The sequence below is a fragment of the Parambassis ranga genome, chromosome 20, assembly GCF_900634625.1.
Source record: "Parambassis ranga chromosome 20, fParRan2.1, whole genome shotgun sequence".
Classification (NCBI taxonomy): Eukaryota; Metazoa; Chordata; class Actinopteri; family Ambassidae; genus Parambassis; species Parambassis ranga.
Genome location: NC_041040.1, coordinates 10022110 through 10256623, shown reverse-complemented (window position 1 = coordinate 10256623; position 234514 = coordinate 10022110). Strand labels below are relative to the sequence as shown.

The window sequence follows — 234514 nt, the reverse complement described above, 5'->3', positions numbered from 1 at the left end:
ATAATTTCATATTTCCCTATATTTCATATTTTTCAAATATAAGGAAACATGAGTTGTTAACCCTAATAAAGCTGTAGCATCCCTCTGCTTTGTTAGCTCTTACTGCTGTTAAAAAACAACACTTCTGCTGATTACATATGCCCTGCAGCTGCCAGGTCAGATGTTTGCTGTTGTTAAGTGTGATTATGATTATGATGCAGATGAATACCAGCATGTGCTTTAACTGTGACTGATGCTTTGTGAATGTAATCACTTCAGTTTGTTTAGAGAGGCTGAGAATCTATAAAGGCACAGGTACGTACTATTAATGCACACAATGACAACACACAATGACAACACAAGTAAACATGCTTTTTATTATTTATTGCCTCCTTGTCCTTTCAGATGACAGCAGAGATCTGTGTCCATCTCATCACGTCTGCCTTTGATATAAAACAGCAAACAGCACTCTGTCATTACATTAAAGACCTCATGAAAAAAAGAATAATGATGCCAAGATATCTCAGCGGCAAGAGACATATATCCAGAGGATTTTAGGAGGATGAAAAAGACTCTTAACACTTAATAAGTGTGATGATATCTATGTCCATTTATTACCCATAATAATGCCTCTTAAGGTAGTTTAAACTTTTAAGCATTCAGATATAAACAAAAAATATCATCAGAATGAGAAGAAACTGGATCATGTGTTGGTAAATCTGTGTATTCTCTATGCAGCCTTGCTTGAGAGATAGAAATTAATTCCACTTTATTATAGATTAGTCACTGATATCTCAATCCAGTTTATCCCCTTTTATATGTCATGTAATTTTCACATGTACAGACTGTTCAGTGTGAGTCCTGGACTCTAATACCTCATTGCTATAATAAACACAGTATGCTCAACAGCCAATATAGAAGCAAACATTTTTTTCAGGTTTTTTTCTTACCATAAACAAAATGCTTTTCTTGTTACTAAACAACACCTCAAAGAAATCTGAACATAAGAATGGAGCTTTTCCACTTATCTCTTCCAGCCTTCAGCTTCGGTGGCATCTCAAATATTTTGGTTCTAATTTTTCACACTGCTGACTGCACACATTTCCATCCTTTCACTAAGCTCAAGCAATTTAATCTACATAAACATGAAAACTTCCTCTTGCAGTCTTTACATCTTATATAAAATTATATATCCACATTAAATATCCACTCTTGGACTTAAATCCTTCCTGACAGTCACACACTATGTTTTTCTGTTCATACTGACGCCAGCTTGAAGACTGTGCTCTGGATTATTGCAATGCCTGATCAGCTGATTAATTTACAGAAAGATTCTATTTCCTAGATGTGATGTCACCACTCACCACTCTTACTCTTACTCATAACATTTCCCCTGTCACGTAAGTGTCAGTTTGAACCTGTCTGTTTATACATCTGACAGCTTAATTTGCATTTTACAAGGATGCTTCGTCACTGAACTGTGACCTCCCCCCCTGTCTATCACATATATGACCAGTTATGGATGTTTGTATCACACATATTGTGGTGTTAGCTTCACCTTTAGCAACTCATTATTACACAGAACATTACATATTCAATATCTTATCTACAAATACAATTTATGTAGATATGTTTAATTCATCACTTTCACTCCTTGGAGTTTGTTTGTTTGTTGTTTGTTTGCTTTGCTGTTAGGGCAGAACTTCCCATCTTTGTACCTTTTGCAGTCCTTTCAGGTTTTATCAGTGTGTAATATTTCACTTGCAGTCCAGGTAAAATGCCAGACATTTTCAGTTTGTCCCTGAAACAGCAGTGCTAATGGCAGAGGAGAACCAACACGCTGTACCCAAACAGAAATGCTAAAAAAAGACAAGTATAATAATATTAAATAGTAAATAATATTCAGATTCAGTTTTAAATGAAAGTCTACTTCATTTAAAATTAAACTAATTGTTGTAAATTACAGATTGCACTGCCCTCTGGTGGACACAGCTTTATTATTCAGATTAAGTTAAGGGATCCAACCCTTCAACCTGCCCTTGGAATGAGCCAGTAAGAAAAGTGATGTATTGAATTTGACAGGTTAAAAGCAGCCACTTGTGATCAGGCACAGTGAAGGAGTCAGAGAACACCAGCTCCATCAGAACCTGTCGGAAACCTCCTGAACCTTTGAACCTCAAACATTATATGGTCATTCCATGTGAAATCGGATGACCGCCTCAGATATTTTTCAACAATATTCACTGATGTACATCTATGGATATTGTGGGGAAATCCAGAATTTTAGGTCTGTAAGTGTAACTATTTGCAAAATGCAGCCCTTTGAAATATTTCTTAGGTTTTGGTGGATTTGCTTTTGGCCAAGTTTAAGCTTTTACTGCGTGGCCTCTGTTGCAAGTAGGAATCTAGTGTTTGCTGCGCTAAATTTTCCCATAGAAACAGTATTTAAACTGTATTCAAATTTGTCCTATCTTGAAGTTTAGCATGATAAATGCTTACAAATGGCAGAAAACCAAGAAATGGAAATATTTGTCCATCTTTTATGCATCACAGGTCTGTAAATATGCAAGATGCAGAGTTGATATTTGGTGCCATTGTAGTTGTAATGTGTCTCTACCAGAAAATACCACCAGTATATTTATATCTTGCAAAGAAATGCAACAGGTAGCGTTTTCCTATGTCATCTTTTACAGTGTTACCAAATTGTGCTCTTTCAAAACCGTATTTGACCATGTTGACAGTAGTCCAGCTCCTTCATATTTATACCACGTGATCTCACATGTATCAGCATGATGTGGCATCAATATGGTTTTGGTGCTAAGCTTAGTTTGAATGTTGATGGGTCAGTAGATAGAGCTCATCATGGCAGCTGTGAATGCACACCAGTCCTCATACATCTGTAAGCTGTGACATTTTATCCTGTTAAAGCCACAATTAGTTAATATCAATTAGTAAATATCTGTGTCACAGAGGAGGAGGGAGCCTCAGAATATCTTATTTTATGTTTAATTATGAATACTATATATAGCAGCTATTACTGACACAAAGGGTTTGTGCTGAGCAGGATTCAACACCAAAGAGACTCACTGCCTCTCTGCCCTGATGCATGCAGGCAAATGCCACAATTACAGTAAACACTCACTAAATATGTGCGCTCATTATGAACACATGCGCACGCACACACACACACACACACACACACACACACACACACAGGTGTGATGAGGTTGCTGATAAACAGAATATGAATACCAGAATGATCATATTGCTCTTAATTCTCATTGAAAATCAATAAAATACAAATCAATAAGTTTAATGTTTGTGAAGAAAAAGTGTGTGTGTGTGTGGGGGGGGGGGGGATGTCGGTTAATTAAGGTCAGGTTTATTTTGTTGTTGTTAAACTTCCTGTCTGATAATGAACCCCTTATAGTCATTAATCAAGATGTAATTATTCAGGTGATTAACTCTGAGAGGTAATGACTGCACAGAGAAAAGAGCAGAGAGGCCCGCTTCTGTCTTTGGATGCATTATTTACAGAATCTGTAATGTGAGGCTGCTCATTCTAAATGTTAGTTAAGTGTTAATTTGCAATTAGGTAAGTCATGGTAAAGACAGCAATTTATACTGCAGCACTATGATGGTGCATGAAGAATCAGGTGTTTAATGCAGCCTGTGTTTCTGCTCCTTAAGCTCATTTGTCAACACTTTGCCAGTTGCTTTGTAAAGAGTTGTGTGTCAGAGAGCACTGCCGGATGTCCCTCCTCCTCCTTACACTCTGTTAATTGCAGAAGCTGGGCGAAGCATGCAGAGCAGGTACAGAGTTAAGATTAAACCCCAGCTGTTACGATCACTTCACTGAATCTCTCAGTTCAGGTTGAAGAGAAAATTAGTAGGTGCCGCACATCACCGCATATTGAGTAAGATTGTGGAAGCAGATTGGCTGCATTTAAAATGCGATGCAAATGGTTGTCGCTGTCAATATGTCCTAATTAACGGTGTGTCGAAAGGCAGCAGGATAGGGGGGAAAATGATTATGAAGATAAATAGTCAGAGACAGTGCTGTTCAAAAGTGTCTGAAACTTTTACGATTTGTAATATTCCTGCACAAATATGATACAAAACATCAGCTGATGATGAAGTCCTGAACCTGATCAATTAAATAAAACTAAAATATTTTACTGTGTCCATTATTTATTCAGGGAAATGACGCATATCCATGAGTGGCAAAATTATGTTGGATTAGCAGATTAACCTATCATAATCTAATCTTCATATTCATCACATATTTCTGAAAGTGTGTCATACGTTGAACAAAGGAGATTCTGCAAGACCTCTTAAACACAGTAGTTGCTGCTTATCTGGATAAAAAATTGTTACACAACCATCTCTAAAGAGTCGTGACTCCACAAATCCACAGCCAGACAGATTGTGTACAAATGGAGGAAATTCAAGTTCTTTGTTACCCTCATGCAAGAGTGGTCTATCAACAAAGATCACTCCAAAAACAAGTCATGTAACAGGCTGCAAGGACATACAGGAACCCTCAGTAACCTCTAAGCCATTGCATTGTTTTGATTGGGTTCTATTTGTATCTATTTGTTTCTGTGTGAAAATTGGCCGGTGTTTCATTTTTATATAAGACTTGACTGTGGTTTCTTTTTCATTCATTTTCACATTTCATTGATTGTTTCCCCTTTTTTCCTGCCAGTGTCTTTACTGGTTCCAGAACATCACATCAACAACAATCCTTTCATATAATGGATTTTATGACTCAGTTTTTACGCTGCAGGTCATCGCCGGTGTGTGAAGGTAACCTCCCACTCACCATCTCTCATAAGAAACATCAACAGAAGGTTTACAAATAGGAACAAGATTTAATCACATCTTTGTTTTAATGTGCAAGAGTGAAACAGATTAGTTTAGATCTTTGACAAATGGTTGCACACCAGCCCCCCTGCAGCATCTATGATGAATTTGTCTTGTTTCAGTCACTTATAGTGGAGCTCTGCTTTGACCTCACAAAGGTGAATTGAATCCCAAGAGTTGTTAAAAAGTCATAAGCTCCCATAGAAGAGGAAAGGAAGGAAATGCATGAATGGCCTCAAATTAAGGAGGTGAAAGGAGCTGTGGAAGAAAGAGTTTCTAAAAATATGCTGCATCGTTTTAGCATTTTAAACAAGTGTTAATCTAAGGGTGGCAATGTCACTTTGTTCAGCCACCCGCCTTTATATACACAAACATCATCTATTTGATATATCCAGCAGGAGACAATGTATTGTCCTTCCTCCACAAATTAAATAATTTCATGTTTATATTATGGCATGAATGGTAATACTATAATTTATGTACATCATTCCAGTATAAGAAAATCATATATCCATCCAGACTGGTGACCTGTCCAGGGTGTGCCCCGCCTCTCACCCATAGTTAGCTGGGATAGGCTCCACCCCCTCGTGACTCTGCACTGCAGGACGAAGCGGGTTAATGGATGATGGATGGATGGATGGATAGATAGATAGATAGACGGATGGATGTATCCATCCATCACTTCTGCAGGCCTGTTTGTCGCCCCTAGCTTGTTGTATGATTGTGGTTGTGAGTCACCATGACTGACCATGATTTTATTCTGTACCTTCCAACCACATTTTAACATTAAAGGTCAATTATCTGTTATCATCCTGACCACAAAATGCTTTCCACATCATGTATGCCTTTACATGATTACATAGAAGGACTCATATTAGCACTCGAGCCGCTCCATGCACACTGTCACTGCCAACAAAGGTCAACCCAGATGTGATTTCTGAGTTGTTCCTATGGCCCCCTGTTCTTTCATGGGACCATCAACCTTGCCTTTTCCCTCAAGGGTAATTTCATTTGAACCACACCAGCTCTTGTACTGGCTTGCCGCTTGTCTGTTTTAAGGACCCGTCATTATTGATTAATGTAAAATGAAATTACGCTTCACTGTAAAGTGAAGCAGAGCCCTGTTGGACACAGTTAATGATCCTCTCTTGTCATTTGTTCAATCCATCAGCTTATAATTAGTTAGGGTCCTTTATTAAATTAAATACAAGAAATAGTGATTTTAAAAATGCTTTTACACAGTAGAATACAAAATAAACACTTCTCTGTTGCTGAAGTATTCAGCACATATAAAGTCATATGCATTCTACACTAAGATGATTAAGACACTCTATATATGATACACAAAATGACATGTTGGTGTTACATAGCCATTGTTTGTTTGCTGTTTGTTTGCTGACACTACCCAAGATGTTGTTTATTGGTGAGCTTTGTTACCAAAAGTTATTTGACTACAAGGGACATGCAGCTGCAGTAAATAATAAAAACAAATGCAATTAAATTTCAAGATGACCAACATGTCTTTTCACTTTCCTTCTTCCTGTTATAGCATGACTTCATGTTCACCATATGAACGAAGCAACCTTATTGAGTAACAGCCATAAAAGGCATTTATTGCCCTTTACAACATGCCAACCTCTTATGAACACACACAGAGCCGTGATCTGGAGACCTCAGCTGGAATTCATTCTTATGTCCTGTGACGGCAAAATACTCAACTTGGATGGGAAAAGAATGTGATTTAGTTAAAGGACAAAGGACACCTGGCTGATGGCGTCACTGCTGGGCCCTGTGTGGCTCCTGTTGGCTTTCGCTGAGTTGTCTCTCGGTGCCTGTTCAACGCAGGAGTTCACCTGCGCTCGGGGGTTATTATGTGTGGCCAAAGACTGTGTGTGTGACTTTAATGATGACTGTGGAGATGGCAGCGATGAAAAAAACTGTGAGTAACTCTAATCTAAATCTATCTTGTTTCATAGTAATGAGGTCATTTAATTTTCATGTGCTGCTTTTAATACTGTATGTTTTGTTTTGATGTTGTAACAGTGCATTGATAAAAGCCAAAGGTCTGATTAACACAGTCTTTTCACATATATTATACATTATTAAACATTACTTGCTTTCATGCAAATACTCTAAATCAATTAAGTAATACAGCACAGCTCAGTTTAACAGTATGTGCTAAATAACTCTTTAATACTACAGATTGTATTATTAATTATACAGAAGTGTGTCGTATAATTAATTGTTTCATTTCCAATTGAGGCAATTTATTACTGTTATAGAGCTACTTGTTAGTAATTTTAGTAACTGCTGAGCATTATTTTAATTTAGTAACTTTGGTTCCTATTTATTGTTTTATGACGGACTTATTTCGATGACGGACACACCTGAAGTTTAGCGCGTAGGCCCTGCATTAGAACACAGCTAGCTAGCGAAGTTGTGGTTGGTGCCGTTAATTAAAAGTGGTTCCAAAGTCTTTGTGAGTTATTTCCTGTGCAGAGGGAAATGAATACATTTGTACAACACTCACTCTTCAAAGAAGTCAGACTAAGAGACGCTACCATTAATAAACAGCTCCATCTGTTAAGTAAGTGTTAACTGGTAGCTTGCTGCTGCAGTGTTAGCTAGCTAGCTATCTGTCAGTAACGTTAGCACATTTCACTGCTAGCAAGATTTAACAAGACATTGTCACTTCCATCCAGTAAAAAAAAAAAACTGTTACACTTACATATTTCTTTCTTTTTGTAATTTTACTAATAAAGTTGTATGGTGATTTTCATTGGAAAGCCAGGTTGAGTTTTATATGACACTGTCTTACATCTAGTAGAGTATTGGTAAAATATACAGGGTGAAATAAGAAAGAGCACAAAAGGAAGAAGCCATGATGTTTGAAGTTTTGCTGTTTTCTGGTGCAGGTTTAACATATAGGAGGTGCGACTTTGAGGAGGGTTTCTGTGACCTGACCCAAAGCTCTGAGACACTCTCTGAATGGACCAGAACAACTGAGGCTGCAGGAATCAAACATGACCACAGAAGCAACACCTCAGGTTGGAGCAGCTAACATTTCCAAATACAAACAACCTCTATTGCAAATGATATTTAAAATATTTGCCTCATCTGTCCCTTAGCACATTTTCTCTCCCTTACATCTGTTGGTGGAAAGAGAACCACAGCAGACCTGTACAGTCCTTTCTTTCAGCCCAGTCACACCTGCCAGGTAGAACAAAATGGCCTCTCCTCTAAGACTAAACCATTTGATACATGATGTCAACTGTAAGTTTTGTATTTTCATTCATCAGCTCAGTTTCTACCATTATGTTGGGGCAACACATGGAGGTCTTCGGGTCATGTTCCAGACTTATCCAGGCAGTCAGAGCACAGAAGTGTGGAAAGACTTCAGACCAGCACAGAAAGAAACATGGCTGCGGACAGTGATCCACTTGTCCAGCAATAACAGTTTTCAGGTCTGTAACAGAGATTTGCTTTAATAGAGTTTTATATTGCTGTTTTATACTTTAATAGTCTCAAAATCCTTAGATTTAGATCCTGATTAAACAGCTTTACCTAAGAATATGCACAATAAAAATCTCAAAGCCATGTCGTGACCTGGGGTAACTCCAACAGATGTTGAGCCAGAGACTTATTTATTAATGCAGGACTTGCCTTAGTTTATATTGTGGATGCAGTGAGATATATAGTATGAGTTCCATGAAACTAATAAAGTCATCACAGCAGAAATGAGTCTCACTACAGGAGCACTTTATGTGCTGTGTGGGGGTTCTGACCCAGCTGGACCCTTCAGAGGCCATCTGGACTCCTGTGAAGCCTGCTGTTTGTGTCTTTCCAGTATCCTGAGACAATGTCAGTGTGTCACCTTCTCCTCTTCTCAGTCTTTACCATCTGTCAACTACAGCCGGCTCCGTTCCATGACCTGGCTGCTTGGTGCCGGGGGTAAAGAGAAGTCATCTCTTTCCTCTCCATTAATCCACTTCCTGTTTCAAAGTTAGTTTAGTTAATTAGGTTTTTATTTACTTTATTTTTAAGTCACTCCTACTAACAAGCACTGACTGGATAAAATATCTTTTTTTCTGAACAGGAATAAACCGTGTATTGTCTGGGTCAGCTAAACATACTGGTTTGACTGTAGCTATAGATTCTGTCTGGTATATATGGTGTCTTATTATTGTACCAATGAACAATGTTTATTTGAGTGCATTTTCACATCATTCATGATGACACACTTGCAATAAAATACAGGCTGTAAAACTGCTGGTGTAGATAAAGCTGTTCTGTGGACTTTGATCATCTACATGACAGCACCCTGATGGAGGAAATGTGATGTTTTTTATATTGTTGCCCTGGAGATTGTAATGACTGATTCTTTCAGATTGACACACAGTGTTGTTTACTTTGAACTATCAAACACACATTACTTTTACATTCTCTACAAGATCATTTGTAATTTTTCCAGTCCCTGACTTAAAATCTCAGTTCTTCCTTTAATTACTAATGACATTCACATTACCGTATGTCCAAGCGGTTACATCGAGGCAACTGGAGTCATGGTTTTTTTTTTTTCTGAAGACGTTTTCCCACTCCTCCGAGTGGCTTCCCCAGTTCTGCTAAGGAAATCCGTTAAATCCATGAGTCCGCTTGCCTCGATTTAAAGTCTTGGACATAACATGACTTGGATGAATGAGAGCATCCACAGAGACATTCACATAGAAACACAGACACAGCTGTGTGTCTTTGTAACAACACCTTGTAGTAGTTATGTGGATAAGTCCCAACTGGGGAGGGTCCTCTCACACTGATAACTGAGAAAATGGCATGAAAAAGAAGTTTTGGTAGAAGCAGATGGTAAAAGTTTGCTTTGTAACATGTTTTCTATGGTGTGAAAGGCTACCCTTTCACCTAAGATTTTGTCTTGTGGCTGTCTTAGTTTCATTATTAGTCTTTCCCCACATCTCCACACAGTCAAAAGAAGCTGATTGCATACATTTTAAGCAGTGAATGACTGATCTGTGTGAATCTACCAGGTGGTGATTCGAGGGGAACTTGCAGCTGACAGCAGAGTCTCAGAGGTCCTGGCCATTGATGACGTATCCTTCAGCCCTGACTGCGTGACTGTGTCTGGTACTGCTACTATTAATACTATCTCACTACACAGGCGGGACAAGTTGAGACCTTGACATTTTGAAATATCGCCACACATAAACACACCACCACAAACATGTTTTGAATACTGATGAAAGGTGGAGGTGGGTAGTAAAACACTCAGGATTAGATTCACAACAGCATACCCCAATCGTTAAAATAGTGCTTACTGATCATAATCATGTGCAGCATATAGAGCAGTCTGTTCCAGTGTGTTTATGTTAGTGTGCACTGCAGCACAGTGATAGATTCAATACATCTTGGATGCGAGGGCTCGATAAAGCACCATCCTCTTGGTGTTTTGGACAGAATTTTAACATGTGGCTTTGGTGATGCGAAGTTTTATACAGCTGCAGGCACACAGTAATCTATAGCATATTCACAACTGTTATCATTTAACCAGTATGGAATGGGTTTCTGTTCACTGCTCATTAAATAAAAAGCAGTTGAACTGCTGTTTTTATTGATTATCTTGTTTAGAGTACAACCCTGGCCTTCACCTTTCTCAGGGCTGTGATGCTTTTATGTTATGGAGACAGGTTTTTCTAAAAACCTTGAAGGACTATTACACATACATTTTTAGTCAGTTGAAAGTGTGAAGGTGTGTTATTTATTACTTTAGGCCCTTTGTTTAATTTCCTTTTTAGCAAACCTTGAGACTAAAATGTGTAATTCTGAGTGAAATATCTCAACAACTATTTGATGGATTACTATGAGATTTAATTTCATCCACTTCAGGGTGACTGTAATGGCAGTGCCTAGTATTATGAACCACAAGGATTGTTCCGTACTGCAGAGGTTAACTTTTCTGGGGATAAATATGTCAATCAGAAGAGACAAAGACACTAGAAATAGATGTCAATATGTGTATTTGTGTACGGCTTAATGACTTGTTTTTGGAGTCACCCTCAAGTGGCCACTTTAGGAACTGCAGTTTTTGACAATTTAGCATTATTTTCATTTTTCAGCCCGAGGTTGCTTATTATCCCTTGACACTGGTTCTTATGAAGCTGAACTGGGCAGGACTACTAAACTGATGATGAATGATAGAATGACAAATTGAGATATAAGAGACAGAAGAGAGGAAGGACAGTGACATAAGATATTTCCCCTAATTGAAAATTAGTTTTAAGTTTAAGCTGGGTAAAGAGTGTTGAATGAACTGCAAAAGACACAGTGACCAGTGTCACCAGGCCTAGTTTAGCGTGTCTAAAAGGATGAGACACCTCAGTGTCACCTTGGCACATGGTCCCTTCACTTCCATCTGCCTCCTCCTCTCAACAATTACTTTGTTAAATGCTCCAGACCTAAAAATATAGTTTGGTATATCATGACCACTCATATATATTTAACATTACACCTGCAGAGATTGTGAAAGGTCCAGTGCTGCAGAAATAACTAATGGATCACACTTTATTATACCAATAACTCTTCTTCACACAGATAGCTTAATATGCATGGCACTTCAGTATAGCCTGACCTGCACATGTGACGGAGGACATTGTTGTGGTTCATATGTGGTTCACATTTACAGCTAACCACAGGCCATTCTTTATGTCTTTTTTTATTATCCTGTCTCACACTCAGCCAATACATTTGTTGCACTAAATTATGGGTTCATAGTGTCAGTGAATTTAGATAAGGCCCGCTGTCACAAATAATGGCAATATAAACATTAAATATGGGTTTTAATTAAATAGATGTGGGGGTAAAATGACACAAACATGTTGATGTGAAGCTAAGTTGGAAGCTTTTGCACCATGTTAACATCAATTCTTGATGGAGGTCCTTGTATGAGGACCTCCAAGGGTTTTTATGTGTCTGTACATGTTTTAGCAAACAGCTTGTAATAGAATTATGTTTCTCTGTTACTGATTTGTTTCCATAGTTATGTCCTCGTCACATTTGTTTGTTTTATGGATATACAGGCAGCATATTCAAGTTACTGAGGAGCTTTATTTTTGTCTTGTGCTGGAGTTACAACACATGGTATTGAGGTTTAGGTGACAAAAGCAATTTTTTTAGATACAGTTTGTCATTTTCTTTAAAAGAACATTGGGGTATTTGTGTCTATCATCACTTCGGCAGCGCTGCTGCATAAAAATCATCCAACAGCCACCCAGCATAATAATCTGAGAGATCAGCTAGGCAAACTCTGCTTGCTGTGGGCTCTTTTTTCAACTAACAGTCTGTCTATGTTAAAGGCTGAGATCTTCACCTTCACTTGTCAGACACCTAATTAACAATATTTAAGTAAGTAAGTTAACAAAATCGTCTGGGTGGCAGTTTTATGGCAGTGGCAGTTCTAGGGCAAAGAAGCACATGATGTCTTGTTCCAATTTAAGTTGTTGTAATCTAAATCCTTTTTTCTTTTTCTTTTCTTTTAATTCTCTAAAAGGCCCACTTTAAAGTTACCTACAACAGACATCTAGAAGTAATAAGCTTTTAAAGACTATATTTCCATATCCAGCCAAAAAGCCATTTACAATTGGGCAATTTTTCTAATGTGTTTCCAGTTCTTGTCTTCATAAGTGAAATGAGAGTGAGTTAATTTAAGAGATTGGATCTCAGACGTTCTATTGATCAAAACATCTGAATGTCCTTTATTAATTCACAGTTGAATCTAATCTCCTGTAACATTGCTAACGTACTTACTCCTCTCTGGAGCTCATCTTTATTATCTACCATCATCTCCCAAGACACTCTTTCTAATGATCGTCTGACAGAAGTCAGTGATAAAAACTGTTATGCTGGGTCTGCATCTGATTTCATAGAACCTGGTTAACAAAGTGCCTCTTGCAACTGAACACTGTGATTCTGTCACAAAATTTTGTTTACATCTTCTTTTTGATTGCTGTTGCAGAGAGCAGTAGAGCCTCCCCTCCTGCCTGCCCTCCCTCGTGGTTTGCTTGTGATAATGGAGAGTGTATCGAGGAGAGCAAAATGTGTGACTTTACCCAACACTGTCCCCACGGAGAGGACGAAGCCAGCTGCCGTAAGAACCTTACATACCTCATAAACTCCATATTCTGAAGAAGAGTGAGACCAAATCTCAGCTACTAGTACACCTTGAAGGTCGCACATGAACTTTGTGTCTCTTTACCCATTCAGCCTCTGAGTGTGACTTTGAGGGTGGTTCTTGTGGCTGGTACGAGCTCACCCTTGGCGATGGCTTTGACTGGGTCAGAGGCTCATCTGTGGAGGTACCTCCTGACTACTATGGTCACCCTCCACCACTGGACCATTCTACTAACAGCACTGAAGGTACAGGAAACAAATGTGCAGTAATACTAACACCATAAGACATCTGCAGTCTATAAAAGTAAAAATAGGAATGTGAGGAGCTGATCATGTAATTTCACTCCGGTCAGAAGTAAAAAGATTATTATTATCTACGGATTAAATCAAGGTTCTGTGGAAGTGTTTTTCAGAGATAAGCATTTCTTGGAGGAATGCTTTCTCAGCCATCTGAATAATGAAAAGGAAATCGACATGCTGTGTTCTTCTGCATATTAACATCATTCAATGAAATAAATGAGACACTCCTATAGGCTTATTTACCACAATGTGTTACTGTATAGTATGCCTCATTACATCTTTATTTTTCATTCCACTTCAATCCTCCATATCAGACTTAACTCTTCGTGGTGCAGATTTAACGGTCTTGTTGCAGGCTGCCTCCATGCAGGCACCATCTGTTGTTTTTGTTCTGTATGTTGTTTGAACATGCTGTGAGAAGATGCTCAGTTAGGTTTAGATTTGGAGCCTGTGTGTAGGCACTAAACTGAAGCTTTGTGAAATGACACGTATCCTGATGGGAGCATCTGTTTGAAAATGTTGAAAATATCACTGCGACCAAAGACTTATCTTGTTTAAAACAATGTGCAGGTATGTGGTGCTGCTTCACACTGTGCTTTTTGGCAGCAGGACACGTAATATCAGCCAAGAAAACAACTCCAATGGATGTTCATACTGTCATTATTCTTCCTTAAGCTTAAGCACCATGACAGTAGGTTTGTCTACACATACGCATTTGATTCAACTGTACTGTTCTTCGTATAGATATTATGAGTGCTAAGTATCTACATACTGAATAAAGACTTCATGTAGTTTGCAGACAGCACAATGTGAGGTTTTGTACAAATTTGTCATCTGGATGCATTCAAACGCTGTTGCTGTGGCAACTTAATTAGACAGGATATGTTTTATTTATCCCTTGCTTCCTATAGACAACACATCCCAGAGCTAATGTTATTTCTCAGTAAATCAAATTGGGAAAAACACCCAGCAACAATACACAGAGGTAATTAGTAAGCGTACCTTTTTCTGTGAAGGTGACCCTCTGAAATAAAGTAGATGCTGAATTATTTAAATATTAATTGCGTTCTCAATCACCACAGGTCATTTCATGTTTATAATGAAGAATAGCAGCAGTCTGTATCCCAGAGCTGTACTCAGAGGACCCTGGTTCCAGCAGGCATCCTCTGGCTGCACCATGACCTTCTGGTGAGACTCACACTGCAACCTGGCCTCCTCTATCAACCATAGATTCTAGCCTAACACAGATTCACAGATCATAACCAGAGTTATTCCATCTGTTACACCTTCAGTTGCTGGATCTAAAATCCAGTGTGTTTCTGGGCTTTTCATCATTTCACCTGTGAGCTCTGCTCTCTCAGCATCTCTCTTATTTCACAATCAGAAGGTATCTGAATCTGTCATTTGTGACACTTTTATGGTGGCTAACGGTTCATGTCAAATGACATATTTCTTTCTTTGGGTGTCTCCAGGCAGAAAAATGCAGTTTATAAATTTCATTATTTCTTCAGAGCAAAGCCCCTCATATAATATTTCCAGGACTGATATACACGGAGGAATCTGTGATTTACAGTATCTGGAGTGAGGGAATAGTTTTAGAAGTATAACAGAATACAGGTAAGGATAATCAAAGTATACGATACCCCACAAACTTTTTAAGGCTTCTGCTGTTTTAGTAAACAGGCTTTAGGTTTTATCCTGAGACCTTACCTATTCCTGGAATACATGGTTCTTCCACCCTACAGTCTCATCACATCCCTCTGTGAATCATTTACATTTAGTTTCTCCTCTGACTATAACACAGGATTTGCAGACTTGAGCGAACACAGTTTCCCAGCAGGCAACAATGAAACGCTAGTAAGGCAGAGTCTGTACTTAAGAGTATGCACCACAATGATCTATTTAATAGCTTCGTTGTTTGGCATCGATCTCTTAAGATGGATGTTCTGTTGTCATTACTCATGGGTTAGTATAACTTGACAGGCAGTTAAAGACTTTTCCTCCACAGTGGCATTAAAAACAGGAGCCCCGTGTGTCAAGTTAATTGACTGCAGAAAGGATAAAAGTGGGAAAAAAGAGGCTGATTAATTAAATTAGAAGTATAACAGAATACACTCATCGATATCTTGGGATGTTACTGTCAGTAAGATTTTATCGTCCATCTGTTGTCTTTTTCCCCTCAGGCATTATAACTCAGGCATATCTGTGGGAGCTGCTGACATGTACCTTCGTATTAATGGAGTTCACAACAACACTGTTATATGGAGAACATTGTACGACCAAGGAACCCGCTGGAACCAGGTCACCGTGCAACTAGGACGTATCACCCAGCCCTTCCAGATTGCTCTGGCAAAAATCAGCCTTGGTGTGTTTGATGGTGTCTCTGCTTTGGATGATGTCACCTTCAAGAATTGCTCAATGCCCCCGGCAGTGGCAGAGTGCCCCCTGCACACACATTTCCATTGCATGCACACCAAGGCATGTGTGGACCATCTGCAGCTCTGTGACCTTGTGGATGACTGTGGGGATGGATCAGATGAAGAGGGATGCTGTGAGTATCTTTGATATTCTGTGATGGAAGATGTAGCAACACAAATGCAGGAGTTTCCTGTAACATGTACTGAGAGGATCGAAAGTAGAGAAATACATAACAAGAAAACAGAAATACTCAGATGAGTATCTAGGTGTTTGTATTGTGAAGCATGTATTCCATTGTAACTCAATACAGTGTGTTTGTCAGTGTAGCTTTATGTTGTGTGTGTTTTGTCTCACAGCTCCAGAGCTGCAGTGTAACTTTGAACATGGGCTGTGCAGCTGGAAACAGGAAAAGAGTGGAGGAGATGTCTTTGACTGGACTCGCATCCAAGGTCCAACCCCGTCCTTCAACACAGGCCCCTGGAAGGACCACACACTGGGCACCAGCTACGGCCACTACCTCTACATCGAGTCCTCTGTCCCCCAGGAGTTCAAGGACACGGCTGTGTTGCTTAGCCGAGTTTTCCAACCCACTCACCAGCGTGGTAAGGACCCGTCATCCGGGTCTCGCCACCACTGTGTTTTCCGCTTTCATTACCACATGTTTGGGTCACATGTGTTCTGCCTGGCTGTGTACCTGAGGACCACAGCTACTGGCCGTGGTCATATGCTGTGGGTGCGATATGGAGACCAGGGAAACCTATGGCACAGAAAGACTCTTTACCTCAACAGCGCTCGTCCTTTTCAGGTATGGATAATACCCCACAAACTATTTAACGCTTCTGCTGTTTTAGTAAACAGGCTTTACGTTTTATCCTGAGGCCTTACCTTGTCCTGGAATACATAGTTCATGAATTTGTGAATCATTTACATTTAGTTTTTCCTCTGACTATAACACAGGTATGCAGACTTGAGCAAACACAGTTTCCCAGCAGGCAACAATGAAACACTAGTAAGGCAGAGTCTGTACTTAAGAGTATGTTCCACAATGATCTATTTAATAGCTTCGTTGTTTGGCATCGATCTCTTAAGATGGATGTTCTGTTGTCATTACTCATGAGTAAGTATAACTTGACAGGCAGTTAAAGACGTTTCCTTCACAGTGGCATTAAAAACAGGAGCCCGGTGTGTCAAGTTAATTGACTGCAGAAAGGGTAAAAGTGGGAAAAAAGAGGCTGATGAATTAAATTCAGAGTAAGAGTGATCCATTTACTTGCACTGCTGGAATATTGCCACTAAATCACAAAATCTAATGATTGTGCATCAAGATGGCCAATCGTACCGACACATCAGCAGTTCTTTTTGCTTACACCAACACTGTTTTCACTTAAACAGCAACAAAAAAACTTGGGCAACAATGGGCTCAGGTAAATAGCAAGAGTGCACTACATTTCATTCAGTTTCCTAAACAAGCTGTTTGTGAGGGTTTCATGTGGAAGAAGCCAATGCAAAGCACTGCAGCTTGAATCGTGATAATATGACATTTAAAACCTATATGCTCACATTGAACAAGCTTTCTTTTACCATTTAGATATGCCTTATTGTGCGCTGCACACGTGCAGTGGCCTGATTGCTTCAGTAACAACACTATCAGCAGGAAACACTCCTTTACTTTTGGGGATCAGGCTGTTGTGTGCTGAAACCTGATATGAGACTCTCAGTGTTTTCCAAAGTGTATTCCATTCAACAAGCCAGGTGACAAAATGTATCTAAAGCCTTAAGTATCTGTTAAGCTGTTGCATAGATAAGACTGTGCTTATAAGCAGAAATACTTTGGGAGAAAAGCAACAGGACTTGGAGGTACCTCAGAAATTGTGAACAAGGGTATGTCTCTAAACAGGTCTTATTTTCATTTATTTTAACTGGTACACTCATACACTGTATTTCATTTTCTCTTTTTATTGTAATATCAGGGTAATCACAACTTGTTATGCTAACCTGTTAGCAGTGACCTTGTTTGTCTCTCAGTGATTAATTGGCTACGATTTACATTAGGAGTTATAGTTTAGGTTGTGTGTTTTGCTCTGGCAATAATGGACTATGAGCAAGCTAACTGCTAGGAGCTAACTGGCAAAGAAGCAAAGAAAGATTAAGATTAAGAAAAAAATTAGATGTTAAAATTGCAAACAAGTCACAAGGTATAATATTGTAAATTTTCTTAATTTTACTTTTTAGTAAATATTTACTTATAATTTCACACACACAATTAGTAACAGTTTTTTTTCTTCAATTTTCACTTGCCTTTTTGCTAGATTTTAATTGAAGGTACTGTTGGAGATGATTTTAATGGAGACATTGCAATTGATGACCTTTCCTTTTTGGACTGTGAACCATATGAAGGTAAATTATTTTACATGTAAGAAGATCTGTTCTAATATGTTGTTTTTACTGTTAATTTGTTTTTGTACTGTCTCTTGCACTAGGAGAACTTCCCACAGTGAATAGCACAACCCCTGGAGTGACCACTACGGCCCCCACAATTCAGCCCCATATCTGCCCTGATGGAGAGTTTGTGTGTGGGGCATATGGGGAGTGTGTTCCCCTGAGCCAAGTGTGCAACTTTAGACATGATTGCTCTGATGGATCAGATGAAACAAACTGCGGTAAAACATTTCTAAGGTTATCAAAGTTTATCAGTAGGATTTTTTCCTAACTTTGCTCATCTTCCTGTGTTCTTTCTCCTTTGCTCAACCTCTCTACTTCTCCAGTGAAGGAGAGGTGTGATTTTGAAGGCGGTAAGACTTGTGGTTGGATGATTGTCAACCCCTCTGTAAATCCAGTCCACGCATTTCGCTGGTCACCTGACCAAGGGGAGAGCCTTCATAAGGGGGAGCAGTACCATCGTCCCATTAATGACCACACTCTGTAAGCACCAACAATTTCAAGTTACAGTAATAAAGATTTCTTAGTCATTTGTCAATAAATACTCTCTACTTAATATTACTAATATTATACTTAATATTTGCTCAAGACATTTTGACAGAATACTGCAGTCAGTGACCTGATTGTCCTTATCTACATTTCCCTGTGTGAATAGACAATTGCAGTGCACTTTGACCACTCTATTTTAGTCATTTGTTCTAGCAGCCAGCACTGCAAACACATTTATAACCTTTCTGTCCTATTGAAACTTTGCTCCCTCACTCTTAGCAGAGGCTTGACTGCCTCTCAATACAGAGGAACAGTGGAAAAGCTGTGTATTATTTAACCGGAGTGGAGCCACTCCTCTTATGGGAATTTAATAAAGTGAAGCAGTAAAGGATGGAGCTGATGATACAGTTGAGAGCAGTGAAGGCAATTACAGCTCTGTACAACTGGCTAGTGGATATGTTTGTGAGTGACAATTTTTAGCTTTCTGGTTCTCAGAGACCTGAAATGAACAAGTAGCAAAACTAGTTAATTAACAGTACCCATGTGTGAAAGATAGTCAAGCTCATGGCGAAATAAACTGCACTAACTGAGCTGATGTTTTTTCCTGACAGTGACAGCCCCGAGGGTTGGTATATGTGTTCAGACAGTTCGAATGGTGGCTACGGTCAGACCGCTGACCTCCAGACGCCTGTCATCTCCTCCACTGGACCTCAGTGCACCCTGATCTTCTGGTACCACATGAGTGGATTCACTGTGGGATCATTACAGGTTAGATAATAAGATGTTTTTGTGCACAGGGTCTCATCAAAATTGATTTACAGTATATTAATATGTGCTGTGATGACTGCAGGTGCTGCTGAAGCACAGAAACATTACTCACACGGTCTGGTCTCAGACTGGTAACCAGGGCAACAAGTGGAGACAGGGAGAAGTGTTTTTGGGGTTATCAAACAACTTCCAGGTTTGTACACAGTGTTTTTAAATGTGTTATATAACTAGATCAAATGCAGTAAGAGGCATATCATTTTTTTCTCTAATTAATTATAACGTTATTCAGTGTGTGTTGGGTTCTTACACAAAAGAAATATTTACTTTATTTGAAAGAATATTTAGTCCTTGTATTTGAGCCCCACTAACAAGATGTCTTCCTTTTATTCTGATATAGACGGTCATTGTTTTACCCATTGATTTTTTTTTTAAATCCAATTCAGTCTAATATTATCATAAAGGGATAACCCTTGAAATAGGTTTGTATAAGGTACTTCTCCACATTGTATTACCTTGAGGTAAGTAGATGGTGGTTAATATAAAAGCCAAACTAAGTGCCTACAGGATCTACATCTGTTTACGTGTATGCTGTTTTGATTATCACCACTTTTTTCTTTTTTTTCCACATGAAACTGCAGCCAGTATAAGGTTTTCTTCCAAGACACCAGACTCTATTGATCAAATCAATAATTTCAGTTCGCAAAAGACAGAGTTTCTGGTTTACCACTGCCTCAATTGGTTTGCTACACCTCCTTCATGTTGTGAGATCAAATGGATGTTTTTATCAATGAGGTCTGGTGGCTTTGGAGAGACTGATCAGAAGAGGCTGTTGGCTTACTAAGTTAAAGGGGTTATAAAATCCAAAATATTTCTGCTGTCTGACCACCATCTGCTGAAGGATATACACAGACCATGGATAAGTGCCTCATACAACCCCACTTCAAAGTTTGAACAATCCCTTTAAGCTGTAAGGGTGCTTACCATGGTGTCTGCCCGCTGAGGTTATATCAGTTCACTGTGTCCACACATATTCAGCTGCACACAGAAATCCTGTCAGGCCTGGTGGCTTGATTGCACAGGCGAAGTCATCCTGTTGACCAAATACCATGGCCTTTGCACATTTTCACTAATGTATATTAACCTTTGTCAGTACAGACATACAATCAGCAGCCGAAGACCTTTTTAAGACTATAAGTGCCCTTTTCCTCATCTTTCTGAGCTCCTCATCGACTAACTGCCCCAAGATGCAGACTCACCTGACTCATTAGAACAGCAGCTCTTTTTTCACTGGCTTGTCTGATAAGAATTAACTCTGATGTGTTAAAATGGGATTATGTTTTAATGAGATTCAGGACAGAGAGATTATCACAGGTTTGTTTCCTTTCTCAGGTGATATTCAGAGCAAAGCGAGGCATCAGCTACATGGGTGATGTGGTGATAGATGATGTCACCTTCCAGAATTGCTCCTCTCCTCTTCCTTCAAGCCACTTGTGTACCTCTGAGCAGTACACCTGCTCAAACGGCTACTGCATTCCTCAGGACAACCTCTGTGACTTCATTAACCACTGCGGGGACAACTCAGACGAGGACCCTTACATCTGCAGTAGGGCCTTTGCTAGTGTCTGACCAATGACTCCTGATGACGAAAGATTGGAAAGCTAGGATTGATTTCTTTTTTTATTGCTATCTTTCAGAGGGCTTCCGTGGACGCTGCAGTTTTGAGTTTGACCTCTGTTCCTGGCGCCAGAGCCAGCAGGACGACTTTGATTGGCTGATTAAAGCAGGCAGCACTCCGACAGTTGGAACAGGGCCATCAAATGACCACACCTTGAGAGACCCCTCTGGACACTACCTCTACTTGGAGAGCTCTTTCCCTCAGGTGTTTGGTGACACCGCCCGGATAGTAGGACCCTTACTGAGCAGCAGGAGCTCACAGTGCAAGGTCAGGGTCAAAGTGCAGAAGGTGGATGGAAGGGGTTGAACATGCAGGTCATTAAATATATAATACACAGCCATCATTTGATTGTTTTAATTACCAGCTTGTTTCAAATGTAATGTTTTGTATTGTTTACATTTATTGCGAATCCTTGCATTGTGTTAATATTTATATTTTACACAGTATTCCAAGATTTTTCAAAATTGGGATGCACATATCTATGCATATGTTATAACTAACAAGTTGATGATGCTAATTTAGCTTCTGTGTACTATACAGTTATGAGTCATCAAGCGCCTAGCGAGAAATGTGCATGTATTTGTCAAAATGTCAAACTATTCGTATTAAAGTGCATTTACAGTCTTAAGAAATCAATTTCAATATGACCTTCTTCTACAGCTGCAAATCTGATGTGACTAAACGAGCAATTAGAAATGGAGAGGATGTGCTTTTGAACTTGTGTGTGTCTGTGCGTGTGTGTCCTCCCAAGCTGTCGGTCTGTTGCTCCACCAGGAATAATTTCTTGATTGACTGCCCAGTTTGCTCTGTGTGTCATGTCTGTCTTATCCCACTTCTAACCTGTCAATCAATCAGGCAGTCAGCAAAGAGGCTCCAATTAAACTGAAGGGAGGGCTGTGCTGGGGGAAGTGAGAAGGGGAGGATGGGTATGTTCTCTCCTGAGACAGAGAGAGAGTAACTGTGCTGCTCTGGCACAACGTGCCTCTAGAGAGGAAGCCAGTAGAGCGTTCATTCCTAACAGCAGCTGGATTCTTGTAATATATGCGTGCTCACAAACGTGCACAAATCCTACTGACAGGTTTATAAAACATATTACTACCTGACATATATGTGTGGTATGAGGTAGTATTGTAGTACAAAGGAGCTGTACTAATTCCTGCTGTATGACAGATTTTTTACTTTCTCTCTTTTCTCCTTTGCCCATAGATGCGTTTCTACTTCCACATGTCTGGAGATGGTATTGGGACACTTAGCGTGTTCAGCAAAAGCCAAGGGCATCTTGATCTCCTGCTGAACCTGACCGGAGATCAGGGCAACTACTGGCAAATGAGGGAGATCCTGCTGAGCTGCTCCCAAGATTTCCGGGTCATGTTTGAGGGCAAGGTGGGTCGAAGTCCGAAAGGTGACATCTGTCTGGATGACATCACCTTCTCCCCGGGGTGTCTTCTTGCCTCCTCAGATAAATCAGAGAACAGCACTCCCCCACCTCCCGAAGGTACGCAGTTTTCTTTTGTTCCCCAACTTCAGTCTGCCTCCTTTTATGACCCATCACTTTGAATACAGCACTCACATCAGTTGATAGATTTCTTCTATACTCTATATTTCTTTATTCTTACTCTCTTTATTCTTATGAGATATCTTAAATTTTTTATCCATGTTAGAAATTTGGTTGGTGCACAAATTGACCCTTTCACTATTCTTTAAATTAAGTACAGATATATCATATGATATATCTGTACTGAAACAAGTTTTTTACTTCCCTATGATCTAAATTAAAAATATGAAATATGTAGAAATGTACAAGACAGAGGCTTTTCACCATTTTGTTCCATTTTCTTGGCTAATTCTTGTCTTTGCAAAGAAAGCTTCACTATCTTTTAAGCTCAAGTGCTACATATCACAGCGGCAACTCCAGAAAAATAAAGACTGACATTCAACCAAGCTCAGTCATTGCCAAAAAAGACTTGTATTTTAAAAAAGGCTGTGTGACCTGATGAAGGCCAGGAGTAGCAGAAACAACTTGGCTTTTGTTATTGTCTCTGAAAGACCAATGGCTACTTAAAAATGGCTTTTTGATTCCACTGAGGCAGGCAGTGCAGTCATTTTCTTACTCTCAGTAAGTAGTTTCCCTCTGGGACTATTTTCTTATATGAGGATGTTATCACTGTGCTTCGGAGTGATTGTCAGTATGATGAGAACATTGCTGCAGAGCTCAAGTGCTAAACTGTATTATTTTCTGGATTAATATATTACAAGGTGTAGATAATTGTAGTTTGAGTGCCTTACTCCCTGATAGTTGGCTTCTGTGTGCACTCAGAAAAAAAGCTGTTGGTATATTACAACACTTCTCAAGTTTTGGAGATGGATGTTATATTTTAAATGAAAATTAAACTAACAATGAACTTATCCAGAAGCCCCGGTCACAATGTCTCCCACACATTTGAGTCATGAATCTCCTTTGTTGCTTGTGTTGGCCCAAAGTGTATTTAAACCTTTGAAATTATCTTCTTCCATTTAAAAAAACCCAAACCAAAACAGAGAAAAAACATTTTCTGTTCAAAGGAAACGCTTCGCTTGACATGCTGTCGGAGCAATGACTAAAGCCAACCCATCATGGTCTGTATATCAGGCTTGGGAGCTATTCAGCTATTAGGCGTTCCTCTGCATCCCTTGCATTTTTTATGAGGGAACCCTTTAAAAGGTAGGAGAAAACAACAAGAGCTGATTTATTGCCATTGTCACTGTGGCTATAATTGGCCTATTAAACATATTGCCTTTGTGTTGTGCTGGATATTGAGGAGGAGAGGATTTATGTGAAAGCTGAAAGGGATGATACTCTGAGGCTTCCTGTCATTTTGAGCTGCAGAAGGCCTCTCTTCCGTGTGATGTACAGGGTTTTCTTCACAGTTGTCTCTTCTCCTGCATGTCTCACAGTGTCACTGTCTCATTGCATTTGTCTGCATTAGCACTTTCAGTGAGAAGCAAGTCTCCAACAGAGTAGGGAGTACCAATCAGTCACTAGAAGTAGTGTAGTCCTGCTAGGATCTATCAAAGGTCTGCACACTAATGATGCTTCCATTTTAATTACACTGTCAAACACTGAACTGTCCTGATATGAGACATGAATCAGGGGGATTCTGAAGCTTTATTTCTGTCTTGATGATGACAATGCAAGTACAGCTGCTTTCTTTAAAGGTCTGACATTTTCAAATGTCAAATTAGACCAAACATTACAGAAGCAAATACCTTCATATACATGCATATATCATTTTAAAATATGTACAGAGAACTTACTTTTGATGCACCCCTGCAACACAGTTTACTTTTATGTATCAAGTTAAAGCTCCTAGGCTAATTTAATGTATGCATCTATATTTACATATAAATGCATGAACTACAGAATAGTTGTTGCATTTAGGCATAATAGCTGGTGGAAGTACACTAGACATATAGGGTGAGATATAATTAACAATTTTCCTTTATCCAAACATGACTCATCTTTTAAAAACAAGAAAAGCAGGAAGGAAGTAGAAGTGATTCTACAGAGTGGAGCATTTTTGAAGGTTAAATCTGGGAGATCAGCTTTTTGACAGTGAAGTTGATCCTGCTGTTAAGAAGTCACAAGGGACAGCCAGCAACACTGATGAGAGCAGAGAGCAGAGACAGCAGGAACTGCCATTGTTTACTGCAGCCCCCCTGCAGGGTGTTTTTCTGCCACAGCTTCAATCTATACTGTACAGCTGCAACACATTTCATGATATGATAGAGAAATAATGGACCGTATTTACCCTCTATATGCACGTGTGTCATGACATTAATTTGAAGAACAATACATGCAGATATTCACATGCGTATCGCATTCAGTGATTACTATGTATGTACTGTATACAGTATATGTGTAACTAATGTACTCTTTCAACATCATTAACCTAAAGAAGCTCTAGCAGCACTTCACTGCAAATGTACTCCATGCAAAATAATCAGAATTGATCACCTCAGTTAAATTGCCTTTAAAAAATTAGCATCAGAAGTCTTTAATTAAACATTGCTGCAATATGTATATAAAATATTTTACGAGATAACCTTCATGGTCATAAAGTTAATCAAAACTGAAATTTACTCTCAATACTGCATGTCAAAACAAAGCTCAGATCTTTTGACATGACTCTTTCTGTTAATGCCCCTTTAAGACCCTTGTGTGTAAGGCCATTAACACTTGAGGGTCACGGTACACAGTTTAAATTCACAATGGTACATACAATTATTCATGAGTAAAGAGTACATATGTAGAAATGGCTGGATAACATTTCTGATAAAGAAATATTAATTTAATTTTAATTTATTGCCATCATCCTTGCACCAGGGGGCAGTATGCCACCCAGGGTGCCTGACCCACACACTGTATGTGAGGAGAGAGTGTGATCAAGGCCACACCAATCAAAGAAAAAGTTAACAAGATGTTCTGAGGATATGTTAATGAGAATATATTAAGAAGTCTACATTCACAGGTGTAGAGAAATGGTGTGTGGGGAATGTTATTAGCTTCAGAAAAAGAGCTTTTCTTTGAAATGAATCCATGTGCAGCTTCATGCAGCAGAGCAGTCTAGCTTCACAGTTGGGAGCTGTGGCTTCCTGGCTTTCTGTGTGCCTTTGTTGGAACACATTGCTTCTGGTCCTGTGCATCTGAAGAGGAACAAAGGATTAGGAAGGACCTATACCTCTTTCTTTCCTTTAGTTACAGGACCACCCCTTTTCATCATGCCTCATCTCCCTTTCTTACTCTACCCCAAAGCCTAGCACTGACCCCACTGGAATGCCAGGCTCCAAAACAAGCATTCCAAGCCACCTCCAGTATCGCCACCCAATGATACAGTGATTCAGGCTTATAGCTCCTTGCTCCTTTGTCCTCCTAAGCCTCTTAAAGAGACCCTGATGCTGCATGCCCCGCACCCCCAACCCAAACACTTTTTAGGTTGATTTCTAATGCCCTGAAGTTAATACTCAAGTCTAGGGGTGCTGGTAAAGCACACAATAGTTGTTTTACTGGGGGGAAATTACTAGTTAACAGGAAGTTGTAGCCAGACGTGTGATAGCTTAGCAGAACACCTCTTACCCCGAGGTAAATAAAACAGTTAACGTGTGTCAGCGCATTTTCCACTAGACCCAGGGACAACGTTAGCTTACATTGTCCTTCAAACATATTACTGTGCATATGTGAAACTGTGCAGCAGTTAAGTTGTATAATGTGCGTCTGTCTGTCTCATGTCCAGGGTCGTGTTCTCCGGGCTTCCTTCCTTGTGAAAATGGCAGGTGCTTTACTTCGGGACAGAGTTGTGATTTCACAGATGATTGTAGTGACGGCACAGATGAAAAGAACTGTGGGACTTCCTGCTCCTTTGAAAACGGTCGCTGCGGCTGGAAGAGCTCCCTGGCCGACATCTTTGATTGGACGCTGGGTACTGGATCGTTCCAAAGCATACGGCCTCCATATGATCACACATTCATGAATGAGACTGGTATGTGTTGCATTTCCTAACTTTAAATTGGTCTATTTTTTCTGTCCCCACAGTATAATTGAGCGAGTGCGTTTCTTACAATCAAAGTTAATGGAATTTTTCACCTGTTAAAGCTAAATTGCTGTGATAGTGCTCCTCTATGTTTAATTCATGCTTTAGCCACTCAGGAGACAAAATCAATAAGTCACTTCTCAGTATGTGAACATGCAGCAGGTGAGAATTCAGGTAATGGATGCTGGCCTGAAATTCTATTATATACTCTGCACGGTGAAGAGCAATACAAGTGAATGAATTAGCACATTTATAAGCACACACAAGTCTTGTGGAGGTGAACCATCCATCGTCAACCCTAAATACTTCAGTCCTGGTTGTGATTTGGTGTCATATCTGGTTACCCTGGTAACAGCAAGTGTGTGTTAATGTTTCAGCAAAGTCACAGATAAGTTAGTAACCCTGTCCTCGCCAGGAAAACAACAGTAGTGGTTGAAATGACTGATACATACCTAGCTCCCAGTTTGGACAAGACATGACAGTTCTACTTGTTGCAGGTTGAGTTTACTGATTGTTTGAAGGGTCTCTTTGTGTGCTTTTTACTATGTAAATCCTGTCCAAATAACCACATATGTTTCTAGAACTTATTGGCAGTCAACCTGTTGTGGTGTTCATGTGCGACAATGTCTTGGCTGTGGCTTCTTCTTTAATTTCTCACTTGCAGAAAAAAAGTAATCTGCATAAATGAAACAAATCTAATGGTCAGTAGGAACGCACATTTTGCCTGCAAACCTCTTTAATGGATTATAAGTTAATACAGTCTTCATATAGCTGCAGGATGACTGGATTGGCTTCTCTTATCTTTAATAAAGGCAACTTAAATCCACTACTCAATATTAAGAAATATACTATGGCTATAGCTAAAAGCCATAACAGTTTCTTCCTTCTCTGTTATTTAGGACCTTAAGTCCTTTGTCATAGTAGTCATACAGAGATAGTTATGAACTCCTCTCTGGCCTTCTCTTCCATCACTGCACTTCTTCTCCTCTCTCTTCAGGTCATTTTGTCTATCTAGAAGCTACACCAGTGGGACTGAAAGGTGATAAAGCTCATATTAGAAGCTCAGTTTGGAAAGAGTCAAGCGCCATCTGCAAGCTCTCCTTCTGGTACTACATTTCCCACAAGGCCTCAGGAACGATCCGGCTGCTGATCAAGGTAAGCCATCTGCTGGAGTGTGTTTTGATTCAGATGCAGCTGTTTTCACGATCGTGATAGGAAATGATGATAGTTCATGAAAGAGACCCACTGCCTTCTGCCGTGTGTGGTTACCGTGGTTACGCTCAGTAAGGAATAAAGCCTGACTATATCAAATTATGTAAATGCAGACAGCCATCACATTATACCTGCACTGCTGTCTAGTGGACTTAGTACTTTGGCAGAATGCTGTGTAGGACTGTCACTCTTTGTTGATCAATCGGCCGTTTGTAAGGGTGGAGGAGGGGTCATGGTTATTCCTTAATGCAGAGGGGGCTAACCCCACCACCTGGACTCAATCCATCCCTGCTGATTCTCAAGGCTGCTTGCTTGTTAGGTGTTTAGCTACCTGCTACTTTATGCATGCATGGTTGGCTTATAATAACAATTATGCTGGTAGCTTTCTGCTGTTTAAATTCTTACTCTGCCTCCATCCTGTGGTCTGTGGTCTCTCAGCCTTATAGGCAGGTACACCTCAAGGTTAAGGTGTAGATGCTGTGGTTGAGTAGATCCCTTCCTCCCTGTGAGAATGTGCAGTAAAACATATATTTTAATATGTGCAGCAGCTGCTGGTTCGTCCTTGTTGTGATTGTGCCATTTGCAAAACAGGTCAGCAAGCTATCATGTAAACTGTTTCTGTCTTCAGACAGCAAGGAGCAGTAATCTGCCTCACAAAAATGTACATCAGAATCAGAATCAGAATCAGAAATACTTTATTGATCCCAGGGGGAAATTGCTTTCGTTCCAGGTGCTCCATGTATACTCAAAAAAGACAGAAATACAAATAAGGTAAAGTAGTGAGCGTAAAAATAAAAAATATAAAATAAAACCTAATAAATTCTAAACATTAATATTAATATACATTAATATACATTCAAGTCAAAAGACATATCATTAGTGTTAAAAAAATGAAAATGATATATCCCATGCTGAAGTATTACCTATAAGCATTACCAAGCAATTCACAGAGCCGCTCTGTTGTCATAGAGTCTCAATGTTAAACTGATTGACATGTGTCTTCATTACCATGATCAGGGCATTGCATATGTTTAAATTCCTGCAGTCGTAAATAATTTGATGGCAGGGCAGTATTTAAGGTGTCATTTTTAGGCAATGTTTGCAAAAATCAAGAACGAAAAGTTCCCAGCTGTTGTGAATATCTGTTTGCTTTTATAATATATAATCAAAGTTTTTATATTTGTGATGTTTTTTTTTGTTAATGTGGGGTTTGAATTAACATTTTTAATTTAATGGTAAAATTAAATTCACACAAGACAAAAAAAACTCACTAACATGCTTTTACTCACTGGGTTTTTCAGCTCCAGCAATGACACTCAAGTACACACTAATTTTCACCCTTTTCCAGTGCATCTGGTTTTTGGTTAATTTAGCTAATCGTTTCCAGCAACAGCTTACATTGTTCATTCAGCATCAAATTAGGTAAAATGTGTTAAAAACAAACAAGAAAATAACAAAGTGTTTTACAAGTAATTAAGATGCTGTTATTAATTCAGTCATTAGACAAATACTCTGTGCTATTGATTATATCTTTACGCTTGGTGCAAACTTTGAAATTCAAATGTTTTCAAATCCAGTTTTTCAATCAAGCCTGCTGGTTCTGTGATTGATTATTGTGACTCCCTGAGAGGCAGGGGATGATGAATTCATGTGGACTGTTTTATGTGTCCACCTCTTTCACTTATACATGGAAAATATGTAAAATTTGGCCTTTTAAAGAAGGTCAGCTCATGACATTAATATGAGGTGGGGGAGTCATTTACACACAGTGACACAGACACAGAGGATGATCACTGCACACGTCGTCCTGTGTGATTTTTGTCATTGAGTCGATTGTGCGCATGTGCAAGATGGAAACAAATGTCTGAGTCTATCTCTGTATATCTGTGGCTCCCCATGACACACACTGTAAATGATGTTAAGTGCATGTGTGACCTAGAAGGTTCAAAGACATATTATCTCTTTGTGCAATCATTTATAACACTTTGCCTTGAGTCCACACAACTAAATAAATACAAACAGGCAAGACTAGAAGTACACATGCTCTGCAGGCGTCCTTGTGTAAATACGGTGTGAGCCATCTTTAAAGGTTGGGTGAAGAACAAAGGGAGTTATGATAATGAGGCTGCAGGCACCGAGTGGGAAGGAGGGGATTATATCTACCGGGCAAATGTTTCCTTCAGTGGAGTTCATAAAAGGCTCAACAGGCCTGTCTATTTATATCACCAGGCCTATAACCTGCTCCTAAGAGTAATCATTTATCACATTGATCATCTGGGTTCAGCAGCAGAGTGAACATAAATTATAAGGAAGGAACTAAACAGAGGTAGAGGTCTCTGAATCAACCAGTTTTCAAACTTTCACATTGTGCAAATGATAATAAGATCTGACATGTACAATGTGTCAGAAACAAACATACAACAACATTTGTTGAGTCCTGAGTGAATACCAGCAATTCATCCAAACTCCTGGAGCTGCTGCTAAATCAGCTGTCAGTATATCAGCCAGTGTTATGGAGACACCAACAATCCATGCAGCCAAGCTTTGGTGAGCGATCCTGCTTTTATTAGAAAATTAACTAACTTAGCTCTGTGGCATCTAGTTTTGATTGATTTTCTGTTGCACTACAGTATGACGTACAAAATGTAATAATGCTTTAATAAATTAAATTACTCAAAAATCATAATCTAATATTTTTTCTCATAGGCTTCATCCACATGACATAATGACCTCTTTTGTTGTATCAAAAGGATAAAGCTCTCACATAAGGAGTATGTTACTTTCTTTTTCAGGCATCGTTTATTTCATAATATTTTGTGAAAGCTGTTTGTTTGCCTGTCTGGCAGATGCACACTGAATCATCTCACTGTTATGATGACAGAGAGAAATGACTTTATAGCCTGCTATTTGCTCATTTATATACATGGTATTGTGGTCTGCCATTATGGTGAGCCAAACATCTGCCAGTCAGCCAAAGAGCGGACAGAACTAAAATATAGCATGACAAGGCTAATCATTTGAACATGTTTTTGATTTGAAGCACAAAAAACAATATGGTAATATCACCCCAGTGCTGTTACTTTTTTTATTAAACTATGCAGAGACGTTCCACAAAAAACTGTTTTGAAGGTGAGGTGATAGAAAAGCAGCTGCCATCAGTTCCACAAAATGAAAAAGTCATGAATACAAATTGGATTTCAGCTTAATGGAACATTCAGTATATGAAATATGGACCGTGGAGATCTAAACATTTCAATAAAAGAAGTATTTTTCGGGATTACAGCTTTGTTTCTTTGTTCTCCTTGACTTTATATAAAACAATAAATTATTCAAATGTACATCCACACTGAATATTCAGTTACACTACCTTAACATGAGCTCAGGAAATGAAACTTCAAATCAGTCGAATAAATGCCATGACTGATATGCCACCCAGGTGTCAAGCTACATATGCTAGTATCATACACTCGTCAGTCTCTTTAAGCCTGCTTTTATGGATTGAGCCTTTACTCCATGACATAAATCTGGATAAATCTTGCTGTAACGCTTCCTATTAATCTGTGCTCTACTCTCACAGTAACAAGATTATTTCAAGCCAGGGCTCTACTGGCATAAAGCAGAGGAGACAGGCTGTGCATGCCTCACCCAAGGGTGCATTTTAATAGGCTTTCAAACTGCAGTAGAATGTGACATTGCTTGTCCTCTCCCATTGAGTACATTAGACCAGGTCGCTTTTCACTGCAGTCAAGGCTCTGGTCAAACTTCACGTAGCAAGTGTGATGTCTTGAGCTTCCACTTTGTTCTGATGTAGTGTCCAGGAAGTTTCAGTCTGCTGCGAATAACTGTCTCTAAAACTGAATGAATCATGTGATGTAATAGACCTGCACTTATTCTGTCAGGTTTACAAAGATGAGGAAGCTGTTACAAATTATAGCAGTCACAACACTCTTCGTAACAGACTCATTAACTTCAGCAGGATGCGTGGTTAATTTATAGGTTTTACTATTAAACACTTGGTGATTTGACCAGGAAGGGGTACTCTGTATTGACTTAAAGCTTAAACAGGTTTGAACTATGACTCCAGTCAAGTGAGAAAATAGATGAAAGTGTGCCTGTGTGTGTGTGCACATATTCCTGAAAGATCTGTTTCAGTTGAATGCAAGTCATAATAAGGCATACTACCTCTGCTCGCCAGCAATTAGCTGTCAGCTTACATGTTCTTTGTTTACAATTTCAATCCCAGAGTCCCCTTTTTTTGGGGCCTTTTGCAGCTAGCCAAGAATAAAAACCATCACTAGTAAAAACAACCACCACCACTGCACTATCCATATAAAAAAATCATATTGCATATCAAATTTACAGTAACAGTAGAAACTCTACTACAAACACATATAAGTCATATTTACACACATTTACACATTGTTATTGCTAGCTCTGATATTTCAAGCCACACAAACAAACAATGTGTCATATGAAAGCTGAGGCTTTGACAATTGACACAGTTACATTTGTTTTGCTATATTATGAATATTTGGGCATGCCATTTTCAAGCTGAGGCCTTAAAATAGGCTTGGGGTGGAAAGGGTTAATACTTTTGCAGATCTGATACTGTTGGGGATTCTTCCCAATTGACTACTTGGAATAGAATTTCCAGATGGCTTTAAAAGAAGAGTTTAGGAACAACTAGTTTAGAAATTTGACCACCATGAATGTGACTTTTGTGTGGCTTGGCCCGTTGCATTGTCTTCTTCTTCTTCTTCTATGGCTTGTTCTGGCTCCATTGCTGCCCATGAGAAAAGAAAACACACTTAAACCAGGGTGAATGTTTTAATATATGTGTATACCATTTGTAGGTTTACATGAGAAAAGACAAGAATGAAGTTATTTTGGCAAACATCAGCCACTGCTCAATAGAATTTCTAAAGTGATTCATGGGGATGTAGCTCTGCCCTTTGGTTGTGTGAATAGAGCTTGTAAAATCGTGTTCATTTTGTCATCATGAGTGGAAACAAAATAGTTATTTGAAGTTGCCACCTTAATTTTTCACTATTTGTTACTATTATTATAAGTGAAAATAATAGTGATTTGCAGGGCCTTTATGACACAGTTCCAGATATTATATAGCTATACTGTAGAAAAGGTTGTTTATTCTGTAGTGTCATGCAGTGTCATGGATCTATATAGAACATGCTGGTTATCTCTGAACTGTTAATACTTAATGTAATAACTGTACAGTTTCTGCTGTATATTGAATCAGCTGTGCTGTAGTTCTTTATATGCTTGAAGCAAAACTGCATTTTTATTATGATATGATATGTCTTTGTAAATGCTTTTCACATGACAGTAAAACCACTGGTGAGGTGCTGCCTCTCAAAAACATACATCTATAAACCCCTTTCAAAGTCAAATTTGCTGTTTCAAAGCTGTATTAGTCATGATTTAGTGTCTGCTGAGCACCATGGGAAAAAGACTGAGTGGACTTATGGAGCAATACACATCCGTCTGTCTTCTAATATGTTCCATATGTGGCATGAGAGAAATCCATTATGGTAACTCAGTGAGAGCAGTCTGAATAGCAGGTCTCTGTTTAAGTAGTAGTGACTGTTTAAGTAGTGTTTCTCAGCAGCAGCAGTCTGTCCAAAAGTTAATTTCAGCCCATTAAGTCTCTCATGTCTTGACATGTGAGGTTCTTTGATGAAATGATATTGTAGTTGATGTTAGCTCCAGTTTTGTAATGAGATTCTTTTTTTCTCCACAGACGGAGAACGATTTGTCGGAGGTGTGGAATAAAACAGGGCATCAAGGGAATAAATGGAACCGAGCAGAAGTCCCACTGAGGAAGCTGAGGAATTTTGAGGTGATATTTGAAGGGATCCGTTCGTGGGATGTGAGTGGAGGAGCGGCCCTGGACGACCTGGAGTTCATAGACTGTGCTCCAAGTAGGTGACACGTGCCAGCACCACACACTTTTAAATGGTGTTTCCTAGTATAGACATTTGATCATTAGAACACCAAACTAAGATTTAAACATGATTGCCAAGCATCCATATGTTTGTAAAACTGCCACTGTAGCTGCAAACAAATACATACAATTCAGCCACACTGACTAAATACCTCTGAATATTTCTGATTGTTATAGACAAGAATCACCCAACATTAGTGAGTGATACTATTCTGAAATGCAAAAACACATGCATACACACTGGAGTTTAAAACAATCTTAAAAAATTACTGCAGGGGTACAGTTATGAGCAAGGATCTTAAGATTTAATTGTCCAAAAAAATGAAACTGTGTAGTGGAGTTATACGTTTTTTAGATCCAGACTCCCCCCACCTGGTAAAGTAATCACACAGACACTGGTATTCAGCAAACCTCTGCATGAACATCATAGTCGCTCTCTGTATAGTGACAGCACAAATCTTTCTTATTGCATTTTAATTTGAATGTGGTTTTAATTCAGCCAAACGTAAAAGTAAAAGGTTCCATTATTAATGCACATATCTGTTCAAACCAGCCTCTACCTTTGGCACAGGAGCGCACTGAGAGTGCCCTTTATCTTGTCTGGAAGGATCACTGAAGCCATTAATCAGTCTCATTTTAAATGTGAGATTAAAGTAATGATGTAAACTTATTCCACATGTCTTAGAGCACCTGAATTAGTAATCACAGCATAACCATGCCCTCAAGAATACAAGCTTAATCAGCATAATTACATAATGGGGATTAAATGACATTCCTCACTTGGCTTCCCCATCCCCATTTTTATCAAAGTATACTTCCAATAATCTCCATCAGCAAGATATAATTATGCTGTGAAATTATTTTATGATCTTTCCATTGGATAGTTTTTGGAAGTATGAAATTGATTCTGTCACTGCTGCACTGAGAGAAAGAGGGTGAGAGAGCTACTATGTGTTGAAGGGAAAGAGTTTGATTTTCTGCGTGATGACAGCCGCTGACAGGCACCGTTTGATGTTTATGTCCGAGACAGATGTTCCACATTAAACAGGGCCCTGGCACAAGGCTGGACACCATGTGGGATGTTTCCTGGCTCTGCCAAGGGCCTCTCCATCTCCAACACACAAATATAAACACGCATACGCTGGGAGACATAAATACTGACCTACAGACAGGCTCTGCAGACAGACATCAAAACAGACTGCAAAGCTGACAAGCAGACAAACCCGTCTGTCCAAAGCTAAACGACACAGATATGCAACTTTCAATGCATTCTGAAATGGATTTTCGGTTAATCCTGTGATGGTTTTAACCCCAATGACCTCCTGAAATGGAATTAATTTCAGTCACCATTTAATAGCTTTGAAGTTTAACAGTAAACACACATCCACACATAATGCAGTTATATGTCTGCTGTCTGTGATCCACCTTTTTTCCTTCCTCTCTTTTCTGTCTAAATCAAGGTAGAGCTGCAGGAAGAAGGCTTTGATTCCCCTGACAGGCTTTGTCTGCTTTTGTTTATTGCTCATGTTCTTTGGTGCAGACTAAAGAAGGGCCATGTCTTAATAAGATACAGTTGTTTATCAGTGCTAGATTTAATACAGCTGAATGGAAAAGTGGTGTGAGGTTGTAGTTTATTAAGGGCAAGACAGACAGTCCTCAGATTTGTGTTTGTGTTTATCTGTTGTTTTAGGTGCTGTGGAGTCTGTCAGCTGTCCTGCAGTCACAGACTTTACGTGTCACAGTGGCCACTGCATCGAGTCCCACCTAGTGTGCGACAACAAGGCCGACTGTGCTGATGAATCAGATGAGATAGACTGCGGTGAGTAGAAAAGGGAAATAGCTTTCTTTGGCAGTGGTAGTGAATTTGTCTTCTGCTGTGCAGAAAGACAATTTTCAATCCAGGCTTCCTACTCTTCTGTTCCATCTTTTTCTCTCACAGACCACATAATTGGATCACCAGGGGCTTGTAATTTCAACATGGAGGAAGACCAGTGGGAAGAGAGCTGCCAACTTTTCCAAGACTCTGATGACGACTTTAATTGGAGGATCGGTCACAAGACGGAGACACCAGGAGCTGGACCTCACACTGACCATAGTCCAGGTCTGTCGCCTAGAGAGTCTGTTTTTACTGTGTTGATAAAATCTCCAGACATTGGAGGCATTTTCTGACCTGTCCTCTTGGCTGAAAACTTTGACTTGAGTTGAGATACTTTAAAACTTTTTTGCCCCTTTGACCTCTTCACAACAGAATGAGCCTAAACACAGCTTTAAATTTGCATTCAGTCTTTTTTTTTAAAACCTTCTGCTCATGTTTACTCATTTGTTTGAAAAAGCAATTATAACAAACAACGTCTGCATCCTCCTGACGTCCTCCATGTTTTCAGCTCTGAGGTGGCACCTTTGTAATTACAACTTGACAACTGGGAAACAGGAGCTTCTGACAGGCACATGGAGGCAGTGTTAATAATACATGCTAAACAATGCCAGTCTGAGTCAAACTGAGCTTAACTGCATCGGACTTGCTGGGTTTTTTGTGTACAGCAATGCAGCTGTGTGAAACATTTTCCTTTTTCTGGTTAATCGAAAATTAATGGTGCAAGTGTTACACAATTACTCTCATCTATTTACAGCAATGTAAACCTTCATTTCCATGTGACTTTGCCTGTAATTCTTATTCATTAATTACTGTATTTTGTTTTGGAAGCCAGCCTTGCTTCTGTTTGTCTGTTGATGCTGCTCCCTGTGCTTGGAGGATGACCTTGATAAACAAAGAAAAGCAGCATTGAGAAAAATGTAATTACGGTATAGGAGGAGTAATTATGTAGGCTATATAATAATGTAAACTAAGCTGGTTTGTTTCAAAGAGAGAAAATAATGCCAAAGACACAAACGTTGATTGGTTAATTTAGTTTATCAACAAAATATGAATTAGCATTAGCATCATTTCTCATTTTTCTATATTGTGTAATGCATGTTGTTATTTCTAAGCTGGACCGCTAAGCTTTCCCATTTGGTTTAAGTAAACAATATAAACACAATCAGTCGATCAATGGCCAGTTTCCATTTACATATTTTAAACATGGATAAACCTCACTGTGTTGTCACCTATGGGTTTCTGAAAATAGTCAAACAGGTAGTCAGCTGTGGAGCAGGAGTGAAGGTTGGCATCCTCTGATAGTACTTAGCAGTTACGCCTTTGAGTATTCATAACTTTAGGACTTAATATAATTTAAAATCAGTGATCTAATAGCATCTAAAAGTTTAAGTCATTCTTGATAATGAAGAGTTAAAGTTCATCTAATACCTGAGTTATCATATCATGTATCATTCTTCATAGATTGACTTTAGGACACATCTTTTCATGGCAGTGCACCCAGTGCACCAGCAGTCTTACTCTGAGATGTAGCTGTAACAGCATGTGTTCATCTGAATGAATACACTTGCTCTGAACTGAAGAAGAATTCAGTGCTATGGGTGGGAGAAGGGTTTACAATGTGGATTGTGAGGGCCTTAAATCCCTTTTAACTCATGTGGAAACCCCCCACCCCCTTTTTTCTGGGGGATGCTGTCTCATCCCCAAGCCTAGCCAAGCTGAAGAAGCTCTCTGCAGCGTTAGGCTGCAGGCTACAACATTTTACAGCAGACGTCTTCTGTCCAAATATCATGTATATTGGAACCAACAGAAGAAAGTTATTGGATTTCTTTCCTGCAGTAAAGCTGAAATTGGATGGTTGAACAGGGTTTAACTGCGGATTTTCTTTTACTGTCTCAGCTTTGGCATTCAGCACACTGATATATTACTCATACTTCACTTAAATGTACTACAACTGTGAAGTGTTCTGTACTGCATTCATCTCTAAAGGAGGCGGAGGAAACTTCCTGTACATACACTCAGCAACCCAGAGGGAGGGCGACGTTGCCAAGGTGACAACCAGGAGTCCATTTCCTGCCAGTATTGGTCTGTGTCGCCTGCGTTTCTGGTTCTTCATGCACGGCTCTGACAGAATGGGAACGCTGAAGGTGACTGAATCTCAGCCACATTTCCATAAATGATTTTGTCGTGTATGGTTTTATCAGTGATTGAGTTTCAAATGACTTTATTTACCATCAGATGATCCATCATCTTCTCTCCTGTTTTACTCAGCCTATCACTATAATCTGCTAAATTACACTCTGCTTACTGTCAATCACCTGATACACACAGGAGGGAGTGAAAGTCTCCCTGCCAGCAAATAATCCATCATCAATCCGTCACTTACAAACTTGATTATCATATTCAGCTTTTTATGTCTTTTTTTGGCCTCTTTGTTAGCTGGGTTAATTTAAAAACAACAAACAATCAGCAAATGCTAAAAACAATAGACAGAAAGCACACTACATGAAGCAGACGTGAAACAGAGACATGGCTCTCAGAAATGAGTTGTAACTACAGTCAAATAAAGCATTTATACTAAATACATGAATGTATAGATTGTACATAACTAGGGACTGTTATTTAAAGTCAGGTATGCTGATCTAAAGCACTCATAATTTATCTGATTTAATGCTGTTCTTTATACATGTTTTTGTATAAAGAACAGCTAATAATTTACCATTCCCACAGTTAAAATGTCTCTTCATGTCACCAGGTCTATACTGTTGGAGCCAGCGGTATCCCTCTGCCTATGTGGGCAGCCACTGGAAACCATGGCAAACAGTGGACGTACGCTAATGTCATCCTGTCCAACCCAGGATCTTTCAGAGTGACCTTCCAGGCTGAGGTGGGTGGAGACATGTGGACAGACATTGCCCTGGATGACATCTCCTACACAGCAGAGTGCATAGTTGGAGGTACACAGATTTAGTTTTTTGACCTTTTTGTACTTCCATTTTGTTTTCTCCTACACTTCCTGTCCTTCTAGCACCATCATCATTTTTACCCTATTTCCTCATTTTCCTCTTTTTGCCATTTTTCCACTTTTTCTGCAGTCCAACATCCATGCTAGTCTCCTCAGTTTCCCTAGAAATTGTGTGGACCCTTGGGGTGAGGAGAGTAGGTTAATGGAGCCTGTTGCCCCGTAGGTCCATATAAATTCACTGTGGAGACTGGGTCAATGCTGAGGGACAGCAAAGAGGGCAATGGGGAGGAAAAGCAATTACATTTATATTGTGTTTTGGCCTCACTCCCACCCCTCCTTCTCCCTTCACCCCTGAACTGCTGCTGTGACTGACTTTCTGAAAAAGTAGCCTTTTGGATCTCAAAAAAGACCATTAGCATGCTTCTCTGTTTTGTTTTAAAACATCCTCTGAGATTTCTCGGTGAAGGTCACTTTCTTTGTGTGAAGTAGAATCAATAAAAGGGGATTTAAGTGTATTAAACTTTTCCCGTGCATGTCTCTTTGCTGTGATTTGCCACCTCAGGACCAGTAACCCCACAGCCTCTGACCTGCGCTGCAGACCAGTTCCAGTGTATGTACTCTTTTCAGTGCATCCCGGAGAGCTGGTGGTGTGACAAAGAGATGGACTGTGCTGATCATTCTGATGAAGAGTTTTGTCCAACCTTGGTACCTGGAACACTTCCTCCTCAAGGCCGCTGTGCTGCTGGTTATTATCAGTGTTCAAACTCTCTCTGCATTCCCTCCATACTGCGCTGTGATGGAGTCCTTGACTGCCCTGATGGAGAGGATGAGCACAGCTGCCGTAAGTTAGTGGCTTAAAAAAGGGGCCAGTGCTGACTGGCTCAAGAGTTTATCCACAGTTTATCCACTTTTAAACACTTAAAATGGTCCAAAATATATTGCATTGTGACCAGCCAAAGACATGCATATGAAAGCTTCTTATAAAATCCCTCACACATGTGAGCTACTTTGTTCAAAATACAACATCATCATCCCTTTCCAAAAACATAATAGTAAGTTTTAGATAATCCACAGACCTCGCTATGAACTGCTTTCACTGGAACAATTTTCCACTGAACAAGTCATCTCTATAATAACATCACATGGTTGACACCATGTGATGTTGATCCAGAACAAAAGCAGCACTGTTCCTGGAAAGAAATACTGCTGTTATTTACAGTTGATAGATAAATTATTCCCCTTTTATCTTTGAGATATTAACAGGAAGAGTTTTTAAAAATTACAGGGGATTAAAATCAGATATGTAACTCCTCAAACATCAGGATGATCTGGCAGATAATCAGTTCAGCCTGGAATATCCACATACATAGTGGGAATGATAAATCAGTACCAAACTGTGCCTTATTGTCGTTTTGTGCAATGTCTGCTTAAAAACTCTAAATGTGGCATGAGAAATGTGCTGCAGGGAAATTAAAGTTGTAAACAAATCTCACAGATTATGATCAGACTATAAAAGCAGTAGTTCTTCTGTCACATTTATCTTACGCTCATTGCAATCTTTGAATGCAGTACTGACCCCCTATTCATATTTCATCAGCTCTCCTCTCATTTTTCTACCAGCTCTTCTTCAGTGTGAGCCGGGAGAACTGGTGTGTGAAAGTTTGCCTGGTTGTATCCCACTTCAGAAACGTTGTGACCACTCTGCCGACTGTCTGCCGTTCCACTCAGATGAATCCAGCTGCTATGGTAACATTCTTTTACTTACTATACCCCCTTTTTGCATTAACTGTACTCCATTTTATGATCTCCAGGCAGTCATAAGCTGCACCTTACTTTTGACCTTTACTACCTGAAGTTTCTCTGTGCATTTCACCTTGATCACATCTTTCACACTGAAGTCTCCACTTCTTTTGGTGACTTCATATTTTAAGTTTTAAGATACCTTCTTTTAAAGTGCTCATGTCGGAAAGTGTGACATTTAGTTCAGACATGTCGCTACATCTAAACAAACTTTCAGTGTGAATGACATACTGTCTTTCTTTCATCTCTTTGTTTATAAGAAAGTAGATTTAAATTTAATATAACAAGCACCTATGTTCTTTCTTTATACCTCAGTCAGTTTTCAGTTTAACTGCTGCCAAGGCTTTATTCATTTCAGCTCATTTCCAGCCTCACAGTGACTCTCAGGACATTTCCTCGTCTGGCTGTTTAGTCTTCAAAGCACACCTCGCAGGTTATTGCGAGCTGCCAAAATCCAATCCATTAAAGCCTCTGCTTTCCTCCACTTTCAGGAACAAGACCAAACCTCCCATTTAGTTGGATCCACTGCCAAACCACACTCACTTTATCAAGGGTTGAACAGTACTTCAGGGTTTCATAATGGCATTCTAGACATGATGATTATTTAACAGGCAACCCTGATAACCTCCACCAACCTACAGAGAAAAAATGAGGAGGCGGTGGTTTAATCTACAGTACTGTGGAAACACTGTAGGTGAAGAATAGATTACTGGTCACCATGCAGTAATGTTCATTCTGCAGCATGCCTAAACATGCAACCAAAACGAGCTGGTCTTTAATCAGATGCTGCAGCCCCCATTGAGTTCTGATCTCCACATCACAGAGACACTCTGTTTACAAACTCAGTGTTTTGTTTCACTTTCAGGACTAGACTGCACCATGCATTTACTCTGTTTTTTTAATAGCAGTCCCTGCTGCTGCATCATAGTCTGTGTATAAAGATGGACAAATGCTGTGTCTTGAATCTCAGTGTAGTGTAGCTGCTGCACTCCTGCCTGTGCTTTATTCCTTCATTCCACTGAAACTGAGATGGACAGTGCTTAGAAAGACAGGTAAAATGTTTGCTGCATGGGGATTTATGAGGAATCACTTTTGTAGTAGGCCTCAAGTGCTTCAATTATCTGACTTTAGTTTATTTTAAAAAAGTAGAGTAGTTCCTCCTCTTTGACTGGAAGCACAGTAGTATTTGTTCCTGATTTGGCGTCTCAGTATTGCTGCATTGTGTTATTGGTTCTGTATTGATGGTTTGTGAGGTGTCTTTGGATGAAGCTCAGCGCTGCCCCAACAATTCACACACACACACAGAGTAATAAAGGACTTAATTCATGTTCTAAGCATCAATGTGCTTGATTTGTTCAGGTAAGGTGGCTGGCAACAGAGTGGAGAAAAAGTATTTGGTGAAAGCTATAGATTTTTTTTTGTTCACAGATTGTCCTCCTTTGTATTGCCTGGATCGTGGTTCCTGCCATGTGGAGAAACATGGGCCTGTTTGCATGTAAGTTGAACTTCACCTGGACACACACTGAATTGCATTAGGAAGGTTAATGCACACAATCTCATGCAAACAGAGATATAGTATAATCTTGTCTGTACTTCCCACTCCCCCTCCCATCCTTTATCTCTCTTTGTGAGACTTAAAACATGGAAATCCCATCAGTCTTGTTTCTTTCCTTGGAAGAGACACGCTCTGTAAAGCATGTGGGAATCTGCTTATCCCCTGCAGATTAAACAGGAGGATCTTGCCTTCATTTATCCACCAGCATAGTGTTTCCTGGGAATCTCTGATGGATTCTCCTGGTTAATATTTAACCATGGTCTCCTCTACCAATAGACCACAAGACACTCATGGGTCGGATTATTGTGCTACCATCTATCCTTAAAAAACACATAGGAGACAGACACTCCGTTGGAGGTTTTTTATTAACCTCATGAATCTATTTGTCTGCATCAGTAGCCTGGAATGTCTGCAACAAGTTTTTTCATTATAAAACTAAAAATGCAATTATGAGACATGCTGCTGGATCTGCTAACATCATTATGCTCCAGTGAGGCCTCTCTGAGTGATTCAGTCTCTCAATTCTCGTGTCAAAAGGTTCCGGTTTTCACGAAACAGAAGCAAATTGTGCCGTAAGGTGATGCATATTATCCAAAGTGTCAGCAACTCAATCATTGTCTTACACATGGAAATGCAACACCTTCATAATGAACATGTTTTTCTGTGTTTTGTGTAAATGTAGAACTTAGTGACTTTAGCAACTACAGAGACTGGTGCTGTAAACATGCTCATTCCTGCTGTAAATGTAGGCATTTTTCAGATTGGGGTCTATGGGAATTGACTTGTTTCTGCCTCAAGTGGCCATTCAAGGAGCTGCATTTTTCAGCATTTGTTGGCTTTGTTTTTCTAGCACTAGAAATTTCTTCTTTTTTTCAGCATTCGCATAAAGACTTAAAATTTCATTGTCATAGATGGGTGGTCACACTGACTGCACAATACAAGATCTGCTTTCCAGCTAAAAACTAACTAACCAACTAAAAGTTCACTGCCAATGTCAGACTGCTTGGTTAGACGCTGGTGTTGTCTTTATTTTTCAGCACTAACGACAAACTGTCTGCCCATGATATGCAAGTAGCACCACACATTTGTTTACTCTTTGTGTAATTTCCCTGTCAGAGCTCAACCTGCTGCTGTCAATCAAGCACAGATGCCTACACTCCCATCCAGGGCTTTTATTTGAATTTCTACACACCTTTTCTTCATTTTAATTAAAAAAAAAAAAACTATTGACAAGATTGTTTTTTTTCATACTGCCTCGGCTGTGTTTTTATTCTCTCATTCAGCCTTCTTGTGTTTGAATCCCCGTCCTATTCATTCTAAGGTCCAACATTCCCCAACGCAGTGCCGTCACCACTGCCTCCTTTCATTATGCAACAGGACATTACCACCCCAATTCACTGCTCTGTGTGGTATGAAGCTCCTGTAGCTGTTCCAGCATTGATAGCAGCCTTGCTGCAGACGAACCCAAAGCCAAAGGGCACCTCTGGCTCAGTATTTGCATCACGTTCCTCCACTCTGCTGAGCAGGATCCACCAGGGGAACTGCGCCAGGAACAGCCCCTACTGCCATGGCTAGACTGTCACACAATATGTACACTGGCCCCCTCTGAATGATAATGACACAGTCTGGCTTTGACGCTGAGAGCTGTGTGTTTCGCATTAGAAGGTCAATGTTGCTCAGAAATCAAGCTGATACTGAACAGATGTTGAATTGGAGCAGAGTCTCAGTTTGGGAAGAGAGGAACTTCCTTCCCAGAGATGCAGCTCACCAGAGCAGCCAAACTATTTGCAATTAGTCTGTGTTTCCATGCTGGATATCCAGCAGATAAATCCTGCACCATTTTTCAAGATAGAAAGGACGTGTTAGAGGACAAGTTTAAGTCATTGTGCACTGAAAAAAATCATAATATATTTTTTTACTTTTATCAGATTGCAAGTATAGTAAATATATAAATATAAATAGTTCTTGTTCTAACAGTTTCCTTGCAAGGCAGCTGGGTTATCAGATCGGGGTGATCACAAACTCCATTTTGCCAGTTTTCAAACTACACAGCTTTCCACCAAACCCAGTCAGTGTCCAGAACACTGTTGTGACAATAGCAAGGAGAAACTGATAGCCATGTATGTGCAGTTTTTTGTTCGAAGCAAAAAACGTATGTCCAAGAGGTCAAAGATCAGCATCACTGCATTTATTCAGTCTGAAAATTAACCTGAATGATTTGTGGAAGTATACAATCACAAAGTGGTTATTCTGCTTATTGTTTTCAGCATCATTTATTTTATATCAGTTTTAACTCTTAACCTTGGCATACGTGGTTAACAAGTCCCATGGTCTCTCAGTGCTTTGTGAGGTTCAGTTCAAGCTTCAGTCACTCATCCATAAAATGGAAACTGGAGTAAGTGATGCTTTTATTTGGGACTATTTTTAGTTGTGGATCAGTACACATTTGGTACTTTAGTGGGTATTTCCTGCAGCAGGATGTGTGTGTGAGATTGACTCAAAATAAGCTACACTTTGTGTGTGTGGTTTCTTGGTTTGTTTAAATAGCCTAATGGCACATAGTAATAGGATATACTTGTTATTTTGTGTTTTTTTTTGGCCAGATGTTACTGTAGCAGTAGGAACATCAGTAAAGTTTCAGTTTCACATTTTTTGGTCTGTTTCTTTGTGTCTGATCACAGGTGTTTTCCAGGATGGACGGGAAACCGATGCCATGTGAAGGAGAAACCGCCCCTCTTCACTTCATCGCCCAAACCGGGCGACACACAGATCGGTAATGAAGAAACACAGTTCCCCGCTCACCTCTATTAAACCGTCTCACCTGCTAATTACTGTTTCAGTTAATGTCTCTCCTGTTAAAAGGAGAATTGAATATCTCACTCTTGTTTAGATGCTGTGTACATTATCATCAGCTCGGGGCTACTGCTGCTAGTAGCCGGAGTCAGTGTGTGTGTTCTGGCTTTATACAAGCAAAAATGCTGCTTAATGTGAGTTTAAATGTCAATAATAATGTCACTTTTTTCTGACGATGTTTATGATAATGATGATAATAATGAGTGTGTATGCTGGCTCCATAGAAAGCCAGACCCGATGGACTATGGGGTGATGGATATCCCGGGCTTTAACTGGAGGGCAGAGGTTAGCACACAGAAATGTTCAATCAATCATCAACAAATTCATCCTGAGCAGCATCAGGTTTCTCAAATCTATACAAATCTCATTTTTCTCCCCTTTGGACTCACATTTATTCAATAAGTGGGTTTAACATGAGACGAAGTCAGAAGGTGATTGCCAAGCCTTTCTGCTATATTAGATTTTTTGGATTCTGGATTATTGATTTTGCGATCGTGTGCACCTCTCACCTGACTGTGTTTATCTGAATGATATATATGGTACACACACACACAGACTATCTTACATGTACAGCCAAATTTATTTTGATGAAAACAACCATTTTTCTAATGCATCCTAAAACAAACATCACATAATAATAAGAGACTTCGCCAATAGAGTGTGCTATATTACATAGCTGGGCCTGTTGTTGTCAACGCACCGTGTGCTTTATTTCCTGCCATTCTGACCTCTGCTGTTATTCTTGTGATTGCAGAAAAAGATCCCAGAGCAGGAGATGATACAATCAGAGCTATTCCATTTGGATAATGGCTCGTGTATGAATAGAAGTCCAAAATGAATGAGATGATTGTCTGAGCACACACAGGGCTTTTTAGCTGTATGGGCGTGGATAAATAAAATTCACTGTTGTAGAGAGCTACAAATATCAGTGAGGTGGTGGAGAATATTATGGATTAAACGCTGCTGCTGTTTGTGGTAGTGTATATATTCCTTGACAAAAATTATCACAGAAATAAATGTGTATTAAATGTACTTTCAGTATTTTCTGTCTGTATTGGCATGTCTGAACATGTTCGCTTTCATGTGGCTGCCACTGAGGACGCAGCTATAAATAGTGAGGTGTAGGTGTAAACTCATATCTCCATGATGCAGACAGATCGGCTTCAAACAGTTTTTTTACAGAGCCGTGATGATTATTCCACCTCCGGAAGATGATGAGATGTTTTATGGAGGTTAGAAGTGTAATTATGGACGCATAACGGGTCAATTTGATTTTAATTACGTCTGCATTTTTACACACTTTCCAACAATAGAGCTCATCTAATTTTAAACCAGTGTACATGATTTTTCTTTGCCTCAGCTCCCGACACCAGATAAAAGACCAGACGGCTGTCCCAGTGTTAACCCCAGGAGGCGTGATGGTTGTGGGCTTTCCATCAGCGTCTACCCCTGGCAGAAGAAGGAGGAGGAGGTGAGGTGTCTGTGCTCAGGCTGCGTGCCTTTACCCTGATTATCTGTGCAGACATCAGTGACGTGATGTATGTGTCTCTGTGTGCATTTATCCACAGCAGGGTTCAAACTGGAAAATCGCCAAGTTGTCCTTCTCCAACCCCTTGTACACTTGCTCCGCTGACAACAAAAGCTGCAAAGCATAAAAAACTGACTATTCTTTGTATTTTACCTTTAGTAAAGATGCAGAACAAAGACCCGGCCTGCTCAAATCTAAGGACATTTTAACTTGTTTTAACCATTCGGTCATCACTAATGAACTTTAGGTATTTACACTGGGGTGGATCTGGGTCAAACTCTGTTTACACATTCTTAATGAGTTTGTCCCTGCTGAGGGGCCAAGTGGGAGGTAAATGTAATAAATGAAAACTACTAATATTTGAGAATTTCTTAGAGAGGTGGACATAAATGGAGATGTATCTACAGCAGCTCTTCTCTTGCTGAAACATGAGAAGATCAATAACTTATATTGGTCCTGGTGACTTTGTTTAGCTTAGCATAAAGACTGGAAATGATTAGCTTAGATCCAGCACAGTGGTAAACAATCTTGTTTCTTTTTTGTTTAATCTGTACAAAATGTCAAAATTCAGACTTGAGAGTTGACACTCATTGTAAACTAACCTGCTACCTTACTGCACACATATGACTGTGACATTGATCTTCTCTTTACAAACCTGCAAATTGTAGCCAATATGTATCTTTTCTTTTTAGTAGCATTTGCTTCAATAAGTCAACAGTGTGTAGGAGTTTATTACTGAAGTGCTTCCGCCACCTCACTTTCAGAAGGTTGTTGGGTTCCTTAGGAATGGTGATTAATGTTTTATTATTATTTTTTTGTGCTGGCAAAAGCAGAAAAAATCCAGTTGTTAGCTGAATTTAAATGCTGAAGCTCTAAACTGTGTCCTGACTTCATTAGATCTTTTAATCCTCACAAGTGCAAATAAAATAGTTTGCCCCTGTTTTTATTTGCAAATTAAATTCCATTATGGGCCGGCTTCTTGCAGCTGCTGGTTGTGTGGTGTAAACTGACTGTGTATCAAGCAGCACAGAGCAGATGGACGATAAACAGTCAAAGCAGCCTTCTGTAAGTTTCAGGAGTGCTCAGTTATTGCTCTTTCTGGGTATGTCATCATGCAAACCTGCTATCTGTGAACCAGACCCTCACAAAGCAGCACTGCAAGGGCAAGTGAGCTGAAGTAGCATGTAGGTCTCTCTCAGTCCAACAATAGAAGTAGAATCAGAGCAGCCAGTGTCTGTGTTTGTTTAGTCAACCTGGTCAGTGATCTGCTGGATAAGCTACATGATCCTGCTGTGGAGACCAGCCTCAGACACATGGTGTTTTACAGAAACCTCAATGATAACAGTGCACCACATATACATTCATCTTCTACAAAGAACAACATCTTCTCTATACCTTTGTCACGGAACAGACGTATTAAATGTTAATAGCCTGGTTATTTGTTATCACGGCACTTTTGGCTTTGGGCTCTGATGCTTGTCTCTCATGTTGCTGCAGTCTTATGACCATTTATAATGGATGATAGGTAAATGTGTGAGTGCTCTGAGTCCATGCACTTAGTCAAAAAACCCATCAAAGCGCACTACTGTCTCTTCATATTGGTTCATATCATGAATCTTTAATGCTCTTTAGATGCACATGGTCTTCAGTGTCACTGTTGTCTGGTTCTCTATCACTGTGGAGTCTTTGCTGAGTCCATGGAAGGATTCTGCGTCAGAGCTATATCAGTGGGCCACAGGATCAATTTCAGTCTTTGAGAGGCTTCTCTGTTGTACTGTTGTGGCGTCGCTTGACAGATACTCTCTGACTTTTCTCTGGCACTGTTAAGCCACTGTTTGAAGCCTTAAGGCAGTAATCATAATTAGTCCAAACTGAGCTAAGACCGGTCTGTGAATTTGTTAAATTGTCTTAGAAGGAAACACAGTGAGAACTAAACAGCTAACATTAGGAGGAGGAATTGACAAGGAGTTAATGATGGGGAAAATGTTAAATGAGAGAAGTTGCACAAACTGTTTTCAGCTGAAGGTTGTCCAAATACTGAGTAATATTTGCATTTCTACATCCTATATGGCCTTTGCAACAGTGATTTACCAATTCATTCATTACAGATATAACCCATCCAGATTTTGTGTTGCAAGCGCATAAACCTTCCTATTTTTGTACTAGTTATTAATTGGAAATTAGTATTTCTATAACAATAATTGGCACTGTTGCCCAGCAGTGCGTGTTATAGGCTATGTCCTGTTCTGAATCTCAAAACCACCGGCTCAGCCTTTTTACTGCCTCAGCATCAATGTTTGTTTGTGTCCCCCCACTGACATTTGCCCTAACAATACAACAATCAATGGCATACACAAAAACCATTCCCACTGACACGCCACCACATGCACACACAAAGCCGCCTTCCACTTGCCTTGCCTAGCTTGCAGACTCTCACATGATGGCCTGCTGACTGAGAATGTGCAGCTATCACTGTTTTTTGGTCTGGGTGAACATCTCTCTGGTAGCTTCGTTATTTGTGCTGATGAATAGCACGCAGGGAGAGCTGATACACGCCACCAGCCTTTGTCCCTGCGTTGTTGGTGAAGCAACGTTAGTCAGCTTTTCTCACCGGAGCTATTGTTTGCCACAGTTTTGCTAATCACAGAGCAGAGTCCATCTAAAGGTCATGGTTTTGTTTGTGTACCTCCCTGTACCAAGTGGCCCCTATAATAAAAGACGCTCCTGTAGGGTTCAGCTAACCTTCAAGGACTCTAGTCTTGAAACACAGTTGACTCCTGCATGATTTACATAACTATTCATCCATTTCTGAGTCCTTTCATTCTGGGCTGTCACTGTCAGCTTGCTATCACAGCACTGAGCCCACTTTCCTTTCCTGCTGCAGCTGGGGACTGGGGTTGGCCATCCAGCCCTGACAGGTCAAGGTGCACTTTACCCCCTGTCCTTGTTATGATAGCTCAGAATTGGTTCTCTCATCCTGTCTGGCTGAGTGCAGAAGGAAAATGTCTGTTTCTTCTCTCTGTATGCTGCAAGAGTTGATGGCTGTCCTCTGACTGTTCATCACTGAGTTTACAGATACCCCCCTCAGGTCTCTGCTTCTGCGGAGGGCACACACTGCTTCTGATTGGATCTCTTGTGGTGTGTGGGCTGTAAAGCATTTTATCTGTACCTTAACTGCTTCCTGTCTTTGACAGTAAAGGCTCATTATGACTTAAGGGATAAAGTAAGGGGTGTTGTATGCACTTCTTATTCTGATGTGCTGTAAATAGTTACCAGTCTCATGCTCCACTGCATTTCATCATTGATGCTTGATTAAGCTTCTAAATATAAGACAGAGAAGTCAGTCATTTCAATTTAATTCAGGACACACTTCTCATAAGGAGAAGAAGGAGGAGAAGAGGTAATGAACATACATACATAGTACATCAACATTTGCTTAATCAGTGACTTTAAGTTTATTTTTGTTCATTATTTTCTTCATCAACATTTATTCTTGATTGTTTGCTTCATGACACAAACAACTTCCTGCAAAATGATTGTGCCTCTGCACATAGTTTATCTGGCTGTGGAATAGAAATACATTTCTCATTACAAGTTAATCAATATATGACCACTTTGCTAGATGAGTACTTTTCCAATGGGTAAGACTCTTGGAGCATGAAGGCGGCATGCTGCATATATATATTGAATAACCCTCACACTCACGTAACTTCTGCCTCTTCTTTGTTATTTCTATCATCCTCGGCTTCCATCTCATATTCAGGCTTGAGTATGAACCTGACTTTTCTAATAAATAGCTTCTTTATAAACATAGAACTCCTTCTAAAACATTGGTGTCTGATTGTTTAGATATTCACAGTGAAATCTCGAAGAAAGAAATCTGACACAGAAAAATAGGACTGTCTAATGCAGAGTTTATGCTAAAACCCAAAGGTAGCAGACAGATGCAGCAAAGGAGGAAAGAAACTGTATGCAACATTGGAAATAAAGGCACTTTTTTAGGCATCCAATGTGTAAACACCAGACAGTTGTGTTGGCAGTCTGACACAAGAGAAGCTTGTTTTTTTGTGCAGATCTAAAACATAAATGTTTGTGTATTTGGAATGTGGAATTTTGGAAATGTCAGATTGAGGTGAAGTCGCTCAGGTTGTTTTGTGATCCATCTCCGTGTGTTTGCAGCATTCACAATAGCTTGATGTATTTTGTGTACTTGTATCCAAATTCAGCTGAATTCATGATTATTAGTTTCCTTTTAATTGAATTTGTGCGGATGAGCAAATGTTTTTAAGCTTCCACTTTAAAGCAAATCTTCCAGCTCTTGTTAATGTTAGTGAGACAGAAAAGGCAATAATGAGTTATGCTTCAATGGAAAGAAAAAAACAACCCGGGACTTGTTCTCTTTTTGGTGCTTGACAGGCACACAGCCTCTTTGTTCTCTGTTTATTAAGTGGCCAAATGTCATAAATGCTGCGGTGACAAGTTGCTGTACAGCTCAACAACTCTGGGCGTTCACTGGAAAATTTACACATGCCACCATCCTCAGACCTAAAAGCCTTGATGTCACTGGAAGCCTCCCACTTCATCTCAGGAATCACGTCACAAACGTTCTGATGCTCTTTCAGGTCGCCCTGGGGAGGCAGTGTGTGGTGTGGTCTCCAGCCAAGCAAAAGTTCACTGCATCTGTGACTGATCCTGCTTCACATCACACTGAAAGGAGAAAGACAGATACTGGCAGATGAAGCTTTGGGATACTTTCAGAGTGGTCAGCTCAGCGTGTTTTTGCTGTAGTTGTGGAACAAGGTGATTAGAGCTGCATACTGCACGGAGAGCCGCGGAGTCTCGAGCACTGTGATGGTTAAGCTGCTGGGTTGGAGCTGCTGAGTGTGTGTGTGTAAATCACACCACATCCTCATAACTGGATTGCATCCGATTGAGAAATGTTTTACAGCTTAAATGGCCGCACTGCATGTCAGCAGCAATCTCCCTTTATGAGGGAGTATATCACTGTTGTATATTCCCACCAGGGATGGCCTGTTTGTGTTTGCTCTGCCGACATGTGATGTGATGCCGTGACTGCAAAGGAGGTGTGTGTTGACTGAATCGTGCTAAGGGTGATGGAGATTTACGTGAGAAAGTGAAAGTGACACTATGCCACTGTCAGCAGTTATTTATCTTATGATCATAACAATGTCTCCCAGAGCTATTTTAGAGGAAGGAAAACAGACGTCAAAGCAGTCACTCTTTCTTCTTCCTACTTCCTCAAAATCTTGGGTTTTCATAACTTTTCACACATCCTCATCTCCACCACTGAAGAGGTCAGACAAAAAAAACTGTATCAACCGATTCCAGCCTTCTGTCAGCACTTCAGCAGACAGCAGAAATCAGCAGACTTTCCCACGACACATCACAGTTCTTGTTACATGTGCATGTACTTTTGAGGGATTATGTCGAAAGTTGTTTTTGAGTTTGTTTTGGGTAATTGAAAACTGCAAGTCAGCACCACAAAGAACATTGATCTTCATGCAGTTCCACAAAGACATGGTGGAAATACTGTTAATACAATGAAGAGGCTGAAGGCTACTTATTTTAAATGCTCTCATAAACGTGTTCATGCAGTTATTCAGAACTAACTCCAGATGATGGGGCAGCATGGTGGTGCAGTGGTTAGCACTGCGTCACAGCCGTTGGTTTAAGTCTGTCTGGGCCCTTTCTGTGTGGAGTTTGCAAGTCCTCTTTGGGCCTGTGTGGGTCTTTTTTGGGTACTCTGGCTTTCTCCCAGATACCAAAGGCATGCAGGTTAGGTTAACTGTGGAGTGAGCATGTTAGCTTGTTAGATTCTTACCCATTGATAGCTGGGATAGGCTCAAAGTCCCCCCTTGACCCTGTAGTACAGGACAAAGTGTGTTCAGAAAGTGGATGGATGGAGCTCCAAATGATCAACGTGTCAACTCGCTGGTCATGATGAGGAGCATGCAGAGGGACAACTTGACATTTTTGAGGAAGATTTGAGGAATTTATTGGGTCCCCCACTTCTAACCAGAGAAGAAGGAGAATCAGCTGTGAGAATCCCCCAGACCCTCTATCTCCCAGGGAAGTCAAATTAGTGAGGTCCACACCAAGGTGAGGGTGTCGGTTTCCTGGGGTTTAAAGGATGTACTTATCTGGAAAAGAGTCATACTATCAGAGTTGCCTACAATGCTGGTTTGTCAGACAGCTATCAGAAAAAAACAATCTGGTGTGGAAAACTAGCAAATAGTGTGCACAATCCATCCCAAGGCCACAGGGGTAATGGCTGCCATCCAGGAGCACCAGGCAGAGTCTCCTGATGTGACACCCTCAGACTTGAAGAATGAGCTCAGTGGACATTATTTTGACAGTAACAATGCTCTGTGGATCACTTTCTGGAGGTCCCTCATATGCTCACATTTTAATGTTTACATGTCTCCACCCTGTCTTATTATTTTGTTATGATAATGTGCTTCTGATGTCATTTTTTCACTGTCACGGAGCAGCCTTCATATAGTGCAGAATCAAATCCACACCCTCCCACAGTGGCTCCCACTTTGCTGGCACTTACTACTCTGTAAAGATAATGAGATGGATTCTGACTGGCCTCTGAGGATAATCAAAGTACTTACAAAGTTATGGAGCTAATAGCTACATATTGATCTGTGTTCTATGAGACATCCACAGCATACTTATGTCATCAGATCTTTACAACTTATCTAACAAAAACCCTTTCAGTACAGCAAAACGACGCTTTAAACATATCTGCCAAGCAAATTAGAAAAGAGGTCATTCATGTAAGGGTTTCTTAAGCTTTTCCATGACTGTGGTGCAGCTCCTAAATTCCCCACAGCTTGTGTCTTAATTGGAACAAGCATGTGGTCCAAGTTATCCTTCCTGTGCTAAACAAGCGCCAACTTAGCAATGAGGAAGAAAAAGTATGGTGAGCCGTCCCAAGTGCAGAGGCTTGGGAAAAAAAAAAGAAAAAAGAAATGTTCCCTCACATGAGAGGTTTCCAAGTTCCTCAGCTTAATCAATGTCTGGCTGCTTGTGAGAAAAGTGAAAACACACATGCAGAAAGGAGGGTTCATCATCATCATCATCATCATCATACATCTGGTCATGCATGTCGAGATTTATGTTCAGGATTTTGTCACTATAAAAAAAGGGACTGTTTCATGATTTATATCCATCTATTATCCCAAATGTAAAAGTGTTTGTGGTGCTAGAGACCCTGTGGTTACTTTAACAGCTCAGAAAATATACTGAACATGATTTTAATGGTTTAATACTTCCACCATATTTTCTTATTTTATGGGAACTGCTTGTAGAAAAAAAGAAATAGATGCTTTACTCCTGTTACACAAATTAGCACTGACGGACTGTGTTTGGATTTGTGTTTAAATTGTACCGATGGATCATCAGAGAATGACGTTTGAAACCTGATGCGAGTAAGGTACAATTTGTACATTTGTTAATTTAAGGATATGATAAATAACATTCAAGAGTGTAACACAATGTAAAGACATTATTTCAGGACAAGGACAAATCTATTGATGTTAGCGCAGCTAGTGCCAGAGTGTACACTGGGTAATATCAGAGGTGTTTTTCTTTTTTTTTCTTTTTTTGACTTTTGCAATCCAAATAGATCTGGTCTAACTCCACCTTGCACCTGAAGAGGGCGCTCTCACGGTACAGTCACCTGGCCGTACAGGAAAGGTGAGAGGGGACAGAATTAGTATTCAAATCTTAATGTATTTATTTATAGACAAACAAGAGGAAGATGGGAGTCCTCTCTCACTGGAGCCTTAACCCGTCAGATTATCTTTTATAAAAAAAAAATAACAAGCCTCTCTAAGAGTCTTTTGTCAACAATCAGCTCCAGAAACAGTCTCTGCACGCAGCTTTTGTCCACACCAGTCACTAGGAGCAGATCATGTTCAGGTAAAATGTGACCCCACAGCTCTGTGTGAGCGCGTGCCTCCTCCAGGTCCTTCTGCACGCGTGGAGCATCAAACAGAAGGAGAGGAGTCATTGGCTCTGAGGAGTTGATGACGGGGAGGAGAGCGCTCCGTCTTCTCCAGGAGCGCTCTCAGTCTCCTCTCATACACCCTCACACACACAGGCTCTCCGGCGGTGTGCTGAGATGCGCCTTTACGCGCTGAACTTTTTCTTTTTCTCGCATTAATTTGCTTTATTTTGGAGTGGAGCGTGTGTTTGCTGCCCAGGAGCGCGCAGTGTGGCGCACGCTGGAACAAAAAGCAGCTCGGCGCAGCGCGGGCAGGTTTCCCTTTTAAAAAGCAGCAGCAGCAGCAGGAGAGGCAGGAGAGTTACGGAGTCCTCTCCCGAGGGGGAAGCGCTGTCGGTGCATGAGAAACACGGACCGGGATCTTGAGAAGACATCGGCAGCAGCAACTTGGATATGGCGGCTGTGAAGACGCTCAACCTTCTCGCTGTTGGAGTTGTTTTAGTTTTGCAGTGCGTGGGGAATGCGCAGGGCGAGATCAGCGCCGGTGACGGTAAGAAAACACTTCAGTTACAAATCTGTGAACGACAGGAAGTTGATGCATGTCCATGTGCAAAACAAAGAAAGGGGAAGTGGTGCAGACAGGTGGAGTTTGCATGGTTTGTTGCTGCAGAAAGTCTCAGGACGGACTCCCCCAGGCTGTTTCTGCTTTCATATGTTTGGGACTCATTAGCCTGGAGGAGGCTTCCATCCATGTCCTACTAACTTCCTCTTTACATCAAAGACTTATTACCATATTTTCACCACTAGCTGCTCCTAATTGCTTACATACAGGCTGAGCTTATTATTAAAATGTCTGTACAGTAATGTACAGTAAAGCCTGTCTTCTTCCCTCCCCCCACCTGTGACCTGGAAGTGTTGCCCATCTGCAACTTTTAACACATTTATAGGAGAGGTAGTGGATAGTTCAGGTGCTCCAGACTGAACAATGTCCTCACTGTGACCCAAATAGTCCATCCTAATCTCACATCTCGTCCATCCCCACAGCAGCTCGGTGGATGAACTTCATGCCAGCTTCAGGGTCTGTTCACACAGGCCAGCTCTTGTTTCTGCCCCCCAGGGGAGGACTTGTATTGCTGGCAGCAGATTTTCATCACGTATCACATAGTGGTTAGAGAAATGTTCATCCGCTGACAGTGACTGTAAATTAAACTCGCATGTGTGTGAGTGCAGAGCACAGTGTTACAGGAATGTGTGGCTCTCTTTGGAAGAGACGCTATCAGCAAACGCACACATGTTTTTTTTTCCACAGTTGTACTGATCCTGAGTTCAATCAATCTGCAGGCCTGGCCTGGGCTCATTTATCAGCATCACTTTGATTTGTCGCCTTCACACAACCTGGAATTTGTGTTGTTGTTTCCTGTCTCCATCACTCCATCTCTTGCTGTCCCCCTGTATGTAGGACAGTATTTTTAGACATCTGGTCGAGGTGCTTCCCTTGTTGTAGACTGACCTCAGCTCCTGTACTTCCTTAGATAGTATTAATAGAGCACAGGTGGACTCCTCCACTCCCTGCACGTCCACTGGGAAGATATAATGCACCATTTACTCTGAAAATCTTCCTGATTTGTGAAGACTGGTTGAAGCATTCATTCTCTGCTCCTTTGCCTTTATTTGTAAGATGAGCTGTGGAGAACATCTGGGCAAAATTACACAACATCCTGTGAGCTTTTTTTTTTCTTTAAGCTTTCAGTCCGCCGGTCTGTGATGATACACTCAGCCGTTGCACTCTCACAAAATTGGGGCTGATTCTGGGGGTTAATTTGCTGTGCTTTTCTCACAGTGGAAAAAAAGATGTTCCACTAGAGTCTGGAGAGCGTCTGCATGTGCGATAGAGGGAATAAGAGGCACAGCGTAAGAGAGAGAGAGAGAGAAAGTCCTGCCTCGTGTAATGATGTGGTCTGATTTAAAAGCTTGTGCTGAGGGCTGTTAATGTGCTAAGATTGTGGTTGTGTGTGGAATTTCATTTCGTCGTGGATGCTGGGAGGGTTAACACACTCACAGGCTGCAGTGATGTGGACGTCTCTGGCTCCAACGCACAATCCTCATCCATCATGCTGCCAGCATGTGCCTCTGAAGTCATGCGAAACACACGCCCAGAGGCGCATAGCGAAGTTAGCCGCAGAGAAACATGCGAAGAGTTTTGTTATTTTCTCTGAGTAATGAATCATATTTGCCTCTTCTTGGCATCACAGGTGTGTGCACAGATCTGAGTTTATGATATTGATACCATTTTTTTTGTTTTGTAGAGATTTCCATACCTAAACTTTGTGTACTGTACATCTAGTATACAACTGATGCAGTTTACACTATTTGAGTGCTGAAGAAGAATTGATAATTGATCTGATAGTGTAACAGCAGTAAAAGCTGGTGTAAACTGGCTCCAATACCCACATTGAGATTCTTATAATAGCACAACAGTAACATTTATATAAAAGATAAAACATAACAAAAATGTTATGATGATATTTAAAAGCTGATGCATCCATCGAAACAAAGTGCAAATGGAAATAGTGAAATGAACGTGTACGTGAAGCAGAAGCCGCTTGTTTTGCCTTGTGTGTAACGATATGGCTGTTTTTAAAAACATTACTTTCCAGGATTAACCTTGTGGAAAACTTGTTTCAGTGGGAACATATTTGGAATCTTTGTAGTGTAGACAGGAAGCAGCTGAAACGTTTGGACACCGTGATGCAGACACTCAGGTTTGCCTGATTCGGCACCAGCCCTCTGCGTGTCGTTTACACCTGCCAGCCAGTGTACAGGGACATATTACGGCATATGTTTTCAAGCTAGTTAGCACAGTTTTAGTGATGGTTCCTGACCCTCACAGTCCTTTGGGGTACAGAAAGTTTTTGCACTGCCTCAGTGTGTCCTCTTCTTCTGTGGTGGTTTATTGGCATTGGAGGATCAGCAGTACCAAGTCTCACAACACTTTTATTTCTAGATGGATTATGACAAATGTTTTTTTTTGTCTTTGTCATACTTTAGAGATGATTCCCAACATGCAGACAAGTGTCTGCAGATGTAAAAATGGGAGGTCCAGCTCGGTCTCCTTTAGTGAGGAGATTATAAGCCTCCTTGGAATCTCACCCCCGCCGTTCCTCCCCCTTGTCTCAGCCCCTTTCTGACACTGCACATTTCAGAATGGACAGAATGAGCTAGCTTCTTTATTGGCCCTCTGAATGACCTGCTGAAAGGAGTTGCCATGAATGGATGACGGGGGTGGGGTGGTATGAAGGGCTGACAGACAGGGAGGGGTGGCGGCGGCAGCGGCTTGGCTTATTGTGCTTCCCTGTATGCGGCAACAGCGGGCCATGCCATACCGCCCCCCCTTACCAGCATGCAACAGCAGCACCAGGTTCCTGCATTAGTCACGCCTGGCCCTTGTCGCCCAGCTCCCCCGCCCCTTTAAGTCCGGGAAGAAGCTCAGTCTGTCAGCCTGAGAGGGCTGGAGCACCACACAGAGTTCAATAGGCTCAGAAACAAAGAGCAAAGAGGCCACTAGTTAATGATGCCCAGTGCAGTTAAGCTCCTCTTTAGGCTTTTTCTCATTGTCTTTCATGTGGTTCAAAAGCTCCTTCACTTCCAATTGTTGCCGTGCTCTGACTGAGTTATCACGTCTTCCAGGCTGCAGTAATCACTGCCTGGCATCTTCTTCTCTCTGAGGCTCGTTTAGTCCATTCAGAGCAGCAGAATTCTGTCCAAAATCGTGTCTATCAAGCAATGCTTGAAAAGGTCAGAGGCAGGAGACTTGTGATGGTTAGAGCATTACGGATCTGCATGTCAGTGAGAGATGACAAGCATTTTCCATGCATGATAATCATTCGTTCTCCACAGACTACTGCAAAGCTGCCAGTAGACCACAGGCAGGGTGTTATCTGCTCCTCCTGTTGACTCTGCTGAGGGATGCTGCCATATACAAGAAATACAAGATCATCAGCTGTGGAGTGGAACCAGTAAATAGTTTTTATTTTGGTGGGAGGGGTTGTGTTTTTTGTTTGCCTAGAGGGGGGAAGTTTGAGGAGATAATGAGGAGAGGGAGGAGAAAAGTGTCTCTGTACTGATGAGTACAGAATATGGCACAACAAAATATGGCACTGAGGTGTAGAGAGGGATGATTAACACCAGAATAAATGGTAGGAATGATGGGAAATTGTTCCTTTGGGTGCAAAATATGTGGCTTTTGGAGAACTATTGAATTCATATATAAAGTAGTCAGATCTTAGTTATTGTGAGCAGTGTTTTAATATGTGTGGGTTTGTTGTTTTTCTCTATGCTAATGATACAAACTAGGCATGCCAGGAAATAGATGTGGCCCAAACTGAGTGGAAAATGATGGCTTGTTTTTCAGCAGATAATTTTCCACTGAGCAAAGAAAACATCTTCCATTGCCAGTGTGCCAAGAATCCAACCCTGTCACCTGTTTTTGTGCTTATTCTATTTAAATGGTGCAACAAAAATCAGGAACTTTAAGCAAAGGATTATTAAACGTGTAGTGTAACTGTACATGTGGCTTCATGTGACCTACCTATAGGTTATACAAGCCGTGAATTGGCAACAGTTGGCTCTCCTCTAGTCCCCCACAGTCCTACACGCCTCTGCATCCAGGATCTTGGCCAAACTCTGTGCTGTTTTCCTCCTATTTTTGGCCTTTTCAGGGGCAAATTGCTGGGCATCCAAACAGCATAGGCTGCCAGTTACGTCCACGTTTGTTTTGGAACTAGAACAAGTGAGAAGAGTGAGGCGTTCTCATGGGATAGCTTCTTCGCCTAGCATGTATTAGTGTCTTCCATCAGCTGGAGGGTTCACGTTCCTCTCAGGTCAAGGCTTTGTAGGTTGCAGGAGTTGTTCAGATGAGTCTTAAGATATTTCTATATTACTTTCTGTGACAATACCATGATACCCTTTATGTAGCTACAACATATCTGCACCACCACTAATGTACTTTATATAGCTCTATTGGTAATCTGGACTATTTGAGTGCGTTATTGCCTTTGAAGTCAGTCTGGTCCGTGTTAATGCTGCTCACATGCACAGTGTTTTTCATGTTTCTTTCTTTTCTCTGTGTGAGGACCGCTGGTCTGTTGGTTTATGGGTGAACACTGGTGGCTGATTTGATGTCCGTGCACAATGCTTTGAGCGACTCATTGAACCACAGCAGGTTTTAAAGGGGTTACGCGCTGGCACCTGTAAGCCTGATACACTCCAGCGAGTGTCTGATATTTAAAGGCAGCATTGTTCTGGTTCTGGATTTTATGTGTTACACGGCATAAATTGGATGGCTGGTTGTCATTCAGCTGTGAGGTCTGCAACAGGAATCTGTGTTAAAACATCATGAAGAAGTGATGATGGTTAACGCAGAAGAGGCTGTTTCATGCTTGATAAAAGTCGCTGGAGAGGCGTTTAGTCCTTTTATTTGTGTCTGTTGGGAGATTAGAATATAATTGCAGGTGTTACAGAATGAATTTTATTTCTGAGTCATTTTTTCAACACCCAGGCCCCAGCAGGTGCCCCTAGTGTAGCTGTGCATCATAACACAAAGCAGCTTCTTCAAATGTGAAAATTATGTACGGTCCCTGCTGCTTTTTCATGCAGCGCCTGCATGAGGGGAAGAATCCACAGATTTGACGCGCTCGCTGAAGAAAGTTGAAAGAAGAAGGGGCACAAAGCGTTAACGTGCTATCACGAAGGAGGAGGAGAGAGCGTAATGTTCCAGGCCGTCCAGGCATGCTGGAAGAAGATAAGGTGTTCTGCCCGGTGGAGGAGCCCATCACACTACCCTGCAGCAGGCTTCATATCCTAAACCCAGCAGGAGTGGCGGCTTTGCTTTGTCCCACAAAAACAAGTGTCACTCACAGGGTTCATGGCATGCTGCTACATGCTTACGCCTCTCACATTTTGTATCTGTGTTTGTCTGTGTTCATGCAAGAGCTTCCACTGGTTTCTTACTTTAACTCTTTTTTTCAACTTTACACAGGAAAGAGGGAGGTAGATACATTATAAGGAGGAATTGCTGTTGGGACCTTTTTTGAATCCAGACTGAAACTTGGCTCTGAAGGCCGGTCAGAATTTTAGTTTATTTAAATTTTAAGGAATAGTGGAAACATTTCAGAGGTTTGTCTTATTTCGTTAAAATAAAATCTGGCTTCAGACATGTCTCTTTAAAAATTGAGTTATGAGTATGAGTTGTTTTTGTCTTTGGGCCAAAGCTTCAGTTTTGTATTGGCACTGATGTCTAATTTTGATTCATCAAACTGACCTCTTGCCAAACCCCTAACAAGGACTGGCAATGCTTGCCATTTAGATCTGCTCTCCTAATGAAGCGATGCATATGGAGGCTGTAGTCAGAACGGAGGATAAAGGAAGCGGTACTTTCATAGTTATTCCAGCAGATGAAGAATGTTTGTCTGGGCTAAGATTAGCTGCAGACGATACATGTGTGCCATAATTCAGCTGTCTGGAAAGATTTGGTACCCCAAAATGCAGCGGTTAGCATTAGCTTGATTAATAATGTTGCAAATGTAAGTAGCATATGTCTGTCTATTACACAGATCACATGACAGCTGTAGTAACTGGGTTTTAACCTGTAGGGGGCTCCCACCGCACATATTCGTAACACTATATGTAAAGTTGAATACTTGGTATACGTATTCTTTAACTAAGCATGGCTATTTTTTAGCTAATGGTTGGTCATGAAACTCATTTATTGATTCGTTTGTCAGTGAGCATACTCCCATTTACCCTGACTTCTTAGACAAACATAGATTGATCTGTTTATTGGTCCATTTATGTATAGCATGGCCACTCCAAAAAAACCTCAATCACAGTTTTATAACCTTCGGTTGGTTGCCCTGTCCTTCCTAGACTTTGCAGTGATTAGCTCGCTAAAGCTGTAAACACTGGAGATGGCTCAAATGTCGTTTTGAACTGTGCCCGGTGAATCCGCAAAGACATTGATGTGTTTACTTGCTGTAGGTCCAACAGCGCTCCCTTTGTTACTTTGCCCGAAAAGTGTCTCCATGTCCCCTGTCCAGAAGTTTCTCTTTTCCCGGCAAACTCATCCTGACAAAGAACAAGTATGCCCCGCAGCAACTGCTTTTCACTGTGCAACGCAGACTGTGAGACTCTGACAGGCCAGAGCATTTTTGGGTGAAATCAAAAAGGTTTACAGCCACCAGTGTATTTCTGCAGGAGGAGACTTTGATGACAGCATCAAAGTTGTTATCTGTTTGCCACCCAGCATTCACAATGTGGTGTATACTGACAGAACACACCATTAAGATGTGAAAACTGTTCTATGTGCTTGGTGGGTTGAATGCCATTGCTTGACTCATTTAGATTTATGGGCCCTGCAGCTTCAGGGGATTACATTTGGACATCGTCATCTGTCACTGTAGCTGCTGGAAAGAAGTTAACATTGTTCTGAAACTTGTTTTGGTAATTCATTCCTCAAATGAGTCATAGCGATTCAACTGATCCAACAGTCTGTAACGCTTTCTGCTGGCACCCGTCTATATCACTTGACCCTTCAGGAATCAGGACTGCCAGGAATAGGAGGATAAAGGGAGTCTTCTCGGAAGCTAGTAGAGGTTTCTTGGGGTCAAAGTGATTTTTGTTTGGAGCTCACAGTTTTGGACCAGAGTACTCCAGCTGTCTGACCTCGTAACGCTGAGCTCATCCTAAAGCTGTAAACAGGAGGCCACTTGGCCAATCCTTTTTAATGGGAGTTGCAACACATTGTCCTTTTGCACCACATGGATCTGTGCCTTACCAGGAAAAAATATGGCCCATCCTTACAAGGAAAACCTAACACGAGGTCAGTATTTCAGTACCTAAAAATAGAACATGTGAGCTTATTTCTATGTATTCATGGGAGTAGGGATAGTGGTAACCTGGTGACAGGTGCTACTTTTAATGTTAAATGTTAATTTATGAGTTTTAAAAGGATCTTTACCCAAAACCTTACTCTGTTTTTAATGCCCAACCTTAATCAGTTCTTTTTTTTATGCCAAAAACGAAACTTACCACAAGCTAACCACAAAACAGCTCTCATTGTCAGAAGACCCAAACCTTGGACACTTTAGGTAAAGTCTGCTGTGCCACATAGACCCCCCACCAACCCTAACCTACCTCCTTACTTGGACTTTTGTGGCTGTATCAGCCCCATGATCGGACGATGTCGGGCAATACAATCATATGGAGCATAATGTGTTAAGTTTGGCAACATGTCCTTTTAGCATAATGGTAAAAGGTACCATCCAGGGAAAACCCATGCATCAGATGGTGTCTACTGCACCCCACAATATGCTTGTAAATCGAGGTCAAGGTGTTCCTAAATTTCATATACAAATATACAAATATTTTTCTTCTTCTGAATTAGACAAAAAGTTAAACCAAACCAAAAAAATCAACAAGTGATCTTGGTAAATGGATAAGTTTGTGCCTGGTGTTCAGATCGTGTCTACCTGCCAGTGCTCTCTAGCTGAGAGTTGCTCCCGGAGCTCAGCGCAGAGTCAGGAACAAAGGCTCGCTTTCAGTCTTTGTGTTGATGAATTGCAAAGTGCTGTTGTGTGTGAATGGAGGGAAAGTGGGAGAGACCGGTAGCAGTTCTCATGCCCTGCTCAGGTAACTGAAATCTCTCGGGTCTTAATCCAGAGGTCTGTGCTGCACTGACTGCAGGAAGTAATTGTGTTTTCGTGCCAGAACAAGCATTCTGATATCAGAGAGAGTCTGGGTGTGGAGAAGGGTACACATGTTATGATCCCAAAGGCAGCAACACATCATTTTAATGGCCACAATAGATCAAAGTCTGTGGTTTGGCTTTGTGAGCACTAAACTGGCTGGTATGTAAGCCTCAGTCTGACTGCTCTATTACACACAAATACAAATGTGTATAAGTGGGGATGAATATGTCTCATTATGCTTTTCCTTCCCTGCTGTTGTTGCTGTGAGATACAGGTGGAGTTAAATGGGAAGGCAGCTCTCAATAGTTCCCTTCCTTTTGCTGAGAGGTCTTTTGTCTCTGAATATTTGCACATCTCCGTTGCTCTGCTGAGCTGCTCTTTGTTAGAAATCTATTGCTGTTTCCAGCAACACATTTTAAGCAGCTAACAATGTCCCGAGTACAACGGTAAACCATTATTACAGAGGAACTTTCAGAAAGGAGCCATGACCGCATCATAAAGTCATAATTGACTCCTGTTCTACCAAATTCACTAATTACATAGCAAGTAAATTAGTGCAGGCACTTTATTGTTAATGTGACCTTCTCTCCACCAGGTGGGCAAACCCATGCAATCACTGGAGTGACAGATTTATATGTTATATATTAAATCTACGGAGGCCACGAGAGGCCAAAAAAATAAAAATAACACATCAAAATCACAATAACAGACACAAAAAATTCACTTAATTTAAATTACATTTAAACTCCTCAGGGCTGCTGTTTAAACATTAAAACATTTAACATCACCTTTTCCCCTCTCAGCTCATTTTGTGTAACTGTTTATTTCGGTTGTGATGATGAGCGGTTTTATCATTTCACCTCTCTCCCACAGCAGCCACAAGCGTTTATGTGTCTTGGCTTGAAGAGACCCAACTATTGATTAAAACGTCTGGCCCGTTCCCTCGTCACCTGATATCGGCAACACACTGTGCATCATTGTAACTGCTCGCTGCCAACCCAGCTTCATCCAAACACATTTATACTGAAGTCATAAATGACGTGGATGTAATTCTAATTTATGTGGTGATATATATATATATATATATATATATTTCCTCTGCTTTGTTTTTAGCTTAAAAATGAAAGACCTGCTTCGCGGCACATATTGAATGGGGGGGGTCAAATATGAAACGTTCCAGACAGCTGCCAAACCAGTGATATATGCCCTGAAAATCCCATATATCGACAAGGAGCCCAAATTGAAATTGAGGGGTGGTGATATGAATATAAATGAGTTTTTTGATCTTGTATTTTTTCCCATACGAGCCTTACCCAAATGGATGGCAGACGTGCTGGGTTCCTTTGAAAGCCTCTATCCGTTACTTCGATCTATCACTTCTCTGCTGCTACAAAGCCAAATGTACTGCTGCCTGTGACACCACACGTTTTTTTAATGTCACATTGCCTTATTCAATCATTGCTTTTAATGTGATGACTGCTCTGGACTGAGCAGAGCTGTGTTGAAAAGGAGGAAAGCAGCACTAATACTCCAGTTAACCAGGAGTTTCTGTATTTACTGTAAAAACAAAAGACTTCCTTTGTCCCAGCAGATGTAGAGCCACATGCAGAGAGTTTGTGGGAGTGTTTTCCACAGTGGTTCAGAGGATCAGCTCAGATCAGAGGAGACATCAGATCATACGCTGACGGAAGTACTGTGTTTTATTGTGTACACATCATCTCTGCAATCAATTAGAGCAGGATGAGTTGGAGGGGTTATGGAAAGGTCAGAACTGACACATCTGTGTATGCACGTGCAGGCTGTCAATCGTACATGCATGCCTGTCACTGTGTGTATATCTGTGCATGTGTAAGTCCCGAATTAGGTTAAAACTACACTCGCAGATTGTAAACACATGGAGGTGACGGGTTATTTTGGGATTATTCTTCAGAGCTTCACTGATGCACAGACAAAGGTCGGATCTGTGTGTTTACTACCTGCTAAGTTTAATAGGTATTAGTGTCATTTCTTGGTCTTAGAATATCAGTCTGTCTGCAAATTAATCTTAACTTTGTTGTCATGTGACTGTTGGTTGTATAGGGCAGTGTGACCATAAAATTAATTAAGCTTAATTTACATTATAATAACAATATAATAATAATTCACACTTGATGCCTTCAGGTGCAATAGGAAAGTTCGAATTCTGACAATTCTTTCTGTTCCAAAAAAAAGGTTTGCCTTCTGGTTTTGGGAACTGAACCCAGGACATACAGTAAGAGTAAAAGTCCGCCACTGCATATATGTTCTGTTCGTAACTGTGTGTGGATTTATTATTGACCAAATGTGGCATTTCTTTCATGAAGATTTGTTGTTAACTAATATAAAAAACCAGGCGGACAGACAGAATGAACATATAGCAGCAGGGTAGCTGCCTGCTGTGTTTTACCTGGATGCAGCCTGTATCTGCTGCTGCTTAATGCCCCTTTGTCACTTATGATTAGCTGTCGAGCTCTAATGATTGTGCTACTGCAGGGCGGCCCAGAATGCCCCTGTCTGAAGATGTATTTTTATTAACCTAAGCAGAGGCCAGTCTGCCTTCTCTTCTCACAAGTCACATCTGAAAATACTGCCACAGCGGCTGCATCCACACCCCCCATGTGCCTTAGCTCAACTCCTCATTTTCTCCATCTTTCATTTCTGCTCCCACATTGTCTTTTTATTCTCATTATTCTCACTGCTCTAGTTTTTTTACACATGTCAGCTGGGTCCTTGTAGCTGTGTCATCTGTCATCTGAGTTTAGGTGAGCTGACTGTCCTTCACCTGCTGCCACGCCAAGTCGATGAAGAGCCTGAAAATCAATAGCACACTGAAGAAAGAGGATATGAATCAATATCTGACTAAAATCACTCTGACTAACAGAGTGGGCCTCTTAAAACACACTGGTCTGAGGGTTTCTGGACCAGATTTATGATATTGTGTATGGACGTCCTTCTTAAAGGAAAGTTCTCACTGAAACCTGCAGGATAACGGGCTCCACATAACTCCGCCCATGACTTTTTTATCATCAGAGTGTTGGAGCTTGTTGACTGGTTTTAATGCGGTTTGAATCCTGATTGTCTGCATTCCAGTTAATCAAGAGGTAATGAACGGGGTTGATATTGGGACTGTGCAAGCTGGGACACAGTCCCGTTGAACCGAACCTGCTGCCTCACACTTGTTTATAATGTCACTGTATGGAGCTGTATTAAGATAAACAGGACTTATTAGACCCAGGGTGAGTAATACAAGGGCTTGACTAGATAAGGTCCACCATTCCTCTGTGCATGTTGTGACTGCTAAGAAGCAAAACAGCACTTAAATATAGATGAGTCAGAGAGCAGAAGAACAGAGAGACACAGGGCAGGCAGTCGGGATGATTGTATGTCCCTCAACTTGACTCTTGACCTTTCTCCTCTGGCAGCAAAAAGACCTCTATCTATCTGGCTGCCTGACTTAACAGCCTGTCGGCTAAATTCATCTCACTGTCTGGGTGAGCGGGAGGCAAACACATTAACACTGTGGTGTCGGCCTATGGCCAAATAAAGCACTCACCAACTGAGCTTGGACAAATACCTGGCTCATAGGCAAATATAAATACAAGTGTGCAGGGAAAGGTTTCTAATCAATAGACAAATACAGGATTAAAAAAAGGCCTCTTAACCTTTACAGCTTTTGTACAGGCCCTTTAGAGTCCCAAAGGAGGCTAATTGATTTAAAGAGGTTTGTAAGACAGATGTTCAGAATGAAAAGCTTTAATGCTGTAAATATGTCTTTTTTAATTACACTGCCTGGTAATGTAATGGGACAGCTTAAAAGCTTCAGATGACTTTCTGTGTCACATCCGAAACCATTTTGTCAACTTATTGTTGAGCAGTTTTGGCATCATGCTGTGTGTGTTTTCCCCTTGGCATTTGCGGGGGACAGATTCTGAACATTCTGTGATAAATCTTTGTTTAGAGCAGAAAACCACTGACAGGAAAGCTTTAGGGGACTTCGAGGATTGTTAAGGTCAATGGAGACTCATAAAATTTGTCAATTTTTTTAAAGGAAAAGTGCTTGTTTGGATTTGTTTGGGCTCTGAGCCGTTGCACTCTAAATCTATAAGCTCATAACACATAAAGCTTTATGACTCTTCTTTATTACAGCTGATATATGTGGCAGTATTATAAGTAAACACCAAACTCCTTGACTTAGGGGCCTCATAGAAGTTCATATGTACACTTGTACACAACAACACAAGAAACATGTATATACGTACATCCACCTGCTAGGTGCTGACTATTACTGTGTTTAATTACATGTACTTGTGTATTGAATTATGAAGAAGTTAGAAGTTTGAAGACGTGTTTTTAGCTAATGTAAAGATTTGATTTGAAAATGTACAGTAGCAGGTAAAGTACACACACAAGTGACTGAACTGATCGCAGCTTACTGTCAGGGTTTGTTTTTGAAGTTCACTTTGTGTGTGCTGGTGTTGTCTGTACATGTCTGCTGCACCTCTGGTCGTATCTGTGTAATGTGCTTCCAGGCAGGCAGGTAAATCACCGCCTCTGGTCTGAGTGACGCAGGGACTTCTGTGCTTCACCTCAGGGCGTTTGTGTCCCGTGGCAGATTTGCGGTGACAGGTCACAGCCGAGACATGACAGGCAACACATCCGGCTTGATACGAGGCTACAATCACGTTGACAGGGAGGTAATGAAAGGCCCCCTCTCCCTGACACCCTTCTGTCCCACTTCTGTGCAGCGGCTGAAGTGGATTGCTGGGTGATTGACGGTGATAATTTGACCCTGTCTGTTAAGGCGACTTTCTTTATGGAGTGGCACCACTACTAGAGCCTGATTGTCTCGATGGTCACAGGTTATCTCAGATTGTGGGTGTACTTAATCTGTCAAATGGCATGTTGTTTACAACTGCCTGGTTCTTGAGTTTTTGGAGGATTCCCTTAGATTTCTGGAGAATTTCCTTGGGGAGCTCTGAGACGATGAGACTTTATTAGAACTGGTCAGATATTACTCTACTGTTGCTTCCGTCAGCTGTTCCACAACTTGGCATTTCGAGTGATGGAAGGAAGTAGCAATACACATCTGTCTGGAAAAAAGAGCCTCTCTTCCTTCTGTAAAATGGACAATAAACAGAGGGACATGGAGTTGAGCTGCAGAGGGTCTGAGCTCATGGAGCAAACAGCTGGAGAGTCTCCAGCGTCAGTCACCTTGAGTCAGGCTGCAGGATCCTTCTGCTGCTTCATGGCTGTAAACTCTAAAGGTCATCTGAACAGAACACATACAGTCTAAATAGTGCATTACAGAAATAGTGGAGCTCAAGTTGCTATCTGAGAGGTCAAAGGTCAACTTCAAGGATTCAAGTAAGCCTGTCAGTGTTTCTCATGTGTCAGCAGTATTCCCTGACTGCCTGACTCTTTAGATGCTGTTTACCTTCTTCTGTATCCCCCCCCCCTCTACTCCTTCTAGCTTCCATTCTTTCACTTGAATAAACAGAAACCGTTGACACAATCGCATTGTAGGCAAACAGAGCCCACGCTCCACAGCCTCTACTGTTGTCATAAAAAGCTGAATTTCATACAGATGTCTTGTCCAACTCTATGTTTCCATACTCCTCCTCCTCCTCCTCCTGCAGATGTGAAGCTTTTGTTATTCACTGAACACGCTGACCTTCCTAAGCTCTGGATAGCTTCAGCTGTGTTGGACAGGAACATGTTAATTTATTTTTTTCTGCATAACACTCAGTGTAGGTGTTTCATTATAAATAAAGTGCCCTCACGTAGGGTTCTTTTAAAGCATGGCATCTTGCCTTTTACTGAGGTGGTGCTAAACTATGTCTTGGCTGGGCACCCTGACTCCTCCGAGCTTACCATAAAACACGTTTCACACCAATTAAGGAAGCAGTTAAAAAAACAGTAAAGTAACTTTTTCTAGTTGTTCCTGTACTGTGTTATGATATACACAGGTTTGTAAAATTAGTGTAACACCAGCAGAAATATCAGAGGAAATTAGAAACTAGCAGCCGTTTTTAATGCACCAGCCACAACCACGAGCCTCACTGCAGGGCAGACTAGACCCATTGACTTGTAGAAGACAGAGGTAAACAACAGGAGAGCCTTAAGGCAGCGTGGAAATCACCCGCCTGTCTGTTTTCCTTCTTCTGTTTTATGTTGATTGCAGCCTCTTAAAGCTTGAATGCCATGCCTGTGCATACATTAAATTATCCGAATGCCAAACTCTGAACATGTAATGTCTGTCTGCCAGTTACCTTGAAAGGACAAAGTAGCACATGACAGTCTGATGTGAGAATGTGCATCTGCATGCCTGTCTGCACTTTATTATGCATATGAATGAGGTAACCTGTGTGCGTGTGTTTGTAGTGTTGCGGAAGTCCGTGTCTTCTGATCCAGGTGTTCACTTCATGGCCTCATGATATATCTCTGATCATTTGCATAAAATAAAAGTTTTTCTTCAACGTCAGCTGTTGCACAGAGGACAGGCTTGTTAGTCAAGGTCATTTTCCAAGATCAAGAGATGCAGCTGTCTGGCGTGTTTCTGCAGGTCTGTGTCTGGGCGGTGACCCAGTTCCCCAGCTGACAGTCATAAACACAACGCAGCAGATTGATTAGAGGGAACAACAAGCCCTGCACATGACTCTGCTGTCTTTATGGACTCTGTAAAATAGTCAGGAGCACCATTATGCAGTTTTACACAGTGCTGGTCATGTGCTGCTGTGGAACAGGTCTACACAAAACCTATACCTGGCATCACATTAGGCTGCACCTCCAGAGAACAGGACGTAGAAGTGTAGCTGTGAGCTTATTCGATTTTTTCTCCTTTTAGTATAACAGATACAGGCCGAGTTCCCACTGAAGTGAGACAGTACTGTTTTGCATTTTACATCAAGATCAATGGCTTTAAAATTATTTTTTTCTATTAAGTTTTGAGGTCCAGTCAGAGAGTGATGTGAAATCAATTAGAAAGAGAGGTATAATGTAAGTAATCTGCCAGGTTTTAGAGCTACATTTGGAACAGGACCAAAGAGAAGTCTGGTTGATCTATTGTCTCCCTGCTAGCCAGTAATGGTATGCTAATGCTGCAATTATTTTACTTGTCAAACCACAAACTTTGTCTTCTGTTTCCAAGGACAGAAATACGCTTGAGACATTCTAGATGCAGATGAAGGATTGCTGGGTGAAATTACGGCTTAAATGGCCTCCATTTTCCTCCAGATAATCATCTGATTTTGACAAATTTGATCTGCTCCAGAGACCCACATTAAAAAAAACACACAGCTGCATCAGGAGACTACCTCCCTGTCAGGTGGAGCGCTGCATATTCTCCCTGTGTGTCTCTGAGTAATAGAGCTTGTGTTGTTTGCCTGTAAAGCCCTTGGCAATGTCTCTCCTGTGGGTGAATCCTCAGAGACAGGTGGTGTGAAGTCAGAGGATAGTGTCTGCTGCAGGTACAGCAGCTCATTGTATCTGAGTGACTCAGCCAGCATTCAGCCCCCTCAAGGCCTTTCCTCCATGCTGCACAGTGGCTCCGACAGCTCCCCTCTCACTGTTTTCCTTCATCACAGCCTCCCATCAACGTAAGGGACTTTGGCCGCTTTTTATAAAAAACACCTTTTGACGCTGTCTTGCCGTTTGGAACCTGCTTTTCACCCTATCTTGACACATGATCTGTGAATATTTCAGAGTATTGTTGCTCACCAGTTTCTGAGCAGAAGCGTAATTCCACCTGATGTGTTTGTAAAAAAAGTGGAAGGTTTTCAGGTTATCAGCGCAGGGAGATTTTCATGTTTTATTAAGGCGTGGCCACTTCTTTGTGGTGATAGTCTGAAAGCATTTTTCTCTGAATATGTCCTCCAGAAGTGTCCTGGGAAAGACAGTCAGCCCTGAATTAACCAGGGGGACCTTCTCACATACATACAGTCTATGGAGCGCCACAAAGGACAGCACTCTGAGAGAGCTGCTAAGGAGCTGACAGGCCTGGATTTCCTGACAGCCAGTACAGGGAGAATTTGTCCCTTTACATCCACGGACCAGCACACCACTGCAGTATTTATTCACATGTAGTCAATGGCAAGAACCTAGATCCATTTAGAGGAGAGCTGCCCGTAACTGATTGTTGTGTCCAACTAAGAGGAGATCACAAGTGAGACTCAGTGGTCAGAATACGCAGGTTGACATTGGCTCTCTTCTCAGCCAGGTGACTCTCCAGTATTCTGTCATTTATTGCCCTGAAGTGATATGTGAAAAGCAATTTTTGCAACAAATGGTGTAAAATAAACAAGATATATTTCTCTCCATTTTGTACGTTTATAGCCTATATAAAGTAGATTTACTTTCTAATACTCCTGTGCTATAAATGCAGTTGAATATTTTTACATATTGGTGCTTAGGTAAAGGCTGAATACCTTTAAAAAAGTAAGAAAGAAAGAGGGAGAAGCTGGCCAAGGCTCTGTCAGGGATGTAGGCCCCCTAAGTTTGATCAATGAAGCCCAGAGTGGCAGAACATGGGGCCCAGTGCTTATGGCAGCATGCCCAGAAGCATGGCATGGAAGGTGGAGGGTGGAGAGTGGGGGGTTGAGGCATACTTGTCACACTTAAAAGTCCCAAAACAGGAAGATTTTTAAAACCAGAGTCGGTTCTGGGCTATGTTTCCCATATAAAATGTCAAAGATTATCAACTCTCTGCACTTTATTTTATTGTGAGGTTAAAAAACTGGAGACTAACAAAGTAAAACTCCAGAGAAAGGTTTACATATTTATTGTGAGCAGTAGAACTGGAAAATCTTCTCTCTCCCACTGATGCCTCTCATTAGCCTATTAGCTCACATAAGAATCTCCCACTGACTAACTCGGAGACTCTCTTGCTGACTCTGAGCCAGCCGAGTCTTCTCTTGGGAAAATCCTGACGGTTTGTAAGTGTGGGTTGAGTCTGCCAAGGTGCATCTATCTTTCAGCTGAAAAGCCACAGCCACTCCTACTCCGCCACCTCCTCCTCTCTTCATCACCACCTCCAAAGAAGCAAACTAATCCTCATCCACACTGACCACAAACAAGCAAAGCAACAAACCAGGGAGAAAGTCAAAAGATGTTTCAGAACAATTGTCTCTGATTTGCATTCAAACCCAGACTCTCTCAGGCTGTTTGTCGGAGGGCACGGAACTGTCTGTTTCTATTAAAGACTCACTGCAGCCATGCTCAGCTCAGCACCATTGGTCCTGAAGTGAACAATTACTGCTGTGTCCTCTACAGGGGTCAGAAATATGCTGAGAATAGGTTGATATTTAAGGGATGGATGGCGAACACAGCAGAAACATGGCTAATTTCACCCTCCATTAACACTGAGTGGCTTTATTAACAAACATGTATCTGTACATGCAGCAAACAGAACAACGTCAACAGGCTGCTGAGCTGATCAACAAGAGCAGAGAAAGCAGAGGCAACCAGGAGCATAGCCTCCGCTCACCTGAGACAGAGACTCATATTCTGTTATTCTGTTTATTTCCTGCATGCATTAGTTCATTGTTTTGTTCATTGATTGTACATTTTTTTTAAATGAAAAAGTTTTATTAGGGAGTGAAAAAAGTATTTAATGCCAGTGGAGTCCCCACCTAGTTAATAATATAACCACACCTGTGTCTGTACATTAAATCTTAATTTAGAGCCAGCGGGGTGAGATAGCTTTGCATCGTTGTCACTTGTTAGATAGTAAATTAAAGTTACTTGATGTTGACGTGAGGGTGGTCTCAGTCCACCTGCTAGCAAAATTTCACTGCAACATTTTTTATAGTGTGACGGTGGCTTAAACATAACTTCCGATGTCGTGTCAGAGAACCACTTGCTTACACCTCCAGTTCTGTTTTTTTAAGTGTGTTCCAGATGCACTGACCCAAACGCTCATACATTTTAACGGCCTGCAGATGCACACACAGCTGTCCACAGTTGGTGGGAGTGCTGAATTTAAACGACCCGCTGTCTCCTTCCCTTTTTTTATTTTATCTCTGCTGGTGACCTCGCCATTGAACCACCTCCAGCACTAAAACTGCCCTCCTCTTCATCCTTATTTCCGTCTTTGCCAATGTTCCTGAAAAAGTGTTGAATTGAATGACATAGTTAAGTGTCTTATCTCCAAGAAAGCAATTTAAAACCCAGTCAGGAGTATAATTCCTGAGGAAACCATCTCTCACTCTCACAGACATTACCCAGAGATATTAAAAACTGAAGTATTTATTAGACTGTTCAAGTGTGCAGACAAATTATTCTTTCAGTCTTTTACAATCACAGTGGAAGTAAAATAAATGAGAGCTCTGTATGTGTGTTTTTCTGTTGTCTGTTGGCAGTGCTGACCTGCCAGCTATTCAGAACACCTCCTGTATAACAAAAAAAATGGAGACGACGGCAGACGTTTCATTCACACGTTCACCTGACTGAACTTCTTCCTTCAGACTGTGGGGTCAGACAGGAGGTGAAAGCATCCGTTTAGCACAGACTGTAAACAAAAACAGAGGAAGATCACCCACAGGAGGAGTGTGCACCCTTCATCCTGTCAGTTCCTGAGTCCAGCTTCACAGTTCTGCAAAGGGTCAGTGTTGGTGCTACCTGGAGCTATGGAGAAGCATGTTTCAGTTTTTTGCTCCATTTCAAGCCAGCCTCTCCACCAATCTAAATTTCACCATAAAACATGACAGACCTCTGGGTCCTCAGTGGCAACTGCTGCCATGCTGCATATCTGGCTATAGATTATTGCACATAATCCTTTTCTTTGAAATGAGGCAGACAAGTGGACACTGTCTCTCACTCAAAGCCACGCGCTAAACATTTTGTGTGTGTTCATATCTTTATTTCTACTGAAAAAAATGGTGGTTTTAACATTCACGTCTATAGTCGAAGGCCTTACGCGGCCAAGCAGAGAGCTCCAGTTTCTAGCACTTTCTCAGCTGCTTGCTGCTTAACGTGAAAGTATTTGGATGGGTCTTGATCAGCAGCTTACAGTTATAGCAGCAATACAATGTTTACTTGATACTTTGTGTGTGTGTTTGTGTGTGGAGTGACATCCTGACAAGGCTGATATTCAAATGTTTTTGTTTAATAACTGAATGTCTGCTGAAAGAGCAGTCAACCAAAACAACCTATGGAATTAGAATATTAATAATGAGTGAGAAGAACAATGAATTTAATTAGGCTTACATGTTTTGACAAGCGTTGAGCGTTTAACTCGTCCTGTCAGAGGAGAAATGAAGCGGAGCTCCGATTAAACATTTTCTCTACCAAATCTGCATAATTAGAACTTTACACAGTTGCTAAAGTTGAAAGCAATGCAAATATTCACCGAGTGAAAGCAGTGGTGAGTGTCTTCATGCTCGCACCCCGTGGATGACGGGGTTATTGGAAGAAATCCGTCACTGTTGTTGCTGCTCCTATTTTCTGCAAACCAAACTTTCTGCAAGGCAAGGAGGTTGTGTTGTAAACAATATTTAATATTGATTTCCTGTGAGCGGCAAGAGGTTGAGGCAATTACAGACTCTGTGTGACTTGGATGTGGCTCACAGTTTGTCCACACGTATATATGAATTGCATGGGGATGGCTTCAACAGCGATAGGCCCGGGGAACAGTCTGTTTCTCTTTGTCGCTCTCTCAGCATGTGTAGAGCAGGAGAAGAGAGTCTGAATACATGTATATATATATTTTTATATGTATGGGTATATGGGTATTTGTTTTTGTGGGATGCTTGTGAGATGCTTTTCAGGCTTTTATTGTTGCCTGTTTGTTGGTGCCTGCAGGCTGTAGTAGGTGGGAGGATGGGGGAATTGGTACGTTTTTATTATATGTTCTTTTCCCCACATATTTTTGGAGAGCATGGTTATATGTTTACATCTGGTCACTGGGAAATTATCCAGATTTCTGAGAAAAAAAAACATGTGTAGTGCATGTTTTTATTTACGGGGGTTTCTGTTATTCACATGTTTTAGTATTTATGGCTTGAGCAAATTAGCCTGATTAAAAAGAGCTTCAGCAGTGGATATGAGGGCTGAAAAAAATTGACCAAAATTGACAACCACAGTACGTGCTGTTGGTTGAATTTATCATCCTGATGGATTGGACGCTGCATTGGGAGAGTACATGCATCATTGAATAGACCTGGGAGGAGTCATATAAGCACTTACACAAAGTAAATTAAAATTAATGATTTAAAAAAAATCTGGTATCAATATAAGGCTGGCAAGAATATGTGCCTGCTTACTTGTTAAGCAGAAACCACCATGGAAAACAACTTATTTTAATGATGCCTTCATTTTTTTTCAAACTACAATGAAGATGAGTATATGTAAGTCAACAAGTGTTACAGCAGGAATTATGCAATGTTGAGTTATATAATTAATTTTTGTAACATCTTCTAGTTCGACCAGGACTTGACTTTATTGTAGCCAAGAAAATAGCAGAGAAATATGTTGCAGATGTGCAGTTATTAAAGGGTTAATCTGAAGAGCTGTTCTACAAATTCTGTTCTAATTCATCAGTCAGTCACACTGTTGCTACGTACCGTTGCTATGGAGGCTGTTTTCATCACTATTGATCCACTAAAAGTAGTCTGAATACCTTTATTTTGTGAAAATTGATTGAAGTAAATGTAACCCCCACCTCTAACATCGATGTGTAGAACTGCAACCATCAGATGTGACTCGCACCTCTACAGGGCTAAGTTACGGTCATTTTAACCATATTGATCTGTGTAGGTGCTTCAGGCTAATTGACTACATCTACATTTGTGTCACTCTGAAAGCAATCGATGTGAGAGGCGACTCAGAGGTAAACAGTGTGAGTGATGTCACGCCTGGGTGTAGGCAGCGCCGCCTTTATCTGAAGATTGAGTCCATGCAGTGTGGAAACGGTTCATTCTAAGTGTGTGTGGATGTATGTGTGTGTGTCTGCAGTGTGATGGGGATGTCTGCAGTTTAAGATTGATTGAGTGCTGGTGTGAGTGTATTAACCATGTTTTTTTTTTTTACACTTTCTCGGTGGGCTGAGGGCTCCGGGCGAGCCCAGACGGGGCCCTTGGGTCTGTCCTCATCCTTCTTTCTAATCCATCAGCATCACTGAGCCTCTCTCTCCCCTCTATGCTGCCAAACCTCTCCCCACTTCAATGTCCTCGGAGCTGAGTGCTGTGTAAACACATGCAGACAGGTCCAACTCGTAGCCTCATGGACCTGCCATTTCCCACAGTTAAAAAAATAGTCCAGCTGTCTGAAGAGGACTGTGAGGGAGCCAAGGACAATTATATGGTTTTAATTTAAAGATTTAAAACATTACCAAAGCTGTGCAGCATCACTGTTCACTTTAATCAAAGTATGTTTGTATCTTTCATTGTAAAAATTCAATGACTTCTGAAAGTGACAACAAACAGTCTGATTCTACCAGTGCTCCTCGTGTTGCTGTCCTCTCACTTATTGTTTTAGATATAGTGCAACAATGTCCATAGGTGGGAACAGTGGAGCTGAAAAGACTCAATATGTTTCAAAGAACCAGGATTGGTCTGTAGTACTGGGGGAGGTTTGCCTCTGCAATGCATTCCTCTGAATCTGAAGTGCCAAGTTTCTGTTGAGACTTACTCCACCTTTGAACAATGACCCTTTGAAACTGTAGAAACAAACTGATTGTTGTTTTCACCTTGTCTGTCTGTCCCTTTCGATGTCTGGAGAATGATATATTTTTTAGAAATTTCTTTTGTGCAGAGATTTTTACTGTGGAATCAAGTATTAACTGATCATATTTTAGTGGCCAAAGTGTGACCCCCCCAAAACACATTTTTAGCCAGGATTTATATGCTAATGATGACTGAATGATTTGGCTGAGTCTGTGGTTCCAGGTATTGTGTCAGGCAGAGCCGTCTGATTGTGTTGTTGTGGAGCAGCTTGCTTTTTTTAATAGTAGGGTTTTGGTCAAAAGTTGAAAAAAGTTTTAAACTGCTGTGACAGGTCAACATATCTGCACATTGTCAGGATGATTTAGAAATATTTCTCCATGCTGAGGTGCAGTTAGCCATAAATATACTAGAAACAAAGGTCAGCGAGTTCATGACCTCAGCCCCCCAGACTAAAGCGATGCAGAGATCAGCCCCTTGAAGAAGCTTTTTGAGGCTAAGTGGACAAAAAACAGTGAATATGATGTTAAGTAGGTCTCAGATGTTCAATGTGTTTCTGTCCAGTTGAAGAGTGTGTGAACCCACATGATGAAGGTGAGGCCATTGTTTGTGATGTGGCGTGTCAGAATGGAAGAACAGGTTTTTGTCCGGCAGATCGCTTTTCTATTCACAGGTACAGAAGTGACCATTTCCAATTTTAAGGTCTGTAAAGCGGGCACTATGAGGACAATAGGAACAGTTAAAGGCTTGATTTCAAGTTCTCAAAGAGAGATTTAGGCACAGTGAGCAATGCAAGTTTTCCTCTCAGCAGGGGTTATAGTGAGTGACCTGCAGGAATACAGTAATATTATAACAGGTAATAGAGGGAGGAGGAATAATCTGCTGCTGGAGGTCCAGTGTCCAGTGATACGTTGCCTGCCAGGACTGGGCTTTCTCATGGTGGAGTGATTCAAAGCCTCGGGGCTCCTGAGCTGTACTCACCAAAATGAAAAGTGGAATAAAATCCAACAGCAGCGCTTCAACATTCTGAAGTCTATCACTCAATCTTCTGAAATATGAGACAGACACAGTGCCTGACTGGAATACTGAGTTCCTACTTGTCCGTGTCACTCAGGAAGGCCCCCGTGCCAGCATTTTTCTACACACTGCTTGCACTGACCAACACCAGAGCCAAGACAACCGCCAATTACATGAAGAAAGCCACGGCGGTGACAGCTGACTCCACCATGGTTGACTCCAGCACTTGAAACCCTGTGTTTTGGGGTTTGATACTGTGTGCTCGGGTATGTTTCTGGGCGCTTTGTGGTTTAGCCTGCCTGAAATATGTGTCCAGTGTATTTAGATGTTTTGAGCAGATGCTCAGAAAAGAAATTAGTGAAACTTCACAAAGAACATATAAAAAATGTATTCCTAAAGGTTAAATCCTTGATTAAAAATCACTGGACCTGCCTCCTAGTTCTGCCTCAGAGGCAGCCTGTAGCCTCCTTCCTTCCTTTTAATATGCAGTCCCGACACTTGTCCTCATCGTGGACACCATGTTTCCCAGGGCAGTCTGAACACAATATTAGGCACCTGATGAATTCCCTCCACCTTCCCTCTCTGCAGATTGTAATTAACACTTTCAGAGTTCAAAATTGGCTTTTATTTATAGCCCCCATACCCATTTGGCCCACACTGAGGCTGCTTGCTCACCACCATGTGTCTGTGTGATGGTGTTGCCAGGAGACACTTTGATTTACTTTTTTTTTGTGAAACACACGCATTCAGGGGAGTGTGTGTGTTTCTAACTTGGAAAGATGTGACTAATTGTTGGCTAAACAAATCTGTGGTGAAATAAAGCGTTGATGACAGGCTGGCCGCTCACTCTCCAGAGGGAAACTCATACATATTGTAGGAAAACCTGCTCCGACATTCATGTCTGAAGCTTTTTTATTTAGCCCTTTTCCTCCTCTTTGCACGACTGCACCGTCATGTCTTGACTCGTCGTGTGCTGATTATCTCAGATTTAGATGCATTTAGATGCACGCTCATCACGGCTTTACGAGCCCTGCGTGGAGCCTGATCTGTCTCTCGCAGGTGCCGTCTTTGTGTCTACCTGTCTTTAACTTTCTCCTGCAGTCAGCTTTTTGACTTTTATGTGTTAGCCTAATGACAGGCTGCACTTTTTAAGGGAGGATGTGTAAAATGCAAGACATGACAGGTCAGAAAGCACCAAAAAAACACATAATAATCTCAGACATTTGTGGAGTCTGGAGGCAGCAGTATGTTTTTAGGTGAAAGGTCAGTGAACAGTTCAGGTAATGTTTAAGTTATGTTGCTGTATGTAACACATAATGTTGTATCACAGATGGACAGGGCTGTTTAAGTAGCTCTGGAAGAACTCATGTTTTATCTTGTAGAAAACCCACTTTATTAACTCATCTGTCAACTCGAACGTCTCAGCTTATCTGTCTCGACCTATTTATTTTAGTGTCAGCCATAACTGATAACACTCTTCTTCTCTTGTTTTTAACAGTGTGTGGTTGTCCTTTAACCTGTGAAGTGGAAATCATTAGCTTGTGAGGAACAACAATGTCCAACACATCCTCATACATGAATTCAGTTGATTGTTCCTTACTTCATGACCAGGAGGACACATCTGGCTGTGGGGTGGATAACCTTTATATGTGAGGCAGATGGAGGGTTGGTAGCTCCAGGTTTTTACCCAGGAGGGTGGTGTGTGTTTTCCCACTGGACGGTTTTCTTCTTTAAGTGCTTCATGTCTGCAAACTTTAGTTTCACTCATGCCCCAAACAACACCTTTGACATGCACCATAACCAAAAAGAGTGTCTGACACACACATGCTGCTTCTCACTGTTGTATGTCTGTTTTTGGCCTGTTTATCAGCACAAACTGAGAATTTTTTTTGAGCACACTGAACTGCATGCAACAGCTCTTTCATTCTAACCTTTGAGTGCCACTCATACATGGTGAGTTTTTTTCAGGAGATTAACAATGAGCATGTGATCTGATGAAAATTCTTGGAAACATTTGGAGGGTCAGTTCAGTGGAAAGCTGTTTTGGGGTGGAGGCTGCATGGACTAATACAGTATTTTAATAATACCTTTGTTTGCTGCTGGCACTGCTGCTTGTGTGTGTGTGTGGTAAGAGTTAGTGAGATTTAGTGCTCCTCCTGACACTGATCACTGTGAATCATTCCTTATGAAGAGAACAAGACATTCTGGATAGAGGAAAAATTGCGATGTTGTCTCATGATGTGGAGCGATGCTGTTCATCACATTGTCTCTTGGTTGTGAGCTGTTCTGACAACAGCTCCTTTCATCACACAAATTAGCAGAGCTGCAGATGAAAGTTATTTTTTTTCAGTTATTTTGAAGCTAACGTGCTCCAGAAAGTCAGAGGCTTCTGCAATAGTTACATCAACGTAATCCGTGTTGACCCTGGAGACTTGATGTGCCCAGAGTAGAAGGTCCTCCAGAGTGGCTGGCAGGGTCTGCTGGCACTGATAAAGCAGCTTGCAGTGGGCACTAATTTAAGCACCCTGACACCCAGACATACAAATCCTAAGACATGTTTTTTTTTTATCATTTCCTGTTGAAATTATTTACACCACTACCATGCACACAGCAGTGAAGCGTTCCACATCGTCAACTTTGCAGTCATGTGTGTCGGTCTCTGTCTGTCAGCCGCTCTGAGTCAGGTGGGAACCAAGAGAGAAGAGGGGGTTAAACAAGCAGAAGCAGAATGAAAGAACGGGTGCAGACAGCACCTTCATTCTGCGGTTTTAAGACTGCTTCAACATCCTTGAAAGGTTTTAGGTGGAAGCAAATTACAGTCCCTCTAGTGTTTGCGAATCAGAGGTGTTGACAGGCGTGAGTCCCGCCAACAACGCTGCTCGACACAGTCAGGGTGAAGGTATGCGGGGGCTTTCAGAGGCCCTGAAAGAAACACAGAGGGGACAGATTTCCTTTCAAACAAAAGCAGAGGAACGGTCTCGCTCTGAGGAAAAGCCTCGTCCCGCTGGGGGGTTATTTTAGGTGTCCCTCAGGGGTCTGCCCTTAGTGCCCTCCCCAACGCTTAACAAAAGACTCTGACTTTCCCCTGGATAATAAGATATCCTGCCATCACAGAGGTGCTGTTCACAAGAGAAATGCAGGTGCATGTGCTGCTATACAGAGTGACTCATCATGGCCGTTCTCAGAGAAACAGTCTGGGAAAAGAGCAGCCTTTTATTCAAGGCCTCTATGTTGTGGTCATGGCGTATTTTAAGGTAGCCGCTGTTTGCCAGCATTCCACTGTATATTAAGGCGCTGACAGAGACCTCTTAAAGAAGGTAAATAGATGTTTATGTGTTAGTTGAATGGTATGTGTAAGTGCCGCTTGGATAAGAGTTTAACCGCTGTTGACAGGAAGACGCCTGAGCCACTTTGTACACATGAGGCTAATGACCACTAGGGGATGGAGCGAGTGTCGAGAAGGATTAGAGGCATGATTACAGCAAGGTACGCCCATGAGGCTGAGAAATTATGTTTAAATTTAAACATAATGTTTCCTGTTCTGTTTTGGATGCAGTTTGTCTGACACTTGGTGTTTTGATGCCAATTAGTTAAGAGTTGTAGCTAAGAGCTAGGACTAGCATAGCTCACTGTGTGTTTTTATTGTTTTGTAGTGAGTGTTTCTGTTTTTGTAGGACTTAACAATGTTAGCATGGCTAAAAGTCCACCATACTTCATTACTTACTTTGTTTTTTTATTATATTAATCTTGCATATTGATTTAATAAAGAACATCCAAATATCATGAGTATGGCATGTGGTATATTAAAAAGAAAAACACAATCAAACACAACAATAAAGTTCAATATAACAATAAAACAATTCAGTGCAGTCCAAGATATGGATTAATCCTTAGATGTTTGTTTTATTAGAGAACACAAAAAACAGAAACAGCTGAGCTTTGGCACTGACCTCAAGTGTTCTGCATAAAATATAAACCCTGCTTCTGTATGAAACTTTTTAGGCACCATTTCAGTAGCAGAGCCACTAAAAGTTAAAAGCATGGAAAGTTTGGAAAGTAAGTCATTAAATTTTAGATTTTTTTATATATTTATGAAATTATAGCTCATAACTACACAGATTTCTGGCTCATATTTTTCAAATTTAGTGACTGAAGTTGGATTCAAGCATCATTTTCAGTGTAGTCACTGCTGCCTTGTTTCATACTCTGCTTTCAGCACCATCTCTATGAGCAGATTGGGCTTGTTGCTGTTTGCTTTGCCAACACTCATTATAAAGTGAATCTGTTAGCCTCCTCTTTGGACAAATTAGCATCTTAAGCCTCTCCACTTGCTCTCACCGCCTCTCTCCTCCCCTCAGGAGGACCACTGGTCGGGGGCCCACAGAGAGGAGGAAGAGAGAGGGGCCACAAAAAGAACTGAATGTGAGGCGTGAGAGAAAAGATACAGAAGGGAAGAGAGTGCGAAGCACCCTCTGCTAGTTAAACCTGGTGACCTCTGTCTCATAAAGTGAAATAGAGTAACAGCAGAAGAATCAGCAGTTTGCTCTGTCCTGAAGCCAAAACAACTGGCAAAGCTGCAACAGCATGCAAGCACTTTGTAAACTCTGCATCTGGATGAGTACTATGAAAATGAAGTTTATTACTATTTGTCTCTAACCGCTTAATCCTATTAGGGTCATGGGGGGCAGGAGCTAATCCAGGCATGCTAAACATTAGCCTGAAGGCAGAGAAGCAAGCCTGCAGTCCATCACAGGACTAACAGATAAACACACCTTCTCCTTCTGTATACATGTCATGTGGTGGAAACACATGGAGAACATGGATTGATGGTTTATGATTTACAAACTACTGTAGGAAAAAAATGGGTTCATACCGATCCACAACCTCTGGGGAGGATTAATGAAGCCACTGCATAAGTGTTAATAAATTGCAGTTCACACTGCAGCCTCTAGGGGCTGGCTCCAAAAGCGAGTCAATCCCAGTTGCCATGATGGCTTTGAGTGTTGGACGGGTGCCATATCACAACTCAAATCCACATACTGATGATGTCACAGAAGCTTCAGCCATTGTCACTGGTTCATACTTTTCACTATAAAATAATTTCTCCATTTATAAAAAGTGTACAAAGGGTGAATTTTTATATTAAAGTGGATGAAGTCAGACATTTTTATCTCACCAAAAGGATGATTGGGGTGCAGGCGAAGCTGTTGGCCTTATATAAAATTGCTCATACTCACAGCAACTCCAACCATCACCCACTTCTTCCTCTCAACTGCTGCACATCATTGCAGGATATCATCACCTGTCAATACTCTGTATATAGAGCACAAATAAAACCCAGACAGGTGCTGTTAGATACAGAGAGCCCTAAAACTCTGCCAATGAAATCCCTCCTTTCAGCCATCTGTTCATGCTTCAGTAGCCTCAAATGTGAAGTGAATGTTTATTTGAAACTATTGACTGCTTACAATTCAATTAAAAATGACAAATAAAAAAAACACAGCCGAGGCTCCCTAAAGTGAGTCGGCACATTTCATCTCTGATCCAGCAGTCTTTGGTTAATCAAGTCAGTGTTTACGTTAACACAGGACTGTTTCTCACCTGTCACCAGCGTCTCATTTCAGACTCGGGGATAGGGATGATTGGCCATGACTGTGGCCCACTGGTCTGTGTGATGGCTGCTGAGTCATTCCTAATGTGCGACTGTTCGCTCCCCTAAGCAATGAGAAATGTCCGCAGAGACAGTGAGTTATGAGGAAGTTTCACCAGATTAATGGCTTGAACAGTCCCCGCCTGTGTGATTTGACTATTGGCTTAGTGAAAGGAAAAATATCATAGTGCCATGTTATTATTTTAGTAGTAAAGCCCATCAATTTGTAACACACTCCTGTCATTTTGACCAACATAGGGTGTGAACCCCTACTAGCTAGATTTGTGTTGTTTTGTTATTTACACTTTCTTTTCCTGTTTCCTCAGGGGTCTCCTACTCGTATTTGCAGGGGCAGGCAGGAGACGAGGATGCAGCGGTGGACGTGAGGCTGTATAGTCACCGCTGGAGGAGATGGCTTCCCCCAAAACCTCGTGACATGGACAGTAACAGGGCCAGCCAGGAGCAGGACAAGGAGCCTGAGCCAGAGGAGCTGGACGGCTTCCCGGGCCTGCTGTCCACAGAGGAAACAGACAACAGCTCCCAGATTGAGGTAGTATCCACAGATAACCACTCGAAGTTGTTTCTTTCTGTTTGTGTTGGGCTGAAAGAGAGATGTACTGGCCCTTATACTGTAAGTATAAACTGTATAAACTGTATACTGTAAGTATACTGTAAGTATAAAGGCCATGCAACTGTCACCGTATGTGTCTTTAAATTGGCTCCGTGACTGCTGCTTTTCTGGTACCTTGCAGATTTGATTTTTTTGTCAGAAATGTCACTGAAACTGAAAACAATTACATGTGTGAAAAACTGGGGCAAATAATTAAGGGTGATCATTTAAATATGTTTATTCTGCATCATTAGTTTCTACCAGTTTTGCTGTGTTGACTTGCCTCACAGAGTAAACCTTCATGTCCCAGTGAGGAGAAAGAGAAGGAATCAATATAGTCTGTGCCTAAAAATACTCTTCGTCCCTTCCCTGCAGCAATTATAAATCTCCTTAGAAGAATGGATGTTTGGTAATGAAAAAGAAGATGAGGAGGGGCCTTTGAGGATTAATATTTTATATCAAATTAAGCTCAGCCCTGAGGTGTTCATCTGCCTTCTGTGTGTGACTGGATCCTCCTATATTTGACCCGGAGGAGACCAGAACAGGAAATTAACCCGGCCTCCTACAGTGAGAGTGGGTTGGTGGACCTGCTGGAGATTAATAGCTGCACTCAACCTGTGTTTGTGTCTATGTAAATGAAAGGCATCACCCTCGTGTCTAGTTGTGGTGCCTTGGCTTGGTGCACAACATCGAGTCGTTCTGTCATAATGATGGCGGCCGCCCCGGGTTTAGACAGCTCGTTAAGTTTTCCAGTGGCTTCTAATCATCTCAGGTTCACAGCCTCTCAGCGAGGAGGGAGGGAGCTTTGATCGTCAGCTGTAAACAATCACACACACAGGCTGTACACACACTCACCACATAAACTGATGCATGAGCACCACTTTAAATGTCAGATCCAGGCTTACATACCATCACACTAGCTCACAGACATGACCTGCAAGGTTGTTTTTCGCTCTCTCTCGGGCTCATTTGTTGTTGCAGAATGGAAAAGCAGTCCACAGCAAACAAACACCCCGTCATTCCTGCTGTCATTACCCAACACACACAGTCCCTCACCTGCCACCAACACTTTGTTGACACAAGCCTTCATATTCAGTGGGCAGAAATAGCTGACGCTGAGCTGAAATCCTCCGCCCAGCATTGAGCTGGCTTTATACACTGTTTTCCTCACACTGAACTGAGAAAAAGAAGGTGATAGAGGAAGAACTGTGAAGGAGAAATGTGCTCTGTGACACTTTCACAGAGCTGTTTATCACCGCTCTGGGATTTAACACATTGCAAGTTGTTTTGTGTCATAATTTTTTAGCCCACCTGCTTGTTGTTAACCTGCTTTGGCAGCCTTAGGTAGTAATTTGTGACCAGATTTCCTGTCCAGACTAAATTGAATTTGAAGCCTCTTTCACACTGGACAAAAAGACAAAAATTGTCTGGGTTTTGTCAGTATGAAATGGTACCCTGCCTTTTTACAAGGTCAAATGACTGCCTGGATACAGATGATATTATTTCTTTTGGCTAAAAGAGGACTTCTCCCCTATGCCACACTAAACAACTAACTCTGCAACAAAGTGAACACGTTAAACTGTTCCTTGCATGCATGTTGCCAGTTGTTAGAATATCTGTTGCAGCAGATGTTTTCATGTGGACAAGCTGCTTTCAGTCGTGCTCGGTTACGTTGTTTTCATGTCCTTCTTCTGTATTTGCTTTAAAGTCAGTCTGTGTTTGAGTTAACTGGTGCCATAACACAAGTTTCCCACAATAGCCTTATGTCACCTCGATGTGTGGTTCTAACAGCAGACCGTCTGACGCCCTGAATGACTGTTATTCACTGCACCGGCTCTCCGGATCATTAACCCACATTAAACAGCCTCTCTGCTAAAGGTGTCTTCAGGTCACTGTAAGATGGAATAAGAACAGTTAGAACGCCCTGTGGCATCAAAACAAACACTGTCACGTGATTTGAGACAGGTCCACTTCAGCACAGGGACATTCCATGCTGTCAGTAATTCTGTTTTTATGATGTGTTGCATCATGTCTTAGTTCCTCAAACTGAAATGACCTGTATTAACATACACATGAGTCCACCTGTGGCTGTCTGATCATGTGGCAGCTGCTCAGATGATACATTGCACAGACTGTTCCTGTTTCATATCCCATATCACATAAAAAACTTCACAAGTGAAACCAACAGACACATCACTGCTTGTGTTCCCTTTCTGAAATGAATGCGTACATTTGACAGAGTCATTTCCATGCCTGGATGCTCTACAATGGACTGCTGCCTGTCCTGGTAATCTAACCAATGTCAGACATGTCAGAATGGCAATAAAAGCACGCCGTATATCATCCATCCCGCTGCAGCGTTATACCCTGATGTGCAGCAGTGAGGGTGTGGTGTGGATGTTTGGGACTTTACAGCTCACAAGGCTCTTTGGGTGTTACATGCTTCACTAAGTTTCACTATTTATTTGGCTCTCTTAAGAGGAGGAGGAGGGATCAGACAGCGAGGCAGCAAGCTGTTCAGGTTGCTAATTTTCATGGCTTTCCTTGATTCCCAGTGCTGCTTTTACCCTTCATATTTAACTGTTTGTTTTGTGTCTATTAAGTGAGTTAAAGGATTCCCGCAGGAGGATAAGGTTTGGAAGTGATGCATGCTGCCTTTGTGCTGCTCAGTGTTAAAATTAATTGTATGCGAACAGCTGAGAAATGCTCTTCAGATGAACCCCTAGTTGTTTAACTTTCAGTCTGCATCTGTTCTTCCCCGCAGTCAGGTTGTAGACTTTCCTCAGTGGGTTTGTATTTCCTCAGATGAACAAAGACGGCAGATCTAGTGAATACATTGTGTAGGCCACTCTGTGTGTTTCTGTGTCCTTGAACATCACATTAAAGTGCAGACAGTTGGCAGATAGAATTCATGAGATCTACTGTACAACCACACATGGGAGTAGCTTCAGTTAAATTATACATTAAAGCCTGGATTCATCACATGGAATATACTCTCCAATATTTACACTCATGATTATTTCAGTGATGTGTGTTACAGTTTTAAGGAGTGATTCTTGTGCACTGTCCTTCGAGCTCTGTGCACCCTGACTCGTGACCCAGTTTAGAGTCAAGCAGTTATTTACCTGCATTGTTTTAAGAGCTACTTTTGCAGGTGAGCTTCTGCTTCTAGACTCTTTAATACTGTGTGTGTACAGCATAGAAGATGTCTCTTTGGGTTACATTTTCCTGAATTGTTACAAATAAATACCTAAAAAAACTGGTGTGACAGCTATGGGTGAAGATTGGTTGAGTTGTTCCTTGTCTGGTCGTCCTTCGTGTTGACCTTTGTTGCGTTTTAAAACATTCATGAAGACATTTAGTTGTTGTGAGCTGAAGAAACGCCGCAGGCTCCTTTTAAATGCTCTTCAGCGTGATGTATCTGTGCAGGACAGTGTCGTGTCTTAATCTATTTGTAAGCACAGACTGCAGTTTAGAGTGAAGCTACTTCACCTTTATTTTATGGAAAAAAACCTCAGTTGAAACATTTTAAACATCTCATTTAATTTCCTTAAATCACTCAGAATCATCTTCTAAAGGCAGCACACTAAATGCCTTTATTCAAGGTCTGTCCTCTATTATAGAGGCATTCACAAGTGAAAATATGTTGGCACAAGATATTCAGGTCTCACTGTAATGCAATATTGATGTAGCGGGCAGCTCCAGTAAATGCCTCAGACGGGGATGGGAGGGTGAATCTCGCACTCTAAAATCTTTTCTGCAGAGCCACAAAATGGTCCATTATCAACAGCGATGACTGTTTTTCCATCTCCGTCGAGTTGCAGCACTTCACTTTATGAAGGACAGATGAACGGTGGCAGTGGAGTGGCAGGGTTTCCGTACGACCCCCCTCATATTTTCCATGAGCCTCCTTTAAGCTTTTAGCAGCATCCGTGAGGGTCAGCTGGAAATCATATAAAATAGAAGAAAACAAGTAGAATATAATAATTTTATAAACCACTGGACAGATGTACATGTGTAGAGATAACACAGATGTTTGATAATCACAGAGATGTGTTATTCTTCCAGTATAATGAGTACCGTACCTTGCTGTTTCCCTGCGCCTTTATGTACAGAACATTTTACATTTACTAAATGCCAGCAGTGATTCTTCTGCTTTTCTGGTGAGATGTTAGTTCCTGTTTAAAGACGTCAGCTGTCTCTGTGTCCTGGTGTTTCACAGCGTGAGCGTGCATCTGATGGTGACTTCACCATAAAGTAAAAAGGTGTTTTATAATAAAAGTTTTTTTTGCATGTTTGAATCTTAGTATAACATATCGGTGTGCTTGATTTGTTCAGGTGGGCCAAGGGGCAAGTGTTTGGAGTGTGTGGATTTGAGCTTTGTGCTTTGACAAATCTGTATTTTTTGAAAGTAGAGCTATTGTGTGATCTTCGGCTTGGGGGCCTCTGCCTGTGCTGCACCAATATTTCACACCATGTTTGTATTTTCACACACAGATATCGAGTACTTCGCTTGACTTTTCTGACACATTTTGCGGCTGATTTAAAGAAACAGAACCGCCCTCCCGCAGCCTCCCACCCAACCTGCTGTGGTCATGCTCTCTGTACTCTGTTTGTTGTGCTCTTGAAAGGCCCCCACAGTTTCATGTCCACCTACCCAGCTGGGCGATGGCACCCTGCCCACCTTCCTCTTCTTTCACCTACTGAGGGGGAAGAACAGCCAGCTGGCCCCTGTCACCTCTGAGGAGGCTGTATCTCCCTCCATCTTTCTCCACAAGACCAAAATCATCTTGTGCTGATTAGCAGGAAACTTTACAGCCTCTCGGTTGTGTGTCTCCTCCTTTTTTTTTGTTTTTTTACAAGTGGCCCTGTTTTCTATTCTGGAAGCAATGTGCTGAATAAGGCTGCCTGGAGGGGCCTTTTTTTCCCTGACATGATTTGTCGGTACTTTAAGCTGCGATGAAAGGCTTCTGGCAGTGTTTGTTTAAATCTACAAATTAATCAAAAGTAACACCACCTACATGACTGAGCTCCATTTGGAATCTGATATTTATCAATCCCACAGAGGCTTGGCTAAGCCTGAAACATTATCTCTCTGCGTCTCATATTCCACGCTGAATATTGAGCAGAACAGTATTAAGTTATAATTCTCTGAAGGAAATATGATACCTTGAAGCAAAACAAACTGAAGAGGGAAGGATTGTGTTTTAATTAATATTTGTCTCATGGCACTTTGACAACCAAAGGGGTGTAGCTTCTGGATATTAGTATCGGTGTGTTCCTAATAACTGAGATCAGAGTCAGAAGTAGTGCACGCTTCTCTAAAATAACATTAGCAGTGTTTTAGATGAAAGGCACAGCTGTGAGGTATCTCATTAGGCCCAGAGGAAGGCAGACAGAGAGCATTCTTCCTTATTCTACACAGGAAACAATAAAAGCAGACAGCCCTCTCCCACATGGCTTATAACAGTCTGTGATTGTTTCTCTTATAGAAGGCAGCCCTGACTCTGCAGTCTGCTACAGAGTGGATGAAACTTTTGATTGGCTTTTTTCTTGTATGTAATTTGATTAGGAGGCATTTAAACCAACGCATGTGCTGATTGTACTTTAATGGAAGGAGTTGAACTAAAGGACAGAGAATGCACACAGTGTGTGTTAAAAATGATTGTGTCGTCTCATTTAGCAGATAATTTGTTCTGCAGCCAGATAAATATATTTATATTGACTTTCTAATTGTATGGATTTCTAGTGAATTATGTGCTTACAGCAGCACAGCAGTGTTTGTTGAGGTGAAACTCGTCAAGGTCTTTCTCACAGGAGACATTTTGTTTTGTTGTTTTTTTTTATAGGAGGACACAGATCACAACTACTACACATCAAAAACATACGGCCCATCAGATCCCATGAGCAAGGACTTGTGGGTAAACATCGACCAGATGGACAAAGACAAAGTGAAGATCCACGGGATTCTGTCCAACACTCACAGACAAGCGGCGGTAAGATCCCTGCACCTGCACTAATCAATGACCCACTATGGTCTACAGTACCATCATGTTTTCAGAGTATCAGCATTGACATATCTGTTCCTGTTCGATTCATGGAACACAAAACTTCACAAAGGCCTTAAGGAACATTCTAAGAAGGATCCACTTGCACTTAAGGAGTAACTGACGAGAATGTGTCCATCAGAGTCTGCAGCGACAGTCAGTGGCACCACACAAGACACATTTTTGGCCTAAACTCAGCCTGTGAATGTCCTCTAATTCTTTGCACACAAGTTCACTCAAGAATGAACTGATTTGGATTTGAAGGTCAAAGGTCACTGTGAACACTCACCCACAACTCAGGGATTAACGCACAAATTTTCATAGAAATACAGTTAAATAATTACAAGGGGGAAAAAAACTCACATGATATACACTAATTACTCAAATAATACTGAATAACTGGGTACTTTTAGCTTCTTCATGTGTTCAAAATCAAAAATATACAGTAATTTAGTGAATACGTTATGTATGCTTGTGTTACGGTGAGACACAGACTCACAAACTATTTTGTGAATATTAGGGTAAAAATCAGCATTTTAAAGCTTCTCTGCAGTGAAGCTGGAGCTCCCCTCTCTCCACCTCAGCACAGGCAGGTGACCCATGTGAGCTGCATACTGATGAAGTCACTCAAGGCAGCAGTAGACTGACTGAAAAACACCGAGCAGCATGGCTGTGAAAAAAAGGGAGGGAGAGAGAGAAAGTACCCAGGGTGAACAATAGCTGGCGAGGAGATAGAATAGAGTCCCACATTGTGCATTCTGCTCCTCTACCTTCAGTCATGTAATGATGGATTGAACCTTACAATTTAAGGCGGGCCATTCATTTTAGCCTCAGAGTGCTCTCTGGCTAAGAGGCGAGGCTTTTTTCTGAACAGTATGGGAGGATGTGGGAGGTTTCTCTGACTTTGGCTTAGTCTGGAGAAATCAATATATGTGAATTTCCCAAATCAACGGTCAGCCGAGAAATCCAGAGTCAAAAGGAGACATGGAAATCTTGGCTGCATAATTTGATTTTAAGATTATAGTGCCAAAAGAAGTGGAAACCATCTGTGTTGAAATGATGTGTGGCACAGCTTCAGCAGACTAAATTTTTAAACAAATAGAGTTTATTATGATGGCAGTTAAAGTCCTGAGAAACTGTATAAAATTCAGAGAGCTTTCTCCTTCGTAGCGCTGCTGCCTGCCAGCGCTTTGGCTCAGACACTAAAAGAAATTGACTAATAAGGTCATAAAACAAAACACTGCCGCAGAGGTCAACTTCATCACAGGATTGGAGCGAAGTTAAGCTCTGGATTGTCTGTACGGCTGGTTAGATTCAGTGCGGTTTGCCACAGGATTACTCCCCCTGGCATATATAGGACCTGCATGTTTACTGAGGACTGTCGTACACTTTAACATTTTCTGGCAGTAAATATAGCACATTCAGTCCAAAACTACAAGAAAGACATAAACCTGAACATATTTCTTTTCCTTAAAAAGATGTGTGACTATAACTCTTCTAATTGATTATCAGCCTGATGCAGCTGTACCAGATACAGCACCTCGTATTTTATTTTCTCATCCTCTGGTTGTTTTAAGGTGAGAACAGTCTCTTCTCCTTCCTGACTGGGGTCATCTGTCTGTTTTTCCCTCACAGAGAGTTAATCTGTCCTTCGATTTCCCTTTTTATGGACATTTCCTGCGTGAAATCACCGTGGCGACTGGTGGTAAGTGAACACCATTCTTGGACTCTGCTCTCCCAGTAGTGGTTATAAGTGTTATTATTGGATAAACTGTATGTGTGTTTGGCATGTACGACAGTACGCCATTTTAATTTCTTATTTTTTTATTGCTGTGGGTCTGGGAGGGAATGTGGTGGCATTTATAACAATCTGTCTGGAGCACTGAGGCATTTATGAAATGGAGAAGAAAGTATGTGTCTGAGTGTGTTTTCGGGTACTGGGTGTACCTGTGTGACTACTGTGCAAGGAGATCTCACCCCTAAATACTGAAACAATGAGTTATTTCTTCAGTTGTTGCTTCTGGGAAACTAAATCAGAAGATTCAGTGTTAGTAAATCCTCCTCTGGCATGAACCACAGTACAAAACCACCAACAGTGCTGTGCCAAGCAGCCAAGCAGTCAGCCTGATACAAGTCCATTTACAGCTCTCACCTCTACGGGACAGTCTGCTAGAACAGAGGGATAGAAAAACAAACCACTCCCAACACTCAGCACCAGCGTTCCAAAGCAGACTTAACAGGAGAAACCAGACCAGTGGGTTTGGACTGGAAACAGGAGTCGCTCTGCCAAGTGGTGCAGCACACCCTGATAGACTCGGATAAAGAGGTGGTAGTATCAGAAGATGTGTGTGTGTGTGTGTGGTGAGACACGTGACACAGGAGACGTGTTCACCAGAGTGTGCAAAACAATTTTCCACTTGAGTCTTGACGGCGAAACCACAACACCCCAACCAGCTATTATCACATCAAAGACTAAAGCCCTGCTCCAACCCAACTATTTCAGAGATGTCCTGCATTTAACTGCCGCTGCAGCAATAACCAAATAATCTGTTGTGTCTCTTATCATCATTATCATCTCTGTCTCGTTTCCACACTTGATCCTCCATCACTGAGAGAGCTGAGTTGGCTCCGGAGACGTTCTGCATGATGGTGAGGAGGAATGGACGGACGTAGGAGATAACAGGAATTTGCATTCCTCCAGACAGAGATGGAGGGACGAGGCCGACAAAGAGAGGGGAAACTGAGGAGGAGGAGGAGGCAGCTATCAGCCTCTCACAGGCCTCGGGGGCTTTGTCTCAGAGACGCCCTGCTCATATCCCTCCATTTCAGGGCCTATCAGTCAGCTCGTCCTCCTCTCAGTGCTGTACCATCTTTTCTCCCTGCCTTCACTTCTGTCAGCGAGTCCCTCTCTGTACTTCAGCAAATATTGTTCTTTTTGCTTCCTACGCTGAAACTCTGGAGGGAAAGATAATTTTTTAACAGAGTGTGATGGAACAGCCGCAGAGTCACAATTACATTTGCTGCTTTAGTTACTTTCTAAACAGCACAGCAGCCAATCCTTACACACATTAGGGATCTGGGCTACAGGGTTGGGTTGGCGTGCAGCCTTGTCAAACATCTGAGCTCCAAGACCCCCTTTTTATGGGTTTTGCATAATGTAAAGCTTGATTTACATTATGCAAAACAACCTGTCCAGTCTATAGATTCTCTATATTTACTTCCAGCGTGAGGACCAATTGATTGATGATTGATGGTTGTCACAGTGCGACTGACACCATGGCTCCTTGCTGCAACCGAATTCCCTTTCAATACTGACATACCATTCTTAAACTTGCATGCCAACAGCACAAAACACATTAAAAGATAAAATAAATCCAAAAACATCACAATTATTGCTACAGTACATTTGAGTAATAGTCATTTAAAACATAGTGCTGTGAACTGACGAGGAGAACACAAGAGTGTGTGTGTACAGCTAGACTGTGAATATCAGTGATGATATATTATCTGACCGCTGCCAGCTGTGTCGACAGAGGTCCAGCTGTGGCCTGCTGTTTACTAGGCCAGCTGTCACTCTGTACTGTAAGCCATTTTAAAAGCATGAACCCCAGACCAAGTGTGAAGAATCAGATCCAGACATTTCACACAGCAGGAGACACATTCTTACTACTGGAGGTACATTTGGTGAGGGAGGCCTTGGTGGGGTGGACCAGGAGGACTCCTTGTTCATGATGAGTACAGTTAATATTAAAACTAATCATAATTCATGATGTGTACATCCTCAACAACAGTTGGAAATCAAAACTCAGACAGACTGAAAGGAATACGGAAAGGAATTAGTGCTTTACATCCAAGAACAATAAGATAATAATACAGTAAAAACAAGCAGCAGTAGAAAACACACTTTACAGGCATTAATAATAAATAACTTATTTTTGATCAATAGGAAACCTTCATTGTCCGTAGAAAAATACTATGTGTGTGATAAAAGCTAAAGTAAGTCTTGTCTCGTTGCCATGTTCTGAGCTCATAGTTGTTCATTTCATTGTCTAGAAAGTTGTTAAAATGCTGACTCTTTTGTATCAATCAGCAAGAAAGACATTTTTAAATAAAGTCTTTGTATCTGAAGGAGTGGATGTGCACCCAGATGCTGGTCTGGCTCAAAACAGCTGCGATCAACAGAAAATATCCAGTAAATGAAACCCAGCTCAGTACGCAGGAACAAAGGCCTTGTCTAAACACAATGTCTAATAAAGTGAAGCTTTGGACTGCTGGGACTGCTAATTCCCGCTCATGTTTTTCTTGGACGTGCACAGTCCCGCTCATTTGAGAATGAGAACACGTAAACATAGCTTGTCAAAGAGAGAAATATCTGATTCCACTCCACCTTCCTCCACCTTAAACTCCTCTCGCCGACCCCCCGCTCCTCTGTCTGTTGCTCCCTCCTGTCCAGTCTCCCTCTGCTGTGACAGCCATAATGAATGAATTGCCTCCCTATTGAATGCCCCGTAGCTCTCACCTCTTTAGTGTATTGAGAGGCTGTCTTAGTTTCTTTATGCTGTCAGAATGAGTCGTTTTCAGTGGTTCCTTGTGGAAAGCAGAGGCTGCAGTAGCACCGGGCTTTGTGTTTCCAGACAAATGTGTGTTTGTTTTGGGGATTTCTTTGCTTTTTAGATGCTGAAAGTGAAACCAGGGACATGTATAAGGACATGTTTCAGCTGAGGGTTGGGTAGATATGAGATGGAAAGTATGTCGCTGACTTGGAAGGCGCCAGGTAAAAAATGTAATAGCTCTTCTCCTTGCCATAATGTTTGTGTTGAGTCGACTCAACAATCCTGCCTTTTTATTCTCTATTGTCTGAACATGACATGGGCTGAAACTCCTGTCTGCTTTCCTCTGCAGCAGCTTTTCTTCATGTACATAAAGAGCATGAATAGTTTGACAAATTGGGGTATTGGTGAGAGTTAGTTCACTAAACTAATAATTAATATGCACATAAGAAAGTTAGCCCAGCTTAAGACTTTGGTTGCATCCAGCTATAAGCAGCTCCTCCCTCTGAGCCCTGCAGGACTGCATTTTCTCCCTCCATCAGTCCTCTGCCAGGTGAAGCTGTCCTCACTCAGGACTCCTCACAGCTAAATAAAGTCAGATCTCTCCTCTCTCCTCCTGCTTTCAGTGCTGACAGAGCTCTATAAAGAGGTAATTCTGAGCAGGGAGGTCTTTGGGGAAAGATTGATTCCCCTCATGGTATGCTCTGCTGGCGGTCTCCAAAGTGATAGATGTGTTTTTATAACCCGCCTACCATATGAGAAGACGTATGGTGACATGAAATGGAGGGGGTGGTGGGGTTCATTCCTGGGCTCAGTGACGCTTTTTCCAAAAATCTTCTTTTTTTGCCTCAGGCAGCCACTTTATGTACAGTATTAGTCTTGAACCTCACATAAAAATAGAGTCATTTCTAACTCTGGTTGGTTTGATCATTTTTATTGTGATGTGGTACATAAAACACAGAAAACACTACCCTAATCACAAGTGTGGTTTGTCCCATGGACAACACTGTGTTAAAGAAATGTCAGACTCATTTGTGAGTGAGATGAACTCTTTGACACAACTTCATCTTGGCTTATTTAGAAACAAGAGGAAGAAGGTGTACTTGTTTCATTTTAAGGCTTTTATCATTTCTCCACATGCCTCTTCACAGCTGTATTACTTTGGATACATTACATTGTTTCACCCAAATGCCAGGTGCTACCTTTGTTCTTAGTAAAAAAAAAAAAAAAGATTTTAAGAGATGTCTGATTTTATTTGGGATATTTTTGCAAAGTTAGAGTGAGAACAAAAGCTTTTCCCTTGAATAAATCTTGAAATAGCAGCTGACTTTGCTAAACTTTGTTGTCAGCAGGGAAATTAAGACAGTGTTTGATTCTGTTGTCATCAGTGCAAATTCGTTATGCAAAGACTGTCCCCCTGTGATGAATAGTGGGCGTTTTTCCCCCTTTTTCAGCTGTCCATTAATAACCATGTTTACAGGCTGCTAAATGATGCAGCTCTAGTTTGTTGCCTGAGCACGTCCCTCTCTGTGGAGACATCTATTCGTGCCTCATTGAAGAGGCGCATAAATTGGAAAAGTTAACAAAATCCCTTTTTATAGTCATGGCCTTTTCCTTAATGTGTGTGATTGATTATGACAAGGGGCGGCAACCAGCTAGGCTTATAACCCTGCCGTATTATAAAACTGCTCATTCAGCATATCCTCCTTTAAAGCCCCTCCGATTTGCCCTTCTGTTTTTGATAATAGTGCTAATTAATCGCTCCTGCTCGCTGAGGCTGCCTGCAGCACAGGGCCAGAGATGGAGGGAGGAGTGATGTTGTCTGTTAATGAGGATCTTGTAACTTTGAGCCGGAGGACAAACTTGTGGTCCTCAGAGATAATGTATCACATAACGGCTTTATTTAAGGTGGAAGGCAAGGAGAGAAGATTGTTGCTAAAGGGCGAATCCACCTTATTGCACATAATTGTGGACAAGTGTCTGAACAATGTGGGTGTTTTTTCAGTAATATGCTACATGTTTTCTCATTTCTCCTCCAGGGTTCATCTACACTGGTGATGTGGTCCATCGGATGCTAACAGCTACACAGTACATCGCTCCACTAATGGCCAACTTTGACCCAAGCGTCTCCAGAAACTCTACTGTCATCTACTTTGACAACGGTAACACCACTCTCATGTGTACTATCTCAGGCTCTACATCATCAACAAAATGCAAATAGCACAGTAACCAGCTGGTAATTAAGGTCAATAACATTCACTTGTTACTTGTACACCATGATGATTTATCATGATTCTCAATGTGAAACTGAAAACTGGTCTGCATACCAGCAGGTCAAGGCCAAGTTACGCCCAGTGTTTAGTTGTTCTTTTCTCAGGTATCTGGTGAGGTAATCAGAATCAGAATCAGAAATATTTTAATAATCCCAGGGGGAAATTGCTAAGGAGCCTGGTTTGGTTTTAAAAATCAACATTACAACAAACTGTCGCTCACATTTCTGCATCCTCATTGTGGACCTAAATATTTAAAGATTTTTACAGTTGCAGTTCCTCACATGACCACTTGAGGCTGTCTCCCAAAGACAGTCTGTCTCCACAGCCCTCCATGTTAAAATGTCCAACCACAGAAATAACCATGTGTACAGCCTGTTATAAGAACTGTTTCCCGTTAACACTGCCAAGATGCGACAGCTGCAACACTGAGCTTCAAAACTGCCCAGTTAGCATAACTGCATTGTGTAGCATGGCTACACAACTGGAGTTTTCCTTTCATTCTGTGATTTTTATGGCACCCTCTGTGCCCTCTAAAAAGTCCACATGCTCCCTTTAAGTTAAATGTACCCTTCTTTTGCCATCGGTGATGGTTGTTATCCATCATGTCCGTCACTGCTGTGTGATCCCTCTGCAGCAGAGTGACTGACCTTCTGCGGTGAAGCTCATCCGACGTCAACCAAACTGGCAGCCGATCGATCCTCGAACTGCCTGCTCCCCAACACACTGTCCATCAGTCAGTGTCATGCCAAAACACCATAAGAACTGTAGGGTCTGCTCTGCTAGGCGGGAAGCGTTGGCTCCGTTAAATAAAGATAAAACTAGTCTCTAAGTCTAGTTCCACACAGACAGGACTGTGGGTGTTTGTGTGAATCTTCACAGTGACAGTGTGAAACTTTTGTCTTCACAAAAACAGAAGTTTGACTTGTTTTTGTTAATTAAAATCTGCTAAATAAAGAATGAGTGTGATTGGTTAGGACGTGACTTTCTCAAGTCTGATCCCAAAAACTATCGTACAAGAGTTAGAGAAGAGTGAAGTGTTTCAGCACCTGACAGGCTGTGAATGTGACTGTTGTTGCCAGCGGGACCGTGGTGACAGCGCTGTGGTAAAAATACCACTCACAGACTGTCTGAGGAGTGCTGCTGTAACTTCCACTCACATTCACTTAATCCATTTTTCACCGATCAACATAAAGACTGCAGGTTTAAACGTCTTGTTTATTGCATTACAAAAAGTTAAAAGGCCACATTTGCTTCACAGCAGGTTTGAAATAATCAAGTCTGACTCATGAAAATAAAAATATAATCAGTTTTCACAGAGATGTCAACAAAGGAACAAAGTGACAGCAGTACAGAAGAGTGCGTTGCTTCTTCTGTGGTTTAAGATGCCTGGTATTGCATCATGCGTGGCGTCTCACCGTCAGACTCTATTTACACTTCTTGCATCTTGCATGGATCAGATAGCACTCCGTCTAAAAAAGAAGAAGAAGAGCACAAATGCGTCCAACCGGGGTTCTCAGTGTGTTGAAATCCACCTGGATTCAGATGTTGAAAAGGTATAAATACATTTTTCTCAACTGCACTAAATTACATCACAGTGATGAACAGATGATGCAACAAGCTATTCCTTCATTGAATCCCTGATTAGTTTAATCACAGAATAATCTGTGTGGCCTTAACATCCCCTGAACATCTCGGTCGACAGTTGCCAGTTAGTGAGGCTGTAATCAGTGGATTAAAGGCGAGCTAAACTGTCTTGATCTTTCCATCAGATCCACTGCAGCACTGTCTGGCCTGCTAGCTGTTTCTTAGCTCTTGTGTCAGGTTCAATAACACAATTACAGGAGCACCATTGAGCACAAGCAACAGGGAGCTGGCTGCAGTTCACATAATGGCCACAGGTGTCACTATTTTCAGATTCTTATGATTAGAACTTTTAATATTTCCTTTTTCTTATTTTAGTCTGGTGATATGGTGATGTGCACGTTAAAACTGACCTTACTATTGTGCAGATTACCAAAGGATACATGTCAACAATTCAAATAAAGTTTAACAAAACTTTTAGACTCAGATTTTAGACACCATGAAGACATAAATGTTCAAACTTATTAACCCTAAACTGTTTCATCAGGCTGAGGGTGTGTTCATGTAACAGGGCTGGATTTGTTTTGTTTGTTTTGAGTTGATACAGCATGTTGTAAGCTTGTAAGTGGAAATAGAAACAAGGCCACTTCGTCCTCATGCCTCCTCACCCACTGATTATTTTTAGCCAGGGAGCCCCAGATAGCATGGCAGCCTCCCCTCCTGAACTCAATGCATTTTAAGCAGACTTATATTAGGCTTAACTTGTGCTGACTGAGTAAGCCGACCGTGCCATAAGTTAATGGCAATTTAGTGCTCTGGCTGCTGATGCTCACTGCCTTCCTCCTTCTTCTTCTTCTTCTTCTTCTTAATGCATCCCTCTTATTGACCTTAACCCTGCAGCCATGAAGCTGTGAAAATATTAGTCACATGATATTAAATGTCGATAAAATCACACCCTAACTTCTCTAACCTCCATGTCCAGTGCCAGAGACCCTGCACACACCACATGTAAATTATTACGGTGGTTCCCGTGAAGCCAGTCGCCTCTGCTCTCCAAGCTGTCAGCAGAGAAGCAAAATCCCGTCTTTACTTTGGATGGAAGTGCTCTGGCTGTGTGACGGAAAAATTGATTGGTTGTGTTAACAAACCGTTATTAGCTTGGCACCCGACCAAATGACTAACTGTAAGGGGGGAGATGGCTTTCACATCAATAGGTTCTCCAAAGACCACTGTAAATCAAAATAGTGTTAAAAGTAATGCGAGGCCTGCTGTCCACTGGGCCGAGCTGAAGGCCGAGTGAGTCTGCTGCTAATATAAGACTTCCACTTAAAACAACATTCGATTACTGAGCGCTGAAGTGTGATGTGAATCCACAGTTATAATATGTTACTCAATTATTAATTCATAGATTCAGCAAGTCACCTCTAAAATTCATAATGCTTAAAAAAACAACTGGACCACCCAGCCCTCCTGATGTACAATGTATAACCACAGTGGTATTGGTAAGTAACAGATTGTTTGGCTCATAATATGTGGGAAAACGAGGTGAAACAGGCCTATGGCTAATGTTTCTAACTTCAAAGACCTGAACAATGGTGCGAGTTAAATGTTTTATTAATGTTGTTGTTTTATTCCCTCTGGTTTATAGACCTTTGAATCATCCACTGTTGTTTAAGCAAATAGAGATGAGTGAGTCTTTTTTTTTCTAAAGTCATTTTAACACCGAGAAAAACAAACTCACAAAAAAAATGTTTTTTGTGGTAAATTGACTCGTGTTCTTCGAAAATTGTTTTGTGGAAAAAGTACAAAAATAGCTCTTCAGAAAAATGAAAGTAAGCATTATGTGAAAATTTTACTCTGTGACTGTGTGAAAGTCCGGTGTGTACTTTGTTCATACATTATCCCTATCAAACCCCTAATGCAGACTTTGTACCAGCTGCTATAGAAAACAACAGACTGTAGAGGCTTTATAGTGAATTTAATAGGTTTTCAGTGTTGACCATTGAGGCATTTTCACGTCTAGGTGTGACGCCGGGTTGAAGCAGATATTGTTTTGGAAGGATGTTTGATTTTTTCTGTGCCTGCTGTTACTGCTGGAGCTGAATATATTCAATCTCTACCTTCAGAAAAAGTCATTTAAAGCTCAGTCGTTTGGCACATTCCTGCACAGTATGGAAAACTTTGGGTGTTGTGAAAACTGCCGGAGCTGCACTATCGATCACAGAAACAGCCATCCCTTTGATTTGGTTTCAGTTTTATTGCTGTTTCATCCTTCTCTGGTGAAGTGTTTTCATATCCTCGCTCACACTGCTTCAGTGTCAGTCACCTCACACCCACAGGGGGAAATGAGGTCTCTGCCAGAAAGCAATCCCTCAAAAACAGATCGGCTTACAAACATCACTGTTACCCTGATGTCTTCTTATTCAGTCTTTGCCCAGCAGAATCTGAGACGGCAAAGATGGAATTTCAAAAAGAAGTTGAAACTATGTGCAGCAGCTATCATCATCTCCTGGATTATTGTCTGGTTGTGTCTCCTTTAGGTACGGCTCTGGTGGTGCAGTGGGACCACGTCCACCTGCAGGATAACTACAACCTGGGAAGCTTCACCTTCCAAGCCACGTTGCACAACACCGGGAGAATCGTCTTTGCATACAAAGAGGTGGGGACTCCTTTATCCAACCACTTTTTCTCCTTCTCTTTAGACATAAACCATCACAGCATGTAGAAAATATGATGCACTTTTTCCAAATCACACTGTGCTGCCACTGTGTATTTAACTAAGAGAAAAAAACACCCTGCACATTACACATGGACGTCACACAGGAGACTGATGCCAGATAATACACAGCTCCTTCAGAAATCAGCCAAGTGTTTCCATATGATTTGGTCCTATCATCATCTAGAATGACGTTTTGGGTCACTGCAAAGGTGTCTGTTCATTTCCAAGACCCAAAAAAACCCTTGGAAAAACAACTCCATTGAACAGAGAGAAAGCCAAAGTAATGACAAATATGATCCAGCAGAGACGACTGTAAGAGTGTGAAATTGCAATAACACATTAATGATCTCTGATAATTGCAGTGTTTATGACAGCAGGGCTGAGGCTCATTATGTAATCTGTTATTTTCACTTGATCTGAAAAATGAGAGCTGTTTTTTTCTAATAACTGTTCCATTACACAGCTATTACTGGCCTATACAGGCTAACAGGATTATTACATATAATCAATGATTATTTCAAGATGAGCTGACCTTTATTATTTATTTAGCTTGTTTTGTTTAATCCCATTTCCAGCTGTGGTGTGTAGCTGTATTAAAATACAGGGTTCAGAGCTGCTTTGACCTGTCAGGAATCAATCAGTCGTTGTCGTTTCTTGTTTCTGTTCATCTGTGTGTGAAACGTTCACTCTATGTTCCAGACATAGCCATATGCTTATTGAAGTTGCACATTACCTGCAGCAGATTCCTATGAGAGATTGTTGGTGCTGCTGTGACCTGTTTGTATTATGCATCCTGCCCCAGCTGGATCTTTGTAGTCCAGGTAATTGATTTTCCCTTTTTCTATTTCAGATCCCCGTTGAGGTGTCACAGATCAGCTCTATCAATCACCCGGTGAAGGTGGGCCTGTCTGACGCCTTTGTGGTGGTCCACAAAATCCAACAGATTCCCAGTGAGTCTGCTGACTTTTACCTAAACACAAATAGATCACAGACTGTGCTAATTAAATGGTTGCACTATGGTAACACTAGCATGTGTTAGCTGGTGTATATCTCATTTGTCATTTGGGGTCTATGGAGGAACTGTGATCACACTCACATCTTCCATTGCCGTCAATAGACTGTTGCTAATCTTCTGTAGAGGGCTGGGCAGTAGTGAAACTTACATAACACAGATACAGGAAATGACTTCATAAATTAAGAAAAATGTCCCTCCTTTAATTTGGCTACACAAAAGAGTAATCACAACACAGCTAGCAGGTAAACAAATGATAATGGAAATGTTTCCAGGGGATCCCAAAAAGTGATGGACCGGGCAGGGCCAGGCTTAGTGTTCAGTGCTTTGTGACATTTTGAGGTCTGTTACTCATCACTAGTGTACTTTTTCCTGGTTTATTTTAACATCCTGATCACATGATCCCTTAGATGTCTGCATATTGATAGCCTAGCCAGGTTCATCACCTTTTTGGTTTCTCTTTGAAACATTTCCAATCACTCTTCAAGGTCAGGTAAAACATGCAACTACTTATAATTACTTTCGTAATTGGGGCATACAGCTTTAATCCCAGTTGTAGCACAGTTTTAGCTTAGTTTAGCAAAGAAAAGATCACATTTCATTTAATTCAGCCAGTTTTTAAAAGTATAAATATGTCCAAGGATCATTAGATTAGAAAATGAGCATGTTATTTACCCTTTAACTGTGTCACTGCTCTGTGTTCAGCCTCGTCTGTTTTGCTTTAGCTCCAACTGTCACCACCTCCTCTCCAGCACTGTTCCCACCTCCCTCAGAGGGCATTGTGGGCACAGCTCCAAATCTGCTTCTCCCATTTGTTTTTGAGTTGCTTCAATTTAAGCCCATTAAACTTAAAGCGAATGCAAGCAAAGGGAGACACTTCAAACCTTTTTATCCAGAGTCAGACTTGCTCTCGTTCTCATGGACCCTGATTCAAAGTTGGCTGCAGTAATGAGTTGTCAAACGTGATTTATTCAGTAATTTAAACTCGGTTTTGATTGCGTTTGTAAAACTTGGACAGCATTTTTTTTCATTGGAGTTGCTATATTACTGATTTTTTTGTCCTTCACATGTTCTACGCATTACGTAGTGAAAAAGATTGTTTTGTAAGTTTGGTTAGAGTAAAACGTATCACAAACAGGCCTGCTGGTCCTGCAGGACCTGGACTTTGTTTTTCTTATCTTTGGTCTTTTATAAAGCATCTCTTCCCAGAAGGCTGTGGTTGGCACCAAGAGATTTAAATATCGAACCTGTTATCCTCCTAGACTTCATAAACCAAGCTGTCTTTGATGCCTCTGACACAGCATGATGAAACCAGTGTGTACAGCTGCCTGGATGTGGAGTGATGAAATCTTGAATGGAAGCAGATTGAGACAGAGGTGTCGTGTTGAACATGAATGATGTCTCTGTGGAGTGTGTGTCCTCGTCTTTATGGCGGGCCTTTTTCTGCTCTGACACTGAAATTATCACTGCTAAAAAACTCATGAATGCTAAAACAGTTTTTCAGGGAGAGATCAGACAGCTAAACTCAAACCACTTCAGATGTAAGAAGCTCACCCTACCCCCGAGACTCTTTGACATAATGTTTTTTGAAACAGCAACGTTTCCACCAGTTTTTGGCTGAAACACTGGCTGTTCCTGACAGCTAACAAGTATAAATGTCACTAAAATCCAATCAGAGTACAGTACACAGTATGAGCACAATATATGATGCATAGATACAAATATAGACCAGTGGAGGGAATGACAGTAATGCATGACGTGATCATCTAGCTCTTCTCCCTACAGAAAGGGGAGGCGTTATACAGTCTGATGGCCACTGGCAGGAAGGACCTCCTGTGGCGTTCTGTGCTGCTCCTCGGTAGTCTCAGTCTACCACTGAATGTGCTCCTGTAGAACAGCAGTGTGTCATGCAGGGGGTGAGACGTGTTGTTGAGTTTCCTCAGTATCCTCCTCTCCGTCACCTCCACCACAGACTCCAGCTCCACTCCCAGTACCGAGCCAGCCTTCCTAATGAGCTTATTGAGTCTGTTGGTGTCGGCTGTCTTCATCCTGCTGCCCCAGCACACTACAGCGTAGAAGATGATGCTGGAGACCACCGAGTAAAACAAAGTATAAATAGTGACTAATGCAGAAGTATTAGACCCTGAAACTAATTCTGAGTCTACTACTAAGTCTTTTTAAACTGGAGACAAAATCCAGATCCAGTTTTTTCATATAGTGTGAAAGAGGCTTACTTTAGCTGTGCCCAAATGTAATGAAGAACAGCTGCTGCTAATATTAGCCTACATTTTTATAGCTTCTGCAGTGTCAAAGACACTGGACCCTGAAAACAGGTTCGGTGTTTGAGTGAATTTTCCAGGCTAGTTAGCCACAGATGCTAATGGTTGCAGCTACTGCATGGTTGTTGGTCTATGATTGGGCCCTTAGGGTAAAGGTAATTAAGGCTGCTTCCATTCATGGAAACAATACTGAACTCCTTCAGCAACCAAAACAAACAATGCATTGTTTTCTCACTGTTCAACCAGCACTTGATATTTGCAAATTGCACGTCCAAGTCTGAAGGAAAAGGGCAGTATTTGCATCCTGCACCTGTCAGTCCAAAGTGCCTTGACGTGAGCTGTACAGCAACAGCCTGCAGAGGAGCCAAAGATGCTGCCTGTAGGATTTGAATCAGTATATATGAATCAGCTGCTTAGAGGACTGTAAGAAATCTTATCTTGTATCTGCATGAAATCTCGTTTTTAAGGGCATCATCTCAATTAAGGAAAAATATTTTTACAGATTTTTAACGCCTTGTCACACCAGATTAATAAATTAGTTCTAATTTTCAGTCTTCTAACTATATTAAAGTTTTCTGAAAGAGGAAAAAACAGAGAAACCACTGCTGCAGGCTCCACCATGACGAGAGTTTCAACTCCATTTAAGTGTCTCTGCAGCCAATTAGAGTGCAGCAACCATGGCAACCAGTGGGATATTATTTAACCCGCTTTAGCTTCTCTTTACCTCCAATAACACTGCGCCTCAAGCGAGACCAGGCCACAGTCAGTGAAGGCAGAGATGGGAGAGCAGAGATTTGTGGGTGTCCTCTGGCCAGGTTGTCTAATTAGCAGGTCAGGTACAGGCTCATGCAAAGATCCGAACTTTAATATACTTTCCTAATGCGAATCATGATTATTAATCCAGGAGGAAGCAAGCTAAAAGATATGAAAAGGCTAGAGGTGGTTTGGGCTCTTAGTTTAAGGAATAATTGCTGTGACTGATAAGATGTAATGTAGCAGCAGAAGACTGGAGATGCTGATTATACACAGTATACGGTTGTCATTTATTATATTATTTATTATTAATGTTTAATTTAATGCATTCCCAAATACAGCTGAACCACAAGCTTGTAGGAAACATAGTAGGTATACAGTGGGGAAAAAAAGTATTTAGTCAGCCACCAATTGTGCAAGTTCTCCTATTTAAAAAGATGAGAGAGCCCTGTAATTTTCATCACAGGTATACCTCAACTATGAGAGACAAAATGAGAAACAAAAATCCAGAAAATCACATTGTAGGATTTTTAAAGAATTTATTTGCAAATTATGGTGGAAAATAAGTATTTGGTCAATAACAAAATGTCATCTCAATACTTTGTTATATACCCTTTGTTGGCAATGACAGAGGTCAAACGTTTTCTGTAAGTCTTCACAAGGTTTTCACACACTTTTGCTGGTATTTTGGCCCATTCCTCCATGCAGATCTCCTCTAGAGCAGTAATGTTTTGGGGCTGACGCTGGGTAACACGGACTTTCAACTCCCTCCAAAGATTTTCTATGGGGTTGAGATCTGGAGACTGGCTAGGCCACTCCAGGACCTTGCAATGCTTCTTACGAAGCCACTCCTTTGTTGCCCGGGCGGTGTGTTTGGGATCATTGTCATGTTGAAAGACCCAGCCACGTTTCATCTTCAATGCCCTTGCTGATGGAAGGAGGTTTTCACTCAAAATCTCACGATACATGGCCCCATTCATTCTTTCATTTACACGGATCAGTCGTCCAGGTCCCTTTGCAGAAAAACAGCCCCAAAGCATGATGTTTCCACCCCCATGCTTCACAGTAGGTATGGTGTTCTTCGGATGCAACTCAGCATTCTTTCTCCTCCAAACACGACAAGTTGAGTTTTTACCAAAAAGTTCTATTTTGGTTTCATCTGACCATATGACATTCTCCCAATCCTCTTCTGGATCATCCAAATGCTCTCTAGCAAACTTCAAACGGGCCTGGATATGTACTGGTTTAAGCAGGGGGACACGTCTGGCACTGCAGGATTTGAGTCCCTGGCGGCGCAGTGTGTTACTGATGGTAGCTTTTGTTACTTTGGTCCCAGCTCTCCGGAGGTCATTCACTAGGTCCCCCCGTGTGGTTCTGGGATTTTTGCTCACAGTTCTGGTGATCATTTTGACCCCACGGGGTGAGATCTTGCGTGGAGCCCCAGATCGAGGGAGATTATCAGTGGTCTTGTATGTCTTCCATTTTCTAATAATTGCTCCCACAGTTGATTTCTTCACACCAAGCTGCTTACCTATTGCAGATTCAGTCTTCCCAGCCTGGTGCAGGTCTACAATTTTGTTTCTGGTGTCCTTTGACAGCTCTTTGGTCTTGGCCATAGTGGAGTTTGGAGTGTGACTGTTTGAGGTTGTGGACAGGTGTCTTTTATACTGATAAAGACTCCAAACAGATGCCATTAATACAGGTAACGAGTGGAGGACAGAGGAGCCTCTTAAAGAAAAAGTTACAGGTCTGTGAGAGCCAGAAATCTTGCTTGTTTGTAGGTGACCAAATACTTCTTTTACTGAGGAATTTACCAATTAATTCATTAAAAATCCTACAATGTGATTTTCTACATTTTCTTTTCTTATTTTGTCTCTCATAGTTCAGGTATACATATGATGAAAATTACAGGCCTCTCTCATCTTTTTAAGTGGGAGAACTTGCACAATTGGTGGCTGACTAAATACTTTTTTTCCCCACTGTATATAGACAGCATGTAATCAGGGGGTGTAAAGATGAGGAGGATAAGAGAAGGCTGCCATTTTTTTATTTTTGTGCCTCTGTGTCGTGGCCGTTGCAGGTCCACTTGTCTCTCTTGTTCTTTTAAACACAGTATCTCAAGAACAGCTTTACAGAACACAAGCATTTAAATAGATCCAAGAATGAACGGGTGGCCTAGGGTCAAAGGTCCTCTCCCGTCCATGGATGGGATAGGCTCCAGGCCCTCTGTGAGCCTGTACAGGTTCAGAAGATGGATGGATTTTTGGAAAGTTTTAACTATTTATGTCAACACTCTATACAAGTGTCTCCCAGGATGAACGTAGAGATGACATTTTATGTGGAATAAGGACAAAGAATTGATGACACACTTTCTCTGATCCACCTTTCCTTGATAATATCAATAGAGGTTACGTCACTTCTGTTCCACTTCCCCCTTTTATAAGCCTTGCTGGATATGACACAAGATGCCTCCAAAAGCTACCAAAGATAAGCATTACCAATGTCCATTGCATTATGCAGGTTAACACCCAAGTCCAAAGCACTGCTGCAGTGTAATCTCAGCTAGCCTCTCTTGCAGCTCCTCTGTCACCAGCTGCTGGGTGTCTGTTTTCCCATATGCAATGTCTGAAGCTGATGGTTCTGGTTTTGCATCGTAATCATGCCACTGAAGCAAGAATTGAACCTCCATCTGTTCTTCTTCTCTGCATTCACTCTCTGGTTGTGTCTTCTCCCAAACACTTGATCTAGGTGCTGACACAGAGTAGTTGTTACAGGCAAACAACACGGGTACAGGTTCTTTAAGGTGCCAACATCCACCTGGAGTGGTATCCGTTCTGGGGAAATGTCTGCTACAGACTGTTGTGGTCCTCTTAAGTACAATTCATGTCTCACATTACGTACGCAGATTTTTCCTCAAACTTTCCTCCTTTGGGAAGTGATGGAAGTTGAACTTACCTGACATGGCACAGCTGTTTAGGATAGTCCTGCCTCTGGTACTTTAATGGTCTAAAGTCTCAAAATCTAAAATGCCAACAATAAAAAGCATTGACAAAGTTAGCTGATAAGCTGATACGCTGTGAGTTGTTACCCACTGTTAGCAGGTGTTCCAAAGTGAGGAGACCAGTTTTCCCATTTGGTCATGTGCCATATGACTTTAACGAAAGGAAGGTGGCTAAATGCTCATTAAGAACTTTTTCAGGTTGCTACAGTTTGTCGGATTCGCTTCCAGCTGTAAACTACAGGCCAGTGTGGCTTGAACAGCCTGCCCACACATCAGCAGCCTCAGGCTGTGGGGTTGACCTTCCTCTGGCCTCCACCATGTCATTAGGCACCTGATAATCCCTTTGCTAGCGGCAAAAGGAAGTTAGTCACCGGGGGTGCAGAGGAGGGAAAGGAAGGGTGGTCCTATTCTCAGGTCGTGTCTGGCTGGCTCTCTGTTGCTGCTTTGATCAGTCGTCCTGTGTGTAATCACACCAAGCAGGTCTGCAGGGAATGACATCCTAATACATGTGGAGAACAACACTTGTAGCCAGTCAACAATTCCCAAACCAAGAACTGGTGAGCCAAGATAACTGTACAGAGATTGTACGCAGATGTTTAATCCACAGAGGCACAGAAGATTAGAGGGATCCTGGTGTATTTTCATATTTATAGTCTAAAGTTTTTAAGGTAATTGCTTGCTTCTATTTATTTTATTGATTAACAGACATACTGAACAGTGGAAATGATCTCCTGACTTGAAACTTAAATGTCAGTTTCAATATTTCAAGGCATCCTCCACTGTATACATTACACAGCCATAGTCTGGTGTATTGAATTTCAATGATGCAGTTCATTGGTCAAGCAAATGTAAGTGCAGGAAGGAATGTCATGTATTGAGCAATGTCCTGAGGCATGCTGCAGTGATTTCATTCCTGGAAAGACTTATAAAGACATTATAATAGTCCAATTAGACCTTAAAATCATCACTGCATTAGCAGTGTGAGGGGTTATTATCAGATCCATCATCAAATTACACATTGAGAGACGTGACTCTTTCCCAAAGGATGTATTTCATTCTGGCCTTTTTTATTCTACTTCTCTTTGATGGTAGTGAAGATGCATGGCCAGCAAAAGCCAGCAGCCCATTCTGCGCTGGCTCATGAGTTATAAGGGCCAGAATGCAATGAGAGTCAATGATGTATCTAATCAATCGCTCTATCTTACCCCAGTTGATGAGTTGCTGTTACAGATGACTGGGAAGGCAGCCTTTCAACAGGGTCAGATTGATATCAGAGCCCTGGGGAAATTGCCTCCGTCCATTGCCAAGCTGTGGTCTGACACTTTGGGCACAAAGAGAGGGGAGAAATAAAGTGCTGTGCTAGCATCCCATATGCCCTGATTCTGCCTCCTCTTTCTTCAGGGAGCACTTGTCCCAGTTTTTATCTCATGGTGAAAAGATTTGTGATGGTGTCTGCACTCTCGTTCTCACTCCCTCTCCCCCTGCATTTTCCATATAGATGTGAGACGGAGGACGATCTATGAGTACCACCGCGTGGAGCTAACAAAGACCAGGATCACCAATTCTACCGCTGTGGAAATGATGCCTTTACCCAGTAAGAGGAATTTATTGTAACATCCTTTGGCTCAGTCAGTAGAATCCTTTCAATATATTCCCTACCATTATATGGCTTGTGGACCTTTTGTGTTTAATGGGGTATTGATTACGTAAAGTCTTTGACCTGTTTTGACCTTTCTTTTCCGCAGCCTGTCTCCAGTTCACCAGCTGCAGCACCTGCATCTCCTCACAGATCAACTTCAACTGTAGCTGGTGCCATCGGCTCAACAGGTTGGGCTTTTGTTTTCTTTCTTTGTGTATTGTTACACCCACTAGCTACAAGATTATGGTGCTCTAACACCTGTGCAACACCACGTTTAACGGTTTGGGCTTCATATCAGAAATGTTGATACTTTGATTGATTGAAATATCCATTTTAGCACAATATACATCAATATATATCAAGTTCACTAATAAACTCATCTGTTTAGTTCAGAGTAGTCATGCTGTCTCAATCTGACATTCATTCAGCTCACACCTCTTCTGTCAACCTCTGCTCCACATTTTATCTCATCCTCGCCATCTCCCTGTGCTTCAAACTAAAGTAAATATTTGAGCTGCTAAAGAAGTGTTAGTGTTCCTCTGCAGAATTCCCTGACAGCTGCGATGTGAACTGCGGTGGGTTTTGTTTTGCTGGAGTTAAAAAGACAGACAGGTGAAATGCATTATAGATGGACAGTGGAGTGTATCGTCACACAAGTTTGAATGTCAGTGAATGTTGACTATTCTCCTGCATTTGCTGATTATCAGAGTCTGACCCGCAGAGTCACCCTCACTTTTTATTTGTGTGCTGCTACATTTTGAATTCCTCATGCATCAAATATTAATCTGCCACTCTTTTATTTTAGATTCATCATTTATTCTGAGTAAAGTGTTGGAGAAATGTGCAGCACTTTTACTGTGTCTGCTGAGACTTCGTATTAAGGACTTACAGGGGCTTTTGGTTATGACTCTCCCGAGCTGCTTTGCATCTTCAATTCTCTTGCCTTCAACAAACTTCTATACAGCTCAGCGACATGAAAAATTGTTTTTCTGTGCAGCGATTAATGGCAGCTGTGGAGAGATTCTATACGCCTGCAGCAGTGATCTCATTAAGCTGCATTTTAATTAGCTTTCTGACTGTGTTAATATCCGACTGCACCGCCCCACCCTGTCCTTTGTATCCTTCTGCCACTTCCTTTGACAAAAAGCCGAACATGTTTTAAACACACTAATTAAAACCCATGGCGGTCTCACTGGCTCCGGGGTTAATGAAAGACGCTGGCATTTTAAGAGAACCCTAATGAACTTCGAACACAGCCAGAGTACAGGGAAGGTGAGAGCGCAGCACCTCGTCCATGCTAAGTTGTATCACTTTGCTGTGGCTGATGTGTGCAGCCGAGTTCATAAAGCATGACAGACATTGCAGTGGACCCACAGAGGGCCATAAGTGCCAGAGTGTGGGTGTGTTCAAAGGCAGAGCAGGGATCTGTTTACACAGCTGGTGTGCATCACAAATGGCTGTTAAGGAGATACATATTGAATTTTAACTGTATCAAAGCAAATTGTTGTTGAAGAGGGAGACACACAACTTAAAAGTTACATATATGTGTGTTTATATTATTAGAAAAAATGTAAAAGCTAAGAAGTTCCCGTCAGAATTCTGAGAAAAATATTTCAAGGAAAAAAAATAATTCAGAATTTAGATGGGAAAAAAATCACTCATTCTCATTTTTTGTTTGGAAAAAGATTCAAATTTAGATTGTCCTGTATTATAGTAGTATTTAATTTTTACGTAGGCATATCGACTTATGCGCATCGTTCTGCTGTAAATAACAGTCTAGTGTACTATTAAACTGACTGTATATAATATAAAATTTAGATGTAATGACCGAATTTGACTTAAAATCTACACCTGAAGTGTCCTGAGTTACTTTTCTTCACCGCAGATTCAAAGACTGCTTGCATGTCTTCCATGAATGAGCGGGATTGAAACCTAATAACACAATCTACCCATCCTGCTGTGGCTGTTGACTACCTGAACAAAAATATTCCCCCTCAGAGGTTCATTTATATTCAAATGAAGCGCCTCGGCCCATTTCTAATTAAATCCAATGTGGCTCACTGTGTTTGATGGCAACTAGCTGAGATGGATGGCATTGAGAAGAAACAAACAGGAGCTCCCTACAGGGACAGGTTACAGCAGACCTGCTCTGTATTATTGTGTCTCATTCTGCTTCCTTCACTGCACTCTCAGGCGGGGGGAGAGCAGTTGAGGAAAAAGTGGGGGATTAAGCGGAAGAATCTGTCTCGCCTGATTGAACAGATGGACTGTATTTTTTGTGTGTATGGAGGGGTGGGTGTGGATAAAAAGAATTGGATGATTAGAGAGGTAGAACGATAAAAATGGGCTCCTTCAGATAAAACCATTACCATAACAATATGTTCAGGAGAGAAATGGATCTGCTGGGAATATCTAAGACGCTTCTGGACTCTTATTGTCCTTCTAGCACAAAGCACAAATACCACGGTCAGGTTCAGCAGTTGATCCATTTACAGCAGGGAGGATTAGTAACTGCTGCCTCGATTACTGTCCCCCTCATAATAAGTCTCTGACCACCGTACAGAATTGCCTCAGCAGCACCTTTATCCCAGGCACCATGATCCAGTCGACGCCCCCCTCGCAGGTCCCACGTCATGCTGTGCAAAGACACTTCCTCCCTGAGTCCAAGTCTCAGAGGGTGGCAGGTAGGAGGAAAGGCACAGCTTGATTTAGAATGGACTGCAATTTTGTAAAAGAGGCACTCGACCAAGTTTCATAGATCCACACTGCTTGAAAAGTGGTTGCTCTGCACAAGCTGTCTAAAGTTTGAGAAAATCTCAAGATGCGTGTTATTCCCCTCTTCACTTTTTATTACTTGTTTCCATGTTTTTGAGTGTTTACCAAATAAAACCCTCAATCCAAGTCAAAAGCTGGCTTGTGTCATACGTCCAGGGCTGAAGTGACTGAGGACTAATGAGCCCTTTTATACCATCACCTTACGACAACTTAGGCATTATAGATAATATATTATTTTTTTTAAATTTACACCAAAATCTGTCTTTTCATCACCAGCTGTTGTACTGATGTAACATTTTGTGCAGCAGTTTTGCTGAGATCAGCTGAGATTTATAACTACCAATGGGTGCTCCACCACCAAACTGCTCCACCTTTGGTGATTCTTAGTTCCACTGTGTCTCGGTAAAGCCTCACAGATATTTGTTGTGATGTTTGTTTGTTTCCTCTGCTCCCAGATGTTCCAGCGGTTTTGACCGCCATCGCCAGGACTGGGTGGACAACAGCTGCCCAGATGAGGTGAGCGTTAAAGATGAACCATATGCTAAACAGCCATGACTTAGGTTTTTCAGCCTCCTGCTCACTAATAAAAAAACACGTGTGAAACTCCTCACATGATGAATGCTCTTTACTGCAGTATGCTGGGAAATGTTTCATGTATCCTCTCATGCTTGTTTTTTAGACCAAGGACAAGATGTGTGACATCGTCGACACCACATACCTTTACCCCTTCACCACCACGATTGTGGCCAAAACGACCCCCTGGAGCAAAGAGGCCACTGCAGGAAGGGACGCACCCTCCACTTCCCACCTTCCCACTAGTGTCCCCACTGAAGGTAAAAAAATAAAAAACATTAAAAAAAATAAATTAAAAATCAAAGCTGGATCAAGGCCACGGCGCATATTGTGTGTGAGCTGGGAGCTTTTTTCTCTGGTGGTGATGGATGCTCTGTAAATGAAGTGCAGTTGCTGGAACTGTTCGTTATTAGTATTGATGTTTTTCCTCTCTTACAACACGACACTTCAGAGTATGCATAAATATGTCTTGTCGCTCTTCACTTATGCAAGAAAAAAAAAGAATTTCAGATGGCAGGAAGTGGAGGGAGGCGCAGCAGCTGTGTTTGTAGCAACTTTATGAACAGTGCAGATTGAATCAGGACAAATCTCACCAGTCCAGAATAGATGGACTCACACCAACCTGCGATCATCTTCTTCCTCTTCAGCTGTATCGTTAGTGCTGTAATTTGATGATGGATCATTTTTCTGGTTACTTTGAAGGCTTCAACTTTTTGTTTTACTATTTTAAGGTGAATGAGTTTTTGCTTTTGAAGGCTAAATGTTAAGCATGAGCTGGCTCTTGTCACAGTAAGTGGAAGGACACTTTTAGTGAAATTGGATCTATCTGATCCAGATATTGAGGCTTTCAGACCACCGCTCCTGTTTATTACCTACACTCCCTCACATCCAAGGTCTCCTTTTATATTTGAGGGCTCTTTTTAATCAGGTCCAGTGACTGTGGAATGTGGTGAGCAGAGTCTGTGAAAAAAGTCATGGTCAAAGAAACAAAAAGGCAACTTCTCTCTGGTTTTAAGCAAAGGGAGATGATGTACACAGTATGTAAACACACACAATGTACAGGAGAACAAAGTGAAAGAGTAAAACTTACTTCATAAAACACATTGTTTTTATTTAGCAACAAATTAGCCACAGATGGCTAGCTCCCAGAAAAATTATAAATCAGTCATCAAAACCTAAAACATAATATTATTAATAATAAAAAGACATACAAGGATGTTTGATGTCAGACATGTCAAAATGGCTGCTGCCATCAAATCTGTATCAGTCTGCTCCAAACAATAGTCCCTAATGAATACATTCATTATTCCTTTTGAGGGAATTCATACCAGTCCCAAATGGTGTAGATGAAATCAGCAATCATAATGCAGGGTTGAAAGCAAACAGAATATTATAGCTTGCTTTGGGTTTATGGTATTTTCAAAGTCTCAGATAAAAGGTTTTAACCACAGCAGCAGCAGATAAATAGTTCCCCTCATCACGTGTGTTTCTTCCCTCAGTTTGTGTGAAGCAAAGCAACAGCAAAGGTCATGGAGGTCGTGGTCCTTTGATATTCTTCTGTAGTATATTGAGCACGTGATTCTCTGCAGCCCAAACTCAAACCATACTGCAGCATAATCTCAGAGTGATCTGATGCAAATCCTCCTCCAGACGAGCTTCTTTTGCTGATGATAGGGAAACAGTGAAGGTGTCCTCCAAAGTTTGTTTACCTGCATTTCTCCCTCTCTTGAGATGCCAGAGTTACGAGTCGGGCTGAATTTATTGTGCCAGTTTTCAGATCATTTCCCTTTTAATGGCTTTTAAGCAATTTGTGTTAGTAAACAGGCAATTTCTAACAATCTGCTCCAGACGCAGTTGTATTGGATCAAAACTGATAGAATGGACCAGCTCAGGTGACATCATGTCAGTGTGTGTGTATGTCATCATGTAAAGCGCTGGGTACATAATCAATACTGAAAGCACACTTTATGCAACGTGTTACATCTGTGTGATATCTGTGATGCACTGTGAGCTAATGGACAGCCAATCATTTCAGACATCCACTCTTATCCTGCTGATGAATGAATGTCCCACATCCTTTTACATGGAGGAGCTGTGAAGGACACGATACATCTTCAGCTGTGCATGAAAAGTGCATTTTGTTCATTTAATCTCCGCTTCTATTTTAACCCAAAGTAGAATGTGGCATCTTCAGTGGTATTCCACTCTGCTTATATCTCACTGATGTTATTTTTTTTTCTATTGTAGAGATTTTTTAAGGCTTTTTACATTCAGGTCGGCCTCATCCATTATTTCATTTTTACAAAAAGGCATTTACTTTCATCGCTAACTCTGGCAGAGGCTGACCTTTTTTTCTATCACACCCCCATTAATCATTGTGTGGGGTGAGTTTAAATGGACAGACCATCGCGGCTGGAGTGCTTCTGCGCTGCTGCGATGAGGATAGATGCAGTGAGTTCAGGGAGGAGTGTGAAAACCTGTCCAGCTGTGAGGCAAAACACAATGAGCAGTCCCACAGATCAAACCAGGGCCTGGTGAAAACACGCCAACCCAGGAATAAAATGTGTGTGTGAGTGTGTGTCCAGGAGGTCATGCTGTGGTATTTGTATTTGTGATAGCTGAGTATTTGACACATACTGCGGATCAGTTTTCCTGGGGATCGGCTGTCTCTTCAGCTGCATGGGGGTCAAAGGTCAGGTCAGAGTGCAGGCTGGGTGGCTCGTGCACGTGCAGGCGAACCTGCAGCTGGAGGGGAGAGAGCAGGAGAAATGTATCTGTGTGGGTGGAGGTATGTTTGGGTGGGAGAGATGGAAACATCTTGTCTCTCACTCTGCTGACATTCAACCGCACTTCAAATGCTGCCTCAGAGGAACCACGGTATGTCACTTCAACACATCAGGTTGACATTCACGCTGTCCTTTTCAAAGCTTTGAGCTGAAGAGGAACCAAAAAAGGCACATGTCCAAGAGTGTTCTAGTATTTTTCTCTTTTTAGTGAGAACCCCTTTATTCAAATTACAATTTCCACCTATAAACGACTTGACGACCTGTCAATACTTTTTACTTTATGTAAAATTTCAGGACTTCTGGTATTTTCTAATATTATGTTGGCTTAAGGGATATTTGTGTATAATAAATACTTATGGTGGTTTCTATTCCTGTAGCTGTAATCCGTATTCATGACCCTCACTCTGCTGTGGGATTGACTTGGACTAAAGTTTGGGCAGTCTCGTGTAATGATTCATTTCAGACTCTTTTTGAATATTGAAGTGGGAAACCCTTTTGAATTAAATCGTTCTCTGAAACATATCTGGTGCTCCGCGTGCCATATTTGCATAATGTGAATCCTATGGTGTGTGTAAATGTCTGCTACCCTTGGAGGAGAAGTGGGTCACGCTACATTTCCATATTTCGCATGTATAGTTACCCTCGGACTGCTTTTATGTGCTGCATCGTGTATGCCGAGGCATTATAGTCAAAGCATTAAATTTGAATAAGATTTAAGTGTAATAAAGAAGATGGCTGAAAAGCTTAATCTCATTTGGGACATTCAGGGAGTTGTTTATATTGTCAGAGCTTCAGAAACAAACTACAAAGAGAAATATTGATCATTATGTCTGACGCTGGTGGTTTCTTTCTCTCTTTGTCTCCTTACAGATGACACCAAGATCGCTTTACATCTCAGAGACAACCAGGGTAGGTCTCTATTTTTCACCATCGTTGCTCCATGTTGTTCTTATGGCTGTGTTTGTTTCCTCTGTCTGCCTCAGAGTTATTGGTCCCTGATTGTATTTTTATCTTTTTTTGGGGGACATACAGCTCAATCGGCTGATAAACTTTATCCAGCAGCCGACTGTAGTGCCCAACCGTCCTTGCAGCATTTAGTTCTGGTCCGACTGTTGAGAAGGAAAGATACAGCGAGTAGAGGAGATGGGCCCAAATGTTACAGCAGTTTAGTTACTGCTAAAACACTATAGTCCACCCTGTCACTGTTGTCAGTGTATTGTAGTATTTTAAGAATTTTGAGACATTAATGTGATTCTGTCTTGAGCTTAAATGTAAAGAAACATCAAAAAACACAGAAAAGGACAGAAAACAAAGCAAAATCTCTAAGTAGTGGGACTTTATAGGATTTTCAGGTAGCAGTAAGCAGTAATATTATTACAGTGTGATTGAGGCTGCAGCCTTTTTCACTGTGATTATATCTACGGAGCACTAATCTGATGGAAACATTTCATGCAGCCTCTCCAGAATTCAGGATTTCTTTCAGTATGCTCCAGTTGCTGATGTATCCTCCATAAAAATGACTTTGAACTCCATCAGTTTTCTTCGATGGCCTCTCAAACGTTTCATTTCCTGCTTGAGAGGAATTGGAAATCCGCGGCTTCTATCACACTTTCATTACACAAACGCTGCATGTCTCCCATCACTCGGGCACTCTTGCGTTGACGCCTGCCGCTGTGATCATATCTCATCACCCTTTTTCTCAATGCATCAAACCCTTTATCACCACATACCTGGAAAAATTATTATTCAAGGTGAGAAGGAAGGAAGTGAGACACATAAAGCGTGACATTATACTGGCTCTGTCTTAAAATCAAAGGCAATTGACTTCATAGCTGTATTTTTTAAGTAGATTATCAGGAAAGTGGTTTAATTCATAAAGGTGAGTCCCTTGGTGACACAGTCAGTTAAGTTCTTCACCAAAGTGTTCTTTGACCTTGACTATTGCAGGAAATGCTGAGTATGTGCTCTGACAGTAGAGAACCAGCCTTTCCTGGGAGTTCCTTCTCTCCTTAGCACCTTTTCCACAAAGAAGCTGAATTATAGGTCTGTTCAGTTTGTATTGTTGGTTTCCTGAAACCCCATTAGCCAAGTGAGAGAACAGTTGTACTCCCCTGTTAGCGCTCCTGCACTAATGTGGAGCCAAAAAAGGAGCAGCTTTGCCGGCTCTCTCCGCTGCTCTCATTCAAAAGCTCTAATGTATTTTATTGCTGTCTAAGAGCTCTGCTGTCCATTAGTGCTCGCTCAGTCTGCTCAGGTTCCAGCTATCATGAGGACAAAGCTAATGAGGGATGAATTCAATCAGCTCAAGACGTGCCACTTCTCCCTCTCCAAGTCTGATTGTATTTGTCCTGCAATGCTAAACGTTCCCAGGATGACCACAATGATATGCTCAGGAGTATTTTCAGCCATATTGGCGCTGGTTCTGGTGAGTCCACCTCACTGAAGTATCTCAACAAATGAAGATAGTGTTATTTATTAGGTAAATGTATTGATTACATTGACATTGTCTTCTTGTTTCTTTAGTGTTTGTTATTGTGTATTGTGTACTTGCTGCTGAATTGTCACACTACACGGAGGACAAACATACCCAAACAAAGCATTTGTGAAGACTTAAAGACGGACTTTCAGCGGCCCAGTGTGTGATATTTTGAGATCTTTGCTGTCTTATTTATTCAAACTCATACAGGTCCGGATAAAGCTGTCGGTGTCAGAGTGTCGGCTCCTCCAGGGGTCTGGATGTATTCCCGTCTCTGCTTGCATCCCACTGTTTGATTTCTCATTGCGCCTACATCTGCGCTCAGCCACATGCCCCCCTGCTAACCTTCCAACACCCCAGACTAACAGCCTGTCGCATCGTTTGGGCTTCCCGCTGAACAAGGACCGGATAGCTCTGACAGATATACTCTGATTGAGAAAAAGAAAAACCCTTCGGTCTGTGTTGATTAGTGGCAGAATAATGAGAATGTCACGATGCCAAGTAGTTTTTCTCTGAAAAACAGAACTCCCGACTCTCTTTGTTGAAAATTGACTGATTTATTCAAAACAGAATAGCTCAGGAGTTGTTTTGTTGTTTTGCAGCTATGGTGTGCTCATAATGGCTACACTGACTACAGGAGCACACATTCACAGTGGCTGCTGCCCACACACATTGGACAGGTTTGATTACCACCCGGTTATTCTGTGTGCTGGAAATCAATGAGGCAGGGAGCCAGCAGAGAAGCTGGTTGGCTGACAAGCTCAGTGGTGGCTATAGCTGCTAATTAAAGGCAGGGTGGAGCCTGTCGGGGGAGAGAGGTTGTTAGTGGGGGGTCACAGAAGAAGAAATCCACAACAGATCGAGCCTGAAGCTGCGATAAGTCAGTGAAAGGTTATCTACGATAAGGAGGCTGGATACTGTTTGTATTCTTATTATAGGTTTTCATCTGTCTGACAAATTGCAGATGAAATTTTCTTGTTATTGTGTGAAATTGTGCTCCCAGAGATGAAAACACAGACTCCCAGTAGGTTTACAGGACGCTGTTATCATCTTCAAAAGAGCTCTGAAAACACCTGCTGCGTCAGCTTTCAAACACGAGTCTGATGAGGTGCTTTACAGACGACTGACGACTTCCAAGGCTCGCTGAAGGACGAGCTCATTATGTAGTCAGTACATTGTGCCTTTTCAGTCTGCAGTGCCACAACTGATATAACACGCATAGACCTGCTTTTCCCTCTGCATCAGGGCCGAACACTGCTAACCATGGTGGTGGATTAATTTTACTTACACTAGAACTGCTTGTGAATACCCAAACAGACTTCAGAGCTTTCAGAGTTTACCCTGCACCTCTATGAGTGAAACAAAATCAGTTTTAATCCTTTTCTTTGGAACATAACATCCTCTTAGATCCATGAATGAAAACAAGAGCATTTTAAAGAAAAAACACAAGTGGGTTCAGTAAGGTGTAGCAAAATCTGAATTTTATGGCACTTGTAGACACATAGGAAAGGAGTAAAAGGATGAATGATGAGTGCCCCCTACTGGTGAACTACAAAATTGCTTTTATCTGCTTTATATTTTAAAATCATGAGAGTGTTTGTTTTTGTGTTGTTTTGCAGTGATGCCGGCTGACAGCGCGGTAGACAGAGTGCCAGGAACACACCCTCTTCACACCGGTCTGATCCTGGGCATCCTGCTGGTGATGCTCATCATGATCGCCGGCGTGCTGATCACCGTCTACATCTACCATCACCCGACCTCTGCAGCCAGCCTCTTCCTCATCGAGGTGAGAAAGAACCTGTTGATGTTGGAAAGTTTATTGTTGACTGATGGAAGCTGATTTACTCAGACTCTCCGACTTTTGCCCATTTTCATCACTTACACTGCTTTTTTTCTCCCTAATACCTTCACAGATTTAATTCGAGTGTCACACGCCCACAAAGTTATTATATTTTTTACTAAAGGCTGAACTAATTTCTCAAAAATGCAGACAGCCATAATTCTCCAGACTGTGATTATTAAGTTAAGAATGTGTACAAAGCATGTAATCTAGTTAGTGATCTGCATTTCCTCAAACATTCAGACATTCCATTGTAATTGTAAAAAAATATGTCTGGGCAGTTGTACTTGGAAAAAAAAAAAACTAATTCTCAGTAACGGGCTCATAAATATGCATTAAGATGTTCAGTGGGAGGTGATGAAACTTAGCTCATGGTGTGTTAATAAATAGACTGAATGAATGCACAGGGGAGCCTCTTTAGAGCTGTGTTCTTATGAAAACAAACTCACTCACGTTGCTCAAGTTGTTTATTGAAATAGTGCCTGAGGTTCTCCACATGACAATAATAAGGAGATCCCAAATACTACTTAGTGCTGAATTCGTAGTGGTCATGAGTGAGGTCAATTTTAAATGACTATTATCAGATCAATATACATTTATATTTCTAGTGAGGATTACCAGCTGTTGGACAGGTGGGTATTTATATTAATTAGAAAACATGTCAGCTGGTGTAAATGTGTGTCTGATTGATGGCTTTAAAAGCTTTTGGACATGGAGCTCTATGCATATGTTGTATACACATAATAATAATTATAATAAATTAGATTTGTCATGATAATGTTGGAATATTTTCTCTATAATCATGAGATCTTGTGATTTTGAGGAGTTTACAGTCAATGTGTTTCAGCCTTCAGTGTTTCCAGGAACACACTGAGACTCAAATCAATGATGTGAATTTGACTTTTGAGTTCTCTCATCTCCTGCTTTCCTCCCTCCTGCAGAGACGCCCGAGCAGGTGGCCCGCCATGAAGTTTCGCCGGGGGTCGGGTCACCCAGCCTACGCAGAGGTGGAGCCGGTCGGCCAGGAGAAGGAGGGCTTCATTGAGTCGGAGCAGTGCTGAGGGAAGAGGGGGCGGCCGCTTCCCCCTTCCTGTTCCAGCCCTCCTCCACCCACCTGCTCCACGGGGACAGCTCACCAGGAACCTCCACTTATCGGTGGATTAGCTCGGCGCACACAATGACTCGTTAGGAATCGACCCATTGAGCGATAGATGAGACAGGAACACGAGGAACAGAGAAAATCCCTGGAAACTGGTCCCAGACTAACTCGTCGCTCAGCTCCAGTTGATGAGGACCTGACAGACGGAGGGAACAGTGTTGACGTCATCGGCTCAGTCTGTATTGAATTTGTATGGCTGCTATCATGTTGCCATGGAGCGCCTGCCTAGACTGGATGCTGGTGTACTTGGGGGGGAGCAGGGTGACTTATACAATATATATTTTCAAAAACAATATGTGAACAGAGATTTCCACTTTATTGTTGGTGGGGTTAAACAGTATAGGCCTTTGTATATCCATCAGGTTTCTACTTCCTTTTCCTTTCAGTATGTTGTTTTCACTGGGGTTGGCACATTTATCTGTATAGACCATGGGTATTGCTTTTCAATACCACAGCAGGCTTAATTGACTTTTCCACAGCCGCTCTGCAAAGAGAGGCTGCAGCTGTGTGACACGACACGAGCCGAACTCCCGTCACTGCGATCGATCACAGCTCTGAACATGTTGAATAACTGGGCTGGTTTCATTTTCTGAAAATGAAGTGTATGATGTCATTTCAGTTTGTTTTAATGGGTGATGGGCACAGTCTATCCTTCTCTCTCTTTTTTTTTTCTTTTCCACTGCCGTGCCATTTTTGTCCCCGACTAGAGTTTGCACAATTTCTTTCCATGCACATTTTATTTTTTCTTCCTTTGACATGTGGTACTAATGCAAAATTACAAGACAGGCGCTTGTGAGTATGAATATATTTTCTGAAGTGTAAGTGATTCGTGTGCGTGAATACAGAGGAGCAGTTTACAGTGGTGACTATAGATATCCACCTGCATTATGAGTACATATAGTTGAGCTGGCTCTGCGCAGTTAATTCTTATTGATTCTATTCAGAAGTATCTGAATACAGTTTGTGTGAGCCAGAAAACACACTGGGCTGATTGGACTGTTGACTTTTTATTGATTTTTTTTTCCAGTTATGATTTGCTCATCCACTTCCACATGATGGTGTACATACCGAGGCCAAAACATTTGCAGATTCAGGTAACTCATGGCAAACATTTGTAGTGTAGCAGTGAAAAGACTTTTTATTTTTTATGAGTGGCCTTTCTTTCTCTACTTTTTTACTTAAATGTGAATATTGTTCCAGTCGTCGCTGTTACAGATCAATACGCAAATCATTTATAAAAGTTTTACACCAATGATTGTAGACTCATTTTAGGCACACACACAAAAAAACATCAATATATCCTGGAATTCTACTGAAAAATAAAACGTGCAATATCACATCCATTCAGTTCCATGCTGAAAATGCATAAAGATAATAATAATCATCTGGATTATTCTTATCCACATCTTTGTCACCATCACATTGAGACCAAAGACTAATCCGCATTATAGTGACATTTATGGTAATTTTAAAATATTTACCTCAACCTGCCCCCACAGCCGCCATGCCTCACAGCTCAGCAGCCATCAGCCAGTGGTGGCTGTAGATCACTGGTTTTTTTACCATTTTTATTGTCATGTAAACATCTATGTTGATCATTGGCGGTTAGCTAAACCCCATCCTCAGTCCAAGTCATTTAGTCTTCAATAACAGTGAGCATGTTTGATTAAAGAGATCAGTTTGACACATTAAGGAGTTCGTCACCAAGTCTTTGAGCTACATGAGCTTACTGTAATTAACTTTCATTAAAAATGCACAGATACCACCAGAGGTTTGCTTTTGTTTATCAGTGTGAAGTCACAGTGTAACTCCAGCTGTGGGTTCTGTCCTGGACAGAGTGCTAAAAACTGTCACTGTGCTACAGGGAGGGGGGTGCTCTGATTCTCTGTTCCTGTTGTCAGACAACAGAATGGGTTAATTATGTCAACAACCAGCCTATGGGAAACTTAAGTTCCAGTAACAGCCTGGCCACACGTTGTTAACAAATATGAAAAAAATTCAATTATTTTGTGCTAAAGTGTCACTATTGGGAGTTGGATCAATTAACAACAGTATCAAAGGGCCACACACATCGGTTTCAAGTTGGATAAAGTTATAAGGTATATGTTGGAGTTACCCTTTAAAGATGCACTGATAATAATAAGACTTTAGGTGGAAAATCTGCAGACAGAATGTTCAAGGACAGAAAGTTGGACGTGCTAAGGGGCGAGGTTCTGCTAACCGCTGACATTAATTTATGCAATTTAATACCACACACACCCAGAATGCACATGACTCATGCACAAATGCTAAATTAAAGACTCACGGGCAGTTTTTATCCTTTACACACATACCGGTACTCTTACTTATAACTGCACTGATACGGTCTCACTGGTGTCGGAGTACAAAGCCCTGCTTGTCAGAGCCTCTTTAATGAGGCCTTTTTGCACAGCAGAGTTTAAAGAGCGAAAAGGTTCCACTGAAAAGGTCAATGTCTTCTCCGTGCCCACAGATATATTTTTAATATTGTTCGACTGATCCCTGTGGAGTATCTGCAAGAACATCTGCTTGTTGTACACTTCCACCTGAAACTGCAAGTGTTTTCATAACCACTGTCAGGATGCAGTCAGAAAGCGTGGCTGACAAACAGAGGAACACTCTGAGGTTATCGAGTCTTCACCTGCTTCTCTGGACTTGATTAATGGCTTTCACTCCCGCTTTGATATGCTAGCAATATAGTGGTGTTGTTGGGATAGGTCACTGCTGTTCTTTACTCTCTTATGATCTGGATTAAACGGTGTTCATTCACAGATTCAGCAGCTCCATATAAAGAAACGAGAATTGGACTTTTTATCTTGTTTTATCGTATCATGACACTTCATAGCACACAATAAGACTCAAAGTCACACAGTATCATAGCTGTCTGTAAGTTTCTGTAACTACTGTTGTTTTGATTACATTTGAAATAATAAACAATGTTGTTTAAAACAGCTTTATTTCATTTTTTGTGCAGCAGAGATACGAGCGAGCATCAGGAGATAATGACACACCTATGCACTATTAAAGCTTAAACACACCATAATTAATCTAAAAATGCCTGCAAATCATTTGAAGGAAAGCCCATGCTTACATGTGACCACGAAATCTTCACTTCTGTTTATATCGTATATTGGAATGCGTACAGCAATAAAAACTGCTGTGTGCGCGGTTTATGTGAAATCCCTGGATCAGGTAGGCAGAGGAAGTGCTTCTCTGCAGATAGAGGGAGATGAAGCTCCACAGGAGTACAGAGAAAGCTGAGTAAACAAGACAGCCAAGCTCAGAAAGAGGGGAGGGGGGGGAGTCAAGAAGAAGAAGAGGAAAAAATTACTGACAGAGCTGGGCTGAGATCTCAGACTTTTTTCCATAGACAACACGGTAAAATTAAGCAGTATAGGATGAGAGGACGCAGCACAAATACAAGCAAGCATGTTTCACATATAAAAAAGACAGTAAGTGTCTGGATGAACAGCTATTATTGTCCCATCAGTTTAATGAATCTATTGTGGACCAGGTCACAGCAGTGCTTTGAGTATGATGATGTTTGATGGTGTCCTACTGCCATCTATTGGGCAAACCAGAGAACTGCTTAAAGAAAGATGTGTTTGAATCTTTAGATTCAAAAATTAGAACACAAATAACAGTGACAAACATTTGGAATATGTTGCATGATATCTGCCTGGGTTGACTCCAACTACATCTAACAGTGCCCAGAAGAAGAGGAACATGTTCTGTGCAGCATTGCTGGTCCTGTCAGGGCCCCATAAACCTGGACACACACTGGATGCTTTGAAGCTCCGTAAAAAACAGTAGAAGTGATCCATCCACTAATACTATGTAGCTCCCTGATCAAAACATTTGATTAGTTGAGCTCACATAAAACAAGGCTGAGCCAAAAACCATTTATACCAGCTCTACAAGAGGAAATGGGGACAATAGCATCGACATACTGGGGACAATTAAGGGCCAACTACCCAGCTCAGAGTATGTAAAGAGGAGGAAAAGTGTGTGACAAGGAGTTTTGGTTAGACAATAGAGAATAGGGTCAAAACTACAGGAGCAGCAGACACGACATTAAGTGACACAGTATCATTCTGTGTTTTCTCACCATGGGTATAATGCATTAAAAACACTAGACAACAGTACAAATAGTGTTTACCCTCCCTGAACTAGCTGTATTGTAAAGTGGTTAGTCATAATACAGGAAAAACATGTTTTAGTTCTAAATAAGAGCAGACTAAATCTGTCCTCCAATGTAATTATATGACATATGTCATATAATTACATTGGAGGACAGATTTAGTCTGCTTAGTCTGATTTAGTCTGCTCTTATATATATATATATATATATATATATATACTCTTGTTTTTCACTCTTGTTATTCACTCACTCTCTTTCTTCAAATATTAAGCAATTTCGGTGTATGCCAAATGTATCTCTCTACAAATTTCTCCTCCGCTGTTACCATGGTGACAGGCTGACACACAGAGGCACACACAGAGGCATACAACGCTCTGAATTGCTCTGATTCTCCAGCAATTCAGAGCAATCTCTCACATCAGCATTCAAAGCAACGCTTCAGCTGCAGCAATCAAACTTGCATTTTCTTCAGGAAATGCCCTTTTCTAGTTAACGTTGAAATACTATTCTGATCCAGAAGGTGGCGGTAATGCAGTTTAAAGCTGTTTGCCAGCCGCCATTTATACAAAAGAAGAAGAAACAGGTGCAAGTGTTGTGACAGAACGGTGACGTTGGCGCATGCGTTAGCGGGTTTAGCTAGCCGTCTGTCTCCTAGGTTTAAACTGTCGTTCTGGCAGCACCGAGGATGTAACGCTTCCTTCTGTTAATTGTTTTATATTGAAAATAACTAGTCCAATAAAAAAACATTTTGTGTGTTGGTGAACACAAATAGGGAGAGGATACAGCGAAATAAGCGCTTCAGAATCTGTCTGTGGGGAAACCATTTTATGATTGTCAATGCATCCGAGTCATAAGGATCCAGTCGTCTCGCTAGCTTAACGTAGCTAGCTAAACGATATTGTCTGTGTCGTGGATGGGTTCGCTGTATAAGGTACTTCGGGAAGAAACGGTGACCGGTGCTTAACGAACAACATGGACACGGCCGAAGAAGGTAAACAAGTGACTTGCTTTTGCTTTCCTGTCAGTGGTTGAGTAGTGTTAGCTTCGTTGAGTGCATCACCGCCGACCTAGCCTGCAGCTCAGCTGGCCTGCTAATGGTTAACATAGTTGAACAGTGTATCTTAATTTAATCGTGGTTGTAGCGTGAACTTAATTTTGCAAGACTGGAACTGACAGCTAAACATTGTTGTGGTGCAGCAAGATTAACTTGAGTGGACATACAGCAGCAATAGTAAAGAGTGTAGAAAGGACCAGAAGTTACTGGTGATGTCATCAGCCTCTGGCTATTCGTCCTTTTAAATGAGTTTCACTTGAAACTCGCCTGAAATTGTGTCTGTTGCCTCTCTGAATATCACATAATACTGACTCTATCCTGTCACTAATAATATTACATTGAATATGTTTGTCTGTTTCACGAAGCTCCAAATTTGTTTGCACATGTCCGTTTAGCTCAGCTTTTGTGATGACTGTCATACATTCATCCACGTTTTTGGTGTGTGTGTTTGTGTGTGTGTGTGCAGCGGATATTTGTCGTGTGTGCCGCTCTGAGGGGACCCCAGACAAACCGCTGTACCACCCCTGTGTCTGCACTGGCAGTATCAAGTTCATCCATCAGGAATGGTAAGTGTGTTTGGCTGGCTCTTCTGTGACAGCTGTCAGTGTTGTGACCTTTCTCTGCACACACCCCCTGCAACACTTTCCCCTAATGTTAAATCTTAACTTGTTTACATTAGGAATATGACCAAAATGGCAGCTATTAGGCTCAGAACACCATGTTAATTTGGTCTGTTAGTAAACCCTCCTTATTTGTGGAGTATTCTTGTTCTCTCTGCGCCATAGTGACATAAATTATGTGCAATCTCATAGTCGAAATAATGTACACAGATTTAGTGTTATAATCAGATTATGATGGTATAGTATTAGTGCAAATACTAAATAAATAAGTACCTAGAAACTGAAACTGTTGTCCCTTTTTATTATTGTACAGTCTGTAACAAAAGGGGGCAGAAATTCTGCGTCAAGAATGTGAACTGTGACACATTGCGTAATAGTGGCCTGACAGCTAATTTATCAGCAGAATCATCTCTGTTCCATATCATCTTATTTGCGTGTGGTAGTTACACTGCGAAAACAATACCAGTCCCTACAGGGGTTTTGTAGATTGTGCTGTATCTGTCCTATGTGTGTGTCATAGTTATAAGAGTGTCAGGTAGGCAGACGTTAAAGCCAGGGCTGGATTTTTCTGTGGTAATTCAATCCAAAGCATTTTGTCAGAGTCGTGTAGTTGTGATGAGTGTTATACATCACGCTGGCAGCACAGTTTGAACTTTGGAGTTGCGCTTTGTGTAAGGATAATGACAAGAGTTGTTCATTTCACAGTCTGCTAATAACAAACTGCGATGGTGTTATAATAGGCAACAAACAGGACATAGTAGCACAGATGTCTGACACACCCTCTTTGTTATTTGTTAATGACTATGTGTGAGACTAATTGTCTGAAACATGAGTATAAATAAGTGGATTTTGTTTGTCTAGAGGTGATGAGGAGGCTGTGATATCCGTTTTAAGATGATGTTGTGTCAACACTGGACCATTGTCTAACAAAGATATGCATTTAGACTTCCTTACATCCACAACCCAGCCAGCTGTAGGAGCAAGATTCTAGTTTAATTTGTTTATTATGTAGTTATGGGTAATTGAGCAATTCATATAAACCAATGTATGCAGTAGCTGCACATTCAAATTTACATATGCAAATATTGCCACATGTGTGTGAGGATGTATGTTTGTGTAAGATACTGGTTTTAAGGTTGTTTGTTACTTATGTGATTACACAAATTATACTCATTTTATATTGTGTTACTAAATTCTGTATTTTTCGTTTTTTAAATGTCATGTTTTCAGCCTGGTGCAGTGGCTGAAGCACAGCAGGAAGGAGTACTGTGAATTATGCAAGCACAGATTTGCTTTCACACCAAGTAAGTTCCTGAGGCATTAATATATCAAACAGCCTTAGGTATCCCAATTTAGCTTCAAAAATCGAGCCACATAATTCATTTAGTACCAGCCCTTCTTTAAAGTAAAGATATTTTTAATGTGCCTGCTTGACTTTTCTATTTTTCCGCCTTAGTCTACTCCCCAGATATGCCCTCACGTCTGCCTATTCAGGACATTTGTGCTGGCTTGCTGACCAGTGTGGGCACAGCCATCCGCTACTGGTTCCATTACACACTGGTGGCCTTCGCATGGCTTGGGGTCGTTCCTCTTACAGCATGTAAGTAGTGAACGTGTAGAATAAAATGTTAACTTGATCCAAGTCACAAGCATCACTTTCCAGATGTGAGGAATTACACTTCTTGTTGAAATGTTTTTAATACTGTGTTGGAATGATTGGTGTCATTTTAGTTTAGATGATCAGCTTAGATCATAGATCTTGTACGAGTATGAATGAAAAGACATTTTGTACTTACCTGTATGAACTTTGTTACATATTTCCTCTTTTTGTAGCACATAATGCAGTTTTAAGTGACAATGACATAATCTCTCCATATAAGCTCATGCTTATTGTTTAACACGATGAATGGAATTACAGCTTTAGTCCTGTTACATAAGAGGCAATGCTGTGTGTGTCAAGATATGTATGTACACTCAACAAAAATATAAACGCAACACTTTTGTTTTTGCTCCCATGTTTCATGAGATGGACTTGAAGATCTAAACTTCATTCCAGATACACAATATTACCATTCCTCTCAAACATTGTTCACAAATCTGTCTAAATGTGTGATAGTGAGCACTTCTGCTTTGCTGAGATAATCCATCCCACCTCACAGGTGTGCCACATCAAGATGCTGATCTGACATCATGATTAGTGCACAGGTGTACCTCAAACTGCCCACAATAAAAGGCCACCCTGAAATGTGCATTTTGTTTCTGCTTTATTGGCGGTCTGGGGACTCAGAACCAGTCAGTATCTGGTGTGACCACCATTTGCCTCATGCAGTGCAACACATCTTCTTCGCATAGAGTTTATCAGATTGTCTATTGTGGCCTGTGGAATGTTGGTCCACTCCTCTTCAATGGCTGTGCGAAGTTGCTGGATATTAGTGGGAACTGGTGCACGCTGTCGTATACGCCGGTCAAGCACATCCCAAACATCTTCAATGGGTGACATGTCCGGTGAGTATGCTGCATGCAAGAACTGGGACATTTTCAGCTTCCAAGAATTGTGTACAGATCCTTGCAACATGGGGCCGTGCATTATCTTGCTGAAACATGAGGTGATGTTCATGGATGTATGGCACAACAATGGGCCTCAGGATCTCATCACGGTATCTCTGTGCATTCAAAATGCCATCAATAAAATGCACCTGTGTTCTTCGTCCATAACAGATGCCTGCCCATACCATGACCCCACCACCACCATGGGCCACTCGATCCACAACATTGACATCAGCAAAGCGCTCACCCACACGACGCCACACACGCTGTCTGCCATCTGCCCTGAACAATGTAAACCGAGATTCATCCGTGAAGAGAACACCTCTCCAATGTGCTAGACGCCATCGAATGTGAGCATTTGCCCACTCAAGTCTGTTACGGTGACGATCTGGAGTCAGGTTAAGACCCCGATGAGGATGACGAGCATGCAGTTGAGCTTCCCTGAGACGGTTTCTGACAGTTTGTGCAGAAATTGTTTGGTTATGCAAACCAATTGTTTCAGCAGCTGTCTGAGTGGCTGGTCTCAGACGATCTCGGAGGTGAACCTGCTGGATGTGGAGGTCCTGGGCTGGTGTGGTTACTCGTGGTCTGCGGTTGTGAGGCCGGTTGGATGTACTGCCATATTCTCTGAAACGCCTTTGGAGACGGCTTATGGTGGAGAAATGAACATTCAATGCACGAGCAACAGATCTGGTTGACATTCCTGCTGTCAGCATGCCAATTGCACGCTCCCTCAATGCTTGTGGCATCTGTGGCATTTTGCTGTGAGACAAAACTGCACATTTCAGGGTGGCCTTTTATTGTGGGCAGTTTGAGGTACACCTGTGCACTAATCATGATGTCAGATCAGCATCTTGATGTGGCACACCTGTGAGGTGGGATGGATTATCTCAGCAAAGCAGAAGTGCTCACTATCACACATTTAGACAGATTTGTGAACAATGTTTGAGAGGAATGGTAATATTGTGTATCTGGAATGAAGTTTAGATCTTCAAGTCCATCTCATTAAACATGGGAGCAAAAACAAAAGTGTTGCGTTTATATTTTTGTTGAGTGTAAATACCTCTCTGCACTGAATGTAAAAGATATAGGTTAGATCTACGTAAGGCCCACATGTTATGCAAGTTTTCTAATTGGGGAATGTTTAAAGCATTGATGTGTCTGCCTCAGGTCGCATCTACAAGTGTCTTTTTACCGGCTCTGTGAGCTCTCTTTTGACACTGCCACTGGACATGCTATCTACGTAAGTTTATCATTAAACATTACACATTACTTTTTGGCTTTCCTATAGATCAGTCACATTTCAGGGTTTTGAACTTTTATGTTTGTTTTCCCCAGAGAGAACCTGCTTGCAGATTGTCTACAGGGTTGCTTTGTAGTCACCTGCACCCTTTGTGCATTCATCAGTCTGGTGTGGCTCAGAGAACAGATAGTCCACGGAGGGGCACCCCAATGGTTGGAGCAGCACCAGCCACCTCCGCCTAATGCAGCAGGACAAGCCAATGAGGTATACCAGTTAAATTAAACAGATGGGTGTATGACAGATGTTAATATTAAATATCTGCAAATGATTCAAGTTAATTAATAATATTTATGGTGCATGTAGAGATTTTTTTTGTCTGCTATCACTGTACCTCCTTTACAAATCATAATTGTCCGGCACTTGATCATTTTTGATCTTGATTACCACACATATTACTTCCTCACTATCAGGCCCAAGCTGCAGGTCAGGGAGCAGCTGATGAGCCCCCTGCACCCCAGCTGATCCCTGCAGATCCTCCAGCCCAAAATGAGGCAGAGCCTGAGCCCCCTGATGCCCCCCCAGAACATGCTGATGACCCAGAACTAGAAGAAGAGGAAGGAGCAGCTGCTGAAGATGCAGACCCTAATAATGGAGCACAAGGTTAGACTTTCCCCTCAATTTACATGAAAGTAATGTACGTTAAGATTTCTCTTGAAGAGTTCTTGAGATGGCAGTCTTTGCTAGAGCAACAGATTTTTGTAACTAGAAACCGTGTTAAGGCTGTTCCATACTCCATGAGAACAGAGAACTCTGAGAAGAAAATGACACCGCTTTGTTCCTAGAGTGCTGGTTCGCCAGCTCTCGCAGCTTGTTCTCGATATATGGTCTGGGCAGAATTTTTTCTCAGCCAGGTCTGAGAACTATTGTGTGAGTGGGCGTGGTCAACGTGGAGAAGCTTCTCCACTAACACAGGTCATTCGATACTGTCTGCCAGACCTATTGTTCAATGTATTATCATGCTACGAGCATGTGCGCACCGTCCGAATATTATCAGTTTGTTATCATCCCTCATTCAGGTACATATAACATTCACCTAGACTGCTGTTTCTGCTGTTGTTCAGCAGCAAAACGTGTTCGAAACCTGTGTGTGTGTGTGGGAGGGCCGTATTTGGAGTTTTGCACACACGCTTCTCATGAAGTGTGAAAAGTTCGTGCCAAAATTAACTTTGTTCTTGTTCTTACCACCTCATGAGCTAGAAGAAAGTTTTGTGTTCTCATGGACTATGGAACAAGCTTTAAGTGTTGAGAAACATCAAACTTAATTTGAGACTATTACAATGTGTCAAAGTGCTCCCTGGAGAACTTAAATCTCCATTTGTTTTTGTTTCATGGGGTAATTCTGCAAAGACCTGATAATAAACTGATTATTCAAGCTGTGCTGTGTTACCTCAGCTAAGTGAAGGACATTAGCATGTCGTCCACTTCAGAGCTGTTATTCTGGGAACACCTGTCCCCAGAATAACATTATTAGTCTGCTTTAACAGAGCAGAAAAACTAGTCTTTTTTTGAAGATTCCATCTGGCAAATTAATGATCTTTGCACATGTTGTAATCGTCTCTGTTTTTTATTGTTTTGTGTCTGTGTAGATGACATGAATTGGAATGCTTTGGAATGGGACAGAGCTGCAGAGGAGCTTACCTGGGAAAGGGTAACTGATCTCCAAACATTATGAGTACATGCTTGATATTAGGTTTTATTGTTGCATTGAACTTTACATTTTACATGCAGATGCTTGGCCTGGATGGTTCACTGGTGTTTTTGGTGAGTATTCATTTCTAAAAAGTTTAAGGTTGCTGATATTGTTAAAATAAAAAAATCTTAGTACTTCTCACTCAGGATGGTCTGTTGTCTTTGTCATTTAGGAGCATGTGTTTTGGGTGGTGTCTCTGAATACACTCTTCATCCTGGTTTTTGGTGAGTCTTACCTATGCAAGCCTGACCAATAGGTCAGTTGCCCTGTCATAGATACTGTATTGGTATTAGTGAATACTTTGACACTTAATTTAGGTGTTGTTTAATCACACGGTTTGTCCTACAGGGTGTGCTCTGACTCCATTGTTTTATGATATATTTAGCACTGTCTGCATTTATTGTAATTTATTACTATAAAGGACTCTCATTGTTTTCACTTTTTCTCCCATATATCAGCATTTTGTCCCTACCATATTGGGCACTTCTCCGTTGTTGGTCTTGGCTTTGAGGAATATGTAAGAAACTGTATTAATGACCTCATCTTTATTTATATACTGTCATTTATTCTTTATTGTTGACTAAAAGTACATGTTTTTCTCCAGGTCCAGGCCTCCCACTTTGAGGGTTTAATCACAACAATTGTGGGCTACATACTGCTGGCCATGACACTCATTCTGTGTCATGTATCCTTCTACCAAACAATTTAATACTCCATATAGTCCATCCTACCTACATGTGTGAATGTATGTGTGAATAGAATTTGTGTGCAGTTTTGATCCTCAATGCCCTCTCAGGGACTGGCTGCCCTGGTCAGGTTCCAGCGCTCCCGGCGTCTCCTGGGAGTCTGCTACATTGTTGTCAAGGTAACATGTCTAAGTGCACTTCTGCTTTGTGTAGACATGACTTTGGTGGAAAAGCACATGGGGGTATACACTCATTTACTACCTTCACTGAGCAAAGAATTTAATTTGCAGTCATAAAAGAACAGAAAAGATATGCAATGAATACAGTATGACACAGAGTTGATGAATTAGCCAACTTGATGTGTTCTATAGATTGTAAAGATTTACTGATAAAAGCCTTCCACTTCTTATTAAGGTCTCTCTGCTGGTTGTTGTGGAGATTGGTGTGTTTCCATTGATCTGCGGCTGGTGGCTCGACATCTGCTCTTTAGTAAGACTCACTTCACGTCTTTATGCTCTCATTTTCATTATGTCTGTAGCACTTCTGTTGTCTCATTTAATGTCTCTGCTCTTTACAGTGTTTTGCTTTTTGAGTACGGTAGTTTTAGAGAACTTTAGCTGAACGTATTTAAAGAAGGGTAATGTATTTCATGCTAGGCTGATGAGGTTGTTGATAATGCTATTAAAAAGCAGAAAATGCGTCCCTCCTTTAGTATGAATATTTTCTGGTAAATTGTTCGGCCAACATCCCTCACTGGATTCATGCATTAATGCCTGTTTTGTTTGCTTCTTTTATACAGTTTGCTAAAGTGAGTGGTAGAACATCCCACCACAACACCTTTTTATTGTAGCTGCTTTTAAGCAGAGCTGTCCAGCACAGAGAGACAAAAGCAGATGCTGTTGCTCACACAGTTCATGCCTCCATTAACATACAAAAGAGAGAACAGACTGGTTTGCAGGGCAGCAGAGTGACAGATCAACATAGGCTTGTGTGGTTGTGTGACTGTCGGTCACTTTGATTCTTTCCTGTGTGTCAGGAAATTTGTATGATTGACGCTGACTAGCAGAGTTGCAGTGTCTCTCTATTAACAACTTGCACTTGCACATCTCGTTGAAAAATATTATATATACTTTCACTGAGCATGTCTTGACCCATTCACCCTTACGCACAGTTTTGTGCTCATCATGCAAGATTAAGAATTGTACAGACAGTTAATCCCAAACATAAAGTGACAATAACAAACTAGTGTTGATCTTTGTCTGAAATATATTTATATAACAATTAAAGACATAGAACATGTGTACAAACATTATTCATAGCATATTTTAATCATAATCCTGCAGGAAATGTTTGATGCCTCGCTGAAAGACAGAGAACTGAGTTTCAAATCAGCACCTGGTACCACCATGTTCCTGCACTGGCTTGTGGGAATGGTCTACGTCTTCTACTTTGCTTCGTTTATTCTACTACTGAGAGAGGTAAGACAAACAGTAAAGTGGATCTTGTGTACTTTTGCATCCACGGTACCCTTAGTCATGATGATGATACCTTCCTCTTGCAGGTGCTGAGACCTGGAGTGTTGTGGTTTCTGAGAAACCTCAATGACCCAGACTTCAACCCAGTGCAGGAGATGATTCACTTGCCCATCTACAGACACCTAAGGCGGTTCATCTTGTCTGTGGTTGTCTTTGGGTCAATTGTGTTACTCATGCTGTGGCTGCCCATCAGGATGATTAAAGTACTGATGCCCACCTTCCTCCCATACAATGTCATGCTCTACAGGTAACTAGCTGAAATAAATTAGTAAGTCATAGGTCATAAACATGTGAAAACTGCCTGTCTGCCACTTGGAAATACGTACTCCAAACCTCCATTTTATAGGCAGATACGCACATCATGGTGTCACAGCACATATTGAGAAAAAGAGGAAATGTTGACAGCCTGTTTTCTCTGACCCTCTCTACTCCTTTCACCTCAGTGATGCCCCAGTCAGTGAGCTGTCGTTGGAGTTATTGCTGCTTCAAGTTGTACTTCCTGCTCTACTGGAGCAGGGACACACTCGTCAGTGGCTCAAAGGCCTGGTCAGAGCCTGGACCGTCACTGCTGGATATTTACTGTAAGTCAGGTATACTTTCAACACAGTTTAATCTGACCCACATATAACTGTAACTAATGGACCACTACTATGTCTCCACAGAGACCTCCACTCGTACCTGCTTGGTGAACAGGAAGACAATGATGCCAACCAGCCTATGAACAATAACAATAACAACAACCCTCCTCATGGTCATCATAACAACAACAACAACCCTGCTCCAGTGGTTGGTGAGGGGCTGCATGCAGCCCATCAGGCCATCCTGCAACAAGGGGGTCCAGTGGGTTTCCAGCCATACCACAGACCCCTTCGCTTCCCATTTAGGGTGAGCAACCTTACATATATGCTCAAACCCATTTTTGTCTAGTGGGCTGCCTCATGGTGCCCTTATTATTAGTGTTCCTTACCTACCCAACTTCTATGTCTAAATCTATGTCTTTCAGTGCCACTAGTTTAGGTTATTGGTTTCTTTCCACACATGAGTGGGATAATATTGTTGCAGGTTTGTAATAATCAAAAATAATGTACGGTATTTACAATATTGCCCCATTTTTCCACTGGATGTGTGTAGAGAAGAATCAGAATCAGAATTTCTCTATGCCAGAGGGAAATTTTTTTGTTACAGACATACAGATCTAACCAAGAATAAAAAATCTAAGATGGCATGGAATTGAAATATATAATAAATATCTAAATAACTAAGTAGCATTTAAAATACAATCTTGGGTATATGTGTGTTTTCCATGTAACTGCAAGTTCAGCTCAACATATTCAGGCCTGCTTAAAAAAAGGAAGCTCTTAATTTATAGATATCTGAGCCTTACAGGGGAGTTGTTGCAGGCAGCAGATAAAAAAAGCTACAAAATGGTACTGTGATGTACAAAACTGGATCATTGTCTTTCTGAACATCAAGTTATTTTTCCAGATAAAACAGGCATAGGCTATTTTTATACATACCACAAGTCTACAGAGAAGACTTTCAAAGGCCACCTATTATTTGTGGTTTTAGGACAAGAATAGAAAAGTGCCAACACCCTACAAACCACTCACTGTACGTTTGAAACCATACTATTCAATTCTCATAGAGCCACTCCCCCTCCTTTATCCATCATGTTAAAACCCCTTTTTGCTGTAAATGATATTATAATAGCCCTAAGGTCTATAAGATTTAACCTTCAATGGTTTATTTAGTGTTGCAGAGAATGATAATTTGCTACTGTGTGTACCTTGTTGGAGTTTTCAATTTTAAATGCATGTTCTCTTTTCCCTAGATTGTTCTGCTGATTGCATTCATGTGCATCACTCTACTAGTGGCAAGTCTTGTGTGCTTAACCCTCCCAGGTGAGATGTGGTCTTTAACGGCTAAAACCAACAGATAATTTTCTGCTCGGTAGGTCCACACCCAAACCATGCAACCATTACAAAGTTTTGTGATGTGTTTCAGTGTTCACCGGCCGCTGGTTGATGTCCTTTTGGACAGGAAATTCTAAAATCCATGAGCTGTACACGGCAGCATGCGGGCTGTATGTCTGCTGGCTGTCTATCCGCGGAGTCACCGTGTTGCTGGCCTGGATGCCACAGGGGCGTACAGTTATAATGCGCAAAGTCCAGGAGTGGACACTCATGGTAAGTATCAGTGAGCAGCTTCTGTTGTTGGCACACATCAGAACTGGGCAGCAGAGTGTTGTGCTAATTAGTTGCTGTCTTTCCAGCTATTAGACTCTTGAGTTGGACCTGAATTTGTTAAATGGTTGATTGCCTACAACAACCTCATTAGTCATTAGCAGCTATTTGCCAGCATCTGACAAGTAGTAATACACCAAACTTTGGAGCTGTTATTAGCCCTGCCTGTGCTGCAGCCTTTTGTGATGTGAAGAAGAAAATCTTTACATTTCACATTATTCACTGTATGTCCACAAATGTTTGTGTAGATCTTGAAAACCCTCGTTGTGGCTCTGCTGGTTGCTGGAGTTATCCCGCTGCTACTGGGTCTGCTGTTCGAACTGGTCATTGTGGCTCCACTCAGGGTACCCATGGACCAAACACCCCTCTTCTATCCCTGGCAGGTATGATTGTGAGCGTGCATGTGGCTGTCATCCTGTCACTTGTTTCACAGCAGGATCTAGTTTGAGTTCTTTCATGTATGTATTTATCTCATCTGCAGGATTGGGCTCTTGGAGTGCTTCATGCCAAAATTATTGCTGCCATCACTCTCATGGGCCCTCAGTGGTGGCTAAAGACTGTTATCGAGCAGGTGGGTTGTAGATGGATGTTAGATATTTTCTTGCAAGGTCTCCACAGACACTGTTAATGTATGTGCATTTATATAATTTCATTTTAATAAAGATTGCCACTTTAGCTGTTTATTGCTGACATGACTGTACTGCTCATTTTCAAATGGAGATCAATCTCACTCTAATATCTATAAATGCTCTTCATAGGTTTATGCAAATGGCATTCGCAACATTGACCTGCAGTTCATCATCCGTAAACTAGCAGCTCCCGTCATCTCAGTTCTGCTGTTGTCCCTGTGTGTGCCATATGTGATTGCTGCGGGGGTGGTGCCTGCTGTAGGTGTGTATCAAGAGTCCAGTCTATTCTTTCTGTCCAGTATTTCTGAAACTCTGTTGCAGTTAATGTATTTTTAACCTGTGCTTTGCCTTTGCAGGAGTTACCCCAGAGATGGAGATTCTAATGCAGAGGAGAATCTACCCATTCCTCTTGATGGTGGTCTCTCTTATCGGCATCCTTTCCTTTCAGATCAGACAGTTTAAACGCCTTTACGAACACATCAAGAACGACAAGTAAGAGTCTTTCAGCGTAGGCCTAAACATAGCAAGGAGGTGTGTGACAGTTTGTGTAGTTGGCAGGCTATTTTTTTAGTGTGGTGTAATCTTTATGTGGTAGAATAAGGGTGATTTCAGTACAGAAACATCTTAAAATGCTAAGAATCACAGTAATGATTTTGTGATCTGCATCCTCACAGATACCTGGTTGGCCAGAGGCTTGTCAACTACGAACGGAAAGCTGGCAGAGCAAGCTCAGTCCCTCCCTCCAACCCTGTCGCAGAATAAACCTTTGTGTCACACGTTGTCTACGTTTTTTGCACCCATCCACCTCATCGTTTTTGATTTTCAATTCAGTCCTTTGGACCCTAATCCTTTTTGAATCTCCTGTGGATCTTTGGTGGATTTGATGGATGTCGTTCGTATTTCATTTCATGCCCATTGAAGATGGGATAGGAAAATGTATTATAATCATGGGACAGCTGAGTAATTCCCTCTATACAAGCCAGGCTGGCAGGAGGGTGGAAGGTTTGATTTGGAGCCGAACATCTGTATTGTCATTCATGCCTTGCTTTGTAAAGTGCTGCCTGATAATTGTAAATGTGTAAATACTTTAAACGCAGACTTTTGTCTTACAAAAAAAAGGACAGATGTGGATTAATGCAATGACCATTGTACATCTTAAAAGTGTATGTATAATTTATTAAATCAGAATGACAATTTAACGTTTTTTTTGTTTGTGTATCTTCAAGGTGGAGTGTGTGTGGTTGTTTAATCAGTAGTTGGATTTTGAACTATGACCCACATGGTCATCTAACCACATATGTGCAATGTTCTAAACATAATTGTTTTACTGACACCTGATTGAGAATCCCTTTAAAATTCTTCTATGACTTGTATGAATCAAGACAATTTTTTTTTATGTTCGGGAGCTCTAAAGACCCTGTGAAAACTTGGTCAGTATGTAACCGCAGGTGGTGTGATCGCCTCATCCTTTGATACAAAAAGTAGAGAATGAAGAACAATTCCAAATTTCTCAGCTAGGATATCAGGAATCTCCTCTTCTTTCAGGTCTCTGGTGGAAGTTTCTATCACCCCTCCTGTGGCCTCTGTTGGAAATGTGGTGGTGATCAGCCTTCTTCCAACGTATGTGAGCCTCCCACCTGGTGTCAAAACCGTACAGAGAGACTTGCAGAAGAACTTGGAAGAAGGAGAGCTCTGGTGGTATTGACACATCTCCCTGAAGTCCTCCATGCATCGAGGTTCAAGGGTGAATTTGTAGATCTCTGACCAGTCTCCCTCTGCGCCCCGGTTTTCCTCCCGCTGCCATTCCAGAAAGCGCATCCCCGTGCTCTCTCTAATGCGGTACACTCGGTGGCCTTGCTCCTGAGGACCACTAGTCTCCAGTGAAAGGGGGGCAGTGAAACCTGGAACTCCGAATCCGACGTCGCATAGCCACCGCCGCCCCTCCAAACAAACCACTATGATCAGGTGGTCAAAAGGAGGCCCATAGCGTCCAGTGAACGAATTCTTCACCTGACCCGAGATCAGCGTGACCCGGAAGCCCAGTTTGATCAGGAGCCAGGAGAACAGGCCGTTATTTTCAAAGCAGAGCCCGCCACGGCCCTGGTTCACGATCTTGTCGTACACAATGGGAAGGTCAAGCTGGATCCGTCCGCCGCTGTGTATCGTGAGGTCTTCAAACGGCACCGACAGCAGGTGACAGCGGTGTATGGACCGCAGCAGCTCCAGGCTGGGCTCTGCAGGGCCCGCGAACCCGATGCGAGACAAATACTTCTCCACGTCCATTTCCACGAAGGACACTTTTACCACACACGTGACTTTACTTTCAGTTTCCCTGTCCGAGAAACTTTGGTACTTTTTGTCAAAACTGTTTAAAACAGATGTTTCAGGGGGGGTATATGGGAAAATATAAATATATATAAATAAGAGAGCTATAGAGCTATAGATCGTAAATAATAATAAAAAAATTAAAATCCGTCATCATTCTGATTATTCAGAAAATGATCCGGTTTAGTTATTTCTACAAAAACAAAGCCATCAGTAGGTCGTAAATATTAAGGATATTTATTAGCTGTATTTTTTATATATGTATTCATTTATTTTGGGTCTTGTTTAAAGTGATGTCTGCCTTCCTATTTATTTTAATTTGACATTTTGTTCTGACTTCCTCTTGCCTCGTTCTGTTGATGTGACGTCACTGGTCGACACTCCCTTTCCCCCTTTTCCCCAGCAGAGGGAGAAAGATGGCGCCCACACACGTACTGAGATGCTGTCAACGGGGTTTAGCATGGATACCTGTGATTTTTATCGCCCTTGTCGTCTGCTGGTCGTATTATGCGTATGTGGTGGAGCTTTGTATATGTAAGTAGACGCCCTGGTGCCGTCTGTTTCCTCTTTTACTGCCTTTAAAACGCGGCTGTTTTCATTGTGTTGTTCACACAAACATACAGCAGCTGCTGCTGCTGCTGCTGCTGCTGGCCAGCAGGAAGTAAACGGACTGCAGCTCAACAAAGCTGCTGGCAAACCTGTCCAAATGTAGATACGGCTAATTATCTGTTAGCGTCGGGTTGCTTCATATTAATGTGGAATGTGTTTTAGCTAAAGACAAACTTTCACCGTGCAGTGTTTAGAGGTGCCCGGCTCGCCTCTTAGATTTTGTGTCGGGCTGAATGGAGTCTGAATGGAGAATTAAAATGCTAACTAAACGGTATTTGGCTGGCGGACCAGCTAAATACTTTTTCCTCTAACGAGACTACCGGGAGCTGTAATTGGCCTGGCACATCTGAAGAGCTGCTGGTTGTTTTGGCTCAAAGAGGTTTTGCATTAGAATGAGACACGGTTCTGTAACATTGTGGAGAAGAAACCGTGATTTTATGTGTGTGAATTGTGAATGGTGCAGAACTCGTGTATTCGTGTAGTTACATAACTTTTTTAAGGTTAACATCACAGATATAATCCACCAGATTAATGTCAGGGTGGACTGCTGTAGTGATGTCAAAGGAACATTAAATGCATAGTTTATTTGAATGGATGTTGTACTTACTGTGACATTTGGAAATGAGTGTAGCCCATGTGAGCCCCATGTTATAGAATATATGGCTGTACTGTGTTCCTGAATGTTGTGCTGTGGTTTTTCTTTCCGTTTGTGTACAGATTCAGTGTAGAAAGTGTTCATGAAAGCCATTTCCTCCTCAGCAACCAAAGTTGGAGTTTGTCGAAACATTGCACTTCTGCACATATTGACACAGAATTTCCACAAGTGCTCATCATACACTTCAGCAACAGACAAGTCATGTTGAGCAATGAGGAAGAAATTGAAATTGTGTGGGCAGGCTTTTTGTCTGCTGACTCAGATTTATGTGATATGATCAAACAGCTGACTGGACTGTGCAGTTTGCTGTTTGTAAGAACTTAGACCGTTTAATTGTCTTGTGGTTTCTGATTAATTTGGCTCCATGTGGATTAATATGACCTCCAGGTTGAATGGAGCACTGGACTAGATGTAAATTTAAGTTTGCCATATGTATGTTATAATTATGTGAAGCCTGCTTTGAAGCTGTATGCCAGCTCTCATTTCCGAAACCACTAATTGCCCCTAAAATTGTCAGTCTTACATGTATATTTTCTGTGTTTGATCTCTTGCAGTCACCATCCCCAGTATAGGAGAGAAAAGTAAGTGTCAAACGAAATGTATTTAACTCACTGTAAAAGGGTGATTACTGAACTGAGCCAGTTTTTAGAGAGATCTCTGTTCAACTGTGCTCTGTAGACTTGGCTAAAAAGATGCTGGCACAGAAAACATGTTTTCTCTCAAAGTGCTGAGGTTTGCCTGTCTGCTCAAAGCACCTCATTCAGCACAAGCTTTCCTCTCTCATTAATTACATTTGTAGATATACAGTTTCTTTATTTAGCATTGGCATTTTCTTATGTCAGCCTGTGTATGTTGCTGATCCCGATGCTCTTTATTTTTCCACCTCCAGTTGTCTACTTGATCTTTTTCCACCTCTCCTTCATCATGTTTGTATGGTCTTACTGGAAGACCATCTTCACCAAGCCAGCAAACCCCTCCAAAGAGGTACACTAATCAAATTTCCACAATGCCTGCTGCAATAAAATACGATTTGTAACTTGTGCTGCTCTTTTTTCTTTTCAGTTTTGCCTGCCTAAGGCTGAGAAGGAGCGTTATGAGAAGGAAGAGAGGCCAGAGTCCCAGCAGGAGATCCTGTGGAGAGTGGCCACCAGCCTGCCTCTGTACACCCGCACAGGAGCCGGAGGTATGTCTGTACATGTAAATGAGCATTAATTCATCTATCAGTTTATCCATTGATTGGTTGTGTTACTCTCATGTAGCAATCCGTTACTGTGACCGCTGTCAAGTCATCAAGCCGGACCGGTGTCATCACTGCTCCGCATGTGACATGTAAGAGAATAAAGCCACCAACACCGCAAGTTCCTCTTTGTTCCCAGAAGATTAAAATGTTTTTTGCTGTTATTGTATTTGGCAGGTGTGTCCTGAAGATGGATCACCACTGTCCCTGGTACGTGAGACCTGCTTTTACATCCTGAGTTAGACTTATTTTCACTTCTTTAAAAGACTAGATAAATGAAGGTGTAGAAAGATTATCTATAACAAAGGCTGTTAAACTTATCACACCTTTATTTCCATGCTTCAAACATGCACCCTAAATTACAACTGAGCATTACAGTGCTTGTAATTGTTGTGAATCTCAAAGGAGGATTTTTCTATTCAGATATTAACCAGTGAAAGGGAACTGTTTGCTGCCACCAGTAAAACAAACCTCCACCTTTGGCAAAGTGTAGATTGATAAGATTTCTTTCCAAGAGGTGCGTTTGTGACCTTTGTGTGTTTGTGTGTCCACAGGGTGAACAACTGTGTAGGATTCTCCAACTACAAGTTTTTCATCCTCTTCCTGGCCTACTCGCTGGTGTACTGTTTGTTTATTGCAGCCACGGTGCTGCAGTATTTCATAAAGTTCTGGACAGTGAGTAATGACACTGAAATGTCTGCCTGCTCACTCTCAGTTTGCAGAGGATGTGAATGTGTGTTTGTGTGATGCAGATGAAGGCAGGATGAGCATCCCCTGAGTTGGTTGTGCATGGTGCTGACCTCTCCTGTGCTTCGCTGTGCGGTTCTTCTGTTTTCTCTGTCCTCTCTCTCTCTCTCTCTCTCTCTCTCTCTCTCTCTCTCTCTCTCTCTTCGCCCTCTGACCCCCTCTCTGTTTCCCCCTTGTTATCCCCAGTTCTCGCACACTACGGTCATTGTTCTCTGATCTCTCTTTTCTGTCTCCCTCTCCACTATGGGAGCCATTGGTCACACCACTCATTCGGGCTAAAACACCTCCTCTCTTTCTCGTCTTTTCTCCTTTGTTGCGGCTTCACTTTCCTTTTCCTCTCATCTCTTCTTCTTTCATCCCTTTGTGTTCGCCATTCTGGGCACAGTTTGCTTTTTCACCCACTCGTTCTTTCATCCAAGTAGGCTTTTTCTTTGCATCCTGTTTTCTACGTGTTAGCCCCCTTCCTCTCCCGCTTGTTCTCTCCTGGTGTCGCTAACCAGTCTTGTTTCTGTTTGTACTAAAGCTTTGCCGGAGGAAATCGGCAGAGAACTGCCCAAAGGTAACCCAGCCATCCTCCAAAGCCTTTCAGTGTTGCAGTGCCTCACCGTCATTGCCATGGTTCTGTCGTGATGTGCATGCAGTGACGTGGTTCACATGAGACTCCTCTCTCTTACTGCTCCTCCTTTCCATAAGTATCCTCAGTGTGAATTTGTTATTGATTCCTGTCTCGCTCTCCTCTTCTCCCCTCTCTTCCTCAGAATGAGCTGCCAGACACTCACGCCAAATTCCATGTCTTGTTTCTTTTTTTTGTGGCGGCCATGTTCTGCATCAGTATTTTGTCCCTCTTCAGCTACCATCTGTGGCTTGTTGGGAAGAACAGGTCTACTATAGGTAACAAACAAACACACATGTCCAACAGATCTTCATCTTATTTAATCACCACTTCCTCTACATGTATTTGACTGTTTAAGAACAGGAAATTACTTTGTTTCATTGTTGTGTTCATAGATTCTTGTCTGTAGTCCAGCCAGTGTCATTAAATAATTTATTTGTTTACTTCTTTTAGTGTTCACCGTAATTTCTTGTTCTGTTTCTCCATTTGTCTCCTGTTGCTCCTGCAGAGGCGTTCAGAGCACCAGTCTTTAGGATGGGCTCTGATAAGAACGGCTTCTCTCTGGGTTTCCGTAAGAATATCGCTCAGGTCTTTGGGGACCAGAAGAAGTACTGGCTGCTGCCTGTTTTTACCAGGTAAAGAGACAAAAGTGACGTAAACAGAGAAGACAGGTAGACCTGTCAATACTGGTTTCATGCAAAGATGTATCCATGCTTGCAAGGATACATGTGACAAAACCCTTCATCTCTACCAAACTCTACCAAAGTTTATAAGGCTCCACGTGCAGGTCGTGTCCATGACCTGAAAGGGCTGCATGTGTCCAACTAGTAAAAGCCCCAGGAAAACTACAAGGATTACATAATATAATTCCTCATTAGAAGAGTACAGATTAACAAAGATGGTGTTAAACTGAGCTGGTGAGAAATCCAAAATCTCCAGAAAATCCAGGATTCCATCCTGCTTGGCACACCCTTAGGTATGGCCTGTTCACAGCTCAAACAAACTAGCTGCTGGGCTTTCTTATAGAAACACCACAAGAATCGTTGTGTTTTTCTGTGTTTGGACTCAATAGTCTTACTGTAGCGCTGTAATAACCTGTAGCAGATCAAGGCATATCCTATGAATTGAGTCACATCCACTGTTCTGATTTAAGTATACTACAGTAAATGGTCTGCACTTACTTAGCATCCTGAATTTCCCCCTGGGTAATAAAGTATCTCTCTATCTATCTACCAGTACAACGTGCTCCACAAGACGCTGACCCACAGATGACTTTTGTTGCAGCTCCAGTGGATATCTAACCCTTGTTTCCATTGTCTGCCACCGCTAATCTTAAGTTTCCTCCTTGTTCACTACAGTCAGGGAGATGGTTTGACGTTCCCCACTCGGTTGGTCAACGCTGACGTCGAGCAGGCCACAGTGACCCTGCACCCAGAGCCAGATAAAAGGTGATGAATCTTAGTGTAACAAATGACTCTTGTTCAGGGAAATGGGGCTAATGTCGGTTTGTTTTCCAGTGCTGCCGATGTTCCTGCAAGCCCACTCAGTGATTCCCAGAATCGCCTCCTGAGCAACGAGCAGCATGCTAACAACGTCGGAGACCATCTGGCTGACAACGCTTTGAAATCAGGTGAGCTCCTGCAGGGGGGTTAATATTTCACAGATTTACATGACATTAATGGCACACCTTATCAGGCATTGTGTTTGTCTCCGCAGCAGACAGTGAAACCATTACTATCTCCATGGAGAGCGAGTCCTAACCAGGTATCAACCACTTCTGGATTTAATGGTTCACGCGAGCCTGTCGCAGTCATGTTTCCGTTTGGTCAGTCCCAACATAAATACCTTTATTATTTTCTGTCACAGGAGAAACGCCTCAGTCATCTAATACGATGCCTTAAGCAACAGTTTAGTTCATCACCATGGCAACAGTTCCCCATTGGAACAGCATCCCCACAGACCCGTGCAGAGTAACTATGGAAATGCAGTCCATTTGCCCATCGCTGCACAGGAATGCATTTACAGCATGTTTTTTCCTCATGCAGTGTCATAAGCACATCCAGCTCACACTTAGACATGTGGTACAAGCTTGTTGTTCACGCGCACACACACGCACACACACGAACACTCACACATTCAGCTATATGCATATTTCCTGACATTGTTTTTTTTGTCAGAAGTGGAGTGTTTATTGATGAAAAAATCAAAATATGAGATTCCTGGAGAGCAGATTATGGTGCCAAACGCCTCCTGGATACAAAAAAAAAGACTTATTTTATAGGCACAAAGCTGCAGTGAAGAAACATGAAAGAGGAGCAGTACCGTACTTTTTTGAAAGTCAGTTAATGCAGTGGAGATGAACCAGTCTACCCATGTGACCGTTTTTGTATCTCATTTTGTGACTGATGTTGGATCGTATCGATGGTCTGCACCTTTTCAAATGGATGTTTCCCACCAAAACCTGGACTTTCTCATAAAAGACTCCTGCTACATGGTTCAGTGGACTACAGGGACTGTAGCTGGGTTTTGGCTGGCGTTTTGGATATTAGAGCACAAGGTGGCGCATTTGCACTTTGTAGATTATCAGTGTCCATCAAAAGAATGTGCTGCTTTTTTTTATCATGTCCAAAAAGCATCCTGTGTATGACGGATGTGATTTATGTGGTATTATGTGTGTGGGAAAATGAGCGACTGCGAGTTGATATGTCATATTTTTTAACAACTAACAGATAAATCAGCTTTATGTGTTTTTGTGGCCAACTTGTGTTCAATGCTGCTTTTTAAATGAACAGTTTATCTTAGGAGATGTATTTCACACAGTGCAATGTGCAGCATCATTTACAGCCCGCAATGTCCACAGCCTGTTCTTTTTCTACAACACTCATTGCCAAATAAGGGCTGTCCTGTCAGGAGCTCTGACCTCTAAACCTGAAGTGTTTACAGCATTCTAGCTTTATCTTACTGGCCGATGTCATCGTAACCAAATTGTATTTACCTGAAGTGGTGGCGCAATATTTTATATATTTATCTGTCCCTCCTCACCTGTTGTTGGGGCATGATGTCCATGCGATACCATAGCTGGCCAGCAGGTGGTGACAAGTCAAAGTTAAAGCCACCATTCATCTCAGATTTTTCTCAGGGCTCAGTTCACTTTCAGTCTAATTTGCAAGTGCAGCTTTCTTCAGAGTGAGATATTTTTCCTATTATCCAATTATTATGCATCACTTTTCTCTGAGAACCCAAAAAGATGTAATTTGAAAGTGAACTGAACCCCCTCTGATCAACTGTAACAGAGGTTTGTCACTGTAGGATGAGCTCATGTTGTGACCTTCAACTTTTAAAGGAGCCTTAGCTTATGTAACCGTGGATTGTCAGTGTTAAACATGTGGCGTGTGACTCACAGGGTCGGGCCCCAAAATCTGTGTAGGAAGAAATGTTAATTCACAGGAGAAGTCATAGTGTTTTTGTGAGTGTAACCAACAGTTGTTCAGGAATTAGTTCCCTCAGAGGGCGATGCAGCAAATTTCCCGATGTCTGTCGTTAATCGCATATCTGATCACAGCATCCCTGACTGTTGCTGGAGTAGATTCCACCAGGCTCTGGTGATGTACAAGTTTACAGCTGTTTCTGTCCCGTAGAGTGAGTCTGTGGTGTTGTACTGTGAGGTGAGGGTGTTTCTTGGTAATGATGTAGTGCTGAATGTACCACAAACGGAGGCTGCGAAGGCGTTTGAATAACAGAAGGTTAAAAACAGCCTGCTCTTTGGACTATTATGTTTACGTTAGATTTTTTTTTATCCTCCAATCACATTTGAGCCTAAGTGTGTTTATATTAAGTCTTTACAAAGCAGTGATTGGGGAGATATTTGTTACTGAATAATCACACTGTGGTTGGATCTCAAAGCTGCAGTGGATTTAAATTACTGTCAGAGATCATGATAAAGCCAAGGTTATGTTCTGACATTGTGTGGATTTTTTCTAAGCCTCAAGCAAATATTTAAAGAAAAGGTGAAAAAAAATAAAATAAAAAAACACATTTTTTTATCACATATGAGGAGCCCAGCTTGTTCCACTTGTTCACTTACAGCCACTGACTCTGAATTGCTGGACCTGGTTGTTGTGTTGTTTTTACACATTGCCTATGTTCTCCTCTAAGGCTGTTCGGCCTTGACACTAAAGTGCGCCTAGATGTTGTCGTGCTTAAGTGAGTGATGTTTGGGATATGCTTGAGACAGATGCTCTTGTGCAGCCATGAGATTTTTACCTGTCCGTGAACATACATAACTGTCTGACTAATGCTCAAAAAGCATGGCGCCTAACCTCTGTACAAAAAAAAGAAAAAAAAGTGTTTTACCATGATAATGGGGTTTGTGGTGTTAATAACAGATGTTGGGTTCTTTTTCAAATATAGCTAGGTGTGTCATGTTTTAGCTTTACTGTCTCAACTTTATAAACGAAGCCATAAAAACTCCTGAAAACAGAAGAAGTCTGACTTGGTTATATTTTTCAGACTGTCTTCATGCTCCATCTGTATCCACAGTGCAGATGGAGCCTCTCATAACTCGCTTATTTCTGCGGTTTGATTTCTTTTTGTTACTATGTCCTATTTTACAATATGTGTATATATATATTGATAAGGTAAGAAAAAGACAACATATATATTTTTCTTGTCTGATTAATTTTATTGTTCCTATTTTGTGAATGAAGTACATGCTGATTAACGTGAAAATAACAATAAATGTTTTTTTAAACCTCCAGTTATTTGTCAGATTATTTTATATATTACACCACTGGATTACCATTGCAGCATATGTTGCCATAAACTAAGAATTATAGGCGAATGAATTTGTGGCAGGTCAGCATTGTCATGACGGAGAGAGCGTGAAACATGACAGGGCACCAAGTGTGATAATGATGTCACAACCAAGGTGTCGGCTTTGCTGTGCTTGATAAATAGATAAACTTGGGTCCACCAATGCAGGGACAAACAACCAGTCACACTCAATGCCAATTAAGAGTCTCCAGTTAACCCAACAATCGTGCTTTGGTATGTGGGAAGAAGCCGGTGTACCCAGGAGCCCTACCAGACTCGAACCAGGAACCTTCTTGCTGTGCTCACCACTACACCACACAGTCGGGGCTCCAAGAAATCCAAACGGGTGAGAGTCACAGGCAAGGTGATGGCCTCCATTGTTTGGGATGTAAAGGAATTTTTGATGGTGGGCTAAACTGAAAGTTTCTGTGCCCTGCCCCCTGATTACTTAAGACAGGAGAATCTGAAAATTTCCACTTTGAAGCTAGGAATGAGTGCTCTTCCGATGCTCCACAGTGTTGTCGGCTGCCATCCAGGAATGTGGATTAGAACTCTTCCAACATCAGTTTTATTCACCTGATTTGGCACCCTCAGACTATTATCTCTTCACAAAGAGCTCTTGTCACACTTGTCAGGGTGGTAATTCTAGTTTTTAGCACCCGTCCTTGTGAACCTTGGTTCCCTCTTAACCAACAGTGCAGAGAAATTACAGAACTCTTCTGTGATCTCTATCTAAGCAGAGGTTAGCTTCTTTCTCACCACAACACCCCCAGTGCCTTCCAACAGTGTCAACACTTACAGTAAAATCAGTGGAAGTCCCCTTTGAGTACTTTTAAGTTTTTTTTCTCATTTACTCTTGTTAAGTCTTGACAGTACAAATGAGGTGTATGGTGTGTTTAGCCTTGTGTTGTCAGAAGACGACTGTGAGTGGGAACAGTAAACACTGCTGAGTCAACACTCTTTGTGGACTTAGAATCAGAAACCCAGTTGATCATTGACCTTTTCTGCCAGTCTGACATCCAGGTCCTTGACTCCAGAGATTATATTCGACCGTCCCCTCTATATCATCATGATTCACTGGAAACTGGAAACTTTCTCTGCAGAGCATGCCTGTTTGCATATCACAACTGCAGGGATCACTCTGTTCTGCCAGATCTCTATCATACCACACATCTAACAAAACATGCATGCAGCAGCATCACACTGGTGAACCACTGCAATTATAAGAGAACAAAAGCATTGTTGTAATTCTTAAATATGTTTTTGCAGTGTGTGCACTTCTGATATCCAAGAAGAGTCAACAGTAATTACCAAACTATACATGCTTCTGCTTTGCAAACATAGATTGTTTATCTACTACAGTATCATCTGTTATGTGTGTCTTGGCAAACCATCACAAGCAATCAGGTTAGTTGTGTTTTTTTTAACTCTGAGATCACATGCAAGTGAACTTTAATCTGAATATCTGGATTCCAGATGTGAATCAGAACTTTCACTTCCAACAAGTGCAGGCTTATTGAACATATCTGGTTATGTAATCACTGAATATATGCTACAACACAAGAGTCAGTCTGTGATAACTCATGTTTGAATATTGTTATATTTCTACACATTTCTGAACCTCAGACCAGTCTAGACAAATCACTGCTGATGTATCTGCTGTCAGCAAAATACAAAAGTAGGCTAAGGTGCAGCCTGAATCCTCTGTGTTGCTCAGACTTGATCAAAAATGATTCAATGGTCATATGAAGCCTGGTGGTGGTGGGTCATAGTGAGTGTTTGCAGCAGTAGGATGTTAAGATTGCATCAATTGATGAGGCAGTCCGATGGAAATCTGCATGAATCATTCCTGATGCTGGCCTGTACATGCAGCTCAAGGATGTGATTCTCAAGAGATGAGACAAATGATCCTAACCTCTGAGAGTCAGGTTTTTCTGAACAAACAGGCAGACTTAAGCAGAAAGATAACAAAGACAAGCGGTTAGGAACATGTCGGCACACTCATTTGCTGCAAGGATTTAAGGATCTGATAAAAATGGCATGTTGGTCTGTGTTATTCAGTGATGTTCTGAATCACTGTATAGGCATCGAGTGTGGTGAAAAAATATTCAGAAGAAGCCAAGGGCGCAACAAGATTTGCAGCAAATGCCTCACATGACAATGCTCCCTGTACATGTTGCTATGGGAACCAAGGGGCATGTGATGTGAGAGCCTGTGTTGTCCACGAGCTCCAGTCATGAAAAATGCCCCCCGCCCCCCAATCACTTACTTACTTACTTACTTACTTAATGCTTTTCTTTTCTACTCCCCTCCTCCATCCTGTATATTTCTAATGTTGCTGGAGTTTTCCAGTTCATCCAGGAATCCATTTAAATTTTATTCCACAGTTTACCCAGTGAGGGACTGTTTGCCTCCAGTAAGTCTGAAACTCTTTCACAAGAGCTTAAAAGAAGCTTACACTAAAATAAGAACATGTTAAGTGCCAGAGGAGAAGCAGGAAAAGTAGCACTCATTATAATGAACTCCGAGAAAAACACATCACAGAGCAGTCATTAGTCATTTCCAGGTCTGGTAGCCACATCAGAAGCATGGCAGGATAATACCTTCACCAACTCCCTCGATGACAATCACTTTATTTCCATCACCTAAAACAATAAGTTGTCAAACTCTGTGAACTGCTCCTTTGCATGACTGCCGTCAGTCGCATGGGACGACAAGCAAAGACAAGCCAAGAGGCGGGTCCACTGGTTGCAGCGAGGGGGTGTTTGAGGAGCTCAATATGTTTGCGTAAAAAGTTTCAGGACGGTCTTTCCATCCGTGGACGGACAGGCGCTGATTTTTCTCTTGATCTTTGTGAGAGGGGAAACATCCACCGACAGCAGCCACCATGAACAATCAATCCAACCGAACTATCGACCCGAGCTGCACTGGCGAGCCGCCCTTCGCCATAGACATCATCATCAGTGAGTAGCTGGGTTTACATTGATCACTTTTGTGCCACCTGATGTAGAACCAGCACCAGGAGGAATTTTAATGAGGTGGGTTTTCTGTTCTGGACTGTGGAGCAGTGGCTACAGTGTGGGGGGGAAGAGAAACTGATTCATTCAGGCTTGGTAGATTCCTGGAAACCCCACAATGGGGTTCAGGGATGTGGGATTTGATCTCCTCTTTACAGGAAAGAGCATTTGAAAGTACACATTAAACAACAGTAACACATTAAATTAGGTACAACTTTTCATATCACATAGCTGGTCAGGCACCTCTGAATGAGGAGGCAAGGTGGCCCTTGTTGCCCATGTGTGTGGATGAAAACAGCCACCTCATTTCAAAAAGGACATATGATGCTTTCTTCTTACTTGATGTTGTATTGTTTATGATCTCCTGTCTGGGTCACATTTCAGACCATGTATTGAGTTATTTCCTTCTAAACCTTTAAAAAGTAATTTAATTACTGATCCTGTGACCCCTCAGATTGATCTGCTCTATGAAAAACTGTACAGAGTAGTTTAAATGGGCCACCTGAAGCACGACAACACTGCTTCACTGTCATATTGAGCCTTTGTTTACTTAAGCAGGATTTTGATACAGAACTTATAATTTAGTTGTTTTTTGGATGTGTTGGTGCTGGATCTGAATACCCAGCCTACCACTGATGTGGATTTATGTTATTGTGGAAATATTAGTAAAGATTAATATACACAAAGCAAAAGTCTAATGAAATGTTCTCATTCCGTCTCAGCTCAGGACTTAGCTCCTAATTATGACTTTTTAACAAATGATGTAGATAATCCATTAATCCATGTCGGTAGGGAGGTGCTGTTGTTATTGTAAAGCCACATTTAGAGCTCGGACTAATGTTTGATTTGCTTTTATTGAGAAGATAAAGATTCATGGATGTTAATGCAAACAGGTCTGAACTGATCAGATGTCTGTGTTGGAGGCACACACAGAGTTTCTACACCAACACAACAGTTTTGTTTTCTCAGAGTGTTGAGTAGCAGTAAAACGGCTCAGATGTGCAGGATCTGAGTTAACTGCTGTGTAGTGTGGAGCAGCAGCACAGAGCAGGATGGGGGTCAGACCTTTTTACTGTGTCTGTGTCTCCTAAAATCTTGAAAAGAAATTATTTGCATAAGACACATGTATGGATCCAGGAGAAGCCACTCAGCTACTGCTTCTGCCACTCTGCTGCTCACCTGGCATACTTTTTTAAAACGTGAATCTGAGCTCCCTCTCTGGGGTCCATCACTCACCTAAGGTCTCACCTTAATCACAAAAAAAGATATTGTCTTCCTCAGCCCAGGTTTCCGTGATGGCAGCCGAATGACAGGGAGCTCAAAGAATCTTTCAATCATTAAAAAGCGGAAATTCCACCCAACAAGTGTGTTGCTGTTGTTAAAGCACAATTTTGTATGAGTAATCATCTCAAAGACCATGATTAACATCTAGGAGCACTGAGTGTATTCTTACAGAGGAGTCATGGCTTCTCCTTCACAGTATCATCATACAGGTTGCATCATGGCTGCCACATGATTCTCTATAACTCTGAAGTCATCGAGGTTTCTGTCAGCTTCCTCTGTCCCAGCTGGTCCAGCCTGTGCTTCATAAGTGATGATTATGTGTTGAAGATCCTTTATATGATGTAATAAGACAGAGTCACTCATAAATTACAGCACATTACCACAAAGGTTTTTATATAAAGAAAAAATATCATTGGCCAATAGGCAATGCTACTTATTTTTTAACCTCTAAAAATATCAGCATCAGCCTAAACAATCCATCACTGGTTGTATGAGAAGATAAAATCTTTACCATCTAAATCAGATTTGTCTTCACGGTGCTGCAACACCACGAAATACAAGAGAATAGAGAAGGAAACGGTGTGATTACATGAAGGAAATTCAACTCTACTGTGTCAATATCAACAGCACTTTCACATTTATTTAACCAGAAAACAACCATTAACTAGCTTGAGTGATCCTATGAGACGATAATAACAGGAATATCCTGTCTGTAGGTCAGTGCTGACGCATATCACAAGAACCCTCAGAGTTATAGGAACATGCTGAAAGCATTAGGTCCTCCCAGTCTTTGTTTCACAACAAACGACACTACCACCTTGTCACCATCCTTTATGTGAAAAAACTTCCGCTGATCGTAAACATACTGATTCAATCCCTTCAGGAAATTACTCTGCTAGCTACTTTCTTGCACTCTGCCCACACACTGCACACGTCTTTCCTTTCAGAGGTTTTACTTGTTGCCTTTTTTTAAAAAAAATAAAAAATCTTTGTTAGTGCTGTTTCTCATTTAGAAATAAACATAACTGTTGATGCAAAAGATAACCTAACAAATGTAAAAAAAATGCTGTAGCTTGTTTTAGTTTGGCAGCAATGTTGCCATGGAAACGGCCTGCTTTTGGCTTTGCTGTTTAATTACTTATATCAACATCTTTAAACAATAACCTAATCAAGAGGGCCGGCGTATTTGAGCTTTGTCTGGCCCTGGCCCTGCATCCTGTCGGCCTTGGTTACCTCATTTTAATCATCCTACCCGAATAAACATTTTCAAAGCAATAGAAATACCAACGTTTATCATTAGAGCAGATTTAAAGATCCTAAACTTCTCCTCCTCATAGGTCATGTCATCTAATTTGTTTCTTTGGTCATTTCCTTTCTCCCAGATTTGGACATCTTAGGTATCATCCTGTACTCCATCCTCACCTTAATGGCAGTGCTGTCCATGCTGGTCTTCATAGAGGAATGTGTCTACATATATAAGAAAGTGCCCAGCAATAAGAAAAGTGTAATCATCTGGGTGAATGGGGCAGCGCCGGTAAGAAAACCTCAGATGGTGTTGATGTATTTCATCCATTTTTCAAGCAAGTAGCACACATTTTTGTACTTAACCTTCACACATTTGTGTCTGTTTTCCAGGTGATCAGCACCATGTCGTGTCTGGGTATGTGGATTCCCAAAGCCACCATGTTTACCGACATGTTCTCTGGCTGGTAGGAATTTTTTCTTTCTCCTTCCATCTCTCACGGTGCTGTGTTGTCTTTACACACTCATACCTGCAGAGCACAATCATAACCTGAAACCTTATAGCCTAGCTTGAGTTTTATAGAAAACATTTTGTGAAATGTGTGTGTGTGTGTGTCTGTGTCTGTTGTTTTCTTTTCTTCGCTTCTATTTACCTATCTGTGGTTCTCTTGTCTGTGCGTAGCTACTTTGCCATTGTGGTGTTTAAGTTCCTGATCCTGATGCTGGAGGAGGTGGGAGGTGATGAGGCATTCCTGAGGCGAGCAGGGAAACATAAACTGAAGATCAGCACGGGGCCTTGTTGCTGCTGCTGCCTCTGTTTGCCACATGTGGCCATCACACGGTAAATGTTCTTATCGGACACAACGGTTATACTACATTATCACTGGTTGTGAACAACGTCTGAGGAGCAGCAGAAGCACACATTTAAACGTGAAGGTGGTTGGACGGTTTCCAGCCGTTATTTAGACCTTGGCTCCAGTTATTGTTGGCAGAAGTGTGCGTGTTTTTTTGTCGGGTTGTCCCCTGAGGCACTGGAAATGTAATGAATACAAAGCTGCATAAGAAGCTGTGTTAGATCTACCTGGTTTGTTTAGTTTAACAGGACAGAATGTCACCACCCTTGACTCTTTGAGCCCTGAAACACCCTGCAGTGCACATTCTGTGCGTGTGCTTTCTATGAATGATGCAACCATGCCGGGTGGTCTGAATATTACATAAACTCTTAGAGTGCCTGAGCATACAGGCTAGAGATATGATTCTGGTCACTGAACCCGAGTTGAATGCACACCTGGACATTCCACCCTGTCCTGGCAGTGCAACACAGACAGAAGCTGTCCCCCGCTGTGCCCCTCTCAGTATTTGAAGCTGGCTGCGTTTCCACTATGTGCCACGATTTGATGGACCCATCTGGTGTCTGCATGGTCCGCAGCTGGTGTCATGTAATGACAAGCAGTGGTGTTTGTTTGTTAACGCTTTAAAGTCCTCCATTCTGCACAGAGCACTGACGTTGACAGTCAAGCAGAAACATGCTCAAATTAAATAAAAAAAGGATCACCCTATCAACACTTTTGTGATTGCACAAGAGTGTTCAAATCCTGACATGTCTGAAGCTAAAAGAAAGTATCCAAGGTTGGTCTGTATTGTTATAAACATCTTGCAGTGATAGTCCAGGACAGGCAACAAAGGATTCCAGGTTGTAATAAAATCAAACCTCCTTACAGCGTTATCAGGAGCTACCATTAAACAGTTTCCTCTGTTCTGCCTCCAGACGCTCTCTTTTCCTGCTCAAACTCGGTGCCTTCCAGTTTGCTGTCCTGAAGACAGCCTTCACCATTCTTTCCATTGTGCTCTATACCAACAAGAACTTTGACTTGAAGGACGTGAGTTGAAAACATGTTAATTCTAACTGGCACATACCTGTTTATTTGTGTCCTTTACTGTGCTTGTAAAATTACATCAATGTATCCAAGTGTATCTAATCTAAAATGTAATAATGTAATCCCTGTTGCTCTGAATGAGGAGGATTTTTCAGAATGCTGTGATTTAATGCATGCAACTGCATGATGTTTACTAGAACAAATGAGTTTAATATTGATTCATTTTGTTTTCAGTAACATTGCAGCTCCTCATATCCCCATAGAGAATAGGTGCCTTCTTCAGAAGGCCATCATATTTATTTTTCACCATATCATTGTGGATTACAGCCACAACTGTGTTTGTTAGATTACTACACCATCTACGGCCAAATGAACCAGCTAGTAGTGCTGTTCATCTTCTGCAGCAGTTTCTGCACTCCCGCTGTCTAACCTGACTCTGCCTGTGTTTCAGATGAACATCACTGGAGCTGCAATATGGATCAACCCATTTATAGGCGTCTTGACAATCACAGCTCTGTGGCCTGTAGCAATCATGTTCATGCACCTGAGGACAGCCCTGCGAACAATCAAGATCATCCCCAAGTACGCCATGTACCAGGTACAAGACACTATATTACACTTCTAATAACACATCAGACATCAAGGCTGTGATGGAATCTAGCCAGGGATAACAGTGTGTGTGTGTTGGTAGCTGGTGCTGATCCTGAGCCAGCTGCAAACAGCTATCATCAACATCTTGGCATTGAATGGAACCATCGCCTGCACTCCACCTTTTTCCTCAGCATCAAGAGGATACAGTGAGTCGACATCCATTAGTACAAACAGTGCCTTCATCCATCCATATCTGTTCATATCTGATCCAGCCCTTCATTTGTCAGCCATGATCTCATCCAGGACAGCTGATCATTCCTTTTACCTCTGTCTGTCCTCACAGTGATGAGTCAGCAGCTGTTGATCCTGGAGATGTTCATCATCACGCTGGTCACTCGGCTGCTGTATCGACGACAGTACGATCCTCTACCCAAAGAAGAGACAGAGCACGACAGTGACAACGAGAACACCAAGATGGTTCTGATGCCAGAGTCTGCATGAGAACCCACTTTGTTGCTGTGGACATGTGTGTGTGTGGGAGTGTGTGTGTTTTCATCAAGAGATTTAAATTAGTTAATGTGAATAAATATGAAAACGATGTACATTTTGTGACTGACTGCAGACCCCACAGAACTGACCGGACACTGAGGCCATACACACAGCTGTGTGGGGAAAAAGCATCATATGGACATTGTTGACATTTTCGATGTTTTTGACTAGAAAACATCAAAGCAATTAATTGAAAGGTTTGTTTTGGAGCATGCACTGCTCCGTCTTGTTCTTTTGCATAATTCAGTTTCTGATGACTCGACACACATCAGTAGCAAAGATGTTGAAAAACTGATCACCATTTGATGCACTTATGTTTTTTCTTAGCTGTATATCTACAGCACTGGAATCAGGGATTCATTACTGGCTCATGTCCACTCTGTGCGCACTGTGTCTCATATGTTTTTTCCAAAAGAGAGACTCATGTACGCATGTTTTTAAGCAGCTCATAAGCATGGTATTGCTTTATTTTTGCAGATCTGAGTGCTCCTGAAAGGAAGTGTAATGACTGATCAAAATCAAACATGGAAAAAATGCACATAGATACTTGTTTTCTACAGTTGTTTTTGTTATGTTGTTGTATGCATTGTTATCATTGTGAAGCAATGCAACAAAGAAATCATGTATTCTGCTACCTGTCTTGCTCCATGAACAAAATGAGAAACCCTTCAGGTGAATGGTGGTCCTGCACCTGCATAGCTGTATCAACCTGAGGTATAATGCTACTGAAATACACAACTGCATAGAGAAAGATAACACTAAACAGAACTGAAGTACTTGTTGTTTAAAATATGGAATATACACTACTCTAGATCATATTCCAATTCACCAGGTTACTATACCACAGTTGAAGTTGTATTAGTTAAAGAAAATCCTACAACGTTTCTGTGAATGGATATATTTTTCAGAAGCATAAAAATATAGCTTTACCATTTATTTATATCATCTGTCTTTTTGTATTATACCTGATTATAAACTGTATTTTTGTTTTGCCTTCCATATTTCCAGCCATAAAGTTGTAGTGTCACTGTAACTGTGTCTACTGCAGGAATTTTAAACAAATAAAATTATTGAACAACTCCATGGTGTTAATTTTTTTTAATTTGGTTGAAAGTTGTTATAGTTTAACATGAGTTTAGTATAGTTAGTTTAAAAAGTATATATTACAATAAAACCTCCTCAATTGAGTCCATACTTTAAGACAATCTAAATTAAGTATCTAATACTGTAAATGACATGTAAGAATGAAAAATGGCCTCGTGGTTCTGCCACGTTAAGCCGCTAGGTGGCAGTAGAAACTAAAACCTGACAAACCTCATAGACGCATTACAACTGCGGTTGATTTAGTAATTATTGGCACCTGCCAAACGTTACTGTCATCTAAAGGCTTTGTTGGAATAACACTAGTCTGAATATAATATTCTATACGCTAAATATTCAAACGGTGCAAATAATCCGCCGATGTGTATTTTTGTGGCGCATCCACAGGCCTGGTATACACATAAACAAGGTGGTCTAATACCCCAATGTTGACTGACACGCCTCCGACCAATTAAGGCATTGATGTATGTCACTTCCTAGTTTTGAGCCAATCATCGCAGCGGATCAACAACCCTGCGACAAGTGCGGTTGAGTCGAAATTTTCGAACGTGCGTGTGGTCCAAAAACATTAGCGTAAAACACACCGGAAATTCTAACACTGAACATTCAGAATAAAAGGAACTCCAATAAAGAGTTAAAACAATGGCAATAAAAAGACACATTAAATTGATTTAGTTGAAGCTATCGATTTTAAATATCTACATTGCAAACATTGTATGCATCATTTACTAAATCATTGTTGATCTACTATTAACAACTAGAAAAGGCATTTCCTGAAGAAAATGCAAGTTTGAGTGCTGCAGCTGAAGCATTGCTTTGAATGCTGATGTGAAGGATTACTCTGAGTTACTGGATACTCTGCAATCTGAATTTAATTTGAATCATGGTTAAGAATTTGAAAAGATGAAGCTCTTATTTGAAAAGTAGAAAATCTTTAAATATTAGGAAGATATGAAAAAGAAACAGCTGAAGACAAGAACAGTATGAAGCCATGACCTTAAAGAATAGCCTGTGAATATACCATATGAAAGGTCTGAGGCTGGAATAATACCATAAGACTATAAGAAGCACAGGCTGTGTGATTTGAATGTGGAAAAGTAGTATACAGCTGAAGGATGATCACTATGACAGATAAGACAGATTAAGACTAAACTGGAGTAGCTTGAAATTTGTAGGAGGAGATGCATTTGGCAGATGACGCCGAAATTGCTTAATATTTGAAATACAACAAATTTTTCTAGAAATTTCTAGTTTGTGATCTGACGTTTAGATTTAAGTGTTTTATTTTGAAATTCCTAACAGGAAGTCGCCGATTCTTCTAGGCTGGCTTTTGCGCGTCGAGCGGATCTGAATGTCCAGAAATGTAGATCCAGGAAGCCGTGTTGGGGGCATATTGTTTGTATCTTTGGTGCAGTGTAAACTTGTGGACAATTATTTGTCCACCGTGGATATCGGTGGGAATGTGGACACCGGTGACAGAGAGGGACTGTCCGTGTGTCTGTCATCCTTACCGGGGATGAAATGGTCGTGTTTTTTTTCTCACTCATGCACAGGAACCAGCAATAAATCATCAAAATGAGGATCTTCATGTCTCTTCTGAAAAACACTAACCCTAAAATCGAGTATTACTCCAGATTTTCACCGTCCCCGCTCTCCATTAAGCAGTTTCTGGATTTTGGTGAGTACATTGCTGTGCTGCTCCTGCTGCCATATTAAAAGGTTGATAAACAGACAGCCAGGGGCCTTATGTGGTGTCATTTTATCACCTGTATCTATGGTCACATGCGGGTCCCGGCTTGATATTAATAGTAAAGGGCCCACTACAAGCTGCTTACAGCATTACACATTGTTATGGTCAGTTGCAGCCTTTAAATTGAATGTTTAGTTTTTAGTAACCCACCCATAACAGCAGCAGCAGCAGGTAAGATGATGACAGTTTTGTGTTTCGGGTTTGTTTACTATGTTAACATGTGCCAGGCTGATTAAGGCCTGCAGATATCCTCTGTCTGCACGTATGCAATGGAGGGTGAACACTCTGCTCCTGGCTTACTCATCATTACAGGTTTATGCCAGAGCATGAATCATTGTGTTTTTAAGCTTAAAATAGAGATCTGAATTAGTTCAAATGTTTACTGTTTCTTTCCCTCTTATCAAACCCAACAAGTGAAAATGAAGTCAATGACTGTGCTACATGTGAGCCTAGAAACCCAAGATGACAGTTATTAATTGCGTCTTGTTGCTGCACTCATGGCCTTTCTTAATCCATCTCTGATTAAACAGTCATGCTTGTTACGTAATTTGTTCTCACAGCTGTGGATTGGATGTGCAGCAGAGGAAGTGTCTGCGACACTTGTCGAAGAAACACAGCAGGATCTTGTCAGCAATAATTGTTCATGTCGAAACAGAAACCAGAAACAGTAGTGGTGTTATTCACAGAAGGGAACAAATGAGGCATCATCCAGGGATAGACAGCAGCACACAACTTTTGGTCTGATGCAGTATGTGTCATTCAGGAGTTCCCATGTTGAAATTTCACATTTTGCTTTATCATTTGATTACACAACACTACAATAACATCTTATCATACTGCCTATTCTCTGTTTGAGTCATAAGGTCACTCATGGGGCAACTTAATATCTGCACAACAGATTACCTGTAAGAGCATGAGACATCTTTTTGTGTTGCATGATTCAACGTTCTCCTTCTCTGTTGGCTGTAAGGAGCCTGAAAGCAACATGTTTGCTGGTTGTCTCTGTAGAGAGCTAATAGGTTTCATATGTGAGTCATTAAATGCACACATAGCAGAGCTGTTTGGACACAATGTTCTGTACATTTCACAGCATGGTGCTGTAAGAATGTAGAAATGTAAGGCTGTGCTACACGTTTTCAGTGTAGTTAAACAGATTCCTTCACGTTTTCTCTGACTCCTCAGCTGGAAAATGAGAGTTGTGATTTCTGTGTACAGTTCTGCCCAAACTATGCAGCCGGACAGTAAGGATTACAGTGTCATATTAAAGGTTGGATATTGAAACCAACTGGCACTCAAAGCTTGGCACTTTTATTTTAGTTGAAGTTGCTTAGCTTGTTTTTTTTTCCTGCCTGTTCTGGACTTCATATATATGAAAGTTTTTATTTGAGAAATGATAACTTCTGGATTACATTGTTCAAGGGCTTCACATACTTTGTCTTGCTTAATGTCTTCCGTCTTCCTGGTTTTTGCATGATAATGAGAAAACATGAGATCAGCAACTTCGTCATGTGACAGTAAATGTGATGTCATTGAGTTTTTAGAAGAAACTCACTTTAATTGGAACGCACTCAAATGTAGCTGTGCAGTTACTGGAGTTTATCATTTAGTGTTGTCTTTATTGTGGGCTGTTGGGGCCAGGGCCCATGTTGTTTCCCTAATTAGGCTTTAACCAGAGATGTAAAGTATTTTTTTTTACCTCTACTTTTACTTTACTACATACATAATTTTAATGAGTTGAATACTTTTACTCCGATACATTCTCTATGAGCAGCATCGTACTCGGCTCGTAAACACATGGACTTTTCAATCCGTGCACAGTCCATGCATCACAGAGGCTTCATGAGCACATCTGCCTGTGAGGGAGGCGGCGGTTTCTCAGTAGAGTGCATTATTAGTTGTTATTCAATGAGACGGATGCCTCAGTTACATTGTTCCTCTTCATCCTGTGTGCTCTTATAATCTCTCAATAATGTGCTAATCCGGTTAATTAGCAATACTAGCAATGTTGTTTATGCTACATTGTTAATTCGTGTTGATTCTATAGTTAAATATTAGAGGATAGATGGATAATTTAGTAATAAGAAAGACTGCTCCGCTGTATGTGCTGTATGTTATGGTGCATGTGGGGTTCCAGTATAGACTGGAAACAGTTTGTTACCAATATGTTTGTCGTTGTTTTGTAAATGCTAGAGCTTTGTGCAAAACTGAGAATATCTTATTGTGAATATCCAGAGCCTGGTGGCCATTTGACTGTGGTTATGATTAGTATTACTTGAAGGAATTTGTTTAAGTTAAACTGTTGTTTGGTTCTGTGGTTCGACACCACTCCCTCCATCTACATAAGTAAATAGCCTGAAAATCCATCTCTGTGTCTTTCTTTATTCATGTTAGGAGGAATTGTGGTATTAAGTTGTGTTCTGGCCAACACACACATCATGAACAAATGACAAACCCCCAGTATGCCTCTGCATTTCTACTGGAGTATGATGCTTTTTGGTCGAGTATCTGTAATTTTACTCAAGTACATGCCTCTGGTACTTTTTACATCTCTGGCTTTAACGTTGTAATAATAAAAAATACAATAGAAATTCTGTAAAATGAATTGTTAATGTCTCAGTAAAGCTGTGTTTCCACTCAGGCAGGGACAATGCTTGTGAGAAAACATCATACATGTTCCTGCGGAAGGAGCTGCCTGTGCGGTTGGCCAACACCATGAGAGAGGTCAACCTCCTCCCTGACAACCTGCTCAGCCAGCCCTCTGTCAGACTGGTCCAGAAATGGTGAGACTTTCTCCAGAAGATTTCTTTGATCAGCTGCCAGAAGATAAGTTTTATTACAGTCCTATTGTTCTAAGGTGTATGATTAGAGTTTTGAACTTTTGACCTATCTGTGCTTTATTAGGTACATGCAAAGCTTCGTGGAGCTGCTGGATTATGAGAACAGAAAGCCAGAAGACCCTAGTGCTCTGAATGAGTGAGTGAATAGCGTATCATACTACATCATAATAAAAGTATAGGGCTTTGTCAGCAGCATGCAGATATGTACTGGCTTTATGTCACTGTCTCCCAGATAATCCCTATAGTACACACAGGTCTATGCTGACTGCACAGGTAACACAGTGTATTTATACTATAACAGTGTCCATCTGATAAACAGCCGTAGATAGCTGATAAAGACAGACACAGCATTCTGTTTAGGGACAATATTTCCAGGAATTCTTCAGTTAACTGGAAATGAAGGAACAGTGACATTAGACTTTACCATCAGACTACATGCTTACTTCTGGCATAAATTTCAAGAGTTTAATTATTAAGGTCTATGGGATTATCTTGTTTTAAGACCTCTAGTGGCCACTTGAGGAACTACAGTTTTTGGTGCTTTCTGATTAGCTTTAGTGTGATTTTTTTCCATTCTGTGTTTAGCTTTCTGGAGCTTTTGATTGAGATCCGTAACCGTCACAACGATGTGGTTCCCACTATGGCTCAGGGAGTCATAGAGTACAAGGAGAAGTTTGGCTTTGACCCCTTCATCAGCAGCAACATCCAGTACTTCCTGGACCGTTTTTACACCAACCGCATTTCTTTCCGCATGCTCATCAATCAGCACAGTGAGTCTCTACAACATACAGAAGGTGTTTTTTCTGAAGCATTATGTCTCTCTTGCTAATGTTTACTTCCGTGTGTTCAGCTCTGCTGTTTGGTAACGACACCAACCCAGCCCATCCAAAACACATAGGCAGCATCGATCCCACCTGCAGTGTTGCCGAAGTCGTCAGTGGTAAGTTTGGGAGTTATTGTAAATTATTATGAATAGGTAATACAAATCTTTTTCTATATTATTTGGAACCAGAAGCTTGTATATGTATTCTCTATGTGTGGGGAAAATATTTCAGTGATTTTCTTTGCTAGAATCCTAATAGTTCTTTTAACAGATAAGTTCAGATATGTCCTTTGTCACACCAGCCACTTTTCACAGTGATACGAGTCATACAAAACAGTGTTTATCTTTGCTTTAAGGGATGTTTACATAATGATAGTTTTAAAGGAAATTCCTCCAGCATGGATCCAAAGCTGCACTCTCAGCGAACCAACAGGGGACAAAAGCTACAGTACCGACCTATAACCAGGATTCAAGAGTCAACATTTGTGTTTGTGTGTTGTTTTAAATTAGTTTCCTTTTGCCTCTTCTGCCAGATGCATACGACACTGCCAAGATGCTGTGTGAAAAGTACTACTTGGCTGCTCCTGAGCTTAAGATCGAAGAGTTCAACAGTAAGAGTTTTGTGCAGTAACTGATCCATAGATGCATTTAACCATTGCACCCTGTAATCCGTCACACATCTGTATAACTGTGTTGCCCAGTCTGTTTAGAGCCTGTGGGGGCAGCATGGGAGTTCAAATGTAGGCATGTAATGATTGTACTGTTCACCATCTCATTAACTTCAAAAGAGCCTGTGTGTGGGTGTGCGTGCGTGTGTGTTTATTCTTAACATTACTTGTGTACTTGTCTTCCAGTGAAGGCTCCAAAGAAACCCATCCAGGTGGTGTATGTGCCCTCTCATCTGTTCCACATGTTGTTTGAGCTCTTTAAGGTGAGCAGGACAACATTAGAGCCTACCTAACTCTGCACTCTTTAAATCTAATTAAACTGTGCTGAGTGTAAAAATATGAGTTGAGTTGATGGGCTCTGTGTTTGCAGAACTCAATGAGGGCAACAGTGGAGCTTCATGAGAACAGCAAAGAAGGATTACCACCAGTAAAGACTAAAGTCACTCTGGGTAAAGAGGATCTGTCAATAAAGGTAAATTAGACTCAGATGTACCATCATAGAAATAATTAGTTGCATTTGAGGTTTTTTTTTGTCTGCCTCTTTTGCTTGTTTGATCTCTTTTTTCTGTCTTAGATCAGTGACAGAGGAGGAGGAGTTCCTCTGAGAAAGATAGACCGTCTGTTTAACTACATGTACTCCACTGCCCCGACGCCCAGCCTGGAGCCAGGAGCTGTTCCTTTGGTACACACACACACATGCGCAAACACACAGACACACACTCATACTCCTAAAATAAAATTGGTATTGACCCTGATTGCCTAAATCTCTTTAGCTCATGTGTTTTTTATTTAAGGTATCATTACATTCGGAAAAATCAAAGTTTATTTATTTTCCGTTCTGTTCAGGCTGGATTTGGCTACGGTTTACCCATTTCCAGGCTCTATGCCCGATACTTCCAGGGAGATCTGAAACTCTACTCCATGGAGGGAGTGGGTACAGACGCTGTCATCTATCTGAAGGTAACATGAGCTGACTAAATGTGGAGCAGGGTGTAAATGTGTGTCTGTATAAAAGTCATATCAGAACTATTTGATGAGAGGATTAAACTCTGGTGTGTGTCTGTGCTGTACTTGTCATTCTCAATAAGTAGTTTCATCTTAATATATTATATTAAACAAACCTGCAGTGTAGTTTCCATAACTAATAACAGGAAATATCTGTAGTAACCCTGCCAATAGATCACTAATTAAACAAATGGTGAATTGGCAGACAGTAATATGATACAGGGCAGGTTTTGTTCACATGGTAGGTAGCTGGTTTCCTATGGGTTCTGTTTAGCTTCTGTTTAGTGCCAAATGTTTGTCAGGTTTCTGAACTAGAAAGCAACCCAGTCTCATCACTAATACATTCCTAAAGTATTAGTGAGGAGATGATTAGCTTAGCTGTAAGCTATTTGTTTCATAGGCCCAATCAACTCTCAGCAAATCATAAATAATAACTTTTCCATTGAAGATGAGTGATTGTGACTTCTCGTGTCTTCATTTAAAGGCTCTGTCCAGTGAGTCCTTCGAGCGATTGCCTGTTTTCAACAAGTCAGCGTGGCGCCATTATAAGACCAGCCCTGAGGCGGACGACTGGAGCAACCCTAGCAAAGAGCCACGCGATGCCAGCAAGTCTAAATACAAAGCAAACAGATAACTGTGCCCCCTGCCCGCTAGCAAAGCCCCCTGCTGGGTGCCAAAGTGCCCGTAGTCTGCGCAGAGCATGCACGATGAAATGTTGCCCTTGGGTAAAAATGCTTGTTTGACCTGCTCTGACATTCCAGCTGTTGAAGGATGGAAGACTTAAACCTGTACCCAATGGCAATAACCTTCATCAACCTAGTTTACACTGTTGTGGCAACACCACTGTGTCTCTTTTATTCTTGATTTTAAAACGAACCCTTTCCAAAATATAGATCCCCAGTGGCTAACCCTGCTTATAAAGAGCAGGGACATCATCACAAATGTGGACTTCCTCAAGCTAAATTTGCTGTGTTACTGCTGCCTCTCCCTCTGTCTCATGCAGTTCAGTCTGACTCATCATTTGCTGACTAGGCTGCTGTTGCTGAATGAGCACATGCACTGCTGATTGACCATCTTTCTCACCGTCAGTGAGGGCTTGTTTTCTGATTCTCCCTCTCCACACACAAGCAGAGTCAGGGGGATGTGAGTTGCAGTGCAAATGGGAAGAGGAGGAGGAGGTTCCATTTCTTTCCTTTGGGAGACACTTGACTCAACGCACAATTAGGCCAGTGTGTCATTGGCATACTAAGGCTTGTTTTTTGTTGCACTCTGTTCTAGCCTGGGAAAATGAAAGAGAAGATTATTTATAGATAAAAGATGCAGGAAGAGATTTTATTTTTTAAAGATTTAGACAACTTTTTTATTTTATGTCAAAGAGAGAAAGCCTTACTTTGGAAGCACTACATTTAAAAAAATGACTGCAACTTGAAAAGCACTTATAAAAGGGAGAATAATAGATTTTGCTGCTTCACTATCAGAGGTTAACCAGCCGCCCACCTACAGACCACCGGCAGACAGTACTGATCCTCATCAGACATTTCTTCTTGCAGCTCTGTGTCCTTGTTTAACAGCTGTAAGAGGCCCAGAGTCTTTCAGATGCTGAGGAAAATCCTCCATGTCATTGTAGTCTGCCAAGTAGCTTTAACCACACCAGCATGATGTAATGTACAAAGCCTCACCGAAAGGACGGTCCATAGAATAGTGACTGCTTTACTACATGTATTTCAACCTGCGTACATGTCAGATCTGCCTTGGTGTAACATGCTCACAGCGTAACAGTGCTTCATCCAGCCACCTTTGTGTCTCACTGGTATTACTAATCCTTGCAGTCTTTTGATTAAGTGAAAACAAAGTCTGTTTTTTAAAAAATGTGGTTGTTTTATTAGATCTTGACAGTTATACAGGAACAAAAGGAAATGCTTTTCAGGATTGTAGGTGATTTTTCTTTTACTTTTATGATATTTTACTGATTAATTGTTAGTCTGCTTTTCTCTCTTTATGCAAAAGGAAATTATGCAGCATGCAGAGAAGCAGAGCCTTCAGCTGCCAAAACCAGAGCCCCACTGATACAGGACCTCTTTTAGGGAGTGAAAAAACACGTATATGGCAAATATTCTGACAGTCTAAAGCTAGCTAGTTACATTCTGTTATTTAGGACATGATTAGCCAGAACTAATATGACACATCGAAGAGTGTCATAATGCATGAAGGAGAGAAGAAGGCACCTACTTTCCATGAAGGTAGGTGCCTTCTTGGAAGGCTGTTGTCACATTTAAATTGTGCCTGTAGCTGCCAGTAGTTCCTCACAGGATGCTGATAGCTCTGCGTTGCTGTCGTTGTGCTAAGTGTGTAGCTTGAAGTCTACCGATATGGATTCTTGTGCGATATGACAAATCTTGCAAGAATCCAGCTCTATTGCTTAAAACACTTTGCATTACCGTCAGTTAAATTGTGAAGTGTACGTGTGCAGCAGAGAATGCTGAGAGTGTTGTAGGATTAAAGTGTGAACAGGCAGCTCTTTTTTTGACTGCAACCTATATGCCATTCCAATTATATATCTATGACAGGACAGTGTCTCACTAATGTTGGCTCATATTTTGGTCGGGTTTGAGTGACAACACTAAAAAACTTCATCAAACTATTCAGGTTTAGCCACATAGATCACATTCAGGAACTTTTTTGTATATTTTACTAATTATGCTTTAAAACAATCAATTAATACTTCTTTAAATAGCTTAATATGATCAAGAACTTTTGGAACTACTAAAAAGGGACCTGGCTAAGACTTGGACCAGTTTTGCAGATGATGGGAAATGTAAACAACCTGTAGTGATTTCCTTTTCTCGTCTCCTTTAGCTTCATCTGATGTGAAAAGAACGAAGAATTGAGTATGGAAAGCTTCCTCATCCTCTAGGTTCTACGCTTTTCAGCCTCAATGTAAGATTCCATCACTGCCAATGCTTTCATAACCTGCCAGTCTCACTGAAATCAGTGACACACCTGCTGTAGAAGAAGTGTTAAAGTGTGTTTATAGGTTAGCTTCTAATGTGTGGTCTCTCTTTGGACTTAAAGTTAACATCTCAATTAAATTGGAGTCTCTGTGTTTTAGAGGCCTGAGGATTATTCCACCTTCCTGTTAACCTTTACTGTAAAATCGAAGTATTTTAGAGAATATTATGTATATATATTATATAATGTGTTTGCTGTATAAACAGCCAGTGTGCAGTGATCGCCGTGTTCCATCCTACTGTACGTCCAGCTTAAATGATGTATTATTGTGTATGCATGGACTTCTCAGTGTGGAGGTGGGTCATGCAGATATAATAGGACATTAACATAAACCAAAATAAAAGATAGGGCAGTGTCTCCTAAATGTGATTCAGCATGAGATCAAACCTGACAATAAAAAAAACATTCTTGTGTGTAATCTGATACCTGTGTGTGTTCTGATTGGATGAAAAGGAGACTCACATTCTGTTATACATTTTATTTACATATCAAGCCATATGATTAAAATTTTAAAAAATAAAAAAAAGACACATTCCCAATCTTTGTACACATAGTGCTGATTAACATGTAGTGCGTACAGGACATCAAGGTCTCTACATTGCATTTAGTCTATTTATTGAGTCAGGGTGGAAGAGAGGTCTGATCTGTCCCGGTATGGCTGAGCAAAAGAGGTGTTACATAAAGTTCTTATAACAGCAATGAAAACATTATTATAGGTGTCAGGTTTTTTGATGGCCTGATACTCACCCAGAGAACCTTTGAAGTATTTCAAGTATCATCAGAGTTTGTCAGGTTTTTTTATTGACAGCTGACATCATATTCCAAAAAGCCAAAACAGTGATTGATTAATTAAACATGGAGGAGTGGCACTGACAGTGAAAAGTTGTTCCATTAATAGATTACTGTGTATGTGTGTGTGACCTATGACTCTTTAGCTGCAGTCTCAATAACTCGGTTTACATTCAAGAAGTTAATAAATGAAGGCTCCTCATCTGATCCCAGTCAGATTCTGGGGGCTCATGCACTGATTGTGTCTGTTTCAGATACATTTATTGCTGCTACCAGATTTTTGTATTCATAGAATGTCTCAAAGTGGCAATGTCAAAAATTTTTACGTAAATAAATGTCTGGTAAACCACTGTCACCAAATGAGGTAAGATACATTATAATATAATATATATAATATAAGATAATACATTTGCACAAACACACAAGCCTTGCACAGCTGTTCTGTCACATGTTATGTCCTCTTCTTAATGCTTATAAGGTAAGTTGTCCAATCAAAAAACAACAATTTAAAGAACAGAACTTTTCTTGAAATTTGTTCTTTCAATTTATTTGAACTCATTTTTCTGTTTTTCCAGTTGTTCATCTGTGAGTATAAACTGATCCAAGTAAACATGACTGCGGCTCAACAAAAAGATGGAGGCATAGCCCGGGCAGGGCTGACACTGATTGTAGTGGAACACACACCAGCAATTATCATTTTTATTATTATTATTACCACAGGTGTCACTCATGACTATAAGTAATGTTCTCTTTGAGATTGCCACTTTGATAAATGTTGTGTAATAAACAGAACATGGGAACAAGTGTTCGGCCAGTTTCCTGTTTGTTGGCGACCTTTTAGGCTAAACTATGTGTTTGAGTGCAAAGAGGTTGTGTCGCCTCTGCTATTCTAGGGGGCGCTTTGATTTCTATCTTCAGCAAGCATGGAAATTACACAGTGATGAATAAAACCACATGACCCCATCGGACCCACAGTGTTCTTATAACTCTGCGCCTACTCACATCTTGTGGTCAGTAGTTATAAGAAAACATGGCATTGTGAAAAGAACATAATGAACATAATGTGAGATTATAAGCAGGCTATTCGACAGTCTCTTTCAGTGCTGGACAATCCAAAGCAAATCCTCCTGAAAGATATTGCACAGGATTCTTGTCCTCTCTTACAATGTGTGACATAAATCCCCATCCACCTCTCCATTGTTCTGTCTGCATGGTTGCCGTGACAACAGAGACAGCGGTGGCTTCTTAGCTCTGCGCCTCAGCTTTCCATAGCATATTTGCAACTTCCTTACAGTGTCCAGCCAGTGTGTGTGTGTGTGTTTGTGAGCAGTTCTCAGGCAGTGTACTGTGAGTGAAGTGTATGTATATGTGTATGTGTGTCATGGGCAGTCCATCTACTTCTCATCTTCATCACCTTCACTCATGCTGCTTAAAGAGGCAGACGCTCCTTTGGGAGAGCTAGGGGGTGAAGGCCGTGCATTGTGCCAGCGTGCAGGAGGAGACGGTGGAGAGGGAGAGCGGAGGGGGGACAGTTCACGAGGAGGACTATTGCAGGGTGACTCTCTGGGAGACAGAGCGTAGGACAGCATTCGACCACTGCGCTCCTGAAACACTTGTTTCTGTACAGAATGGACCAGCACAAAGGCAGTTTTAGAGCAAATAAATTATATTTTTACGTGTGTAATGCATATCAAATAATAACGATAACTGCTTACCCATGTCCCATCAGGTCCAAAAAGTTCTAGGAAGTTGCCTATAAATTCTCTGGATTTCTCTTCCCATTTCTGAATGAGGTCATGGCTCTTCTCCTCCACACGGTAAACAAAATGTTTGCTCTTTTCCTCAACTGTGCGAACTTTCTCCTTCATACGATCCACTTGGTTCTGTAGCCGGTACTTCTTCTCCTGATTGTATCAAATGTTAAACCTCAGTGTTCTGTGACAGGTTTCCTTTCATAGGCATACACACCAGGTGCATATTTTTATTAGAATCAGGCTGACGTGCTGCTACACATCGAGCTTATGCATCTGCTTTGATCATGCACTTACGTTGATGTAGCTGACATTGAGCTCCTTGGCTGTGTAGCCACGTTGAAGGTTGCGGCGGGCGTAGACGTCGTAATCTCTGACAATTCTGGTAATTAAATCAGAGGTGGAGATTCCTTCTGTCCGCTGTGTGGGCACAAACATCCCTGGTGTACACACACACATAACAGCATTCACAGATTCAAAACTGTGCCTGAGGCATATTTAAAAGATCAACACTATTATTTTTACTTCCAAAGGGCATTGCCTACTAACCTGCCTCCTTGATGTGTTTATAAACGTCCTCACTTCCTGCTGAGGAGTATGGGATATCATCATGAGCCACAAAATCGATCTGAGAAACAATCAAAGGACACGTACTGCATGGCAGAAAACACAGCACTGGAGCACAAACGTGACAAGGTCATAAAACACAGACACACTGGAAAAACCCTGGGACCAGATTCACAATGTGTCATATAATTAAGTCCTGAAGGTGAATAAGACAACATGATGACATAATTAGATGAATGACACCATGCTTCTGTATGAATTTGCTAAAAATAACTTTAAAAATTCAAATTTAAATACAAATATCTGACTTTTTGTTTTTGTATTATTATTATTTTCTACAATTATGTAATAATTGTCATAATAAAAATGATAAAACGTTATAGGAACATTGAATTTGACTCATTGTGAAATATGGTCCTTATTTTTTGAGTCTCTCTTATTAGGAGTTATTTTGGTCTCAGGATGTTTTTGGGCCCCACATAGTTTACACACACCTTGTGTTTCTCGAGGAACTCCGGTGTGAGGGTCCAGGGTGCGTCTCTCAATACCTCATCTACATAGCGGCAATGTCTCAGTGCTTCGTAGCGTTCCTGCTCCGTCATGACGGTGAATCCCTTGTATTTATGGGTCAGCTCATCACTGCACACTGGGGAGGGAAACATTAGACAGCAAGCATATCAGTTAGACGCCTGCGTGTGTTGTTTTGAGCGTGTGATGTATCTTACCTCCTACTATGAGGTAGGTGTTTGGAAACAAGTTCTTGGCCTGCATGAGGGCACGAGCATGTCCGGAGTGGAACAGGTCAAAGATGCCATCAGCGTACACTCTGACTGGACGGTCCACTGAAAAGGAGGAGGAGAAATAGCAGTGCAAGCATTACCATCAGAAGTAGCATTTAACACTTTTAAGCAGGAATGATAGCAGTAATAATCAGAAGTTCCTCTGTGGAGAAGTAACAGCTGCAATAACGGTGCAATAATGGAGAAATATAAGAGGCCTTAAGGGAAAACAGGAGAGAAGGGGGTGTGTCGTAGCCTACCTGGGGTGCCTCTGCGGGCTTGCGCAATGGTGAGTTTCTCATGAGGCGCGCGACAATCACAGCTGGTCTCTCTGGCAAAGATGGCAGGCTCTGTGAGAGTCTGGGAGAGAGTGAATGAGGGAGACTCAGTGGTACAAAAACATGACTCCCCTTCCACGCCCATCCTGGCCTCCATTAAGTTATTGATCACAGCCTACTTCATATTGGAACAATAGAGCAACAGACAGATCTGCACTCAGTGTTATTGATTACTGTGTGTGTGCATGACATTTCGCTTCTCTATGACCTACAGTATGTGTGCATTAACGTGCGAGTGAAATTTAGAGCGGAGCTATTGATCAGTTGTTGAAGGCAGAGATGTGTTACAATGCAAAGTGAAAGAGGTGATTTGTTGGTATGTGGCAAAGCTACATCAAGGTTAAAGTGCTGCAGTGTGTGCCTGCCTGAAAATGTCTGTGTGTGCCATCTGTTGACTGCAGGGAATGTTCACTGAATCTCATTCACGTTGGTAAAAAGAGAAACAGTACAGAGATGAGAACTGTGGGAGGCTGTGAGGAGGATGCAAACATGGAGACAGTCTCTGTGGAGTGCTCTGAAAGGCACCTGACGTCAACATATCCTCCAGGAGCAGCAGAGGCTGGCATAACAGCAACTTCAGTGAACACAGGGAGCACAGTGATATATCACATCAGGAGTTATAATAATGAAGCACTGACAGGCTTATGGGTGAGGTAGAAGAAAATTCTTAAGAGCTTAAGAGCAATGAATGGCTAACTTTATGTATTTAAACACAGGGTTAATTCGGCTCTGACATTTAAACATGTGTCTGGATACTCTGTGTGATATAAAGCAGCTCAGAAAACACACTTTATGCTGTGTTATTATCTTGATACTTGGATGATTGATTCATAACATGTCTCTTAGGGAGTTTGACCTCTGTGCAGCACCACTCAGTATAGGTTCATATACTGCACTTGATATGCCAAAAAGAGTTTGTGCTCTTTTGTGGTCATAATAGTTTATTTATAATATTATTGATACTGATATATATAATAGTTTATAGTTGTAACACACACATAGTTGTAGAGTGGCAAAGCAGAGACAAGAGGAAGAGGAATATTTAACACTCATAGACTCATGTTATGGTCCTATTGGAGGTGTCAACATTATACTGAGGAATGATGAGCAGAGGGTGCATCACCCATGATTCCTTGGGTGAGAACAGTGACAGTAGCCTTCAAACATTCAGCACAGAGCAGATGGTAAAGCTTAAACTAACTGACCAGTACAAGGGCCTATCAGGATGGCCGGAGTGAGCACGCTCACTAAAGCCCACTCCTGGCACAAGCAGAGAACATCTGGCATAAGAGGGATTAAGGCTACAAAAGAGAGAGAGACACAGGGCAGGAGATAACAGGATGATAAGGACGAGGCTGCTTCATGAGGAGACAGAGAGAGTGAAGACAGGGGCGAGGAAGAGGAGGCAAAATGGAGAGATTGAAGGAGGATGAGGAATTACACCGAAGAGAATAAGAGAGAGTATGCAAACACAGGAGGCTCTCTGTCCTCACTGCGGCAATGTCCCAGCAGGACATTCATGCTATGTTGTGTAAACCCCTTCCTCCTTTGGCAGCACACACACTGTCCACTCAGCACTCTGAGCATCACCCACAGCCACATTCTATAAGGGATCTGTTTGGTAACAAGGGAAGAAAGCAGCACCCTTTGTCTACCCTGCCACACACACACACACACACACACCCTACACACAAAATGCAAGACCAGAAAAACACACACAGCCACGGATGCCCTACCGTCCGGGGATGAGGGCAGGTGTGCTCAAGCTCCTCCATTATTCCCAAAGACTCATGGGATGCAGCTGTGGTCCCCCTGTTTTGTGACTCAGCATCAGTGAGACGAAGCCTCTCTCCTCACCACTCTGTCTCCTTCTCCTTCCTCTGTTTCCCCCACCCACTTTCTGCTCTGACTGTCTGTCCCCTCCTCCTCCTCCTCCTCCTCTCTGCAACAGTGAGAGAGGAGGCAGTAAAGAGGTCTCACTCTGATTTCTTTGCATAACAACCGGGATGTGATTTGAGCATAAAAAGATTAAAAAGACACATATCAAAGCTAAATACGTCCTACTTACAGTAGTAGACTGCTGCTGTGTATTTGTGCTATAGTTTAGAATATCCTGTCGCAGCTTTCAGCGCTAGGAGTGACTCATCGTCTCAATAAACGATCTTTGCAGACTCTCTCCATGGCGACGGAAAAGAGGAGAGCGAGCACCAAGAAAGAACCAATCAGAGCTCAGCTCGGGGAGTCCAGCAGTGTAGGATAAACTGGAGGATTGGTGGAGTGCTCCATCCATAACACCACCAGAGGGAAACTGCACGTTACTGAATGACACCACTGTACACAAACAAAGAGAGCAATCCCATAGCCCTGGTATTTTACTTTATAATGTAAATGGCGGACATTGGAGCTCAATGAACACAAATAAGAGCGACACCGTGAGGCTAAATGTTTAATTACACTTTGACAGTAGGTGGTTGCATTGTTTGTCGACTTTAATTAGGAAGTCGAATTCATGTAACAACCTGTTTTCAGTCAGACTTTTATAAAAGCTCAGTTTAAAGCTGCAGCCAACTTAACTTTTGGGGCAGAAGTTCATGTTTTATGCCTCGAACTTGTTTTGCTTCTATTTCCCTCTACGAACTATGCCCTGCATGGCCATGGAAACAGCGACTAGACAACAAATTACACACAACAAACCCGTAATGTTTGTGTTCTTACCTTCAGTGATCCTCTTCTACAACAAAGAGGCGCGACAGCAGCGCAGCAGGAATGCGCTCTGACGCGCCGCTGTTTCACCATGGTGTCCAAACAATATATAAATATGGAATATTGATTGATTACTTCTTTCTTTTCTATCCGACTTGCTGTTTGGTGAGGGAGCTGTCTGATGCTGCAGCGCAGCGGGAGAGTGCAGCAGAGCAACGGCAGCCCGCCTGTTTAATCTGTCCAACAGGACAGATCAGCTGCTCACTGCTGATGAGCTGCGACAACTGTGGTCCACGGTCCGTGTAGCAGATCATACAGCCGAACATACGGCTAGAAAGATATGCTCACTTTTTGCTGCTGTGAAGTACACAACTCATGCAATCTGCGATTTGTAATCAGCTGTAATAAACAACAACAAAAAACTACAACTAAAGAGCTCAACAAACTATTGATGTATGAGTTTATACTGTAGCCTGCACAAATACAGTTCAATATTTGAGTCACCAGCAGGATCAATAAGAAAATGTGGCCATATAAACTCACTGTATGCTGCTGAACAGGCTCATCTATCACAGTGATTTGGGGTCTAGAAAGCCAAAACAGGATGTTGGTTTAATAGACAAAACGTTCTTTGTGTTTTCATCACTGAACGCACTGTAGTGTCAATGTGGCCCCAATCTGGGACAGGAACCTATTGTGCCCTCTATAGAACCGCCTGGTCGCCATGGAAACGGACTCCATCGGGTTACACGGGCATAAATCCTTTAGAAAAATAGAAGACGATGTTTCAATCTGAGAATTTCAATTTAGGAAATGGATTGAGAATAACGTACTCTACGCAATGACATTTCATGGTTAAATTATTACAACTACTGTGATTAAAACGTGTGTCTTTTGTGCATTTAAATTCACATTGTTTCAAATGTATGTAATGAAGTCAGAGTTAAAGGAATACACTCTCTCTCTATTGGGGTAAACAAGTGTTCTATATTGTACAGCACTGCCACCATGTGGACAGAGTGGCCATAACTTCCCTAGGAATCCTTCCTGTAGTAGCTTCCTGTAATTGGTTGACCGCTCCGTTGCGTCACTTCCTGCATATGACTTTCCCCGGGAAGCCGATTTGGCGCGGACTGTTCTGTTGTTTTGTTGACCTGCTCCCTGCAGCCGTCATTGAGTGAAAGGACAAAAACGGATCCTCATGGCTCCAGTATCCAACCCAGAGAAAGACATGGACGCTCCGGACGGCGGTGAGTTTCTGAGTCGCGGCGCGTGTTAGCCAAGTTATGCGAACGTCTTCAGGAAAACAGGAGGAGCTAGCTAGCAGATTTAGCTTGCTCACATTGTCATAATACGCATGCTAACACTCTCTGACCATTTCTTCTGAATGCGTATTGGCTTTTGTTGTCTTGCGATTTGTCTATCATTGGTGCTCAAGTGAAGAGAATCGACAATAAGGGGTTATAAAAGCTAATAATCGAGTGTTGCTACGGTTGTATTGTCTTTTGTGAACACTATCAGCTTTTCAGACTCATCTCCATTCCTCCAGAACTAAACACAAACAGATGTAACACAGCACACAACGAGTGTCTTTACATTAAAAAAATAATGTTCACAATGAAAGAAACGAAGCAGTTGATCGATATAGTTGTGACTACAGAGAAGACAGTCGGGTAAACTGTCATGGCCGCACCTGCTGCTGTCTGCTCATGACGATGTGTCCCTGTCCTCAGACGATGGAGGTCTGGCCAAATCTCGCTCCAGACGGGAGAAGAGGGAGAAAGTTGGGAGGAGAACTGCACTGGAGCAGCTCAAGAAGGCCAAGAAGGGAGAGAAAATCAAATATGAGGTATGACAGACAGTTTGCCACTGTTGTGTATGCCTGTGTATAATCTATGTATTTAATTAAACACACTAAGTGATGACTCACAGAGCCTTACAGATATGTATGTAATGTACTTTAAAAAGGAAACCTGTTTTTTTTTCTTTTCTTAAAATCAGCCGCAGGTCTGGAAGTATTTTACTTTTTATTCCTCTAAAAACAAAGATCACTGTTCATGTTTTCCAGGTGGAGGAAATGACCAGTGTGTATGAGGAGGTGGATGAGGAGGAATACTCGAAGATGGTACGGGATAGGCAAGAGGATGACTGGATTATTGATGACGGTGCGTGACAGTTTCTTGATTTGAAGGCAGGAACATGCAGCCACTTTTATGCAGGGATTGTGCCATAATGTTGCCAATAAAGGCCCTCTTTTTATGCTGCCTTTGCACATTCATGGTAAATCAAAAAAGGCAGCGTTGTCAAAGTTTTAAGTCCTCATAATGCCTCTTTTCTTTCAGATGGAACAGGATACGTAGAGGATGGACGAGAAATCTTTGACGATGATTTGGATGAGGATGTAGTAGAAAAAGGTAAACACAAACACATTTGAGCATGACACATGGAGGAACGCAGACAGTTCAAGTCTGTTAATGGATTGTGTGTGTTTTGGTAGGAAAAGCTGGGGCCAAAGGAAGGGACGCAAAGAAAACGGTGAAGAAAAATGTTGTGTCCAAGCCTAACAGCATTAAGAGCCTCTTCATGAACAGCAATGTCAAGAGGCCCGCTGAGGTATTTGTTGGTGAATTTGCTTTTATTACAAATGCTCCCAAGTTCATCCTTTGCCTGTTTGCATATTTATATTCTGAACACCTTCATCACACACACAGTCATTTTATTATTTATTATGCTTCCTCGCCTGTGATCAATCTGACATTTTTATGTAATTTTGTCTCTTGCAGAAAGATGTTGACCTGTCTAAAGATGACCTGTTAGGAGATATCTTGCAGGACCTGCACTCTGAGGTTGGTTGCAGTCCATTTAGAAAATGCTAATGTATTTTAGCCTGAATTGCCTCAGGGGCAGCAGGATCAGGATGGATGTGTTCTACAATTAACCAAATGGATCCTAAACCCTGACATTAGAGACTTTAGGTGATGCATAATCAACAGCAGCATCCTGCAGTCTTTCTTCTCATTTCAGTGTGGTTTTTGGTTTGTGACTTGTGTTCTCCTCATCTTCTTTTTAAGGGCCACATCTGCTCTTTCTCTTTTAGTGACCTCATCTTGTCTAATGTATTTTTTTCCAGAAAACAACTCTTCTGACCCCCCCACCGGTGGTCACTCTAAAGAAAAAGAAGTCTGTGGGATCACCCATGAATCCCTTCTCCGTCAAACCTCAAACACCAAAGGTATCCCCACAGCCATCTTGACTTGTTTACATAATGATACGAAAATGCTAAATGGCCACTGGCAAATTTTAATATTGATTGATTGAAGTCATTGTGAAACATTGTGTCTGATCCCTGTGTAGCAGGAATCTCCGGCTACAGCATTAAAGGCTAAAGTGATACGACCGCCACCTTCAGATGTTGTTCCCAGGCCATCAGTTCGCCCTCCTGCTTCCACATCTACTCCTCCTCTGGAAAAAAAGAGGGTAAAAGTGGAGGAGCCGAATGAAGAGGATGGTGAAGAAGGTTGACTGCTCTCCTGCTTTGTACTGTAGTCTCCAACATAACTGAAATACACACTTACCTTTTATGATGATGTGTTTTTAGAGAATGATGCTTTGGCATTAGACGGTGTGGACTTTGATGAACCGATGGAGGTTGGCCTTGAGGAGGAGAAGCCTGAAGTGAAAGCGGAGACTGAAGTGGAAACTAAAGCAGCGGCTGAAATTGAAGTCAAGCCCAGATCTCAGCCTCAGGACCCTGTCCTCTTGTGAGTAACTCATCAGCTAAGTTTCCTTCATCAGTGTATATTATGCATATTATAAAAGTAGGATTACATTTTTCGGGGCAGTTGTTTTAACACTGCTTTTCTCTGATCGCCCATATTTAGCATGTTTGTTCCATTGTCCTGTTTACAGGTCAACCAGAATTGGGACCACCTGGGGGCAAGATGAGGAGGATGGAGGCAATGATGCTCCCGCAGAAGTACAGGTTGACTCCAGCCAGCTCCCTCTAGTTGAGGGGGCAGATGGGGAGAAGGTTTTCCGTTTCTATTGGTTGGATGCCTTTGAAGACTTATACAGCCAACCCGGTAAATCAGACATACAGTAGATATGCATGTAATTCTGAATTTTTAAATTTCTTTTCACTCAAACACATTTTGATATTTGTGTTTATCTGTGACTCAGGTGTGGTGTACCTGTTTGGAAAAGTATGGATTGAGTCAGCGAAATCTCACGTCAGCTGCTGTGTTAGTGTTAAGAACATCGAGCGAACCATGTACCTCCTGCCACGCGAATATGTAAGTATCATGCACTGAATGTGTAGGATGTTTATGTTTTCCCACTATGATCTTATGATAAATGTAATTGCATAGGATAATATTTCCTCAGTATTATGTACATGATTCATCATGTGTGTATTCTGACCAATAGAAAACAAACCCTAAGACTGGTGAGGTGTCGGACACACCTGTAGGGATGATGGATGTCTACCAGGAGTTCAACGAGCTCTCTGAGAAGTTTAAGATCATGAAGTTCAAGTCTAAGGTCAGCACCAATCCTAGCTAAACTAAATTGTACGTGTGTAATTTTATTAATAGGGCATATCTTTACTTGTATTGTCCTTTCTCCCTCAAGAAAGTGGAGAAGAACTATGCTTTTGAAATTCCGGATGTGCCCAGCCAGTGCGAGTACCTGGAAGTCAGATATTTGGTGAGCAGTTACACACACACATGCCGTGGTTCATTGCCTGATTGTCCAGATCTTTGGAGTTTTGTTAAAAGCATGTTGCTCTTCTTCTTTCCAGGCCGAGTTCCCTGCACTACCTTCTGACCTTAAGGGGGCAACCTTTTCCCACATTTTTGGAACAAACACCTCTAGTCTGGAGCACTTCCTCCTTAGTAGGAAAATCAAAGGCCCCTGCTGGCTGGATATCAAGACACCACGTAAGGAGGATGTATAGAATTTGTATTATTGATGACACTATTTTTATTTAGTTAAAACTAAATTTTTAAATTAGTTTTTAAATTAGGAATTTTTCCAACAATAACAATGGAATTGTCGTTTCTGTGAAATACTCCCTCTAATGAGAAGGCTAATCTAACTACACCTCTCTGCTGTGTCTGTGTTAGAGCTCAACAGCCAGGCAGTCAGCTGGTGTAAGGTGGAGGCTCTTGCTCTGAGGAGTGATCTGGTCTCTGTGATCAAAGACCTGCCACCTCCACCCATCACTGTCATGTCCATCAGCCTCAAGACTGTCCAGAACCCCAAGACTCATCAAAATGAGGTCAGAACACTTCCAGCGGAACATTTTTGGACAGAGTTTGTTTTTTGGACTGGATTTAAAGCAGTAACTTTCCTCTGCAGATTGTGTCCCTGGCTGCACTTGTCCATTATCGGTTCCATATGGATAAAGCCCCTCCTCAGCCTCCATATCAGACTCATTTCTGTGGTGAGTTATGTGCATTTAAGGAAACATAGTGCTTTTGCTTGTTTGTAGAATAACCTCTAGTGTAAAGGCATTTTGACTAGATGAGGTACTATTCACCCCTGTTAGAAGTTAAATAACTTGATGTTTGTCTTCACAGTGGTCAGTAAACCAGCCGACTGCATCTTCCCTTACGACTTCAAAGAGGCTGTAAGGAAGAAGGTGAGTAGTACTCATCGTTTTTCCCAGAAACAAGAAAACCTTTGTTTTGATGTGTCAGAAGGTTTGTTGTCATCCATTAACTTAACATTTTGAATAGAAGCTATTAAGTATAGTTTGTGTGTGTCAGTAGGAGATACTTAATGTGTAGAGGCTGATGGTGTGACACATTCCTTCTGTTAGAACGGGAAGGTGGAGATAGCTGCCACAGAACGAACTCTGCTCGGCTTCTTTCTGGCTAAGATGCACAAGATTGACCCTGACGTGCTGGTGGTGAGTAGAAAACCGTCACATTCTAACCAAGAAATATTTTGTGACCTTTGATGAGCTTAAAAATTCCAACATTGCCATTATTACTCCCAGCTTATTAAACAGTGTTCTTATTCACAACGTCAGCTAGCTGTTGTTTGAAGAGATGAGAGTATAATAATATATTTTTTCCTTTCATTAGGGTCACGACATCTTTGGTTTTGACTTGGAAGTTCTTTTGCAGCGGATCAATATTTGCAAAGTTCCCCACTGGTCTAAGATTGGACGCCTCAGGAGAGCCAATATGCCAAAATTAGGGGTATGAAAAAAAAGAACAGGCACTAGAAGTGTGTCAGCATCAGTAAACATGTTCATTCATTGTTTGTGCTTTATCAGGGTCGCAGTGCATTTGCTGAAAAAAGTGCCACTTGTGGCCGTCTAGTGTGTGATGTGGAGATCTCAGCCAAGGAGTTGATTCGTTGTAAAAGCTATCATCTGACTGAACTCACGGCACATGTGCTGAAGATGGAGAGGATCACAGTGCCCCAGGAAGACATCAGAAATCTCTATAAGTGAATACATTTAAAATACAGTTTCACCAAAAAACAGTAGAACAATAAATTACACGAAAGAGTGAGAGAAAGAGTGAACATGTTTATCCTGCAATCTGGTTGTCTGTTTCAGTGACTCTCCTCACCTGCTCTACCTGTTGGAGTTGACATGGACAGATGCCAAGCTGATTCTCCAGCTCATGTGTGAGCTCAATGTGCTCCCACTCGCCCTGCAAATCACCAACATCGCTGGAAATGTTATGGTAACCTGAAACAACCTGAAACAGGCACACCATTCTTAGAGCTCATCTCAATCAGAAAAGCTACTCAACATTCACCAGTTCATGTAACTGGAGTCTTAAATGATTTCATGGCTCTGGGGAAAATAGCTCAAACTCTGGCATGTCTCTAAAAACCATCATAACCATCACAAACACACATAAAGTTAAAAGACTTTCCAAAGCTCTGAGCCAACTAGGGACAAAAAGAGAAAGGCAGATTTTTGGCTTGCTCATGACTGGTTCTCTCTTTTAGTTGTATTATTTCTCTTCTGACATACAATTTCTTTCTTTCTGCCTTTCCCTGCAGTCTCGTACACTGATGGGTGGCCGCTCGGAGAGGAATGAGTTCCTGCTGCTGCATGCCTTCCATGACAAAAACTACATCGTTCCTGACAAGCCCTCCTTCAAAAAAGCCCAGCTGGAGGTGGTAAAGATGCAAATGCACACACAGCCTCCTCCTTTTTTCTTTAAATCAGTCATTTAACTTAAGGTTCCTGCTTTGTTTTTCTTTGTTCCTGTGCTCCAGGTTGAGGGAGAAGATGATGTGGATGCAGGGAAAGGCAAGAGGAAGAAGAAGGCTGCCTATGCTGGAGGTCTGGTGCTGGATCCTAAAGTTGGTGAGTACTGTACATTTTGATAAAATCAAAAAAATCATATCTTCATATTCTTCACAATTTCACACCTCTCTTATTTTCTTCATTTAGGATTCTATGATAAGTTTGTGCTGTTGCTGGACTTCAACAGTCTGTATCCCTCAATCATTCAAGAGTTCAATATATGCTTCACCACCGTGCAGAGGGAGGCTAAAAATTCACGGAAGAAGACTGAGGTGTGTGTGTGTGTGATTCATTCATTCAGACAGGATTTACAGGTTGATCTTAGTGACCCGATACAAAAAATATGATAATATACAGGCTACCAGTGAAAAGTTCCCAGTTTCTAACCCTTGTTTCCATGGTAACAGGAAGATGAGCCTGAGGAGATTCCCGAGATTCCAGATAGTAGCCTGGAAATGGGAATCCTGCCCAAGGAAATCAGGAAGCTGGTGGAGCGGCGTAAACAGGTCAAACAGCTCATGAAACAGCAGGACATCAACCCAGATCTCTACCTGCAGGTACACACACACTCATGCACACAGGCCGTTTATACAGGCGTCTTTGTAGTTTGTACTGTAAAGTTAAAATTTCCTTTCTTTCTATTTTAAGAGGAAAGACTTGCAACATTAATAGTGATTTATATCTTGTATTTAATGTACATGACAACTGAAAATTGCAATGGATCATGATGTATTAACTCATAACTAATGTACATACAGCCCTATTTTTACCTGTCATTACTACAAAGTAAATTCTGCTTGTCTTGTCTTAAATTATTTTTGTTAGGATATTTTCCAAAACTGAGCAGAAAAGAGTTTTTACTTATTTTACTTTGTCTTTTTTTCCATCAGTTTGACATCCGGCAGAAGGCTTTAAAGCTGACTGCTAACAGTATGTATGGCTGCCTGGGATTCAGCTTCAGCCGATTTTATGCCAAGCCACTCGCTGCACTGGTCACACACAAGGGCAGAGAGGTGCGTCTAGTCTTCACACTGTCCACAAACACATTACTACCACTGTAGCTTTTTTATTTGATAAAGTTTGTGCCGTCGGACCTCTTATGATCAATCCATATCCATCTCGGTAAAGCATACATGATTGTTTTTAAAAGTACACACAGATTTACAAACCTTTAAGAATTGCTTGAGTGCTAAAACTACATTAGTACAGAGATGGTTCACATTTCCCCCACAAGAGGGCACTGCTGCATCATGTTCCACGCTGTACACAGCTCTGTTCTGTCTGAGTTTTGTTCAGTTTTTGGCTTTATCCTGTCACACAATTGTTTTTATTCTCTCTACAAAATTCGTTTTCTCGCCCTGTGCCCTTCTCTGTTCTAAATATGATTATTGCTTCAAGTTCATTCTGTCAGGATAAGAGACCTGTTTTAGTGATATTAATAGCACTATGTGAGAATTTTCCAATAACAAAATGCCACAGGCGCACTCTTGAAACTCACACTCACACCATGTTAAGTCTGATTGTGTAAGGATTTCTTTCAGCGCTGAAACAGAACGACATGGGTGTGCACGCTCAATAAATTGGTGCAAAGCAGCATGTGTACTGCATGACATAAACAGCTAAAGCCGGTATTGTAACCCAACACCACACACACACTCTTTCCCACTATGCCAGTGGTAGTACTCATGTTCATTTAATGAGCTCTAACAGTACAGGTCCTCAGCAGAGGCATCAGGCTTTGCCTCAGGGGAGTCCTTCATTAAGATCCCCTTACACACTCATTGTGTTCCCTAATAGAGGGCAGGGCAGTAACTCACTGTGCGTGTTTGTTATTTTGTCAGTCCATTTGTGCCTCTGGTCATGCTCGTTGTTCAGCTCATAGAGCTACATTGTTAAAGTTGTGTATTTGATTCTTTGCTGCAGGTGGGAGTTTCTCTCTCTCTGCACTTCCTGCCTTGTACTTCTGTATCTGTCAACAGCCAGGGGTGGATGGGTTAATTACATTTACTTCTTACTTGCTTTACTTTATCCAGGAAGCATCCAGACAAGAAGTAGGTTACAGTCATAATATTTCAAGATAGTGACATTTTGTACCAAAAACCTTTCATCTGTGGTTATCTATTTCTTGAATGTTTCAAGTCAGCATTTATTTCATAAACATATCACACATTCAGTTTATGCTACGTGCATGATCATGAACCTGTGGACACAGTGTAATACATTTTCTCTGTGAAGAAGTAAGGAGTTACTTTCCAAGCACTGGGCAGCATCATAGAAGAATGCCAGAAATGAAAAAAATGGCACAAAATTAAAGTTTTACTGGCCTGTATCCAGAACTTTGAAAGTATTCCTAACACAGAGTTAAGTGATTGTCTGGCATTGTCGAATGAAACAACAGATACTTAAATATTATTTTAGTTGAATAATCTGGACAAACATTGCAGCCCTGCTGGTGTGACTCAGAAAATGGTGAAACCCTGAAGATGGGGGCGACAGTTTCTTCCCGTTTAAGGTAACTAAAGAACATTTGAGGAAGCTTGATCAAAATTTGGCATTGCATTCTTTGATGCAGGTTGCGCAGAATAGTTTGGATGTGCTCTAGGTTGGAGCTGCATGGTATCAGCTGTGAGCATGGATGTGGGGGTGTGCTCACATGGATGGTGTAGGGAAAAGAGCTTTTAGAGATGACTGAATGCATTTCCAAATGCCGAATGAAGAGATGACTCCCAGTGTTAAGAAGAACTGAACATTATAACCTTGATGAACGATTTATTACAGGATTGTTATATTTGACTACATTGGGTTTGGCTTGGTGTAGCTAATAAAACTGCCATCTGAGTATATATTCCAATAGAGGATTGAAGAGGCTTCAGATACTCCTCACTGATGGCCTGCTTTGCCTGCAGTGATCTCTCTCAACCTTCTTGTGTTACCCAGTGTGATGAAGGGACAGTAAACAAATTGGATTGTGTTTTATTAGGACTTTACTGCATTCGTGCATGACAAACAGTGAAGGCTGATACGACAGGTTGGAGAGACGTGCATTAAAAGGTCATCAGTGGTTTCTGAACCCAGAGGGTGCTGAGTACACAACATGTACCTCTGCTGATGTAGCAACAGATCCCACTTTACACTCATCGTGTTTTGTTTACTTTGTATCTATGATCTGGGCACAATTCTATTTATACTGCAGGTTGTGTGTGTTTGAGAAAAGCATGGCATCAAGAGGGGGAGTCCCACAGTAAATTACAGACATGTAGATCATTTAGAAATCTGCAATTATTTATCAGTAGATGATAAATTTACTAGACTCGTCTTCCCATTAAATCCTATTTTTGTAGTTACTTGCTGCTCATGGGTCCTCTTTGTGTATCTGCACTGACAAATTTAAAATATAAATCCCAGTTTCCGAGCCACTCACCAGTCACATGCAAACTGGTCGATCCACAATAGTATAAACAAAGTTTATACTGATTTTGTATGAAGACTGTAAGCCAAGTAGTTCTTGGTAGTTTCCTACTGCTGCAGGCCAGAAAAGCCAGCTGGCATTTATAGCTGCATTTCTAGTGTATTTGTGGATATTGCTGTTTGCACTCCTGCCCCCATTTTAATCGTCACATTTGCACTCTTCTTTCATCCCATGATTTAGGAGGCTTTTTATTTTTATAATTGTAACACGTACACTGATCGCTACCCTGTCTGCAGTGTAAATCCACCCTCCCGCCCCCTCCCTGCGTTCCCTTCATCTGCTTGGGCGGGTGTCCGAAGCAAATGTGCATGTGTTCTCTGTATTTATTGATTGGCCTAGCTCTCATCTTTCTCTCACTCTCATTTTAAATTGAGGCCTAAGCCCCCCATGTGGCAGGACAGGTCATGCTGGGGGCCACAGTGGTTTCTCAGCCCTGGGCGGTGGGGGGGGTTCAAATGAGGGGGCTTGGAGAGGGTTGACAGACCCTTGGCTCTGGCTTTTCTGATCAAATTTGCCAACTCCAGGAGGAAAGCCCCCACTTATCTTCCCTCTGAGTCTTAAATATGTTCCTTGGTTTTGTCTTTTAACTATCTCTGTCTGTATATATGGTGGTGTGGGGTGTGTGTGTGTGTTAATACCAATCTGTGTGTGTGTGTGCACAAGTGCTACTGGCCGAACTCTGCCCTTTGTCGGGGGAACCATTTGTTGTGGCCCTACTCTGTCCTGGTATGTGTGGGTATTAAGGGGGGGATGATGGGTATTAAGAGTAAGGTGAAGGTTTAGGATTACACAGCCGAGGGTCCACCACAGATTGATGTCCCCCTCAACCCCTCAGCGTTATTTTGGGTTCTTTTGTATGTTCGCCAGAGAATAGTTGAGTGCAGGGAAACGGATATATGAAGCATAGACAACTTACACGCATGTGGTTATAATAGGCTGATAAATGTGTTTGTCACACCAGGAAGACTTTTATTATCTCTAAACTGCTCGATCTTAATTGATTGATCTCTGAATTCATCTGATAAATGTAGAAAATTAAAGGAGTTCATGCTGGAAAACAAGGAGCAAGTTACTGGAAATTGTCATAATAATCTGTGAACAGCAAGGGCATCATAAAGTCTACTTTCCAGAGACATCTATTATCTTTCTTTATGCTGTCTGATGGTTTTATTTTTCCTTTTCCTTTGAAAACAAAATGTGCATGTCGGTGTGTTTACATCCTCCTAATCGAGTGAAGTTAACAGCACAGGCCAATGGAAGCTGCTGATTGTTGTGGATTGCAGATTGGTTTGACCTTTGACCCTATTGCCAGCAAATCTGACAACCATTAGCAGGTGTGTGTGTGTCTCAGAAAGGAGGATGACTCCTGAGAGCCATTCTGCTGTAATTGAGTCTCTGTCCTTGTGTTTAAAAACAGCCTGACAGGAGCTCGTAGTTGACATTATTGGATGGCATGCAGCGTGAAGGATAGAAGCGGGCTTGTGTAACAGAGTGGAGGGTGTGGAGAGGTCAAAGTTTGGGTTAGGTTAAACCCCTGTATGTACATGTGTGCAAGGGTGCACATGGTTGTAATGAAGTCTAAGTAAATATTGTTGCCCCCTAGTGTCTCTCATTCAGTTTCTGTCTCATCTCTCTTGTCTTACAAATCACAAATCATTTCCCAGAATTAGACGCAGGAATACCTAACCCACCCTATCATGTCTCATTTGTGGCTTTAACTGTCCGGCTGCGATCATGTGTGAGTGAATATTGTCACTTCCATTTCTTTCATTCAGGGTCTCCTTCTCTGCTGCTGTTGTCTCTGAATCACAGGGGTCATTTTTACATTTCCCTGAATTAGACATAAGAATACATAAGCCTGCAGACGCTGATGTGTACGTGTGTGTGTCTGCACATGCGTGTGTCCCTGCTTGTGTCTAGGGAAATGAGGGCTGCAATGTTTCCATAGTCCTGTAGCCCTCCTAAAGAGCTGGCTTTGCTCCTGATAGGAGTGGACTTAACAAATAGTCACATGGGAGCAGCTCTGCTATTTTGGCTGCATTAGCTTGTCTGTGAAGGCTGACAGTGCACAGGACAAGATTTCAGAATTTAAACTGTGACTTTAGTAACACCTACTAATGAGGCCATGTGAGACCGAGCTAATGGCATGGATTAGAATTGATAATGGATTGATCTGACAACTGGTGTCTTTATCAGGGTCACTAGTAGAGTTGTAAATGAGTGAATAATTAGTAAATGGTTTTAACTCACTTGGCAAAGAGGTTGTAGAGTGCTGTTTGAAAGTTTGTGAGCCCTTTTGAGTTTTCTGTATTTGTACATAAATATGACTCAAAAACATCAGCCAATTTTCACACAAGTCCTGGCAGTGGAAAAAGAGAACCTAATCAAACAAATGAAATGAATTTATTTGCACAGGAAAATGATCCAATACATATACGTGAATGGCAAAAGTATGTGAACCTCAAGGATTAGCATTTTATTTGAAGGATGGATGAGTCCAAAATAGAATTATTTGGCTTAAATGAGAAGGCAGTGATGGTAGAAAGAATGACACTTCATTCCAGTATATGAACTTATTGGATCTGTGAAACATGGTGGTGGTAGTATCATGGTTTGGGCCCGTTCTGCTCCATCTGAACTAGGATGACTGGTTTAATTCAGAATTCATTGTTAGAACAATGACTAGTCAAACTGTCAGACATCTTTCTGTGAGCTCCAGGCAAAGTTGGTCATGCAGCAAGACAACAACCACACAAGTGGTTATACAAATGACTGGTTAATGTGGTCAATGAGTTATTGTTAAGATAAATGATAGATAAAATGTCCTAAAATTCCAGCAGTTAAGCTTTAGCTGTTGATATTGCTGCACAGACAGATGATAGTGAAGGCAGAGGTTCACACATACTTTTGTGTACTTATATTAGTAGATCATTTTCTTAAATGAATAAACGACAGCAAAATATTTCTGTTTTCTTGTTTTCTCTTTTTCTACTTTCAGGACTTGTGTGAAGATCGCCTCATGTTTTTGGGTCATAACAGAAATGTATTCTACAGGGTTCATTAACTTTGTCATAAACTTTGTCATAAACTTAAAGTTTATGACAAATTTAGCTTTTAATGCCACACCTTACTAATAAAAAGCTGTAACAAACTGAGCTTTAATAAATTATAATGTTATACAGGATGTGCAGTTTAAAATAGATTAATGTAATGTATATCAGTATATGGCATTAAAGCTTCTCTCTTCCCATACTGCAATCTCAGATATCACATTTTAAAGATCCCCGCTGTCTATCCACACTTACATTAATTATGTACTTGGCAGCATGTTAAAAATTCTTTGGCGACTATTTCTCCTGTGCCAGAGCAAATGCAGTGACATACCAGGATGTGTCCTTTCCAGCCATTAAACTGCCATATTTTAATTGACCAGACAACAGGAGGATTGTTGCCAGTGTCGAGTTATTTTCAATCAGCGCCGGTGTGTGTGATCTCGGCCGGTTGTATTAAATCAGACGCAGCTTTACAACAGATTGACCTTCCCAGCAGCAGACATGAGAACACAGCTATGGCATCTGCCAGGACAGGTGTGTGTGTGTGTGTGTTTTGCGCTCATGCGTTCTTGCGTGCAAGTAAAATCATTTTAGTGAGAGGATTTTTCTTTCTCTGTGGGTGTGTGTGCACAGCAGCAAAAAGGGGAGACTATAAATCTTGTATGCATGTTTGTGTGGTAATGAAAGAGTGATTGAAAATGTGTGTACGTGCACACATACTTGAACGCCATGTGTACGTGAGCGTATGTTGGCCCCCCCACCCCTGCTCTGACAGTGGTGTGTTCCTCCTCAGGTGCTATTTCAGTCGGTCGACTGTCATCCCAAAATGCTTTTCAGCTGAGTGCTTTTCAAAACAATCGTCACTGGTGCCCCAAGCTCTTTTTACAAGGGCCCTCTGCCACATTGGGGTTTAACATGCCGCTTCTGGTCTGCTGATCAGCAGGGGGTTTATCATGTTTGTGGGTGCATGCATGTGTCTTGGCTTTTAAAATGGAATAATAATGACATAGGCTTTTGATGAGCTCTGCTTATCATTTGGTCTGTTGTCTTTGGTGCTACTATTCAGTCCACCAGGTAATCATCCTTCAAGCAGGCCGGTCAGTTAAGACCAATATTTGTACTGAAATGACAAACTGGCAAAAATCAAAAGATGTTAAGCTGATGAAAGGATAGACATGAGTGTGACATGACAACAAGACACATTAATCCCCAACAGATGAGGCCAACAAAAAGCTGAGCAACAGCTGGGAACGGGCAGATATCACAACAAGGCTGAACCACTCATCAATTAGCATGACAGGGTGCAATAATGCCGAGCTAATGAGGGCAGCTCATGTGCAGGCACACAGGTGCACATGTAAGGAACATTGTCGGAACCACCAAAACAAAAGTCAGGGGCAATTGGGATGCACAGTTTTTAGGGCTGGTTTTAAGGCTTGAACCAGCATATTCAGCTTGACTAGTGAGCCTTACAGGATTGGTTATTGTCTTGGACTTGCTTTCCTGTAGTTGTCTCTGTTGGTCACTCTGTGGCACCTTGAGTGTTACAGGCTGTGGTAGCACCACTTAACAAAACTACGTCGTCTGGTGCCCTGAAGTCTGCGTTGTCATGTCTCGAGGTGGATTTGTTGGGTACATTAGGCTTTAAAAAACAGGCAGCACAAAAGAAAGAAGTGTCACCATGCTGTGCAGGTCAGTGTGAAAATACTGTGGCTAGAAGCACTCGCATGGATCCAAACTTAGTGCATCTGAAAAGACTCAAGTCTTAAAGCTTGCAGCTGCTACTAGTTAGAGGTTTATATAAAATACAGACGGATATAATTTACTCTCAGGCTATTATATTAATAAAGGAACGTATTAGTTGCCATTGTTGCAGCTGCGGACTGGTCTCTTGAAGTCCAAGATGCTAGGATGCAGGAAGTGATTCGCATGCTCCACAGCCACTGGGAAAAACCGGAGGAGACTCTGCTATTTTGTGAACTGTTCCCCTCCTGTTCAATGTGGGACCAGCTCCTTCGCTGCTCTTAGCCCAAAGAATGCAAAGTGACGACCTGATTCACCTGAATCATGCTGTTAACAGGAAGAATAAGGCAGGATTACAAATGTAAAAAAAAATCCAATCTATTCTGCTGCTATTCTTCTGTCCTGATCCTTCACTCAGCGGGAGCACTTTTCAGTGAGCAGCTCAATTACTGTCCAGTCTAATTACACTGTATTAACACCAAGGAGCCGAGAAGAGAAAGAGGCTGGAACATAAGAAAATTGAGTGCTGTGTTACACTGTGAGGGAAAAATAGGGACAAAGTAATTGAAAGATTTTAACAGATTTTATGAATTTAGCGAGAAGAGAACAGGCAACGTGTGAAAAGCAGGGCAAATTTAACATGACAGGGTGCAACTATTAAGTAATTAACACACGATGCATAGTCAGAAATTACTGCAAAAACAGAAAGACAAAAGACTCGAGGTGTATTATTCCAGCACAAGAAACTTTAGCACAAAGAAATGCATGCATATGCTTTTTAATGTGGTTAATATAACGAACATGGGGACAGATTAATGAGCCTTAGCTAATTTTCTGAAAGGACAGCATTCAGTATATAAGTTATAAGTGTTCTGTCAGGTTTTCTCAGTTGTTTGGCACAGAATGAGTGGCATGCATGGTGGTGACTAGGGTAGTCATCAGAGTGAACACACACACACAGACTTTACCCCCTGTGGATATGTGTTTGCATTAGTCCATATAGCATGTGTATGTTGGTATGTGTTTAAAGATGAGCACCCACACACACACACACATTCCAGCGTCATGGTCAAACGACTTGTCTTTCACACAGTTCATTCCTTAAAGCAGTCTGTCCTGCTAGAACTGACAACATATGGAAAACCTGTCTAAATGAGTCCACACATCAATTACATCAACGCATTCTCACCTCGCTTGCCTCCCTCTCTCGCCTCCCTTTGCTTTGGCTCTGTCTCTCATTCCCACATCTCTTCATTCATCACTTATCTGTCCTTTCTGTCCATTTATTCCTTGATCATTCCAGCCTCTCCTCTTACAGCTCTTCTGTTGCTGTTTTATTTTATTATATAGGTATCACTGAAGACCCTGTAGCTTGTAAGACAGGCACATTTTTAAGATTAAGTTTATTAGGCGTAAGAAAAAAGTCTGAACGGTTTGGTACACGTCACGGTTCAGGGCATGTGTTTTATTCGTTGCATGTGCATGTGCATGTGCAGTAATGCAGGGAGGCATTTTTTCCCCACTGGCACAGAGACGAGTGTTGCCAACTTGGCAACACGCTTGCTAAGCGACTAGCATCAAATCAAGCAACTTTCTCTAGCGAGGTGATAGCACGTATCGTTCTGCCGTTACTGTCCTCAATGAGCAGTGGGCGCGACTCACAGATGGTCAGTCTCACAGTAGCCTCACGCAGCAGTCTCATTTGCAGTCAGAGCAGAGAAAAGACCCACACCACCCTGCGTCCAATCATGCGCAAAGCTGCTGCTGGTCCCGTCATGGCTTACAGAGCGGGATGTAAATGGCTTATTTCAATGGCAAAATAATAATAGAATAAAAACAGTGGAAGTTCAAACACTAAATCATGCAAATTATGCAATAATATAATTTAGTGGGACAAACTAATACTTACCTCAGAACTGATACAAACTGAATTGTGGATTTTGTCCGTTCCACCCCTAGTATGCACAACTTCAATATATAATCTAAGGTAGTGCTCCATTTACTAAAGAGTTTAGCAGGCTGTGCTAGTGGGTGTGTGTTGTCAGGTACAAGTGAGAATATAAAACTTGATCTAGGATGTGTGTTTGTGAATTTGAAGATTGATTAGACACTTCAGTGATTGTTAGTGTTAGTTTTAAATTGTAATTTTTGTGTATTTTTTGAGATTGTGTTACATCAAAAATGAAACCAAGTTTTTGATAGTTTCTTCATCCTCATTTCAATGGGACGGTTGCATTATCTTAAAGCAGGGTTGCATTCAAATACACTCCTGTTTCATATAAAATTTCTTTTCTTTCTTGTGAGAAGAAACAAATCTACTTTTAGCTCTCATGAGACTTTTTTCCAAGACCTCACAAGAGACACCTGTAGATTAAGTTTACACCTCTCTACTCAAACTGAAGACCAACTCCTCCTACCTTTCTTCCTGTCCGAAACATACATGAGACAGGCTAGTCATTTTGTCTGCATTAAAGATTAGCAGTATAATCCACTGCATATCCCTTTAGGCCATGACTTGGGTTTGTGATTGTGACTGTTATATGTGGTTTTGTGGTGAGACCTTGACCTTGACTGCAGTCCCTAATGGAGCAGGCTGTTCTTTGAATGACTCAAACTCCCTCTGCTGTACAGCGGTATGTAGCAGCCCATAAAGCATGCTTACATCCCACTCTGGTTTCAGGGAGTGGAAGCCCGACCCCGCCTCTTCCTCACACTCTGAAATAGCCACGTCCTTGTCCCCACCGGAGCACAGTGTGAGTCGGGGTGTGTATATATGCGGCAGTGGTTGATTGAGGAGCAGATTGCTGGTGACAGGTCACACCGCGTTCCGTCCCTCCGACCCCCAGATTAGCGACCAAGGCCCCCAGGCCACCCTCCCCTCCTCTGGGCCCCCAGGCCACCCTCCCCTCCTCTGGGCCCCCACCTGTTAGGATCCCTCTGCTGCTGCTCGGAGCTTTCCCTGTCTTACACACACACACACACACACACACGGTGGACAACTTGCGTTAACAGAATTCTCTTATTTCTCTGTCACTCACTCTGCAGGTTATAAAGGCCATTACAAGTCATTAAGGTGCACGTGTGTGTTTGAGTGCGTGTTTCCTGGCTGGGAAACTGTGTGGGTTGAAAAGACGCCTGTCACAGCATGCTCTCATAATTGCCCTCTTAGCCAATTATCCCCCATTTAAAAGCAAGTCACCTGCTCTGCTCCTGTGTCCACACGAATGCTGTACACACACACACGCACACAATAAATAACATAGACACTTATTATTTAATGATTGTTTGTTCCAAAGTGACATGTCTGTTTACTGTGCTTGTGTCTTTTCTTTTCTTCAGATTCTGATGCACACCAAAGACATGGTACAAAAGGTGGGCTATTCTCATATTTTTTCTGCTGATATTACTGATTAATTGTAAGTGTGACATCATTACTTACTAATCCGTTATTAATTGATATGCTTGTAGATGAGTTTGGAAGTCATCTATGGCGACACTGACTCCATCATGATCAACACCAACAGCAAGTCTCTGGAGGAAGTCTTCAAACTTGGAAATAAGGTATGCTTGTCATGCGTTATGCCTTTGGATTAATTGGATTTGCACCCAGCTGTAGAAACGTTATCTGCTTTCTTCACTGACCGCATACCTGTCTGTGAATTTTATTCCCAGGTGAAGGCAGAAGTGAACAAGCACTACAAACTACTGGAGATCGACATCGATGGTGTGTTTAAGGCGCTCTTACTGCTTAAGAAGAAGAAATATGCAGCTCTGGTGGTGGAGCAACAAGGGGAAGGACGATACAGTGTCAAGCAGGAGCTCAAAGGCTTGGATATCGTCCGCAGAGATTGGTGTGACCTGGCTAAGGAATGTGGCAAGTATGTTGGACTAACCCAAGTTCCCCATCACACACTTCATGAATCTTTTTCATTGTCTTGCATTAAAACTGTATTCTGCTATTCTGTTCTTCTAGCTATGTGATCGGTCAGATCCTGTCAGACCAGAGTCGTGATGTCATTGTAGAAAACATCCAGAAACATTTGGTGGAAGTTGGAGAGAAAGTTGTAAATGGAACCATACCACTCAATCAGTATGAGATACACAAGGTGAGGACATGACTCACTTTGATACCATGCATAGAAGATGCATCTCGCACTTCTAATATTTACTGTTTTCCTGTCTTCCCGTTCCATATTGTGCTCCTGTTTTCATTTCCCTAACCTCTTTCCTCTTTCTCTAGGCACTGACAAAGGATCCTCAGGACTATCCAGATAAAAAAAGTCTGCCTCACGTCCATGTGGCTTTGTGGATCAACTCTCAGGGTGGTCGTCGAGTTAAAGCTGGAGATACTATATCTTACATCATCTGCAAGGTGCATACAAACACATTATAATCCCCTCCTCCCAGATACTGACACGATATTAGTACAACACACAGTCTCATAATGTAGTTCCAGAAATGTAATACATTTTCTTCTCTAGGATGGCTCCACGCTGGCAGCAAGTCAAAGAGCCTATGCTCTGGAGCAGCTTCAGAAGCAGGAAGGTCTCAGTCTGGACACACAGTACTACCTGGCCCAGCAGGTCCATCCTGTGGTGTCTCGCATCTGTGACCCCATTGAGGGCATTGATGGTGTGCTTGTAGCCACGTGGCTGGGTAAGTTAATCACAGCTTAGGGTAGACAGCAGAAGAATTTCAGGTTGTCTTATGTGTTAATATGTAATATTGATGAATGATTAGAATTTTCTTTTGTAGCTAAAACAAGGTAACATTTTCATACTGTTTTATAAATAAAGACGTGCCCTGAGGTATTAATAGGACAGCTTTCTTTGAGAAAGAGGTAACGCTAATCCCCTTGTTGTGATAATATTACTTGTAAATCCTGTTTTATAGCCTGTTGACAGCTGAAAAGGCTAAACATAGAAAACTTGTCCCACTTAATATCACAATAGGCTAATAAAAGTACAAAATAGATATTTCATTGTTGTTTAATGGTCATAAAGCTAAAAGACTTTATTGTCGGATTTTACCTTTAGTCCCGCTTGTATATGAGTATTTCAGGATCAGAAATACTTTATTAATCCCAGGGGGAAATTGCTTAAATTTTGTTCTGTTTACTGTAGGTTTATGTGAAACAATGATAAGTGAAAGCATTTGTCCCATTTCAGGTCTGGACCCGGGTCAGTTCAGAGCTCAGCAGCAGTACCAGAGGGAGGAGGAGGCTGATGGAATGCTGGGAGCTCCAGTCCAACTGACTGACGAGGAGCGCTATAAAGACTGTGAAAGGTTTTCTTTCACCTGTCCTCAGTGCGGCACTGACAACATCTATGACAGCGTCTTTGAGGGAGCTGTGAGTAGATGTCTGCAGGAACACACCTATCACAGACGTCCTCTGTTATTATTATGTGATGTTTTTACAAGACTCCAGTTAATCGGCTTCAGTTTGGATGTGAGGGCTGCATTTTAAATGATAGTAAACCTATGCACGGTAGCTGTACTTGTGGAGTCAGAAATGTTGCTCCGTGTGCAGCATGCACACAAAGAACCTCACAGAAATAACAGGAATAGTGTATTTTACTGAGTAAAGAATTAATCAACACAGACGAACCTAAAGCACGTGGGAGTGGGAGAGCGGTGTTTCCGAAGGCATTTCAGTAAAACTTCCTGTGAGGGATTCATGCTTTAGTCATCCTCCATATTGTGTCTCTGTCTGTATTTTTAGACAGCTGCCTGGCTCCAATACGGACTCTATTTTCATTGGCATAGTTTGAACTCCACCACTTGAAAAGGCTTTCCTTAACCCCTGCTGCTCTGTGGACACACACACACATTCAGTACATACACACTGATCTCCTACCATTTGTCAGGCCAAGGTCGTTTGTGTGTGTGTGTGTGTGTTATCAGCTTCTAATGAGGAGCAGGGGATGCAGCCTTTTCTTGTCTGGAAGACACTAATAAAACTGACAAACCCCTGTCCTCGACTAACAGATATTGCATTAAATTAAAAAACACAAACACACACACTCCACAAAAGGATGATATCATCATACGCCTTAGCAGAAGCCTTCACATTCCTAAAAGTAGACAATGCTTTTGAAATCTTTTGGTCTGTTATGTTAGGAGAATGTCAAACTCTACCAGGAATTGTCTGATTACTGATGTTAATTTTCCACCGTGTGTCGGAGGTCGGTATGCGCAGAGTAACTGATAAGACAGTAAGTTAATTAAGGTGGTGAACATGGTCTAACAGCTCAGTGAGAGGGGAGGACAGATGGGCCTTGACTCCACCATTGACACAGAGCCAGAGATGGTAGGAGGAGGCGGTGATGGATGATGGAGGACAGGCAGAGGAGGAAAGTTGTTTGATGGTAGTTAGCCAGAGAGGAGGGATATAAAAGATGGAAAAAATCTGGAGAGAGCTGCAGGGATTTCCCTGTGACGGGTATCACAAAGGGGCAGTTAAATCAGCTTGCTGCGAAAGCTGGGCGTTCTCAAACCAAGACAGAAAACAGTCTGGTTCAACAGTTGACATCTTAAACCTTTTCGCAATTGTTTTGCAGAAGTCTATTTAAGGTGCAGACATGAGGTGGTGAAGATGACAGTTGGGTGTAGACACTTAGAGGAGAGAGGAGTGTTAAAAGATACACTCCTCTGATTGCATTATTTGAACTTTTCTTGCACAAATGCAAGACGGATTACTTTGGATGTTTCATATTTTCATTTAATTGCCCTGTGATAAAAGAAGTGACATGTAGGTGGTGTATAATTTTAATGGGATACAACTTGTTTGGGTGGGAGAGTTCTCTTCTTGGAATAAAAATTTGGAATGAAACAAGTGAGATAAAGAGGGGGGGTCATGGAAAGAGAGGAGGAGGGGGGTTTCTTTCATCCAGAGTAGACTAGAACAAGACGAGGAGTGAAGAGTAAGATGATTTAATTTGTGTAGCTACCTATTAGAAATGTCAAATAAGTTGATTGCTTTGTGTTTTTTTTCCCCAAATCAAATTATAGAGGCCAACAAAAAGCCCTGTGTGTGCCTGGGTGGGTGGGGGGTGTCACATGCATACTTTTGAGTCACTGCCTTTCCTGCTGAAGCCTTTTTTGCTGCTGTCAGTGCGACAGGTAAATGGAGTTGAGGTTTAAAGGAGAAAGTGTTTAAAGCCGTTATATTTAGTTTAATTGTTATGTACTGTGGCTATTTTCTTTCATTGCATTAACTATAAGCCTTGCTGTCAAGTGGACAATTCAGCACACTGGGGTCATGTTGACCTGTTTTCTTCTTCTGCTACAATCATGTTAAAATCTACTGGTCCCAGGGGTGCTATAAGCTGACATGTTCTTTGTGGAGGTTTTAATGGTAATAGCCAAGTTTCTCTGTCATGTAACTGATTTTCCTTGATTATAGGGTTAAAAATAGAGCTGTGATTAATCTCTGTATACATATATTTATGCAGTGAGATTGTAGTAAATGCTTGCCCCTTAGACGTCTAACTAATCTATCTTTTAGCATGAAGTCACTTTTTATTTTGATAATAGACGACATGAGATTGCTCACATTCATAGCACTTGTACTGCATGGACTGGCAATGAACTCTTCCAAGGGTAAATTGACTGAATACTTGAACTAGTGTTTTGGAAAATATCTGCTTTTTAAATGACTGAGAAGTCGAAAACAATAGCTTTTGTGCCTCATACATGCTTTGACTGTCCAAATCACCTATATGCCTATTCCGATATGTACAATATGTACTCGTATAATGAAATTGATTAAAAGCTTCTGTAATCAGTTTTGTAGCGTTAACATAATATGTATTACATAGTGAGCAAATGGCAGACTCTACTATTCCATACTTCCATACTGCAGACATATCTGTTCATTTAAACTTTGCCATCATTAGTTTGTATGCAGGGTGGACTGATATGGGTTTTATAGGGCCAATACTTGTTATTACGTATCTAGGAGGCCGATAACTGATTTTTCTGCAGTAGTGATGGTGCTGGAAGGCCTGGAAGGTGTGTATTTAATTCACAGAAGCTTTTAACATGACAAAAAAGTGCAGGCATCCATTAGCACTATTATTATGTAGTTGATTAAACAAACATACTACTCAACTAAGAATCAAAACACATCAATCCATATTGATTAAGAAATATCTGAACCAATCGGAAAGCTTATAAACTCTATACAGAAGACCTTCCAAGTGATTTGTTTATGTGCTTTAAATGACAATTTCTTTTTCAGGGTACAAAGCTGGAGCCCAGTTTGATGCGATGCTGTCACATCCCCTGTGGGAGTTCCCCCCTTGATTATGCTGTCAACATCAGCAACAAACTTCTACTTGACATCCGTCGCCACATCAAAAGATACTACTCTGTGAGTACTTCTCTGTTTAGACCTGTTGTGGTATTTTGATAAAAACCTGCTCTTTATTTAACTCTGCTCCTGCTCTCATGTTTTTCTCATTGTTTAACCTATTCTCAAAGGTAGGCTAGTGAGTAATACAATTCACCAGAATGAGACTGTAAAAAGAAAATATCCACCTACACCGCACCTATACTTGTTAAGCATTGTGCTGCATAGTACTGTCTGACAGGCTCAAGGAGTTAGATGAATGGAGCTGTATATAATGAAAATCTGTAAGAATTAACCTTCCATAATGTGTATATAAAAGGGTTTAACACAATGGGGATGCAACAGATGCAGTAATGTTAGGAGATGCCATCATAAAGGCTGAATGAGAGATGAAGGAAACCTCAGCAGGGCACTGCGCTGACATTTTCAACCAAAGAGCACACTGTGTGAGCAATGGGGGGAAAAAAGCTCCAGAAAGATTTGTAGGAGCATGATCTGTGAAAATACTTAAATGGCCATTCTTACTTTGATTACCAAGTTTAATGCACATGCAGTCATTTTAGTATTCACTTTAACTATACTGTAATTTCTCTCCATAAAGCAATGGTACTTGTGGTTTGAAAGTAATTTGATTGCAGCATGAGCTTTATAGAGTGGACTATTTTTTGCTTTTAAACCACGTCTGCAGGCAACCTGTACAGAAGATTAAAAAATATGGATCATCAGCTTGTAACATTGCCGTTTGGGTGTGCAGAAATGCAATAAACATAAGCACATGACCAGATATGAGTTTAATATTTATACATACAGTGTGTGAATCTACACAAAGCTGGCTGTCAAAGAGGAACAGTTTATAGTGTTGCACTTAGTTGCTCACATGGAAAAGAGTCACAGTTAGGTAGTAAATAAAGAAAAGTTGAAGTTTGATTTTCTTTCTCACCTGCACTTGGGCAGCTGGTCATAGGATACCATGGAAAGGAATTGCTGACAGTCTGTTTCAGAAAGTTACAGAAGTGATCAGACATCTTTCAAAGGTGGCCCATGCTGTGTTACTCTGATGTATGATGGTACAGAGTGTGTGCTCACTGATACCCACAGACTGATTGATTCCTTGGTCATAGTAAAGACAGTGTAGAGGACTCACTGTGACTATACTTTGTCTGCAGACTGAAACTGAGACTGAGTTTAACTGCATGCCTCTGTCGTCTTGGTAGGGAGCTCTCTTTCTCTTTGTAGCTTCCAACACCTTAGTCTTGAGTGAGTGGAATGCAGTGTAAATGTGTGTGTGTGTATGTGGGGGTAACTCTCCCACAGTGCTGAACAGAAATCAATTAGTGTGGTAAATGTGTGGGGAGCGAGTCCCCCTCAGCCTCTTTGTCACGATGTGTGAAACAGCTGCTACCACTGAATACTTACACGTCACACAGCAACACACACACACACTCCCACACATACACACACCACTGTAGGCTGAACAGCAGTGGACACAGCACACACAGCGGGGCAATGAAGAGGGTAATATTGTGTAATTAAGGATTCCTTTCAGGCTGAGGGAGAGTTCAAATAGAGCTGTTTGTCTGGCCAGATAGAGTGAAAGCTCTGTACCTCTGTGTGTGTGTGTGTGTGTGCGTGCATACACCAATATATGTACATGTGTGTCGGCGTCTTGAGCTAGGACCACAGAGACATTAATCATTAGTGAATTTACCTCCTGCCCCCCACCCTACCTTCATCCCCACGATTATCAATAAACCGGCACCCTGAGAATGGGCAAACACTCGTTCACTCCACACTCCCTCTTTCTCTCTCACACACACACACACACACACTGTCTGTGTCATCTCTCCCTCCTCTTGTCCCGCTGTCTTTGGCAAAATGAGAGATTTGCTTGTTTCCTGAACCACCCAATTCTTCTTTTTCAACCCCTCCCATCTAACCACCGTTGCCATGGTATTTAACAAATTATTGCAATTACCCTCGTCATGCGGGTCGCCCCTGGAAACGGGCTGAGGGGCAAGAGAAGAAAGGGGGAGGGAGAGAGGGAGAGGGAGAGGGAGAGAGAAAGGGTGAATGAAGACCAGAGAAGGTGATAATCCTGTTTTGAACAAAAGGTCAAATTGTTGAATAGAGAAGCTTTGATTAAGCGGAGGAGGTACAAAGTGGAGCCATTTGAGCTCTTTTCACTGTGTGTTTCTGTGTGTGTGTGTGTGAGAGAGAGAGTGTGTGTTTGTAGTAGACCGATTTTAGGTCTATTCATTTTAAGGCTGGAAGTGTTGACTGCTAGAGAACAGAACCAGTTAGAGGTGCTTCTGAGTGTGTGGCAGGTGGATTCCTCTGGTACAGGAATCATGTTAAAGAGGCTTCTTCACTCTGTCCTCATAACAACAGAGCTCTGTCAGCTACGTTATCAATCATGTTGATAAAAGTTTTGCCACCAGTTAATAACTTTTGGAGTGTTGGTTGCGTGAACAAGGATTTTGAAGACATCACCTCTCCTCCTTTGTGACTAAAATGTTAAGCTCTAATTTAAATTTAAACCAATGGACAGCTGTTTATTGACCAAGTAATGTTGCGCTGATTAAAATGCCAAATGAACTGAGAAATTTGTCACATACATACATCACAAAAGCAGCATCAACTAATGATCTGACTTGTTGATCATAATGGTCTCTGTATCCAGCAGCCTTTTTAATAAAATGTTCATAAGTTAGAAAGTGCAGAGTTATTCAAAAATATCCCACTTATCCAAATACATTCCCTGCAACTGCGGATGGACAGTACAGCATTAAAGAGGGTGTTGAAGTCAACCTGTACCCATGTAACAGATCGGAGAGGTTTAGGAAGAAATGAGTGTTAAAACCAAATGAACAGATGAAGAGGAGGAAGCAGAGGGAGGGTATATTTCGTGGTGGGCCCTGTCGTGGCCTGGTCTTGCCTCTGTTTGGTTAAATTATGTGGAACTCATTTGACGTCTACATTCAGTGTGTCAGGTATCCACTGCTATAATTATGCAATTATGAGTCTTTATTCTCTCACGTCCGACTGTACACCCCCACCCCTCCACCCTCACTCTGGCAAAATGCCTCAATTAGATGTTTTTTTTTTACCCTGCCTTCCTTTTGATGTGCTTCTTGTTTTTGTCCTTTCTGTGTGGTTTGCTGCACTTAATCTTAACTTATGTTTTTTTTTTATCTTCGTGTGTGGATGGGTTTGGGTCACTCTAGCAGGGCAGTGTAGGCAGCTGAACCTCCTTAGTCTTTGATGCTAATTAACTTTAATACATGTGAATGGAGACTGATTTAATATGTTTGTGGGCACACGGAATGTTTGTGAAGCTGTCCCATGGGAACGGCTGTGTGTGCCAAGGCTTGTGTCACAAGAAATACACAATCAAACAGCCTCCCTCTCTCATACTCCTTATCTCCAACCTCCACGAACCATTGTCCTTCATGTGCTGTGTCTTTATTAGATGTTGAAGCTCATTTCCCATGATGCTTAGCTCTTTGCTAAGGGCAGCAAAGGTGTTTAGATAATTAGTCCTGAAGCGAAAGGTTGGGGGTAAAGCTGTGAACTCGGGGACTTTCTAATTGATTTGGGACATATGTGTGTGTTTAGTTTTGATTTAGGAGAGATTGGCTCAGTCTGTGTGTAGGAGCCTGTGCATGTGTGTGTGCACTCATCATTCTGTCCACACTTACATCTCTAGCTGGATGTAAATTCAATAAACATCCAAAAAATACAAGACATCAGGAAAGCAGATTTTACATCCAGGAGACCAGTAAAAGTCAAATGCGAAATCCAAACAATACAAATAAAAACATTAATATCTGAAAGCACTGCAAAGCAAGTAGGTTAAGCTGTGGATGTACTAGGTTTTCCATGCAGGTATTATCTTAACTCATGGCCATAAAAGAATGAGGAATATGGATCACTTACTGTATAGGTGACATCTGATGTCTGATAAGGGCATTTTGTCGACTTGAGTAAAATAAAAAATGGTTGTAAAAGTTCTGGTTACTCTCAGGATCCTCTCATTTGACCGTGATAATGTTATTGAATCTTCCTAATAACATAGGTGTATGTTTAGTTTGTTAACTTGTGTTTCTGTTATTGGCCTCACTTGTTTTGGTTTCTATGAAGTGGCGTTAGTGGCGTACATGTGTGGTGAAAGGTTTTTATAAAGTTAAGTCAGCTGTAGAGAAACATAATCCTCACTGTTTCTTTTTTTCCTGCTGCTGCTCAGAACTGATCAGCAGGCTAGACAAAAGACACACCTAAAAATCAATCAGAGCAGTGCATGCCTGTATGATAGAGGGGGATGTGGATAGAAAGACAGGTGCGGTGGTTTAAAGGGGTTTATTTTCATTGAATGGAGGGCAGGATAGCTGGATGTTGGAAAGTAGCAAAGGCGTTGATGGCGGTGGGTCTTATGCTCTGTCATTAGTTGGGCATTAACCCCCTCCCCTTTAAACCCCCTTTAGTAATGACAGGGCATAAGAAGCAGCAGAGGAGGAGGGGTCTGTAAGAATATGGGGAGATTGAGAGGGTTAGACACAGCACCTGCCCAGGGTCACTACCTCTCCCCAGGAGGTCCTAACTACTGCCGTTTTGGCTGTCCACTGTTCGTCTGACAGAGCAGGACTCTGACATACAGCAGCTGAAGATACATTTAAATGTAAAGAGAAAGTGAAGCAGCAGTGTGATGTCGAGTCAGATATAAACCTGCTCCTTTTTTCCTGCTTGTCTCCTACAGTTGTTTTTATTTTACAAACCCCCTGTTTTTCTTTCTCAGAGTACTTTTCTTGTCAGATTGTTGTGCAGAATTAGGTGGCTAAATGCAAGCAACAATTTTCAGCAAAATTTGCTCATTACCAGAAACAGTTTTTTTTAACACATCAAGCAACAAAAGTTTTTTTTTTTTTGTCAATTCATAAGAACACCTTTATTGACGAGATAAATGGCGACAGACATTTTTTTAAGATGACTAATCACATAGTGTAGTAAAGGCTTCTCTGTGAATGTTTTCTGCTGCAAGCCCCTCTGTTCATCTGTTCATGTGTGGGGTTTGACTTTTATTTCTGCTGGCCCTACTTAATATTGAAAAGCTAGTATATGAAATGAAGGACTATTGCAACAATGGAAATTCCAGTTTTCCAATTCTTTGAAAAGAAAACTTTTGTACTTTTTTTAATACTTTATTGCTTGACACAAGTTAGTGTCTTTCAAATGTGTTATTTTGTCTAAAACCAAATGATATTTCATTATCTTAATTGACACAGCAGTCTGTCTTCATTGGAAATGTAATAACCCCAGAATCCCTATGAAATGAATTGATTCAGTTTGTCTGAAGTTTGTGGATGTCACATTCGGTGGGATTATAATTGTCTGATGTGTCTGTCGCAGGGCTGGTTAGTGTGCGAGGACCAGGCTTGTCAGAACAGGATCAGACGTTTGCCAATCGCCTTCTCACGACATGGACCCATCTGCCCCGCCTGCAGCAGGGCGACCCTCAGACCCGAGGTAATGCAGTCACTCCTACACACAGCACACTTCATGCCAACAGACACTTGACTATGCATTTCTGTGCTGGATTATGTGATGAGGTAACACTGTAAAAAAAAAAAAAAAAAACACCCTCATTGCACAGAGTACATCAGCGTTGTACTCTGTAGGTCTTTTCCAGGTGATGGTGCTATGGAGCTGCAGTTTGCCTTCTCATGTGTGCTGTATATTGTCGCCTCATTAGTGTCACATTTCATCATATATACACTGTAGTTAAACTGATCTTCTCTTTGTCTTTTAGCTGCCATGTGTATGTGTGACAGTGTGCATGCACGTCTGCCTCCATGTGTTTTTTGAAGGCACTCAGAGCTGGATGGTAGTTTAGCCATTAAAAGCATCTGTCTGTCTAGCTCTGGTAGCGGCCTTATGAACACTTTGTTAGTTTGACCACTGGATTTAAAAGAAACACTCTCCCGTTCAATTTGAGCATGACGGTTCAATCTACTTTTTGTCCTCTCTTTCTTGGTCCCATTCTTACTATTCCCGCCTCAACCCATAACTCTCTGCTGTCAATTTTTTTTTATCTTGCGTGCAGTGCTCCTATCTGTCCCCCCTCCTGGCTGCTTTGCTGTGTCTGGCTCTGTGGCGACAGGTTGTAAACCAGAAGGCCAATTTCTGCTGTCACTGTAGCCACTTAGGCGGCCATTGCTGTGCCTGAAGGCCGTGGCACTTTAAACTGCAGGCTGAATAAACCATTTAACTCTCTGGGCTTGCTCAGGCTCTCTTTCTCTACCCTAAAAACTGCATCGTGTCTTCATTTTCCTCACTGTTTGACTCTACTGTTAGATTACATGGCTTCATCGATGAAGCATGACGAAAGCTGAAAGCATTAAACTTTATGAGGTGGTTAACATAAAGGTTTTAAATAGTGTAGCACTGACAGTAACCCTCAAACTGGACATATCTATATTAAAGTTGTAACAAGTGCAGTAATCAGGCTCAGCACTGAGTGTGCAGCACAAGTACAACCTTCAAATGGCTCAATAAAGGAAAAGTAGAACAGTGTTTATAAAACTTCTCAGGCACAAAAACTTTGACTTGACTTGAATTAATGTGACAATTTTGTTAATGTCCTGTCAAATCTTCAAAACCCCTCTTGCCTCTGCAGCTGGGTCCATATGAAATTTTTTATGCACTGCGGGCAAAGATAGACAGGAGTACAAAAAACAAACTGTTCCTTAAGTCCACCCTCTCCCATATGTTTACTGAAATAACTTTAAAAGTTCATTAGCAGGGGAATTAAAAACTGCCCCTATTAGTTGTCTTCTGACTGTTATTCTTAAAAATGCTACACCTGATAACTTTTACATTCTGGTTAATGTAAATAATAATCATAAGAAGCTTTAATGCATTTAAACAAAGTATTAGACAAATTAAATTTGGTAGTATTAATGGGGGAAAAAGTTACTTTGATTTCTTCAATTATTATGCTTTAGCACTTTTTTTAAGAGCATCATTAAAGTTCTGAATTGATTCATTAAGTAATAATAGTACAATTAAAATGCCTTTTTAGGAGACAGGGCTGCCACATAACAATACAGCAAGCATCTGCCCTGCTGAAGTGCCCTTAAGCCAGACATTTAAACCCTAATTATTGCTGCTGACCTCCCTCTTATAAGGACTGTTTTTTCTGGAATCAATCAAATTATGATTCATTGTAAGCTAACATTGGCTTTTCAGTATTAGGTATTAGGTAACATTGTTGTTTGAATCAAGCCAGTGCACGGAGATTAATAGCCCAGCATCTTGGCCCATATTTAATTGCGGCTAATTATGCAAAGTACCCTAGAGGCCATTCATGGCTCTTTGAGCTGGTGGTGGATAGACTGGGTGAAGAATCCTCCAGTTTCCTTTTTTTGTTTTGAGTTCAGATGTTTTTTTTTAATCTCCATCATGTGTGCAGACTCTCTTTGCCTACATTCCCTTAATGCATTTTGTCTGCCACTATCATCAAGCTAACATCAGCACCAACCAGAAACACAATAAGGGATCTGTTATTGTGTGTCCTACACTAAAGCTCTTGTTTGTGCCAGAGCTTCTGTAAAGGAGCATCTTGTTTGTGACTCTATCTCTCCTTTTCTCTGTTGCATCATGGTACATTTACCATCGCTGTGGGGGCTGCCTCTCTTCTCTTCTCCTTCCTCCACTCTGCCTCTTTCCTTTTCTCCCTTCCTCCCTCCCTCGCTCTCTCTCTCTCTCTCTCTCTCTCTCTCTCTCTGGACACAGATTCAGAGCGTGATCTGATCTCCATGTAATGGGAGAGTAATAGGCACTCTGCCTTGATTGGTTGGTAATTTGGGGGAGTTATGCACAGGTGCAATTTGTAATATTTTCAGTAAATTAAATTTCTTTCTCTTCCTCTCTCCCTCGCTCTTCATCTCTCCCTCCCTCCACAGTGCTTAACTCAAATAGGCTATTTTTTCTCACCCTGTCTCAAATCTCTGTCCTGACTTTCCTTTTCTTCCCCTCCTTCAGTCAGTGCTTTCTTCCCCTGCTTCTTTCTTTCCATTTCTTCTCTCTCTCCCTCCTTAGCTCTTACTCTCATTCTCTCTTCTTTTGGCTTGCTCTTTCTCTCCTCCTCTCACCCTCCCTCTCTGTCTCTCTTTTTCTCCCCTCGTTTTATTGATGTACGCTCAGGCGCCCATTAGAGCTCCCTTTTTCCCTCTAGTGGAAATTGCAGCATGTTAATTTTCACACAAATTACGGCAATAGCAGGTATCTCTATTTGATACATTATAGCGGGAGCAATCAGAGATAATTGAGTGCCTTTCAGAGGGAGACGGCTGCATTCACTGCCGGCTCAAAGCTGCCCCATTATCGCCTAATCGCTCTTTAAACACTGAATTTTGCTGAACAAAAATTCTTGTCATAATTTTGCTTAAGTGTATTTGGAAATCACAGTCCTTTGAGCGAGGATAATTGAAATCAAATCCCTTTCACTGGAGCTGACATTTCTACATTTCCCCCCAATTGAAATTAATTTCAAAAATTGAGCATGAATATCTTCAAATAGCAGGCAATTATGCCTTTCAATGGGGAGAAATTACCGGTGCTGAATCGTTGGAGGCTTGCGGGCGAGAGCACCAGTTAAATGCCTTTGTTTCCCGCCGTGTTTGCCTAGTAAAGATTTACATATATTGACTCATTATGGTGTCTTGTGAAGCTGATCGGCGTGACTACCACAACCGGCAATAACGCTCATCGCATCTAAAAAGCTCAAGAGTTTTAAAGCCTTGTGGCCTCACAGCTGAGGGAAAATGTATGTTTGTTTCTCTCCGTCTCCCTCCCTTTCTCACTCCCTCTCTCTTTCTGCAGCTGCAGTTGTGCGAGGGGCTTGGATATTGTAGCTTTAGTATTTACAACGCATGTTTGAAGCAAAGCTGGAGAGGAGTGTGGAGAAAAGTGTGCAATGCTGAGGCCTTGTCTGTGTCTGTATCCATGTCAAGCAGTGGAATCTTAGTCGTTTTTGCAGCAGCTTACCCCACTTTCTGTCCCTGCTTTTTGTTTTTGTTTGGCCTGCTCTCACATACACACAGAAAAATATTGTCTGACTGACTACCTTTTCATTAACTGCTTCACTGGTGTACTTGAGCGACAGTATAGTGCACAAAAGTTCTTTGGAGGTCACGTGTGTGTATGTCTTTGTGTGCGCGTGTGTGTGTCACCTAAAAGATAGAGACAGGTGTTTTTAAGACTGAAAGTCTTGAGTGCTTGTTTTATTGTGTGAGCCATTTTAGATGGTTGCTCTGTGATTTGGATCAATTTGTATGATTTAGCCTCCTTTTCTTATTTCTTACTTTCTCTTTGATTCTATACATCCTGTCTCCATTCTCACACATACACACTTTTACCTCCTCCTCTTTTTGCATGTGTACATGGGCCAGCATGTGTATGCGTGTGTTGTGGGGAGAGGGGGGGGGGAGTCAGTCGGAGATGAGGGAGGCAAAGGAGCAAGGGGTACGGTGGGGGCTGGGGGGTCCAACACTCCCGGGAGAGAGGCAATTTCACAGCTGGTTTGCTCCTTAGGCAGTCAGGCTGAAAATGCTGCAGATTTGTGGAGCAAATTGAAATGGTGTCAGTGCAGGAACAAAGCGCTGAGCTGAATGACGAGGTAGGTGTGTGTGTGTGTGTGTATGTGAGGGAGAGAGTGAGGTGGGGTTGAGGGGCTCTAAATTCAATAACAACCCTGTAACATTTTAGCCACGCCTTTCTGACACCTGTCAGTCAATCAGTATGCAGTGACTGGCCCGCCCACAATCAGCATTATATTGTTTGAATGTGAATGTTGTGTGTGTGTGTGTGTGTGTATTTCATTTTTCAGGAGGAAGAAATGGTGAGCGGTGTTTGTGCCGACCGAGCTTGTTCAACCTTGGCAACCGTAACCGAGGCTCCATTATGGGATGTGCATGGTTTGGTTGTTGACTAGGCAGTGCATCAACGGTCAACAGCTGTGCATGCCATGTGGGCAGCCATAGAAAGCCATTAAAAACGCACACTCACTTTCACACATAGTTTGCATTTAGCTGCATTAGATACTCTCGCCACTTGATTATGCCACAGCAGTAAAAACTGAAATTACAATTACGCACATTGCCGATTGGCAGGTATAATGGGGACACACAAACTCACTTCACACATACACACTCACTGACACACAGGAATTGTCAGGGGATTCTTCCTGGTGGTAATAATAAAGCACTCTGCGCACACCTGATGGCAGTGTGGGGTCGGGGCTTAGCGTGCCCTCTGCAGCGTAGCAGGGAAATGACGAGCCAATAACTGCAATTAAACATGCAGTATAATGGCTAATCAAATTGACAGCCTCGGCTGTTCGCATGCCTCTCTCACAATGGCTTATCACAACAAACTATTATGAGGGAGGGTATTTCAGGCCTGATCCCCCTCTTTTCTTTCTCTCTCTCTTCCTCACTGTCTCTGCTTCTCGCCATCTCTCACTTCTGTCTCTTTACCCTTTTCTCTCTTTTGCTCTTCTTTTCTCCTCTCCTTTCCCTCCCACCTCTCTGTCTCGCTCATCCTCTCCCCTCTCTCTCTCTCTCTCCCTTCTGGCAGGCTGTCGTGTGGCTCCACTTAATTGCAGTGGAGATTAACAAAGCAAGCAAATTTGTTTTCTTGCTTTACTGTGTCACACAGAGGAAAAGGAGATGTTTTCAGGGAGGTATAGTCATCCGAGCAGGGTGCGCCCTCACAGAATCACATTCAATCAGCCTGTTTCTAAAACTGGTAAACCAGGTTTATCATTCTGTTTTGGATGTTTTTTTTGTCCTGTCATGATCTTGACTTTGTCTTAGACAGACTGAAATAATGGGGATTAATTGCTCATTAATACAAACGGTGGGGGAAAAGTGGGCAGAAATTACACAATGAAGTTCTTTATCTGCTTCAACACAACAAACATTTTGTTTTGTGTGTCTTATTTGTTGAAATAACATTTTTTGTGTTCTCTTTGCAGTACTCTGAGAAGGCCCTGTACACCCAGCTCTGCTTCTACAGATTCATCTTTGACTGGGAACATGCTGTTGTCAAAGTACTCCAACCTGATGAGAGAGGTAAGACGTGGCACACGCATTGTACTTGTTGTCTTTTGCATCAAGTTATGAAACGAGTTCTGATTTTTATCATTTAATCTAGTTTTGTTACTTCTCTGCTGCTCTGCCTTCAGAACTTGAATCAAGTTGGTAAAGCGACTGTTGAACTTTGAATTTTAATGTCCTAACAATGCTTTCTCACAAATACACATACAACATAGCATTAGCAATCAATGTCTCAACATAAACCTTTTACCCAGGCCGCACTTAAAATATTCACCGACAATGTGACACACACACACACACACACACACACGTAACGGAGCATGGGCATTGGATACGGAGGGGGGGTTAAGGACATTCAGCTCCTCGAGTCGACAGCCCTAATTTAGGAGACGGATTCAATCACACACACATACAGAATGCAAAATGCTCCAATCACTGGAAGAAAGAAGGAAAGAGCCCTCCATCGCTCTCCCTCTACCCCTACCCTCACTGTCCATCTCTGCTGCTTTCTCTCCCTTGCTCTCTCTCTCTCTTTTCTCTCTCTCTCGCTCCCCCTCTTGGACAGGCACTCGTTTGGCTGTGTTGATTGAAAACAGGTTTTAGATTTGGGGAAATGATAGGGGGAGTAATGGGCGCGCTGACGAAAGGATAGCCCTTCTCCTATAATGGGACATGGAGCGTATATTTCCCCCCTTGGACTCAAATAGACGCTACTCCAGCGATCTGGGTGCACTCAGTAGGCGTCAGCCACAAGGCCTCTTTACCCATAGTTCTCCCTGATTGATGTCACTTGATTAGAAAGGGCTGCCGGGCCGAGTGATTTATTTATTTGATTAAATATTTATGTATGTATGTTATTTATGTATGTATGCCTGAATGCTGTGAGCGCTTTGACCTGAGTGAGACAGCAAAGGAGTGAGACAGCAGAGTTAAATATAACGTGTAATCAACAGATGACCACTCAGAAGATGGAGGGAGCTGAAATAGAGGGATTGGACCATTGTAGAGGAGGGAGGGGGGGCACTAACATGATTATAGCCTCCATTTTTGCTTTCTTTTATTTCTGTCTTTGCCCAGATGCAAGAAATCATCGCCAATCAATTCTTGACTCTCCTCTTTTCTTCGTGTTCCTGCGCTTTGCAGTGTTTTTGATCTGGATGTGCTTTCTCTTCAGACTTTCTGCTTTATTTGGTCTCACAACACGCTTTACTCAGTGGTAAAATGTGTGCTCATAATTTAGTGTACACATAGAAGAACACATGTTTAATACTCAAAAGCATAACTTGTGATGCCTGAGAACACTGGGTGGTGCACTGATCAGGAACTTCTCCAGGAATCAGTCAAAATGGAAAACGGGGATAAAAAGACATTTAACATGTGTTTATTTACTATTAGAAAATCAGGCACTACTCAAGGTCTAACCTTGCAATCAATACTGTAGTCCATTATACAACACTTTGATTAGTTTCAGAACTTAATGCAGAGGTCCACTGTGATCACAGACACGCCAGAAACTAAAGGTCCTACTTGTGCTTACTTATGCAACAGCACTGATGTAGCTGTTACCTGTGCAGACAGCTGGCTAGCTAGCTTTAGCTGTGTTGGAGAGACTTCCTGGGCTTCACATCTCTTAGCTAGAAAATCAGATCAAAATGTGATGTATAAAATGTCATAGGAAGTGAACAGTGTGAACCTGTGATGTTTCTAATAAATTCTTATCAGTTTAATCTGCTCCTGACTACCCACCACTGCTCTCAGGTCGGCTAATGCTACCATGTATACATATTAAGTTTTTTTTTAATAGAAATATCAAATCAGATTTATTATTACTGCCTTTTTGTGTTGAGGTTAACATCAGCATCACTCCTCCAGTTATATATATTGTAGGTACAGCAGGTAGAACGGGCTCGAGTACCGAATGGTGCAATTTACTATTTATTATTTTGTTACGTTCTTCACTCTTTTTCTCTACTGGTGGTCACCCATAGGTTTCTGAAGAGTTGTTTTGAGTCTCTGACCATCACCAACTTATCATCCTGCAGTTGTTGTAAAAAAAAAAAACTCATCAAACTGTCTTTGAACCAGGCTGTAACTGTGTTTATTTCTGATGAAAGTTGGCCATTTTAACATGGGAGTCTTTAGGACTTTACTCACAATTAGAGCCATCATTCACAGCCTTCATTTCTCAGCCTGTGGAGGTTGCTGCTTGGTCCTGACTAAAGAATTGAGTACATTCCTTTGTTAGCTCAGTTTCCAGTTCATCAAATAATCACCCTTGTGTGTTTGGTATAATGACCAAAATATTAGTCTTCCTCTTTACATGTTTCATCCCCAAACTGTCTTTGAGCTTGTAGCACTATGGGGTCACAGTTATAACAGATCTGTTATTTCATCATGTACACATCTATGTGTTAATAATACTTTACATTACGTGGCTGTATCTTAGTCCAGTCTGGCAGCATTGTCACATAAACCACTGTCTCCACCAAATGATTAATATCCACCACACACATCAGTGATTCTTTCAAAGTGAGGTAGATGCATGAATACACACACATACTCATGCTGCTATAAAATATAGGTTTAAGGTGTTATCTCCCAGTCCTGGGGCAGTAATACCCAATATTACTGCATTACACACCCAGGGGCCACACTGCTCCGATTACAGGGAGGAGACATACAGTCCTATACACACAACTCTTCTCTGTGTCTGAGCACAGACAGGGATCTGCGTAGGAGTGTGTGTATATTTAACAATACTGATTTATGAGCAGTGTTTGTACACAGTCTTAAATTAATGTATCTTGCTCCTGGTGGTTGCTGCAGTGGATGTATATACTACACTTGCTACAAGAAGAGCGAGTTTGACATTGAATGCTGCTGTTGAATATGATAAAAGGTTCAAAAGGATCCTCTTGCATAAAAAAAAAAATACACCATCCAAACTAAACATATTTTAATGCCTATGTATTTTCCTGTGTTGTCCAAAGCAATAATTGCATTTATATCTCATCAGTGGGCCTCACTGTTGCACTGCATAACCTACATGTTACCTCACCCTTGCTGGGTGTACTGGTGTGGTATTGTCACCAGAGACACATAGCATTAGTTTACAAGTAATATAAGTGGTTCTACTACTGCAGTCTGTTCTTATTTATATGTGCACTCGATGCTTATCTGTTCGAGGGATGACTTACGAGTTGCTACTTTTGCTCCTTAATAGGTTGTTGTTAAAATATACAATGTTGCCAGTGTTATCCTTTGAACATGTGCCATCACATACCACCATACCTGTTGTGTTACACGCTGTGTTTTTTGTAGGTATTTATGTTTTGTCCAGCCCTGGTGGAGTCTGAATGCATGTTTACAACATTCCCTGAACATATATAATAAGGAAAATAGCTTAAGATGAGAGCTCTGAGTAAACACAGAATGTAATTTGATTACCTGTTTGTGTGTTGGCTACAAGTGTGTGTGTGTGTGTGTGTGTGTGTGTGTGTGTGTGTGTGTGTGTGTGTGTGTGTGTGTGTGTGTGTGTGTGTGTGTGTGTGTGTGTGTGTGTGTGTGTGTGTGTGTGTGTGTGTGTGTGTGTGTGTGTGTGTGTGTGTGTGTGTGTGTGTGTGTGTGTGCACATTTACAAGCATGCGTCTGTCTTATCTACATGTACATTGCATTTTTGTTCCTGATTGCTGCGACTGAGTAAAACATGGAGGTAATTTCATCCGCTGCAGGAGATCTCTAATAGATTACACACACAGAGGTGTATATATATACACACACGCGCGCTATGAAAAAAACATGCTGTCCGTTCCTTAGTCGGGAACATCCCGTATCAATGACTTTCAAATCATTTCATGTCACTTTTCTTCTCCCTGTCTCCCCTGCTCTCCCTTTTTATCTCCCTCCTTCCTCGTTTCCTCTGTTGCTCTTCTCTTTCCTCCCTCGCGCCCCCCTTCCATGTCTCAGTCTTGAGTGTGGGCAGTATGATTGCGTGTGTGAGCAATAATGTAATTTCGCCGCATTGATAAAATATAAATTGTCCTTGAGCTGCGCTTTTCTAATGATCCATTTACCGACAGCTTCCCTGCCACCTCTCAGCGCTCTGCATTTGGTCCTCTTGTACCCTCCCACTCCTCTTCCTCTCTGTCTTCTTTCTCTTCTCCTCCTTTCCTTCTCTTCCCTCTCCATTTTTTCCCCTATCTCTCTTTTTCTCTCTTCATCTTCTACACTCCCCTCCCTTTCTCCAGTGATACAAAGCGGGGTGGCAAAATCTGCGGGTGCGATTGTCAAATCAATTATTCATTCTGTGCAATTACACTCACACAAAGAAGTTTCCCTGTGCTCCGAGTGGTGATTAAATTAACTGCTATTCCAGCTGCCCGTCGCCACCAGCCTAATAGAATATTCATGGAGGCGGCCGACGGAATGGCCGATCTCCATTAACTTCATCATGCTCACTTAATTACAGGCTTGTTATTGTATTTACACCTAGTTAGAGCGTGCAGAGCCCCGATCTACTCGTGCCCAGCACCGCCAGCGTGTGCGCGAGTGTGTGACAACACCTAGTTAGAGCAAAGATAACCCCTGATACACTCACTGTGCGTGTGAGTGTGTGTGTGTGCTTGTGAATGTGTGGATAAAAAGATGGCGTCAGAGTTGACAAATATCTATCTGTTGTAATCAATTAGACAAAGTTGTCAAGCTTTAAAGCAGCGTTCTGTCATCCATTTTTCATTGTAGTGAGCATCTCTTTCTTTCCTCTCTCCTTCATGGCTCGGCCTTCCCCAATAACACCACCTTCCTTCTCTTCTCTCCTTCCACCTCAAACTCGCTCTTTTGGGAAGCCTATTTATTTGAACTACACTCCCCACTGTGCTCCGACTTGCAGCAAGGTCTCCCCCTCTTTCTTTTCCTCTCTGTGACTCTTAAATCATTCTTTTATCTGTTCGCCACACAGTGATTGAGGTGGAAAAGAGAAAGGAGTGAGGAAGGGGAAGAGGAGAGGAGGGGGGGAGAATTATTTTCTCCTACCTTTCAGAAATGATGACATGATTGCTTTCGCTTGATCATGCATCATCACCCCCCTTCTATTGCCCAGATAAATAGACTAGTCTGTCTCTCCCTGCCTCTTCTCCCCCCTTTTTTTTATCCTTCCTCCATCCTTGTCCTTGCAAAAATGAGGATTATCTGGTAATAGTTGCTGCTGGTGAACCACACCATCTCCTATATGTGTGTGTGGATGTATGATTACAGCATGGATGGGTTTTTTTTAGTGACTGTAAGTTATTGTGCTTTTTTAAGTGGTTAACTATCTTCGTCATTAGCGTGCGTGTTTGGCTGCCTCATTGTTGATCTCTGTGTATCTAACCTTTGTTCCCTTGGTCAGCCACTGGGCTGGTATTTATCCAGCAGCCACTAATGTAGCAGGCAGGAAGGACGAGACAGGAGATAGGGCTGTAGAGATGGACATGACTATCGACCATATGGGCGTGAGTGGTAGTGTGAGTGTGTGTGTGTAGCATGGGATCCAGATAAAAGCGGATAAGCACACAAATTAGTTTTTTTTTTTTATATATTTACTGATTTGTAGTAAACAATTAGCTCATCACTTCAACAGCTGATCAACATCCATTTATCCATTTATCAAACAAAAATATTAATCTTGTCGTACTAAACAAGCTCTCTGAAGACAGCCCCCTTTCATAAAAAGTGATAGTTATGTTGCAGGGTATAACTCCATTAATTTTATTGTGTCTAACCTCCATCCTGCTCTGAAACTCTCTGCTGTTATTTACATAGTCGTAATTCGCATACGTTGAACCGATGAAGGTAAAAACAAACAAGAAAATGTTTGACACTGAAAAGTAGATAAAAAGCCTGATACTTTAAAACAATCTTCTTCACCTGCTGCTGTCAACTCTCTGTTATACCCGCTGTAAGCCGACTTCGCTCTTCGGTGTAATAGTGTGTTATTACTTGGTTTCATGATACTTCATCTGCACTTGAAGCTCAGTATAATATTGTAAAGATTTGGTTGTGGTGGTCTCTCGGTGTCTTCTCTCTGGACTTATTACAGCCCACCTGAGGAGATAACAGGGACAAGATATCGACTTCATGCTCTCGTTGGACTTTTCTATCGATCTCATGATTCCTGTGTGTGCACATGTGCCATCGACCCATCAGTCCAATTCTGTGTGATCGCCCTCACAGCTCCCAGAGTGATTTCATTACTTGCAGATGGCATTGGATCTGTTGGCTCTCCTGTTACAGATGAAATGCTCTTCAGTGTTTATTAGTAACCAGACAATGCCAGTGTGTGCTCACTTATAATAGAACTTCATGGTACATATTGTTGTCAGCTGGTGTCATCCTCTGCACGGAGAGTAGTGTGTAGTATTGACTTTGATGAATGATCCTTCATTGAGCTCATGCAACTCTTCTTCCTGTTTCCTCCAGTGCGTGTTAAAGGGATGAACAAGGAAAAGGAAGCATATCGGAGGCTAAAGGAAGTGCCAGAAAAAGCCTTGGCCACCAGTGGCTACTCAGAGATTAACCTGGCCAAACTCTTCCAGTCGTTCTCTTCCCTCAAGTAACACACACACATCCACAAAGACAACACTGACAGGAGGCCCCAACATCTGACTCAAAGCCAGAGATTTGCACTTACAACCAGATCTGTTTTCTTAGTTTTTGGGTTCCTAATATGACACGGCAGGAGAATGTTAGGCTTTGGCCTTCTAACCCACTGTATCATCTTCCCTCAACCTAATGTGCTTGTTAAATGGCTTCAGAACCTAATCACACCTTCCCCCTTCTCCAGTTTCTGCTCATAGACACCATGCACACTCAGGACTTGGCCCCATCACCCTGACTCTGTATGGTAAAGGGGAGTAGCAATCATACCTAAATGACAGTCTATTGTGTGCACAGTGCCTTGCTGTGCCCAGATGTGTGTGTGTGTGTGAGTAAGTGTAAAAATGACTTATCCTCAGTGCAGCCAGTATACTCCAAAAGCCGCTAATTAGCCAATGATAGTGACCCCGGCCACTAAGACCACTGGAAGCCTGCAGCGATCGGACACTTGTTCTGATTACCTCCATTCATTCTGTGTGTGTGCGTGCGTGTGTGTGAGAGTGAGATCAGTGGATGAAAGAAAGGAGTAAGGAGGATGCAGGGAGTGACGGGGTGAGGGAGGCCACACGTGCTGGTCCCTCGCTCTTTTGTCCCAATATCGAACAGCTGATCTCCTCCTTCTCCTCCACTGCCTCTGTTTAACTGATGTCATTTCATCCCTTTCACTTTTTCCCCCATCCCCTCCCTCCTCTGTGCAAATTGTATTTTAAAGCATGTCATTTTCTATGTATTCATGTTCCAGGTCTTTTTTTTTTTCTATTTGTAATGATCAGAATATTTTGATATTGATGAGAAGGTTTTTGATTCTTAAACCTCAATAAAAAGATAAACGAATAAAAAGCAAATTTGGTGTTATTTGCAGAGGGGAGGAGATCGAAATGGGTCGACGGATCTACTGTATTGCTTTGTTTCAAATGTTATTGCTACACACTTAGAAGCGACCAAAGTGAGAAAAATACATTTATTGAGACAAGTTGGGGGGAAAATCTCAACATCGGGGCCTCTTTTTTAACTTGTTGGTTAAATGAAATGCCACATACAATATTTAAATGATAAATTAGTTGCTTTACAGACTGTTTTAAATCATTTAAATCATTAGTGGCTGCTGGATAAATTTTAAGGTTACATAAACGTATTCATTAACCATCCATGGCCTGGTAAACCTCTGTCTGACAAGTTTTTTGTGGAATAATGCTCACTAGTAGATTAAATGTTTTAAACCGCAACTAAAACGTTCACAAAACACCTTAATATAAACTAAAAACATTATCAGTCGTTATTATAAAGTTCTTTGGCTCCATGCAGAGTTGAGCTGTGTCCTGGAGGCATCTTGATATCAAATTGAATTTGTTATATCTTTGAAATTTCTGCAGGAAAAACTGATGTGTGGGCTGAGAGTCAAAGGGCAAAATGGACAGAAGGTATTGACAAATTGTCAATTTTATAGAGTTTATGAGAAAAAGATAAATATGCAATACCACCAGCCATATTTTTCAAAAATATTAGTAAAAAATAAAAAAGGCTGAAGGTGTTTAAACATCTTATATCTGGTCACATGATGTTGCTGTTTCCAGAAAATCAATTTCTTCTTTTTGCTTTTTCTTTTTGCTAAACTCATCATGCTTGTTTGAATTGATGCCAGTAATTGAAAGAAAGAAAAAAAAAAACACCGAGCTAAACAATAAGCCAAATGCACACTGTCATTGTATGTATTGTAATGTGGCCCGACACGTTTTAAATACTGCTTTTGCTTACTCTGCTGTGGTTAAAGTTCAGCTTCTAACTCGCTTACTTGGAGTGTTTGAGCGTTTTCCTCCAAGAATTCCCCTTTTGTGTTAATACAGTCGAGGGATTTTTTACTCCATCCTGCCGTGTGCATTTCCATAAACACTGCACGCCTCACAAATCACTTCAAACCACTGTGACTTGTGAAGGCAACCTTAAGTGGGCTGAACACTTAAACCATGATTCACTATGCAATGGATAGAACATGCTGTGTGTGATAGAAAGTGTGTCCATGCATTTGCAGCCTACTGCTCATAACTTTACATATTTATTAAATCATATCAGCTCCACTACTTCTCCCTCAGTTGCTTAGCTTGATTTTTTTTCTTCCTGGATTTAATCAGCTCACAGTACATGTGCACAGGCCTCCCATTCCCACTAACAGACTGGAGGTTTTTAAGTGTTTTGTCCTCCCAGTTTGAAGTAAACCCAGTCAAATTAAGTCCTTGCATTAATTCGACCCTCCTAAGCTAATAAGGTCGAACAAGTCTCTTTGTATTGTCGTGTTAAGCTTTATTGCTTGTCGTTTTGACCAGCGATGGACAAGGTAGGCTTTGATGAGGGAATTAGTCCCCTATTCTGTCCCTGTTATTCATAGCGCGGTGGAACATACAAGCACCAGAGAGGGTGTCAAAAGGAGAGCTGGTCCTATTGCAAAGTGTCTCCCTTGTTGGAGCTGAAAGGGCGGTTATGAGACGATAAACCGCTTAATACACTGAGCTAATTGGATGAGAGCAAGAGAGACGGGGAATTAAGGGGCGATCCGAGAGGGGAGCGCAGAGCCGTGGCCCTGCTATTCAGGTCCTTTCATCGGGGCCGGTTCTCCGCCTGCGGGGAGGGGAGGGGAGAGGAGGGGGTGAGCTGTTCATCAAAGCCCCTTTTAGAGCTCCTCTCCCGGGGACTGAGTGAGGACTGATCCGGCTGAGGTTGTGGAGTGATTGGGCCTATTCTCTCAGGCAGGGACGCGGTGGGAGAAACGAGGCCCGGGAGAATCCAAATCACGGGCCAAATCAAGTCCCAACAGCTGGGGGACTGAAAAGGGGAGCTGGTGATGAAAATAGGCAGACAAGCCAGTATATGAGGACATTTACTGGACACCTGGATTTACCTGTGAGAGGCGGGCCATCAACACTGAGGGACTGAATTGACACAATCTGCCTGTGAATGGAGATTTTTTCCCCCCTTCTTTTTTTGCAACCTATTTGCAAGATAACAGCTCATGATTGGGCTGTTATTTCCATTTTTTATATTTATAACATTCATTATCGTGACCATTCATGCAATAAGGAGCCTCCTGGCCTAATCCCAAGTGTAGAGTCCTGTCTTGAATGAAAGAGCACACATCCAACAAGTGTGACTTTATAAATCCAGAAGCATTGCCCTGCGACAGCATTTCAATTTTCTCGCCTTTTTGCGCTGCAAAGAAAGTTTAAGCCGCGCTCCCAGCAGGTCATCCGCCTCCCGGCATTCCCCAGATATTAGGGACAAATTGGTTTGCCATTCATTAGTTATATTCACAATAAGATTAACACTCCCCGGACAATCTCATCAAAACCCTATAGCGCCATACAGGAAAAAACACACACGCTCCACCGAGCTTAAGCAAAAGAATAGGAATTTTAAAAAACAGGAGCAGCTCCCACACATCGTGGACGGTGGTGGAGAAAATTGGTTTCTATCTTATTTCATTTTTTTTTTTTTTGCATTATGCTCTGTGGAGCAGCTCGTCTTAGGTTGTGTTGGGATGAGTTCATCATGTTTGTCTCCGCTCTGGCTTGTTTGGATTAAATTGAGTGATTAACAGGTGTAGGACCTGCAGACTTATAAAACAAGAAGGAATCAGAGGGATGGGTGGAGGTATAGGGGGTAGGGGGTAGGGGGCTTCACAGATGCAGACAATAAAAAAAGAAGGGACTACATTAATCCGCAGGGTAATTTCACGCGATTTGGCCCGGCACCATAGATGGGTCAAACGGAGGAGAATAACCATTGATTGCTGTAATAGTCCTGCATCAGTGCTGAGATCCAATGGAGAGGAGAGGAGGGGGGGAATTAACTCCGCGAGGCTGTGTGTGCGTGAAAGCCGTTTGATGAAGTGGTTTGTTACTTCATTAATGACAAAGGGGACTCGCTTCCATCGACACGGCATTACAGATGTTAAGACCAATTTAGCGCCTTTAAAGGGTTTTAAAGGAAGTTTTGTGACAGGGGCCCCCCCGAGATAAAGTGGGCGATCTAATTGAAAAGCCCTCGCCTTTTGTCGCGCGTTTCACATGTTGGGGATTAAGCTCATGAATATATGGTCAGTATTTTGTCAACTCCGCTGAAGAGGATAGACGCACGCAGCGCGCTGGATTAATACGTTTTACGCAGGTGGAGCTGTGTGATCCTCCGCGGCGATAAATTCCTCTTCTTTGTTTTCACGGCTGACATTTTTTTTTTTTTTTTGAACAACCTGTTACTGAGTTGAATGCAGTCATTTCACATTCCAGCAGATCATTTACAACATAAACAGATCTGTGCGTAAAAGTATTAACACAGAAAGCACATTTCTTTGTATAACACCTTTTTATTAATAGTTCTATAATATTCTATTTTTTTCCTGGTTTATAGGCCTATATGTCAGTCCTAAAGAAATTTGAAATAATAAAAGATAACTCATTTCTCAATGTAATTTATTCAAATTAGCATTATTAAACCAGGAAACTTACAATCACTTAATAAGAAAAAAACTGTCCTTCACTCATTTGTTTGAAAGGGGGGGAGGGAGGGGTATAAATAATTATCTAAAAACCTAATAATTCATAAACACAGGTGAAAGTCTACACAGGGCGACATTCATTAAAACACTACACCGAGTGCAAATGCTCAAAACACGGTCTCCTGAAATATACACGACCTTTGTTTTGAAAATCGTCATTTTTTGTTGTATTTTTTTCTTCTTTTTACACAGTATGTACAGTTTGTTTTTTACTTCGTTCACACAGTCAGTCATTAGAGACACATCAACTCACATCTCAGCGTTGCTCGCGCATCCTGGAGTCACTCAAAGAGGAAATTGCAGCAAATTTACAGAAATGTGACACTAATTCATACACCATAAATGGCTCCGGGTTGATTTAAAAATATATATATATTGATGAGTGTGACTTTTGGACAGGCGAGCAGCGGCGAGAAGTCAGCTTGTAGAGAAGGCTATGGAAGGTCTATGGACAGTTTTCCTTTGGTTCAGGATGAGAGTGTGTGTGAGGTGGTGGTGGTGGTGGTAGTGGTGGTGGGGGACCTCCTCCATCTCGTCTTTGTTATAGCTATAGACGCAGACCTGCTCAGCCCACATCAATGCATACAGATTAAGCAGTGTTAATGTCGAGCACTGGCGTTGTCCACATTTGAAGTAGCACAAGAATCCTTCTTCTAAAAGTCGGTTCCCCTGCAGTTCTTCAGCTTTCAGTGTGTGTGTGTGTGTGTCAGCACAGATACTTTAAATAAAATAGCCAATATAAAAAAAAAAGTTAGAGAGGCATTAAAAGTAAATTATTCTGAAATTATCACAAAAAATCAGATATAATTATTATTTATTGCAGGTTAGTGTGGCAGCCTCATTTTTAGCTCAATTAAAATTGTACTTAACTGCAGTATTTGGTAAATGTCCCTTATAAAATTCCTCTACTAGTGAAATATGCACACTATATTTTGTTGTGTATATTTTTATTGTATTTAAAAATATCCTTATTATTATGCTTCTTAGAACAATGTGTGTTCTCTTAAGTGGAAAACTGCAGAAATAGTGTGTATGAATATATCTGTTGATGCTCTCCATCCAGGTCATAGTCATTTCCAAGAGTTTAAATCGAGGCAGCTGGACTCAATGATTGAGTGTGTATGAATTTAAACCCACAGCTGTAATCACACACACACACTTTTGTGCTCTGTAGTGCTCTTTTGATTTTGGTCGTGCTATTATGTTGGGGAAACATGAGGTAACAGGGAGGGTTGAACAAGGGGTACATCAGGACTTCATTGTCCATGAGTGGGGTATTTAGAAGTGGGGAAGGGATGGATGTCATGTCATGGAATGGGACGTAAGCCCCGGACGGGACAGGGAGGCCTAGAGCTGGTGTTGAGTGTTCAGCACACCTCCTTCCCTGTGGCTCCGGCTGGCAGAATATTAAGCTGGCTGAGCTGAGCCGAGTGTTCCTTGGCCTTGAGGCGCAGTGCAGCAATACTGGAGGCTCTGCGGTCTGCTGCGGCTGAAGATGAAGAAGAAGAGGAGGAGGTGGAGGAGGAGGAAGTAGAAGAAGGATCAGGGAGGATGGGGCCCGCATGGGAGGGATTCTCTACAGGAGGGGCTGGCTGACGGAGGAGAGCTGCAGCCGTGGAAGCACTGGTCAAAGGACCCATACTGGAGAAGAGCCTGGAAGAAGACCAAAAAGTAACATTTACGTTTAGTCACTCCACTTGAGTTTGTCTTGAACCTCCTTCTGCAGGATCTATTGCACGCTCATTTGTTTAATATAAAGGATAACATGGAGAGCACATGGTTATTAATGCTGTATAATGGAGGAGCTAATTGTGGCTAGTGGAGTGTGCAGTGTCACCCTCTCCTCACAGCTTGTCTTGCAGGATCACACATTTTTGACAGAGTGATTACACACCACTGTGAACGCTTAACGGTGTAACACATTTACACTCAGACGCTGAGATAAACAGTGGACTGTGAACACAGGAGCCGTCTGATGTGTTTATCTCTGCCTGCAAAATTGTTGCTATTCACTGTAAAATACGGGGGTGAGTGTGAAGGTCATTATTTATGTGAGGTCATCCCTACAGGTGAAGATTGGTGGGTGTACATACAATAGTTGCCGAGGACAGGTATTAGGTTTAGGATATTGTGCATCCTCACCACTCACCTGCCAAAAGTGGGTCCGATTAAGGCTGGGTGGCGAAACATGGCTGCTGTGCCCAGGAAAGTGCCCAGGCCGAGTGGGGTGGCCAGGGGTGGGGCTGAGCCGTTGTGAGGCGGTGGGGCCAGGCCCGGGAATGCTGCTGCTGCGGCTGCAGCGGCAGTCCAGGCTGACTCCAGGGCTGGGTGTGGGTGTGGAGGGAAGGGCCCTCCCTCCAGGTAGTGGCTGAGAGGGTGGCCCGCCGCAAGGGGTCCCGGGAACGGCAGACCTGATGGGTGGGCCTGCACCCCGGCCTTCTCACGCTTCCTCCACTTGGCTCTGCGGTTCTGGAACCACACCTAGAGGGCAGAAGAGGAAGATGATGGTGAGTATGAGATATATGCATGTACAGTAATCTGTATGCCTTTGGATGCTGCACAATATGTGGTCTCTCAGACTAGGCCTGTCTTTGCTTACTTCCCAGCACTGCTTCTTTGTAATTAAGCCTCTATTGAATGTTGTGTCAGTGTAGTCTAATAGTTGTCTAGTTCAGGTGGTGGCCAACAGGCGGAAAGTCAACGGTAATTACATGCAAGGTAAGCCCTGCCGCTCACAGTCCCTTAAGTCTACTTTCTGTCTAATTAAACCCCCTCCCTCCCCTCTGGACGGGCTTCAGGGTGGTTGGTGGGGAGATAATTAAGAGCGGTGTTAACAAAAGATCCAGAAAATTGCCGCTGAACTGGCTCCAATAACAATTAATGCGCTTTAAATTAAATTCTTAAGAGAACAAGTGACTCCCATCCGAGAGAGTATTTAACTTTCCCACGCATCGCACTGCTGCTCCCGTTTGCACTGCAGAAGCACGGGGCTCTGCACAAAATGTCAACATGTGGAAAGTGATTGAACGAGCGAGCTTGAGCGACAGGGACACACACACACACATTATTATTCCCAGAGGGCTGTTTAGCATTACACAGCCCCTCGGGAATTTATGAGTTTTTATCACCTCCTGATGGCGCCCGTTAAGTGATTTGTTCACCTACGGCCCCCCTAAAGAGACATCTGTTGTTTTACCGTCGGCCATAACCTCTTGGAGCTTCCACCGTGTTTGAACTGTCTCTCTGGTTATGAGCCCGAGCTTTCGACATGCAAGCCACGCTTTCAGTGCAAAGCGAAGAGAGAGGGAGAGAGAGAAATGGAGGAGGAGGGGGGGAGCAAACACCTTTAATGGTCTCTCATTCGCTCCCAAGTGCAAAGCATCGGATCAATGCAGGTCTATTGCAATCACATAATGGGAAATCAAATAGCATTATCCCTCCCCTCTTTCTCTCCCTTCCCCTCCCCTCTCTCCCCCTCTCTCTCTCTTACACACACACATGCCGGCCTCGCCCCCCTATCTGTCCCTTCTGATGGGAATTCAAACACCATCTCAGCCCACGAACACAGACACTGTTTGCTCCTGCACTAAGTGAGCTTTTTATGAATCGCCAGCGTCTCCTTAATTGCCACTAAAACGTCCCCAGTTCGCGCGTAATAACATTCAATAACAGGAAGGACCTTCCCCGCGCGCCGACTGGGGCCATTTAACACATTTTACTGTAATAAATTATTGCCTCAAATTGGCCCGTAATCGTTGATCATCAATCAGTGACGCATATCACCGGTAATTATCCAGAACTGGACATTTTCTTTTTTTTATGGAGGAGAGATAAAACATTAGAGGAGCCCCCCTCAGTGTTGGATTTACACGTCCTCTCCTTTTAAAGATAAACACATGCACTTACTTGAACGCGGGCCTCGGTGAGATCCAGGCGCATTGCGAGTTCCTCTCTGGAGGAAAAAAAGGGGGGAAAGAAGGAAGAAGAGAGAAAAAGCAGAGAAAAGATTCAAGGTTACAGGCCACCATTTGGAAGCAACGTAGAATTGCTGTTTTGTCCTCTCCTGTTGTTCACTGTCAACAATAGAGCACCAAAATAGGCTTGATTTTTTCCTTTCTTTCTTTTCTCTTCCCCGGCGTGAACTGCAGAAAGACGCCTCAGCCATATTCTATTTTCCCTGTCACGGATGGGTAGAAATAGGCCTAGTGATTGTTAGATTTTCCTTAGCATAGGCCTGTCACTGTAACAACATAATGGTTGAAATAATGACATCTAAACTAGCCTGCCACAAAGCAATTGACGCTGCCTTCAGCTGCAAGATGGGCTGGCGGGTCCAAATTAGACCTACAAGGCGACTTAAAGTAAATCGATTGGAAAATATGAATAATCCCAGTGGTAAAAGAAATGTGAAAATGTGTGAAGCTCCAAAAAAAGCATTTATTTTAAGCAGAATTCTAATTTAATTAAATTATCAGGAAATATGTGTGAGATTTTATATTAGATTTAATCTTAAACATTTGTTTTCTTCTTATAAATTCTAAAAAAAAAAAAGAATTGAACCCGTGCATTTTAGTTTGCGTGTTATTTAGTGTGTATAAATGTGTGTGCACCTGCCCTTGAGGCTTGAGGTTTGGCCTTTTTGCAGGCAGTATCATGTCCAGCAGGTAACCTGAGCTGCTCCAGTTAATTATTCCTCCTGACAAAAACACTCATCTTTATCCTGAGGTTTTTAAAAAAACACAAACCGCACATGTTTCCTCCCAGTGTTAGCACTTACAGGACTATTGTGTTCACTTATGCAAGGCACGGGTTTGGTGTTGGGGCATTTTATGAGCTGTGATCCGCTCAGTGTTCTGTTACAGACGTGTGGAATTACTGGGGCTGTTTTTGGAAAATGTTATGGGCCATAGGGAAGTGTTTATTTAAAAATAAATGCTGTTAATTATCACCTACAGTGCACGGAATTATTAAAGAACGCATTGCATGGTTTGCGTCATCTTAGCATATATTATTAATAATAACAATAATGATAAAGATAAGGTACCCAATGTTTTCTTGGTAATAAATATAGGCCTATTATTTATGCACGTTAAAATGTTCATTTTTTAATTTCTACAACAGAAAATAAAACTGTTAAAAAAGGAAAAAGCTATAATTTCAGCAGCAATAATTTTGACCTTCTAAAAATGTATTTTTAAATTAAGTATTATTTTCTGACCTGGTGAAGACGTCCGGGTAATGTGTCTTCTGGAAAGCCCTCTCCAGCTCCTCCAGCTGGTAGCTGGTGAAGGTAGTCCTGTATCTTCTCTGCTTCCTTTTCAGCATCCCTTCCTCTGAGTCACTGCCCGCCGATAGACACACGCTGTCCTCCCCGTCTCTCACGTCTCCATCGCCGGCATTCAAGCTCTCCCTCTCCTCGTCCTTCGGGGACAGCGCAGCCGCGTCCCCGCAGCTCTCCTCTTCCTTCCCGGCGTCCTCCTCGAACTTCAAGGGGCCGAGTTCCACCAGCCCCAGGCTGCTGTCTTCTGAGGCCTCCCCGGGGCTCTGGTCGCCCTCTCCACGGCTCTGTGACGCGTTTTCCCGGTAGGACTTGCTGCGGCTGATGCTCACCTGCGGCGCCTGGCTGATTTTCAGGCTGTCACTGGCTTGCTCCAGCAGCAACCTCTCCCTCTCCAGCTTCTCCGCGTGGTCGTGGAGGTACTTCCCACCGGGTCCGTAAAGCCGGCGAAGCTTTGGAGGCAGGTGCATGTCAGCGCTGAGAGAAAGGGGCTCTTTGGTTGGCCCTGAGGAGAAAGCACGTGGAAGATGTCAAAATATTAAAACGGCAAAGATTAAAATAAATGCATTCAAGCTGCTGTTCTGTCTTTATCAGTCAGCCCAACGAGTTTATGCACCGGAACAACCCGCTCACACGCGAAAACCACCTGATGTCTGCGCATTTTAGGTCTGAATAGGCTTTTCTGTCTGTATGACACACACAGGCTTTCTTAGTTTGTCATTTCTGCTCAAAGTAAACTTACCGTCCGCCGTCTTGTCGAGCTCTCCTCTGCCGGGCAGCCCCGTCAAACTTTGCGCACCTATCAGTCTGACCTTACAGGGACTCCGGCGGCCCAGAATGCTGTCTATGCAGTAAGAAGAGAGCAGAGTCGGGGATTTACTGCTCTTCCTCTCGCCCCGGTCGTGAATATCTTCCTCAAACTGACCGCTCATGTTGACGCTTCGGTTCGTCTTTGTCAGCCTCTCTCTCCCTCGCTCTCTCTCTCTTCCTTCCTTCCTCTCTCTCTCACACACACTCTCTTTCAGAGTCCGGTTCTCTCCTTCTTCTTCTTCTTCTTCTTGTTCTTCTGTCCTGTCAGGCCGGTGCGTCTGTTTACCGGGACCGTTCACTCCTCCCTCCTTCTCCTCTCTCCCCTCTCTGTCACTCCTCTGTCACACTCTCAGCACTAATGACAGGCAGAGGTTTGGCTGCAGTCGCGCCGTTTGCCAGGCGCTGCTCCGCTCCGCGCTCTCTCTCGCTCAGCATACGTGTAGGTTGTTGTTGCGCGCCTGATTGGCTCGTTATGTGTGTATACAGGGAGAGAGACAGCGCGGGGCTGCTTTATATATTTTACGATTAAAGTTAATTTGAGGGAAAGGTGACAAAACCTGACATGGAGTCCAGCTTTCTCCGTGGAACGAACTCAGCGGAAAGTTACAAAACTGCTTCAATTCTGACAATTCCAACAAAACCTTAAATCTTTTCCTGACATCATTTTAAAAAACATGTTGGATAATAAAGCCAAAACCTACATACACAATAATGAAAACTTATGCTGTAGGTTTTTTCATGATGTCAAAATAAAAGCATGAAGTGATATATTTAATAAAAGCTGAATTCTGTTTGGTTGCTGATAATGTTGGGTCACTGACACATCCATGACCTATACTGGACACTTAAACAGAACAGATCCAGCCCTATTAAAACACCTGTCTTTTCTTATATACACACCTGTTAATACAGCACGGACAGCCAGTCAGTTCTTTAGAAGCTTTAAAGTAAATGTTTATTATTTTTTTATTGGACATTTAATAATAATAATATTTTAATTTGTTCATTTGTTTTTAAATATTCACAGACATGTATATATTTCTCTTATTTTTCCCCTATATTTTTTCAGACTGTAGCATGCAAACGCTCTCATGAATCCTTGTGCCAACTTGAAAACAAATCTGGCTCGGAGTTTGTGTTCAACCAGTGATAGCACCTGCGAAAGGCCATGTCACTGACTGAGTCACATAGACATATAAATATCAAAGCTGGGATCAGAATGTGGCACTTAATTGTGTCATTTTTTAGTTTCTTTGAAAACAAGTTTACGCATTAAAACGATTAATATCTATCTATCTATCTATCTATCTATCTATCTATCTATCTATCTATCTATCTATCTATCTATCTATCTATCTATCTATCTATCGCTTGCTCTCTGCTGGAGTTGTGAATTGACTTAAAAAGAGACGGTGGCGCACGGCGATGATGAGACGGCGCACGGGGAGCCGGGGCAGCACGCAGGGACTCCGCTCTGGAGAGGGGGAGAGATGTAGAGATGGATCGAGAATGTAATTTTAAATGAAAGTCTATTTAACCCGCTGTGAATGGCATGACCCCTATCCTCGCCTCAGAGCCCATCACTGTTAAAAGGATCATTTTCAGAATTCAATCCAAAAACTTCAGCAAGCTGCAATTTACTCTCTCTCCCTCTCTCTCCCCCTCACTCCCTCTCTCTGCTATATATCTGCTCAGCCTGAGCTTCGCAGCAAAAAAAAAACGAAAAATAACAATAAAATGTATGTCCAGAAAATTGCACAAGTTCTTTTTTCTTTCATCTATGATCTTTTTGTGATTGGAACTGGATTGATCTGTACAAAGTTTAGTTAAGGTGCACCTCGCTCAGTATTAGTGGAGGTAACTTTATCTTCTTTTTCCACTTAGGACCGTGTGAAAGGTTTTAACAAGACGATGCTTTAAAACCTGCTGAAGTGAGAGGAAAAATAACGCCTTTCATTATGTTAACCTTGTCTTTCCTCAGAGGCCTGGTATCAGACAGTGTGGAGACAACAGTCAACATCATTCTGTCATCTGCATTTATAAATTATGCAGCCCTGCTGCACACTGTCACCTCACGGATGGTGTCACGGTTAATATCTCTGCAACTTTTTGTGGTGTCGCAAACTTCCGAGCTTGTTTATTTGCACGCAAATCAATGTAATGAGTGTAATAACAATATAAAATGTTATGCCTTTTTTCCTGCGCGGTCACAAACAGACGTGCGTAATACAGACGGGTATTTAGAGTCGCTCTGTAATTTGGGGGCCACAATTTGATTCATTTATCCGCACACTGTTATTAACCCTGTGGAAAAAGAGATGTCAGCCGCCATTTCAGCCAGCAGGACATCCGTGCTTTGTTTAAATGCACTAATTACGCGCATACATTAGAGGGGGGACGGAATAGCCTGAGCGCAATTTTCACATTTTCAATTTTCCGTCTATTTGACGTGCAGGTGAAGAGATGGCGGAAAGAGACCGCCTTCCGTTTCAGCACCACCTCACCACCGCCTCCACTTGTATTTTCATAACAACCTAACTTGATAATATCCAGGGGGAAACGCCAGGTTGTGTTTCCTTTGTTCGTTTTATAGAGTTCAGAGGCCTTTCTGGCTTTTTGTGTCATGTTTCCTTTTTAACACATTCAGGTAAGTCTAATAGCAGGTTTAAAAATCTACACTTGAACAGCATGTTCTGCAGAATGTCTCTGCTCTGCTCTGCTTCTCCAGTGAAAGGTCCATCATGTTCGGACCAGCAGCTGCGCCTTGCAGGTCATTCAGCTGGCGCCATCTCCTGGATGGAATAGCAAACTGTTCAAACGGGTAAGAGTCTTGACAGATACTCCAACAAGTAATTTCTCTACACCCACATTGACCATAATTTCAGTGCGTAATAACGTCTCTGTCCCCTCCACAGACTGTCCCCTTGCGCTTGGACCTGCCAGTTTGACGCATTTGTGTGTTTTTTCCTGGTTGGGATGAGCTGAAACCTCCACACAGGGAAAACAGATATCCTACATGAACACATGCAGGTACACGACTATTGTTTCTCTGTTGTGCTATCACTTTTCTGTTTCCACAAGTTTGTCCTCGTGCAACGCACGTACTGGTCTCTGACTGGCCTTGGTGACGACGACCCATCCTCCGTCCATCCCTGCGCTCTGACATAATTGGGCACTTGCTCTGCTTGTGAGGCCAAGCAGGAAAAGAAGGAAGAGAGGGAGAAAGGGGAGAGAGAGAGTGTGTGCGTGCGTGTGTGTGTTGGGAAGGGAAGGAGGCTTTTAAGGCGCGCGTAAGCAAAGTTAATTAGCGGTTATTAACAGCCCGCATAATGAGAGCGAGAGGGAGTCAATTTAATGACTTTGTTAGCGCGAGTTCAGAGCGACAGGCGATGATCGAAACAACAAAGGCGAGCGCACACGCAGCCATCATCCGTAATTTCCAGCGGTAATGCGGTCTGATCAGAAACAAAGGGTTCTAATTTCGTTCAACTGACTCGATAATTTGTCCTTATGTAAGGAAAATAATTAATGACTTAATGCTTCAACAGAAGTAGCTTTCTTAAGGGGGTGGTGGGGAATTTCGGAGGCCTCGTTTGCGGGAGAAGGTGGTAAGGAAATCAATTTCCAGGCCTATAATTATTTACATCATGAATTTTAAACGTGGACGTGTGTCTTTCGCTCGCGGTTCGTGTGCACACGAGTGAGAGTCTATTAGGAGGGGGGAGTTCCAAATCTTTCCTCCAACAAATTGTGTATGGTAACAAACGAGCAACTCGTCATAATGTAGAGTCATAGATTTTGCCATTGGAACACAATGAGCACACATTACAGATAGACTGGAATCAGAGCAAACAACAGGTATTATTAAAGGTCACTCATCAGTGGAGACGTGATGGCAGATGATACCTGCTCACGCGCTGCAGTTGAACTGAATTAATGGCCCTCGTGGCTGCAGCTCTTCCCCGACCACGTTATTGTGGCTACTGCATTGCAAAATTATCCGAGGCCTGCGCGTCATTACGCACGATTTCATCATTCCACAGATGGGTTGAGTCGCAGGAAAGATGCGAGCGCTATTATCGATCGTGGGGACATGGAGCCGCCTGCGGACCACTCTTGGATTCATGGCAGGTGGATAGGTCACCCGCACAAGAGCGGCAATTTCACGGCCCCCATTGTCTCCACTGATTACTGCTTTGATCACAGGAATCAAGGGCCCGAGACTCTCACAAGCCTACTGCAGGGTCCAGGAGCTCGTGAGCTAAAGAGGTCATCATCATCATCATCATCATCGTCATCATCTGGTACATCATCACCATAACCATCATCACCATCGCTAGTTGACCATACAAACCTGGGGCGCTGTGTGTTTTCACAGCCGCGTTGCCCTTTTATTGATTGCGTGCCTTAATTTTAATTCGATTGCGCGCGTGTCAAAAATTCCGCAAGAATCATCCTAGTAATGAGATAATCAAAGTAATATATGCAAATCAGTTATGTTGCCAGCTTATCAAAACCGAAGTGCCCCCCCTTGAGTCTGAAGAAGTCCATTTATTCAGTTAGTGGCAATACCTTGCGCAAATGGCGCGATGCAAATGACAGTTGATTAGACTAAATTAAGAACCTCGTTTCTCCCTGACCTTGTCTGAGTTTTATGTTAATTCTTTTTTTCTGCTTTAATGTGATAAAAATTGCATTTTTTTACACCTTGGCCTTTGTAAATCTGAACAATATTTTCCATGAGAGAGACAATGGTCAGCCTTATAGATAACTCAGTGGCTTGGATGATTCTCTGACTGTCTCTGCTCTGTCTGTCACAAATCTCAGTATATTTGACCCCAGTGCAGCTCCCATGGTGACAGAAAGTGTGCCGTTATAACTTCCTTGCTGTGGGGGAGTGTGCCTTGAAGATAGACTAGGTGTGGGTGCCTCAGAGTGTGTGTCTGCCTGTGTGTGTGTTTACACGATTATGTGTAGTCATGTGTGTACCATAACATATTGTCTAAGGGGACAGAGAGAGTGCAGTTGAGACTTCCTCTCTGTGGGGTGTGTGGGGCCTGTAGATGGGAAAGGAATAAATCCAATATAGATTGCAGGGCTGCGCTGCCTCCCGCTGGGGACCCTCAGACTTGCAGTCCAGGATCGAAGTGCTTTTCTCCACCTAAATTGGCCTGAGAGGCCGCAGGAGCAGCCAAGCTACACCCCCAATGCTGGGACTGCCTACGACCTAATGACGGTGCTGGGGACTGACACACATATACACATGCGTACACACCGACAGAGATGTACGCGTTTGTACAGACACACCAAAGCTCACACAAAATCATCCTCAGATTGATATAACATCAGTCACACTATTGCTGCACCAGTCAAACACACACTTTGGACAGAAAACCACACAGATATAAACACGCCCTCCTCGTCCTCTGATGTTGAACACACTCATTCCTTGTCCAAAGACCATTCACCTCAAGTTTCCCTCTTCACATCTCTGGCCACCCCTCAAACCTACCTAGCTAAACCGCAGCTTTAGAGGAGGCATCCTCACTACCTGTCCACACACTCCAGAGGGAAGAGTGAATAGTATAACTGGCACCACACTAAGTGTCGGGACTGATACACACTCATGCCCTTTGGATCCCCTACAAAGAAAACACCACCAGCTCCCCAATGCCATTACGGTTCCTGCCAAACACCTAGGCACTGCGTTTGGTTCTGCCCAGGGAGCTAATTCTATTTGTGATGAGGTGTCTGATGTGGTGCTGGGTCAGATCCAGAGACGGTGTGGCAGAACATCCTATAGGTGGACGTTGTCTGGCCTAGTGAGCCTTATTACCTGCTCACAGGGTATTTTATGGTAACTCTCACCACTCAACAGCTCATATTTAGGGGGGTAGCTTGCAGACTTGAATACAGAAATGCAGAACTAAACTTTTTGATATGTCTGAGGCAGTTAGATTCTCACAAGCTTACATGTCAGTCCATCTAGGTAGGCTTCAATGTATTTGGACGTAGGTCATCCCCAGTCAGCAGCCTGTCAGGAAGAATTAGCCATCATGAGGTGAAGACAGTGAATAGAATTTTCCCTGCAAAGACAGCAGGAGTCGTCTTCTTACATGCTAACTAAACTGACTGCTTGCTAACGTTCACAGCTCCTTAGTCTTTGGCTTGATGTCGGGCACTCTCCCTCTGTGTGATATTAAATAATCTGATGGAGGTAAAAGATGTGATCTTATCACCTGTCATTTTTTTTTACCATTTCAGGCACTTTCTATTGAAACATTTCCAAATGTTCCTGCACAGACAGTTTAAATGTGAAATGACACACATTATCTGCATCTATGTCACATGGATTATGCCACTTTAGGAAACAAGCAGCAGATCCATAATCTAATGATTCCCTTGAGAGTTGAACACGAGCACAGATTCTGAACGATTCTCTCACTGTCGAATTTGGTCAGATTTGGACCTATTTCTAACATGTACCTTCCAAACATCCAGACACTAAAGACACTTCAGACAAATAAGGAAAATAGTCA

At 41.7% G+C, this 234514-nt stretch overlaps 10 protein-coding genes across 18 annotated transcripts; 7 read left to right on the top strand and 3 right to left on the bottom strand.

The window, feature by feature from the left end:
* The first annotated feature begins 6495 nt into the window (after positions 1-6495).
* malrd1 (MAM and LDL receptor class A domain containing 1) lies at positions 6496-47307 on the top strand. 2 transcript variants are annotated; one of them, XM_028433105.1, is made up of 33 exons: positions 6496-6784; positions 7761-7892; positions 7974-8062; positions 8145-8309; positions 9885-9981; positions 12866-12997; positions 13114-13266; positions 14403-14508; positions 15504-15871; positions 16095-16543; positions 18048-18135; positions 18219-18398; positions 18504-18660; positions 19278-19434; positions 19517-19627; positions 20824-21037; positions 21129-21376; positions 22316-22604; positions 26380-26625; positions 27674-27831; positions 33647-33827; positions 35541-35669; positions 35790-35951; positions 37713-37870; positions 38479-38680; positions 39251-39529; positions 40309-40434; positions 41917-41983; positions 44725-44816; positions 44934-45030; positions 45121-45181; positions 46257-46367; positions 46468-47307. In XM_028433105.1, the coding sequence occupies exons 1-33, from the start codon at positions 6616-6618 to the stop codon at positions 46549-46551; spliced, it is 5457 nt and encodes a 1818-aa protein (XP_028288906.1). In that variant the 5' UTR covers positions 6496-6615; the 3' UTR covers positions 46552-47307. The 2 variants fall into 2 exon arrangements, with proteins under 2 accessions (XP_028288906.1, XP_028288905.1); XM_028433104.1 differs by having other exon boundaries at positions 46465-47307.
* A 7131-nt stretch (positions 47308-54438) lies between these two features.
* plxdc2b (plexin domain containing 2b) lies at positions 54439-123324 on the top strand. Of its 2 annotated transcripts, XM_028432627.1 has the most exons (14): positions 54439-54949; positions 83810-84033; positions 89943-90089; positions 91776-91845; positions 96730-96852; positions 101085-101203; positions 102114-102213; positions 109807-109902; positions 110054-110135; positions 113178-113238; positions 113402-113555; positions 116952-116990; positions 120177-120343; positions 121339-123324. In XM_028432627.1, exons 1-14 carry the CDS (start codon positions 54853-54855, stop codon positions 121456-121458), a joined length of 1599 nt encoding a protein of 532 aa, XP_028288428.1. In that variant the 5' UTR covers positions 54439-54852; the 3' UTR covers positions 121459-123324. The 2 variants fall into 2 exon arrangements, with proteins under 2 accessions (XP_028288428.1, XP_028288429.1); XM_028432628.1 differs by lacking the exons at positions 54439-54949; positions 83810-84033 and adding an exon at positions 86463-86614.
* Positions 123325-126300: 2976 nt separating this feature from the next.
* Positions 126301-139221, top strand: LOC114452909 (E3 ubiquitin-protein ligase MARCH6). Its single transcript, XM_028432428.1, has 25 exons — positions 126301-126706; positions 127236-127335; positions 128620-128693; positions 128846-128989; positions 131107-131179; positions 131275-131443; positions 131650-131839; positions 132826-132887; positions 132968-133000; positions 133102-133153; positions 133388-133446; positions 133534-133614; positions 133726-133794; positions 134030-134104; positions 134959-135093; positions 135177-135397; positions 135594-135731; positions 135813-136035; positions 136982-137051; positions 137155-137336; positions 137642-137776; positions 137875-137964; positions 138152-138284; positions 138379-138514; positions 138697-139221. Exons 1-25 carry the CDS (start codon positions 126688-126690, stop codon positions 138782-138784), a joined length of 2751 nt encoding a protein of 916 aa, XP_028288229.1. The 5' UTR covers positions 126301-126687; the 3' UTR covers positions 138785-139221.
* LOC114452912 (arylamine N-acetyltransferase, pineal gland isozyme NAT-10-like) lies at positions 139178-140333 on the bottom strand. The gene has a single exon (XM_028432432.1). The coding sequence runs from the start codon at positions 140303-140305 to the stop codon at positions 139454-139456; it is 852 nt and encodes a 283-aa protein (XP_028288233.1). The 5' UTR covers positions 140306-140333; the 3' UTR covers positions 139178-139453.
* Positions 140334-140750: 417 nt separating this feature from the next.
* LOC114452910 (palmitoyltransferase ZDHHC20-like) lies at positions 140751-148964 on the top strand. 3 transcript variants are annotated; one of them, XM_028432430.1, is made up of 14 exons: positions 140751-140881; positions 142166-142192; positions 142501-142595; positions 142674-142794; positions 142871-142940; positions 143026-143058; positions 143403-143523; positions 144119-144154; positions 144354-144486; positions 144717-144843; positions 145567-145656; positions 145726-145838; positions 145928-145972; positions 146075-148964. In XM_028432430.1, exons 1-13 carry the CDS (start codon positions 140764-140766, stop codon positions 145966-145968), a joined length of 1125 nt encoding a protein of 374 aa, XP_028288231.1. In that variant the 5' UTR covers positions 140751-140763; the 3' UTR covers positions 145969-145972; positions 146075-148964. The 3 variants fall into 3 exon arrangements, with proteins under 3 accessions (XP_028288231.1, XP_028288230.1, XP_028288232.1); XM_028432429.1 differs by having other exon boundaries at positions 145925-145972; XM_028432431.1 differs by lacking the exon at positions 144119-144154 and having other exon boundaries at positions 145925-145972.
* A 2719-nt stretch (positions 148965-151683) lies between these two features.
* On the top strand, positions 151684-158525 carry slc51a (solute carrier family 51 member A). The gene is made up of 8 exons (XM_028433275.1): positions 151684-151983; positions 154704-154855; positions 154957-155030; positions 155246-155404; positions 156332-156443; positions 156892-157038; positions 157132-157237; positions 157375-158525. The coding sequence occupies exons 1-8, from the start codon at positions 151908-151910 to the stop codon at positions 157530-157532; spliced, it is 984 nt and encodes a 327-aa protein (XP_028289076.1). The 5' UTR covers positions 151684-151907; the 3' UTR covers positions 157533-158525.
* A 1470-nt stretch (positions 158526-159995) lies between these two features.
* pdk3a (pyruvate dehydrogenase kinase, isozyme 3a) lies at positions 159996-170291 on the top strand. Of its 2 annotated transcripts, XM_028432558.1 has the most exons (13): positions 159996-160359; positions 163070-163211; positions 163333-163404; positions 163854-164038; positions 164119-164208; positions 164625-164702; positions 164946-165022; positions 165130-165231; positions 165334-165441; positions 165606-165719; positions 166249-166369; positions 168621-168701; positions 170138-170291. In XM_028432558.1, the coding sequence occupies exons 1-12, from the start codon at positions 160257-160259 to the stop codon at positions 168650-168652; spliced, it is 1224 nt and encodes a 407-aa protein (XP_028288359.1). In that variant the 5' UTR covers positions 159996-160256; the 3' UTR covers positions 168653-168701; positions 170138-170291. The 2 variants fall into 2 exon arrangements, with proteins under 2 accessions (XP_028288359.1, XP_028288358.1); XM_028432557.1 differs by lacking the exon at positions 170138-170291 and having other exon boundaries at positions 168621-169196.
* On the bottom strand, positions 169369-175884 carry pcyt1ba (phosphate cytidylyltransferase 1B, choline a). 2 transcript variants are annotated; one of them, XM_028432559.1, is made up of 8 exons: positions 175713-175884; positions 172920-173019; positions 172606-172722; positions 172375-172526; positions 171863-171941; positions 171611-171753; positions 171278-171466; positions 169369-171181 (listed from the first exon to the last, which is right to left on the bottom strand). In XM_028432559.1, the coding sequence occupies exons 1-8, from the start codon at positions 175791-175793 to the stop codon at positions 170957-170959; spliced, it is 1086 nt and encodes a 361-aa protein (XP_028288360.1). In that variant the 5' UTR covers positions 175794-175884; the 3' UTR covers positions 169369-170956. The 2 variants fall into 2 exon arrangements, with proteins under 2 accessions (XP_028288360.1, XP_028288361.1); XM_028432560.1 differs by lacking the exon at positions 175713-175884 and adding an exon at positions 174734-174869.
* Positions 175885-176811: 927 nt separating this feature from the next.
* Positions 176812-218080, top strand: pola1 (polymerase (DNA directed), alpha 1). 3 transcript variants are annotated; one of them, XM_028433438.1, is made up of 37 exons: positions 176812-176950; positions 177434-177549; positions 177769-177865; positions 178043-178114; positions 178198-178313; positions 178484-178546; positions 178831-178932; positions 179055-179217; positions 179299-179461; positions 179610-179782; positions 179880-179992; positions 180126-180239; positions 180330-180404; positions 180499-180637; positions 180824-180978; positions 181059-181143; positions 181280-181341; positions 181522-181611; positions 181790-181906; positions 181984-182159; positions 182272-182401; positions 182727-182843; positions 182946-183036; positions 183124-183248; positions 183384-183533; positions 183867-183989; positions 194581-194613; positions 194710-194802; positions 194914-195119; positions 195215-195347; positions 195482-195613; positions 195723-195897; positions 196410-196591; positions 199484-199615; positions 204998-205114; positions 210627-210723; positions 217165-218080. In XM_028433438.1, exons 1-37 carry the CDS (start codon positions 176902-176904, stop codon positions 217299-217301), a joined length of 4413 nt encoding a protein of 1470 aa, XP_028289239.1. In that variant the 5' UTR covers positions 176812-176901; the 3' UTR covers positions 217302-218080. The 3 variants fall into 3 exon arrangements, with proteins under 3 accessions (XP_028289239.1, XP_028289237.1, XP_028289238.1); XM_028433436.1 differs by having other exon boundaries at positions 182727-182846; XM_028433437.1 differs by having other exon boundaries at positions 179058-179217; positions 182727-182846; positions 217165-217301.
* Positions 218081-222817: 4737 nt separating this feature from the next.
* arxa (aristaless related homeobox a) lies at positions 222818-228439 on the bottom strand. Its single transcript, XM_028433595.1, has 5 exons — positions 227908-228439; positions 227106-227670; positions 225794-225839; positions 224037-224368; positions 222818-223540 (listed from the first exon to the last, which is right to left on the bottom strand). The coding sequence occupies exons 1-5, from the start codon at positions 228095-228097 to the stop codon at positions 223255-223257; spliced, it is 1419 nt and encodes a 472-aa protein (XP_028289396.1). The 5' UTR covers positions 228098-228439; the 3' UTR covers positions 222818-223254.
* Positions 228440-234514: the final 6075 nt, after the last annotated feature.

Coding starts and splice junctions, on each gene's coding strand:
- malrd1 (XM_028433104.1), top strand. CDS start 6,616: ATGGCGTCACTGCTGGGCCCTGTGTGGCTCCTGTTGGCTTTCGCTGAG. Junction 13,267..14,402: donor TTCTACTAACAGCACTGAAG/GTACAGGAAACA, acceptor CAATCACCACAG/GTCATTTCATGTTTATAATG. Junction 27,832..33,646: donor CGATCCGGCTGCTGATCAAG/GTAAGCCATCTG, acceptor TTTTCTCCACAG/ACGGAGAACGATTTGTCGGA.
- plxdc2b (XM_028432627.1), top strand. CDS start 54,853: ATGGCGGCTGTGAAGACGCTCAACCTTCTCGCTGTTGGAGTTGTTTTA. Junction 96,853..101,084: donor TGTCATCTACTTTGACAACG/GTAACACCACTC, acceptor TGTCTCCTTTAG/GTACGGCTCTGGTGGTGCAG. Junction 113,239..113,401: donor ACAACAGCTGCCCAGATGAG/GTGAGCGTTAAA, acceptor CTTGTTTTTTAG/ACCAAGGACAAGATGTGTGA.
- LOC114452909 (XM_028432428.1), top strand. Junction 128,694..128,845: donor CAGATTTGCTTTCACACCAA/GTAAGTTCCTGA, acceptor TTTCCGCCTTAG/TCTACTCCCCAGATATGCCC. Junction 137,965..138,151: donor TAAAGACTGTTATCGAGCAG/GTGGGTTGTAGA, acceptor TGCTCTTCATAG/GTTTATGCAAATGGCATTCG.
- LOC114452912 (XM_028432432.1), bottom strand. CDS start 140,305: ATGGACGTGGAGAAGTATTTGTCTCGCATCGGGTTCGCGGGCCCTGCA.
- LOC114452910 (XM_028432429.1), top strand. CDS start 140,764: ATGGCGCCCACACACGTACTGAGATGCTGTCAACGGGGTTTAGCATGG. Junction 145,657..145,725: donor CACCCAGAGCCAGATAAAAG/GTGATGAATCTT, acceptor TTTGTTTTCCAG/TGCTGCCGATGTTCCTGCAA. Junction 145,839..145,924: donor TGACAACGCTTTGAAATCAG/GTGAGCTCCTGC, acceptor TTGTCTCCGCAG/CAGACAGTGAAACCATTACT.
- slc51a (XM_028433275.1), top strand. CDS start 151,908: ATGAACAATCAATCCAACCGAACTATCGACCCGAGCTGCACTGGCGAG. Junction 156,444..156,891: donor AGAACTTTGACTTGAAGGAC/GTGAGTTGAAAA, acceptor CCTGTGTTTCAG/ATGAACATCACTGGAGCTGC. Junction 157,039..157,131: donor CCAAGTACGCCATGTACCAG/GTACAAGACACT, acceptor GTGTGTTGGTAG/CTGGTGCTGATCCTGAGCCA.
- pdk3a (XM_028432558.1), top strand. CDS start 160,257: ATGAGGATCTTCATGTCTCTTCTGAAAAACACTAACCCTAAAATCGAG. Junction 163,405..163,853: donor GACCCTAGTGCTCTGAATGA/GTGAGTGAATAG, acceptor TTCTGTGTTTAG/CTTTCTGGAGCTTTTGATTG. Junction 164,209..164,624: donor TGTTGCCGAAGTCGTCAGTG/GTAAGTTTGGGA, acceptor CTCTTCTGCCAG/ATGCATACGACACTGCCAAG.
- pcyt1ba (XM_028432559.1), bottom strand. CDS start 175,793: ATGGTGAAACAGCGGCGCGTCAGAGCGCATTCCTGCTGCGCTGCTGTC. Junction 171,467..171,610: donor TCAATGTCAGCTACATCAAC/GTAAGTGCATGA, acceptor TGATACAATCAG/GAGAAGAAGTACCGGCTACA. Junction 171,182..171,277: donor TTGGACCTGATGGGACATGG/GTAAGCAGTTAT, acceptor CATTCTGTACAG/AAACAAGTGTTTCAGGAGCG.
- pola1 (XM_028433436.1), top strand. CDS start 176,902: ATGGCTCCAGTATCCAACCCAGAGAAAGACATGGACGCTCCGGACGGC. Junction 182,160..182,271: donor GACATCAGAAATCTCTATAA/GTGAATACATTT, acceptor TGTCTGTTTCAG/TGACTCTCCTCACCTGCTCT. Junction 210,724..217,164: donor ACTCCAACCTGATGAGAGAG/GTAAGACGTGGC, acceptor TGTTTCCTCCAG/TGCGTGTTAAAGGGATGAAC.
- arxa (XM_028433595.1), bottom strand. CDS start 228,097: ATGAGCGGTCAGTTTGAGGAAGATATTCACGACCGGGGCGAGAGGAAG. Junction 224,369..225,793: donor TCACCGAGGCCCGCGTTCAA/GTAAGTGCATGT, acceptor TCTGCCCTCTAG/GTGTGGTTCCAGAACCGCAG. Junction 223,541..224,036: donor ATCGGACCCACTTTTGGCAG/GTGAGTGGTGAG, acceptor GTCTTCTTCCAG/GCTCTTCTCCAGTATGGGTC.